This window comes from Halictus rubicundus, chromosome 4 (genome assembly GCF_050948215.1).
Source record: "Halictus rubicundus isolate RS-2024b chromosome 4, iyHalRubi1_principal, whole genome shotgun sequence".
NCBI lineage: Eukaryota > Metazoa > Arthropoda > Insecta > Hymenoptera > Halictidae > Halictus > Halictus rubicundus.
Window position 1 is genome coordinate 11,582,069 of NC_135152.1, and position 288,358 is coordinate 11,870,426.

Genomic DNA, 288,358 nt, shown 5'->3' on the forward strand with positions numbered 1-288,358 from the left:
TCTTGTCTGCTTAGAAAGTGTATTGGGAACATCGAGGCTGTGTATCTAATTTTCAAGGTTGCAAATAAGTATTTTAACTTTTTGAATAACAACATGTCAGGAGATAGTTTCCTTTTTTCCTAAATATTTAAGATTTTGGTACACGATCCTAGTTCTTTACGGAAAAAATTTGTTGCATCTCACTGATATCCTCTTTTGCAAAAGGTTAAAATATTAGATTGAGAGTGAAGGGAATAGAGAATGCCTTGAATGAGAATGTCCTTCAGAGTTCTCCATTGATTACTGGTGGACGGTAGCTTGCAGATCGGTGAACCAGGGGACGAAAGAAAACAAAGGAAATTGTAACCGTACCGCGGAGCGCAGGGGGTTAAGAAATTCGACCGAAGACGAAGGGGATAAATAATGTAAAAATTGAAATTTGCACATTCCTCAGACCTCTTCAGTGGCCACTGGCGAGCTGTAGTTAGACTGGCGAACCAGGGTACAAACGATTCTAAATTTTCGCGCGAGGTAGCCGCGGTGTCCGGTTCGTCTGGTCTTGTCTGAACGTCTAGGACGAACTTTTCTTCAAAGTGGCATAAACTTATGGTTGGAATAGATGCGCGCGGGAACGCAGCCGCCGCCGTCAGTATCCGGCATTCGCCGGTCGAGGAGGCCAGGCATTTAACGGACGTGCACGTGTTCGTCCATATTGCATTTGTGTCGTTCGATAAATAGGCGGGTAAGCAACTCCAACAGAAACCCGTGTTAATTAACGTTGAGTTTCAGGACTGATTTACGTGGCGTCTAATTAGCGGGCCTGCCGGCGACGTAGTAGGCATTTTGATTGGCCACTCCGCGAATAGAGCACGGGCCGATTGGCCTTGCTTTCCTGTTCCGACAGTATCGATTGTTTTCGTTTCTTCTCTGCCCCACCGCCACCATCCCCCTCCGATCCCTCCCCATCGCCACCCACCCACCTTCTCTGCTTCTGCTCATCCTTTCTCTCTCTCTCTCTCTCTCTCTCTCTCTCTCTCTCTCTCTCGCTCTCCTCTCTCCTCTCCCATCCCTCTGCAGGCCGCCCTTGCTCTTTTTGTGCTCCTCGGAACAAAGCGTGCGGATAGCTGCTGTAGTTGTGCGTCCTCAAAGGGATTCCGTCGCAAGAAGAGTGTCGGCTCGAAAATAATGTATTACCGGCCGTCTCGTTGCCCATTAAACCCCACTTTTTACGCTATTATTAAACTTTTATTTCGACGGTGCCCGGCCTCGGGCCCCGCGATCATTGTTCTTCTTCTTTTACATAGCTCGCCGGGGCCCGACGAGCACGCGCTTTTTCCCCCGGTAGTTTGTCTTTAATTAAGGGCGAGTCCTCGCTACCGAACTCGGCCACAGCTGCTACCGCTATGCCTACTCCATCACCAGTTTTGGATACCCGCTGGCCAACTTTCGCTCGATTCAATAAACCAAACGCTAGACCCGTTTTTGGGGGATGTTTTTAAACGCGAGTTATTGCGGCTGCGTTCGGGTTAGTCTTACTTCGACTGTTGCATTAAACAGCTGGTACTGCATCTTTTGGTGCAAGAAGAACCCCGAGGAGAGCTCGTTTGGCTCCTGTATCCCAACTTAGCTCCAGAAGAAAAGTCAAGATGTTCCTTCACACTTGTGCAATATTCGGGTAATTGGGACATTTGTGTTTTGAGAATTAGCCCGTGAGTAGTACAGCGTTTACTCGTATTAGGAAGTATTGGGGCCTTTCTAAAAGTCTGCATACATTTTTTCAGATATCTTTTAATGCACCAGTTATGACTAAATAATCCGAATGTTCTGAAAAAGTTCAAGAAACTTGATATTTGCGGTTATCGTATAATACATAATATAATGATAAAAATAGTGAATTTGAAAGGTTACTTTTCGCTGAACGAACCACTCCGATAATGCTTCCCCGGTTGTTGTCAAACCCTAAACAGCGCTCAATGTTCACTGGTCGGTGTTTCTACTCGGACAAAACATTAATTACGGTATGGCATTGCTTATGTCACTATTAGCTGAATTCGAGCCCGAGGATGTTGTGGAGATTGCGATGTGATTACAAGGCAGTCGTCGAAGCGAAATTCTGGACTGCATTGTAGACTGTAGGAATTTAATCGTGAACTATTTGGTCTTCCCATGAACGCAGTATAATTTTTGCGTCCGATCGTTAAAACATCAACTCAAGCTACTCCAGACATTAATCTGTCGCAAATATTTATTTAGTGTCGGTTACAAGAAGAAGAAGAAGAAGAAACGAAAGTCTTTATACCAATTTCCGTGAAGATCTTGAACATTAATTATAAAATTAAATTCTGCTGTAATATCTGATCAATCAGGATAAGAGAAATGTCATGTAAAATAACTATGCGACTTCGACTCTGTAGACTCGCGTAAAAGTACGCGTTCAATTTGCCGAGAATATGTTTAGTATTTTCTAAAATAAACATTTAATTTGTCCGAGGAATAGCGCAGCGGTCCGGTGGCTATTTATCGGACGGCTATTTACAGAGCCGTCATTTACGGAGCGACTATTTGTCTAGCGACTACTGTAGTATAATAATCGTTTAATGGCCCGACGATCGTGTTATATGCAATTATTCGTCGGATTGGTTGTTGCCGCGACGTGAAATTAATTTCTTCTTTTAGAATCTGTTTTATGGGTGGGGACGAAACTCAATTTGCAGGCATCACTACCTGCCAATTACCGTACGCTGCATGTAGAACAATTTAATCGCGCAAGTATACCGTGCTTATGCGCCGTGTGTGTTTAAGTTATGCCGGTAATAGCTCCGTGGGTCGTGCCACGCACAAAGCGTTGCGTGTAATAGACGGAATCGCAACTATGTTCGATTTTATTACGCGTTATTAGAAGCGTTTCAATAAAATTTCGATAGCGATAGAAGCTTATTGCCCGCGACTACTGTGTGCCCGGTATCAACCCCCCCCCCACCTCCCCCACTCTCTGCGTGATATTAATAAAACGTTGCAAGCGAATCGAAATTGAAGGACGCTTTTCGCCATTAATCTCGGCCTTTGAACATTAATGAAAAATTCCCTGCTTGGGTTTAACCCCCCTCGGATATACCAATTATTATTTCGAAGAGATTTTCGTAGGTCTCTCTAAAATAATTTTCATCTTTCTAATTATTAAAATTTTGAGCAGGATATGCATACGCGAATTATTTCGTGATACTATGCTCCATGTGATTTTGAAGAATCTTTAAATTGTTGTATCAAGTATTTCTGTATCTTTCTAGTCGCTCAAATTTTTAGGAGAATAATTTTTTTTTTATATAATGACTCCATTCGACTTTCGAGGATCTTTATAATTGTGGTATTATTCAGACGTATGCTCACTTTGCTGTTTATTCCAGGTGAGTGATAACAAGTTTACTTACTGACGATATTCTTGTCGGTAAAAGTGAATACTGTTTTGCTGATTCTCGAAAATTTGTGGACGATTTTGAATGATCATAACAAGCAAGAAACTATTCATTTTTAGTACACCTATCTTATACATGAACATTTATCAATAGTATTAACAGGATACAACTTAAACACTCCGTTAAAGAATATTGATTTTCTCAGTCGATAATGGACTGTTTCCAATGCCGGTTGGAAGTACAACCGTAAAATCTCTGCATCCTGCGTCCGGAATTTTCGTACTTTCGAAAATGGATTACCGACAATGTGGCAATTAAAATTTTATGGAGAGGTAACAGGTTGAACACAAAATTGTTAAGAAATAGAAAAATTCGAGCATATTGCGACACTATTTTTGAAATTGTGAGATGATTGAAAGAGACATTACATTTTCATTCAATTTTCATACGACCAGATGAAATTGTGACGGTAATGAAGTTGCGTTCCCTCCAATATTCTGAAGATATCGTAAAGAGTTGAATTAGAGCACGGGTAATTAGAGCCACTCGATCAAGCCGACTTCCGAATTGGTATTGTGGTTCGCGGTCAACAGGGTTGTTGACGAGAAGAAGAAGGTATGATTGTAAATAAATATTAGGGGTACCCATAAGTAATCAATTATTTGCAAAGAATTTGTTTTGCCTTTAGTTCTGCCACCGATCGTTGAAGAGGAAACACGTATTCTTTTACAGTTTTCGGTAAAGCAGCCTGTGTTCAAAATATTCTAAAAAGTATAATTTTTTTACAACCCTGTAATAAAATGGCAGCGTCCGTACCTTCCGAGGATCGTATTCGTCATCGCATACTTTTCCATTTTCATGCGGAATTTAATGCAATGATAACAACAAAGAAAATTTGCGATGTTTATGGAGATGTACTGAAGGTCAACAAGTGTCAACGTTGGTTCAGAAGGTTTGCTGCTGGTGATTATGATCTCTCTGACAGGCCTCGAAGTGGACGACCAGTCGAATTTGATAATGACACCGTAAAATCTCTAGTGGAAGCTGATCCAAAATTAAGTATACAAGCATTATCGAGAAGCCTTGGGTCCACATGGTCAATTATACAAAGGAACCTACACGAAATGGAAAAGGCATATAGCAAGGAATATGTGTACCGCACCAATTATCTGAGACCAACAAGAATATTCGTCGATCAATTTGCACTTCATTGCTATCCAGATTTCGTAGAGATCCATTTCTTAGCAGAATCGTTACCGGAGATGAAAAATGGATTCTTTATGATAACATAAAGCGTTCCAAGCAATGGCTTTCTGCAGATCAAACCGCAATATCAACCCCTAAACCTAGCTTATCACTTAGAAAGGGGTTGCTGTGCATTTGGTGGGACTGTCGTGGCATAATTCACTTTGAGTTGTTGAAACCTGGAGAAACAGTTACTGCTAAGTTGTATTGTCAGCAATCACAACGGCTGTATTCAGAACTATTGAAAAAGAGGGCATCTTTAGTCCACAGAAAAGGTGTAATACTGCAAATTCACAACGCCCGGTCCCGTACAGCGAAACTCACTCAGGAAAAAATCGAAGAATTGCAATGGGAAGTTTTACCGCACCCCCGTACTCACCCGATATTGTTCCCTCTGACTATCATCTTTTCAGATCTCTGGAGCATTATTTAAGAAATAAAACATTCACTTCTGTAGAAGATGCAGGGAGGCACCTTGAGTCATATTTTGCTTCACGAACCCTGGATTTCTAGAAGAGGGGAAGAGGGAAAATTTGCAGGAAAGATGGCAAACTTACTACAAAGTTTGTTTTAGATTTCAAAATAATTGATTACTTATGGGTACCCCTAATAGTTGTGTTTACGGTTCGGTTTTGTTGTTGAAGAAAATGTGCTCGCCGGCGGGGAGGAGTAGAAGTCTTCGCAACAATCCGCTTGCAAACGCGACTTCAGCGATAAAAGCGTGTACAGCGAAATGTGCGATCGGCGGTCGAATGCAGAAATTGTCACTCGACGAAGGAACGGGGAGTATTGTTCCGTAAATCGAAACGTCGTTCGAGGAACGTCGCGAAAGTGCGCATTCTTATGGTGTTTTAATGCGTGTTTCTCATTAGCGGACGCCGCGCCGCGAATCAGTTATCCCGCCTCTCGCGGCTGACAGCTCGGAATAACCGGCGAGGAGGATGATGATAGCGTATACGTATACGTCCCTGCGTCGAAGGACAAAGACTGCCTACTCTCTCTCTCTTTCTCGCTCTCTCTCTCTCTCTCTCTCTCTCTCTCTCTCTCTCTCTCTCTCTCTCTCTCTCTTTTGACTACTCCTCTCGCTTTTTCTTTCGATTTTTAGCGAAATTGCCGCGGCCGGCCGTCAAATTCGATATTCGATAGCCGGCTTTCATTTATCCGGCATTCCCCGGCTCGGTTTCAATAAACGCTTGTTTACTTTATTCACGCGACAAGCGGGGAAACCGTGGCTGGCCAGCCTCGATATCAAGCGGACCGACGCGAAATGGCCCGAGCGAAACGCTTAGGCGTCATCTTGATCGGTGACGGTAATCCTCTCGAGGCTGGACTCGGAAATGACGCTCGCGAGACGTTGTTAAAATAATTTCTCAACTCTGCTGGTCACTTGATTTCGACCATGTGAGTCGATGTTTCCATGTTTTGCTTGGTTTTCGTCGTCCGGCTGATAACAGCTGACTGATCACTAGATTGTCGATCTTTATGTAGAATAAAAACTCTCTCGATCAATTACAAGACATTGGGACCAATTTCTTTTTTTTCTGTAATAATTTTAGTAAATTGAGAACAAGATACAGATGCTCTTCAATTTTTTGAGTCTTTCTACGGTTTGATATTTCACCCGTTTTTGTCATAAATGCATTTTGTGGACTTGTTAAAATTCCTAAACGAAAAATGTAAGAATCTTTAGATTTAACATGAAGGAAGAAGAATGAAGGCGAAAATGAAGGAACTTGAAACACTTTTAGTATCAAGAGGGATAAGATTCACTTGTTGGTGTAGATTTTAGTAGATTGATTTTACAAGTACTCCAGTATCAACTGCAGCATCTCAGAACTCATTTTCGATATAAGCACTTCGTCTCGGAAAGACCACCGCGACCTTGAAACGTCCTCGCTAGTTTCATCCAACCGAAATTGCTTCTGCCATGACGCCAGGCCAGCCTGTGCTGGAAAGTTTCCTGCTATCTCCGAAAACGGGGCCGATAAATTTGGATGAGCAGCACGAAAAGTTTGGAAAGCTGGCTCATTAATCTCGTCGCGTGGACTGGAATTGCGGGAGATTCAATTTTTTTCGCTTACCTCGACGTCGATACGGTGGTCACTGCAAATTCTTCGTCTCCCGATGTCGATGCGATGTAGTCAGCCATACATCTTTATTACTTATTTAAAAGCCTTTTAAATAACTCTCGTACGGTGAGAGTCGAGTTCAATTTGACCCAGTATTATGACCCATTTAAATTATATTTCAGCAACCAGTTTAAATTATTACCTATTCATATGAAGTCCAATCAGAAGATTAATATTGATCTGCATGAGGTCGATTCCAAAAATATATTAGAAGAAAATGGACACATCAAGACAGGCATGACTTCTATGAAATTGTCAAATGCGTCCTAATAATTAATCCCTTTTTGACGAGAAGGACGTATGAAAAAAGAAACGTCGTGACAGTGAACTAGATCTCTAGTTTAATTAAAAAATGGCGCAACACAGCTCTTCTTTGGATAATGAGGCACTAAGTAAAAATATTATAAAATACAATAATATCGAAGACGTTACGTTTGCCGTATACAAGCCACACTAAAATCATATTACACTTATTTTATTTAATTCTGATTAAACCCTTAAGATGGCGTTACACCAAACAAACATCGACTTACACCACTGTCCCATTAGACGGCTCGCATTTCATAGACTTTGAGCAGCCGGACTATCGAAAAGAAAACTTGCCACAAGTCTGTTCGCAGATTACGTAAATTGTGGAACTAAAGTGAGTGGAGGGAAAGAAATGAAGCCGGACGGTCCCGAGTGTGGTTTTCTAAAAACTTGTGATTTTATTAATTAATAAACGTGTTTTGTATGTGTGTCCGTGTATTTTGTATTTTACAAGAGGCCGCGAAACCATTCACAGATGTCGGGTCCCGGATAAGAAGTCGAGATTAAACCAAATAACAAAATTAACTAAACGCGACGGACCGCGTGTTGGTCCGGCCGCGTGTTCGCTCAACTGAGGACGTTGCTCTACGTTCCAGCACCACTGGATGCGCGAAGCGTTCTCAACGGTTCGGTATTCCCTAAAAACATTCGCCCGACAACGCGATCGAGATCTCTCGCGCTTCGTCCGATTCCCCCGAAAGAAACAACCGAAAAAAGATTCTCCGAGGAGGAGAAAACGGAGAACTCGCGTAACAGAATCGCGCAACGTTCGCAGCATCGCACGCTCAACAGCTAATCCCCTGACAGGGGGATCGATCTTGGTGTTTCGTCGGAAAAGAACGAACAGAAAGAAGATACTAATCATTTTCACGGTAGATAACCGGGGAAAAACAAAGGGAAACGAACCAACGTTACCGAACGTTCAGCAAGTGGAATCGGCTCTAATCGAAACCGGGGAACTAAGCACGATCGTCCACGCGAAAAAACATGATCCGAAAACACGTTCTGCGCATCCAGTGGTCCTGGTTCTCGAAACTGTCGCGCGCGGGCGCGCACGCGATCGCCCATTGGACGCGCGAAGTCCCATACTCGCCGCATTAATAGTAAATACATAACCATTTATATCACACAAACTTTTAACAATATACAAAATGTACCCTATGTACAAGATTAAATTACACGATCCATCAGCGCCACACAATCTCTCTTTCTCACATTCTCGCTCTCAATCTCACTCTCTTTCTTTCTCTCTTCGTCCGATCGGTTCTCTTCTGTTTGCAGAATATCAATCTCGCGCGCGCGCGAGCACGCTGGAGACCTGCAGGGCCTTAGGGCCGATTCGCGAAGCCGAGTCGAAGGAAACGCGAGGGACCCGGGAAAAGGGCTGTGTGTTTTATGTGACCCTTCGCGCTGGGCCGTCTCGGAAGAGCACCGTGGCCACTCGCTCGGCCGATTCGCATCATTCTCGCGACCGGTTCGAGCATGTCGAAATCTCGATTCATCGATTCTCGCCCTCGGATCATCGCAAGCGCGCGTCGCGGCGCGGCGCGGCGCGGCGGTCTGAGAGACCGAAGTTCACCTAAGAACGAGACGGGTAAACGAATAACGATCAGTTGCACGGAGCGGTGCCGGTCGTTCGGCCGCTTTACGACGACCCGCCGCTTTTTACCGATCTCTCCTCGGGAATTTGCAACGGGCCCAACACTGTTCACCGTCGAACGCACGGCGCCAATTCAATTTGCTTGGGTCCGCGAATTCGACGGGCCCTCCCCACCGTAAGTATAATAAGACTTTCCCGATCGAGATGCGTCGGAGTCAAGGGCTAAACAATTGCGAAGCAGCAGTAACTCTCTGCACACGACTGTCTCCTCGTAGGCACCACTGGATTTTATCATTAGACTGCGGATTTTATGTATTTATTGCAAGAACGAGTAGGAACAATTTAGGATTTGAGGAATTTGAAAACACCGATGTATCAATCTCAACGTATTCAAATTATTAAAAGAAGAAAGGAAATTCTGTTTGGCTCCTGACAGTTTGCATAAATATCCGTAGTCTAATAGTCATAATTCAAAACAACGTGGTACGAGTATGAACAAAAAAGAAAGTTATACGTAACGATAGTATCCTAGATATGAAACGTCCGCGTTAAGATTCAAGTTTAACGTGGGTTTTTGAACTCATTCTTGATTTCTCTTTTTTTTTTTTGTAGTTGTTCGTTGTACTGTATATTTAAGTCTCACGGTCATACTGAAGATTGTCCATACGCCTCAGACATGTACGTAGGTTCTTGAACTGATTCTTTCATGATTTTCTTGACAGTTGTGTACGACGTTCGGCAAAGTCGTGGTCGTACTTTATGGTTTCAGTGCTGAAGTCGTTAAAGAAACATCGATTGTGAACGAAAACTATACGTTTTATTTAACGAAATACTGAGTTACGCTGCCAAAGATGATAGAAACATGGTGTCTTATTGTTAGACCAGAACAGTTTCAAGCCTCTACAATGCTCTATTATCTCTATTAAAGACAGCAACACTTTGCAATTGTTGGGGCAAAGTTACCATTGTTGGAATGGCTCGGTTTCCCTGGGAAAATCGACAAGAGAGAGAGAGAGAAGGGGACCGTAAAGCTTGCCATCGGAGCCGTACCCGCCGTTGATTTACACCCAAAACATGTGTCTTTAGTTTCGCATTGAGCTTCGAACGTGTCCGAGCCCGTGTCGTTTATTTCTTTTTGTTCTTTTGTTGTTTCTCGCGTTCCTCTCGCGATCGTCGACTTCCAGCCGGAGGTGCACCGACGGGAAACAGGAGAGAAGAGAGACGCGCGCGCGATTTTTGTACAAGCTTCCGGGGCGCGAGAGGGCCGCGGATGTCGTTCGGGAACGACGACAGGCTCGGACGATGGTTAGATACATCGTAACGTGTTCACGATTAGACATTTACGTAAATTGTTTATTGCGCATGTCGAAACCTTGCCACTTAGAAAAAAAAAGTATGTTACACGGTCCATCGTTTGCCTGTTTCAAACACACATCGTCGGCGCATGCGGTGCGCGCGCCCGGTCCCCGTCGCTCGACAGTTTTCCATTTTAGCAAATTTTCAAGCACCTTCCTGCGAATTGGTTCGCCTGGGAACGCAGCCTATCGCGCGATCGGTTTCGAAACATTAATAACAGAGATAATAACTAACGCGTCGTTGGGTCTGCACAGGACAATTGTCATAATAATTCGTCCAGAAAAGCGCGAAGGATCGAGAAAAGAGCCCTGTCGATCGGTTTCTCCTCGCAACGCGGGCGCAAGGGAAGAGAGGCTCGGGACGGGGGACACGTTAACAAGGAAGATTCGAATGATAATTTCTCTCGTTCGATGGTTTCACCTCGGCGCTGGCTTTTTATTCCGCGGCGCGCGAGACTCGATTAACGATCGCGGGAACAAGGAACGCTTAATGAGTTTACGGAGCCCCGGGGACCTTCTCTTCCCAGCGCGGAGCGACGCGACTCGAAGGGATCGGTAATTTTCAAAGAAAAATAATTTTCTAAGGGCCGGGACCTGGCGCGGGCCACCGCTTCAATCGACCGAATTACCCGACCCCGGCCCACGCAATTTTCTTGCTTCATACGTGACAAGTTTTTCGGTGGCTCGGCCAGACGACGTTGCCGATCTTGCTACTCTTCGACGCCGTTAGGTGCAAAGAAGTCAGTCTGGCTCGAGAATTTCTGATCGAACAAGAAGTAGCACCATTTGTTTGACCGGTTTTTCACTTTCTCTTCCAGTCGCCGTATATTTTTCTTTCTTTTTTTTTTTGTTTTTTTAATGTGCTCAGGAGAGATTTGCGAATTTGGCGAAGGTTTGATCCAGGCAGTGAATCTCTGAATCTTCTTTAACTGACGGTGTTGGTGTTGGGTCCACTAAAAGCAGTTGATTATCAATTTTTCGGACGTGTTTCAAGAGGTTCGTGTGGAATAGAATTTATCTAGATTTGTCGATCTTTTCAATGTGTCCAATCAAACAGCATCGTCAAGGCCTAGATGATGCCCTTGAAATACCGCGTTCACAATGGATCGTTTAAGAGATAATTTATCTTGGAGAACGAACGAATGTTTTAATAGCTCGTTGGATTGCATTCGAGACTTGCTAACGCTTTACCTATCGCCAGATCCCAAGCAGTTTTCTAAAAGTCAAAGATTAACGATCGACAGTTCCTTAAGAAAATGTTTAACGGCGACAGCAACTTTATTCGCAAACCAACAGGTTGTAATTTTACTACTTCTAGACGTAGTGCGATCATTCAAGAACTTATTAATAGGCATCCAGTAGCTAAAGTGTTGAAGAAGTAATTCGAACGTGTATGATCAATTTTTACGAATCTCATTTGTTCGTGCTTCTATTGCCACTTCAGCCACAAGAGCTTCCAAGATAAATTATCCAATTATCCTTTTTTAGCACTTCCTTTAAGACTTTGTATACACATACCATAACCAAACAAATATTCGCCGAGACTCCGCACGAATTCTTCAACCCAAGTGTAAAAATAGGAATTGGAGCTGTTTAATTGGACCCACCACCGTATCGCCACCACGTTGCATAGCGAACCTTTCCGAAAGCAAAGCGCACCAAGCATGGGTGAACACGATCAGGAACGATCGCTGGTCGCCTAACACGCAATTAACAGGATCGCCGGACCGACTGAGCCGAGCGTCAAAGAATCGGATAAAGCCTTGGAAAACTGTCGTCGCTGGTGTCAGCGAGTCGAAGGGACGGCGGCGAGCGCGTAGCCGGGTGCTTCGGGACACTTTGAATTGTCTTCGGTTCTCCGTGATTGAGCAAAGATTATCGATTAAGGGGAGACCGGTTGAAGGACGCGTGACAGCGTTGGTAACGCGCGTGCCGTTGGTCTAGCTCGACGGAGGTACATACGGCTAGTTCGAGGTCCGTCTGGATCGCGGATCGACGATGAACACGCACGCACGCACAGAAAAGAGTTCCTGTCTCCGGGCGATCTCACCAGAGATTCGTGACGGAGAGGCTCGTTCACCATTTATCTCAGACATCGGGTTCCTCGTTCGTCGGGGTTCTGCAGACTCTGAGGAGGCTGGGTTCACGTGATCCAGGCGCGACGATTGCCTATGGGAGCCACCATAGCCATCGGGAGAGGCGATCGTAGGATTCGAGGGACTGTCGACTCCATGGGACTGTTGGCTCTCGACGAGAGAGAATGGGGACCGACGGAGGTCGTTTGCCGAGGTTTCAAAGGGCGCTCAGGTCTGTAGTTTGCTGGGGCCACAGGTCACAAGGTTCCTAGATCACAAGATTCCTAGGTGGCAAGGTCCCTAGATCGCAAGGTCCACAGATCACAAAGGTCCCCAGATCACTAGGTCCCCAGATCACAATGCCCCGTCCTCTTTGCCCGGTTTAGCCGTGTGGCGACGGGCCTTGGAGGATCTCGAGTCCCGACGATGACGCGTTCAGTCGCAGGTGTCCGGGGCCTACGGAGACCACTCCTGATAGGTGGACGCCTGCAGGTGCGTCGGCTGTACCGCCAGTCCCGGATGCACGAGGCCCATCTGATGATGATGGTGATGGTGGTGGTGATGATGGTGGTACTGCTGATGACCCGGCGGAGGCGGCGAATAGGGATCCCCTCCGACTGCCACGTCCACAACGTCGACCTGGGACGGTACGACGGCGGGCGTCGGCTGCGGAGAGGCTTGTACCTTCTTCGGGCGACCGACCGGGTTGCCGCCTCATTCGCGACTCCGTCGAGGCCGACCGACCTTACCTTTTCTGACGGGGGCGCCTCCGTTTCCGGCCGCCGCGGCCGCCGCTGCGGCCGCCACGCTCGACGACTTCACAATTTTGTGCCAGTCCGTCTCGCAGACGGGGGACCCCGACAGCATGTAGTACCTGAGGACAGAAAAGACATTGTTAGTTTGGTAGGCCTTCTCCTCTTGCCGCTGGATCAAGGTCTCTTGACCTCTCTCTATCCAGGTGAGGTTGTAGGCTGGCTCGTTGAGCTTACAGGTACCGAGATACCGCGACTCTTTAGAATCTAACCGGGTTGTAAGGCCGATTACGTTCTGACGATATTCTGGTACCGCTGTGCGTCAAATTAACCCTTTGCACTCGAGTGGTGACTCTGAAGCACCACCAGAAATTGTTGTGGCATTATTTCAAAGAGATTACAAAAAATATTACAAAATATTCGTTACATTACAAAATTTGTATTTAATAGATTACTAAACATTTCAATATTACATGTAGAAATCGGATAAGTTTCGTATGAATAAAATGAAAATATCGTAAGACGGAAGAAAAATTTAGTTTTAGATTGAAAACAGCGCCGAGGGCAAAGGGTTAATGAAGGACGAATTAATGAGGTTCTTAGTTGAATCGTTTATTTTAACAGTGATGAATTCACAAGGTTATTGACTAGACTTGTGTCGCAGATCGTTTAAGCGGCCGATCGATGCGACGGTTCTGCTGGACTTGACAAAGTCGAAAGACCTGACAGAAAAGCGGCGTGGCGAGCACAAGTTTGAACCGAACTGATGCGAACGAAGTGATCGAAGTGACTTGAGGGAAGTAAATTTGCGAAGTGATTTTGCGAACTCATGTCTACTCTTTTTATACGCTGAGTTGAATGACTAGCGGCTGATTGGCTGGTCAGCAGACGGTGCGGAAAACCCGAAAGAATAGACAAATATCGGTACATCAGGTACCCCGAGCTGGCGACCGAAGTAGACGTGAATGGACGGACCGTCGTAAACTTTGGGTCGCTGAGGAGAGGCCCGACGTCCCATTGAACGCATGCGTATTAATTGTTTTATTGCCGGACGGTTCGACGGCATTGATTTCGATAATTTAATTATATACACAATAAACCTAATATTACTAAAGGGATAACGCCCATTTGAAGAATGGCTCGTCTTCATGTAGTAAAACCATTATTTGAATTGCAGCTAGTTTTGACTAAAGGAATCTAAATAGCTGTTTTGCCAGGAAAGGGCAGTTTAGAAAGTCCGTTGAGGACGGAACAGCGGTAGGGCGGTCCTTATTTCTCGGCTTTCCAGTTTTTCGTTTTACGTTATCCGAAGTAACCAGTAGAACATGATTGTTCTGATAATAGAACAGCGATTTAGCTACACTTTTCGTATACATTTGTATACAGAATTCAGATATCTATGGTTCGGTTCTACTAAAAGATAAAATTTAGGTTCCACTAGATCGTGAATTTAACAAGGAAACATGCTCCGAGTTGTGTTCGTGGTTGGATTCGTTTATTCGGTGTGGCGTTGGCAGCGTATGATAAAAAACTGTTTGTTTTTTTGTAATTAATATCGCGATCGACCCATCGGGAAACATTTTTGCATTCTCGCTTGATCATTATTTCGCCATTTCATTTGATCATTAAAATACGGAATGAACCCGGCGGAATATTACACGACAAAGTAAATAATACATATTAATAAATTCAGCAAATGAAGTTTCTTTCATTAAAATCGGGAAAGCCTGAGCTCGTCGCGCCCGTTTTTGCAAATACTTTTAATCGGAATCGCTGAACCAAAAATTGCGCGCAAACGGGAGTGTGCGAAATGATTTCAGCGAGATTTTTTGGGACGATCCTTATGTCGCCTGGTTGGCTGAATCGTAGATTCCACGCGTTCGATTCTTTCCGCGGTGAATCAGAAATTGGAGAATCGCCGGAAGCATGATTTCGCGGATAAAGGAGGCCAGATCAAAGGAAATCCCATAATTCAACCGGTAACGCGATTCTCACCGATGCGACAGAGTATACGGGAATCGACGTTCATAAACAAGTTTGCTTCATTACAGGCCCGGAATAATTGCTTCCCTCCTCCTTTATTACAAAATCCCCAATTGCAGTCCCCGCACCAATTAACCACCGGCGACACGCCTCTTTTCCAACCCTTTAATTGCCGCATTTCCTCTCTTATCAACGGTTCCCTTTGAGCCCTATCGATTCAACCGATTTCCCTCGTATCGATTCCCTCGCCATCGGAACCGGGCGACCCTTATTTTTCCCTCGACGTTTCATCAAGACACTCCGAAACGCTTTCTCGACTGCTTATTAATTTAACGTTCTCGCAGCTGGCACGCATAATCACCGAAAACGATACAGTACTGTCGCCAATCAATTTATTCTCGATTAAAGTCGCACCTTGAACGCCCGAGTAGAATAAATTAATCCGGCTGTCCATCGAGGAGCATGAATTTCGACGGAACAGATTAATTCAGCTACTTTGACAAACTCGGATTTAATAGAATAATTCGACCATTACGACGAGCATGAAATCTGATTTAATAGATTAATTTAGCTGTACGTAATTCGATTGACGAATGCAAGCCAAGCAGAAGCTCGACGCGCATTAGCCGATAGTCGCAGCGTCCGAATTTGTATTTATCATTTTCGATCGGCTGACACCGGAGGCCCGAGAGAGTCCGAAAAACCGTGTTCTTCGAATCTGCGTTTCACACGATTGGGATAATTCGATCTCCGAGCGATAAACGCGTTAAAAGGTGCGGCACAGGTGTCTATTCGATACTTTCTCAAGCTCGGGATGTTTATGGCAGCGCATCGACCGGTTCCGCGGATCGATTCGCAAGAGTCTGTGGCTGCGTATCGTTTTCACCGAATGCATGTAATCAGCGGGAGTTGTACTCGCGATGCGGCGGCTTATTAGCGGGCTCTGGGTCTTACCTATCGCCGGAAACGAGTTGACTGCCGCATTTGCTGCAGGTGAAGCATTTCTGGTGAAACGCCGATCCACCCGCCCTCATCACCAGCTCGTTGGCAGGTATCGCGTTGCTGCAGCCCGCGCAGGCACCGCCGCTTCCGAACATCCTGAAACAATCGCGAACATCATCGATTAATTAATTAATCGGCTCGGACCTTCTACCCATCCCCAGATCACAGCGAAATTTTCGCTGGAAAACTTCCCATCCGACGTTAATTTTCACGGATTATACCTCATCGACTCGAGACTCGACCGACAAGAGTTTTCATCGATGAATCATTGTTTAATCGTCTTCAAATTAATGCAATTTTAACTCTTGGAATTCCCCAATGAATGCTTGCTTTGCTAATAGCAGTTTCACGTGGTACAGAAAAGTTAAATTCTGCGATTTCGTTTCTATAATTGAGCGTTAACGAGCACAGTGCCTAATCGCGACAAATCGTTGTTTTTCTGGTCTCCACGATCGAACCGGAAGTGAGATCGATCACGCAGGTCCACCGGACAGTTGGTCGGAAAGGTTGGAACAAAGAGTGACTTTTCGAAACGGTAAGATCGCTCGAAATATTAATAATCGCGCGGTATTAATCCGCGTACGCGGAAATTAATTAATCCCAGCTGTATCGATGGTTCATTGAGTTATACGGGCAGCTGGATATTCTAATGAGTGTAGATTTATGTCAGGCGCGTATTATGAATTCAATAATGTTGACTGAAAGCTTATATCCCGCAAAAACATAAATGGACGTGTATGCTAAACAGATATTAAATATATATTATCCGCATTATCGGGACACCGACAAAGCAGTACCCCTCCCCGCGGACCTCCTCTCTTCTCGCCCCTCCGAAAATTGATGTGTTTATTAACCTGGTTCGAACGGTATGCCGGCCCCCGGGCTCGGCATGACTTATTGAGAGGGAAAACCGTTTTCACAAAACACTTCGCTTCGCGCTCTTTCGGCCGTATGAAAATTTGATAGTCACCCGGTTAATTCGAGTAGATGCGCCCGGACATTTTACTTAACGATAATGTCGGATTAATTATGGGCTCGATACTTCAATCCGTGGATGTTTGTTGTCTGGCCGACAAATCGGCTCGAAACAACGTCGAACGTTCTGTCATTATGTGGTTACACAGATTTGCATCTCGCAAACCGCACCGACGGACTTCCGTAAAAAATCTTATCACAGGATGATATATCTTCTTGAACCATGCGAAACTTTCCTTCATCGTTTTTCTCTATCTCCAATAACAACCGAGTTATAATTCGGTCCAGTTACTGGATACTTTCTAAGAAGTTCTCATTTATTACGTTGTTGCATTTGAAATCTTGAGCAGCAACTTTCAACTTTCGTCGAAATGAAGCTCATTCAGAAAACTTTTAATTCAAAAATGAACTTTTTGAAAGATTGTGCTCACATGAATTGAGAAATTATTATAAATAGAAAATGAAGTCAAAATCTGTGGTATATATGCTTGGAGAAGTGTGTAAGGAACAAAATAAGCGTCGGTTGACAGACAAATATTTATTCCCCAAATAGTAATATAATAGTATTCCTCAATTGTTCTGCATAGGCTAGCAGAGCCACGTATGGGGACATAATTAAATTGTATGACGTTGCAGCAAGGTCTGAAATGACAAAGAAACCCTCTAGACCATAAACGGTTAAGGTTTTATACTTCCGAAAAATACAATAAAAGAAGATTTTTTCAGTTACACGAGAACTCCCCCCTAACACTAGATTTTCGGGACCCGTCAAAATGACGGATTCTAATACTTTTAATTTACGAATATTGAGTTTGTACGGATGCATCCGTGAGGAATTATTTAACAAATCGATTTCTTTGGGTATATGTTATTAACCCATTTGCATCATTGGCGTATATATACGCTCAATTTTCCTGGTCACTATCACCGGAGCGTACATACACGCTCAATATATTTTTTCTTAGAATGCTGAAATGTAAAGTTCTTTTACTTGTAGTCATTTTTGTACTTAAATTAATTAATTAAATACAATGAAAAAAAGTTTGGTGATAAAGGCCTTCTTTTCATATTTCCTTACGATGCAAATGGGTTAATACACTCATATTATTTTGCCAAAGTAAGGTAAAATGGTTATTTTCAGTGCTCCGTAAACCTAGCGTTGAAGAAACGGCAACGCGAGTGTCGGCAGGGTGCGCGCCGATTCCGATCGGCGCTAATTAGAGGATCGTTCCGCGGTGGAAATAAACTTGCGAGTCTCGAGGCAGCTAAACAGAATAACGAAAAACTCTTGTAGAACAAGGGGCGAGGCTCTCTAACGGGTTAATCAATTGATACGGGATTCATGGATTCAGCTCGCGGAGACCGGTCGCGATTTAATTCAAAGTCACTGTACGGGTTGACGGGGTTTGAAAGAGCTCGGGCACAAGTTCGTAAAACTAGACCAAGTCGCGCTATTAATCCGCATATACAAATTCAACAGGGGTTCCCGGGGGTGGTAGACGAGAGGGAGACAGAGAGAGAGAGAGAGAGAGAGAGAGAGAGAGAGAGAGAGAGAGAGAGAGAGAGAGAGAGAGAGAGAGAGAGAGAGAGAGAGAGAGAGAGGGAGGGAGAGAGAGTTTGCAAGGGTCGCCAGAAAATCCTGGCGGATGGAGCGAGAAAGGCGACCAATTACTGGCGAGCGGAGGGCTCCGAGGATGACATTCTCGGAGCGGTTTGCAGCGCGGAGTGCCGGAGAGCGATAGACACGAGGCGTTTCCAATTAAATCTTGCACCGGTCTCGTCGCGCAAACACTTTCTAACTAAATGAGGTTAGGCCAGTAACAGAGAGCCCGGGCGGCCATGTAGAATCCTATATTCAACCGCCACGGTCCCTTTCTTCTTTTCTCCCTTATTATGCGCCACCGCCGTCGTCGTCGTCGTCCCCGGGTATACCATCGTGCCGGAGTCGTTCCAGCTGCTTTAAACGAGACCTGCTCCGATTATAATAAGGCGTCGCGTATAATTGTCGCGGCGTCTTCGTCCCCGCGAAACCCGCGTGCACACGAGCCCCGACACCTGTCCTCTTCCTCCTCCTCCTCTTCCTCCTACTACTACTACTACTACTACTACTACTACTACTACTACTACTACTACTACTCCTCATTCGCCTTTTACCTTTCCTAAACGGTCTCCGTCGGGTTCTAGCCGCCGACAGGGGGAAAAATGAACACGCGAACGGGCCGCGGGGAAACCTGGGAAATTCGCGGCTTTCACCAGACCCGTTTTTTGTTAGCTTTTCGTAGCAAAATGTTACATCGTTCCGCGTGTAACGTTGGTCGCGCGGCGACAAACTGTATCACGCTCTCAGGGTTACAATGCGAGCGACCGGAGCGCTTAGAAATGCGATGCGAACGACGTTGTGCTGTCCTTCACTGTTTATGGGTTTGCAGATTTGTCGCCGGGGAGCTGAATTCAGGTGGCACACTGAGTTCGGTGGTGGGGCGGCGAGATGGCAGAGAATAGGAGCTTCTGGTTCACTCTCCTCTTGGAGGGTTGGCTTTTTTAATCAGAATGGTATTTAGTCCGCACGGTATGTCGATTCGTAACGCACATCTTGAAGAATGAGAGACGTGTTTCCTTTAGTGCTGGAAACATTCAGTCGAGTTAGCTTCGGATCGAAATGAACGTAGAAAACGAGAACAGAAGTTACTTCCGCTTCGATTAAACATCATGCTGCAACAGTTCCAACAGATACGGACTTGCACGTTTAGCGCACAATCTTCCGAGTTGATCGTTGAATGCCTCCTTTTTAAAGAGACATCGTTCGTCAAATAAATCTTCCCAGCCGCCTCCGTTTCCCCGAAACACATTCAGGAGGGAACAATCGTAAATCGGGCTTCCACGGAGTACAATTCGGCCCTCCGTCACTCAGCCAAGCTCTTTTCGTTTTTCATTAGTCCGGCAAGGGCGCGAATTCCTGTCAAAAAGGCGAGGAGGGCGTCAGAAAGGGTGGATTAGCGAAACGGGAGAACTCGAAAGTTCAATCCCGTCGGGGACAATGATTCGTCCAGTTGCAAAACGCATTGTAAACGACCGTGGAACAGAGGGACAGAACGAGGAGGACCAGGAACACAGAGTTTCAAATTCTAGAGAGATCGGACCTCGCCCCCATCCCTTCGAAAAACGAAAGGGAGGGTCTCTCTCTCTCTCTCTCTCTCTCTCTTTCTCGCGCGCGCACGCCGAGCCGGTTCGCCGGGCGCTATCTCGAGATACCGAATAATCGGCTTTACAAAATGTTCTTCTCCGGTGCAGCCAAAGCTTTATAGGTTCCTATAATCTTTAAATGTATGCTCCGTCCTGTGTACGCGAGACGGCGACCAGGCTTCCTCGGTTTTGCTCTCGCGAGCGCGAGTGCGCAACACGCCTGCGCCGACTGTGTGTCATTAAAATTCCACGCTTTATGATCAGCAGCCTTTTCTGAAATGGTTATTAATAGTCGCGTGACTCGTTGCAATTAAAAAAATAATCAATGTAAATATGTGGGTTAAGTGTGGCACCGGCTTAACGTCCCGCCGCCGCGTAAAAAGCCGTCACGTCGGAAAGAAGCGTGACGACGCTCGACACCGTGAGAACCCCGACGAACTTGCTCTCGATCGACCAATGAAATATCGAACGTTTTGTCCTCGAACGGTCATTTTCACCGTGCCCGCGAACAAAGATGGTTCCGCGCCGGATTCGCGAATATATTTTCCGCTATTGTTCCCCGTTCGAACCGCTCTGCCGCCATGTTTGTTTTCCAGAGACATATCGCGGCGCTTTAAATCTTGAGGTCGGCCCCGGTCGAGCTGCCCTTTCACCAATTATTCCCGAGGTAATAAACAGTGCCGATTAAAAAACGGTTGTACATTGTTAAAATACACGCATCGACCTTTATAAAAATATTTTTCTCTTGCTCGAATTCGTGGAGGTTGCAACGTACCGGACTTCTTATCAGTTCATGCCTCGGAAAACATATGACCTTTGTTTAAACGTTAATTGCAAGTATTCCGTATTACGTGTGTATAAAATTTCAAAGCAGTCGCTTCATTGGCTCTTCGAAAAATCGAATTTGACGTGCTTTAAGTTCGACGAGCCAAGTGAGAGAAGCGACCTTTGAACCTCGAACAATTTCGCAAACCATTTTCGGGACCAGAGACCATAAGAAGGAATAGTTAGCGCGGTGAAGGGGAGAGTGGTTCGTTACGCGAACGATAGTTACAAGGATCTTCGATTAAGCGAGGTCCGAAAATAATCGAACGGCCCGGGAATCCTGGAGGACGAGCGAAACCGTTCGATCCTCGATATCCAGAGATCCTTCGAGCGTGAATTGCCGTTCGCGACATTTCCGCGGAATCCTCGAAACGAGGCTTCTTCGATCTCCGTCGGCGTTTGCGTGATGTTTATCGTCGACATCGGGGATGCCCGAGCTTTTTCTCCTGCGAGCTCTCCGCTGCGAGCTTTCGCAACTCCATCCCGTCCTCGAGATTAGTTAAAATGTATTCGCCACGGTCAAATTAATATCCATCCATTAGCATTATGCGCGCCGCTATCTCGGGCCAATTTCCTGGAATGTTCGCGTCAGGTGTTCGATTACGGCCGGCGATCTTAACATTTTAGCGTATCCCCTTGACATTGCGGATCTCCAGCGCGGACGCATCAATACGCCGCGGGCTTATATCTTCGTTAATGGCGGCTAATGTTTGCTGAACGTTGTCAGCGGTATACCGGTGCCTCGTAAAGTCCGCTGTTTATACCGCAATTAGCCGTGTTACGATACGCAGGTATGTCGAATCGAGGCGCGACGCTTGGCTTTCTTCGCTCCCACGGGCCGTTTCGGGATACTACTCTCTTCCCCCGGGAGATCGTCGAACTCGCCCCTCGGTAATTAATTCGTTTCCCTACGATCGGCATCCGTCCCGATTCCGCCGACCGATTCCGTTAAATCGAATCGCGGGACGCCGATTTTTTTCGTGTCTCGCGTTCCGAGGTCGGGCTGTTGAACTCCTAGAAGCCCAGAACAACCGTGCAATTTACTCGAGAAGTATCCTCTTAAGTTCTCCGCGACTTTTATCGCGCCGCGATAGCCTGCGAATCCGTCCGAGCGTGCAAATAAATGAATTCTTTCGCTATTGATTGCGATGCTCGCATTTCATTCTTCAAATCGCACGAATTCGCCGGGAGCCGAGTCTCTCTTTCGTAGAAATTCATGGACCAAGATTTGATTGTTTAATGCGCTTCAATGTTTCACGTTCTAAAGTCAGAAGCGATGCTTAAGGCCTTCGAATAGTCGACGAGATTCTCCGAAGCTTATTCTTGAAGCAAAAATCTTGGAAATTGAATTTCGAAGCGATAAGGATCTCGCACACTAGATATCCGTGTTGCGTATCATATAGGATGGACTATGGATTTCATTTTGCAAAAAACAGGAATTAAACAGAGCTGAATTTCCTCTCTTAATATTTTATCTACCGCAACTAATAGAATTTTCAATAATAGTGCCTGTACCAATAATGCCAAACCAAATTATTAGAACACTTTACTATGGGTGATTCGTTGGTTTCCGATTTGGGTTACTATTGCAGTTGAGGGATCTATTAAAAAATCTTTAACTGACTTTAAAAAGTTACGAAATAATCGCCGGTAGTTAACCCCTTGCACCAAAATTTTTCTTTACACCTTCTCGGGTATTTCTTTATACATGTAATAAAAAATAAGGTGTATTAATAAGACTTCATACACAAATGTTTCGATTAAGTGCATTCTATGGTATCCGAAAAATCGTGTATGTACTTTTTTTTCTCGGTATTCTAGAACACGATGTTGTCGCGAATCTTTTCGGTATTTTTTCCGGGTGAACGACCCGGCAGGTACGCCTTTGTCTAGATCGAGGGAGAGATAATGAGCAAGTCATACTCTTTAATTAAACGGTTTTATTGGTACAATAATTCTTGTCCCGAGCGGGGAGCTTGATTGATTCCGCTTAGGTTCTTGCGTCGAAAGCTCTCCGGCATGCAACATGTTCCTGCTTAATGAGGTAAAAAAGGGTGAATCATTAAGTCTGTACAAGTTTGCAATCAACTCTGCTATGAACAATCTTCAATGCCGCCTGTAGGGATTAATTGAAAACTGCTCACAGAACGAAGATTATTATTCTAGAATTGCAATTTCTATCGGAACACCAGTTAAAACACTTGCCGAAGAAGAAGTCAGTATAGCGCTATACCGGTTGAAACGCTTGTGCTTCTACTCGAAGAAGAAATGGGTGTACAGCAAAGAACTAATTAGAAAATCTCCAAATTTTCTTCGCTGTTCGTTCTGTTAATCAAGGAACAATGCGATGTAGCATGGTTTTTGGTCGACAGTGATGCAATCTCGCTTCTTGCACGGCGAACTCGATTTTTACACCTGGCCAATTACATTCGACAAAGAAACCGAAGAAACTCTATTCCCTGGATTATTTATTCCGGCTAACGGGGAAGTGAAAATGAGAAAGCGTGCAAGTAGAAAATGAAATGAAGTTCTTGCGTACGATGCACGCTTTGGGAGTGGTTGTGCGTTTAATTGCATCGGAGACTGCGGCTGGCTTTGCATACGCTCGAAGATCCACGATCGAGAAGCGAAACGAGAAAAAGTGGGGGAGGGGGAGGAGGAGGAGGTGGCGGCAAAAACATGGTTGCGAAAGATGAAGGAAATCTTCCCAGAGTTCACGGTGCCCCTATTTCCGCGCCGGGCCCTTTCAAATAAAATGAAACGATCATGACCATCGATCTCTCTCTCTCTCTCTCTCTCTCTCTCTCTCTGTCTCGTTGCATCCTGATCCAAAAAAACTTGGGTCACGATCCTAAAAGAACGTTCACGACTTCGTACAACAATTTGAAGTCCAAACGAGTTTCAGACGGAGACTCCTTTTCAATTGTGCATACTGAAGTTGATAGATTTCAATGTCCCCTCTAGTCGCGTCTAATTCTTCTGGTCCTCGTGGTGATCTCACCTGTGATTCTCACCTGAAGACGAGCTTCCCGACTTCCGTTCACTTTTGTTAAGGCCGTAGCGTATCGATTGGATCGCCCGTGAGGAAACATTATCACGCACACGATCTACATTGTCAGCTATTCGCTAGTAAATCAAGTGCGACCGGGAACGTTGCGTTTCAATGCCACATGCAACACCTTCGTGTCCAGCGGCCTGGACTCGACGACAGCTACAGCTGGCCTCACCTATGCAAATTGCTTTACGGAACACTGGGATTGAAGCGAAATGAAAAATCTTGAAATTTCGGAACTCGACAATAAATTGGCTACCACTTGCCAGACCTTTCAACGCGGTCGCAGTTCGTCTGGCTAGCATTCAGGAACACGACAGATTTTTTAACAACAAGGACAAACATCTTTTCAAGTTGACTGCGTCGCCAGCGTGAACAATCAATTCGATTCTGTATGTAGTAATTCTTGTTATCGATTACGTGCGATTTATCAATAGACTGTGAATCTCAATGCATTTATTTGCAAATTTTTAAAGCCCCGGAAAATATGTAACGGGTCCCTTTAAATAGAGAGACCAGGTGTATGAATATGAAAATGAATAATATTTTCATTCAATAAAATATTTATTTAATATTAATAATACTGCCATTCTAGCTTTATTAATTCTCATAAAGACATGAAAATTGATGAATTTACATGAAGATACGTAGTCTACTTATTATCTACTTATTATAAATACGTACATGTCTCGAAAATAATCCTTATTGGTTACTATGAATTTTAGTTCATCCTACTTCATCCATAATTTAAAACGAAATTGCAATTGACCGATCACGAGAGCTATGAATTAATTAATTTGTTCACCTAAATAACTTAGTATCCCCGAATTTCGTCCGCGTTAATTTGCGAGGGGGGTGCTGCAACTGTTGCAATTGCTTCGCCGCATTGTGGAAATGGACATATTTACGAGTCGAGGGTGAAATACTAGTCGAGCAAATTTTCTCCGGAATGTGAAAGGCCTCCCACATTTATATTTGTTCGGCTACGTGTGCGAACACCGTTCCGCCTTCGCGGCCATGTATAAACCAAAGCGGCGAGATTGTCCACGAGCGGAGAAATTGATCGAAGCGACTGAAATTACCGTGGCCAAGTCGATTTTCGATACATTCGACCGGCGTGTATCGATCCGAGAGAGCTGGGTTCGTTGCACCCGGCTCCCCGCCGCTTGCTGCTTGATTAATCAAGCACCGTAATAATTACGGCGATTCTCCGATTACTGGGATCACCGGGGACCCGGCGTTGTTTCTCTTAAAGATATGTGTTTTTCTTCGGAAGAAACGATTACCTGTTGAACCGAGCCATCTGGAAAAATTGTATCGACCAGCACACTGTCGACATCGATCGGTTTTTTTTTTCAAATTCTCTCTTTTTCTCGAAATTCTTAATGAATTCGTGACCCTTTTATTTGTCAATCGTCTATTTCCAAACAATCTGAATAGGTTCAAATCTTAATACTTTATCTACTGGAAGATTTCTAATAATAATTTCGTAAGAAGTTGTTACTATTAATTTAAAAAATTTGTTGAGTATTATCCGGAAATTCTTAAGTGTCGATCTTTCATTTCGAAAAGACTATTAGAAAATTTCTGGTAAATGAAGTGTTAAAAAGGATCTCGGATTACTAGATTCTCTGGACGTCGATCAATTTTTTGTATCAAATTTTCTCTTTTTACTCCGAATTTCGATCCACCCGCTTTTTTTTCCCCTCCGTGATTCATTTCGCGCGTATAAAGCTTCGTAATCGTTCATTCTATTAGTTTTATTTAGAGGGAAATATTGCGTACGTACCGGCGAATCGAAATTGCACAATAAAATTTGCCAGCGCGACACTCGGTTTTCAAGAAAATTGAGTTTGGCACCGCGTCGAGCACGCGGATAGCTTATTAAAGCTATCCATCATATGCACGGAAAAAATGGACATGTGCTGTTCCACATTTTTTAGTCGTTCCGCTATGCAGATTTTTATGGCAATTTTTCTTGGACGCTCTTTTGACGCGATTTCGTATGTGTATCGGGTTAACTTTCGCGTGGTTTACACGGGTTTATTTATGCGCGGTTTTATTTATTTATTTTGTTTGTGCGAATTCGCCGAGTTTGTTATGCACGGGTTTTTGCTGATTCGTTGCGCGAATGTATTTACATCGTTGATGCAAGTGCTCGATCTTTTAGTGATAAAAAGAATATGACGCACACCGTGGATAATCGTGTCGGTATTGCTTTACCATCGTAATCGATCAATAATTATTCGGGTGAAAATGTAATTGCGTTGACATACAAAATTTCATAAAAAAACATACAGTCTTTGAGATGAAATCCTAATAAAATGACGGTCAAAAAGGACCCACGCATCCGAGGGTTAACCAATTCGATCTCTTAAACAAGAAATAAAAAGAAATAAGGGGTGATTTAACACGAGAATGGGAAACAAAAAAAAAAATACAAACATAAAGCATAATAGGGATAAAAGATCGAAAAAGAAAACAACTTTTACATTGCGGACATTACCAAAACTAATGAGAAATTAGTGACAATAATGGAGCCGGTGTGATAAAATATTTTCCGCGATTAATTATGGAACAGGGCCGATTCCCCGGCTAAAAGGATGCAGGCAGCTCGCATAAGTGGTCGGGCGGTTGTTCTGATTGCCGGGGCTTGCATTCCTCGAAACAATTCCATCTAGTAGGATATCTCGTTCGGCCAGTATGGCATTCGGTTAAAACGAATGGGAAATTCGGTCCCGATTCAGCGGAACGACTCCGAACGAACGTTTTCCATCCCGTGTGCATATGGTAACACACGTGGCCCCCGCGACGCATGCAAGATCGCATTCGTTCGAGCGTAACGACTTGGTCACAGATACTGCACCTGTATGCACGTGCAGGCGGAGGCGGAGGCGTTGGCCGTCTCGCAATATATACATATACCGCTTAAAGATATTTTATCTCGACTGCGGTCCGATCCAGAAATGGTAATTCGTGGTCCAGGAGGAAAGCGCGGGGGTGCATCGGAGAGAGAGAGAGTGAGCGAGAGAGAGAGAGAGAGAGAGAGGGGGGGGGGGGAAGAGGAATGGGACAAAACCTGTTGATCCTCGCGCGGAAATTCGGCGGAAGCGGCGACGAATTAAAATATCGAGCGACTTTTTCCCCGTCGGCGGAATATTAATTTGCAATCGGATCGGGACGAGCCGAGCCGAGCCAGCTCGCCGATTATAGCCGGCCAGCTCGATCGAACTTTCACGCGCTCGATCCACGATCTTATTGCTCCGGTTACGGGGAATCTAGTTTTCGATAAAATATCGGCTTGTCGATCGGCCCCGGAGTATCGGGGAATTTTAATCGGAGATCCGCTTGCACCGACGTGTATCGCTGATTTTCAATCGCGCGCTAATGCGAGAGATTCTCCTCTTTTTTTTCCTTCTTCTTCTTCTCTCATTTTCGCGACGACGACGACACGCAGAGAGCCGACCAGGAAATCAAATGGAATCGATTCGAGGATGTCCGATGTTTTTTATTTTCGGAGTGTTTGAGATGTCGGAGAATATTCTGATCGGGTGATTAGCGATTCTTAATAATTTTATCAAGATCGGATTTCGAGAGGGATTTTGGCGAATTCGATTTGTACGAGGGAGTTCGAGATGGATGGAACAAGTGATTAGCGTGATTTTTTCGTTTCGTGTACGAGACAAGTATTTCAATGAAGCTAGGAATACTTAGCGAAGCAGGAATGGTCTTACATGTGTCAGAAATTATGTGGATACGAGAGAGATAATTTTACTCTCACTGTTAGAGTTAAGCAGAGAATCAGGTGGAAAGATTTACTTGTACAACAACACTTCTCCACACTAATTTTCGCTACTGTGTTGCACGACAACTGCAAATATGAAGATTCCTTAACTTCTTTGCAACATTTGAAGGTTTTTGAAATTACGTACCTAAAAGTGTTTAGTAAAGTACAGTCAAGTTTCGACCAAAGCCCAATCCTTGGGTTCGTGTTGTGACATAGATCGTGTAGGGCAATTATGTTCTTTTGACCGCGCCCACTTCGTTGCTGAGTGAACGTCATCAAGGGTTAATTTGTACATAATTGAACTATATCATTTAGTAGCGAGTTCCGAACTGAAAGACAGGGAACGCGTTGGACCGCAAAGAGTTAATACTTTGTTCAAAAATGATAGGAATCTCAGTGTAGCTATTCCTTCATTAGAAAATTATTTCTTCCGATAGCGATAATCACTCTCAAGCACATTCTCGCGAGGACCATAACCGGGTGATTCGCAAACCGTTTTCGTAGGAACGTATCAAGAGGCGAGAGAGACAGAGAGAGAGAGAGAGAGAGGGAGAGAGGGGGGACAGAGAGGGGGACCGCTGATGCGCTGGAGAAAATTGTCTGCAATTTCTGACAGCCTTCAAAACGGCCTGCACACACGCATATATCGATATTGCACTGGGGGATAGAGAGGGAGGCCCCGAAAGGTTGCTACGACGGATCGGATTGGATTCGAGGTTTCTCGTTATTAATTTAATTACCGCTTGACAGTTCCATAATTAAATTGCTAATTTATCTGTCCAGGATCTGGCCGATCGTGTGCGCGCGCCCGGGAGCTCGATGATTGCTCGCGGAATGACGTTTCAATTCTTTCTCTAATTTTCTTTCTTCTTTTTTTCTCTTTTCGTCTCTCTCTCTCTCTCTCTCTCTTTCTCTCATTTTTTCGCCCCCTCCAGCTGAGCCACGTCGCCTTTTTCTCGTTGTTTCTCTCCGAACGTACGGAGAGGAGCGTTATTAATACGGCTCCGTTGAACAGGGAACATTGATTTTCGTGCTTCGATCGATAAATATCTCCGAGCGGCGAATTAACACAGAAACAAAACGAATTATTTATTTCCCTTGCCTTCGACGTTTATACATTGCGAGTAAGGGGTCTTTGTATCGCGTGTAGAGGGATTGCGATGGTGGCACTCATCCGAGAGTCTCATTGCCGTAATTAAGCAATCGGATTTGTCTTCGATTTTTCAATTCACTATATAATTAATAGTAAAACCTATCGGCGTGATACACACCAAGCAAAAAGATCAATTTGTTTGAGCAACTTCTCGACGCCGGGACGAAAGTAGACCATTTTCACCAATTTCAATCAGTGCCTCATCAGTCTAACTACCATCTCACCGATCGTAATCACCGGTCACACATTCCTCAGGGCTGCCTCGCATTCATCCGCGAAACAGGCACGGAAAGGCGTCTCCGACTCGACGACAAGAATGAGCAAAACAAATTCTGGAGCATCCACACTGTTGCAACTATCTGTAATGATCGCGAGGCTATCAAACCGGATATATTTCGCGCGGATAGCCGGCGGGTTCGTCTCAAATTACCGTAGCGTAAGGCGGGTAAAAATGATCGCGAGTCATCATGAGCGCGGCGCAGCAAAATTCCCTGAAAACGAACGGCCACGTGAAATCGAGATAACGCGGCGTGCACATAACCGATTCCGCGCGGAACTGTTTATCACGCTCCCATTACATGGTCAATCTGTTCTCGATCATTTCTTTTACTCCTATCCGCGAATTCAATCCGCCGTGGAACAAGTCGCGAGGATGAACGGTCTCCACGATCGGCGTACCGTGAACTTATTATCACGGCGAGGAGATCGCGCCGCGCCGTCCCCTCGATTCGACAAATACCCACGACCGATCCTCTAACGGGTCCGGCAATTTCCGGGAACCGTTATAGCGCTGCGTAAGAATCGCCGATCGAAATGCAATTAATTATATCGAGGCCGGAATGCGATCCTAGCCGGCCGGGGGAACGATCTCCTCCGTTAACATCTCATTACACCGTGATGAATCGCTGAACAGACCATTCCGATCGGCTGCGGCACCGATCGGCCGCTTGACAATCTAGCCGGGCTGGGACGATCATGCGAATTTGCGATTCTGCCGAGAAACCTTGGAAGAGAAAAGTTGGAAAAAGGGGATCTTTGTCAATTTTTTCAGAAAACGTTTGTAAACTTTTGAGGATGATTCCTCTTGGATATAGAAGTGTACACACTCAAGTGTGCATCACAATTTTTTCGTTGAGAAATATTCATAGTTGTGAAAGATATAGCAATTTTCTCGGAGGTCCTTTCTCACCGAAGTGCTGTATGATCGGTACAGGAAGTACCAAGTAAAGGGGAGATATTTGTGAATTTTTTTAGAAAATATTCGTAAACTTTTGAGGATGATTCCTTTTCGATATGGAAGTGTACACACTCAAGTATGCATCACAATTTTTTCGTTGAGAAATATTCATAGTTGTGAAAGATATAGCAATTTTCTCGGAGGTCCTTTCTCACCGAAGTGCTGTATGATCGGTACAGGAAGTACCAAGTAAAGGGGAGATATTTATGAATTTTTTTAGAAAATATTCGTAAACTTTTGAGGATGATTCCTTTTGGGTATGAAAGGGTACACTCTCAAGTATGTGTCCTAATTCTTTCGTTGCGAAATATTCATAGTTTTCAAAGATGTGGTTATTTTTTTTTGTAGAAGCACTGAATGATCGGTAAAAGAAAGGGATCTTTATGAACTTTATAGGAAGTGTGTTTTGAGGCTACTTGCACACGATCACGAAGCGATCTGAATGAAATACTGCTGATAAAGTCCTATATAGAACAAGCTTTCAAGAATCTCAAGGAAGATTCTTAAAAATCTGGCTGAAGAGCTGAAAATAAATTGTGACGAAAATAAGACGAGGAAACCAACGTAATCGCTCGAATATGGTCGCCGGTGTCGAATCCGGTGGTCCGGTCCGCGGGATGACAATTTGGAATCGGTTAACGAAGACATGGGCGGATTGATTAATGGAAAATACACGGTTCCCGGGGAAATTCATCGAGGCGTGAGCCCGTATCAAGGTTAAATACAGATTCTATACGAGCGAACGTTTAATAATTTTAATGAGGAAAGTTCAGCGCGCGGCTTACTTAAGGAAGTAATTGGTGATTACAGCCGGCGGGTCGATCTTTAACGAGCAATCCGCGCTATTTCTAATTAGTTGATTTCACTAATAATAACGCGAAACGCTCCGAGCCCGACTCCGTCGAACCCCGCCCACGCAGCGCCGCTGCCCGCCGGAAACCCGTTTATCCGGCGGTGTTCGTCCATAGCACACGCGATTCATTTTGTGTCCCTAACCAAAGGGGATTCCCCGCGTCTTAATTATACCGAAATCCGGTGTCAATCTTTCCGCGGTTAACGAGAATTTCCGGAACGGTTTGTCGCGGGCCCCCGCCGCTAATTAATACGACCGATTTGCATACAATCCGGCGCGGCCAGCGAAAAAAGAAAAGAAACGAAAAAACGATCGGATCGGGAAAAGGGGACGATGCGAATCCAGGCCGCGCGAACAAAGCTTATAAATTAGGGACACCCGTTGTTCGGTGCCGCTTTAAATAGCTGACGATGTCGGCGAAGATGGATCGGATCCGAATCTTCGGGAATCTAAAAAACCGGCGGGGGTGGAGTGGCTTCGAGTGCCTTTCGGTTTTATTCTAGCAGAGATAACCGGATCGAGGAATCGATTTCTTCATTTTATACGGACGATCGTTACGTTTTAATCAGGCTGCAGTGTCCGGGGATCTCTGTTGTATCGTTTTACTGAGAAACACCGGGAATATTGATTTTCCGCGATTTTTTGTGTTCGACTGGCAACTAGATTAATTCGATCAAATGCGATATTTTAGCCTCGGAAGAGTGCTATTTGATAGCGAATCAGTTTTCTTTTCAAAACAAATTGAAATTTTTCTTTAAAACCTAAAAGATGGCATTTCTACGTAAGCGCCCCGCTAAGAAAGGACTCTCAGATAATAGCTGTATCTCTGACAACTATGAGTATTTTTCGACGAAAAAATTATGATGTAGACTTGAAAGTGTGCTCTTTCATATCCGAAAGGAATTGCCCTCGAAATTTGACAAGCTTTTTTTAAACAAATTCACAAAGATGCCCTTTTTTCCCACTTTGTGTAACTCCGGAGCTTCTAAAATTGTATAAAGGAGAACAAACGCCCAAGAACGTGTGTGTCCGTTGCTGTCGAGATCGGTTCTGATACAAAACGATGCTTCAAAAAATCCTATTAGGTCCAGGAGGCCATAATGAAAGGGCTGATTAGAAAGAGAATCTAATAATATCATAAACAAAATTAGAAATCCCGTGGCTGATCTCGGGTTCTTTCGGTGTGTAATCCGTTCCATGCCTCCCCTCGGCTTCCTAAATCGGAGCGATTGTACGATCCGTAATAGCCGTAATTACGCCCATGCCGGGGCCCCATCTGCCACGCAAGACAATTAATAATCTAATCAGACGGGAGTGATTAACACGTTAGACACGGACAAATGCCGAGCGGTGGAACGGCCGAGATGAAAAGGCGCCGTACCAGCCAGCCTCTTTGTACGTCTCAACGGGATCGAGCGAGTGAGAGGGAAAGAGAGAGAAACAGAGAGAGAGAGAGAGAGAGAGAGAGAGAGAGAGAGAGAACTCGGGATCGCTCCCAAGAAAATCGATCGCTTAAGAGAAAGGAAGCAGCCAGAAAATTTTGATCGAGTTTTTACAGTCGGGCCACCGGAAAACAATTACGGCCCGTCGCTAAAAAAAGCTAATGATCACCGAGAACATAATCATAATTAACAAACGCCCCTAACAAAAGAATCCGTTGTCGACGATACCCCCTTCGACGAATTGATCAAACTACACGAAAAATGAGAGATTAATGAATAGTATATTCTTTCATTGTGCACTGTGGATATAATTTCTCGTAAAAATTATTACTGAAAGAAATTGAAGACGAACGGGATTACCTCTACTGAGACTTTTGTGACGTTTTGAAGAAGATAATCAAAAATTGACTACGCCACGCTGTACGATTATCGGAACCATCCACCTTCCGAGTATTAATTACAAACACTAGTTTCAGATCGAAGCTTCTTGGAGGCATGATCGCAGGCCAATTAAAATTTGTCGACAGGCGTTAGTATCGAGGACGAGGGAACCGTTTCACTATCGGGGCAACGAGCCGCAATCTAATTGGCCGAGACGTTAGCCATTTTTGCTGGAAAGTGGTTCGTTTGCGACGAAACGGTCCGTTTCTTTTTTTCACAATCTCGCTCAACAAAATTCTCCATCGGGAGAAACGAATGTTTTGTTTGAACGATTCTGAGCGAACACATGCTCCCCTGGAATCATGCTCCCCTTCGCGCGTTCGAGGGAGGGGGTCGGATCCGATCCGTATTGGTTGCAAGGAACGAGCTGGTCCGGGCATTCTCTGGGTTAATTCGGAGACGAAAGAAATAGGAAAGAGCATAATAACGGAAGAATCGTGGCGGGGGTAGAGGCGAGAAGGGGTAGGGACGGGAGAAGATGGGTTCGAGATTTTTATGCGCGATCTACCCGCAGCGCGCCCGGCCCGGTCCGTGTAATTTCTTCTGCTGGTTCTAGCCGATCGACGCGAGGCGGCGGGACGCGATGCCCCCCCCCCTCTCACGCTTTCTCTCTCTCTTTCCCTCTGCCTCTAATTAGTAATTAAGGAGAAATCGAAAATGGAGCGATTCGGTCAAGCGGCTCGCATCTCTGCTCATTACGCCGTAAAGGACGCGGCGCCGGATCTACCGGCGAGCGGCCAGGACTAGCTCGATAAGGTCGGAGCAATTAAAAGTTGCCACGTCGATTCGTTTGAGAGCGAGCTCTCTTGCCCTCGCCCCTCCTCTCCCCGCGCCGCCCACTTTGATTGGGATTTTCGTGATACGAGGAAGTATAAATCTGCGGCGTAAGGAAAAACAACGGTTTTCGGAAATTATCTCTTCACGCTTCAACCCTTTCACGTGGAGCAGAATCAGAAGTTAGTTCCGTTAGTTAATATTCAAAATAAGGATACAGTAATAGCGAAGACCCGGATCCGAAGCACATGATGCAGATAATCGAAAAAGAAAAATGCATTCGAATAGCCTTTTTTCAACAAAAAAAAAAAAAAATGACAACACAACGAGACGCGATTCAGCCTCGGATTCACTTCCTGCATTTAATTCATTTCATCCGAACGGACGTACGACTAAAATATTTCGATCGAATTGATCGATTGCGCGGTCGATCGCTGAAGCCTCATTACCATTGAAAAGATAAGAACAACTATCGAAGAACCGGGTCCGGCTGCGGCGTGCAAGTTGACACAATTAATCAAACCGTACCCGTATCTGTATTCCAGCCGCGTGATTTCGATCGAATCTAGTCCGGCCATCAAAATGTTAATTGGGAAACGCGGCGTCGTCGTTAAATACCGGACGTTGAACGCGGATCGATGCATCGGCGAAGGCGAAAGGGTAAATCGTTTCACGCGGCAAGTACCGCTGGAGAATGAGAATTTTCTATGCCGTATTAACCCTTAGCACTCGAATGGCGACTGTAAGTCGCCCACTAAAAATTGCTGTATCATTATTCAAAATATTTTTTGCATTATTAAATTTATTTGTATTCCATAAATTACTAAACATTTCGGAATTGTACGAATAAATTGCACCATTTTTGTATGTATAACACGAAAAAAAAAATATATAGAGGGGAAATATTCTAGGTCGGAAGAAATGTTTGGTTTTGGAGTTAGAATAGCTTCGAGTGCAAAGGGTTAATTTCGTCGAGCACGCACGTAATTGTTGAAAAATTCATTGAACAAACGATCTCCGACGAAATCTTTCCCCGCGGCGCGGCGCGGCGCGGCGGGCGTAACTCAGCGTCGTAAACGGACGTTTATACGGATGTATAAAAACGCGTGCGTGGATGTGTTTTATACAGCAATGATCCCGCGTAAAATATGCTTTTCAAGTACGGGGGGAGGGGGAGGGGAAAGCATAGTAGATGGAAGTTCGATTCCGGCTGAATAATAATGTTTTATTATCACGCGCGTATGCGAGAGAGACGTAGGGACGACTAATCTCAGAAGTTGTAACTCTGCTGGAACAGCGTCGTTACTTTCCTCCCCTCCCCGCCCCTCCCTTCGTCTTGGTTCACTTATATAATAAAAAAGCTCGAATTCCGTGACGCGGATCGATCGGAGAGATATAAGAAAAAAAAGTATGGCGGACCAGGGGAGAAAACACGGATATTTGTTGCGTTTAAGGAGCCACGCTAATCGGCCGGTGTATATGTAAATATCGCGGCCGGAGAAATAATATTTCGGGCTAAACGGCATCGCGCGGGTCTTATCCATATTGTATCCGAGCGTATGTTACTATTACGGGCAATTTGAGCTTCCTATTATTACTGGCACGTTCGCTACTGTAATAATATGGCATTAAATCAAATTGCACGACCGGGACACCAGCGGTGCGTTTCGTGCAAAAAGTCCCTTTTCTAATTGAAATTTGATTGCATCTGCCGGGAGACGCGGAGAGCGAGCGAGCGAGCGCGCGAGCGTGAGAAAGAGAGAGAGAGAGAGAGAGAGAGAGAGAGAGAGAGAGAGAGAAAATAACATGGCGGAGAGGGGGGACGTATTTAATTAAGTGCCTCTGCAACGAGGCCCTCTTCCATCTTCGCGTGAAATTCCTGCATTGTGTTATTAAAAGACTTTACGATTAAGGAACATTTTTACGCGATTATTCTTTTGTACGCGTTTGTTGGCGGAATCGGGTCTCGAATGCTTTTTGAGACGTTACTGTCGATTATGGCGCTTCTGTGCGCATCCGAGACTGTATTCGAGAAAGTAAAGAAGATATCTGAATATAAAAATTTAAGGGGTTTTCTTAGTTTGATGGGCTGTAAAAAGCGTTTTCTTTTTTTTTTGCAGTTTCTTACAGCTTGGCGCCTTCGAAACAAATCCCCGAAGCATTGCGGATAAATTCGAAAGTTTCGTAACACTGGAACGGCTTTTTGTACACTCCGAAATTAATACTTTAAATGCACTTTTCTTAGACGATTACATAACAGTCGGAATCATGTTCGTCTGCGAAACCTCTTCCACCCACGCCGCTGTAACTGCGATAAACATGATTATTCCTGCTTGAAAAAATTCAAGTACATTCTTCAAACATCTCTGCATAAGTGTATCGAGTTTGATATTATAATACTCAGTTCCTAGTTTTAAAAAAATTTCCAAAAATTGCCTTGCAATCGTCAAACTAGAGTCTCGAACTTTTCACGATTTAAAAGTCAGAAGGCGTGTAACAAAGTAGGATCGGACAGTAATGAAAAATGAATGCGCATCGCTTCTTCATCAAACAATAAAATGTATGAATGATAAAATTGTTAATCGATGCAACATTAACGCGCGGGAACAGGTTTCTTCGGTAGCGGGAAAGTTTACGCGAAATTCGAACAAACGAATGAATATTTCATGTTCCCCCGCGCCGCTGAATAGATGGCGTGGATCGAGAAAATTGAATAGCGAATTATTACATTCCATAGTAGGGAAAATGAGTACCGCTTTCAATGACGGCCAACACAGCGGCGAGGGTGGTGTGGGGGTGGCTGGGTGGCTACGTGTAAAAGGAGGGAACGCGGAGGGTGAGGGTTAGAACGTAATTCCAATTAATTCGGCCCAACTGTCTGCAGCGACTATTCAGCCCGTTATACACGGTGTGTTTCTAAAATTACGTAAGAAAATTCGCGGAACACTTTTAATCACGAGCAACACGAACCGTTATTATTAGCTGCATTATTAATTTCAATAATTATTTTCACTCCCTATATTCAGCGTGTACACTTACAATGCGTAGAGCGTGTTTTTCATCTTCATTATAGATTTACACTGTTCATGATGTGTACATTTATAATTCTACAATTCGAAGAAGCACAGTTTACTGTGAATTCCCGGTATAAGTCACTTGCGCGGTTCTAGCGAGTGACACTCAGACGAAATCTGTGGTTCTCGCCGAGCGTTGCATTTGGAATACACAGTGCACGCTGGAAATGTAAAACTCACTATCCGTGGTGGTGTGAGTAGTTCCAATGACCTTTAAACGCGAGCCTCGCAGTGACTTATATCGGGAATTCTCTGGACAACACAAACAGGCAGGAACGCTCCAAAAACAGAAAATGGGTGTATTTTGTAATAAAAGATTTAATTAAAGGTTTTTGACACTAAACCTACCGAGCCTTAAAATTAACTGATAAATGTTGTCTTATAAAAATGACGGCTCTAAATGTATGACTCTGCTAAATATATTTATTTAATCATTTCCCACGAAAGCATCTTTATAAGTTCAGTAATTGTCAAATAAAAAATCTGGGACCGGTCATTTCGACCGGCGGTGGTAGGTTTAGTTTTTATTTGTAATAATTACATAATCATGTGATACAAAAGGCTCTGCAACGAATGTTAGAATACAAAACTGTGTCCCGTTTCAACCCCCACCAACAAAACTGAATTTTGCCTCAACAGAGGCATTAAAATAGGCAGCAGAAATTTGTTTAGAACGGATATATTCAAACTGTTACTCACTTGAAAATGTATCGAGCGTTCTAAAAAACGGTTCGCAAGTTTATAACGTCGGAGCCTCGCTGCTTTCGATGATCGATCGCATTTAAAACATTTTTCGACGCCGGGCCAATAACTGTAAGACCGAGTCGAATATCTTGAGCGACGAGGAAGATTGCAGTGCACTGGATCCTCCGTCGGGCTATATAATCCGAGCGTTCGATAAAACTGTTGCCATTGTTCAATCGCGTTCCCTAATTGTCCGGAAACTCGATCCCCTAATTCCGTCGAGCACTCGATCGCGAACGAGAATGAAACAAATCACCATCCATCGAACACTGGAACGCTCGTTCCAGGAAATCATCTTTGAAATTGTTAAAAATTCAGCGACGCGTGAATAGCGAACACAGTGAATTCTCGATATACGTCAACAACACGAGTCTTGTCAGCGTCATGTATCGTCCAGAAGACATATCCGAGCCGTGTTATGTTTACACTCCTCGGCGAGCTTTTCCTGACCCCTCACGGGGTATTCCCCGCGGTAGTGGGGATAATTCCGCGACGTGTATCATCCAGACCTTGGCGACATATAGAGAGAAATCACTGTATACTGAAAACTCGAGTTAGATATTGCAAAACCATCCCCTCGTTCAGGTAGCCTAATCGCATTTCGACAGCGGGATTTTCAGACGCTGTTAGGCCAGGGTCAGCCGCGTTATACCAGGAAATCAATTACCGGGCATCTGGACGAAAGAAAGCAAAACTGACGCGTGTAGTTCTAAATGCGATTTAGCTGGCACGGCTCTCCATTAGTCGCTGTTACCACTCCTCGTAAACATTGATTGCGTTACAACATTATTTCTCCCATCGCACACACCACCGAGAGCGGGGGAGACCATGGGGATGATGTTCCCATTACGGGGAAGCACAATAGAACCTTGATATGGCAATGGGTCCGTCGATTAGGAGGCAATAATCATATTTACTGATGAAAATGTGCAACGCGAAAAATCGTGGCAATCTTCAGCGTTGAGACACAATGGAGAAAATTAAGGACTCATTCTTTGATTGGGGTTCGTTATAGCTATCATGTTCGTTACAATGTTCATATAGGAACCCTTCAATGAATGTCCTTTATCAGGAATTTTTTTTTTCTTTTCTCAGTAATATTTTTAAAGCTGTGTGATCATTAGACTGCGGACTGTATGCATTTATAACAAAAACGAGTGGGTGAAATATGAAAAATTGAAAATATTAGATCATTTGAAAAACAACATACTGCCTGTGGTTTAATAAAATTATTTAAGTAAAGGAAAAATTGACTTGGAAAATTTAGATAACTAATTTAATTCTTAAGAATTTAATTTTAATTCTTATACAAATTGAAGAAATTATAAACAGTAAGGAGGTTCCCATCAGTGTAACCGTAAAATAAATCTTAGTGCAATAGGTCAATAATATTTCTACATCGTTTCTACCACAAGAAATATTTTAGTAAACGAAAGAACTGTGTTACCTTTGAGCAACGAACCAATCAAATTCGACCAAACAACACGTCAACAAACATTTCCAACTAGAACCGTTTAACTTCTTCGATCCAAAAACCTCTCTCCAGGGGTGTGTATCCACTCAAACACCCCATTAGCACCCTGCGCCCCCAAGTCCCCGTGCACCTCGGATCCCGCAGGTTCGCGTATCATCGTCGGCAGAAGACAAAGGCTTGGTTCGCGAGTAAAACAACGTCGACAAGGTCTCGACAATCACGCGTATTCATTAACGCGGCTGTGTCTCGCGTCGGGGTCGGTACGAGCCCTGAAAATCGAGGCCCGAGGGTGGTGGCAAATTGGACAAGTCCGTGAAGGTGGTCCCGGGTCGCCGTGAACTCGGATTTTTAATCGCGCGACGCGCTAACGAATCTATTTAGAACTCCGCTTCAGTCTGCTTCGCTCTGCTAGGCTCTGCTCGGCTCCGCACTGCTCCGCTTTGCTCCGCTTTGCTCGGCGAGAGGGTTCTGCGGGGTTGGACGCTCGCTCGGGCCCGGGCAAGCAGCAAGCAAGCGAGCGAGCGAGCCCTTCGCGGCCGCTCGATACAGGGATCTTGGATAAACGGACAAACGAACCAAATAATTACGCTAATTAAAGCCGCCCAATTTGCGCTTTAGACAATTAAAGTGGCGAGGGTAAGGTGGTCTAACTCATTAACAGCCCTCGCCGCCGTGTGTGCACACACGCGAGCGCGAGCAGGCGCGGGCGAGCCGAGAGGGGAACACGCGTGTGTGAATGCGTTCATTTCAGCGCGCCCGCGCGTTTCCATGTTTCCCTCTTATTCCCTCTTGTTAGCGACGGGGCTGATCTCCCTCCAGGCTCTCTCTCCTAGCTCCCGAGGAAAGGGGAAACAGACAGACGGACAGACGGATGGAACGAGAAAGAGAGAGGGGGGGGGGGGAGGGAGAAACAGGAGAGGATAGACGAGGATAAGATGGCCGGGGTAGCCAAGTTGTTTCGTGCACGCCGTGAAACGAGAACATTGAACGAGAGAGTGAGCGCCCGCTTCTAGTCTCAACACGCTGTGTACATTCATACGGAGAGATCATCTAATTCTTTCCGAGGGGCTTAGCGATCTGAAGTATAAACTCGTCGGAATCACGATGCAGACCGTCTGCCAGCGAGTTTCTATTTTATTCTCTGTACTAGAGGAACGAGAAGAATCGAAAACACATGGCAATACGTGCTCAGCTACGGCACTGGCACCGTACAAATTCAATGAAATCGAAGTAATCTACTCCGGCGAGGACAAAGTTGTACGTTCAAGATTCATTGGCGAACCTTTGAACCTTTTCGTTCGAAGGACATTTTCTTCGCCTTGATTTCTCCAAAATTGTGCAAACAGCAATTCGCATGGGGATTCGCAGCTTATTAATTTGCTCCGTCCGGGGCATTTAATTAAAATTTCTCGACGGAGAGTGTATCGCGTCAGGAAAACGACGCACGGGTTTCATTCTACGCTATCAATTAGCCGGATTGAAGCGTCGGACACTGATAATTCACGGAGGCCGGCGACCGGGCTGTTCCTCGAACGAGCAGCATCCCGAATCCTACCGGCCTTCCGCGAACACGAATCTAATTAGCGAGTCATTTTATATTTCGCCGAGCGATAAGGTCGCGGGAATAAGCGGCGCTCTGTTTCGCGAGAGCTGGCGCAATTGAAACAACCGGTTGAAGTTTTCCCCGAAGCGAGGCGTATTTCCGGTTCCGACCGGGTAAGGAGTCTGCTCCTCTCTCTCTCTCTCTCTCTCTCTCTCTCTCTCTCTCTCTCTCTCGTTCTCGTGTGATAATTAAAGACGCGGCTCTTCGACGTGCCCCTGATTCTCGTGTTTCAGATTGCGCACCCGCGCCCACGCTAAATGGGTTAATTCTCGAGATAAAACGCAGGCGATTTCGGGGCGTCCGTCGAATCTCGCGTGCAACGCGATAGGCTTCTATAAATTTTGATCGCGCGCCGCGCCGTCCGACAGCGCAATTTAGTTAATCTGCATATAATTGCCGCAATACGTACACACCCGGTCAAGGCTTTTTAATCGAGCCTACTTGATGATATCGCCGCCTTCCTTACGAGTCCCAAGCCCCGACAGATAGGCAAAAGTGGAAACCGATGCCGATGACCTTGGATCATTTTCACGTTTCTATATCAACGAATCCACGCGCGAATTCAAAATTGTCTACTTGAAGATCATCTACTGATCGTTTTCTTTCACGAGACGTAAGAGCGGAGTACAAATCTCTTTTTCTCGATACTTTTAATTTAAGTGCAGAATAATGCATCGATGTTTTTAGTTTCATTTAATCTTCCCACTGTCTTGAATCGTGTTTACTAATTTTTGCCATAAGTGCACGAAATTCGTTTTAAACCGCAGTCGCGTAATCTGATAGTTTCCGATTATTTAGAAAAAAAGATGTATTAAACCAGCGTGTTCGCAACCAGCGTCTGCTTCGGTGACAATTTTCATAATCGAATATCGTTCTGTGCATTACAATTTTAAATCACGTGTCATACACAAAAGATGAATGATCACTGACGTAGGTACGAATTAAAAATCTGTCTGCGGTGTTACTTACGAATAAATTGTACAAGTGTACGCTTTACAAGCAAATGTTACAACGATCAATTTCCATCTATGCCTAATCACAGAATCAACGATCAAAATCGTAAATTACAGAATAGCTGCAAACTGAACCGCAAATGGTTATTAAAAAAAAATGGCAGGGAGAAAGGAAGATTCGCGGAGATTTCGCGGGGGGAATGCGACAAAAGCTGTCCTATTTAACCGCGAGCGAATCGCATCTGGCGCGAGGAGGCGTCGCGCATAAATCCGATCGAGCCGAATTTTTCAGGACGGGAGTCATATTAATACGGCAAACAGCGTGGACGGGGTCGTGTATCGAATCAGTATTAATTAAATAAGAGCTGCAGTAACGTGGAAAAAAGCGTCGGAACGACGGCCTGGCCGATTGCGTGGGTGTGCGAAGGTGTGCGACGGTGGTGAAGCAAGAAGGGGTACGCGCGGGGTGGCGAAGGGGTTGGCGAGGTTTCCAGGGGTGGAAAGAAGGGAGTCGTTCAGAGAGCGCACGAACGACGCGGAGGGTCGCGCGGCGGGAGAGAGAGAGAGAGAGAGAGAGAGAGAGAACACGAGCACAAAAAGAGAGAGGACAAATGAGGAGGAAATTAAATACCAAGCGACTGCAATCGCGCTAATTTAACTACAGAAAATTACGCCGCCAATTCAACGAATCGCGTTCGTTCCAATACCGCTAAACAAATGGGCGAGCGAGCACGGTTTCTCGCTATGGTTGCGTGCATGCGCGTTGCTTGTTCGACGTATCTTGGCGACGGCGAAGCCACAACGTAGGCTAATTGCGCAACCGGAAGGCGTCTTCGAGAGTGTGCCCGGGGTTTTTTCATTTTTCCTGACATAATAACGATTAATCGTGGCAAACCGGCTACCTCGGGCACACCGGGTTTAATTAAAAAGCGACACGGCGTATGACGAACCAGATCTCCGTCTCTCTCTCTCTCTCTCTCGCTCTCGTTTTCTTTCTCCTCTCTTGCTACCCACCATTTTGTTCGCCCGTCCTCTCGCGACGAAACGGCCGGCCGACAAATTAAATCGAAATTGACTAGGTCTGATAATGAGACGGGGCCTTAGGCACCAGTTCGCGTCCCAGAAAATTAGTTCTGACTTAACAACAAACTCTTTCTCTCTCACTCTCTCTCTGTCTCTTTCTCTCTCTTCTACTTTCTGAGAGCTCCACCCTCTTCCTCCTCCCGCCCGTTCTTCCACCCCCTGTCCCAGCTTTCACGACACCGTTTCGTCGATCGAGCCGCCCCCGATCCCCACCCACGCGGCCAGCCCGACAATTCGGACCTAATATAGCTAATCGATACAAAAAGCCCGAATTTCCAATAACTATTTAATTCAGTCAATCAAAATTCCTATTAGCTCCCGAGCGCAATTTGGCCGGATATACCGAACATCGCGCTCATATTAGAAGTTCGCTGAGATATTGGATGGGGGCCAGCGATGGCTACGAGCCGGCCGCGAGACCGAATTAATCTTTTAGCCTAACCGGACCCGGGCCGAGGGGACGTTCCTCATTAAACCACTCCGGCACGCTGCGAGGTTGCTCATCGATCTTCCTGCGAACCCGGTATCTCGAGATTGATCGGATCCAGGGAGCAAACTCAATCTGGAGCGTGAATCCGGATCTACGAGCCTCGATCTTCGGGGATTTTGCGAACAAGAGAGTCCAACGAACTTTGTTTCCTTTCGATTATACAATAATATCGTTTCATCAAGCCGGGCCGTGCGCGATCGCCATTTTTTTTTTTAGAGGCCGTTTATACTTTCTCAATTTACCGAATCGCGATTTTACAGCCGAGCCATAAACCCCGACGACCATAATACCCCTCGTAAAGCAATTCTTTCCACCGGGAAACAGTCCGCGCTCTTGATTCCCGACACGCGTCGAATTTCTCGCGACGGAGAAATCCTCCCACGCGTCTCACCCGATACGTTAGTTCGAGATGGCACAGTACTAGACCTTCGAAAAGTCGATTCTTTAATCGATTTTTAAGACCTCGTTCCTCTCGAGCGTTTTACAGTGTTCGTATTGGCTGACCGAATTATCAGAGCCACCTACATACATTCGCGTGTGTATACCTTCATTGGACCTTCGGAAAGTTGATTTCTCTATCGATTTTGGAAACCTCGTTCTTCATAAACGTTTAAAAAAGTCTTCGTACTGGGCAATTTAATTATTAGAGCCACTTGCATACGTTGAAGAGTGTACACTCAATTTTTTTATACAAGTCTAGCTGCTCATAACTCGCACTATTTTTATATGAAGTATTAAATTTCCAATACACATCTAGCATCATTATTGGCAACATTGTCCGTCACGTGGTTAATAAATACATTTTTCGTGATGTGATTGATAATCTAATCACTCACTGTAAGTTACGGAAACTATCAACTCAAACATTAAAAGACTAAACTTGATTGATGTGTATTCAATTACAATAATGTCAAGATTGGATTTATTTAAACCTCGTACGATTTTTATTATAATATATTAGAAATTTCTTAAAAAAAAAACATTTTTATAATTTCAATAACTGTGAACGAAAAGATTAGAAACCCGTATTAAATGGAATTAGCGGCATGTATACTCGGTAGATTGTTTCCGAGATGTTTATACACCATAAACCTTGTCAAAGCAAACCAAGATGAACGAACGAGTTAAACATTCTGTCGCACAACTTTTTTCAAACTACTCACGAATGTCTGCAGAATTAATTGTAAAGGCTACTAATGAATTTGGCAAACCGTGTCCGAACAATCCCGCCCGGAAGAAAGTTTCGAAGATCAGAAACGGCGTCGAATGCCGGCGCGGGCGTCGGCGCTCCTCGAGCGCCGCTCGAGGCCATCGTCAGGCAATTCTGATTGGTCTGATCTTCGACTCATTTTAATGTAATTAACGTTTTGATTGCATGCTTTGTTTCCTCGTCTAACCTTCCTCCGGCGGCGCTCGTCGGGCCGCCCCTCGGCCGCCGCAGTCGGATCCCACCCCCGCAACAAGGGGACCCCGTGCACCAGGAGGATCGATCAGTCGTGACTGGCATTCCGTGCGTGTGTGTGTGTGCGCGCACACCGCCGGACACACAGTCTCACGTCCACACAATTTCACTTTCCTATAGTTGTCACTCTACGCTCTTTCCTCCTGAATAACTTCGATCGGCCTCTGGCGCCTGTCTTCGAATATGTTTCCGCGTATGCATACGTATACGTATACCCCGGGCCCCAGATATTCTTAATATCCCCCCCCCCCGGATTGATTTTTTTTCTCCAACGAAGCCCGGACCGTCGCCCGATGATTTATGGAAACGCTCGGGATCGAACGAAACCGATCCGCACGAGAACTATGCGAGACAAGTTCGAATTAGGAGGGTGGACCTGGCGGCTCCCGTTTATTTCATTCTGTCCTCTACCGAACGTCGGGTCGTCCAATAAGTAATGCGAATTTCCTCCCGTATTTCTGGAAATTGATTTTCTTGATTTTTTTTTCGTTCATTTTTCGGCACCCGGTTCGTAGAACTCTCAGGACACTGGTGCTTTTACCGGAATGAGTATAAATTTTCTTTTTGTTTTTTTTTTTTTTGTGACGAGCGTAAGTTGACGAAGGAATGAAAATGAAAATTTAATTGCAGGCTCGGGTACAGTCTAGAGCGCGACTAGTGTGACAAACTTTGATTCCTGTAGGTCCCATTCTGATCGCAAAATTAACTGTGGATCTCGTTATCAATTTATCAGGTGTGGGAAACGGTAGAATATTTCTTAGTACTGTTTTTAGAAATCTAGAATGACCAGTGTGACAAATTTTCATTTCTGTAGCTTCCATCGTGCCTAAAAAGTTAATTTTGCATTGTGAAAAATTTAGGGTACTCTTTAGAATTGTTTAAATGAATCTTCAGTGACCAACTTTGATCTCTGTAGCTCCTACTGCACCCAGAAAATGTTGTAAACACTATATTGAATTGATCAAGCGAATAGACGTTGTTTTATGGAATCGTGTAGTCAAGATCGGTATTTGCAAGAACGGACGCCCATCTCTGTCATAATTCATTGCCAATTGGCCTATAATATCGTATCTTATTTCTAGTGATAAAATACGATAAGAAAGTTTTCCTCTCTACTTTGTACATTGCTCCTCCCCAGACGGGATTGTTGTCAACAACGGGAATTAAGTCGGGCGCCGAGGAACGAGCGTTGTTCTGTCGGAAGGAAGCGGCTAATTTAAATAGATTAATTAAGTTGAACCCGGGACTCTCCAAGGTTTTACGAAGTCGAGCAATTATTGCCGGTGCAAGACATCTGTCGCTCTACGCTCCCATAGGGATCGATTATACGATGGAAAGATTTGAGCGAAGAACAACGGTACAATTCTCGGTGATTGTCATCGCGTTACCGTAACGGGATTCTTGCGAAATGTAGAATATACTGTTTTACTCAACCTTGTTACGTTTTATTTTAAGGATTGTTCTTTTCGTTCGTTTAACGTGAACCGTGGGTTACCAGCGAAATATTTCCATAAATTGTAATTGTACGCTCGGTCATTTGCGAACGTAGAGATTTTTCCTAGATAGAACGAGTTCTCGAATTTCTTGCGATATTGCGTGCGAGCGGTACATATATCACGCCGCTAGCCAGAAAGTGAAAGAAATAAAAGTGAAAGAATAGCCATCGCTTTGAACACACGACGCGAAACGTGTATCGAGCGATCTCCATGTCTAACACGTGCTCCGGGAAAATTGATTGCCTTGCAAATCGAACGGCCGATTGTCTATTGTCCTGTTTACGTTTCAGTTTATTAAGCGTCGCACGCTTCTTCCTCGCTCGTACGAAATCTCGACAAAGTCAGAACTTTAAACATTTACACCATTTACCCCATCGGGGAATCACCGGATTTCTAGACTTAAAAATTTGGATAGTTGGAAACTTGAAAATATATCAATTTGAATATTTACAAACTTGGGAATTTGGGAAAAATTGGGAATCGAAATTTAACGGGATTAGAATATTTGCAGATTTGGAAATTTAGATATGAAAACCTGAAAATTAGATTTGAAAATCTGAATATTTGGAAATTTGGAAATTTGAATATTTCGAAATTTGAATATTTGGAAATTTGGAAATTTGAATACTTCGAAATTTTAATATTTGGAAATTTGAAAATTTGAATATTTGGATATTTGGAAATCTAAATATTTGAATATTGAGAAATCTGAATTTTTGGAAATTTGGATATTTGAATACTTGGAAATCTGAAAATCTGAATATTTGGAAATTTGGAAATTTGAGTACTTGAAATTTGGAAATCTGTATATTTAGAAATTTGGGAATTTAGAATTCCAGTGCCTCTCACCGAGATTCCTTTTTGCGCAGTCCGCGATTGCCCGGAATCGTGGCAACTTGAATCGCGAATCGCGCGACGTGGAGCAGCAATTAAAAGCAAGTTCATTAAACCGCGGCGCGACCGCGTTAAAAATCGCGTCCGATAAATCTGACCGACAACGCGGCCGCAAATATTTGCAAACGAATAACGTCCCATAGTTCGCGGCGGGCCGCGCAAACTCGTTAAATGATTCGCAATAGCGCTCAAGGCGATCGTTTAACTGTCACAAACGGACTGACGCAAACGCAACATGCCGCAATTAATACGTCTTGATTAATTCTCTACAATCCGTGCGGCGTTCCTCTCTGTCGCCCTTAAAAATTGATTAAAACGAACGTTACTGGCTCGAGTAATTCCCTTAGCACAAAAAAATCTCAGTAGAGAAGTAAATACAGTAAATACGTGTTGGACTCGTTTCGTTTAGTTGGACTAGTCTCGTCGCGTCTTTGAAAGTTTGAAGACAAGTTCGACTTCTAATTTCATTCATTTAAACTTCGTAAAATATGCGTGTAAAACTATTCTTTTCATTTTATTTTATTACAAAATCCTGCCAAATTTCACTATAACAATTGTATAATATTATGAACTCCCCCGTATTCTTGCGGTCTTTTTCGACATAATCGTGTCTTCGTTCTTTGAACACTGTTAAGACTGCGCTAAGGGATACAGAATCGTTTCAGATTCAAATTGAGAGAAGTATAAAAAGATTTAGTAAAGCGAATTACTAACTGAATCGCTGCTACCGTTTCCAACGCGCACGTTCCCTCCTTAAAATCGTTTCAAAAATACAATCCCCGTTCGACTATTAAAAATTGATTTCATAAAATCGAAATAGCGATTACGATTGAACGAAATTGCGGATCACGCGGCACAGTCCATTTCGCTTCGGTTTTAATAAGACCGCGGATAATTGGAGCGGGCGCCTACTTTGCGCTCAACTCCCCCGCACCGGGCACCATAAAAACGCGACCACGCACCGACACGCCGTGCAATTACCAATGAGTAACAATCATATTTCTCCGGAAGCCGGCCATTTCGTTTTTCTTTCGTTAGCCATCCGTAACCCTCCGCGCTTTCTCCGGCTCGGCCCGAAGGTCAGTTCTCGTTTCCACTCGTTCCATTTCCCTGCGAGCACACGTTGCTGCAGCGTTCTGTTCGATCGAACACGATTGCTCGCGATCACGCGCTAATTGGCGTTGTTTATTGCGAAGTGGATTATCGAGTTCCAGAGAGAGAGGGAGAGAGAGAGAGAGAGAGAGAGAGAGAGAGAGCGCTCGGATAAACGAATTTACTTACTCGGCCGCGCTCGCGCGGATTTTTGCTCGCCTAACCGGAGGAGAACCTGGGAAAAGCCGGTAAATAATTTTTCCGTCCGCGCGGATTAGCCTCTCGTATCAATTCCAATCGGGCGAAGACTGTCCCCGGGGACCGAAACGGGACACTTACAGGCAATGGCGCACTCTCGTAAATTCGTCCCCGCGAAATAGCTTCTCGTGGCTCGCCCCGATACTAGTCCGTCCTAATCCCTCCCCACGCCGAGCTGTTTTCGGTGAAACTACTTTAACGACTTGGCCGCAGCGATTCCGGAACCGTGATCCTCGTTATACGTTATTTAATGGACCGCTGTGGACAATCTACGGGGTGCTCCGCGAGATTTCGACCCGCCGTGCGTTCCTAACCCCTCGACTGCTACTGTCGAGTACACTCGTCGTGACGGAAACAATTTGCATTTCTTAATAACACTTCGACTGCCAAACGAGAAACCTCAAAAATTCCATAAAATCGAAGTAAGTTATTGAATGAAATAAAAAATGAAGAAAATTAAATGTACGACACTGAGCAGTTCTCCAACCTTCTTGAATTTTACAGATCCTAATCAAATTTGGCACAATCAATATACTAACGTAAACATTCATTTTAAAACCTGGACAAATAATTCCGTCACCCACATATGGGTGTACGGTGTACTATGAGAAAAAGAAAACACAAAAATAATGCCAGCTTAAAAGTAACTAAGTGCACAAGGAGTCAAGTAAATTGTGCAATAAGTGCGATCTGGATAGAATACCATCATTAATCATCAAAACAGCGTTAAAAGAATTATAGTGAATGGACAACCAGGTGTCCCGTTGCCAACGTAAGGGTTAAATTGTAGAAATGAGGGACGGTCGAGGTTTAATCAATTCGGGAAATTGATCTGGCCCCAACGTCGAGGTGGAATAAATTGTTTAAATCAACGTGCGTCAATAGAATGACGGCGCGATACAGGACGCGATTCCCTGTGTCGTCGAATCGTGTCTGCCGGATCTTATTGAGTGTCCTTTGGCCCCGCTCCGCGACATCCCATCAAATCCCGGGAAAGCTACACGGTTCTTCGATTGCTTTTAAGATGGACTCCGCGACGGAGACGGGGGACGGGTCCATGAGAAAATTCACTTAATAGAACAGATCGATATCCGTGGCTCGCATGTTTCTCGCCCCGGAACCGTTCTCACTTAAAAAGTAAGTGGATCGCTGAGAACGGGTGGAGGGGGGAGAGAGACAGACAGACAGGAAGAGACAGGGGGTGAGAGAAAAAGAGAGAAGAGAAGATAAGTGAAACGCGGATCGTTTCGTTCGACGATGTTGTCCTATTTGCGGTCGCGGAGGATTCACGCCACTTACGATTTAGATAAACGAAAGCCGGAGTGATCCACGGAGAGAACGTCATTTGCGGTTGTAACATTACTTCTTGCGACAGTTCGCTCTTTCAGCTATTCCCTAACACCTCTCTCGCGATCTTCGCCTGCCGGCGAGAATTTAAAACGTTGTCTGCGCGATACCTACAAATTGGACTCGATAAAAAGACGCGAAGAGAAGTGTCCGGAGACGATTGATACGTATTCGACCGTGTAATGGTTCGATCAATGACGCATACGTCACTGAATTATCTCGGGGAACAAGTTTCAAGGGTTTCAGTGCCTAGGAGATCGCTTATGGGCTAGGCTAGACTCCGCAGAAACTGGTTTAGGAAGTTTCATCGGGGGATAAGCAGCCTGGGACTTTGAGAGCTTCGTAGATCAATGTTTCAGAGAGCTCAATGCGGTGATAAGAATTGTGTATTAAGATTAGAATGTTAATGGCGATGCTGGTGCGCTTAAAATCGCGAGATCCTCATATCTTGTACCCCGATTTTCGAAGCGTGCGTCCACGTCGCATCTCAAAAAATTTACCTTATCGATCACACTGTACGCGCTCTTTTTCTTGTCTGAAAATATTCCGAAATTTTCGAACACGTTCCAGTGTCCACAAAAATTAATTAAAACCTACATATAGCGATTGAATGTAGAATGTGATAATTGAATTAGCAAATGACAATTGCTCGAAGCTTTATTTGCCTCCAGAAATTAGGAATTTCTGTCGATTTTTACAGAGAAAGGTAATGTTTTACATTTATATATTTCGGAATTGATTAAATTATGAATGGAACTTCGGTACGGTCATTTTTAGTGGCACCGTTCAATTTCATGTCAAGTACGTAGATCACAAAGAGTTGCAGATTGAGTTTCACTTTGTATATAAATAACAGATATTAAATCCAGTCTTTATTATTGCGAAGGCAGGGGCGCTTTAAACGTTGGGACGAGAGTAGAATCTAGGCGCAAGGAAAGCATGTGTTCATCGTAATATCGAGCGCAGCGTCGACCTCGATGCTCCAGCACCTTCAATTTCTGCTGAAAAATAGCGTGCTTCGTGTTCAGCCGGTTCAGCCGAGGGTTCAATCTGCTGGCCCGCCTGAAATCTGTTATCGCTGTTTAGCCGTCGACCATAGTAACTCCCAAAAATACACCGGTTACGCGCGTCGCAATATCAGAGTAACATCGTTCTTTTCGTGTCAACTAATCTCGTTCATCCCTCGACTTTCCCTCGTTACCACTTGGAGGATCTGCTACACTCGCCAGCGATCCCTCGTTACATTTTACTCGACCACGGTATTGCCTCGTTACATGATCGTCGCTCTTCACAAATATTATATTCACTTTTCCTCGATACGTATTCAAGTATTTGAGCGATTTTACAAAATTAAGAAAGTAATAACTTACAAAAATAGGGAAGTAACTGTGGAAAGGCCTGGTTACATGTTCCTGAACTGATACATCTGTGTTAGGTTGAAGTACGTTAATTGGAAAATTTTGTTAAATTAGGGGAACCGTGGTACGGGCTCAAATAGGCTTATACAACCGCGGAATACTTCGATACGTGTTGCTGGACCGGTACATTTTGTCTCACTGCGCAATCTTCAGACTTTACAAACGTAAGACCCAGCAGAGAAGATCGAGGTATAGAAGATCCATGTACGAGAAGTCGCATGACTGATCAAGGTGTTCATAACTGGACAGTAGATATTTACGCGCTTCTGACGCCTACAGATTCGTAAAATGAAAGTTTCTTCTCTTTATCGCGAGGAATCTTGTAGTCGACGAAATAAATAATAATAATATTTTCCTCTGAACCAGGTTCCTATCAAATTAATCATGCAACTTCCAGGAAAGTCTGCTGCTCATTTATGACCTATGAACTTTGCTAGACAGTGCTACGCAGACTCAAGTAATTAAATTATCCTTCTACATCAATTGAAGATGAGAAGTTTGAGAAAACAGACTCAGGAGTAAGAGGTAGAAGAATTACAGATGAACAATTTTTAAAAACGATACCAGTGCGAGGTGTATCGACAGACAAACAAGAAACCTCAATATCATAGCAAATCAAGTCGACGGCAGATGAGAAACACGATTGAATCAACAATAATTGGTCAGCAAAGCAAAGAAAACTTTGCAGAGAGCATCTCTGCGCGGAGTCCCGGCGTCAAGTGGCCGATTTCGAAAAAATTCCAGCGAGCCTCCGGACGGGGAAGGTCGAAGGATCCGGAGAAGGTCGTCGGGGGGTCCAATAAATTCGCCTTGTAAGTACTGAAATCCCGGGATACCGGCATAGAGGATTGCGCACGTGGAAAGAGACGGGCTTCGGATGGGTTCGGTCGGCGCAGAAGATGGGTGGGCGGCGCGGGCGTGGGCGGGCCGGGTAGGTAGCAACAAAAGTTTCTAAACGGTACGGTAATAACAATAATAACTTTTGTAACTCTGCCGGTGCACGCCGAGAGGAGGAGGGGGAGCAGAGAGAGAGAGAGAGAGAGAGAGAGAGAGAGAGAGAGAGAGAGAGCCGCGAGCGCGCACCACGAGCCGGTCGGGGCTCGAGGAGCGGCAGGGCTCACCGACGCGTAAATTGAACGTCCAACTTGTATTTATATGATAATAAGCGCGTTTAAATATACCCGGTGTACCTAAACTCGCTACTTAAATATCGAACGATTACCAGGGACCGTGACTTTCTCCCCCGCAGCACGCGGACTTTCTTTATCCGCGCGGCTTGTACGCGTGCAACGTACATGTAATAACATCCACCGGCCTCATATTTACATATTTACAGAGCCCGCGAGAGTTCGGCGTAAGTTCCAGTTAAACCCGCCTTTATCCCCGCGGAAAGTATCTCTTCTTCCTCTGCCACCCCCAACCCCTGTCTCGTGATCAGACAACCCCGAACCGGTCGAATCGTCGCACGGTGGCGTTCTGGACCGATCTAGCTAAAATTGTTTCTTTTTCGTACAGATCATAGGCTCAAAATGTTTCCACCGATTTACTTGCAGACTTCGGATTTTTATGCGAAATAGAAATTGTCCGAGTCAGTTGTAAGAAACAGAAACTACACAAAAGCGCATTTCCTGTTTGAGCAATTTAAATAAGCGGAGAAGTTTTGATCAAGTTGTCAGAAACACATAATATCGAAAGTTCATTTGTTCACGACATGTCAACGTAGGAGAAACTGTTAAGAACCCTTATAAACCCATTTAGTTTAAAATTGTTTCCTCTTCGAAGTGCAGTGATTCCTCTATGCATGTCGCCAAGGTCTGGATGATAAACGTCGCGGAATTATCCCCACTACCGCTATCCACCGTGAGGAGGCCCGAAGCTCGAGAGGCCTTGGACACCGAGTGTAAACATAACACAGCTCAGGCGCGTCTCCTGGACGATACACGACGCTGGAAAGACCCGTGTTGTTGACATATATCGAGAATTCACTGTATCACACGCAGACACTGCACGCAGCGGAGTATTCGATCAATCTGGTGAAACTCACTGTGTAAAAATTAGTTGTCTGCAGAAGAGAAATCCACGGGTGATCCACAATGCTGGGGGACGAGGGTAGTTTTGAACTGTGACAGAGAACGGGGCTGTTCTCTTTCTCTCTCTCAATCTAGATATTCTTAGGCTCCAGGGACCCTCAGGCCATAGATGTCGCCGTGGAAAAAAGCTTTCGGGTTCGATTAATGATTTTCGTGAGGGGTCAAGGGTGAACCACTCGCGACCGGTCGAATGTTTTTGCCCCGGCTGATTCACCGGAGAAGTGCAGATGTAGCACTCCGGCGAGTTTCTGTTAGAAAATGGATTTCTTGTAGCACTCCCGCGAGTTTCTGTCAGAAACTAGATTTCTTGCGGAACTCTTCCTATCTCTTTAGCTTCCGTGCGACTCCATACAACGAAACCCCCTTTTGTATTCTTCCCTGTCGCGATAACATCGTGACACAGCGTCCCCTCTTTTTACGACGACGGTGACTTGTTAGACGATAATAAATTATAAACGGTTGATTTTACGAACATATCTATCTCTTAGCAGACGATAATTGTTTAAGGTGAGACGTTTCCTTCGGATTAGAGCGTTCCTCTTGCCAGCTCAATTGTTGCGGACCGAGGTGAATCGTTCTCGTTAACTTGATCGAGAAACAGGCATTTATTTAACGGTTACAGCGGAGGCGTATAATTTTCATCCCTCGGGTCTTGCTACTTGTTGCTACCGATTACTAGAATCTGCGTACCTGTCAACGAGTTGCCGACGTGTTGCAACGCCGGGAAGCTGAAGAACGAACAGAGTAACGATTGTTTAGGCGTGTCTTGAGTAGTAGCTCAGTAAAAAAATTTGTATCTGATCCCTGTTTGCTCATCTCTATAAAATTCTTCTAAAAATCCAATCACCAGATTGCGGATTTTGATGCGAAACGAAAATTTCTTCAGTCAGAAACAGGAGTCATAGAAAAATGTATTTATTCTTTCAACACTTAGTAAATCGAAGATGGTGTAACAATGATCTCTGAAATTCTTCTGTCTACACAGTTTTGCATTTCCCGGATGATTTGCATGAGCTGGAACATCTTTTGGCAACCAAGTATGCGATCCACAGTGCAAAACGAAACCGTACCAACCTCCACCTGTTTCCAAGTAACGGGACAGGCCGGTACCATCAAAGGGGGTGTACAAATTTCGTCAGGTCCTGCAGGGTGCCTGCCAAAACCGTGGTCGATGTCCGATTAAGCTCTCGCGGGCCTGGCGCGAGCGGCGCGCGCCCCCGAGCGAAAAGGGGTGGAATATACGAAACAGGGGATGGATGGCGATACGGTGGTGGTGGCGGGCGATGGAGGACCGGGGTGGTGATACAGGAGGTTGGTTATAATTTTAATGACGGCGTGTCCGCGCGCAGACTATTAAGAATACGCGTCGCTAGAAACTTTTAACGAGACGCTGTGCCTCCCCCTGCCCCCTCTCTCTTTTTCTCTCTCTTTCTGTACAAGCTTTCACGCAACGGGGAGAGGAGAAAGAGAGAGAGAGAGAGAGAGAGAGAGAGGATGCAGGAGAAGGCGAGCAGAGGGAAGCACCGTCGCAAAACCTGGAGCAGAGAGCCGGGTGCACCCGCAGAGAAAACGAGAAGGAAAGTAGCGAGTTCTCCTGGTCGTGGAGGGGGGCGGGAACGCGACCTGGAGGGGAGGAGAACGGTAGTAGGCGACTCGGCATTATGTATTTTATAATGATCTCACAACAAAATTGCAATTTGCAGCAGGCGATGTCGCACACCCGCGCACAACCGCCCGACCCTCCCCTTCCTCGAGTTTTGCCCCCACTCCGCGGCACGCTCGTTTTCTCTGCTCAGTACACTTTCTCTGCTCGCCTCTCTCTGTCGTAGTAGTCTCTCCTCCTTCTTCGTTCTATCCGTTTCTCTGCCTTCGTGTCTCTCGATCTTCATCCCCCTCGCTCCTCGCTGCCACCTCTTTCTCCCTCTTTCGCCACGTTTCCCCGTCTTCCTCGTTCTTTCTCTCGGGTACACTGTCTCGGTTCTACCAGTCGAGTCTCACGGTCGGTGCACCGGCGCACACCTGCAAACCTTCGCTTACCTCCGATTCAAAAGACCTCCTTTTCTTCCAACCTCCACTCCACCTCCCGGCCACCCTCCTTCATCGACAGTGTCTCCCGTCCTCCTCGTGGCCGACACTTCGACACGCTCCTCTCGTCTCTAACTCTTCCTCACTATTTCTCTCTCTCTCTCTCTCTCTCTCTCTCTCTCTGTCGAACCTTCGCTCTCACCGCTTCTTCCTCCCTTTTTTTCGGTGCATCGTTATATACTCGTTTAACGCCGCGCTCGCGGAATGCCTCGGATCAACTATCGCGTGCACCTAATGGCGCGGATTCGAGGAGAGAGTGATTATCGCGCCGAAGTCGAAGCTGAAGCTGAAGCTGAAGCCGAAGCCGAAGCCGGACCGGGACCGTGTCGATTTTCGTGGCGCTCCGGGAAATTGGTATTCGGACGATCCAATTTTGCAGAACTCTTCTTTCGAGACCGCGATGCTCGTTGATCGGTTCCGTCGGTTTAATAAAAGGAGATTGTAAATTTCGGTGGAACCGTTGCTATACCGCTCGGGCCACGTGGCACCGCTTATTATTATTCGAACACCCCATAGGGATTGATTAAAGGAACAAAAAGCAAATACAACGGTACTAAGCATTCGCTTTAAAAAATCCGGCTTTGACACGACGGTGTTAGGGGTTGTTTCAACCCCTTTGATGCACCCTGTACGAGAGGACGCAGATACAGAAACATTTTTCTAATTTATATTATTCGTAGTGATATTCTGCAGGTATTTTTATTAGCACCTTGTACTTCAACTAGTGTGAAAATAATAATTAAATTAACACAGTGAAAGGGTTGAATTGAAGACAATCATCATCGTTATGTGCATAAAACACTGAAAGTCTTAAATCTGAAGCAACGAGAGTTATGTGTACTCGTGAATCTTGGAAAAAGTATGATCATCTTTCGCAATCATTAGTAGGTCAATCCTACGGGAGTCCCTTTATCATACCCACATTTTTAACAGCGTGTCTAGTGTCGTTTTCTGTAGAAAATAGCGCATTCGACACTGTGGAGTTTTTACTAGTCTTCCCGAGCTACGAGATAAAGCAGATGAGTCAGCCACATTTCATGGTAATTATACACTCATTGGCAATCTAAGAATAGTCTAATAGACTACCAATTAGTTCAACAATTGCACAACGCGGAAGTATCGCAGCTCTAGAAGCCTGTGGTACGTACATTCTGATGCATTTCTCAAAACAAAGATATTAGAAATTATCAAAAGTGAAAGAGAACCTCAATTCCTTTACGAAGTAACTATTTAAAGCAGCAACCTCTTGCTTTGAGATTTCATTAGCAACTACCTCCATCATTCAAGTTGAACAATTTAATAAGAGACAGGGGATAGGATAATTCAGTGTTTCATGTTGATTCGATGAACGAAAATAATTCAGTTTGAAATCCTGTAACTTGATATTCCAAGACGAGAAGAGAATCTTGTCCAAAATCACTGCAGAATGTTTCATCAATTCTTTTACGTCGGATTCGCAGAAGTTGACCGAGAATTGGGAAGAAAAGCGTTTCCTTGCGAAAATAGTCGGTTCCGCGAGGAACACCCGGTAGATCAGACTCGCCAGGCACTTCCCATATTGTTCGCGGTCGAGGAGGAGGGACGTTCGTCGCCAGGGAATGAACGGGAGGCTAAATGAAGGTTGCGAAACAAAAGTGCGTTGTCAGTACGCGTCATTACTGGAACATTTGCATGATGTTAACAGTTCTCCAGCTAAACAGAGTTCGGCGACGTTAATTATTCGCGCGTCGCGATTACACCGGCAGTTCGTGATTAATAAACCGTTAATTGCATATTACACGCCCGGGAAATTCCCGGTAATTGATTGGGTCGCTGAGAAAATCGAACGAGTCCGCCTCGGGAACGCGATAAGCTCGGTTCCAACGTTGTGCCAACTTGTTTCACGCAGGAAAATTGCACGGGAATTAGGTATCCTTCTGTAGAACGACGTATTAAAATTTTTAATGGATCTATCCGAAAATTAATATTTTACAAACGCTTATCGAAGTAAGTGGCAGCCTCGAGTTTTAAGGAAATATTAGATGCGACGGGGTGGAAGAAGCTCTTTTGAAGATGATCGCGCTTCTCTGCTTGTCGGTTCCCTTGCCGCTTTTGAATTATTATTTCGCCTCGTATCGAGTGACTTTCTTCTCGGCAAATGGATTCTTCCGCGATTAGAGAGGGGTTCGCTGTAATGTGTTCCCCGATTATGCATTCTGTCCGGCGAGACCTCGATCTTCCGAGCGTGACCAAGAAAATGTGTAGCCCGCGAGAATGAAAGCACGAGAGAGTGATAAAATATCTAGGAAATCGGTACACCTCGAGCCATTTAGACCGTCACACCACTTTCTCGAACGGTTCTGCTTTAGCATTCCACTACGTAGCGAATACGAAAAGCCCCATATAATATATATTCTACAAATCACCCTTCATATTATCGCTTGAAAATATTCGACCGCACACGATAATCCGCAGAGTCCATATCGTTCTTTAATCGTCACGTTGCCGGTTTCATTCAATTACGCGCGTCCACTTTAACCATAGTAGAACACACGTATCCTTTTTTCGACTAACAAGTGGTCAAACATTTTCAACACACACGGAGAAATGATGTCTAGCAATCGAAATCGAAATCGTTATCAACAGTCTGCTGGTGATAGAAACTTAACTAGCAATCCGATTTCTTGCACGGATGAATTCCAAATGGGATTCGGCAGTAAAAGCGACCGTAGTTGCACGAATTAATTGTTCCAATCCAGAAATGTTCACCGGGCATCACACTGTGACCTAAAACTAACCAAGGTGTTTATCAGGTTCGAACTGAATCTAATAGAACAGTCAAACTAATTTAGAAGTATTACAATCGAACAGGAATCGTTTCGTTCTACCAAGAGCAACCTCTTCAAACATCGATCAAACCAAATCAAACGTACAGACCAATTATTTTTTAATTAAATGTAGGAGAACTATGAAACTATATTACCATATAGATTATACATTAATATACAAAAATGAAACAGGAATCGATTCGTTCTACCGAGATCAACCTCTTCAAACACCCATCAAACAGGACAAAAAAAAACAGTAGCTTACTCGTTCCAGAAAATTTTTAGCATCACCGAGGACAATCGCGCGTGCCATAACAGCTCTGAATCGGCGCGGCGCGATGCGGCGGCGGTCCGATCGTTAAACGATCCCGGGAACGAGATCGACAGACGGTTCTCGGGTCCACGAGTCCCGAAAACGAGGGTGCAGAGTGCAAGAGGGGGATGGCCGTGTCGGATTTATTATCGCTAAAACTAAAAAGCGGAGCCGGGCGTTACATATTCCAATGACATCGTCAACTCCTGCCCGAGGGCGCAGCCCATTACGATTCACAACCCTTAAGCAACGTTCTTCGAGCCGGCCTCCCCCTTCGCAGCCCCGTGACACCCCCGCAGCCCGAAGTCGACCGCGCCGGCACCGTTGAAACCCCTAACCGAGATAACGACTCCGCTTTATCTCTGCGCCAGCCGCCGAGTATAATACTCACTCGACGCTGAGTATTATATAAACGAGTGCAGACTCGCGAACCCACGAATCCCAGACCTGATACGCAGTTGCTTTACGTTTCCTAGGCTGCCACCGTGTGTATCGTGATAATTTATGGCCGCGTATCTGGCCCTCTCTACTCTTCGTTTTCGCGGCACCGCGACACCGTAATGGTCGTTCCCTTCGTTTTCGAGCTCGCTTCAACCCTTTTCGAAATTTCCATCCTGGTTTCTCGCTGTTTTCAGCCCCGAACGATTTTCGTTGGCTCTACTCTTTTCCTGGTGTTCTGGGTCAGCTTGGAACGGTTTCCTTGCTTTCAACCATTTTTTTATACGGACTTAACATAGCATTCATAGTGTACGGCAGTCTGTGAATGTTGATACGAATCTTATTCCATTCCCTACAGTTTTCAAACCAGCTCTGTGCCTGTTAAGTAGTATGATACGCAGCTGCGTACTTCTTAAAATATTAGTCAACAGTAATGACAATTTTCTGGCATAAATTACCAATTATTTCTTTTGGGAGCATTTTAAAGGAGATTTTTGAGCTCCTTTTCTCGATGGAACTAGTTTTGCTCGATTTTTCATTCAGGCTTTCTCGTGTCTTGATTAATGATTGGTATACTGTCATAAATTGTGTCAGTAACGAAATCAGATTGTATGTACGTACCGCACCCTCCTCTTTCTCTTGGTGCTAATATATAGTCTCCGATTTATTATAACGTTATACCGCGGATTTTATACATTTGTGAAGACATTGGAAGAACCCAATAATATTATTACACTGTTTTATTAGAATTCTGCATCGATTATGTTTCTAGGAACTCCTCAACATTCGCTCAAAATCCATTCGAACGATCAATATTACCAAACAGGAATTAAAAATACGAAATCCAACACGTTTCGCGCGTCACGCGGCCTGATAGTCAGCGTTTCGAGCGTTCGTTCGCGCACGGATCGGATCGACGGATCTTTCGCGAAACGAGGAGAACGTGGCCGGTCGCAGAATTTTAATCAGCCCTGCGCGCGGACGACAGTATCGCGGATTCCCGCGGGCGACACGCGCCGATCAAACTGAAATAAATCAGAATGACTCGCGGCGACAACGCTGAAGCGGAATTGCGTAACGCACAGTGGTCCGCGATGTAAACACGAGTGCAGCGCCGCCGCGGCGAGATACACCCTTATCAGAAGGGTGGCACGCATTCCCTCATTACCGCCGACCCCCGGCGAGAGAGCACCCTTCTCTCGCGTCCTCCCACCCCTTCGGGCTTCCACCCTTCCTTTTATCCCTTGTCCCGTTTTCCATTGGCGCCGGCGAACGGGACGAATGCGGCGAAGATAACGCACGCCGACTTGTCCGCGAGATACGGCTTGAAAAACGATTGTTTATTTTTCCCTTTTCATTGTTTTCTTTTGGTCCCCAATTTTCTGATCCGCTTCGCTTTTGCCACGAGTTTTTTGTTTACTTGCCGACAGACGATTGTAAAATTAACCCCGTGCGCTGCGTTTTGTATTCAATGTTCGATTAATCCGCAGTCGATTTAATCGCTGTGTAATTTAGCTGGTTGGCTCACTTAAGGGTTAATAATATTTAATATTCGACTCTGCCAATTTCGCGGGAGGCGAGATCAACATCGCATTTATTGTTTTTTTTTCCACGGTAGGGTCGCGTTAACGTTAAGCAAGAAATTAGATTGCAGGTCGGCGGGAACAGTTTCCGGTCTGTCTAATTTCTTTCGTTGTTCGCGCATGAATGCCATAAACCGCGCCTCGGCCCGGCAATAAATAAAACCGTGTAATATAGGAAAAGCGTTGAGAAACGCGGAGCGTAATGGCCCGTTCCGGTAGGTATCCCCGCGATTTTATTGCCGGTATAGACAGACCGAATATAGAATACAGAAGGCGATTGTCCAATCCGCAACACGCGTTTCCCCCCCTTCCAGCCCCCGGTTTTTCTCCGGGGCCGGTCGTCCCTGACGAATCCCCCGTAAAGCGATGAATTATTGCAAATTGGACGTTGTATATGGGGAGCCGGGGGCGACCGCGTCGGTGATAAAACGCAGGAAACTTTTGGAACTGGGACAAGTGCGGTTTCTTGCGAAAACAGTGAGATATAATGTAGCGCTATTATAGCTTGAATTACAGGCATCGACCGCGCGGGGCCTGGCTCTCTGTCGGATGGCTCGCGCGATAAAAAGCAGTCACGCGTCGCGATGCCTTCGTCCTCTCCTGCTTCAACCTCCTTATCCATCGCCATAATTAGTTCCGAGCCAGTTTCTTAGAAAAGACCCTCCTCCGCGGCTCGTTAGTTGGCGACGCGAGCCGCGCCTAACAGACAATTATTAATTCGCCAGCTTTTTCGCGATTACACGGATAAATTCACAGTAGAACCTCGTTCGTTGCATAGTAGCAACTCCCACCGCGAGGTGCTGGAAGTTCTGGAACTCGTGATACCTTCGTAATTGCAGCAACAATGGACGGCTCCGATTTTTCCGATTAAAATGAGCCCAAACACGAGGCAAGTCGGATTAATTTTACCGATTTAATATGGAGCGTCCTAGTTGTGTAGGTCAGGTCTGTGAAACATCTTCCCCGCCGTCGCTGCACTACTCCCACTACTCTGGCGGTTCCCCCACCCTCGCACATCCGAGGTCCGTGCATGGGGCGTGAACGCGTAAGTGTCTGGCTGCGTTGGGACCTAGTGTGATTAGATATAGGGCGTCATTACGCAGACGCAGAGTCAAGCGGGAGTAGTGGGGGTAGGTCAGTAAAAGGGGAATAACGTAGCGTGCGTACTTAAATCGATAAAAATAGTCGGATTTATGTCGTGTTTGGACTCATTTTTATCGGACAACTCTCGGCTACCCAATTGTAAAGGTAACACGACAATTTATTGAAAATGAAATTTTTTTTATTGCATGTTTACCGATTTCAGTCGCGATTCCCTTTTAACATACCGGCTGACCGGTCGCTTTGTCGAGTCAGTTCTTGGGAAAAAGATGTGTCTGCGGGAACGTGACTCCCGGCTCTCGAACTGGTGTAAATTTAACCGTGCACTGCTGTAACACCGCGCCACGATATGAAATTGTCACGAACGACCGATTCGCGGCTCGATCTCGTACGCGAGACGGCCGTCCGCCTTTATTGGGCCGGCCAAGTTTGCATCGATAACGCTTTAAACTGTTATTAAATGGCCCCAGCTCGGCCGAACCTCTTTCGCCCGCTTCTGCTCGCTTCGACCCGCTCCGGCCTGTTCTAGCTCGCTCGCACGCCCGCCGCCACCTTGTTATCTTCTACACGAAAAATCGATTCGGTCGGACCGGCTCGCAAAATAAAATATCGCGCTCTCCGCTCGTCGAAAGCGAAAGGGACACGCTGCGCGACAAGGTAAATGGTAACGAGCGATGGCACAACGGCGGATGCGCCGTCGACCATTGCCGGCGAGTTCTGTATCATTGCTGAGTTTGGATTCGAAGCTTTTCGGACGGAACGATTGGTGCGCGAAAGGACAGCAGCTGGAAGAAATTTGTTCGATATTTACTGCGAGGGTGAAGCTTCGAACTTCTTTTTTATTTAATTATATGGAGCCTGTTTATACCCTTTTCGTGCTGCTATTCTTTTTAACTTTGTCGTTTCAAATACATTCTACATACCTTAACTCATTGTTGCATCGCCGAAACGGGGGTAACATTAAAAAACGCTAGTGCCTGGAAACGTTCTGTTGATACCGTGCACACGTACACACGCGTTGGAAAGATGCGATGAAAGCCGGTTCGCGATAAAGCAGAATTAATACAGCCGAGAGGCGAGTGGCGGGAAAGACGAGCGAAATTTCGTTGAGCAACAATACGGTGATTTCCATTTTGACAGAAACGCGTATATATATATATATATATATGTTTTTCATATAAAACATATATGCACGCGAGTATGTACAGGCGTACGTGCGATCTCCTCCTTTTCTGTTCCTTCTCGGAGGGGTGGAAGTAACGAGGTACTCTAGCTGAGAGCCCATTACATTTATTATTGCCCTCGCATTCGTTTTTGTTGTGCCCCCGCGCTGAGAGAAAAGTTCGTTAATGAATTTACTATAACTGCTTGGTCGAGGTTTTATAATTGGTATTGCCACATTCGCGTTACATAAAACCACTCGCAGCGAATCGCGGGACACGTGAACGCGAGCGAGCGAGCGAGCTCTGTTCACTGTTCACGCGAAAAAAAGAACAAAAAGGAGCACGAGAGGAGGAGAAAAAGAACCATTAACGATAGTCGGTTGCGTTATAATTAATTACTGAAATGGAATTACGATGAAAATCAACGGCGTGCCCCGGACAGGCTTTACATAACAATCTCCGGGGCCGACGAGCCCGCTCGGAATTACGGCGCGAAATTTTTATTCCTCCTACGCGTTGTTGGATATATCCCTCGGTGTTTCGCCGTTTTGCCGCGCCTCGCTGACGAATTAACGTAGCCGGCAATATTTGAAATTGAAAAATGGAATGGAAAGAGTTACCCTCGCTTCTCCATTAGCCGGACTTTTCCCCAGACGGCCGTTCTTTAACGGGCAGCGGGGTCATCTCGAGATATTTTTTCGAGCATTCTACAAACGATCGAGGGCACCGTCGTTCGTCTCATTAACGTCTCATTTAATCTTTCAGAGTTTGTGGAACGTCGTTGTTTGGTGGGGAAGAGGAGACACGCGGTTCATATTGTCGCGCAGGTCACGCGAAAGCTTCAGGATTTGTACAGCCTCTGAAGTGTGTCGGTCAACAGTCAGTCGGCGATTGTCACGTGTCATTGACAAGCATGCTCGATCCTCGATGCGCCACTTAGGGCCTCTTCACGGGAGATACTCGACTTCGCCGTTCTGCCTTACCACATATTCACACGTTTTCCTTAGTTCGAGCCGCTGGAGGCAAAGAAAACACGAGGGCAGAGATGTGTGCACCGTTCTCGAGCTCGTGGCTTCGATATGGCGATTAATTTATGGCAAAATGGCACTTCGCGTAAATTAGACACAGTGTACATGTTTATTAAACTGCTGGAGAAAAGTGTGAGGATATAATTGTTCATTGCCTTTCAAATTTGTAGGTTTGGTTCGTCGATTAATTTATGGAAAAATGGCACTTTGTGTGATTTAGGCACAGTGTACATGCATTTACATTACACTACCGGCGAACCAACAAAAATCTGAGGGTATAATTGTTCATTGCCTTTCAAATTTGTAGGTTTGGTTCGTCGATTAATTTATGGAAAAATGGCACTTTTGTGTGTAAGAACTTTAAGCTTATAGGTTGAATTTGAAATGATTTAAAACCCGGTGCACACGTACATCGTTGAACAATTTATCGCGCCCGAGCTTTGAATTTAATCAGAAATCACAAACATGCAAAATAGAACGGAATTCTGTGGAATAAAAGTTTCGGATACAAGTAGAAATTGCAGTACGTATTTTTTGTCCAGCTTTGAAAGGTTCAATGTAATTTTGAAGTACAGGGAGATCAAGGTTTTGGAAATTTCATGTAGCACATATACGATAAAAAAATTCCCACTCGCAAGCTGCGTCACGTAGTCGATTCTAACCACCCCCGCGACCTCAACCGACCCTCGTCACTTGCGTAACTATCGCCGCGGAACAGCGATTCGCATAAATCAGCGTGCAACCTGCGGCCGACTGTGCCGACCAACGAAAAATCCCGCTGGAAGATTAAACACGGAAGGACGCGAAAATATTGGACGGCTGCGAAAATCTGATGGGGCTTTCTGCAAACAAACTATATTACTCTACTGGAAATAATAAATTTATTCCATCAATTATTCCGACCACTAAATTTTTTCTGACGTTATAGCAGCGATTGAATTTTTCGAATAACTCTCCTTTTCCTGGCCCGATGCACTATCCACGACGAACCATTTTAATTGAGAATCGACGAACAATGGTCACAACTTCGTTTACGTAATTTAATCACCTCTTTCCTTACTATTTCTACGTAAAAGGGGATTTCTAAGGCCCAGTTCTACATTTTAATTCGACCATTTTAATTTGAGCTTTCGATTCGTACGTTAGACAAATTGTACAATATATAAGGAAATCAAAAAATTTAGCAAAATGTAAAACATAGGATGGATTTTTATTCATAGAGTGCACGAAAGTTGTGATAATAGACGTCCTGTGGATAAAATGTTTATTCGGCTCCTAACGTAGAGTCAAGTTAACAAGCACTAAAGAATGAAACAATATACGACATGGATCAGAAACAGAAATGGTTGCTCTTCTAGGAGCAAGCGAAAATGAACCTGATTAACACAAAGGAGTCCTAAAATGCGTCAAATCTTCCAAAAAATAAACAAATTCCATCTACGTTCCGACGCGAATCGAAAGCTTGCAGCTTTTCCAGAAAATGCAAAGCGACCGAGGATGCGGGTCAGAGAAGAGGGGGTGGGTTTCGAAAAACGGTAAAAATTGTGTGGGACGTGTTCGGGAATCAATTGGCCGGGTGACCGGCAGCTTTTACAACGGTCTCCTTCGCTGGTTCGATATCGTCCAGCCGGTTTCGAGATGCCCCCTCGACTTCTTTCTTTCGTTGGTTCGCCGCGAGGCAATTATCCTTAATTCGGTCCTGCGGACCCTCTTCCCCTCCACGGCGTGAGTTCGCCGGGCCCCCCTCCTACGCAAGGGGGGCTACGAGAGAGGAGACGCGTTTCGGTTCCCTGTCCTCCGCCGGTGGACGTCGCGACACAACGTCGGGTAAAAAAGGCACGACGGCGACGGCCTGGACGGGACCACGAGAAGAAATGTCGTTCAATCTACATAATCATTAACAGAAAGGAAATTTATTTAATCCTGCGCCCGGCCGAAGGACTCGTTATTTCCCCTCCGGCTAATTTGAATACATTTCGCTCGCGGATGGTAAATTAGAATCCAATTTCGGCGTAATTTCGTGCTATTAAATGCGATTGAACCCCCGGCTCTCGGCTCCCTTGTCTCTCGCCCTCTTTCTCTCTTTCTCTCTCCCTCTCTCTCTCTCTCGCTCTCCCCCTTCGTTACCATTAACCAACCTCTCCCACCGGGTCCCCTGTTAACGATTCGACGCGCGGGTCCTAGTCCAACCTCTTTTTTCGACTTTAAATCACTACCCCCTCCCCGCCTGTTTCCTTCGTTTTTTCCCCGACGAAGGTTACGCCGTTCTTACCCCCATCATCATGATTTTATTCGAGCCAGCGCGGTTAAGCCTTTAAGTGGAAATCGTTTGTCGAGAGGCTGTGAATTTATGACACCGGCCGTGTAAGTGTTATTCCATTATCGTGCGCTAACGTGATAGGAGTCTGCGTAATTTCGCCGGGCTCCCACAGAAATTTGTACTCCTCGTTAAACTGCCTTTCCTGTCGAATAACGTGCCGATAGCGAGACAATTTATTAAGCCCGGCCGATTCTTTCGTTTCGTTACTTGCGCTCGTCATCCTCTTAGTCATAAAGTAGCGAGACAAGTACTGCTACAAGTTCTATAGTAACCTATAGTTCGATCCTGAAATCCTCCTTCCCCCATAAATCTGACATCCAGAAAATGAACACAACATTAACCAAACCGATCGAACATAAATAAAATAATTCTGACACACTCTAAGACAACGTACCGCCGAACTATATTGTCTCTGACCCTGATGCGCATCCTCCATCTCGCACAGGAGCACCGAGACAATCGCAGTCTCTCGCCTAACGCGCATCAGCAAACAATGAGCCGACGATCCTAATCACGACCGATTGTCCACGCACGCCGTCCAGGCGGATCATTAGGCTCGCGGCGAGGACGTAAGCGATCGTCCCGCGGATAAACGATTCGCCGGCGAAAAAACTTGGCCGGCGAGACGAGGCTGCATAATTTTCGAGCGTGCCCGTGACGCTTCGCTGTGGTTGCAGGAATTACCGGAGCGACGAATCGCGCAGGTGAATCCGCGCGCCGGGGCACACGTGGTGCGTGGAATAACGGAGGCTTCTCGACAAGGTATTAAATAATCGTCCAATCAACGTTCGAGCAACTCCCAAAGTCTTTAGGGGGGCAATCTGCATGTTAAGAGGCTGTTAATGCCCTTTCGCCTATCCCCTGCCCACCGACTTTGCGCGAGCGAACACACCTACGTGTACACGTAGAATCCGCGTGGTAGAACGAGCGCCCTGCGAGCCTAACCGTGAAAATATCGGCGAAAATCTCGGACGAAAGCGTTTTCCAAAAAGATTCGCTCCAGAGAAAATGGAACTTGATACGTCACAATTTTTGCGAGCCAAGACGATTTAACAATAGCTTTACAGGGTATTAAGAGTGACCGTTTTACATTACTTTATAAATATAACAAAAATGTGTCTGTCCAAATTATTAGTCGTTTTTTAAATAATATATACCCAAAGAAATAAATTTGTATAATTCCCCATGGATGCATCATTACAGTCTCAATAATAGTAAATTAAAAATAGTAGAATCCGTCATTTTGACGGGTCCCGTAAACATAGTGTTAAACTATCGAGTGGGCACTCGTGTCTTCCGCTATGAAGGTAACAGTGTAGACCATTTTAAATTCCCGTGAACTATTGAACAGTTGTAGCACAATGCCAATTGTAGTGATTATGAGTTGACTGCGGATTTTATGCGTTTATGACAAAATGAGTACAGTTTGGAAGAATAGAAAGATATGAATTTAAGCAAATAGGAAATGCCTACTTGGTCCCTGTTTCCTGCAATTTGTATTTTGCATAAAGATCCGCAGTCGAATTCTGAGTACGAGTTTTTGAGACTCTGTTGTACTTGCAAGTATGAATAATGAAGAAAAGATATAAATCTGTAGTACGCATCACGAAACATGAAAATTGGCCGTACGGATAAAAATGTGAATGTAGTGAATTATCAGATGTGTATTAACACTGTACCTATTAGGAGTCCATTAATAGGATTTTTAAGGATTGTCTTAATAGATTTCTTCTAAATGACCAAGCAGCTTGCTGACTTATCAATGGAATTGCTGTGGAAAAAACTGCTAGAAAACTCGAAATATCTTCGACTCGCACGAAAGCAAAAAGCTTGCAAGTCATCGCCAGTAGGCAGAGTTAAAAGTAGAAACAGCGTACACTGGTCAGACACGCTCGCTCAAAAGTGCCAGCGTCCGATGAACGCTGAAGTTTTTATCTTTCACTAAAACGGAGAATGCTAAGAAGATAATGCGAGGGTATTAGCAGTTCGTCTTTGTACGTAGAATCTTTGCACTAGTTACAAAATGTCCTCCGCGCAGAATTAACGGCCCGACACGCACAAAGAGGTTTCCATCCCCGTTTGAGCACTGAACAGCCTCCTTTACCCTTTCCAGGGACAATCTACGCGTAACCAGTTTCCTCTCGGTCCTCTCTTCGTTCTCGTTTTAATCCACCGCCCCCGCATCCTCCACCCAAACAGCGGCAGGCTGTGAAAGTGCCTGGACGCTGGTCACCGCGCGAAAACTGGTTCGGCTGGCAATTTATGCGCGAGTCAATCAACCTGGTAAATAGTAATTAACACCTTTTGCCGGCCGGCACCGTGTGCGCCCCGCGCGACGCGCTATTAACGCGGACTCTGCCAACGATAGAGCTTCAAAGAGCCATCTTGTCGCCCCCTGACTTTGCTAACCTACCGAGAATTACGATGCTGCGATGTCTTTGTCGGTTGCCGATCATCCAAAATCTATAGAAAGTCCAAAACAGGGTTGAAACGCAATGTGCACGAGTTGTCAGGATATTTTCAGAGCCTGGAGCTTCTGTGAATTAGGAGTACTAGAGATTTTTTATCTGCAAACATTTTTTTTGAATTTTCTGCGACCCCTATTGCTACATATTCAGAGGTTCAAGCTCAGAAATTTGCAACTCTACAAAGTCCCCAAGTTTTTAAATCTCTAAAATAGATGTGTATCAAATTTTCAAATATTCATATTTCCAAATATCCACTTTAGTAAATATTAAAATCTTCAAATATCTAAATTTTCAAATATTTAAATTCTCAAGTCTCCAAACTCTGGAATGTTAAAATCTTCAAATATTTAAATTTCCAAGTCTCGAAACTCGAGTATTAAAATCTTCAAATCTTCAAATTTTCAAGTCTCTAAACTATTGAATATTAAAATCTTGAAATTTTTAAATATTTAAATTTTCAAGTCCCCAGACACTCGAATATTAAAATCTTGAAATCTCCAAATTTTTAAATATTTAAATTTCCAAGTCTCGAAACTCGAGTATTAACATCTTCCAATATTCAAATTTTCAAGTCTCTAAACTATTGAATATTAAAATCTTGAAATCTCCAAATTTTTAAATATTTAAATTTCCAAGTCCTCAAACTCTCGAATATTAGTCTTGAAATCTTGAAATTTTTAAATATTTAAATTTCCAAGTCTCCAAACTCTCGAATATTAAAATCTTGAGATCATGAAATTTTTAAATCTGTAAATTTTCGAGTCTCGAAACTCTCGAAAACTACACTGACGTTTCAGGAGCCTTTGGTACATTTTCAAACACCAAGATTATCGATCGTTTCAATTTTCCCACGTGCGGACGTTTTTGAAGAATTAGAGATGTGTTAGAGGGTGGCGTCGCGACGCAAGGTGTCGAAGACATGTTCGCCTTGGGATCGGAACCGGAAGAAAACGGTCGATCCGAATATAATCGGCGCGGCGTGTGGAAAATTTGAGGGTCCGCAGGATGAGACACTTCGCAACCACCTGTGGCTCGGCGTTTCGAGAGGCGTTCGAATCTTGCGGGCTACCGACTGCAGGGAACGCGTATTATCGAATTTCCACCGGTGGATCGAAAGTCTCGGAATGCCGGCACTCGAGATCGTCGAACGGAAGCTGAGCGTGAAACCGTTCAGGGGGGCCATTGTCGTTTGACGAAACGGCCGTGGGGAAGGACTGCGTGGAAAGCTGATCGCGGCCTATTAAATGCTACCTTTTCAAGCTTCCAAGAGACCTGTTACTTCAGATTTACCTCTTCCGCGCCGTTGCCTCTGTAATCCCACCGCGAACACACACTTTTAACTCTTCCTCCGAATCCTGTCACCACTACCCTTACAATTTTCCACTAAGCAACATTTTATTCGCCAAATACATGCCACATCTTCCCGTTAGGCTTACTTTACCATACACTAGACAGTTCATTGGAAAATATTTACTAATCTACTCACACAAGTTTCATTTCATTTCAGCTCGACAAAATTCTGACTGATGATTATTGATGAAAATTCTGAAATACATGCCACATCTTCCCATTAGGCTTACTTTACCAGTTCATTGAAAAATATTTACTAATCTACTCACACAAGTTTCATTTCATTTCAGCTCGACAAAATTCTGACTGCATTAGCTTCGAATCTAAATAGGTGAACCACCTTTCTTCGCAACAATGATTCATCAAAATTGTCGAACATACCTAGCTGACAATCAGTATTTATTCACACTTTCTGTTACGAAACCGACCGAATCGAAACATTTTTTAGTTGAATATATTACTCTTTTATTGTTGTGTTCACTTTTATTTTATTGGAAGGAAATGTTATGAGAAAATTTGGGTGCTCGTCTATATCAAACTCTTTCTCCAGCTGACAGTATAATTTTCTTTGTTCTCCATTTATCATAACTAGCCTTCGGATGTGATGCGTTTATCACGAAAACGAATGGAGCAAATATAAAACTCAAAAGACATCAGAAAAGTGTAACATTGCTATATCTTTTCCGAAATTTTATTTTCATTTAAATTCAATCTCTAACTAATAGACTAATCATACGAAAGAAATGATACAAGAAAATCACCGTATCTGAATGTTTTGTCTTCATTCTTTATCGCAAGAAAGAATGAATGAATCGTTTTCAACCTGACCGTATAATTTCCTTCATTTTCAGTCGCCTTTATCATTCGCCGCAAAAAAGCAGGTAATTAATTGCTGAACAAACTTAGCTGAACGTTCGCCCATACTTCCCCGCACGGAAAAAGACCAGGGAAATGATTTTCCAGTGCATAATTTTCTCCATGTTCAAGTACCGTTCCTCACAAAAGATAAACGCAGAAGAAAACGGTCGAAAAACGGCCTGGTTCTTTTTTCTTCCCGGGACCATAAATGCAAGAACTTAATTTACGGATATAAGAGAAGCAGGATTGCGCAACGAATTTTTACTTCTGCGAAAGAAACCTTGTTGCTGACGTGGCAACGGTGGCGTGGCGTAGTAGTTTGCAACACGAGCGAGTCGCGGGGCGTCCAATTAATTATTATTCTACCAGCCGGAGTGCTCGAACGTCCCTCTCCCCTCTCCCAGTTGCAGCAACACACTGCAGCTAAAAGATATTATCTTGTGCGTCTTGTAATTAGTTTCCCGAAGAAACAAGGTCTTTATTTGTATTCTACATTAACGTTCCGCGCGCAACTTCTACGGGGGAAGAAGCGTGTTATCCGATACGTACTAAATATCTTATTTAATTCAGCCGGCCGTCGCCGGTCGCTAATTATCTTCGCTTTAACGATGTATTGTGAAACGGTTCCCCGCGCCGTCGAATCGCTCCGGAAGTTATCCCGATAATAGAAATTCCTTTCGAATCGCTCGGTCTAATGAGAAAATGGTGCGAATCGAACACAGTTTACGGGGAAATATTGCGTGTTCGCCTCTCGCGTTCCTCTTATTTCCCTCAAGTTCCATCAGAGCACGCTGCGTCGCGGCTCTTCCCCCTGTTACGGGGTTTTCATCCCCCTCTCTCCTCTCCTCTCCTCACTCTCTCTCCGTCCCGTTTCATCCCTCTGTTTAGGTTCGTGCAGCCTCGTCTAACCTAACCCCCGGACCTCTCTCCCTCTCCCTACACCCCCTCTGTTCCCGGCTCCCCACCCCGCCGGCTCTCGTTATACAGGTACACAGATGCGTCTCGTTTCATCCCTGGTAATTGCTTATTAAATTCCTGGGGGATGAGGCGTCATACCCCTCGCGCCGCCGCACCCCCTCGCCCTTCATTTCTCTATCCAACCGGAGGTATGTAGAGGGCCAGAAGGGAGACGTCCGACAGAATTGTTTTCCCGTTACCGTGAAAATATGCCGGAGGGTGGATCTTGCCGCGTAATTGGATTATTAATTAGATTGTTAATGAGACAGATTTCCCGTTAAAAGGGATCTGCCCGGCAACCGCGCGGCCCGAGAAGTCTCGCGGAACCAATCGCGTGAAACCCCGTCCCGCGGACATTATTAACCCACCACCGCGTGAAACACATCTGCAATTTCACGGAAAGAACTGTAGTATCTCCCTCTGTGCAACTCCCGGGAACTCTCTACGCCCGCAGATTCGATGCAAGTTTTCTTATTAGCGACACTGTTCGCGGAATTCTCGAAGGAAGCCGGGAAAACCTAATTTGTTGTTCAAAGATGTTTGCTACGGTCGGTCTAATATCAGCGTTAGGTGTAATAACAACGCTTTTAGTATTTATATTCTTAGAATAGTTTCGTTTTTCTCGCAATATCATTTGAAGATGCTCTCTCTCTCTCTCTCGCGAGGGTCTCGAAACCACCCCTAACTTCACAAGCTTGTTTCTCGGTTGCTATGGAAGATATCGAAACGAACCAAAATGCGGACGTTGACTGCGTTTCAGCTCTATCGGCTGCATTTTTTGCAGAATTTTAACTCGTTTATTAACTCTAGAAAAAAAGTATTTCTTAGTCCCAATTTTTGAGAACACAGCCACAGAATAGACCCCCGTCAAGAACGAACATTTCTCAGTCCCGGAATTAATGATAGTAATCGGGCGTCGCCATTGAAAAGAGCCACATCGCGTGCGACAGTGCAACGTCGCGAAGCAACTTTGAATTAGAAGTAAAATTGGTTTCGGCGCAATTGGCGTTTCGAAACTTTTGCGCGAGACTGTGCGCCGCCTTGCCGCGCCGTCTCTCAAGAATTTCGCAGGCGGCGACGACAACGACGCGAACTTTCCGCGCTAATGCGAGAATAAAGATGAACATTTTCGATGATAATCCTCGGCCGGTCCCCCGGCAAGATACAGGTCTGAAGAAGAAGCGTTTAGAATTCCGCGCTGGTTGTTGACGACGCTTAATGATACTCTCGCTAATGTTTACGCAGTTCAGCCACGCAATTTAAAATCCGCCGGGGAGCAGCGTGCATAATTGGATCTCACGACGTCGCTTGTTTTCCCTTTCGCCTGCGGAAAACAGGCGAAAATTAAATTTCATACGGTCGACGATGTTTCTAGGCGTTGGTTGGAGTCGCTACGGGAAAGATCATTCGGCGATAATAATTATAATCTGCGATCAAGTGTACTTGATACGATATTAACGTCAATCCCTTCTCTCTGGTCAACGATTACCTTGCACTTGAAGGAGTGGGACCAATTTAAAACAGTAGACAGATTAAACGGAATTTGAGAATATCAATGCACAGTGCTTTCTCGATATATGTCAACAACACGGGTCTTGCCAGCGACATGTATAGTCTAGGAGATTCTATTCTTTGATCCGCCCCGAACGTTGTACTCTTGAGCTTCGTGGACCCCCACGGGGTATACCCCTCGGTAGTGGGGATAGTTCTGCGACTTTTATCAGGTATTTGCGACATATATCGAGAAAAAACTGTATTAGTTTCAACTCGCTAACATCGGTAAGGAATTTTCATGTGCTTTCTATTTCTTGCAGTTGATGCAAACAATTTTTATTATCCATGAAGATCCACAGTCTAATTATTTTTAATTACATAATGTAAGGAGAACTAGTTTATTTCACATGCAGAAAAAATCGAAGGTTTTACAGCACCTAAGAAAATAAAGATGGGTACACTGTCACCACGAGGAATGTATGAAGATTAAATAAGAGTTCATCTTCCCTACGAACAATTGCATCATGCTGGAGCTAAAAATATCGAATCTGAGCATGCGGGTCCTCGATAAAAACTTCCAAAAAGGTTTGTCAAAATAGCAATTATTTATTTTGCATCCCACGACCCCACAGTGCACGAAGAAATTTAATTCTTACACACAATAAAAAAAAAAAAAAAAGAATCAAATGGATGAATCTTCAAGCTGAGGAAGCAATCGAGAAACTAAATAACAGTTTATGTTTTCCACGATCAATTTTCGCCATGCTAGAGCTACAAATATCGAACCCGAGCATCCGAATCGTTCGCAAAAAAAAAAAAACAAAAAGAAAAGAATGCACACAAATACGCAGTCTGTGAAAATAGCAATTAAGGGAAGCAAACGGACGGATTTCGATCGGAGGTTCAAATTTGCCACGACGTGCACGCGACGGGCTTCAAAGGGGCACACGATGGGGGCGCAATTAACAACGTGGAATCCGGGGGTTTCATATCGCTGCCGAAAACCGGGCAACGACGACGCGACACGCCACTTAACGGTAATGAGTGCGCCCGTCTAAAAGGCTCGCCGCTAACGCGAGACGCCGGACAACGAAACAATTATCCGCCGCGTCCAATTACGCGGCCCGTCGATACACTCGGGGAACGAGAGGGGAAGAGAGAGAGAGAGAGAGAGAGAGAGAGAGAGAGAGAGAGAGAGAGAGAGAGAGGAGGGAGGCGCGCAAGGTGAAATCAATCGGCCGAAAGATAAAGAGAAAAGTAATGCCACCCGGAAACATGGGGGCGAGAGCCAGCCGTGTCCCCGCTTCCCTGTTTAATTGACCGGGCCGCAACGTTGTGTACGCGTGTACGTGTGCGTCCGGATAATGACACGGACACCAACCGCCCCCCCCCTCCCCGGATCTTTTCGATTTCTAGTTCGCCGAAAACGCCCGAATCCCAGAGCTTCCCCGGTTTAGCGACATCGCTGCAACTCTCTCTCTCTCTCTTTAATTAGTTTCGACCGCTCGGGTCCAGCATCCTCCGACGCCGAGAGCATTCGAGCGATTTTATTATGGATATTTTACTCTGTTTTGCCGTAGATTCTTTTTTTTTTTTGTGAACTCCAGTCTGTGAAATAGAGATTTTCTAATTGGAGAGACCGAGCAATTGTTCAATTAGCTCGGGAATTGTTGCGTGGTGTTCTTATTAATTAGGAGACTTCCTTTTCCTGCTCTTGTTCGATGCTCCAGTTTCCTCGATATGATTCGATATTTGTTAACATGGATTACGTCTTACGGTTAGATCGTCTTACAATGTTAAAAGGATTGTTCGTTTGAATTTATTACTGTTCTTTGGTATGTTTTAACATTTCTTATTTAGTTTTTTCTTTAGGGGAGATTGTCATGCAATTAGAGTTAGGACCTGTGCGAACACAAAGGGGATTGTTCATTGAAATTTACTATATTTTGCTGCGTTTTTTCGTGATGGAATCTGTTTCTGTTGACTCAAGTCTGTGAAACGTCGATTTTCTAATTGGAGAGTCGGTGGAGTTGTTCAATTAACTCGGAATCTGTTGCGTACTGTCGTATTCTTATTAATTAGCGGCCTTTCTTTTCCTGCTCTTGTTTCAAGCTCCAGTTTCCCCGGTATGTTTCAATATTTCTTCGCCGGTCTTCTCGTATTACGTCTCAGGGTTACAAGCAACTTCGTGTAAAAGTGACAAGATGCAAATTTATGCATAGTTTCCAGGGTTAACGGCGCTGCGCCGTTTAAAGGACTTAAAAGAGCACTTCTCGCTCCTCGAGTAAATCAAGTCTCCACATGCACGCATCCCTATCTCATTAAAAGTGACTCGCGCATTAATTCATTGCCCCACGGATTTTCTTTATAATTACAGTAACTAGAGAACCCCCTTTTCGTCATTCGTAATTTCTTTGAAAAAAAAAAACGAAGTTTCTATTGTCTACTATTTTCTCTAAAAGATGTTAATAAGATCCTACATATTTAGTGGATACTGTTCGAAGTTGTTGAAGCACGTTCAGGGAGAATTACGTTAATTCTTTTTAATGGGTACCTACGTGTTGCCCAATTTGCAAATGGCTATTTTTCACTAGACTGTGGATATTTATAAAATTACGGAATTTTTATTTCGATTTTACAATAAGAAATCGTTCGGATCAATGGGAACTTCTTTCGTTGATCCAATTTCCATGAAATACTCAACAAAGACGATCATTCTTTGCTGTTACATAGTTCGTCGTTGCAGATTTTATGTACTTACGAGACAAATGAGTAGGTGCAATTTGAAAGAATAGAAAGGTACTAAGTCATTAGACAAAGAAGAAAACTTCTGCTTGGTCCCTGTTTCTTGCAGACAATGTTTGCATTCCCCAATTTATTCGTCATTATTGCCGCAGCCAGTAAAACGTGCTCTAAGCGAACACAATCATGAAAGAACATGCTAAAAAATCGACAAGTTTAATTCTTTCGTTGCCGATCAAAAAAGAGAAACCCGAGCGAAACGTGCTGAACACAGCGAATGTAACTTTACAAAGCATTCGACGAAAAAAAAAAAAGGATCAAGATGTCGATGAAATCGTGCGTAGTCGACTATGTCCTTCTGCACCCCTAAATGGGCGGGTACCACCTTCGAGAGCTATGGTGGCACTTCTTGATCGTATGTATTAATGTAAGTCCATCCGGGCGCAGCACGTTAATACGGAAAGATTAACAATTCCAATGGGACCGTTTTGAATTTCCCGCCAGGACGGGCACGCGGAGCCGGGACCGTAACGAAGGTGCATGCCAGCACGGTATACGCAAAAAGGGCGAACAATTCGAAACGAACCTCGTTAGCGAGAGAGGACGAGAGCGTCGCGTCGGTTGGCAGGGCGCTGGGTAGATTTGCCAATTAATCGTGTGCTCTCCCACCTCGCGCACCGGCAATTTCTTCCATAATTCATGCGCGTTCCCGCGGTCGTATTTGTTTTTAATCGGGATTCCCTGACCCCGTAAGGAAGCTGGGCATCGAGCAGAAAGCAAAATGGGGGACCGGCTGCGTACCCCACCTCTCGATCGTCGATCCCGAGGCCGATTAATTAATCGGCCGGGTCCGAACTTCGGGATCGATTATAATTCGACGGCCGTACGGACTCGGGACGAAACTCTCGCGTCGGAATGCCACGGTAATTAGAATTCGATGGGTAACGAGGGGGAGACAGCCGTTGAGAGAGCTACGAAACTATTACTTTTCTTTGTACATTGTAATTAGTGTTATAAGAAGAAGAAATTGCGTTCCTTCGCTGTCCGGTAAGGAGGACACGGTTCGCTGCTAATTAAACAAATTTGCGGACTGCAAAACCTTGTTCATTAGACGGTTCCTGGGACTTCTGCGAGAGAGAGAGAGAGAGAGAGAGAGAGAGAGAGAGAGAGAGAGAGAGAGCAGACCCTTTTTAGGCTCGCGGCGCGCGGGTTTCACCGGGGGGAACTTCTTTGTCAACGCGCATGTATAAAACGGTATATCTCTTTTGTTCGAATCGATTCTCTTGGAACACGGTTGTATTGTTGTTATCCGGAGCGGCGAACAGTTTATTGCACTGGGGAGAATCGTTTTATATAAACATAAGCTTCCTTCGGAATTTATCGGACGTAATGGAGAAAGCTGCGGTATCGGTCTCTCTCTCTCTCTCTCTCTCTCTCTCTCTCTCTCTCTCGCAGTTAAGCGTTTATGCTCGGCAAATACTCGTTACGACCACCCGGGTCGATTCCTTTCTTGCCGGATGCTTAATTATTATTAATTATCCTCGTGACTTTTAAAAATGATACGGGCATCTATGTATGTATGTACGTCCTTGAATTAACTCTTTGCCGGTGCACTAAACGTGTTCCTGAAGAAAGAGATCGCGTTGTACACACTATGCTTCCTCGGAAATTTAATTAACCCCCTTTCATTTCTATTTTAATAGAGATAGTTAGCTTTCGTTAATTGGCAACACTGCTGGAATTTTCCTATCCATGTGTAGCAAGCTTGACGTTAGATACTCGATCTTGTACTCACATAAACGGTACCAAAGAGTCAGCGTAAAGTACGTACCTGGAACAAAAACAAAAGTCAGTCAATTACACAAATAGAGAACTAAGAGCAATCGTATATGAAACGCAACAACTATTTCGACGAAAGCAAAGAAAATGGTGCTTCACGATGAACCCACTATGCATTTTTTCGTCGACCACAGTCTAAAACATCAGAGCATTTCTTACATGACTGTATCGTTGCGAAATTGGTTAAAACGATTCGCTGTGAAACAAGAATTCATTAGGGAAGCCCCCGATAATTTAAAGAAAATTAAAAGAAATTTCAAGACCCATGCACGAAGGTTTAAAAATGAAGAAAAATTCCTTTGAATTTTACCAAAATGTCTATCGACTATTTGAAGACCTTTATGTAATAAATCTCTTGTTAATAGTATTTTATGGATTTACAGCAAAAACGGATAGCTGTGATTTGAAACAGCAGAAAGATCGAAAGAATCGAAGAGTTTCACATTACTTTCGACTTAATGAAATTATTAGGGGTAGAAAGACACTCCTAAGTGGCTCTGGTTTTTCACAATAGACGCTGGCAATTTTTATTTAGCATAAAGACGGGCTTTCCGGTTATTAATAATGATGCGGTTTCAATTCCAAGCAACAGTTCCGATCCACGAGTGATCCGCGGCTGTTCCTCATCGTCGACCCTTAAAATTCCCGTTGAAAACGAACACGGCGGGGGCGGGGGGTGGAGAGGCAGGCTCCTCTCTGTCAGGGCTCGCTCGACTACAATAATAATCCTATTTTGCGGCCACGAGCCGCATAGTAAATAGCCTTGCGACGCGAATTTCTACGTCGGGCACGACGTTCGGTTCGAAAGAGCGGCGGGGGTGGTTTCCACGGGTTCGTGTGGGTAGGGGGTTGAACACGGAGAGCGCCAGACGTGGCAGGAACACGGAGAGACGGAGAGAGAAAGAGAGGAACGGAGAGACAAGGGGATGACGGCGGGAGGAGGAGGGACGAAGGGTGGCTGGGCAGAACGGGCCAGGGGTCGCTCGAATGGGGTCCGGGGGGTGGTTATACCGTGTACCCAACCTAATAACCGCGATCAGCCGTCGCTTATGTGTACCTAATATATCAAATTATGGCGGCGTGCCTTGAATGACAAACCACCAGAGAGCTAGACGCGGATAGAGGGGCGAATTCCTGGACGGTGGTTGCACCCGCCTCGCGAGACCCGTCGATACCCTTTAATTCGAGACCCAACCCCCGACCTGCCTGCCCGGGTTCTACAACTATTTGTTAGTTCGAGTTGCTCCCCGATTCATAAGTGGATCGACGTTTTAGGCGACTGCAAAGAGCGCAATTATAATAGTTCTGAAGACAATGCGCTTTAAGGGTTGAACGAGGTTTCTTCGTTCGAGGCGAATTTTTTGAGGACATCAACATCGTACAGACTTACATTCGGCAAGTTACATGATTCTCATTTACGTTTGTGACAGTTTTACAATTCGTCACTTTTATACCGACTCGCAATTAAATTTTTACAACGTACAGTCGCACGAACTTATTCATGTTACAACCTAATATTTATCAAATATCTACATTTACTTCGGTATATTGACAATAGACGGATACAATTTTATGTCCATTTATAAGATTCAAGTAACAAGTCAGTATTATAGTCGATCATCTTCGTTACAGTCAGACTATCATAATGGGGTGAAATTGAAAAAACCGACAGCAGACATTGCCTGGCGATCGAACATACGGATCAGCTCATTTTCACCCTACGAGACGGACCGGAAGTAAATTCGCAGGTTCCGGTGCCCCGATCCAACGCAAAGAAAAATCAACAGTAACTTCGAGAGGGGGTGGCGGCCGACGTTAACGAAACAGCCGAAAAGGGGGTGGCCGAGTAAAAAAAGCAGGAAAACGCCGAGAGCATATCGTCGCGCGGATTAAGAGCGAGCGACCGTTAATTCGTGCCGACGCGACGGTTTTTCCCGAATTGCCGTTATTTTTGCAAGCGGACGGTGGCGCGCGGCCGCAGACTCGGTTCCACGGGCAAACGCGTCCACCGGAAGGGGCGGTTTACCCCAACTGCGGCGCCTTTGACGTCCGAGCCGCGCCTGTGTACACCGAGGGCCACCCACGGCCCTTCGACCGAAAGAAAAACGCGAAGGGCCCACCTGTCAAGGCCTACGAATCCCTCTAATCGAATGATCCGCCGACGTTTTTATCAAAGCCCACCCTCTCGGCGGTTTTCGCCAAGTTCTCTTCCTGTCGACGCTTTTGCGTATTTTCGACGTGTTAGGTAAACAGCAGGAGAAATATATTATGCCAATTTAAGCCTTCCGCAGATGACCAAACGTGTAAATGGCTTTGCAAGCTTTAAGGTTTCAGATTTTTGGCCATTCATTTTTACGCTGAAATTGATGAATACCTCGTGTTTGTCTTATATGAGAGGTACAATTTATCTGCCAAACTAGAAAATCAATTTTTATTATAATCTGTTAACCCTTTACACTTGCAGCTATGCCAACTTCAAAACCAAGAAATTTCTTCTCACCTGGGCTATTCCTAGCAGTTTATTAGTATTACTCGTGCTCACAACACTTAAATTTTTATCTATTTCTTGAATACAAATATACTAATATAAAAATTGTTTTAAACAATGATATGGCAATTTTTAGGGTAGCCTTAGATTTGCGAAAGGTTAAATAAGATATATTTTAGTAGAATCTACGAGGTGTCAGAATATAAATATTTTTAATTTTATTGTGTTATAGGAGCGTAGGAATAATTAATTTTGCAGAGACCAGAAATAACGCATTTAGTAATTATTTCGATAAGGTTAGAAGCAGATAGATGGCCATTCTTGTGTCAGAAGAATAAAATGATATATCTAGCGTCAGATGCATGTTTCCAGTACAACGTGTGAAAAAAACGATCTCGGTTATATTTTACACACATTATTGCCATTCAGTCGGTAGCGTAACATTATGGTGAAGACGCTCGCGGGTAATGGGCGTCTAAAAAGGACTTTTCTTGCGCGTTTCGCAAATTACACACGGTATTCAGCATAGCGCAACGCCAGTGTCCAAGACCGGACGTAAAAAGGACTGTAAATGTCTCTTGTCCATCCTCATAATACAAAACGTGTATTTCTCCCTGCAATAACGCTGGTAATACACTATAACAAAATTATTGAAATACTGCAAAATAACTTTGCGTCGCTGGAGCATAAATTTTAACGCGTTCCAATGATAAATAACTTCTGTCGACTGGAAAATCGGTACACTTAACATTCTGCAGTATAAGCTTCAATCCTCGATATTTTATTATCGTTTTGCATCTTTTCATACAGTTTCAATGCAGGTTTGCGTGTATTGCAGTTTGTATGCAAAATAAAAAGTTTGCGCATCCGCTGCGAGAAAAGGAAGCTGCACAGGCTACAATGTCAGTTACAATTAATATAATCGAGTTCTTAAAAATCTTCTACTATTTTCACTATTTTTTCACTACTTCCACAATCGAGCGTTACCATTTCAAATCCCCGGGCGAAAAAGATTGTTTCGCAGAACCTGCGCGAGAGTTTATGCTCGAAGAGCGTAAATTTCTCGACGAGGACGGATACTTTACGAGGCGAAAAAAAAAAGAATAAGGAACGAGTTAACGTCAATCGACCGGTAGAAAGAGAGAGAGAGAGAGAGAGAGAGAGAGAGAGGGGGAGGGGGAGAGAGAAAAAAAGCGTAACGGTCGATATTTAATTGAATTTCTCGTCGAGCCGAGGGCACGGTGCGATTATGAAAATGCAGGATTTATTAGGGAAGTTTTACGACGCGTTCGACGCAATAAATCTCCGCGGCAATAAAACATTATAGTTGCGCGTTTATCCGCCGGTTCATCTTCCGTTTCTTCGTGCCGGTGTCGGTTTTAATTTCGATTCCGTTTTAACGCGTCGACCGCGCCTCGTTACTCGCGTACCGGGGCGACAGAGCTTTCGATCCGAAGTTATAAAATTAATCTTCCGAAATGAACCGACACGAAGTATTCATAAAATTCTATGGGCCCGAAAGTGCTCGACGAATTCACGAAATATTTCCAGAGTAACAATTTTCGCCGACAAAACCGCCAATCCACACGTCGCACCTGAAAAATCGTCATCGCGAACAATTTTCGCAGGGGAGATAACAAAATATTATTAACCGGGGACACTTCTTTTAATTTCCCGCGAATGTCCACGGTGAAACAATGCAATGGATTAACCGGTTCACTGTCGAGAATGAGTTCGTTTGTCGTTCACGCTAGCTGTCGCCTTTTTAGTTACTTTTCTAACACTTGACAAAGCGAAGATTGGCTTCATAGTCTCCTAGAAATCTTTAATCAATTTATCAACAGTGGCAGCAATTTTATTCACAAATTGGGACAAATTGGGAAAATGATGCTATCATCAGAAAATGAGGCAATTTATTGAGCTTCTACTCTAGACTGTGAATTGAGTTAAATACTGTTGCATCGTTTTCAACATAATAAAATTATTGTAAAGAAACAAATTACTATGTAGCTCCTGCATCTTGCAGTGTACAATTCTTAGTCTGAATAAAAATCCGCAGTATAGTCAATAAAAATTAATCAACAGATTTCCTGAAGACAAAGTATTAACTCGAGCAACGATTCTTTCACTGTGTCTTAATAACCACTTTACCATTAATTGTACGCAGAACGCGTGAGAACGTTTGGAACTTGTATGTTAAAATCAACAATTACGCTGAAAGGAAATTTTAAAAAAATTTCTGGCCTGATGTGGAGCATTGTGGCCGCGCTTACCGATTTATTTTCGCGAGGAGTAAAAACCGCGTGGAAGGGCGAGACACGATGTAAAAGCGTATTATTCCATAAACTTGATCATTGTTCGCGGAACGACGAAAACGTTGGCGGCGCTATTGTGCTTGAACAAAGTCGCTGACAAGTGCGAGAGAGTTTCTGTCCAGGTTTTCTTCTTTCTCTTCCACCGGTTTTCTTCCCGTTCCTCTCCTCTGGTACGGTTGTTACCGACCGCGACGCCGCGCGCCCATGAATTTTAATTCTTCCTGCCGGATCCGAGGGAAGAAACACCGTCAAAAATTTTCCCCTTTTCTTCCTCCTCGCCGGTATAGAAAGAGAAGAGTACACACGCCAGCGAAAACGAGAGTGATTCCGCGGGCGAAACCGCCGCGTTCGATCGTTAGCGGCTGCTGATCGATATACCTCGTTTCCGCCGGTCCTCATCTGGTTAGCAAATAGCGAAACGAGGAGGGATCGAACGGAAGACAAAATACGCTTAATATTCTTGCAAATGTTGGAGAACGATCTCTTAAATATACATCGTCCGCTCGAATACGTTTTCTTTCCGCGACGATAACACCGACTTCCGAGATGGCTGCACGAACTTTAGAGAAAAAAAAAACAGCGCCCTTAGAATTAGTATTCTTCGAGCGTACATTTCACTCTTGGCAATGTCTAGACTGCGGATTTTGAATAAAAATTCTTTGACCCAAACAGAAATTTCTTTTTCCTTTTTATAATTTTGATAAGCTGCTACCAATACACCGAAGCTTTAAAACTTTTTTAAATCCATCGCCTGTTTAAAAGATATATTAGAAATGAACTACACAAAATTGAAGATCCTCTAAATTCTGACAGAATTTAAAGGATTACCTGTGATCGTTGTAAGGAAGAAACTCTGCTCTGTAAAACTATTGTTGAGCCAGTCAGGGAGAAAATTTGCACAACTTTTTCGTACAAAATCTGACTCCATATTTGTATTCCGTTCTTTTTTTTTTTCAATAAAACAAAAATCTCTACGGAAATGTCAATTCAGCGACGCGTAATCAGCTCAGGTAGACTATCGTACGATTTCTATTCACAAAGTTACAGCAGTTCAAAGACCGGCGATATTTCAATCAGAATTTAGCGCTGCTCCATTCTCGCGGATCAAATTTATAAATTGCATTGATCGTGTGAGATTTTTCTGCCAGATCAGTCGTCGCTCAACGTTCCGGAGATCAACGAGTCTTAATCCCATGAAATCTTCCATTAAAACCCCATTGCGAGCGCGGCTCGAGTCATCGAACGAAAGAAATCGGATTTTTTTTCCACGGCAATGATCCTCCCGGTGCGGCGCGTCTTCCCAGAGTGTCAAAGGTTGTCTCATAACTTTCTCGGTCCCTTAATTAACCGGCCGGTAGACACGCTCGCAGGTGAAGCCCGGCTGGGAAACGCGTGGCACGTGGAAAACGACAACGGCTCTCTTTCCCCCCTCTCTCTCTGTCTCTCTCTGTCTCTCTGGCAGCTTTCGCGCGCTCTTCCGTGATGATCTCATCGCGAAGAATCCCTCGACGGCGGCGCGACCGTTAAAATCGCTCCCCGGGACCGTTAACTTCGATTATCCTGAGCAATTAGCGAAGTTCAGTGCAGCCGCGAAACGGCCGGCTTCAATCTCCCTGTCAACGTTCACAATTTGCCCGCCATTAAGGGTTATATTGATCCGCGTTGCGACGCGATCCGACGGGAAGACCTGAACCGACTCGCAGATTCCTGAGACGTCACCAGGTGTGCGTTCAATCCTTTTATTTTCAACCCTTGCCCCCTCGCCGCTCGCCTTTTTTCCACGAAGAATACGTTCGTTAAAGAATCGGGGAACGAGGGACACGGGGAACGGGGATTACAACCTTAAGCCGCGTTCCCACGTGCTCCAACGCGCGAGGATCGCGTGGAAATCGAATATTCTGGATTCTCCGAGTTTCGATGCCGATTTTTGGTCAATTATTTAACCAGCGATGCGGCTCTGTTCTTTCACTCGAAAAATTGTCTATCATCAGTTTTTTACAACGTTCTATCAACACGCTGGACGCCGTAATGGCGAGACCAGTGACCAGTTTCCCTTTCACAGAACGGGCAAAAAAATACTTTTATGTACCACACTTGTTCACGGTTAAATACTCTAGCATTTCTAATATGATTTTCTAACACAGCACATTCGAACAATTAACACCGGGATTGGAAAGTATGTCAAAATACATTTGGCACACCTTCCGATAAAATGTAAAACGAGATACGTTCAAGATTGACACAGCGAAGTCATAAATTGGCATGCTATCGCGAAATAGATTACAATTTGAGATAACGACGGTCAAAAAGTTCATTTCCTTTCCTTTACGCACAATATAAAATTGTAACGACTTGTAAGGAATGTCTTGAAGTAGGTTACGTATGATAAAATTGCTATATTCGTGTGACACGCGTATATAAAGCAAGTTTTTATGCCACGAATTTCGTAAGTTTATTGCTAAGTTCGCCGGTAATTGCTACACTATGTATCATTAATCCGTGATTACGTGTAAAAAGATACTGTCTGTTGCTTCACCGTGTTCGCCAGCTATTTGTGCAGTCATTCAGCCTGCCATTAAAACTCATTTTTTCGGTTTTATGCCTTCCCTTCGAATTTTATAGAGTGTGAACGTTATATTTAACACGTAGCAAGTTTTTTTTTTGGAACAGCCTGTGTAATTATAAATAAAAATTGTCGGCTTCAATCGCGAGAAATAGAAACCGCTCTAGACATTTTTTTCTTACTAGGTTGCAAGTAACACATCAACATACTTCAATTCTTTTAATCTATCTCCAGTTTCTAATTATTGTACTGCGAATCTTCATGCAAAATAAATATTTTATTCACTAATTGCAAGTCAGAGGAACCATCTGGCAATTTCTTTAATAAATTTAGTCAGTTGAAAATAACATATTGATGTTCTTGAATCCTTCTAATCTTTCCACTGTTTTAAATTGCGTCTACTAATTTTTGTCACAAATTCCATAAAATCTAATTATAACGTTCCATTAAATGTATCCTCTTCTCCCGTATGAAAGAGAATATTTTCTTCAGGAAATTTGTGCACACAGCAGAGCGTGTTAAATTATTTATCGTTAATAATGCGCATTATGTCAATTCACTGGACAGATCGCTCTACTGATTCGTCACGTATTCCATAAAAATCTAATCGAATACCTGAGAAGTAAATACACCTTTCGGCGTGCACCATCGAGCACAGCAACGCGCGATGCTTTCTTTTATCGGAACAGTTCGGTGAAAGAAAGAATGACGATGAAACGAGATGAAACAAAGTTCAAAGATTCGGTGTGCGACGGGATCGCAGGGGTAGGAACGGTTCAAGCTATTTCCGATATGGGGGGACGGGGGGCGGGGGAGTCGGCATCAAACGGAGCCACAAATCACTCGGAAAGCACAGATTTGTCGGGGGCCACGATTTAATTTGGCCCCGGATTAAGTTGCCCCGCGGCCGACCCGCTTGTATTACGTCTCGGATTTATCGACGCTTATTTGCGGCACGCGCGCGCCCCGGCTCTACCCTTTAAGCCGACGGCCTAACTGAAAATGATCTCTCCATCGGGTAGAAGACCTGTCCCCCGGGAGAACTTGCCGAAGAAACTTCTGGCCCGCGTTGCTGGAAAAGTGTGAACACGCGAGAGAACGAAACGAACCGCGCTGGGCAAATTAAAAAATGTTTGACGGGCTTAAGGGGCGAAGTTCGACTCCTCGGTGGTGGAAATCCGCCCAGAAAATTCTATTGCGTCCGATTTACTTGGGGTTCCGATGGTTGCATGTTTACTTCTCGTCAGAGAAGCCGGGAAACATTTTTATCTTTATCGTTAACATATATCGTATTCATTTTGGAAAGATTGTACATTATCGTGCAATTCGAATATACTGTAAAGTCGAGAACGGAGCTACACGATCTTAGTCAGTTCGTCTATCACCTCCACTGGAGGAGCCAAGAAGCATTGCTAATCCAATTACAAAACTTCTTTATTTTTAATTATTTTTTTTTTTATGGGACTTTCACCAACTAATTTGTGGAATTTTTCTGATTAAAATTACACTAAAGGCGATATAATTTGACGTGGTGTGTCTTCGGCACGGTTGAGGTGGGCACAAGAAAATAGTAGTCCTACACGATCTATGTCACAGCACGGACCCGAGGATTGGGCTTAGATCAAGATTTTACCGTAAGTGCTGAGTCTTGCACATTTTCGTTCTGTTTAGGAAACGGTACCGTAGTATTTACTTAGAAGGGGTTTGTCTAAAAAATATGTTTTTAATCGAAAAGAATGAATGAGACGCTGACTATAGCGTATTAGGGACTGTCTACCGAAGCAATGGGCATCTTCCGACAAACTCTGACGAAATGAAGCTGAATGGTTGCATAATTTGTCTAAAATGCAATTGTACGTCACGAAGATTGCAGATTGTTGTCACGAAGTTTGGCGTCGGTTTTGACTTTTAGCTCGACTCTACCGAGTGTCCAGACATTTGCAGGCATCAAAGATGGAAGAAGCGACGGTGTCGGCCCGTTACGTGTAAATCCGTGCGGGGCCGGGTCACGGCGATTACTGAAATATTAAGAACGTGCTTAGCCGACGCGGCTCTATTATTAACCTCAAAGGGAGCCTGTCAACGCGGACCCCGACCCCGTAAATACCGACTTAATGTGTTACCGGCGACAAACGCGCGAAACACGGAATCGCCAGGCCCTCAAAGAGACACCCCGGACGACGCGGATCCAACAAATCGGACGAACTGTACAGCGCGGACTTATTAACGACGCTAATCGCGGACAGGGGACTTGGCCCGTGATTTGCCGGGCTCGTTGGAAGACGTTGCGCGACTGTGGACACCTTTGTGTTCTGAGAAAATTAGGCCCGTCCGAGCAGCACACTTGAGAAAGACGCTAATCTTGTCGAAGAATACGGTGACTCGGACACTCCTAAAAAGACGATAACTTTGTTAATATTGGACCATCGACTTGAAATTTTTTTTTTGAGAAGTTAAAACAATTTACTACACGGCGTGAGAAAATTTTCCAAAATTGCAATTGGTCGGAATTGCAAAAAGAAAAAATACTAAAAGTTGTACAGTCAAACCCTGTTGTGCGGTAGATAGGGACCGCATAATAGAAACCGCACAAAAAAATATTCAGAAACTTCATAAATAGCTATAAGAAATAATTTTGTACAACATATTAAAGAAAATTTTTTATGCGGAGGAGAGGGACCGCATAAAAAAAAAATGTCACTTACAAAATGTGTCAAAGATTGACGAAATAACGAGAAAGTGCTTTCCAAACAAAATAAATAATTAAATTACACATGGAAACATTTTAAAAAAAAATTTAATTTCTCATTTTAAACATGGAGAAATTTTCAAAATGCACATAATTCAATACTACTCGTCGTAGTCCAAAATACGCATCTTCTTGTGATGAGAACGTTACAAGGGTGTTATAATGTTAACACCGTTGGCATTCATATATCGCATAAAAAAAATCGCAAAAAATAAAAATCGCATAGAAAAGAACCGCACAAAAGCAGGTTTGACTGTATTTTACAACTTTTTTATATGGGCCTAAATGTAATGTTCCGTATATCTGTGTGAATCATATACAGTGAAAATTTGACAGTAACTAAATTGCACATTTTTACGCAAATTTCCATTGGTATAGGCTACTTTTGTGTAAAATCAAGGATGAATGGAAGTGGTGTCATCTTTGAACTTCGCGTTCACTGAACTCGAATGGTACTAGTTCCTAATTATCGTTTTTGTATCCAATGCAACTGGAGTTTTGTTGCTTCGTCGAATGATTAGCAATTGTTTTTTGAATGTATCGAGAATATGACCGGGTAGCTCGGTTGAGCAGAAGAATCTGCGAGTCTATCGGCAGAGGGATCTGAAACGAAGCCGAATTTATGCATCGGTGCCTCGGCGGAATATCCACGCAGACGAAAATGTTCCCCAAGTCACGAAATAACAGAGGTGAGTTCGAGAACCGGTTTCGGAAAGGAAAACGATACGCACCGTGTTAAAGGGGTTAATACACTGTCCGAAAAGTTGGCGCTACGAGAACCAGAATGGGACTGTCGCGTCTCGGGCAGTCCCTAGCACATTGTGCAACCAACTTCGTTGCTCATCAGCTTGAATATCTTCAAGAGATCGAACGTGATTCGTACAGACAAGAAGAATCGATCGGACGAGACGCGAATGATTTTTGTACACATCTAAAAAAAACTATATTAACCCGTAAATACCACGATCCTCATTTAGGATCATGCACATGGATTTTGCTAAGGGATGGCATAAAAAGAACTGAATACATTCCAAGCGTCGTCATCTCCAAATGGGGATACTTTTTCAATTGATCTTAACAATAATTAATTTTTCAAATTTAATTAGGATAGGCTAGAATAGACTGGGATGAGCTAGGATTTAACTTTTGGCATAAAACGTCTTAAACACGTAACTACTAATTATTTGAATGAAGAATTTGAAAATTTGGTGCTCAATGGGTTAATAATTCAGAGATGGGAAAATTGATCGGTTTGAGATTCTAAAAGCGTTAGATTGCATTGATCGACCGCTGTGGGCACGATCAAAGATCAAATGAAGCCTGATGGCACGTTCATCGGATATTTATGTTAGGGCGATCGGTGACCAGTGACCAAAGTATTCAAATATGGCACTTGATTCAGCATCAGACCGAGTAATGATATTTGGACAGTGGCTCGCACAAACTGGAAGGCTCGCTAGAAGCGTTGGCTTTAGGTATTGCCCGCTCAAACATGGAGCGTGTCTAATCGTGTCTTCGTCAACGCTCGTTACACGTAGCGAGTAATGCCACTGTTTACAATTTCGGTACCAAGTAATTGTACACATTAATGGGTTCTTTGTGGGGGGAACTGATTACGTTAGTCGCTCAAATCTGTTTGATTACTCTCATAGAGGCCCCGGGAACCGCCTATGCCCACAACCGAAGAACGCAAACAGTTGCTATACTTTTCTGATTTCTCAAACCTCCTCGATCCTAACACACTAGAATATAACGCATTCAATTGTTCTTTATTCGTTCTTAATTATTCTCTATTTGAGCAAATATTGCGTTCCATGTTGCTTCTTTCAATTAATCGAATATATATATATACAGGCTTTACTAAACATGAGTGTTATTCAATTCTTTTCGAGCCAGAGAGTTTATTATTACCTACTGAAAAGAATTGCGGAACTTTATGCAAAATAATAATTTCCTAAGTCGGTTTTAAAGAACAGAAGTTGAATTAAAATGTACCTTTTCTGTAAACAATTTTAGTGAACCGGAAATAGCGTAATGGTGCGCTTAAATTTTTCTGAGGTCTTCACAGTTTTGTATTTTTTCATTCTTGTCATGAACGCATAAAATTCTGAGTCTATTGATGAATAATACAGTGAATGCACGATATATGTCATCAACACGGGTCTTCCCAGCGTCGTGTATCGTCCAGGAGACATACTCGAGCCGTGTTATGTTTACACTCCTCGGCGTCCGAGCACTCTCGAGCTTCAAGGCCCCTCACGGGATGTACCCCGCGGTAGTGGGGATAATTCCGCGACGTTTATCATCTAGGCCTTGGCGACATATATAGAGAAATCACTGTACAAGGGACATAGCCATTTTCCCCGAATGGTAGTTTCGTCGATGTACAGCTCAAGATCGTTATCATTCAGAAATAAACGATACAATACGCACACATTAATACTTCGAGTAATACGACAGAAACGATATATTTTTGCCACTTTTTGATAAAAATAACGACTCCTGAAAGTTCTGAAAAATTCTGAAAGATTCTACAACTCTTCGCCAACTGCATCGTCTAAATGGCACAAAGGCAACGTTCGATGGATTGTTTACAAATAACAGTGTAGAAGTCGTGACTTTCGGTCTTTCCTTGCTGTCCAACGTTCCTTATTCTTGTCTCGCGAATAGGTTCGCGTGAAATTCGCTCTCGGTCGCGTGGACACGATGTACGTGACACGCCGCGCCGCGGTGCCATAATCTCTGCCGCACGGATATATCTGGACACTTTGCGACCCTTTCCGAGGGAGGGGGTCCTCCTCTTCTCTGCTGCCCAAAGAGGACAGTTTGCTCGGGCGTAGTTTGCTTTCCAAGCGAATTCCGGAACGGGTGGAACAACTCGCAGATGGACCGATAACGGGCACAATGGTTTTATTTTATGGCCGTGAGTTAGGCTCGTACCTGCACAGAATCTTTCGGTCGCGTTCGGGTACAATGTTCGGCAGGTGGACGTTCAATGCCGCCTCGGTGGGCTCCATTTTCTACGAAGAGCTTTCTCTGGCTTTAATTGCGGGAAAATGGCCTAGCGTTCGCCTAACAGTCACAGAAGACTTTGTTCAGTTGCACGAATTGTTTGTTCGGATACAGCTTGTTTTCTGCGAGAGTTTGTGTCATAATGAAAGATGAAAGATGATCATTTCGGGCCCTCTTCTTTTTTACCAATTTCTTTTTAACCCTCCACGACCCCTTTACTAAATAATATGGTTTCTCACAAAATTGTGTAACGATGGAAATAATTGTTCCATTTCAGTGAAATTTGGCATGAAACTTTAATAATATATATTTTACAAGACCCTGTTTATTTCGCGATTTTAGACCGCTTACTTCAAAATTTAAACCTCATTTATTTTTTAATCCATACATCGGAATAAGACGACTCTCTACGTTCATTGTGGGCTTGTTAGAAATAATTCGTCTGCGCTGAATTAGCGAAGTCTCTCTCGGACGGATAAGAATTGGAAAAATTGTATTGGTTCGCTCCGAATTTTCTCGACGAGCGTATCCGTCCCTCGGTGGGTTAACAATCAGTATTATCGAGGAGGAAGATCCCAGCGGCGATATATGTTTAATGTAATGAGCTTACCAGGGAATCGGAAATCAACGAGCCACCTGTCGCGACCCCGTATTCGCTGGGGGACGGCGGGAGGGTGGTGGTGGTGGTTTGTGGTGGTGGGTCAGATAGAACAATTTCGTCTCGAAAGGGTTGGTTTCAGCTGATTTTCCCTGTAATCGTGGCGATCGCTTTATACGGGCGTTCACGGAACAGATGCGTGAATTTTCGTAGGCGGGTAACTATTGAATATTTGATGAACATCGATGGCATCGTTTTGCTAACATGCGATCCTGAATATAGTGCGTATCGATCGATGGAAACAACGGCTCTCGTTCGGTCGCGGATATCGACTGGCGGTTGGTTCGTGCGACCGGCCGGAACAAGAAGGTGGATAGAGGTGGTTGGAGGAGGAGGAGGAGGAGGAGAAGGAGGTGCAGCCAGGAGGAGGTCCTCTCTCCTTTAATATCCAGGGGGTGGGCAAATGTTCCCGGCGGAATAAATTTAAATATTAAGTTTAATCTCAAATTAAATCTCGGAACAACATGAATTTCAAGTCGACTGTCCCTTGTTCGAGGCGGAAAGAACTAGTCGCCGGGAAACGGGGGGCTTTTTTGAGCGCCGACGGAAGCGCAGAATCGCTGGAATTTTCGAGTTCGAACCAATATTTATACCGTGAAAATACCGCAGAATCAAAGGGAGACGAACTTCAAATTATTTGTCAATTTTATGATCCTACGAACAGGCGTCAGAACTCTATACATATTCAAATGCCTCCTCGTTTCGAAGCTATTTTTACGTATTGTACAAGAAACAAGGATCAAGCAAAATTAGTCGTCGGCTTTGTGGTCTGAGAAAGACGCATTGGAACAGTTATAGCGTGCAGTTATAATGCACAGGACGACTTATAACGTCGTGCATACTGATGTAGAGTACTGTCCAATCCTCCGTCTGCAACCTTGTTTTTATCGACGCCGTGGCAGGCATACTGTTTCAAAAAATCTACAAAAATTTGTGGAATACGTGTGGAAGTATTCCTGTTTTAATATCGTCGGAACGTCAAATGCTGTAAGAATTAATGAGAAAAACTAAATATTGGAAAGAGAGAATTTTCGCTGCGGACATAACCGACCGAGGTTGCCCACGAGGGTTAGCGAATACTATTCGAATAAATTATTTCGATAATGCCCAAGCGCCCGGCGTCCCTCAACGTCTGGTAGACAATCGAGCATCGGGATTAAGTAACGTAACGAGAAGAAGGACGCGGTCGAGTCTTCAATCACGTCGTTTCAAAGATTCGTGACTGCCAATGTAAACGGGGAAACGAGGCGGCGGGGACAGTCGCCGGCAACTATGAAAGCAGATGACAGGTCCGTGGAGGGTCACTGATTGACCGAGCCGGTGAGACTGTGTGGCCTATGCAAATCCCCTGTATCCCCGATCATTAAGGTATGCGGGGTGCTCCAGCAGACTCTGCGGAATCGTTTATTACTCTATTCCCCGCTATTACGCGCATTCAGCGTGCATAGTCGAAAAAGAAGAAGGTCCTTCGGCGTACACCGTTCCATAATTCATGCGGCGACGGCGTTCCTGTGAATTCCTTTTTTTTTTCTCCTCTCTCTCTCTCTCTCTCTCTCTCTCTCTCTCTCTCTCTCTCTCTCGCTCGTTCTGCCTGCCCGGTTAAACGCGCGCTCTTTATTCAGAGAGATTTTTGCTACCGACTTTCGGAGCATCGCGGTTTTTTTCGAAATTCCCGCGCGAACCGCGCCGACGAATCTGAATGCGGAGGATCGGACGTCGTGATTTCGGCGAACTGTTACGGTTCGTTTGTCCGGTACGCGTCCGACGGGATCTTTTTTTCCCGCGTGATCACCGGGAATTCATTTTGCTCCTCCCCATTCGCCGGGAAGTCTTACGCGCGGACACTGCGGATCTTCACGCGAAATAAAAGTTTCCTGCATCGATTACGAGTCGCTGTGATTCAACAAAAATATGTTTCTTTCAATAAGTCGAAACGGTCGCATTTTGGGACACCAATTCTTCCGAATATTTAAAAGTCTTGTAAGGAAAATGAAAACCTCCGATGCTCGAAGTTGACAGCTCATCGTTCGATAGTTCCGAAATATTTTTGTGTACGATCGTACATAATGGAGTTCGTACGTAATGGTCGTGCACAATCGATCGTACATAACGTTTCACAGTGAAATTAAATGCATGGCATATTAAGAGACGAACATTTTGTAACCACGCGGTAGTCGATTATAAATCGAACACATTGATGCGACTCTAGGCGTGCGATCTCCAAGGTCCTGCTGGTGGTTGAAACTCGGTACGAAGCATTTCGCACCGTGATTTTATAAATTCGTTCCTGATCATGCACGTTGCGAATCGACTGAACAGAAACTGAACTCTGACAATTTCTCCGGGTCGGTGAAGAGCCACGGGAAGATCGTTGGAATTGGAATCCCCGCGTCCCACGACGCAATAGATTATAAATCGAACACAGTGATGCGACTCTAGGCGTGCGATCTCCAAGTTTAGGTCCAGCTGGTGGTTGAAACTCGGTACGAAGCATTTCGCACCGTGATTTTATAAATTCGTTCCTAATCATGCACGTTGCGAGTCGACTGAACAGAAACTGGACTCTGGCAATTTCTCCGGGTCGGTGAAGAGCCACGGGAAGAGCGTTGGAATTGCAATAGCATCGCGACTCGTCGGCTCAGGTCGTGTCCAAGCGAAAGAAAAATCCGCGGTTGGAACGAGCCACGGAGCCAGCCATTCGCGGTACAGAAAGGGAAGCAAACACGGGCTCGTCGCGACGCGGCGGTTTATTCCAGTACGCGTACACGGGAACGACGTTACTCCCGCATTGATTATTCCCCGAATCAATTCCAAGTGAGCCGTCCTGTCGCCCTCGCGGCTGCTACCACGACGACGACGACGACGACGACGACGACTGCGACGACGAATAGTATATGCACAAAGAGAAGAGCGAGCGAGAGAGAAAGAGAGAGAGAGAGAGAGAGAGAGAGAGAGAGAGAGAGAGAGAGAAAGAGCCGGCCGGCTCTCCCGCACGCTCGCGAAAAACCTAATCGTTAAAGTAAAGCCCACATTACGTTCCCGGGGACGTTTACCTACGATCGAACTGCACACACAGATGAACATACGTACGTACTTGTATGTGTCTGCGTGTATGTATGTATGAGCGAGCCAGGGCGGACCCTTTCGAGCCGCTGAATAATAAATGCTGTCGCGATCGTCGTCGTGCCTCGAAACGTATTTGTCCCGGCGTCGCTCGAGCTCCTTTGACGTGGCTACTCGATAACGTCGATACTCATATTCCGACGTGCCTACGTATGTACACCACCACCGGGCAACTAAACACCCCTGCGAAACAAACACCGTGGATACGTTTTTCCAGACCACCCTCATCAGAGTAGCGTGACCGGCGCGGCGCGACGCCGCTAAGCTAATTGGAACAGCACCGTGGAACTGGACGCGAATTAGAAACGATATTTTCCATCATGCGCTGGGTTTGGGGAGGTCGGGGGTACCGGGACTTTTGGCCTAAGCGGGCCTAAGCGGGCCTAAGCGGGCCTCCAAGTTGGACTCGGAAAATCACCTTAATTCGTATATTCAACGCTGTCGCTTCCGAGCTCGTCAAAATAGATTTCAGATTTACTCTAAAATCGTAGCGAGATCAGCAATTTTTGTCCGAATTGCTGATACGGATTAGATGAGTATCTGAACGTATTCTTCACTTGAGAATTGAACTAGTGGTGAAGTTTATTAATTTATTTGTCTTTCTGCTTTGTATCCACGGTCTAGTCGTTTGAAGATATTTTCACTGTTCCTCAAGATGTGGAGCAGACCAATTTACATGTACAATACTTGAATTTTTGAGAATGATTACAGTGCAATACTAAATTTTTAGAGTGCCAAAGGGTTAGTACTGACACGCTTCGCGAAGTCTGTAAAGTACGAAAACCCGGGGCAGCGGCATGCAGAAAATATTGTTAACGCACAACGAGGAACAATTACGTCGGCTTTTTCGAGAGAAAATAGCTGAAGTCGTAACGCGCAGTTGTCGACACCACTCTCCCGGTGCTTTAGACTCGCAACAAAGGAGCAATTACGGTTATTACGACTACGGCTATCTTCTTTCGAGAATCAGACCAGAGTATGTCAGCCATTGGCGTACGGGTTCTACAGTATCGATGGAACGCGGAATCAAATTTTCCTATCGCGACCGTGCAAACTTGCATCGTGGACCGCGAGAGCGCAACAATGTCGAAACTTTCCAACGAATTCTTACGTCGGTACCATCGGGCCGATGCGCGATGGTTTCTCCGGGTCGCTGCTAATTGAAACGTTCCGCGGAACGAACTAATTGACGCTGTATCTCTCTTTCTCGTGGCACTCGCAGCCGCGTAATTGCATAAGCAGTTCCGCGCCGAACGTTGAGCAATAACAACACGAGTGTTGTGTGCAGCAATAGAGAGGATATATCTGTTGGCGCGATCGGAAACGTTTCAGAAAACGCGACGCGACTCGGCGGTAGCATGATGCTCTCTCTCTCTCTCTCTCTCTCTCTCTCTCTCTCTCTTTCTTTCGTTGTACCTGGCGACAGTGTAAAACGTATGAAAATCGATATTAGGGACTCGAATCGCAGCGGGACCGGCTAATTGCCTCTTGGGGGGCTGTTTCGGTTTCGCATCAAGTGCCTGGCAATTTGCGACGAGGCTACGGCGTAGGTGAAAAGAAATCCGCGGGAATATTGTGGTCGAGAGACTTCTCGAGTGCTCGACACATGGAACATTTATTAGGCGAGTCTGCGCGCACGGTAAATTGGGATCTCCGTTGTGCAAGATTCTTTTATGCCACGCTGGAAAACGCGACGACGCGGTGCAGTCCTAATGCAGGCGTCTTCGCGAGTGTGCAGCACTGCTCGTGTATCCCGTGTCAATACGTTCGTTCGCGTGTCCAATGAATTTGTATCTTTCTCCGATTTGCTCAATTCTTGCTTCTCTAACAGTAGGTTTACGGGTTCTAGTGTTCTTAATGCACAGTTATCGAAATTGTAAAATAGCACGTGCGAGAGATTATTCAACAAATTTATTTCTTTGGGTATAAATTGTAGAAGGAATACATTTTCGTTATTTTTAGAAAGTAATGTAGAATAGTGTTAAGCTCGAATTACAATTGGAAAGATATTCATATGTTCAACGTTGTGCGACCTATGTTTCTTCAAATATCGGTAAATCTACTGCAATTTTTAAAGACATCAGCAGTATAAATATACAATTTCAAAGACTAACCCTGAGGTGGGATCGAGTTCATTTAACCCAGCATTAGCTAGTTTGAATGACTAACTATTTATGTTAGGTTCGGCAAGAGGATCAACGTTGATCAAAGAAAATAAAAAATTTATGTATAAATTGTCAAAATCATTGGCCTCGTCAGATTTTTAGAAGCCTCCTAAAGATAGTATAAAATTCTACCGAATACCAGTGTTCGAAAATTGTTGCTGATGTAGCTATTCCAGAGTCGGTTCTTGCGTAATTTTGCGCTAATCGTGCTGCGCTGACTCCGTGAATGTTGCAAATTACCGATTTTTCCGTGTCGAATCGGTCTCGCTCTGTCGCCGGATACAGAAACCATAGATTCGTAGCAGCTGGATTCGGGCTGTGTATCAACGATCGGAACACAGGGCACAAAGCTTAACGCCGTCAAAGGTGGAGTAATAATGTCGTGTTTGTTATCAGCCGTTATTAGCCAGACGTCCGGAATTTCGACTAAATTGCCGGCAGAAATTCCGGGCCAGTCGAATGCGCGTTAATATCGAAATCCGTCGTGCCCGTCGTTAATAAAATCAAGCTCTCTGTACTCTCTGTATTCAAGTTCGAAGTACGATCGAACATTATCTTTCCTCTACAGATAGTAATCGAGTTGCTGGAGAATGAGTCTCCGTAAACCTTGGACCACGTTAATAAATAGTAAAAGAAAGTTTTTATTTTTTCTTTTTTACCCCGGCGCGACGAAAAATCTGAAAAAATTCATGAGCGATACTTATACCTATACACTGGTACTGTAAAAATATAAATGTCGTCGCACCTATACTTCAACGCAAAATCTGCACTTTCCCGATTTGAGGTTTTTGATTTCTTGTAGCCGGGATTTTCAACTTAAAAATCGGAAATAATTGCAGTATGTGCATCTGGGTATGTGGATCAATTTTTTGCAGAATTTTTGCATACGAATAATGAGGGAAAATTGACTAAAAATGATTTTTTTCCAATTTACCCCAAAACTACACTCCTAGTCGAGATATAGGGTTAAAATTTAGTATATGTTTCTACCATACCCTTAGTAATTTGAGGGTTAATAATTTTACGCAGCGTGGGAGGAGACTCGTTCGATTTTACTTTAATACAGTTTGAATCGTTGTCGGGAACCTGTTCCGCTCGAACTCTTGATTTACCCGTTTCCCCTTGACTTCAGTCCGATCGCAAAAATCATGTTTGCAGGTGCGCGCACCACCGTGAATTCCGGGGCAATTAATGCGTAGCGATCCCTCGGCGAGCGCTAATTTTCGATGATAAAGACCGGAGCCCCCGTGCGTTTTATCGCGCGATCCTTGGATAACGCGCCGCCACTGTTGGATCAAAATAACTTCACGTTCGAATAATAGCGGACGCATCGACACGCTAATACCATACATTAATTCGAATTACAATTATACTACGAACGATCGACTGTTATTACAGGATCCTCGTAAATTACACGCGGCAGGCGGACGTTATTTGCTAAGCACTGAAATATTACCTTCATTAAGACAGTCGTTTCCGAGGATTACCAGTTCAAGGAACGTAAAATTAATTACGATACGCTCCCCGTAGATTCGTAGCTGTTTTCCACGGGCGTCAACGGAATTTACGAGCGACTCTGACTTCGACCGTCCCTCATAACCGAAAACTCGAAATTGGAATGCCTGCGACCGGTGTAAAAGAATCTGATCGATTTCTCGCAGTCTCGTAATTCTCGCAATCTTGTTCTCAACGTTCCAGAGAAATTCAAAGTCTAGTAGAGGTCCAGAGTATTGAAAGAAAATCATTTCGACACCGTAACGCGAAATACACGGTTTCGTGTATTTTACTAATGAACACGATTTTGTAAAATACAAGATTCTGTTCTCGAAATTCTCGTTGCTCCTACGGTTTCCAGTTTTCGAAGAAACACCATTCTAATAAACGCGACTCAGTGAGCTTGAATCGATTCAAAAGACGCGCTTGCATCGCGCGCTAACAACATCCTGCAGAGCGCGACCTTATATTCATTGACCCAAACAAAACACGCTTTATTAACGACCGCGAATCACGCAAAACATATTCCATAAATGTCGCGCATTCGCGGCTACGAGGAACGTAGCGGGTCGGAATAAATCACGAAAGCACCTGAAACTGGACCACAAGTTTTGTTTATCGAATAGGAGAAGCTTCTAAATAAAATAAAAATTACAAATTGCTTAAATGAGGGCAAATTATTCCTCAGAGTTCAACGATCAGTTCTGCACCCAGAAGGCTTTCCAACGGGGATCACAGGTTGACCAAGGATCCCAGGGACGGAGAACAGGAAAGAGAATCGGTAGGAGGACTGACTGGTGTGCATGGGGTGAAAATTTCGCCACGATGGTGGCCCGAATTAAGCGTCTAATTGTTAAGGCGACACGTGCGAGCACGGGGTGAAACGGGTGGTTGCAGGGCTGTGTGGGCGGCGGGGGTGGTAGGGGTGGCGCAGAGAGACCAAGGCACAAGAGAAGTATGGAAGAGGAAGGAAAGGGAGGAGAGGAGAGAGTCTCTTTGGCGCGGGGGTGAAGTAGGTGGTTCCGCAAGGGTCGAGGAAAGGGGAGTCGAGTATAGGTAGGTCGGAGGTGAGAAGGTGGCGGAGGTGGAGGTAGCAATTAACTTCTCCTCGCGAGATTAGAGCGAGATATTACGAGATATCGAGCGACTTAACGGCAACACGCGAGAGACTTCAAAGGCAGTAATAAACTGCCTCTAATGAACCCCTTATCGCTGCTGCCACCACCCTCCGCCTTCTTCAGCGACCTACCACCTCGCCACCACCTACCGAGGACCTAGCCAGTCGAGGACCTAGTCTACCTGTGTGTATGTACGTGTCCGCGTGTTTCCGAACCGAGCCCAGAAATTCACCTGCAACCATCACAACCACCCTCTCACCGACCCACGGTGTTTCAAAGGATGGCGACTACTACCTGGACGAAACCATATTGTTATGTTCTTCCACAATGGATTCAAAAGAATCGATCTAACTCCTAACGTAGTCCATGGTTATTAGTAACGAACGGAACAGAATTCTATTAAGCTATCTACATCATTTTTAAGTATGTTCACCCCCTTGCCTTTAAGATGACGAACTATTTTTATTTTTCTAACATAATATATCCAATAGCGACCTGAACATCTTACATTAATTCTAAAGCGATGTAAGTCTTAGAATTAAATTGTAGGGGTAACGTAAAGATGTATACTATTAACGCCGTGCAAACTATTGGTAAATTATTTTCCAGGTTCTAATTTTTCCCAGCCAGCACCGTTCGAAACACTGCACGAGCGACTGTTCTCTCGTTGTCACAATCGTCCCCGACGTTCTCGGAAATTTTTCCCTCCACCCCTGGCAACGACATATACTCGGTTCCATCGTTCTTTTTCCCCCTTCAACCCCCACCCTCCCCCTGACCCATCGGCAGCTTCGATTTTCCCGGCCGCGTGTCGCGCGGATCACGATAAGGCGCCATTACCGCGTCGATCGCGATTCCTGTCATACGAGAAAGTCGTCCTCTATTCATCGTCGCGTGCCCGCCCCCATTATACCCTCTACTGTAAATATTTCCCCCGATCGGGAGATGAGCGTCGACGATCGTTCTCGTTCTCGCCCGGCTACGTTGCTTTTCGCGGTCGAAAACCACCCCCGAGCGTATCACCGGTGGCGTCGCGTGATACTTCCGCCGGAATTGCGACGTTCTGCCGAACCGCTCGAGCAGGATCTCGTTGACCAAGGTCGGGGGAGCCTAATCGACCTACCGGGACCTGCGGAAATGTTCGCGCGGACCGCCTAGACTTGGCCCTCTGTTCCCTGGATCGTTTCGCCATCGCCATTCTTCTCTTCGAGTTTAGAGCCATTCTTCTCATCGACGTATGGCTTGTACCGTCGCGACGCTGTTGTTACGAACGAACTCTTACACCAGGCTGTTGCGTGCAAATATATCTACGAACAATACGAGACGAAAACTCGGCAACGGTGTACCAAAAAATTCCGGTAGCGCAACGTAACACGACGGAGCACAATGGCTCCGCGACCGAACACAAGTTCGTACTATCGAAACACGTTTACTCTTTCTTCGAGGGCCTAAGCTGCGATCAGTTATCATCTCGGGTTCGCTAATAGCTGGTAGAATCGTGCGGTCCGCGAACACGACTCGGCATCTCGGCTTTCTCTCTCTCTCTCTCTCTCTCTCTCTCTCTCTCTCTCTCTCTCTCTCTCTCTGTCTCTCGTGCTATTCGATCGCTACATGGTGCCCCATGCCTATTGTTTCTTCTTCCACGGGACGAAGTGACAACGCGTGGCGTAGCCGCCGCCGTCGTCGCCGCCGCGGCTACGTTCTACTCTTAATGGAATTACCACCGGCAAACCGGTCCGTCCGCGAAAGGGTTTACAAAGTTCTCTCACGCCGTAGCGAATGACAGAGAGAGAGAGAGAGAGAGAGAGAGAGAAAGAGAGATATAAAGAGAGATGGACGAAGAGAGAGAGAGAGAGAGAGAGAGAGTAGGAGGGATCCGGCGCGTCTTCCAGCCGGCCGGAATCGCGCGGCACGACCAGACGAAGCGCCCTGTCGCCGGGCTCCGTCAAGCCCAATCATGTTGATTCAACAAAGTACCCACCTACCAAATTGCTGGAATTTGGTATTCGGCCAGAAAGACGGAGCGAGGAGAGAGGAGAAGAGAAAACGCCGGTAGAGGGATGCTCGGGGGCGGCAGAGAAGGGTGAAAGGAGGAGAGAGAGGGGGAGGAAGGAGGGAAAGTCTGGAGACAGAGGCAGAGAGAAGGCGAAAGAATGAACGAGAGAGCGAGAAACCCGGATAGACAGATCGAGACACGTCGTGATAGAGAGAGCGAGCCGGAGGGACAGGGGAAAAAGAGAGACGGATAGAGAGAGAGAGAGAGAGAGAGAGAGAGAGAGAGAGAGAGGAGATGCTCTGAAGCGGTCTGATTGCACATCTAGGCCAAACCAGCACCACGACGACGTCGCTCCAGCGGAAAGCCGAGCGATGATTGGCCGCTCTCTTCACTCCGCAACCCCAGCCCCTTCGCCCTCCGTACACCTTCAATCCCTTCAGCCCTCGTCCGTGCACCCGAAACCCGATGGCGTTGGAGGCTGGGGGTGATTGGACGCATCTCGGTGATTGTGGCACCCGCCACCCTCGCCTCCAACCCCCCTGCAAACCCCTCCCGAAACTACCAGCCACCGGCGTTCCCCGCCAGCAAACCGTTCCCTCCCCTCTCACCCCCATACCTATATATACCCCCGACTCTCTCCCAGTCCAGGTCCCCTCTTCACCCCCTTCCGCCCCTGCTACAGCCGCCCTCCTCCACCCCTCCTCCTCCTGCACGGCTGTAAATCGAGTTTACCCTCTTGCCGTGGCTCAGCCCTTCAATCAAACTGATTGAAACATTCCTTGAATCCAAAAGAAACGAACCACTACCTCCTACCCTTGCCTGCTGCCTCTCTGCTGTCTCTTTTCTCCCCCCCCCCCCCCGCCCCGCGCTGCCCGTGTTTCGCCGTCTCTAACTCTCTCTTTCTCTCTTTCTCTCTGTCACGCTATCTCGCCCGTGTCTCTGGATCAGCCTTCTCTTTCGCCTTTACCCCCCCATTCACTCGGTCGATCGTCGAGTCTCTGTCTAACCGTATGCGCGTCTCTCTCCTCTCTCTCTCTCTCTCTCTCTCTCTCTCTCTGTCTCTCTCTCGCACTCTCTCTCTCTCTCCTCGATTGTATCTCCCTTTCTACACGAGGTCTCTCTTTCTTTCTCTCTTCTTCGTCTTCTTCTTCTTCTTCTCGAGTAGTTTTCGTTTGCTTCTTCTTCTTCTTCTTTCTTGGACACCCCCTTGTAGCAACCCCTACCCGCAAGGCTTGATGTCGATGCTTCTTCTGTCGCGTCACTCCGCTCCGAGTGCTACTTCGCTCAATTCGGATAGCATCATGTTTCCCCGGTCGAAATTTCAAGGGAAAATTTCGCGAGCCGATTCTCCGACGGGGTTGCGAACAGCGCCGCGGAATTCGCGGGACTGTTCGTCCCCGCTTCCGACCGGGATGCACAAAGGAGACATCGTTTTTCGCGAGGCTGCGTCAAAGGACACCTCCTCCACCCCTCGTTCAAGATACGCAGGATAAACACCGAGATACAGTTGGAATCGTTTGTACTAGGAATCAAAATTGTTTTCGAATATCTGGGACTGTTGAGGACGTTTGCCAGAAAGATTAAGAGCCTCGGTAAACATAAGTTCGAGTAGAAAATGACTGAGATAATAGGGTGAGGGAACCGATCACCGTGGGGGCTACCGATTACTGTGCCTATATTAATTACACTTAATTTTAAAGCATTATGACTATTGAAAAAGAGTTATTACATTTTTTCCATTAAAATCAGTTAATATATATGTTATATATCTCTTTTTTAGTATTCATTACGCTTTAAAAATAAGTATAATTGATGTAGGTTCAGTAATTGGTACACCCCACGGTAATTGGGTCCCGTACCCTAGGACTTCTGTAATTTCGATTGCGAAGAATGCAGAAAAGCAGAATATGTTGACTGCTCGAAAACCTTCCAGGCGAATCACATAAAATCGAACTGATTCAGTCAATGACAACGAAACTGCACCGTTCACGCTTTTACACTTCACAGAAAATTACTATACGCGACTCTTTGAATTAAATTGAATCGTAGCTAGCTTCAAACGAAGGGAAAAAATTTATTTGTTATCTTAACCTCGGACATTACTTTTCTCGCAACTATAAAATTCCTGTTGATCAAGATCACTCTCACAGCTTTAATTATCAATTTCTTAAAACATGCTTATTGTAACGCCATTAGTCTTTCTGACATTCCTAATGTAACATTTTATTCGTCACATTCAATCGGTAGGAATTAATTGAATATCGATTTTAACGCGTTAAGCGCCAAATATCAACCCCAGAGATCCTTACAAAATCAGAGAAATTTAATTAATGGAACCAAAACTAGGAATTTAAAATATATTATAGGAGATGCTGTCTTAACCTTTTTGAATTCGAAAGACTCCAATAAAATTCGGTTTATCTGGACATCTCATAATAAAAATGAATTTCTGAACCCAGTCAAAAATCGCTGTCAGTCATATGTGACTGACGTGGCAGTTAACGTGTTAATGCTCTGGGTCAAAGTAGACCCGGTTTCCGCCGTCGAAGGTTAAATATTTTCCTGATAGACACGGTTATCATTAATATCATCGGTGTTTGATTAATGATTTATAACCTGAACGGGTACGTTCGAGCGAAACGATGGAAATTTGCATCTCCGAATTTCGTTTATTTAAAAACACGCGTGCTCATCGACGTCCCTTGTTACGTATCCCCATCTTCGGGAACACGAGGGACAGGGACGAGAGAATCCGGTCGCAATTAACGGGACGTTTTTCTCGCGTTGGCGTTCCCCGGGATCGATTTCCACCACGACGTCCGACTTCCGGAAATACGAAGGAGCCAGTGGACATCTGGATGGACGATTCTGTCTCCAATTCCGGCATGCGGGACGGAGACGCCTCGTAATCAAATATTGATACTACGCTAGACTAAATCGTTCGACTGTGCTAACAGATTAGGGCGTACGTGTGCTGCGGACTGGTCCGGCTGGTCCTACCGACGAGAAAGACGACGACAACGAAGAATACAAATGCCACGGAAAATCTTATAACCGCATAGCATTCGCCGGAAATCGAGATTTCTTACCATTCTATTTTCTTTTTCTTTTTTTTTCCCCGCCATCGAAAATTATAATTCGAACGGTTTTGCGCGATTTTTGGGAAGATTTGATTCGTTTAGAAGGGATCTGACTCATCTTGGAGAGATTTCATTTCGTTCTGAAGTGATTCGATTCGTATTGGAGAGATTTAATTAGCTTTGGAGGCATTTGATTGGGTTTGGATTAATCCTATTCGTTTTGAAACGGTTACGGATGTTTTTGAAGCGTTTAGTCAATTTTTACTGAGAAGTCCTGTGTAGCGGCTCAACAACGTTTTCATAAAATCCACGATTTGATGCTATTTGCAGCGACTTGGTTCGTTTTAAAGCGATTTAATTATTCCCGAAACAATTTGATTTGTTTGAGACCGATTTGACGTGTTCATGCAGTTGTTTGATAAATTTTTTAGCGATCTGACATGTTTAGTAGCAATTTGCCAAATTTTTTAGCGAGCTGACAAGTTTAGTAGCAATTTGCCAAATTTTTGAGCGATTCGTTGCGCTTTGAGTTAATTCGGTGCAATTTGCAACGGTTTGATGCGTCCCGAAACAGTCCTGTGCATTTCTTAACGCGTCCGAATTTAATTTGAAATATCTAAGAAAATGCTTGTTGCATGAACGCGTGAGAACCCGCCATATTTATTCGTCTGCTGAAAGGACGAGCGGAACACTAACTTGCTTAAATTTCCTTTTACGATTTATTAAGTGTTCCACTTAACTTAATGAATTTGACGTGTTTGCGCGTTCGATTTCGGAGGGGGGTAATTTATTCCCAGCCCCCGAGGCCAGAGAACTGATTTTTGAGATGCATACGTAATGCGATTGTATGCATTTACATTATTACATTTGCATTACTTTGAATTTAATAAGCAGAACGGCCTGCCGCGTGTGTTTCTGTGTGCGAATGCACCGGCGCATACGACTCTAATAATTCTTACCACTCGTAACTCAGCGCCATATGGCCCGACCGGCAAGAATCATTAAAGCACTGTGTACACTTACTTATTAGCCTCTTAGCACTGAATCGCTGCTGGCGCGGAGCCGCGATATTAATGCGGCTCCGAACATTAATTATCATTAATTGTAATAACCGAATCGTTTCGCTGCACTTCTCCAAGAATTTTTCATCTAACCAACTTTCCACCGGGCTCCCGATCGAACTTCTTCTCGCCTTTCCTTGTCCCCGAACTTCATTAATCGAATTAATTGCTTCAAAAGGAATTAATTAAAGCGGCGTTTGGAACTTTCGAAAAATCGATAGCTTCAAAATTGAAAGAAGAAATTGTGAAAGAGTTCGACCATTGATCTCTTCGTAAAACTGGATAAAATTGATTCGTGTAAAGTGTAATTAAAGTAGCCTTTGGAATTTCAGGGGAATCGATTATTTGAAAATTGAAAAATGCAGTTTCAAATGATCGCGACCTCCTCGCGCAGAAATAATACTTCTGCTCGCCTTTTGCACCGAGAATATATGTCGAAGCAACGTTGCGGCTTTCGAAAACTCGATTCTCTGAAAATTGAAAGAAGGAGAGCGAGAAAAGATCGGCTCCGCGCGGAGATAAAAGGAGAAACGGAAGAAAATCGATTGATACCCGACGTCCGGCAATTAACCGTAAATTAATCGGATTGTACGGGAATCATTAACCGAAAATAAACGGTCGGCAGAGTTCTCGAGGGGTCCCGACGGGAGCCCGGGGCTCGTATATTTCCCGGTTTTAATCAGAGATGAAAAGGAGCCGTCGGTTCCGTCGAGAGTTAACAGGTCAATGAAGAAAAAAATATGGACAGACCCATTAGATTCCGTACGCACGACCCCGGGCCAGATTGTGCCGATCTATTTTCGGGTACGCTAACTAACTTCTGCGTCTGTTTCTCATTAAATTGCGCTTTGACCTCGAATCTTCTAAATTTGGAACGTGGTCCCCGCCGATTAGGTTTGTATCCACCGCGCGACCCGGCGGATTTCAAAAGTTTTTCTGCTCCACGAGGGAACAGAAGAGACGCGCCACCTGGTATAATGAGCTCCGATACGATGCAGAGTACAGAGTGTGCCCTTGAATGCTCGTATAACTCGAAATTCGACCGAAGATAAGACACTCGTACAAAAATTAAATATTCTTCGTACGGTGTACAAATAGACCAGGATGAAATCGATTCCATTTTATTCGTTTTTTAATAATTACATTTAATTAAAAACAAACTTCTCAAACACTGCATTTTATGGATCGCCAACTTTTCCTTTAGCCGAGCATCCATTATCGAATTTATTTTGCAAACTAAAATTTAGTTTTTTTTTTAATAACAGTCTGTAATTAACGCGAAGTTCTTAATCAGTGTGAAAAAGTTCGCTTTGATTAAAAACAGTCGTTCAAAGGGTCTAATAAAATGGAATCGAATGAACTTCGTCCGCCTGTACGAGCACTTTTATAGACCACCGCGTAAGTTGTAGAAGACCGTGGGTTTAGGCCTTTCCATTCAATTAACCGAGCGTCAAATATAATTAATGATCCTGCGGGAGCTACGTCGAGACGTAGAAAACCGATGAAAGGTCGGAGTTTTATCGAAGAGTGAATATCTAAATAAACGAATTTGTTTAACAATTTGCGACGATGGTTTACGATTTCAGTTGTCGTGGGACAAGGGAGGGGAGGGGGTGGGTTCTGAAAATAGGTCATTTCAACCTGTCTGGTGGAGCTCGCAGTGTCAAAGAAGTTATTACTAACAATATTTCATCAGCGGTGCCTTAATCAACGGTTAAGTGACAGCTTCCTAAATTGCACCTACTTTGTGTCCACGGAATGTTGATTACTCGATACTTGGGAGCCGGCGTGTCTCGACTTAATAATCAGTGGCACACCGGAAGTGTCTAATTGAACCATTTATCACTAATAAAGACTCGGTAATTCTGAATAAATTTCGACTGCGCCCGCGTGCGTCGTCCTCACCATTTTTCTGGTTATTAATTACTCGGAGGAACCACGATAATTACTCGACTAACAAGGAAAACGATACTTTGCCAGCGAAACGAAAACACTGTCAAAAATCTGATCCGCGAAATACCTCTAAAAATGATGGCTATACGAAAGTCACTGCTATGGTTAATTATTAGACTTAGATTAGATTATTAGACTTTTTTTGCACGAAGGTCCTCAGTCTATGTATCATTCATACTTAGAACTAACTTTCGCGCTAAAAATTTGTTAACACAGCCTAGACAATATTGTAAAATAATTTTCGACTAGAAAAATTTCAGTAAACGATTTTGCCGATCTTTTGACTGTACCATTTTATCGAACAAACGAAAAAAGGAGAGCGGCTCGAAGTGTGCTTGGAGTTTTCGTCGTCCGAATGGTAATTTTTCGGGAGGATCGGTTTGCCGCCGATTTCAGCGGCGCGTCTAGCCGCGAGAGTCGCTTTGAATAGAAAGTTAGCGCTCTTACCTTCTGTAGTCGCTTTTGCAGAGAATCATGCCGCTCCTGGTATAGCACGAGTGGCCGATTTCCGCCAGTGCTGCGCCGCAATACGTGCATTTCAAGCAACCGTTGTGCCAATACCGATCCATCGCGTAAAAGAGCCATCTTTCGACTATTTGGCCGCCGCAACCGGCACACTGCTGGATTCCCGTTGCTCCGCTTGGACCACCTTCTTGCTGTAACAGTCGAGAAAACAAATTCACCGTGAGCTGTAAATTTCATACGTGCTCCAACATCATCACCGTGTAACCGCTAAAGCCACCAGTCTCTCGGAGCTAACCTGAATCGGCAATTACATTCACAGATCTCTTCAGGATCTTCGAGAGAGTATATAATAACTAGACTGCGGATTTTATGCACTCGGCAAACATGAATCAGCACAAATAACAGTAGAAAGAAAGGAACGTCTGCTTGGCTCTAATCTAATTTTGCGTGAGATTGAATGAATAGTCCAACGAAAACAGTAAAAGAAGAGTAGTAATTTAAAAAAGCAAGAAACGAGTGGGGAGTGTATTTTAAATACATTTCGATAGAAATATCGAAAATAGACGAATTTTCCTCAGAAATTCTGTATGTTTAGTCCTCGATATTCAGCAGTACGGATTTAGCAAAGTATGGCAATAACGACAAGAGAAGAAATATTTAAACGGCTAGAAACGCTTGAAAACCTACAATTTTTCTCGATTTAAAAATTCTACGAATAATTTTGCAGCAAGTAACGCCTCGATTGTTCGTCGAAGAATGGCCTCCCGGTTTTCAACTCGGTGCTGAAAAGCGAGATAAGCTGTTGCTGAAACAGGATGGGACGTGACGTCGCGGAGATGCGCGTCCGTTGGCCGATTATGCAACGAAATTGTTGAAAATAATAACGGGTTGCGTGGTCGGCGGGCATCCGCGCGACCGGCGCAGCTTCTCTATTAACAGGAACCGAGGCATTCCTATAATTAATACGGAATCGAAAGTCATTAACGGACGATAAATCATCGCGCACCGTCGAGTGAGTAATCTCGGCGAACACTTAGTCGCGATTATGTAAACGCCGGTAAGCGTGAGTAATCGCAGCCGACGTGGCTGATTATTAAAATATACGGTTCCCCCGATAAACGTCACCGGAATTGTTCCCATCTCCTAACTCGATGAATTCACAGCTATGCGAAAAACGGAGTCAACACTTTCATTCAATTTATGCTACACACACGAAAGATCCTTTTTTCAACGCTTCACCGATTTAAATTTTACCTGCTAATTGACTGTCTGGTTCAAGATATTTACCGCATTTATTCACGGTTTTTAATTGGTCCAGATTGATCGTTTATTAGCTGGCCGAGGTGTTTGCGCTGTTTCATATTTTTGTATAAATATCGAGAAAGTGGAATGGATTGGAATTTTATTTTCTCTGGTGATACATCTTGCGAGCCATAATTAGCTAATAATTGCATCTATGAAATATTTATCTCTGTCGTCTTCCCAACAATTTTCATTTTTATTTACAAGTGTATAACAATCTGCTTACAAGAAAGATTATTCCTTATTAAATCTAAAGATCATTAATTCTTAAATATTGTATAGTCTTTACGAGTTTCCTGTAAATTAACATTTCATTCCTTGGTCAGAACGGACCCACTGCACCTTACAAAAAGCTTCGAGGTTAACGGTACAGTCCTTTAGAATGGAAAATTACGTTGCGAAATGTGATCGTTGAGGGATCGGTGACTCCGTATGAATTATGAAACAAATATGAATATTTACCGAAACAGAGCCACATAAGTTTGATATGGTTGAACGCATAAGCACGAACATACAAACTTTGCACTTGATTTAGTAAAGCGCGTACGCGAACACGAACGGTAATTTATTAACCTATCCGCAACGTGACCTTTTTGCCGGGGTAGAACCGTTTAAAAATGGAATTGCAAATGCCAGTCATCGATCCAAGATTGTGGTTTCTTGTTCGCGTAATCGACGTCGAGAGTAATATCGCGTTCGAACGCAAGAAAATATTAAAACGCGGGGATATGAAATCGGAGCAAAATACAGCATTTAGGATCGGCGTGCAATTGCGCGCGCGCGCTTGCTCACCGATCTTAAGCGGTCGTTTTTAATCCGGCATAAGCGAGCTCATTACTCTTTCAGCTCATTACACCGGTAGTAGAAGGAGGAATTCATCAGATAGCTACGAAGAAAACTTCACGTGCACGATAACAATATGATTAACGGAGGCGTTATTGCAAAATGGTTCGAGGGGGATCTCGGCCACCGCGATTTCTGCGCAGCCGAGAGCGAAAAAGTGAAACGGTAGACGAATCGAGATTAACGACGCCGATAGATACACGTTAATTAAAACTAATTCACGATACACCGAGCATCGGGACTGGTCTTAATCTAATTTCCTTACGGACAGATTTAAACCTCGCGGTTTCTCTCCGTGTTAATCCCAGATTCCAACTCTAGTCAACTTTCGACGCTTCTAATCAATATCGAAAATATTCGTTTCTTTTTTTCGTTATATTCGAAAATAATTGCGGGTTTCGTCAGTTAGACTTCCGCCATTTGTTAATGTTTCTGCGGATCTTTGTACAAAATAAAAATTGTTTGCAGCGATCACGATTATCAGGAGCCATACAGAAATTCTGTTCTTCTTGTAAAATTTTAATAAGCTAAAACTGAAAATATTAATTCCCAAGGAAGTCCGCGCCGGTAATGAGATTCGACGAATGTCATTCATTATCAAGTCTTATTAGAAAATGGGGCAATTAGCGCGGCGAAATATCACTGAAAATTACAGGTGGCGCAAATGAAACTCGACCGTCATTAACCGACGACAAAAGAAATCGCCTTTCACTGTGCCGCCGCGCCGGTTGAACCACGCGGCAGTTCAACTTCGACGCGACAACTATACACCTCGCTGTAAACACCGATAACAAATTACGTTACTTTTAGTCGCGTTAAACACTGATATTTATTCTGTTGTTAGACCGAACCTCGTAAACCCTGCAATCAATCATTTCGGGGTACGCGGGTTGTTCAACGTGTTCGTAATCGTGTTCAACCTTGTTTGCCCAATTGATTTTCTATTAAACGTGAAACTACTCGCTGTGGTACACGTTTTTTTTTTGCAGAGCGATAATAAATAATAATAAAACTCCTTTTCGGGGGACGGCTGCGCAATGCCGTCGTCGGATTCAAACCTGTCGGCGAATCATGCGAGCGATACTCGTTCTCCTGAAGTGAACGTGACTTACAATTTTTTCATTCAAAACTGTCGTGACTCATGCCATTACGAAAATTATCCGAGTCACATATTTTTCGCTTTTTGTTTCCTTTAGATGTCCTTTTTTCAGATATTTTTAGTTATCCTTTTCTCCCATCTTTTTAGATGTCCTTTTTTAAGATGTTCTCAGATATCCTTCTTCAAAGACGTTTTTTTAGATCTTTAATGCATAAATAATTAGTTTTTACTGTTGTCCAGATTGTAGTTCGAACAGAAACGACTTTCTGCTGAATACAATAAATATTTTCAGCGAATCATTTGCCATAATATTGCAGGACAAATCGATAGAATAAACAGTATTGCATAAGGTGTTATAAAAACCTTCAACTTTAACTATTTCTGCTGTCTTAACTATAAAAGCTGTCAGAATGATTCTTACACAGGACGATTCTGTACACTCTTCCAAGTACAACGGTATTTTTTTGAATACAATATGAACATTTAACGCGCGTAAATAATTTTTGTTCGAGAGCGTATCGCCCTAAGGTGTCCAAGAAAATTGTTGTTGTTCGCACACGTGAAGTGTGCGTTGAGTGAGGAGAAATTCTTTTTAACGTTTACCTGGCCGTTCTTCATGGAGAAAAGAACGGTTTGCAGAAATTCTATTAGGTTGTTCTGCCGGGCACAAAAAGTCGGAAGAAACCGTGAAATTTGTGGGCCCGTGTGCTTAGAGCGGTGGGTCACGTGCGAACGCGTTAAGAACGCGATCATCTCGAGCGAGGCTGAGAATTATTCGTTCGAAGCGAGCGCGCGGAATCCCGTCGATCCGATGGAAATTTTCAAGCCGTGGCTTTGTTGTAATTTGCTCACAGTCGTGTAGAGCTTATCGGTCGGCTCCGATCTCGCGAAATATCGCGCGAGGCTAGTCGATACGAGAGCAGGGAAGGGTTCAAGGCAGCCGGTTCCCGTGAACAAGCGAATCAACACACCGGGCTCTCTCTCTCTCTCTCTCTCTCTCTCTCTCTCTCTCTCTCGCGCGCGCGCTCTGCCCTCGGAAAAACGACGCGTGCGCCTCGCTAATCCATCGGCGAAAAACCGTTTTTCCTCCTAGCCGTTGCGCGCTGCTAGGCTTAACGACACTTCTTTCGCAATTACGTCGCAATTACCAACAAAGTTACTGTATAATCGAATCAAACTCGCGTAATTGCGCGGGGCCGATCGAGCCGACGATTGTTCGCGACGTTTCGACGGTTCGCGACTTAAGAAAAACTCCCGGGAGACAATTCTTTTTTAATCACCTATAGTCGTCCTTGTTCCCGAGAAAAATTACTTTCGCGAGCGCAACTCTGCGACGCAAAACGCGATGCTAACTGATTCGATCGATAGTAAATCTACCGAGCATTAACAACTTTTTTTATTGCCCCGTAAAAGTGACATGACTGCATTTATTTGGATTTCGCGTCTGCCTCGTTATCGGGCCTGAATATGCAGTTATTTCTTGGAAATGCACTTGCACCACGTCAGCCATTGTGAATGAATAAAAGTGAATCGTCTTAACACGTTCGTGGCTAGCGTCACAACGTGACTTCCCTAATGTCGCTACTCAGAAATAGTTAAATTTGTTTTATACAGTTCGTTGCATAACGTCGTCATAGCGCACAGCATAGTATTCAGGGAAACCATGACCCTCTGCTTCGGAATTGTTTTAATGTTTCATGAAGGTGGTACGTTGCACTTGACAAAACATTTTAACAAGCGAGATAACGAGTCGGGACAATGCTGGTAGCGAATGTGTTAGTAAATCTGATAGTGGCAAGAAAATTTTCCGAAAGGTAAAAACATTGTTTAAACTTTCTTGGCTAGCCCCTTACACTGTAACTTATTTTATTTTATTTCACTGATTCGTAATTGCCTAAAAAAAAAAAAAAAGAAAAGAAATTTACACCAATTGCTAAATGTCGACAAGAGAGAGATAGAACTTCATTTCAGTTTAAAGAAAGTTGATAGAATTTATTAGAAAGTCGAGGATTTCAGTGAAAATGAAAATAAAGAAGTACTGTTTCCAAATGGTAATTTTCACCGTTTACAATTTCAAGATTTCCGTGCGATATAAACGCACACAGGCTATTAGTCCAGCGATAATCAATGCCCAGCTTGATGAAACACGGAGAATTACTTATTAATCCACGTGGCAGTTAATCGGCTTGCACAAGACTGCAAATGTCACATTAGAATTCGCCTGGGAAAGAGTTATTAGCCACACGAACATACTAAAGGAATAACTAACGAGAACAAACGACTGGAAGTCAGCTAAAAGCTTTTACATCTGGTTGTTGCTTTGAAAAGTATATATACAAATAAGCGTGTTAGTCGCTGTACGAACAGAAAATACATACGCGAGCAAACAACGCAATGGCGGCTACAAATGAAGAATAAACGATCTATACTTTCACCTTGCAGTAAAATTTGCAGAAGCAATTAACCCTCCCACGGTGCGCGGGTTAATATGACCATGTCGGAGACATTTAAGGTTTCGTTCTTTGCATAAATAAATTGTGTATAACTTTCTCCTACGTGCTGCGGTTGTAACGACAGATCGAAACATTTTCCAATTACTCCTTTAACTTTGGACGGAGTTTCACTAGCGTAATCCATCGACAAAATTGAATTGAATCGTAGCTTCTCGCGATTACATACGCGTAAAAAAATTATTTCAACATTATTAGAAATCGTACCAAGTAAATCTACATAGAAAGGAGCGTATTCAGAAATCTGTGAACTGGAATACAGATATCTAAATTCTTGCAGATTTCCAGTTTCCAAGTAATGTGTCGATTTAAAAAAAAAAGAATAGTTTCTGTTTGTTTTAATATTATAAACAGACTCTTTGCAATGCGGTATAGTAATTCAGAGGCTCGCTGATTGATTTCCAGCGAATAAAGTGTCAAGTTTCCGATCGAACTGTTCCAGGATTCGCAAAAATCGCCGTGAATCGCATTTACTTTCGCCGCTCGCGAGTTGTCTCGCGTTAGACGATAAATTCGCCGATTTCTCGCGCTAGTTTTCGAACGAGAACCTCACTTTTACGGTCGTTCGAGCGACCAGTAAAATTCCCCGGGAATAATATAATCCTGGCAAGAATTCACCAGCGAACACCACCTTTCCGCGTTTCAGCTGCCGACTCGCGATCGCGCAATCAGCGCAGTCTAAACAAATGTGCCCCGCCGGTATTTGTTGCGAAATCCTTCTACCCTTCGGAAAATTTAAGGAGTGCGCCCACACCATCAAGCCCCTTGGAAAAATCGTTCATTTAAACTCTTATCTCGAATTGAATATTTTTACGAATTTGGCGCCCTGTCAAAATTTCAAAGCTACCATCGAACAACATTTTCACAATCCAGACATAAATATCTTCCACGATTATCCACAATTTTAATTTGGAATCTTGACCAAAACTATACTCGAAAGTATATAAATTCCACAGAAATTAATATATATTTTTTAAAAAAGTTCTATGCGTTTTTCCAAGAGTAGATATTCAATTGTTTCTTTAGCTCAAACTGTGGAAAAGGAAGAAAAAATACATTCTTCAAGATTCGTATAATGAGAGCTACATTCCAATTTTTCCTCCGAGGAAAAATTTTCTTTTATTTTTCTGTTGCAATAAACATTCGCGAAAGGGTGCTGTAATTTTCACACAGGAAAGTGGCTTGAATAGCTTAATTAGTTTTCCGACTCGGCTCTGAGAAATAAGCTCGGAAGGAAGAGGCGATTGCAGTGAGAAAAATCGAGCATTGTTTTTGATTGGACAAGACCGATGGATATGGATTTCGTTGCGGGGCCCGGCGCAAAGTTCGATCGGCCCTGATGCCATTAATGCAACGTTGTAATCGGAAACAGTCGAGTATCGAGACAAATCAAGTCAATCGAAACTACCCGGAGTCGTTTAAGTAATTTGCCCCGGCTAAAGTCAAATCCGATAGGAAACGGATCCCGGAGATACGTGGCGAGATTCCGACCACGGTGCCCGGAATTTCGGGCTGGCAACTACGAAACAGCTAAATACGCAACGATTTTCGGCGCAGAGCCGTTGCCGTTTGTTGTTATCGCCGAGATGCTCGAAATTGATTTTGTCTAGTTCGAAATCCCACCGTTCAAAGACACACACACACACACACACAGGTCATAGCAATCGTTCACATTTTTCTGTTTACTCAATTTTTACTGTACACTCGTCTTTACTTCGAAACTGTTCGAATTACACGCATTGATGGACAAGCCAATTTGTTTTTAACATGTTCACTGTATTTGAGCAGGTTGGTAGTCGACTTCATGATCACAGAAATTAACACTAGATTTACGAGACCCGTCAAAATGACGGACTCGAATATTTTTAATTTACGAACATCGAGATTGTAAAGATCCATGAGAAATTATTTAACAAATTGATTTCTTTGGGTATATGTTATTGAAAAAATGCGTACAAATTTTGATGAAGACATTCGTGTAATTTTTAGTGCTCCGTGAACCTAAATACAGTCAAAACGAACTAACACTGTTGTACTCTTGCTCGAGTACATTCGACCCCATTTGCATATTGATTTTTCTTCAATACTGTGTCGATTGTAGAACATTTTTTTATTCCACGTTTACTCAAGTCCTCTAGTTTATGGTAAAGGTTAAAGGTTGAAGGTTATATTTTCGAAACGTGCAGGAAAATCGTGACTGTGCCCTTGTTCTCATTTGCTCGGGAATATTTCAAATGTGCGATTCAAAAGTGGATTATAGTAAGATTAATCGGCTGGAACTGAGAAGTTAAGATTCACGATATTACTTTGTCGACTCTCCTGTATTTTATAGATTGCAAGCAAATTTGCTGCTCTGCATTTTTTGATTCGCTTCTTTAATTTGGACAGTCACACGGATATAAATAGCACGGCACTCATCGCGGTAATGGACTTTCCTCTGACGCTGTATTGATTTCATTGTATTAGAAAGAGCGATAGAATACCGATTTGAATATAGTATCAAGTTGCACAAGAATATGATGTATAGTTGTTTGCCTGTCTTTCCCCTGTGATCGTCGCTGCAATGAATACGTTAACACGAGAAGTGCCAGACGAAGTTGAAATGACTCGTACATAAATTTATCTTCCAACAAACACTTCTTTCCTCAAAGGTTATTAAAAAAACAAACTACCGACTACGATCCATTACAATCGTCACCTCCCACAAGACGGCAACTCAACTTCCTCCTACTTGAAATCACCGTTTCAATCCAACTACGCGGAACCAACAATTTTCCTAAACCATAATCGACCACGAACATCACATTACAATCATCACTATCCCCGAACAGAGCCTCCTACTTCAATTATCTCACTTTTTCCTCGGCTTTGCCACAGGCATACACGAAAATGTTCCTCGTCCAAGAATCCGAACCGTCTCGATCGCAAGAAAGATCATCAAGCTCCGAAACTGCGCTCCAGGTCCCATCACTATCGCTATTACCAGTTACCAGGGTATCCACGCGGAGCCGTGGCTCAAGGACATTTGCTAAATTACTCTGCGGAACAATAGCGTCCGGGCTCGCTCGCTCGCTCGCTCGCTCGCTCGCGCGCGCGTGGGGCGGCACAGTGTCAACACGCTGCAGCATCCGTCGAGTAATCTGCGAAAAAGAGGGATTCTGGTTGCTTACAATTTTGTCTCCGGGGAAGCACTTCATCTGGTTCATCCTTGACGCGATGGTGTTGTAGTGATGCGCGTGAACCTCCATGATGGGCGGTGTGTTAGCAGGCTTTATCCTCGAGACAAAAAAAAACGGGGGAACGTGTCCTCTCCTCTCTTTCTCTCTCAAAAAAGAAAGAAATCGGGAGAAAGAAAGAAACAAAACAAACTGAAAAGTGGACCCAGTCTCGGGTTCACCTTCGAGCCGGTATCATCGGTGGGTCCCGTCTGTGGTACTGGCGGCGCGGGGACCGGCGGGCTAAAAATCCACAGAGTGGCACCACAGATTATTCTTCACTGAGCACGTTGATGGTCCAGGAACTCGCGATGGGATCACGTCGCCGTCGGCAACGAGCAGGTACAATTTGCGGAACGTCTCGCAACGATCATCCCTGGAGGATGGGGATATGTTCTGCGACGGGGTCCCCGAAAAACCGGGAGGAGGGAGACAGAGTGGGGAGGAGAGGAACAGGAAGAGGAAGAGGGAGAGGGGAGAGGGAGAGGAGGCCGAGCGATCGAGCAAAAGCGAGCTAAGCGACGCGAGAGAACACGCGTCGCGAAGGATGGAAAAAGCGAACCGGTCGCGACCGAAGTCAACAGTGAACTGACTGGTCCGTCGCTGCTTTGGGCCTCTGAATGCCTCGCGAGGCCTCGGGTTCAGGTACCCCGGCCAGCCAGGAGGAGCGGACCTGGTGGGGGGAATAAAAAGGTGAGCCTAGAAAGGACCTAACTAACGTTGAAAGGGGACGGGGCCCATCCATAGCTTCGTCCAGGCCCGACAAGGACGGCCAGACTGTGGAAGGGGACCCGAGAGCGAGACCACCGCTGCATTATGGAGTGAAACGCTCGAGAAGAGAAGGGACGAGCGGGGTCCCCGGGTTTCTCGCAGTCCCCTCCGCCCCTATTCAATTATATTTCTCCATGGTAAATGCCTATATTGTTACGTTTGTCAATGGCGAGCTAAGTGAGGGTCACGTAGACGGGTAAATGCCTTCTGAATTTTAGCCTGCGACCCTTCTCTCTTTCCCTCTCTCTCTCTCTCTCTCTCTTTCTCTTTTTGATCCTGCGGCACAGCTCCATACCTTCCCACCTCTCCTCTCTCACCTGTGCACGGTTACGCAGATTTCGCCGGGTGAAAAGCCGTCGCGGACCTTGATTTGTTGACAGGATCATCAGGATCGTCTCGAGAGCCAGTGTCCTCGAGAGGGTGGAACGCTCTCGGCCCTCGAGAACCGTGTCAATCGGCAGTTTGTTGGGATAAGGTTTTCTTGCGACGATCCCCAGGTGCGGGATTCCTCCATTGTCGAGTTTTGTTTGTTGCCATGGCACTAATGGCGATAGCAAGAGCTTGTCTATTAATCGGACGATTCGGTGATTCGGTGCTGCGAAAGCCGGAGGGATTTATTTGAATTGTAGATGGCGGAGGAGTATACGTGACCCGAGGCGGGGGGAAGATGGTTAACTGGGAAACCTGTTTTTGGGGAAACGTGTTTCGAAGTTTAAGCACTTTGTTCTATATTCATCGCGGATTTATGATGTCGACTTCTTCTTCTTGTTCCTCGGAAAACTTTCGGGGACTCCTGTTCTCTTTCATTTTAGCCGGTGTTTTCTTTATTGGAGACAGTTCTCCCGGTATTGAAAAATATTTGACTTGCGGTCGAGTCGATGATCGAAAAAGTTCGTGCTGCATTTGAAAATGAAACGCGAGCGGTTATATTTGTTAAACAACCGCGTTTCCAATTTTAATCAATCGTTCTCGACAATTGTTCCCCAAAGTTTTACAAGCTGGTGGATTATTTTTTTGTAAAACGTGCGTGATGTTTCTTCGGGAAAGGTCTTAGCTTTGCGATCTAATAAACACATTTTTTGAATACTTTACTGTATATTCGATTTATAATTATCTCAGTACGTCATAATTTCTGATTATCTTCGTATTAGTCTGTTAGGTGAACGCAAAAGAAGGGTTAAGACGTCAAGATTTCCAGAGGCAAGAAAGAGTGAAAAACTCTGTGAGCTGTCGCAGAATAATTATAAATTACTTAGGAACGACAGAGAAGGATTCGATATTAAGTGTCAGAAAGGAAGACGAGCGTTGCATCATTATTTACCATCGCTGGAATAGATCAATTTCCTCACAGACATAGAAATATCGATCAACGGAGATTGTCAGGTGCCCCGTTTCCCCTTATTAACACGCAATTTACTAATCTCTACACAAATAACACAACGCGTACTATATTACCAATTAGAAAGTTTGTTTGATCGATACGCTGATTGATAAAGAAACTACGTGGACGCTAACGAACTTCCTAGATTTATCAAAGCGTTTCTAGAACTAGATCACGGATCTTTCTGTATTTATGGTGCGCACAAATATGTAAAACATAAGAGAGCGTAACAGGATTTAAACAATCGCACAGTCAATGAACAAAATGTTTCGCTTAATCTCAATTTTGCAAAACCACCCACGACACTGGAAAATTGCAATCCAGTAAGGATTAAAATCAGTTGTCCCTTGATCAGTCTATGCATCTTGCAGCAGTACAACAAATAAAGTTAATAATATTTCGCAACTGACGAATGAAACTTTTCTACGAATCTAATTTCAACGGACGAACCATGGAGAACGGGTATTAGCAGTCCATTGACGATCATAATCGGCAATCTCTCGGTGCACCTATGGCACCAGCCGCCGATTACGTTTATTGGGCTCGGTGGTAGATTACGGACACGTTCCTCGTTGGCGGGAAATCGTCGAGCGAAGTGGCCTTACGTAATAAACGACCAACAGCGGTTATTACGCGAACAATGCGGTACGTACTCGTTCGTTTTACTTCCGGTTGAAAACTTTTTCTCGTGGCCATCCTCGCGCGACGGCCCCGCGTAGAAAGTGTATTTTAATCGCGACTCGCGAAGAGAGCCTAACCGTTCACCGCGAGGATCTATGTCGACGAGAGAATGACGGGGCACACTCGACCAAAGTGTCATTAGAGTGGAAGAGGCAACGAACGGGGGATGCCTTAGCGAAGTTTAATCTCATTCTGCTTATTTCGTGTTAAAAAGTTCTCGCGCGCCAGCTGACCAATGGGCGAACGCGACCGGCAAACAATGCCAAATGGGACGCTAAATAAATATGAGGGTTATAATAACGATCGACGTTCTTACGGTTTCGAATTACACCGCCGCGCCGCGAAATCAATTAAAATTCCAGTCCGACTTTAAGCATTGGAGAAAGGCCGATTTAAGTGTTACTCGTCAGATTTCTACGATATTGCCGAAGAAAATAATTTCACGGAACTATACTAGCAGGTGGAGTAGGCTCTTCGCGTAATTCTCACTTTCCAGAACGGATTTGTGGACACGTGTTTCAAAAAACGCGATAGAGTGCAGGGCGCGAGAGTAATCGAAGAGCTTAGGGCAACAAACGGTCAGCTCGATTTCAAAGTGATTGTCCACTTAGACTTTTTAATATTCGAGGCAACAAACGTCTCGTGATATGACCGTTTGTTGCACCGAACTATCGAAAGAATTTTCGTTCTTTTATAGACGCGTCGAAATCGAGCCGACCGTTCGTTGCCCCGAGCTCTTCAATTGTAAACAGAGGACATTTATTTACACTGCTCTGGGACGTCGTTTAAGGAAGGAATAAGAAGTGTGAATTTTGAAATTTCAAGGACGCGACGGCACCGAGCGTTCGTTAGCGCGCGACGAACGGCGCTGCTAGGGAAATAAAGGAAATTAGCCAATCAAATTTGTAAATAACTGGCGCAACGCAGTTTATGTTTGGGTTCGTTCACCCTCGTTCCGACGCCTAGCTCGAACAACTGAGTGTCGACGCGGTGTATTTGCAAAAACCGTCGAAGCGCGATCGTTCTTATGTGTACCTAGTCACCGGTGACTCGAGCAAGAAGTGTTATTGCCAGAAATAATATAGCACCGCATCGCATCGCAGAAATTAAATTTCGGAAAAGATAGAAAGATTTTTCTTCTGTGTGGTCGACGTTGATGATGATTTTACGCTTGTTTTACATTTCCCCTAGCTATCTTGAAATTCTAGAAAGCGAACAATAATTAATGAAAAAACACCGCTTCTAATAATCTGACCCTCTCTGAACAATTTTGAAATATTCCTCAGAGTCAGTACGGCGTACTGACGTCGGGTCCGAGGGGTGAAAAAATCCTCAGTCATGGCCGTGGACATAAAAATTCAATTCTTATTTAAAAATTATGGAATAATCGCCGAACAATATTCACTATATGAATATTAAGCTGAAACCGATACACCGATGTCATTAAACCTTCTTAATATGTCCGCTGTTTTAAATAGTACGTACCCATTTTTCCGCAGTCTAATTACTATAACGAACGTATTAACTGTGTGGACACTAGATATAAATCGGTGACAACATAACGTCGAACAGTTGAGCGTGAATTTATTGCTGTCTGGCTTGCATCTCGCTTCTAATATCAACAGCCGGAAATAATCCGATCAAAAAACAAAAACGCATCAGTTGCCTCGAACGTGCCGGATCAGAAAAATACAGAAAAAAATACACCGATCTCTAAATCTGTGAACACGGAAAATAGAATGCATAATTACACGTGTATAAAGAGCCCGGGTACTGAAATCGCGAATAGTATAGTACACGTATACGTCGGTGTCGCCAGATCAGGGGAATTGACACGAATTCAGGGGAAAAAGTTACCCTCCCAACAACAGTCCAGAGATAAGAGCCTGTCATCACTGACAGGCGAGAAATATTTCAGGATTATCAAATTTGGCGAGGTATACAAACAGAAGTGTTAGAATCCGAAATAAAATCTGGAGTACAAAAGTATACCTAATCTACTTAGCTGCACAATAACTGGACCGGGGATCCTTACGCAAAATAAAAATAGTGTAAGTCAATTACAGTGAATTCTCGATATATGTCGACAACACGAGTCTTGCCAGCGTCGCGTATCATTCAGGAGACATACCCGAGCCACGTTATGCTAACTGTTTCGTGGCCCCTGAAGGGTATACCCTGAGATAGTGAGGATAATTCCGCGACGTTTATCATCCAGGCCTTGGCGACATATATAAAGGAATCACTGTACTGATATAGTTGGCTGGTCTTACCTTGAGCGTACAGTTGTTGTTGTGGTTGACCGGTGGATAAGCGGGGTGTCCCGGTAAGTGTGGATGGGGGTGTCCCGGGTGATGGGGATGATCGGTCATCATACCAGCGCCGCCATGATGGTGTCCGTTGCTGCCCATCCCTTGCCCGGGCTGCATGGACGCGTACGGGGTCGCCTGGTCGATTCCGGGCCCGTGTGGCGGTGAATGGGGACTCGGCAGGTCAGGGGTGGTTGTTGTGCCACCCCCGCCGCCCCCACCGCCGGTGCTGTAGCCGTGATGGGGCCCCGAATGATGGGGACTGCTCGAGAGCGAGGGATGATGCGGGTAGGCTGCAGAGTGGCCCGGGTGGTGGGGGTTCATACCAGCGGTTAGAGCGCTCGCCAGCTTGACCGATGAGAGGGTGGGCCCGACGAGCCCACCAACAGCTTCCCACGACGAAAAACAAAAAGCTTCGCTAGCCCACCACGCACGAAGCTTATTGGGTCCCGGCTCTCCTAGAACCGGCTCGCTTCTTCCGGCTCTCGGACGATAACTGGAACAAGAAAAACACAACGGTGTTAGGCGTGTTGTTGTCGTCGTCGTTCCGCTTTGTGTTTGCGGGTTGTCCTCGTTAACCCGGCAAACAGGGATCTCTTCCCCGGGGGACGAACGATGGTCAAACGTATTTACTCGGACGAAAATTTGCACGGCTTCGATCATCGATCAAATAACTGCTGACGCAAGACTGCTAACGTTGGACGCGTGAATTGGTTACACCTGTGCAAGACTGGAGTGTACTGTCTACCTTCGCGCGGGGACATTGGATGCGAACTTCATTCTTCGAATAGGTAATAATTTGAACAAAATAAAGTAAAATGGATTATTCTTGATATCAAAGGTTTCTATCAAAGGTTCATCAAAGATGGATGCATTGAAGAGAGAAAATAGTAGTAAAGAGATAAGATATTTTTGTTCCAATGACAGTTTATAAAGCAAAATGTCTGCCTTTTTCAGTTAACGATCCGATGCCAGATAAAGAGATATAATATTCCCCCACAAATGATGTGCTATTTTAATTTGCTTGATGTTTATTCTGATTTTAAAATATGAATGTCGTAATGTTGACGTACGAACGTTTGAATACATTGTTTGCAAGCTCTAATTGTTCGCGCATACGGGCCAGAGTCTGACATACTAATGAATCGTTATTGTCGTGGGACAATGAGGTATGGTGGGCCGTTAATTACGTTCAAAGGAAAAGCAAAGTGGCGCGATCGAGAGACCCGATCGGGACAGTTCAAACAGCCTTCGAAACTTCTTTCATAAGAAAATCTCGAGGCAGGGATATTTAGCTCGGTGCAGTTCGAAACTGGCCGTAAAGACGACCGCTGCATTAGATGCCGCGATGAAATTGTGCCCGGCTGATATTAATTTCTCCGGAGTTCCGGCGCAATTTTATTGGTCCTTAAGACGGTAGCGCAACGATTTCATAATCCCCCGGCCGATCCCGATGAAACAACGGTACGTAACAAAACGAATCCCAAAGGGCGGGGTGGTTGGGGAGTGCCTTTTACGACGGCGCAATTCGCGGAGGACTTTGTCGGTCGTGGAAATATTTAAATTCAATCCGAACGGGGTAGTATTCAGGAGTCGAGGCTAGCTAACAATCCGAGAAAAGCGTGACCTCTGAGAACTTTTCTCCTCGCAAAATTAATGCAGTTTTTTTTTAAACGAGTACCTTATTCAAAAGAGTATAAATCTTAAAAAGTGTCCGAGTGGCATTCCCTTTCCCGGAAGTTGTTTTCCTGAAGATATTATACGGCGAACGCGCGATTTCTCGGTGCTGAATCATCAGAACTAAATTAATCATAAAGAAATTGATTTCTTACAAAATCGCAGCCGTTTAACGTAATGGTACGTCGGTCCAACGTTGACATTTTTGCAAAAAGATTTTCATTGAACAAACAAATCCTCCGTTCGTCTACTAGATAAAATCTTATGTTAACAGAATCTTCAAGAATTTTTTATTTCAGACAATCCTTCTAGGAGAGATGTTACTCAATCATTTGTTGAGCCTTCGCAGTGGAAAAATTGTCACAACTTGTACAGATTGTTAACTTGGTAGACAGGTTTCACACAAGATAGCAAAACGCAATCTTGTTTCCGACCTCTAGATCCCACCTCCCGCGTGATAAAGATGTACTCGATTGTTACTGTAACCGGCGAGGTGGAGCGCGGAGCGATTGCCGTAATAAACATTTTACGAGAACCGATGCGACCGGTTTATTTGTTTATTCGGGTGCCGTGCAATTAAATCGATCATCCACTAGCCCCCACCAGCGCCCCAACGACCGAATCCGGATCACGGAAACGAGGAATCGCAGGCGAACATAGAACCTCTGCGAACTACTGAAACAAGTTTTCGAGAATTGCGTGTTATGCAGATCGGAAGATCTGTCTTCAAGTTTTTATTCCGGTTTTAAGAACCTTTCCGTTGCTATTGAGAGCTGGAATTATTGCATGGAAGTTTGAATCGTTTCCACGTAAAATTGATGCATGTATAATCTTGGCCTGTCTTGCTGCTTACAGGTTAAGGATACCTTTAGCATTTTCTATAATGATCACCATCAAACTCGGTACGCAGTAAAAATTCTTAAATGATACCTAACCATGCTGGTACACATTGCCACAAGTTATTTAGCGCCATCTTATTTAGTTTCCCCGTAATTAATTCCTAAAAATAACCCTTTAATCTTTTCTACGATTCCGACTGAAAAATAATTTAATTTTTTTTTTATTTTCCGGTTCGTCACGCTCAACTAACAATTTCGAGAAACTCTTTAGTATAAACAAAACTAATTGTAAGAAAATTATAAGGGAAGGGTGGTCACCGACAAAGGCACTAGCGAATTAGGGGATGATCCCGAAACCCACAAGCAACGTCGCGCAAACACAAAGAATAATCCCATAATCGTTTCAGAAATCTTTTCAACCGAGGGTATTAAAATTAATCCTTTACGGGAGCAAGTAACTACATGCAAGAATAAACAACGAGGTTCTTGCGCGTCTTACGAGTTGTTGCTTAGACAGTAAGGGTCCTAATGAAATCGTAATTTCGCGCGAAGCGATTAACCGGGGTGCGCGGACAATGGCGTTTGATTGGTTATCAAATACCTCGGTGACCGTCAACACCTGATAATACCACGGGCCGTTGGCCGTGAATAGGCGGGCTAATTGCATTAAGAGCCGGCCGAACGAGGTTAAAAGTCGACGAGAGAGAGCCCCTCCCCCCACCCCCCGACAACCGCCGGTGAAATGCAAATGCGGTAGGAGAGAAATTTCGTCAACTGGCCGAACAAACGTGGGGGGTGGGGGGATGGCATTAGAATTCATAAAACGGGGCTGACCTGTCCCTTCGTTAAGGGCCGTGGAACCGGCGTGCGACCTGCCGGACACGCCCACCTTAATTAACAATAATCGTCCTTCCTGGTAGCTCAGCGGGTGTCGTTTTCGGGACACGATCGCGGACCGACCTGTACCCGACAAACTTCTGTCTTTTTGTCCCCCTCCCCGTCCAGCCACCCCCGGTGCAGTCGGGTAACGAGTGCCTTTTCTTCGACGCCTTATTTCGCCCTGGGACCAGGGCATTAAGGGCAAGATCTAACGGTGCACCGGACGTTTACAACACGGAGGATGCACCTTCGTAAAATAACCTGGGCACCAGGTAGAACCAGGTAGAACCAGGTAGAACCACCGGACTATCCAATTTATCGTGTTACTGCTCGCGTGGTTACCGTCCTGCTGATTAACCCTCGTCCACCCCGTATTACTGAACATCTTATGCGGAGCCACCATTTTTCCACCCTGGTAAATTATGGCACAGGTGACGCTCAGAATTTTGGGGTTTCCGTGTTGGCTTGCTGTCGACGTTTAATCCCCCGTTAGGGCGCTAATTCTATCATTGAAATTGGATTCTGTGTGCTGATACAATGAATTTATTTACTGCTGGATTTTATGCATTTATGGCGACAATAATTTAGATGAAATATAACAGTGCGAAGACATTAGTAGAATTTAGGAATATTATTACATTGCTGAGGTCTTACTGAAATTATTAAAAGACGAGATGCGTTGTCATATAGCTACTATTTCTTATAATCGACTTACACAATTTTTATTTTGCATAAGTATCCGCGGTCCAGTTATTAGTTATGCTGCTAAATTAGGTATTTCATTTCAGATTCTAATACTTCTGCTCGTATACCTCGCCAATTTTGATAATCCTGAGATATTTCATGTCTGTCAGTGATGACAGGCTCTTATCTCTTCAATGTTGTCGAGAGATAATTCCGCATAGTCGTCGGAAGGAAATGACGAGCCGGGGGAAATCTGATTGGATGCCGGAGAAGATCATAAAGAGTAGTAATTAGAGCAAGCTTTGTTCGTCGTCGACGACGCGCCGTTTCCGGCGTCGAAGATCTCTCCTCCGTCGATCCCGACGTATCCCCAGATGATTCGAATTAGCAAAGAAGATTAGAGCTTTGATGTCGTCACGCCGACGCCGCTCGTAAAAAAAAATGTCTCCGTCCAACCCGTGCCGAAACGCAAATAATCTACTCCATACCCGGTTTTCGATTTCGTTTCTATTCTTAGGGACGCGCGACGTTCTCCTCACGGGTCGCAGGAAACGCAATTAAATATACACGGTGTAACATTGAAGCGACTCGCCACCTGATGAGTCCGAATTATACTCATCCGCGCACCTTACTCATCGTCCATCGTTATTAGACTGCGGACTTTTACGCAAAATAAAAATTGTATTCGTTTCGAGCTACACTAGCTACGCAGACATTTATTTATTTTTGCTGGGAATGATGCAACAGTATATAAACATTTTATAAAAATACTAGGTTGCATTTGGTCAACCCATTTTTGTTCTAAATGCATCAAATCCGCTGATCATTATATATTTAAACGAGGAACGTCTACAGTTAGAATAACAGAAATTACAGCTACGTGTAACAAAAAATCAGAGTAGTTAACTTTTGGAATAAAAATACGAGGTTGTAGAAAAATGATGGAAGCACCATTTAGGATCGTTCACTTTAAGAGGTAGGAAATAAAGGGAAAAGAATAAATGACACGCGAATGACGTCCAGCGAGATCGAAAATGAAATTAAACGAAATCCATTCGGCCGAATCAAATGCGTACAAAGACAAATTGCTTGGTCCCTCCAGGGTCAATATTATATTACAAAACAGCAAACATCGAGCACGTTTCTCGGCGATAACCCACTTCCGTAACACCAATTAACTTTCGTCTCCTATTTGCTGCGATCCGATCGATCGACCTCGCTCGACGAAACGCTGCACCCTGGCGACACAGCACTTATTCAAAGGTGACGCATCTGCGAGTCGCTCCACTGCAAATTGGCTAACTGTTAACCATTTCCGAGGACCGACTGCCAAAATGTTCGTACTCAGAGAGGTCAGAAAAATCGACGTAAATTCGGAATTGTATCTTTCGTGTTTATTATATTTATTGTATTTTATATATTGTGATTGGATTTATTAAAATGACAAAATTATGACGATTCCAAGACGGCTAAACTAAAATGCAGTTAAATTTTAGACACATAAAGAAGACGTCCAATAGCTTCTTTTAGAAGACACAAATTTTATAAATTTCCACTGTACATGATTGCCATTTTGTTAGAAAAATTTTCTTTTCATTCTGGATCACGAGACAACCATATTTATGCACATATGTATATAAATTCAGATCATTTTTAATTTCTTTTTCAGATGTACCTGTACAACAACCTAAGTCGTGGAATCTCGAGTATCATGGTGAGTATTGAAATTACAAAAAATTTGTACAATACAAAATTGAGAATGCATCTCGAGAAAACACGATACCCCACAATCAAACAATTTCGTGTATCGTCCAGGAGGTATACCCGAGTCGTGTTATGTTTACACTCCTAGGCGTCTGAGGGCCCTCGCGGGGTATACCTCGCGGTAGTGGGGATAATTCCGCGACGTTTATCATCGAGGCCTTGGCGACATATATAGAGAAATCACTGTATTCCTAGGATGAGGGGTTTTCCAGAAAGAACAGTAAAAAGCCTAATGTTTTACTCTGACGCGTAGCAGGCATGCAGAAATGGCTACAAAAATAAGTATAATAGTTGAAATTATGAACAAGACAAATCCGAGATGTTAAGAACCGGTGATCCACGACAACCACGGATTCATTCCTCAGTAAATCGTCGAAAATCGACGGCTGCTCGCGGGAATGGTCGCTTAAGAGCGTTTTTACCGAATTTAATTATCCCGGTGGGTCTTCGGGAATCCCGTGGCCCGTAATATTTATCAGCGGTGGTTGGTGGCGTGCCGGTGGAGGAAATTAAATTCAGAACGGTGGAACGTCGAAGAAGGAGTCGCGCACGTCCCGTCGCGCACCACCTGCCCGGCCCCCGTGTGTTACGTCCAATTAAACCTGGCGGCGTTACGCGCTAATTTCACTCTTAATTGTTAACCGTTAATTATTAATTACCGGTTCCGCTTATCGGGCCATCTGGACGACAGGCTTTCATCGGGGCGGGTGCGACGCGACACGACGCGACGCGACGCTCGCTCCGATGGAAATTCAAAAGGGAGGACCCATTTCATTACCGACGCCGACGACGCCGACGACGACGACGACGAGAAAGAGAAGTGGTGGGGCAACGCGACGGGCAAGATATTAATTAGGGAAAGAGGAGATGGAGATGGCCAAAGGGGGTGGGGAACGAGCAAACCCGTTTGCTAGGGATTAGAGGCTGACGAACGTCCCGGTGCACTGCAGTCGTTATGCAGATTGTTGCACCGGGCCGCCATTAATCGCGAAGAAACGTCACGAGCTGATCCAACGGCATAATAAGATTCCTGCGTTCAATCTGTTCCAATTAGTCGCGAGATTTGTTCATTACGCTCGATCATTACTCGACGCCGGACGAAAGCGGACGAAGGACAACGGAGACTTTTATGCAGAGACAAACGACAGGTTGCATGGGCTTATGCTCCGTTGAACGATTCTGGGGAGGTTCGTCGAACTGGGAAATTAGTCTGTAGGGAATTTTTGTTCCATGGCCGAAGTAATTGGGGAATTAGTTGTCGCTCATTGACGGTGGAAACGCGGGACCCGTCAAGGTGATGGGTTTCAAGGTGTTGGATTTAGGATTATCGCGAAGATATATTTATTGAAAATTTATTCAGTGAACTCGTTTCCTTGGACGTGTATTACGATGTAAATTGCTGGACATCGGAATAAATACCTTCCTGTTATTTCATATGAAGTAAGGTAAAGTAGTCACCTTTTGCGAACAATGCGCGTGTTCCTCTTAATATGTACATGTGTAATTTACATGTTTTACATCGCGTCTCACCTCAATATATTTACCTTGTCTCTATGACAAATTACCTTCAATTTTATACTTTATATTCTGGAGGAATATCACTTCATTTAACTTCGCATTTGATTTTTCAAATATTTTACGTTGCACGTATGGTACGTGCATCTTCTTTTTCATACGACATTTTATCATTTCTAATTTTTCACTTCATATTCACACCTCATTTAATACACAAATAATTTATTACCCAAACACATTATCTTGCATTTTACTGTAATATTGTGTGTATACATTTTCTAATTGTTTACTTCATATTCAAGCGGAATATCATTTCATGTAATACATGATGTTTGTCTTAGATGCCTCACGTTATACTGCACGATAATATAATTTTTCCTCGTTTTTTTACAGTGATTATTCATAATTTTTTATCATTTATTCTATTACTATCCTATTATATATAATTTAAATGCAGTCTGATATGTGTAATCTAGCTTTTTTAGACTACAAGAGAGCGTTAAATAATTATTATTACACATTTAGACGTCCCATTTATGATAAAATTTTATACTATTTTCTACGATCGTTTTACATAATGTTTTACATTTTTTAAAACCATTTTTCTGTTTCTCAAGGTATCCATCCAACGAACGAAGAATGAATCGTACTAGGTTTTTATTGAAACATTTTCGATACGGTTCTTTCGCTTTGTCATAAGAGGCAGGAGTCGACTAATAAACTACGAAATTTGTAGACAGCCTCGGGCGGTTGTCGCCTGCAATTAGTTTCGACCGTGAACGCCAATAGACCAGGAAGAGACGGGAATTCGCAGTTAATAGCAATGTATTTATTTTGTACGGTCGCGTAAATGTCACGTTTAACGCGCTAATGTTTACTGCCTCCCGAAAAGTCATAACGAGTCTGACTCGTTGCTTTTATATTTAGACGTGAGTTACGTATCACGGGTCTGAGTAGTTACGTGGTCTCAGTTGGTTAACATCGTACCACGACGATGTACGCACATGTGCCTCGTAGATAGACGCCGCTCAATCTTCTAATTTAACGTCCATGAAATGTTATTTCGAGGCGCGCTCTCCTATTTTCTTTTTCATTACAAAAATCTCGAATTTCCGCGAATATATCATTCCCGAAAATGTTCGCATGCTTCATAATGCTACAATTTAATCGCGGGGCGAAGTGTAACTTAAAATTATGCGCGCACAAAATTAAAAAAATGTTTACGAAACATTTTCAGCGCTTGATTGATCAATTCCACGCGCCGCGGCGCAGTTGTAACAAATGGTTCATGTAGTACTGATAAATTTAACGATGCGTGATAATTCTGAAGGTATGCTAAAATATTCTGAATTGTAAACGCGGAATAATAATTGCAAATAATCGATAAGAAGAAAACAAGACTACTCGCGACAAGGAGAACTTGTTGAAACTTGCGGAGTATACAGTTGTATGTTTTTGCTGAACGTCTATAATTTATACAATTTTGCGTGCAATCAAAAAATTTGGACTTGCTCTCGAGCGTCAGATATTATTTTTGAAGTAAAAATTAGTGGATCGATTTTAAGAAAAATGTGTGGGACTTCATACTTTGACGACAATAAGAAAAATGTAATTTTCTATAATAATGATAGTCTAAGGTTTGATCGCATTTTGAAAATCTGTTCAAGCCAGGAGCGTATAATAATTTACGAAAGAGCCTGGGGGATGGTTTAATAGACAGATCGTCTTAATTATAGGTAACGTATTGTTGTTCTAAGGTCACGACGGAGAAACAGCGATATTAAGTCTTCCCCTCCTCCTGTTTCCATCTTCTTCGGGCAGAAGATTTTTTCCACAAGATTCCACGTTTCCTCGGAATAATTCCGTGCACCGAAATTACACACCGCCGAACCCGACAGTCGGATATTCATTTGGATTCGATGAGATCGAGCTAACGCTATACTTAAATCGAAGTCAGAGTGCGTATTAGTCGAATTCAGGTCGATCAACTGTGTGCCTAAACGTCGGGGCATACCGTTTCCCATTTCAACGAAACGTTTCGGAATAATTGAGGCCTCGTAAACCGACCATCGTTTCTCATGCACGCTCCCGAAGAAAATCGGCGCCGCAACAGTCTCTTCATTCGTATAAAAAAGGCTATACCGTTGATAAGCAGTTGAGGAAATAATGCAACGTCCTATAATTCCATCGCCCGCTCCAACAATAAATCGCAGTTTTAGCGGAAGTTAAAATTGGGAGAGAAACAACGATTTCCACTCGATAATTCAGAAAAACGTTGATACTTTTCAAGGATTGCATTACTTTATACATTCCCTCGAATTCACCTATTTTTCTTTTACTCCTTAATTCAAGTATGTCGTATTCGTATCACGTTTTAAGCAAAGATATCAAGCGAAACACAACCAGAGAGAAATCGAACATTTTACTGAATGTAAAGACGAAAATGGGTCACTTTTCACCCACCGAGTGCAAGAGGGATGAAATGCCTGAAATTTTTACGTGTATTGAACGATAGAAAATCGAGTATTTCATGTGTACATAAAGTTCGTCTGCCATAAAAATATATAATTCAGAAAAATCGGGAAGAGAATTTTTTACATCTTTTAAGGGTTGTATTAGGAGAAGGGTTGAAGAACATGAAGAAGAAGTCGTTTGAAATACCTGCACGTGAACCGAACGATAAAACGTGGAGTACTTTACGAGTACATAAAATTATAATTTGAACGTGGTTATAAAAATACAAATCTAATCAAGATGGTGCAAAAGCGGGGATGGATCCAAGAACAATGAACGGGAGGGTCAAACGAGGACTTTAACCCTTGTAATGGTGTATGGTTTTGATCCTGTGCTAGATCCTCGTGCACCAATTTTTCTTTACACATTGCTGAGCTTGATTCTTTCGGATCGCCATTGTTAGACCGAACACAAATATTAGATACCTAAATAGCAAGTGTTCTTCACATATTTTTAAATCTATCTTTGCTGAGATCGACATTGATCTTCCTATTGGAGCTAATATAAATAGCTAATGATCAGAACCGTTCACCAGAAAATAAGAATGCGGACAGAAGGTTAGTTTTAGTATGCTAGAAAGTTTGAATAAAAACCCTGGCATCGTGGGAAAGAGCTTGTTGACATCAACGTTGTTAGCCTTCTTACTGGAGCTAACACAAATAGCTAATGATAAGCACCGCCCGCTAGAAAATTAGAATGTGGCGAGAGCGTTTGTTGAAACGTCTCAGAAAATGTTTAATAAACGCCCGCGGCATCGTGGGAAACACTGCGAAGTAAATAGGAACCGTAGGATCCAGTGCTCGTCATCGATCCGCTAATTATTCCTCCGGAGCCAGCGAGGCGCCGGACGACCTGATTCGCACGGAACAAAATTCCGTCGGACGTACGTACGTGAACTGTGCCACACACGCAAGGCGAACGATCGATTCGTAATCGCGGTGATCCTTCGAGAGGCCCGCCTCGTCTGGAACGGAGATCGCGGGATGATCGACGCGTCTGCGACCGGGTGGATCCCTCGAAATTCGATCAGCCGCGGAAGCGCACGACGGTCGAGCGATAACAAGATGATAACGAGAGAATACACCGGTAATTACCGGAATGATAATGACGAGGAGAACGACGACGACAACAACGGCGACAGCGGGGAGATGCTGGACGAGGAAAGAGGCGGCGAGGGGGAAGGGCGGGGAGGGGAAGCGACTGAAGGGGGATGGCAGCCGAACGAGAAGCGGAGGAGGAGGACGATCAGCTGCGATAGGGATAATTAACGATCGCAATCGTACGAAAATGAGGACAGGGCGAGTGCGACGACGACGATAACGAGCGGTCCAGCGATCTTATTAGCGATAAGCGACGATAACGAGGACGCCTCGTTCCATACAATAACGACGCCGTTCCGATGCTTGTAGTGGACGAAAAGAATCCCCTGCGTCGAGGAGTTGCGACGGTGACCGGGACCGGGCTCACAGCCGCGTTCCGAGTACTATGCTTCTGCTAGATCGCTCGAAAAAGCTGAATGTCTCGTGGATCGGGGAAAACGATTGTTCGAACGCAGTTGAACTGGAAATGACGAGGACGGCAGGATGTTCGGCTTGACTACGTTAACGAGGTCTGAGGATTTTAGGGGAGATCCAGGGATCCCGTGATCCATGCCGGGAATCGCACCGGGGACTCTAGAGTCGAAGGCAGGGTTCTGGATACTTAGGTTGTCACGTCTGAAGTTTTCTAAACTGAAGGGATTTTATTCGACCTGATTCCAGACGGTCAGTCTTTGGAACAAGTAGATTCGAGGCAAATGCCTTCTGGAGCTGACTGGAGCTGTAGACTCCCTGGATTCAAGGATCCAAGCTGGAAGCTTCTTGGATATCTAAGGACTCAAGCTGAAGAGGACATCTACACTCAAAGCTAGTATTTCTTAGACTTGAAAACTCAAGCTGCAGATTCTCTAAGCCCACAAGACCTAACGGAATCAGGCCAGACACCCTCTAGACCCAAAGATAGACACTTCTAGGACACTTAGGGCTCCGAACTAGAGTCTTTCCAAATCTAGAAACTAGGGCAATCACTTCCTACAGATGACCCACACCAGAAGCTTCACTTAAATCAAAGGGATTTGAATCGTAGATCTCGAATTTCATAGACTCAAGGATCCAAGGTGAATACTTCCTGGGCACTAGGAACTAGAAGTCCAGTGGACCCAAACACTCAAGACAAACACTTCTAGGACACCCAAGACCTCAAACCAGAAGTTCCCAAGCTGTACACTTACTATCTGAAGGAGGACATTTCCAAGTGACTCAATTCACAAGATCTAAATCTTCGGATCAGAGCATTCTCAAACGGAGGCTCGGAATCCTTGGATTTCATATACAGTGATTCCTCCATATGTGTCGCCAAGGTCTGGATGATAAACGTCGCGGAATTATCCCCACTACCGTGGAGCATACCCCGTGACGGCCACGAAGCTCGACAGGCCTCGGACGCCGAGTAAACATAACAAGGCTCGCGTATGGTTCCTGGACGATACAAGTCACTGGCAAGACCCGTGTTGCGGACATATATCGAGTATTCACTGTATTCGCAGAGTTCGCCTGATGCCACCTCTGAATCTCAGTGTTACAGCAGGAGTCCAAAGCGATTTCGTCGCACTCACGTATTAGCGAGCTCGTTACCTCCGCCAGGAATGCCAGCGAACTGAAAATACGAATGCAGGAATTAAGGTGGTCAAAGGAGTCGCCGCAGTTTCCCCCAAGGGCCCTGACCGTCGCTCTTTCGTCGTTGTTCGCGGAACCGATGGGCGGGGGAGGGAGAGGGGATCTAAGTCAGAGCATATCGCGCTCGCAAGAAAATCGTCCGCACAAAAGGAGCTGCCCGTCGTCAAATGCCGCGTCCTCTAAGAGGCGATCATTTCGAGATTGTTGCATTCAATGCATAGCCAAGCGATCGGCGAAGCTTTCTTCCGCCGTCAGGATTCCTACATAATTGCATGCCGGGAACGTTGCCTCACTCTGGTCCGTTTCTGCTCTGTTCCGTTCCGTTCCGTTCTGTGTTCGGCTTGAGCTCTGTCCGGAGGGCACGCGGTTCCTCGAAAAGGAGGTCCGTAGGAGTGTACACCTTTTCATTTGAACGCTCTCATAGGCAGCGTATACCTGTAATAGGCGGGCTGCGGCAAACACGGGACTCGTCTCTCTTTCTCGAACAAGAAAGGCAGAGAAAAAGAGAAAGAGAGAGAGAGAGAGAGAGAGTGAGGTCCGCGCTCCCTCTCACTGCCTCGCTCTCCTTCTTGCCTCTGCATGTAATTACTATAATCGTCCTCGCTAATAATTAGATTATTTTCAGTGTCTTCGAGCGCTGTCCCTCGCTGGTCATTATACCCCGGGTCCAAGTTACCATTATATCTGCTCGCCGGGGCTGATTCCTCTGGCCCGGGCTTCACCTCGACCCCACCGTTGGCCCGACCGCCTCCTTTTGTTTGCGTCTCGTTCGCTCGATCCGACAGTTTTTGTACCCCCAGTCCCCCTTTTCCCTTCTTCTTATTCTCTCCTTCTCCCTAACGCGTTCGTTGCCTTCAATTACGGGGGACTTCAGATTTGTGAGATCGACCCGCCCGCGGTGCCCGGCGCGGTGCGGCGATCGCAATGTTCCTTTCGTTTAAAATTGCACTACTCCAAAACACAGGTTGTAAAATGTTTTAGTGCGCTCGCGGAGACTACTTTTCGCACCGGGCTCCCTTCGAACGGGTCTAAACACTCCGGTGCTATTTCGCCACACCGGACCGCTGGTACCGGGTCCCTTGGGATTCATTTGCGAAGCTGTTGCAGACGTGTTACTTAATATCCTGCGTTCTTCGACACTTCGAGAACGATGCTATTTTTCGGTAATTTAGATTTCTCCAGATTTCATTCGAGAGACAAGACGATACTCATCGTATTTGATACTTTAATCCTTAGCGCTCGAATGGCGACTGTAAGGCACCTCTAAAAATTGCTGTACCATTATTCAGAATATTTTTTACTTTATTACATTTGTTTGTATTTAACGGTCGTAAGTCACCTCTCAAGTGACAACAGTAGTTTGTCACGATGTGGTCGTTGCGTCCGATAAGGGTCAATAGATTACTAAACATTTCAGTATTGTACGCGTAAATTGCACCATTTTCGTATGTACAACATGAAAAATATATATATAGAAGGGAAATGTTCTGGGTCGGAAGAAATGTTTCGTTTCGGAGTTAAACAGCTTCGAGTGCAAAGGGTTAAAACCTGCCACACCAGTGCCCGTAAAAGTCACCCCAAATCTAATCAACTTCATTAATAATTTAAAAATAGAAAGGACAAAATTAATGATAGCAGTTAATTTTCACAACACGCTCACGCCTCCTAGATTCTAATACAATATCACTGTACTTAATAAATTGCAGTAAAAATTGATTTTCAAGTTTGGTAGAAAAATTGTGACGGTCATATATCACGTGGCACTCAGTGTTGAGGCTCTTCGTGTTGACTACGTAAATTAATTTATAATGGTCCAGAAGTGAGGATTCGAACCTGTTCCCAAGACAACTATAAAAAATTTTCAGCAGAAATTAGTAGTTTCCCGAGCACTTGGTGTTATGGGTTGATTCAGAAATTCTGCTAACATTTTCACGCTTCCCTAATGCCAATTAAATTTCGTCGTAAACGTATCAATTGTAGAAATTCTTTCATAGCTCCGTGAAAAAGCTAGAAATAATAAGTTCGACATAAGAAATAGCGTCGGCCAATTACTGAAGACACGCACCGAAGTTATCGGCATCTTCGGAGCCGTCCAATGTCCGTGTCTGATCCAAGAAAATTTCAGGGAACAAATCGTGCGATTTTCAGTTGAGATTAGGCGAGCGCCTCGCCGGATTCGGTAGTCCCAAGCGATCCGCAGGGATCGTTTTACGGCCCCGGCCGAAGCAATTACCTGGCCGCGTAGCGTTTTCCCTTGACTTTCGAACAAATGTTTCCGTTATTATCCTCCATGCGGCGCGATCGCTTCCTAGCGGAGCTAAAGCGGCGTTGCAGTAAAGACTGTTTTCTAATATGGCGTCGGCCCGTTCCTCGAAGGGGCCCCGCGCTCACCGGCAGGCGTTTATTACTGAGAACAAATCTTCGCCGCGAGGGTGAGAACGTCCGCGCCACACCGGCCAGATAGTAATGTTTTATTTTATTGTCGTTGGCCAGTTGCACAGGAATGTCCGAACGATACTAACCCGCCGGAGGAGAGAGAGTATTCGTTTCGCGAAGGAGGTGGACAAGCCGGCCCAGGTGCGGCCAAGATGGAGGAGGAGCCGGAGGAACGGAGTCTTTACCATCATTATGGACATTCCCCCGAAGCGCTTTACGTACCGAGTATTTCGTTGTCGGGCTCCCGACCCGAACAAAGGAACGGCATAGTGACGCGAAAAGCGATGCCGAGTTAATTATTCCGCGTAATCTTCGGCGGAAATTGCCGCTCGATGACTCTAGCCGGGTGAGGTCCAGAGGAATTAATTTGTTCGGGGCACGCTTGGATTCTAATTGTGAGTAGACGCATCGGGACAGTAGGATATCGATAGCAAAATTATCTGTTTCGAAAGAATATTATTTCGCTTGACAATCGCACGGCGTATTTTAAACAAGAACACTGTTGTCGGCCGTAATCGGTTAGCGAAATTCTTCTGTGGGAGCGGGCGACACTATTCAGCAGGGGTACAGCAATATGCGATCAAGTTCTTCAAGCTTCTCAATCTCTTCGAGCACAGAGAGATTTTTCCAAGCTTCCAATGATCAATTAGAAATTTCCTTGAAAAAATTGAAACTTACTCGAATCCTGACCGCCCATTGCTGTCACCCAACCGCTCATTAAAAAAGTGATAAATGTCATTCCATGAACAACACTTCAGAAAATCAGCTCCATCAAATTAGGAGCTTAGTCGTTCTTCCAAGATCCATAGCGATCGTTACCTAAAAATTGCTCTAAGCGACCCAGAATCTCCCTCCGGCAACACCTCGCGGAAAGTAATGATTGCCGAGGACTTAGGAGGTTGGGGCAAGGGGATTGTCCCCCTGTAGCGGTTCTAGGTGAGCGTACATATATTACGGGGCGATACGGTCGTACATTGGAACACACTCAGGCCCTTAATACGTATTTAATTAAGTATGGCCAGCGAGGCAGTGGGGCGGAGGGTTGGCGGGCGGGGTTTATAGTTGGATATCAGTACGGGCCACCATAACTCTGCGCCAGCATCACAGACCGAAGCAGCAGCGCCACTTATGCACGCGTACCTACCGCGATGGAATTTCATCCCGACCGTTACGGCATAAATCTCTGGCGCATTAACGCCCCTGAGGGCCTGGTACCCTTCTCGGTGTGGCGACCACCTTAATACGGTCAGTCCGCGGGCCCCCATAGGCCCCCCTTATCGATGTCGCCTACCCCGCCGCGGGCCCTTCCACCCGAATTTTTGAATATTTCGCGGACGGTCGCTCATTATTCCCTCCTCCCGGAGCTGTTCCACTTAACCTATGACCCGGGAAACGAGAATCGAGGCCTCCGACGCGATAAATCGTTGGATTTGGGGACTTAACGCCGCGACGTGTGCGTGTGGCCAACGATAAGGACTCCTCCACCAGCTACCGATGGTGTCCTTTTTTGCAAGGAGCCTTCCGGCGCCGCGGGATTTGTCCTCCTCGCTGCATAATATATCGGTTATAATGGCCCCGACGGTCGCGAGTAATGGCGGATTTTTTTCCCCCAGTGCCCACTGACGATTTGTGTCCACCAGGCTCGTCGTTACTGCGGTTCCTGCGAGCTGGGCTCGCATCTCTGCAGCCTGATTGCGCATGCTGCGCCGCATTCGGTTTGTACAATGTGGGTGTCCTTTGGTGAGTATTTATCACAATTTTGTTCCTGAGTCGGTGGACACCGTCCGCAGTATGGTTCATTGCTGTTTTATGTAAATTCGTTATAAAAATACTTGTAATGGGATTTTCGAAATCAATTTTTTCGAAATACTAAATCTGCAAGTCTTTATGTACGGTAATAGGGTAGGTTAAGGACCATCTCGTTCATGAAAATGACCTTGGAGCAAGTTATCAAGGTCACTGTTTAATCCGCGCGGTTACTAGTAATAGTATGATTGCAGACATCATTTGCTTCAAATTTTTTTACTTATTGTTTGAAATATTGAAGGAGGAGTGAAGTCATAAGGACAGACTGTGGGTACTACTAGCAATATTTAAATACTGGAACGTTCTTCACTCGATCGAAATTTGCTAATTTATAGCATTTAGCAATTTGCAATGAGCTTCGTGGTTGATTTAGAGTTTAACGGGGTCAACTAGCTCAGCCGTTTTCTCTGAAGCAATACAGTATTATGCAATAGAATATACAAACTCGAGTACGCTAATGTAACAACGTTCTGTTATTCGAACGGAGAGCCTCCCAGCAGCAGATGCGATTTCCCGTTACAAATATGTAATGTTTATGCGGAATGTTTACTTTCCTCTGTTCGAACGAAGGTATTCCGATCATAACAATGGAGTGACTACTCCTATGAGGTCGATAATAGTCGACAACAGAGGGGTTGTGCACAGAAATTTCGCGTTTACTGAAACAGCAAACAGAAGCGACAATTCGACTGTAAAAGTTGTCCGCGTGTAGAAGAATCCCCTCTCCCCCAATCAAATCCAACAAGTTTATGAAAAATCAATAGATAAAAAACATTATCAAATGTCGTTTTCCGAAATTGTCCGAACATTTTTAAACGTTACAAACGCTTGAAATATATTTTTTTCTCGTATCATGCAGACAAAGAGCCTGTATTGTTAGGGGTTGAAAAAATGCTAATAATGAGGTAGACGACACTCAAATGTTCAACGTTCGCGTTAATGTTCTTTTCGATAAAGATCACGATACGAAGATCACAATAAAGAAATTCATAAGCTGCGTCTACCTATCGAAGCAATTTCAATGATAAGATGGAACCAATATAATTCACAACACGCGAGTATAGCAATTTTCTGAGCAGCGCAGAAGGCTCAAAGACACCGCCACCCTTCCATCCAATGATCACTCTTCCAAACAAACTCCACGTTTCCTGCGGAGCGTAATCAGTCCAGTATCCAAAAATCCTTTTATCCGGCCACTTATCTCTCCATTAATTACCCCGGAACGTCTCCTCGGTCTCCTCCCGAAAATCGCTAAACGCCGAAACACCCTGAAGAATTAAATAAACATTCTCGGTCGCTCGGAATAATCCCGGCACTCGACAGAGTCCTTTACGACTTCCATTATCTACTTTCCCGATCCATTAATCTCGGCCGTGGAAATCTAGCGTCACCTTCGACGACCTTCGTGGGGAGCAAAGGGGGATGAAGGGTGGCTCGACATCGAGGAGTCCTCGTTACCAAAGATCACGCTCGTTTGTCCACATCCCATAAATCACTTTGGGTGCCGCGAGAGAGAGAGAGAGAGAGAGAGAGAGAGAGAAAGACAGAGGGTGCACAAGAGAGTGGGCCCCCCCAACTACCCCCCTAATTTCGGCTTGCGGGGATTTGCTTACGCGTCCCCGCGACGGAAAATTGATTTTCGGGGGGGTAGCGAAAAAAAGGGGTTAGAGGGGAACAGGGCCGTGCTCTGCGCAATGAAAGACGGAACCCCGGCCTCGGAGATAAAATGTAAAGGTGTTAGCCTGCGTTCGACTCCGTAGCAACTACGGCTTGAACGTATTGGACGGTGTACCGGCTTCGACCCCTGACGGCCCCCATAAATATCCTACGGTGGCAGCTTGTTACTCCGCACCATGCGAACTTCAAACCGACCACAACACTCAATAACCCCCGACTACTTATCCGTCGCGTTCCCTCGCCGTTCAATTACCGAATAATCCGGAGGAACTTACTCCGCTGACTGTTTTATCGTGATTACAGGGCACGCCTGCCTCGAAACGCGGATCCACCAGCCTCTTTCTTCCTGCGCAAGCGAAACCTTTCCCAGACAGTTCAACAATGAATTGAATTTTTTTTTTAACTCGGAATCAGCCAAACATTTTTATTCGTCCTCGTTTCTGCTTTAACGCAACGAACACCGCGCGAATCTTGCGCCGCTTTATGCAAGGTTTACTTGTTTCGTTTATACCGACGATCAGCGGTGCTAATGACAATTCTCAGCTACTTGATAATGATGTTCTCACCGTACACTATGATCTAGTTAACTTCAGTATTCATAGATTATTAATTACTTGACGGTATTGAACATTTGAAACTTAATTCTTGCGTATCGAGGTAAACGAATTGATTTTTTGATTATGTGGTTTGAAAGTGCTATGTTTAAATGAATCTGTAAAAATGACTAAATTACTGACCATTTATATTGAAATCACCTTGTTTTAAACTCGTCAATAGGATAACTTTAGATAAAGTTTTGAATAAAAATCCTTCAATTTGCTATGAAAATTTTTTCTTTGAGTTTACTATTTTCTCCAACGTTATAAAATTCTCTTCACATCAAGATTTAATCTTCGTTAAACTGCGTATAGTTTTAATATTAATTTTTATTCAGAGTATTCTTTTTCCAGCAATATAAAACGCAACCTGTTGACAAATTCTGAACATCCAGATGTAAGTTTTCAATTAATGTCGTCCGTTGTAGTTGTGTGAGCAACGTTGCTTCAGCGAGACAAAGTGAAAGAGACAATGTATTGTAATGAAACCGCGGATATTCATGCGGGTCCACATTTCCCCGGAATAATTTTTCAAGAGCGTAATTAAATAGAATTTTCCTTGGTGCGTTCAAAATGAAAATTTTTATTTCATTGTGTTTTGCATAGCTGAATACATGAATAAATGCATAGAATCAACGGTCTATTTATAATTGAATGCAATATTGATGTTGACAGTAGTTCTATATAGAATTTAGTCCATTAAGGTCTCTGAATTATTTAACGAGGAGAGCGTAGATACATGTGGAGTTTATGACAATTATTTAATTTCCTATAAACTTGGTAAAGTGACTTCCTTTCTATTGCTATTTCCACGCTGGATAAAAGTTTTTTAACTCGCACACTATACTGTAAATAAATATATTTCAATTTACAAGTTGAAAGGAATTTTCCGTTTCTAAATTTCTGGTGTTTGACAGGACCGAGGTTTCGAAACTAGAGAATAACTCTGCCATTCTACAGCATTTTCACATTTGCAAAAATTGGGCTAGAAAGCAGAAAGTTCCATACATGGTTCCCAGAAATACCAAAATTATCAAGTTAGTAGTTACCTATAAAAAACTTCCTAAACATTATTTATTTTGCTTGCCTCGCTTCGCAGAATCTCATTCGAAATTACGCAATAACTCCGCCAACATTCGACATTTTCACATTCCAAAAATTGCAATGTAAAGCCGAAACTTCCATCTCTGAAAAATCTCATAATTTTCCACACGCTAATCACCTACAAAAAAAAAATCCGGAAACACTCCCAACTTCTATACCCTCAGGACGGTTCACCTATCCAAATTCACATTCGCGATCAATTTCACCTTGCAGAGCCTCACGCCGAAAAATAAACAAACACATGGGGTCCGCCACCGAAGCCCACGGACCATCAACAAATCAAAATCATTCTGCGCACCACCTTCAAATCGCTCCCACTCGAAGCAATTCCCAAAAACGCTCCGTGGTTCTGGCACAGCGCGGTCTCTCGCCCACGAACGAGCCACTGGAAGAGTGTATTTATTATTACGACCGGCGAGTAGTATGTTCGGCGCAGGGGTAGGCGTCGGAGAGGCTTGCGAAACGCGAGTGCATAAATTACGAGGGTGGACGGGCGAACGATAATGGAGCACTTCAGCGCCGATAGGAAGGGTGCAATTCGCATCCCCCGCTGCATCGGTAGCCGGACAGAGCTGGATATTAACTTTGTTTCTGGAAGCTGTGCCCCAGCAGTATATCCGATATTAAAACCGCCTTTCGAATCGAAACGCGGACAAACGAATTACAATCGCCTCTTGACAGTATTTCGAGCATCGAGAATAGTGCTGGGATGGGGGAGGGTGTGCGGATCGATCGTTCCTAGATATCGGATAGCGATCAATTGCCGGGCGCATAGGGCAAAACACAGGGGCGCCGGTTCGCCGTAGATCTAATCAAAGGGCAATCGATCATCGCAATGGCAACGTTCGATCACCATTTGTCCCCGTTACCCCGTCAAATTAGCCGGAATGTCGGGATCCCGTTGCGCCCGCGCGTGGTTACAACTGAAAACGGGTCGCGCGGGTGGTTTGTGTACACGGGGGGCGAGCGGGAGGGTGTTTAATAAGAAAATATTTAATCCGCAGCCGCCGCCGCCGGTCCGCAGTGCGCAATGTACCGCGAAATTAGGAGTCGAGCGTCTATCGGTCAAGGTAAATGCGGCGCGCATTAGACGGAGCCTGCAAGTTGGCTCGAGCGCAGTGTGGGGGTGGCGTTGTCGGTGGCTGGGGGGTGGTTTTGGGGAGTTCAGGGATCGGGGGTTGGGTTCCAGGGGGCGGAGGGAGGCTTGGGGGTGGAAGCCCGGTCGGTCGGGTGGTGAAACGGGCGGCGCGAGGGGCGGCAGGAGCCTAATTGGTCGAAATTAGCAAGTTTAGTCATTAGTGGAGTTTCCGGCGGTGGCGGTGGGTCCACTTGACTCCACTTCCTGGGAAAGGAAGGACGGAAGGAAGGTGTGTACACCTACCATCGGTTACGCGGTGCCTGCCTGTGCTCTGTGTGCATGCGTGTACCTGCCTGTCTGTGTATGCTTCTACGATTCTGTGTGCAGCGCGCGTGTAAACGCACGGCGCTGCACACACCGGCGCGGCGACCGGCTGCATACACGTATGACCGACTCCGGAGAATTTCGCACGCGCGAGCGGACGAACGGCCGAGAGCACGGGCCCCGGGATACGTCACGAAGCACTTCGTGACCGCAAATAACTGTTTCCATTGGAATCCTGCGGTTTTACACCTTACCGTCGCCGCGATATCAACGCCTTAACGCGGCCCGTGTATTTAAACCGTGTTACCGCAGTTTCGAGCTGCGCCGAAGCCCCCTTTCACCCCCGCCGCCCCCCGAACAATTCTCCTTTTTCCGCAGCTCGTTCCGCCGGGAGGGCCGCGGGGAACCCATTGGTTCGGCGAGGGACACACGATCGTGTTTAATTGACCCTGGTCCTGGTGGTTTCCTGCTCTTAGTTACGTTCGATTTTTATGTTTTCGTCGTTCGACTCGTTGGTCGCCCTGGCCCTTACAAATCTTGTGTGGAGGGCGTTGCTGTCAGAGAGGGTCTTCTGTGATTTATAAAGTGGTACTTTGTTTGCAAATCATATTTTTCCAGCGTTGTAGAAGCTCTTCTTTATAGCACAATTTGTTAAATTTAAAATCCTTCCTTTAAGAACCAGTCCTGAGAGGAACAATTGCATTGAATTCATGAGAATGGCTTATCGGGTCATGACTAAGATTAGCCCTTTGCACTCGGAACTACTTTAACTCGAAGCCAAAAATTCCTTAGAATATTTCCTTTAATATAAACAAATTAATAATACAGAAAAATATTTTGGGCAACGACAAAGCTATCTTTAGTGACACCTTATTTCGTACCAAAATGTATACGAATGTTAAAATTGGATGATAAATATTATCCTTGGTCGCATCGAATTTCATTTAGTTCACACATCGCAGGGTCAAACAATGCACAGAGAACTTAGTATCTCGTTTCTACCCATCGTTCACCGCGACAACCATGTTGCAAAACAGATTGCCTCTTCGTCGAAGGGCTGATTACATCCGAAATGCCGGTTCCCGGGATTGAATTTTATTTTCGAAAACCGTCCGAGACTCTGCGGGTAACAAGTTCTGGTAAACACGAAGACCGAAATCAATTGCTCCGAGGATACGGCCACTTTAGGTTATTACATGAATTATACGGAAGGCTTCGACGTTGATATAGTTGCGAGCAAAGTGCACGTGACCCAGAATTATACATCCCACGCACGGAGTTCTAATTTATATAAATGTCTACATAAATTCGCTAGCATCTGTAATGGCCGTGAGCGTGCTGTAATGAGCCTGGATTCATTTCGCGGGGATTAAAAGCGCAGTTTACTTCGACGTTGCGCTGCGAACGCTTTGATTTCGCGTTTTAACGTCTTGACTGCACCGTCGCTCATCTGAGAAGATCGCGGGTCTTCGCCTGGATTCGAAAATTAATTATTGTTACGCAAAATCTCATTAGAATTTACAGAGCAGCCATCTTTAATAGTGACTTATAATTAGACCGGAATTTATGCGTTTTTTTTTTTAACATAGAACAGAAAATATTGCTGTAATATCTTTCGACTGTTATAATTATTAACGGAAGAAATAAATTTTTAGGTCACTCTTGTTCCTTGCTGCAGAACATCTTCTTGTTGTATAAATAAAAGAAAATTGGAAGAAGGGTTAAAGTTTTGCATACATTTACTAAAAGGCTGATTCGTAACAGTAATGTGGAAGGCCCGATGAATTTGGGTTTGATTAATCGAATTAATTGAAGTGTGCAGCATGTTTCAGTGACTCGGTATTGAGCAGGAGGATGAGAATCGAAGGATCAGGATTATTCCGTGTTCGTCGTGTCCCGTTTCCGTGCAATAAATGCGCTGGATGACGGAAGGTATTAGCGACTTCCTGTCCTGACGAATGTTTACAACAACTCTGTCCGATCACAAGTTGGCGACAATAAACCGAATTCAAACCGTATTATCGCGGTCTAGTAGCTCGGGATGCAAACGAACGTGTCCTCGATCCCTGTATTTACCATGAAAACTCTTAACCAACTTTTGGACCGGTGCCCACCCCGATGAGGGCGTTTTACAATAACAGTACTCTAACTATCCAGACCATCAGCGGATTTCTCCTTCACAAGCTGATATTCAAAGAGCTATCACCAGTCTCGCATTGAACATCCTCCCCCCGGCGTACATATATACGCATACATCCACGACTCTTTCATTAAAAATGCAACCGTATAGTTAAGTCGAGGAAACGATACAACCTAAGACGAAAAATATAGGTAGCGAACGCGATTAACTTTAGAAATCGAATTACTATTAATTCGCCTGGTTTTCTTAACGAGAGACCAGCTAATTAAGGCTGCAGGATAAACGTAAAGAGACCCCCCCTCTCTATCTCGAATCCATGCACGGTTACATAAATCATATATTAATCCGTAGAGCCGTGGGCAATCTTTCAGTCGTAAAGTAACGCTGTATTCCTCACTATTCATTAGACGGCCACTAATCTCCGTGGAATCTTTATTGGAATAACATCATCACGCGAAACCCATTTCATATTTTAATGACGCATCCAAAGGGATTAAACGCTGGTTAACATAACACATGGACGAGGGCGCGCCTCAACAAAAATTTCGACATTTTACCGCGCTAGATTTACCACGACTAATCGAATCTTCGATCTGCGAATAAAATCGGTTTTATACGTTCTCTTATTGCAACGGTACGCGTAAGTTACTAGAAAAATGACGCATGGTCAGCGATTTCTGATCATTACTTGAACACTTTAATTGGGTCATCGTGAGTCCGCGCATTTTTATGCAAAATAAAACTTGTTTGTATTAACTGTGGGACGCAAGGAGCCATCGTAGACGATTATTTCTTTTTCTGATAATTTCAGATTTTTCACTTTTGCCGCGAATTACCAGAAACTCGCCTAACACTTCCAGAGAAAATACAAATTCGGGGCCCGAAAGGGTCGAAGATGGGACCGCAGGGTAAAGGCGATTTTCCAAAAAAGGAGCGAAGTAAACAAGGTGCAAGGGATGGGCAGGTTAATCGCGGGTCACCGTCGAATTTGATCAATATCCTTGTCCGGTGCTGGTCTCGAGGAGCGGGGGAAAAAAGAGCATCCGAACGGATTGATCCGGCTTCTTTCCGTTCCAACGTACAATACCGCAACTCGCATACAATCGCGGGGAACAGCTTTCCCCGGTGGCTCCCCTCATGACCAATCTCTCCTTCTCGGTACAATAAATTTATGGTTCCATTCAGCCCTTACTTAGCCCCCCCCCACCATCTATGTCAACCGCCTGTGTACCCGTGTCTGCGTGAACACACGCACACGGCAAATGTACACGCGCAAACAGAGGAAGGGAGGGACACAGAGAGAAATAGAGACACGGGGATTAAGAGAGATTGCGAGAGAGAGAGAGAGAGAGAGATTGAGGGAGGGGTGGGGGACGAAGGTGCGCGGCATTCGCGAGCGCGCACTACAATAAGTCCGCGGCCCGTTTAATAGAATAATTAAGGGCCCTCGTGGCACAACGCGGCAGCTGATGCCCTTGCGTCCTCGGGTGCAACGATACACGATTGCACGCGTGCACCCCCGTACGTATTGACGTTAATATGCCGGAGGACCGGTGAATGCGACGGGATAACGCGTGCCCAGGACGCATGTTGATTCGTGGGGCGCGCGGACCACGCACAATGGGGTCACCGGGGAATTAATGCATTGATCTAAATTCTGCGCGGCCCGGATTAGCCGTGGAAAAAGCGGCGCTCCACCGCGGGAAAAAAAGACACCGCTATGTTTCTATTTGTCAAGCGTAATAACTGTTGCGTGGCTCAGCTCACGTGACCGTCTCGTCGATTGATCGGACGTTTCATTTCTCTGCCATTATCCTGTTTCTTGCGGATTTCATTCATTTATTGCGTGCACACACTCGCTCAGTACGACATCTGCTCGTTCTATAAAAACAGGTGTTTGGTCAATGTTATGCAGCGTTATTGATTTTTTTCGAATATGCTCGTGCGATTTACGCTCTCGCTCAAAAATCTTGGGACAGTGATGATATTTGTATTCGACTCCGTAAAAATGAAACAATCGTCGATGCTCACTTCCTTATTGTCTATGCTGCACTTATATATAAAAAATCTTAGCAAGAAGTAAAAAAATATTTTTACTTCTGTAAGAATCCGCTATGTTTCTTTATTACAGTTTCCACTATTCTTGGCATCCGCGTGATCAATTTTTTCATACTTTCTGTTGTTACATCATTCCATTCTCGTTCCAAAATATTCCATAAATCTGATTTCGAAGTAGGGCAAAAGTTTCGTATCTGTCTGTTCAGTTCATCCCATAATTTTTCTATGGGGTTCAAATCTGGTGGTTGGGGTGGCTACATCATCATTTTTAATGAATTATTTTATTGAAGTTGTAATTATTATTGCACATATGAGGGGATATCTATATTATGTAGTTAATACAGTTAATCTATACTAAGTATAATCTATACTAAGACTTATGAGCGGGAGTGTATATACGTGTGCTTTATTGTCTTTCTTGTAGATAAGTTTGTAGACAAGATTACGATTTTGTTGTTCCATCAGAATCTAACCGTAAGGAAACTTGCACGTGACCGTCGAATGTCGTGAAGCTGTTTAATGGTCGACTTGAATTTTCATACAAACGCCGTGACCGCGTAAACGTTCTCGGTCCAACGAACGACACACGCCTCTAAATAATTCCTCTGCTGAAAATGTCCCATGCATTTTTGTCCTCGCAAAGTTGCCCGACTTGATTCGATTAAAGTCTAATGAACCACCATTCCGAAAACGCTACGAACAATAAGTTTTTATTCGGCTAGCAGTGAATTTATATGAACGTCATTATGAGTGCCCGGAGCCCGAGCAGCAATCACAATGTTTCACCGAAGGTCGCGCTGGAGAAATTTAATTTCGTCTCCCGAACGTTGCATTACCATAATAAAAATCTATTACAGAGCTCCGTGGAAATTCAGGGAATTTTCTATTTTATCGGGCGCGCTCCGTGTAATCCGGTGTACTAGGAACGCGTAAAATCTGCAGACTACAATTCACGACTCCGCGTCGAACATCGTCTTTTAATCATGGCGCGAGTGCTCCCCGTTCTGTTCAATCAATTTAACGAGCGATGCCGTCGAAGCAACGACAATTCCGTACGATTCCGGGGATTATAAACCCCCGCTCCCACTCTTCCGGGTAGCCCGGCGAACAACCCTCCCCTCCTCCCCCTCGCCGTCGGTTTGCAATAATTCCGTTTTCAAACAGTTCGCCGATAAGAAATCTGCGATACAGCCTGTCGGAATTGGACCGGTCCGAATTGGCCGGCCTCAATTGGATCAATTTCGGCGACGCGCTCGAATTACGCATAACGTCGCTTTACGAGCCCCGTAAAACCGCTTCCCAAAAATGTCGTTTCCGCGTGAATCGATTTATTTAACCATCGGCCGCCGCTAATCTTCGAGCTTCCCGCGCGTCGATCGGCAACGGGTACGGCCTACAAACGGCGCGTAACGCCGCCACCATACAATTGAAAAATTGGTTGAAAAGTCCCGCGGAAGAAAAAACGAATCACCTGAAAAAATAATCTGGAAAATCGTTGACCACCGTAACTAGCTGGAAATGTTCTCCTTTCGGAAATTTTCGCAAGGATAATTAATGCGTGAAAAATTTCGTTCCTTTATAGTGACATTAACATAACTCTTAACTCTATCCTGCATTTTTTCCACAACGAAATATTAAAAAATGGGAGAATTAATTCCTGTTTTTAAAACGGTCTTTCTCTGTCGCCATTACTGACAAAAATTGAAACGTCTGAAATTAACAATCTTTTTTATTCTCAAGCTTGGAGGTATTATCTATTCCTTAGCGAAGAATTTTTAAGATAAAATTTAAAATCGCTGTTTTTTAAAGAATCTCTTTTTGACATCGTCAAAAGTGTTCCGAGATCGGGTCAGTATTGGAGACACGAGTCTGCGAGCGACTAAAAACTAAGCTCAAATGTAATTCAATGACCCGCGAGTCACGCACACAGAAGCTTTGAAAAATCACTGGGCGAATGTGCCAGAAACGTATTTTCCGAGTAAAAATCATTTGGCTTCCCGGCTAAACGGTTCCAAGCTGTAAAAAATAGTCACACGCCGGGCAGGAGCTAATCAATCAACAGTTTCATTTCCGCGTTCGAGTATTGCAGTTTAGTTTTTAGTCACGCGGCTAATGCGTCTATCTGAAACAGGTTTTGGTTAAATCCGGCCGCAGTCAAAGGGTTAAAAAGCTCAAAACATCCGTAATCGATATCAATATCACCGTGCACTGGTAGCTCCGGTTTCGATATTTTTTCCAATCTAGTAAATTTACTGATTCCGCTGAAACAAAAATATCAAAATATTTCGCGTTTTGAATCGTTAGAGCGGGAGAAACGAGAGAGGGAGTACCTGTAAGAGGAGGACGAGAGCACGAGGACGACGAAGGGGACGAGGAGGAGGGTTGGACGCGTTGCAGTTGCCCGCGGGGCCACCAGGCAATTACAAAATTGCAAAAATTAACCATAAAACCTGGCCGGCATACCGGCGCGCTACCATAAAGCTAGCCGGACGGCCGGCCAATCGGCGCATATTTTTGGCGTTTACGACCAATCACGTGGCCGACGGGAACGCGCGCGCTGCCCCTCCCCCTACCATCCCTCCGCTATCCGTAACTGCCCCCCTACCCTCTACCGTCGCGGATTCTCTCGCGGAAAGAAAATTGCACGGTGATTTCGCAGCGGCGCTCGAAACACCGCTGTAAAACGACCCTCTCTCTCTGCCCCCTCTATTCTCTCTACCTCTCCCCCTTGCCCCCCACCCTTTGCAACCCCCGCGAGAGTATTTCGCTCCATCGATGACCCGTTCGGTGCGGAAACATTCTTTCGAAACTTTCCGGCCGTTCTTCCAAGCTCGTCAATTTGCCTTCTCGAAATGAAAATTGTAGGTTCCGTGCCCGTTCCACGGGGGCCGAAGTTTCGACTTTAACTCGACAATTTATGGACTGGCGGAGGGTAAAACAGCGGTTTTAAGGCCGCGAGACGTTTTCGCATTTTTCCGGTCGCGGGGAGAACATTCGCCCCGCCGATGCCTCTGCGAAAATGCTTCGCGTTTGCCGGATGCGGCGAAAGTTTTCTTTTGTTGCTGCTCGGGGCGCTTTCTTCGAGTGCGGCCGACCAGCGTGTCTCTATGAATCCGGTGGTTGAGCGTGAGAGTTTCTAATTTTTCCGAAGGAAAAGTTCAGAAATGATTGTGCCCACAATCAGTGGGTCTTTTCTTCGGGATTTTGACGGTTTTTCGTGAAGAATCAATGGAGACATGCGAATCGGTGATTCAGCTTTTGTATTTAGGAAAAAGAACTATTAGTGGTACTAGGAGATTTCTCACGTGGTCTCCCGACTTGTCCAATTTTACCGAGCTTCCAAAAATTGTGTTGCACCAAAAGGAAGCTAATTTTTTCTGATGTAACACATCATATTAGGCCAATGCAAAATTTCTTACTTTGCATTAAAATGCAACAAGGAATCGGTCACGAACTCTTCCGCTGACCCAATAATTCCTCGGCTGGAAAGGTTGAAAAGTCTTCCAGTCGTGAACCGTGGACTTAAAAAAATTATGAAATACTCGCCGGCAGATAACGCGTTGTTAGCATACTGTTCGGAGAAATCATAGTAGCTCTCCGATAGCAATCGTTGCCCCGGAAAGAAAATCCGCGGACTCATTAGACTGGGTAATGCAACATCGTGGCCTTTCGAATCGACGATCCGTGTATCGTATATTTTAGCAATCTTTGTTCCCTTGTCTCGTGCGTGTTGCCTTTCCCGACCACGACGACGACGAGTCCCGAGGATCGGCTGTAACATACAGTCTCCGCTTTCACGAGGTTCCCAGCGCCGTTGGCGCGGCGGGATAATTTTGCGAGCGGAATGGAGCGGAATGGAGCGGAGAGGCGCCGCGGGAACGTGCATCGGCTCGCGATAAATTATTGTTCCGCGGCAACGGTGTGTTCCCCGTGTGTGTGTATCGGCCGTGGCGAACGGTAACGGCTCGGCCGAAGTAATTATGGCAAGTCAACGCGGCGCAACACGTGGCCGCTGATTATCGAAATGTCGGGCTGCTTGGCCCGCCGCGCCGCGCCGATGGAATCGCGTTTCACGCGCTGCGGTTTCTCCGTTCTCCGCGACAACGTTTCGATACTCCTGTCACCTTCTGCCCGTTTCCTCGGCCGATGCAGATAATGACCCATTCAACGGAAATCGTTTTTCCCAGCCATTGTCCGCGAAGAAAGTCGAATTCGAGCGTTCTCCCGCTGTTTGACGGCGATCCCGGTCTTCCGGGCTCGTAAACCTGTTGAACCTGCCCCTATTTTAAGCACTTCAACCACCGAAGCGTTCGTCGCACAGTGTTCAACCCCTGCGTTCTTCTAATTCATTCATTCCCGTCGCTTCCGGTCGATTGTCTTCGAAATAAACGATTTTCGGAGTATTTGTCGAGAGACAGATTTTTCTCCATTTATTTTTCAATTTCTTATAAAAATCAATACAAGGGGAACAGATTTGTAATCGACGTCTTTTAATTGCTTCAGAAAATTTTCCATCAGATACGCCGAGCCAAAGCATCTGAACAACAGAAATAAAACATAGCTTGTGAAAATAGAGCTTGTTTAAAATGAGTTCAGGTTCGTCCTTCTGCGATCATTTTTTCTAAAATTGTACCGCATGAAAGCAGTTTTTCGGGAATTGCAAAACAGTGTACTTTCGGGAACCACTGTATATAAAATTTAATTCTTCAAAATCGTGCAGCTCTGACACTTGTTTATTAACCCCAGCTTGTTCATCTTTAAATATAGGAAACAATGTTGGACGTTAATTTCTTTCGCAACGAAACACTCCTCTTATTTGCCAGCGAATGGGAGTTGATAATGGAAGAATAGTGTATTCCCAGAGTTCACAAACACGTGTAGCATCCGCAGCTCGACTGCGCCATTCATTTCTGCCTCGTTATGTAACGAGCACGAATATTTCTGTGTAAACAGTTTTACATAGCTGCCAAGTCGGACGTTGGATTCAATTATGCTAGGAATGTGGACGCATTCGAACGAATTTACGGGAACAGGATGTAGACCGAAATTTACTGTCGAAGGCTTTGATCATCTCGAGACTAGAGCGAACATCAAAGTTCGTTAACTTTTCTATTTTACGGCGTACTCTAGAACTGCGATTCCTATAACAGCGCAATCTAGCTGTAACATCTTTAACCTAACTAGCCGCGAGAAACTTCCTGTCCTCCGGTGAAAGAGTGGAAGCAGAAAAAAAAAGTAAATATTAGTGTCCTGAATAAATATTATAATCGAATTCTTTCTCGCGTCCACTTAATATTCCAGCGAAGTTGGTTAATCTGTTTTTAATAAAACTTCACGATAATGCAGAGCACAGTGGAATAAGTTTCGAAAACAAATTGTTCTCCGTTTTCAGACCGGGAATTCGCTCGAAGAGGGATGAAGCCACCCCCCGAGGTTTTATGTACTTTTATATCTCTTTAAATCTTATTAAATTTTTCTTTCCGCGCCGCCATAAATCTTTCAAAATAATACTGTCTGCGTATAAAAAGTTTTCCTCTATCTGTTACGACTGATGAGATCTACCATGCTAGGCACGAGAGAGAGAGAGAGAGAGAGAGAGAGAGAGAGAGAGAGAGAGAGAGAGAGCGTGCACATTGAACGCTGATTTTATGTCCTTCTCTCCCTCGGTTAGGGCAGCGCAATCTAAGTCCCGGGATTTTGCTCGAATTAATATTCTCGAATCGATGAATCCCTTATCCCTTTATTAACACAACTTTCAGTAACGTGCTTCTCTTCGTTCAACTGCTATTGTAAAAAGGAAATTAGCTACGTAATCACTGTGTCACACCCCCGGATGAATAGTATTGCAAGTGTCAATCTGTAAGATATTTTACGAACCAAAATGGAGAACATTTCAATTTTTTTCAAGAATTCGGAACAGATAATAAATCCTTCTCCTAAAAATATCTTGCTCCTAGACACGAAAAGCTTAAAGGACGATTTTCTTTTTAAAGCAAATCGATTCCCCAGCTAGGTCGTAGATTCTCGGGCGCCTAGATCCTCGAGTAAGGGGGTTTTTCTTGCAGAGGTTTAAAATTAGGCTTGTTCCTCGCGAGTAGTTCGAACGACACCCCCGGAGGGGTGAAAGGGTGGCCTCGTATTTCATTAAGGGGGTGGTCGGCCCAGGAAATTTCGTCGAATTACGCAGCGAAATGGCTCCGGAGCCAATAACCGAATCATAATCCCTTAGTTTTACACGGAAACGCTCGACCAAGGGTGGGTAAAGGGGGGTGAGTTTGGGAGAGAGGGGGCGGTGACGCGCGAAGGGGATTCGACGACGGGGCGGGGAACTTTACTGCGCAAATTAAGGCGAAGTGGCAGTCAGTAATTTTATGTGCCCATCTCAGCCACTGATATTGAATTTCCTTAGTCGCTTAATCCAAATCCTCGAACGGCCACGGCCGGGCAGAGAGAAAGGGTCGAATGGCGGGGGGTACGGGAAGACGCGTGGGTGAGGGGGTAAACCCTTCGTAGCTGGCGCAGGCAGCGATCTCGCGAAATTGAAATCATTACTTTACGGGCGCGCCGGCAAAATTGGCTACACCCGGTGGATCCCGGCGGAATTTGCAAAAACCGGTGTGTCGCTACACGGCAGAATTATGCTTTCTAATCAGTCGCGACCCTCGGGACTGATCGCGGCCTCGCTAATTAGCTGGGCGGAATGATGTGGTCATCTGAGTGACAAATATACTTGAAAAAGGGTTCCGGTGAGTTTTTAGCAGTTTTTGGGTCGATTTAATTTTTGTCGACATTCTTTCACCCCTTGCACTAAAGTTGCAACGAAAGTTCGCGGTGCTTTCAAATTAAGATATTGAGTCACAGATTTATTCAATAACACATTTCCTCTGTTCCACTACTTTTCGCCATTTTTTAGGTAACTTGTCATGTTATCGAATAAACCTATGAATAAAGACCTCCATTTTATCTTGTAAATCTAATTTAAAATCTAGGTGAACCATCTAGTGTTGCGAGATTCAAATGTTCCAATCCTAATTTTTCCGAAAGACCAGCTGCAAAATATAAACCCGTGAATAAAACATCATTTAACGAACGAACAACGTTTCTATCAAATACAAGCTCACGAATAAAACGCCATTTGATGGAGGAAGAAAGGGAAACATTGTCCGAGGATGTTCCGTAAAGCTTCGTCTAAGAAAACAAGGGTTTACGAAGAATAATTTGATGCTTTAAGATCTTCTCGAATATTCCGCGATCCGAATCACTCCGAGATTGCTTTAACGCACTCCGGAGGGATGGTTCACGCTCGCGTTCAAGAAGCGGAGAACAAAGGGCCAGAACAAATTCGAGAAAATTGACTTGCAACGAGAGCTCGGAGTCGGCCGCAGGGTCGAACAATTCCTGCGAATCCCGTGACAAAAGGTTCGAGAGCGGGCACCGCCGGCCATAAACCTGGTCCGAGTTCGTTCGCAGAAACAGTGCCATTTACAATCGCAATGGTGTCGGGCGCGACGGCCGGGGAAAATCCGACAGTAAACCAAAACAGTCGTAAAACGAAACATCAAAAACGTCGCTGAGCGCGTACAAACACCGCGCGCGAAACGGAAGCGTGGAGGATCTTGAAGAACCTCGGGTCACGTCATTTCACCCCCTCCTCCGAAACTCGGCGGGGGTGTGCGTGCATTCCGCACCCCTTGACACAGGCATGTGCCGCTTCTATCAGTTTATCAGATGCTGAGGGCGGCTGTGACAGCTGTTACCCAAAGGTATGGCAATTTTACAAAGAGAACTGGCTCGGGAAAGCGGATAGAGACGAATGGGGGTGGAGAAAGAGAAAGAGAGGGAATTTGTGGTTTATTGTAGGGAGGGGGTAAGACGGCCAATATCTGTCAAACACATATTTTTTCAGATTTATCACGGCCCGGTTCCGTGGACCAGACCCAATTTAATTTCTTTGCCGCAGCCCACGCGACCAACCCCTCGATCGCTCTTTTTCTTTCGCTTCATCCCTCAGCCGACCCAGTGAATTCAGATTATTCGGTTTCGGTTTCGTGAATCGCGAGGTGAAAGTAAAGGGGACGATAGTAACGGATGTTCCCCTCCGGGCGATGTTGTATCGGATTATTTTCGAACGGCGTCGGGCTCGGACCAAGTTTTCGTGTCGATATCGCGTGCCGCAGGGGTTGAAAGAACGGAAAAAAGACAGAAAGACGTAAAAAGATCGGTGCGACTCGGCCGGCACCGATTAACCCTGTAACGGACTCCTGTGGCAACGTTTTCTGGACGCTGGTTTTCGCAACATTGCCGAATGATTGCAAATACAGAGAATTCTCGATATATCTCAAGAACACGGGTCTTGCCAGCGTCGTGTATCGTACAGGAGACATACCCGAGCTATGTTTACACTCCTCGGCGTCCGGGGCCACTCGTGCTTCGTGGCCCCTCACGGGGTATATGGCGGTAGTGGGGATAATTCCGCGACGTTTATCATCCAGGCCTTGGCGACATATATAGAGAAATCACTGTATAACATTCCTTCTTCTTTTGAACATTTTTAGATGCAAGTAGCCTGAAACTTCTGGCTCGAACAATTTCTTTTTCATGGAACAAACTATAATAAGAGGATTTAGCATTATTACTTTTTAAATCTTTGCAAATAATGCTGACTGTATTGTACAATCGATTAAACTACAATTCCTACTGCATTTACTTCCGAGTAAAATGGACACACTGAAACGGAAGTTACAACCCAATGTACACCCGAAAACATTTTAGTAGTATTTTAACAAGACGTTCGGGAGGATCCCGCTAACTTTCCAAGCACTTCATGATCCGAGGAGAGAGCAGGTCATTTCAGGGTTAGGATTCAATTCGTTTCGCGAATCGGTTCTTCAATTTTCGAACCGGCCGGCGAACCGGGCGTGTTTTTGTTCGCGAAATTAATTAAAGTGAGGCTTGAATTAACTGAATTCAGGTCGCGGCGAGAAGTTTAATTAAATTTCAGCCGAAGAAAATATATAAACTTTACGCGAGCAATCGAGTTTTAATTGTCGGGTCGGCGCGGCGCGGCGCGGCGGCGCGGGGGAGGACGCGCCGCTAATGATTCGAGAGCCGTGGACCGTGTAAGAGCGCCGCGGGATTAGTGTGATTCAGTGGGAACGATGTGAGTCTCGTGGCTTGATCGATACCACGAAGCGTGACGATGACGACGATGGACTCGTGCGGATCGGTACGGAGTCGTACGGAGCTCGATGCCGCGCCGGTCGTCTGGGACTCGTGAAATTCGATTGCGATTACCCTGAACTGTTGACGAGCGACAATAATCGTGCTGTGCTGATCTTTCGTGGTCCTACTCTGGACTGGCCACGTCGTTCTTCGATACCTGAGTCCTCCACAACACTGGAAGATTCAGGAAAGTCGACAACAGAGGCTTTGAATCGTAAAAATTGGTATTGAGTACCTGGAGGTTGTAAAATTCGATATTCAATGTCTAGGAACTCGAAAATACGAATGTTGGAGATTGAGAGCTATTATTAACATTTGGAGTACTCACGGGGACTTGTAAAACTCGATAGCAATAGCTGTGAGTCATAAACGAAATCCGATACCAATGCCTAGAGCAGAGCTGGACTCGAAAATGAATAAATATCGAAAATATGAATCATGTGGAAGCTGGTGTTATCTAATCTGTAGTACCACAAAACCACATACACTTCTACAGCAACGACCCTGCATCAAAGAACTCAGCACTGCCTATTTACAGCTTGCAAAGTGCGACCTTGATGAATAAATGACCACTCGGTACGTATTTGTATGTATTTGCAAGAATAGCTCTGGAACTCCTTAATTCCCATTAACGATTGATAGCGAGCACCGGCTAATACCTAGTGCTAATCACTAGTAGACATTGAGGCTAGGTTGACTATCCATAGAGTCGGACGATAATGACCCCGATAATTTAGTATAATCTTATTAGAGCTCGCCAGCTTCGATGCGTGCGGGTAAGCAGTCATAACAGTAAACGCGGGATATTTAAGTCGCATGGAAACTAGTATCAACGATTGAGGAGTTGCGAGGACTCATGAAAGTGAATACTACTGAACCTGATCTTATGGAATGCGGTACTGATGTTCAACGACCATAAACGTGTTTTCCGTGGGCTCCATATACGAGAATATCTGAGATCTCGGGGATATCTCAAGAGTCTCAATCATGTCGTATAAGTTCAGGGACTTGGGTATTGAGTCCCCGGAGCCCGAGATAATATGCATCAGATCCAACGGGACATTTTAACAGCCAGAGAGAATAAGATACGACTTCGGTATTAAACGTGGTTCCCTCTGTTTGTGCTACATTGTTTACAGGAGACGGTTCCTGGGGAAACTTTGCTCTTCGCCATTAATTGGAACACACGCATATATGTTTGTATATTAATCCAGTCAACGCTGCTCGGAGAAATTTCTGGACTTGATTTATTATTTAACACGTCCGAGACCAGCGGATTTTTGAAAGACTGTCCCCAATGGCCGACAACATGTTTCCAGAAGTTGTACAGTGGTTTACAGTGCTCTAGAGATCGTTATACGGTGTTTCGGAGATCTCGTTTTATAGCTGAACTCACTACTAAAATGATTTCCTTCGTTTCAAACCGAGGAGTGAGAGATAGTGCTGGTTTTAGTCAATGACGCCACCGTTGCGTCATCGGTCTTGATGGTGCTAAGTTGTATTCGGTGAGTACTTTAAATTCGATTTTCTTAAATAATACTGGAGGAATAACATGTCTATTTAGTCGTCTTGCTCCATTGAGTCAATAAAATTATTTAATGTAGTAGATTTACTAACTTTCTTTTCGAGGAGGAGCCTCTAGACGCATCAATTGTTACGATAATTATCCATCCACTACTGCAACGCATTAGCAAAGAGTCTGAAGTAAGTAACAGGGTGGACAGCCATTTTAAATATTACAACGGCTATTATTCGAGGAAAATGCAAAATCAAATGTCTTTATTGTAATTTATAATGTGTGAAGTTATACAGAAGGATTTCTCTGTCAATGATATTCATACATTCTTAGATCTATCACCTATGCCAACATATCAAACATAAATGGACAAACCTCTACAAATCTCATGTTGGGGGCATCACGCTAACTGTTACGCCATCGATTGTCAGAAAAAAGTGAAATAAAAGGCATAAATCGTGCAGGATCGGAGCACCCTGTCCCCTGCATCATCGCCCCGTCATCGAACATCTCCCAGATGATCTCGGCCGGGGGAGTCCGATGACAAGCGAAACTAACACGTCCCGCGTCTAATAAACCCGCGTTCGCGCTAATTGCATCCCCGGCCCGATGACACGCTAATTGTAAATCCCTCTAACGATGCTCGAGTGGATTCACGTGATCTCCCCCTCCCCCCTTCCCCGCCCTTTCCGGGCAAAAAGGTCCTCTTTCGCTGTTACCCTCGCCGTGTCCCAGGATGACGGAGGGAACAGGATCCTTAACGTGCCTTCATCGAATTAATTTGCTCAGCGACGACAAAGGACCGAAGTCCTTAAAGAGTGAGCACTTCCTCCCCCTCCCTTCGCCCCCCTGTCGCCCGCGGCCACCCCTTCTAACCACTGTTTCTCTTTTTCCAGGTCCCCTTTCACCCCCTTTTCATTCCTTCAGTCTCTCTTTCTCTCTCTGCCTCTCTCCCCCTGTCCCCTCCTTCTCTAATACAATTCCGCGACTATCTCTCTTTCTCCGATTGTGCCGGGGGATGTTCTCCCTCGTCCGGAGTGTCTCAACCCCTCACCCCCCTCCCCTTCGTCCTGTACCACCCGTTTTACATCTGCCTCCGCGGGAATAACGAAAAGAGCTCCTTTCAGCAGATGCAATCCGGCATGACGTTGCTCCTCGATCGCTCGTGGCTTCCGACATTTGGCGGTTCTCAGCTTACGTCGCTGCGGTTTCGCACATGCGTGTCCCCGCCATTTGCGTGCTCGCGAAAATGCGTGCTCGTTGATTTCCGGACGCGTTTGCAGCCGCCCGAACCACTGTAAGAACTCCAGTCTGTTCTAACTTCTTCTGCACGTTGCTACGTTCTTCCGCCTCAGCTTTCTAATTGTACAATTTTTATTAGAATACGCACTTCACTAGTTCACTCGGAAATTTCTCATGAAAACATATATCTCCAACTACAATGATTGTGGAAGAGCAGATAAGGTGCAAGTCCCGGACAAATAAATGCAGACAATTTTTACTTTGTACACAAATGTGCACTCTAGATATACCGATGTGCAAGAACTCGAACTTTCACCGAAAAATTCTCACCATTGTATTATTTATACGACTACTAGACGGCGGATTTTATGCATTTATGACAAAAATCGGTAACCACTGTTTAAAGCAGTGGACACATTAAAATGATTTAAGGCCAACTGTTGGTTTTAGCTTAACAAATAATTAATGGAAGAAAGAAATTTTTATTTCGCTCCTGTGTCTCGCAATCTATGCAAATATTTCTTATTTTGCATAAAGATCCGCAGTCTAAGTACTTACGAAGACGTAACGAAAGCCAAGTAAAATTGAGGTAACAAAAGTCCCGCCACAATTAATATGACTACAGTGTGTACTCGATATATGTCCACAACACGGGCCTATCCAGGGACATATATCGGTTAGAAGATACTAATCTCTGTACCCCGCGGCAATGGGGATAGTACTGGAACTTTTATCTGCTAAATATTTGGGACATATATCGAGTAAAGAAAGAATAAAGTGAAAGAGTTCTCCATTGAGTAACAATGGAAATGAGTAGCGATCCAAAACGACGAATTAACTCGTCGTCTCCAGTCGGAAGTTTAGTATCAATTTTAAGTATTTCTGCAGGGGATAAAAGTTGCTCGACAGACACCAAGTAGTTCGCGAGTGGCCGCAAGAAAATCGTTTCCCGAAACACGCGGCAAGTATTCGTCATCGACAAGCGACACCTACGAGTACATATTTACGCGCCATAAATATTCAAACTTCGGCAATTCGAGTCACGTACACGGAGTGAGAATCAGCGGCTCGAATTTCGGCCAATATCTGACCGTGCTCGTGGCAATAACGGTGAAAGAATCGAAACTCTCGAACCCGGGAACACCGTGCGGTTGGGGGAGAATATATTGATGCGCCTATAACGAGGTCGACAAAACGCGATTTAGAGAGGGAGAGGGAGAGGGCGAGGGCGAGGGAACACACTAATTGCATAATTGCGACCGCCACTTTACCTCTTCCGCGAAGGTAATTAAAAATCCGGAGCCCGGGAAAAGATTGAAACGGTTCTGTGTACTTGTTAATCAATATACACCGCTGCTCAAAAATAATTGATCACTCTCGTTTCGTGAACAATGAGCGCTCGTCCAATAAAAGGAAAAACCGCCGGGGCGGCCCGGAAGCTTCAACTTTCGCGGTTCTGTACACGATCGCGGAGAAGCAGATAAACAGAGATGGCAAAACGGTTTGCTGCGGTGCCTTTTCGCTTTGTTGCTGCGCCTGAACTCGAAATATGTGGACAGCGAATGTTACGGAATTATGATGAGTAGGACGCAAAACAATATTTTTACTAGACGAATTTGGAAACATTGCTATATTTCATTTCAGTTTATTGCGATTCATGTAGAATATCTTGCGATCGTGGCAAGTGTAATTTAATCTAAAATTTTTGTTTGGTGGACAGTACAAATCAAATTTAATTGAACAAAGGGAAACCGTGTATTTGATAAAAATTTGTGGTCTAGAAATTTCCGAGTATTTTTACGCGTTGTAAATTTGCGAGTATCGTCAATAGAACCGCGAAGAGAATGATAATTTAATTTCCTTTTTTCTTGGGAAATGCGAAAGTTTCTGTGCCTCCACGTGGAAAATTGTAATAGCAAAAATTGTTGAAGGGGATTCAAGGCTCGGCGGGCGGCAAAATATTTGTTGTCGAGCCGTCGGTTTTTAGAGAAATGGAGATAAATGACAGCTTTCCGTTCCGGTGGTAGGAGCGCGATTGTTCCGCGTGCGAGAAATAAAGCTCGACGGTAAAAATTGTTGCAAGGGTGGTCGCCTCACCCCAATCCTCGAGTATCGACGGTTTCCTTCAGATCTCGAGTAGTTAAATCGCGGAGGAATGAAAGGGACAGTAAATAGAGGCGAAGAGGCAACGGTAAAAGGTAAAGCAACAAGAAAAAGGGACAAAGGAAGTCGAGGAAATTGAGAGTGCTAGGTGGGATGAGGTTCCGTGGCGAGAGGAGGATGAGGAATGGAGCCCCGGTACGCGTGCAACGCCGAGGGTGCATTCGCGCATCCTGTAGCCGTTCGCTTGCGAAACAGGAAATAATAGAGCATTAGCAATGGCAGCTGCGATATTCAATCCTGGATTGAAATGTCATTCAAAGGCCCGTGGAAAATTTGGCAGAGGGGGGACAAGGTTCGGGGGACGTTGCACAGGGGTCGGAATCTCGAACGATGATAGCGTCATTCGGAACTGCAGTGGAATTAATTGCTGCGATTTGTCGGTTCGCGAGGCGACAGTGTTGCCGGCAGGTTGCAGTCTGTTGCACTGAAAGATTCTGCGAGGATTATTAACCCCTTTCTGTACTACTTTCTTCGCAGCTACGGTAACAAATTAGAACTCTTTTGTTCCTAACAATTTCCCAGTAGAGAAAGAAACTTTATATCTATTGTTTACATTTACAGAAACCCTTCAATATTGACAACAGAAAATCTCATTTTCATTTAAAGGAAATGAATGACAGAAGGAAGGCATTTTTAATATCTTCTGTTTGAAACTTGCATTGGGAGCCTGACTTGTTGTTGTGTGGGTTGATGAATAAAATAAGGCTAGACTATAATTGTTTAGGTTATTGATTCATATTAGAGAAACAGAAGTACGCTTGAAAAGCTTTTATACTATTCTGCTACTGAAAGTACCTACGATATTACTTAAAAAATTTAGAAGGTTTAGAAACAATACGGAAGCTTTTTATCTTTAATTACTAGTTTGGATTGCATCCCTCTGTTTACTATTTGTCATTCCAGTTTGAAAGAGCATACCTGTTTCACGAACATGCATATTTCTTTCCAACGGTGTAATAAAGACGTTTTATTGTTATTGGACTGCCGATTTTTATGCGTTTATAGCTCGTAAAAGCGATCGGAAAACAATAAAACAAAAGTCTGATAAAATTTTATGCAGTTTTAAGCCAACCTCATTTCGCGAGAATAAAACAAATTCTACAGTAGAAAAACGCAAACAGTAGCGCTTATGCGAGTTTTAGACTATTTTTTGTTCCATAAAATAGGTAAAAAAAATCGCAAATTAATTTTTAAGGAGTTTTTATAGAGGGCAAACATCGATCGTCGAATCTATGGCAGACTCAGTCCGGGAAAAAATTTTACTGTGCTCTTAGAAACGATCCAATTTAGTGCCACGTTCGAGCAAAAATGCTTCAATTCTCTATCATGCATGAACAGTTTACAATAAAAGCGACTTATTTGTTAGAATACAATGAACGATGCAGGATTAAAGTAGAACCTTCAAGCTTTAAAATTAACCCACATTTATTACCGTACGATCTTTTTTTTCACGAAACTCTAACAATTTTGCCCCTTGTAGTATAACGACAAGTCAGACTCGCGATGAACGCTTCAAACTCGAATGTTATACTTTTCTTTCAGGACGAAATACAATTCTAGTCTTTATAAATATAAAGAAATATAAATCTGGTTTCCCTTTCCGTGAAATTGTTAAGCACAAAGAAGCCCTGATCATTATAGCCACGAAGAAAATCGAACAATTCATCGAAAACAGGAAATTCGGTTTTCAAATTTTCTCTGTGTTTTCTCGATATATGTCACCAACACGGGTCTTGTCAGTGACACATATCATCCAGGATATACTATTATTCTTTGATCCACGTGAACGTCGTACTCGACCTGTATTATATTTATACTCCTCGGAGTTCGAGTCCTCTCGAGCTTCGTGGCTTCTAACCCTGGCTATACCCCTCGATAGTGGGGATAGTTCTGCGACTTTTATCGAGAAAAGACTGTACTTGGTGTTTCCAACGAACGCACGAACAGTTCCCTGAACAATTCCACCGGCGATTTCGATCGAATATACATTCCCAGGGGTAGTAATTCGAAAGACTGTTGGAGGCTCACGCATGACCGCTGCGCAGGAAGGTTATCCGGTGAAGAACTCGGCAAGGTGCTCGAAAGTTGGCGGGCAATGGAAACACGAGGCTTATCGGGCTTGTCTGTTTCGTATCGCGTCGCTTTTCCAGCGTGGCAGCAGGCCTTTTTTCACCCGGCCCGTAGAGGAAAAGAGAGAGAGAGAGAGAGAGAGAGAGAGAGAGAGAGAGAGAGAGAGAGAGAGAGAGAGAAAGCTCTTCCTCCGGCCCGTTGTTCCGTGGAAAACGCAGTAGTCGCCACCCCCTCTCGGCCCGTGCGTTTTCATCCCCCTCGCCTCGCTCAACTTGGAAATTGTTCTGAGCCCCTCCTCGATCCCGGCCGTCCTTGTCGGCACTCGAACTAATAAGCTCTCCGGATTAATTAAAATTTCGGCCGATGTTGCTGGGCCGCGCTCGCGCGCGCTCCAGCTAGCCAAGACCCGAGTTCTCGGCCGTATAAACAAGAACGCGCGCTCTGCTCTCTTGTTCTTCCGCCCCCCGCTTCCCTTTCATCTCGTTCTCCTTTTGTTTCTTCTTTTTTTTTAATCCGTCGATTCCGACTAATTACGACGAAGCACACAACCGTTTTTCTCTCTCTCTCTCTCTCTCTCTCTCTCTCTTTCTCTCTCGAACTTTTTCGCTCTCGTTCGTTCTCGTCGGTTGCAGACTCTCTCGGCCTTCGACCATCTATTTTTCGGAATATTTTTCGACTGCTCTCCTCCTCCCCTCCCCTCCACTCAACTCTCAGCTGCATCCCCGGGAGTCGCGCTAATTGCCGCTCGAGCGCTAATTACTCATTAACGACGGGCAATCGTAGGATTTTACGGACACGCTCGATAATTTCCGAGGCAGAGCAACGAGTCGCGAGCCGGCTCGGCTCGGCTCGGCGCGGCGCGGCGCGCAGCTCGGAGAGTTCGCGACGAGTTACCCGCGTTATCGAGGTGAAAGGATCTTTTATTTAGTAATAGAAGTTCGAAGCGGAATGGGTCTGAAGATAAACATCGTTACGTGCTCCCCAGCCTGCGCCGGATAATTATTAACCATTAAGCGGGCCGCGCGTAAGGTCGTACCATTTCCCGAGCCCGAGCCATTCTTATTTCTTTCTTCTTTTTTTTCTTTCTTATTTTTCTCGCGCCCGTTAATCAAATAGGATGTGCTCGAGCTACACAGCCCGCCATAGAACCCAGCAACTAGTATAATAGACTGCCAGACTCGTTCTACTCGCTGCTGTGTTCCGTCGTCGACTGTCTTCGTCAGCTTCAACCATTTTGCAAGTGGATTACGCTCTGATGCGTTATTCGCGAACTAATAGCTATTATTGAGGGGTTTCGATAACCTATTATTTTAATCTTGATGGTCAGTCTTTTTATAGGGTTTGGAAACGGTTGTACGATAGATCGAAGGATATCATTTTAGCTCTTTTTGCTGGACGGTTTAAATCAATAAGGTGTGCTTTATTTATAATGGCAGGTTCTAAAGAAATGTGTATTACAACGCAAGAAACAAATTAAACGATTTACTGTACCTAAAAGATAAAGAGAATGGATTCATTTTCATCTTGAGGTACGTGTGAGGGCTAATCTTTAATTCTGCCATTTCTCTTAAACATTTAATAAAATGTAGCGCCGAATTTCAAGAAATTAAAGATAAATGCTGAAAATTTGTGTTCCATTTAGAATTGATCAGACTGTGAACCTTGATGGAATTTTCCATTTTTGCAGAACGAGGAAAACTTTTTGTTGTCAACTAGAAAATTTCTTGTGCCGGAAATAGACTGTGTTTAGTTTGTATTCTAAAAATGGACATACAAGTTCTTTTAAAAATAATAAAAATCATGGGATACAGTCTTCTTAATTCAGGAAAGAAGTGAAAAGAATTAAGTTGCTGATAAATTTATTTCTCAAGGCTGCACATCCTAACATAAAAATTAGTGCAAACATATACTTATTATTGTATATCGGGACAAATTGTTGGAGGGGCGATGCATCTCGGAAATTTATTTACACCGTCGGCCATTAGCCGGTGCCTTATGCGCAACTATTGTCCACATTACTCTCAGGAGCAGATGAAACGAAATATTAATGGGGTGTATACTCGTAGCATTTATCGATCGTGTATAGTAGGTCCATTGTAAACGCTCCCTCGTGTCGAGAGCGTCACTGTCAGTGTTTCGTTCGAACAAAAGTTCCGGCCGCTCTAATATTGGAATCCTGAATAAATTGCCCCATCACGTTTGAATTTCTTTCTTCTTTTTTTTTTCTATCTACACACGGTTACGGAAAAAACCGTTCGAACCAGTAATTTCGCTGTAATTGTAAAAGTTTGTATCATTACGGGAATTCTTTCACGTGCGAAATAATTGAACATACAGTTCTTTACATCGCGATAGCTCGGGTCTCCTGGAGCTTGGCCAAATTCGTTTCACTCAATACCACGAGGGCGAGGATTAACTTTCAGATCTAGACCAGAGATTATCGAATAATCAAACTGATAAGAAAGTTACACATCATTTTTTTTTTTTCTTTTTACTCCCGACGAACCACGGACCGAAGAATTGCCTGTATCGTAAATCACAGTCGCCTGGTTTCGTCGAAACGACGACACGTGACATTCATAGACCAATTACAACACCTTTGTTTCACTGTTTTAGCCACCGATGACGCAGCAGCTGCGTCACGGTCAAATTTAACTGCAACTTGATCTTAATCTCAGCATTCACAAATTGTACCTGGCAAATTCTGTTTATATTAATATCCACAGTCTAGTCATTCTCTGGTACACTTTTGACAATAAAAGGAGTCCAGAAAAATGCATAATAAAGAGACCACGGTGTTCTCTCGGACACACATTTTGGAATACGCTCGGAAAGGACTGTGCGCAGTCGAAGAAAAAATTGCGGGGCCGATTACCGAAACAAACGGCGACAAGAATATCTCAATCGAGAGTCCCGAAAAAAAGATAACTGTCCACCGGCGTGGATCGCAAAACCAGCGATCGGTGACGGGGCGGGAAAAAAACGTTTCATTCACGAGGCACACGAGCGTATTCCGTCCGGAGGAAAGTCCATCGAGCTGGAAAGAGCGTTTCTCCGAGGACTGAATGGCGGAGTGTCCAGCCTTGAAGAAGTCGAGGATGTTGGATGACGAAAGCCAGGCTCTCTCGGCCGAAGGAAATCGAGCGAGCGAGGCGAGGCGAGTCAGCGGACGATTAACGAGCGTCACATTCGTCAAACCGTTCCCAGAGCCACCGGGTGATACGTGTAACGAGCTAATTAACTTAATTTATCGCCGTTTGACGGAGATCCAATCGCAGATGCGCGGCACGTTAATTGTACGTCCATTAGCCGCCGATACGATCGTATGTACCCGTGGACCCAGTACTCTCTAACGATCGCTCGACGGCCCCGCCTCGTCGCCGAGGACATCTTTCGATGAACGACCCTCGTCGACGTCGCGATTTTCGATTTTTCCGAGCGTACCTACCCGCTGGCTAATCCTGGAAAGTGCTGGACGATGATTGCGATCCATGATTTTGCATACTTTGTCCGGAGAATGCGTCCGAGGCGTTTTTCTTTGTTTGCACGTTTTGCGTGACTCGAGAAACTCCCGTAGTCTTTAATCAGTTAAATGGGCCGTTGATAGTCGAACGGTTTTACGTATTTTATTTGATAATAGTTGAAGTTGTAGAAGTTTTTTTTTGTGGGAAATGACCGAACATTTCTTTTCATTCGTGCTTCACGATCGTAACGACTCCCTCGGCATCGATGAACCTCTTTCCACCCTGTAGCAGTTACAAACAAACACACAGAGTCATAGCAAATCGGATGATAGCTGGACTGATTTTATGCACTTATGGTAATAATGGGGAAGTGCGACGTAACACTGCAAAGACATTACAAAAATTTAAGAACTTTGCGCTTGGAATTGTTTTAACTCGGAAACCGAGCATTTCTTTCGACCTACAATACATCCATTTTATGTGAAATGGCATACAATATTTAAATATTTAATCATTTATTGAATACAAATAAATTTAAAAATGCGAAAAATGTTTTGATAGTGTACAGCAATTTTTAACCAGAGTCGCCACACGTGTGGAATCGGTTGAAATTACTGAAACAATAAATACCACTCGACCAAACTCGCACGCAATCAAGTTGAAAAATGTTTATTTTGCACGAGAATCCTCAGTCTAGTAACTCGTAGAATCCTGTCGGTGCAAAAAAAAAAATGGCCTAAAACCGAATCTGGTTTGTCCCGGCGACAATGCATCCTGGGTCACGGGGTTGAACAGCCAAAGTACAGAAAGAAAAAGCGTTGGTACAACCCGCACCCTGTAATCGTCCATAAAACAGCATGGCTGAATGGCCGAGTACGGCAACGAGCAGGATTAAGACAATAAAGTCCTCGTAAACCAATATTGTCTCGTCATGGCCGCCGAGTCCTGCGCGATCGACCGTCCTAGCAAAAAGGCCTTGGGTGTTTTTCGGGGGGGGGGGGGGATGCTGGATTTCCCTTGGCGTTGGGATTCCAGGGTCCCGTTTGCTGGTGACCCAGGGACCAGCAATCTTTTTGGTGACCAGGACCTGGCCCAGGTAGCGAGGACACCTTGTCTGGCAACCTGGCGCGCACGGTTACTTAAATTCTCCGGGAGCTGCGGGCTGAAAGAGAAACGGCTTTCGTTCCTGGGGTGGAGAACGCTCGAGAACGATGGGCGAGAGAAGCAGGCAGAGAGAGAGGGAGAGAGAGGGAGAGGAGAGAGAGAGTCAGGGAGAGAGGAATGGCACGGAGAGACACCCGCAATTTCGTGATTGCTTTTCAGACGACACTTTGTACACCCATGGACAGCACCAACCAACTCATTACGGTAATGACACGTGTGCATCAATTCGCATTAATATTCTAATGGACGTCAGGGAGGGAAAGTGGTTCGGCGCGCGACAGAGATGCGGAGACTAACAGAGATGGAATGAGAGGAGGAGAGGATCACAGAGAAAGAGAGAGAGAGAGAGAGAGAGAGAGAGAGAGAGGGTGTAGACGCACGAAAGGGGTAGAGAAACGCATGGAGGGGAGAGAGAGGTGGGAGAAGTGGAGAGGAGACACTGGACCAAGGGTGGGAGCAGACAGACTAGGGGAAGGGAAAAAGCCCTAGAAAGGACCCAGCGAGACGAAGGGAGACGGTGCGCTATCTTGCGCATAATGCCAATTAATTAATGGATACTGTGCCCGTGCCTCGGCTCGATATTATGTAACTGGTGCCTAGGACGGCTGTTATCGATTTACGGTTTCGTTGCCGAGGTGAACGTAAGTCGCTACCCGTCGTTCGTTAGAGCCTGGGACACGTTTTCGTGGTTTTAGGACCGGCTTCACGCAGTCCTCTATTTCTTTTGCTTTATAGCTTCTGGGAAATTTGGTCGTCCCTTTTTTTTCTTCTTTTTCTTAGCAACTACTGGGGACGAAATATCTCCAAGACCGCTATGATTTACGAAGCTACATTAACCTCTATTAAGTATAAAAATTAACCTTCTGTTTTACTATTATTATACTCCAGGTGAATATCCCTTTAAAATAATAACAGAATTGAATTTATTCAGATTTCGTAGGATTTACCAAGGACTAAAAAATTTCTCAAGAAAATATTTCGATAAATTCACAAATTGTAAAAGAAGAAAATCCGTCGTTTTGACGGGCTTGGTAATGTTAAAACAATTTTTACATTACCATATTTGTCTCTGAAAGTATCGACAAAAATTTAATAGTAATAAATTACATATGTTAAAGGAAGTTTATCACGTGGAATGGAAATATTCTAGGTTAGAGGCTTCGAGTGTTAAGGGTTAGCTTCTTCGAACAGGATCGGTTAAATATGTGTTATTAATCCCCCTTAAATTGAAACTGAATTCTGTTGTATTCTAGACGATGTTCAGCCATTGGAGAATACATCGGGGTTCTGTCTCATTGTACGAGAAATATTTATGAAAGTCAGTGTTACCACTTTTACGATCCTCCTTATATACTTCGTATGTACTGGAGATAATCTGCTTAGGATGTTTTGTGTTGTTGTTGGTCTCCTTGTCCGCCATTAATTCCTTTCCACTTTGAGAGAACGAATGGTCTGTTTTATTTCGATTGCGGAATGTTTTGCTGATGTAAATGCAGCCTTAGGGCTTTCTAGACTGCGCTCGCTAACGATCGCAGGTAGTTAGCTAGTCTCATTTAGTTTGGTTTAGTAGAAATGGACGAGTGTTTCTCGTTAGGAGTGTTTTTAACGTTCTATAGAAGTAGTTTAATTCTTTTGTCATTTCTGGGAAACATTGTTTCTCAGGTAACAATTACGTGTATGTCACTGGAAACCAAGCATGCGAGAAATTTGAAATAGTAAGGCTTAAAATTGCATTTTGTCTGAGGCCAATAATATATGTCCTTGTAACAACGTGATGCAAGGCTAAAAACATGGAAGGGTAAAATTACCGTGAAAAAAATAATGGGGAAAGTTGCTAGAGGTTTCATTGATAAAAATAGCTCAAATGAGTTTCAGACAGCAAACTTTGGAGCACTGATTTTCGTCAGTCACCTTCGGCCTTTCACATTTTTGTCTATCCCCTTTCCCTGAACCTTTTATGGTTCGTCTGGTGCACGGGACAAGTTTAACGTCAAAAGGTTATAATATTGCGACATAAAAATAGCTGCATTCACGAGTAACACTCGCAGCTTCGTGCCAGACTGTCGTGTTCTATCATAAATTTGTTCGAAGATAGAAAGGATCTTCTTTTCTATATCAGGAAAAAGGAAAAAAGTGCCCCTACGTAATTTCTTTAGGCAAATATAGAAAATCCGACATTGAATCTAATTAATAGAATAAAATTGCACTTGGCATAATCAAATCCTGTACCATATCGTATTATATCGCTTTTAACGATTTCGACTATAAATAACAATACAAATGTACATCAGTATTTTATCTCGCATTCTAAACACGAAACGGACCACCATAGATTACTTTGATGCTTGTAACGATCGACCGGTTTATTTTAGCAATTCTTGTTTTAAAATTCCGACGATATTTCAATTGTCATTGCTGGCTCCCCGTTTTGCTCCCATTGTCTCTCCCTTTACTGAAATCCATAGAAGACAAAGACATTCAAAGTTATTCAAACTTGCGGCGCGAAACGTAGAAACGACAGGTCGATAAATCACGCGCGGGATATAAATAATGCCGACAATATGGCCATATGGATAGAAGAGAAAGATCAAAGGCTGAACAGACGTCCAGCCAGTTGGATATCGTTATCAATAACGTAATTTACAGCTCCACCGTTAAATGTCACGTATATTTGCGATATTTACGATCGGTGTCACGAGAAAGCTTAAATCTACGGTCGAAACTTCCGCTAGAAGAGCGGGACAATTGACCGGGTCGGAATGACTCGCTTGGTAACTTAATTACAACTTCCACGTCTTTTCACAATTTTCACGCTGACCCTCTATTTCGAGGAGAGTGCGGGCCGCTGGGAAAAAATCGCGACTAACTAATCGGATAAAGCTAACGCCAGGTTTTTGTGGCGACCGTTCGTTCGCTTTTACCGGGACGTGAAACAAATTTATTTGCGAGGCGTCTTCCTTTACACGCCGTTTATCTTAATTTTATTATTATCCGCGCGATAGCGTATTAAAGGATCTCGGCAACAGGTTCGACTATTAGACTGCATTTCCTAGCAGTTAAAAGAGTAAATTGCAGCGTGCAGGGGCACAAAGTTGCTCGAAAGCATGCCTCGACCGTGTTACATACACACATGCGTACGTAACGCCGCGTCCTCCTGTTCCAGACGCGTACAGATTACGCCAATAACTGTTCCCCTGAAATATCCCCGTTATCCCGAACAAATGACTCAATAATGATCTCGCAAATGGAAGAATGGAGAATAATTGTCGCAAAAATGATCGGGGCGGACGAGGAAGGTATCGCGTAATGGGACTAGTTTCTTTGCGAAGTAAAAGTAACGTACAGATCAACTCGGCCGGACCTCATCTACCTTTTTGCGTGCGAAAGATTAATAGCCACCTCGAGAGTTGGATTACTTATAGTATTTAACAAGCACAAACAGACAGTAAGAAAATTTAAATGTCAACGTTATTTATTGCGGACCCGTGAGCCGTGCTTTATTTCTAATATGCGAAATATAATATATAGTTCCACAACGGTCTTTCCCGTCGGTTATGAATAATCTTTCCCCTCCTCCTCCTCCTCCTCATCCTCCTCCTCCTCCGTGGCAAAGAATGGACCGTTTCTCGAACGTAATCTTTAATTCACGAGCTTATGTTTCAATAAAGAAGTTTCCGAACTCGCGAACTTAGTTTCCTCATGCATCTAAATTTTATTAATATCGGGAAGTGGTATGGGCTCGTCTGTTTGTTTTTAATACTATTTTCTGATGGACTTAAAAGCGCTTCCTGAAATTGTGATCGAAGATTAAGGTAATTGTTGAACGTGCTGCGACGCACTGACAAGTTTACTCACTCGCCAATGAAACCCGGCACTTTCTGCGGAAAGATATGCTTGTGGTCGGACGATTTCCTTACCTGCAACAAACAGAAAGTCGAGTGTTAAAATAGAGTTATCACGGAACTTCATGAAAAATACAATTTCTGCATTAATTAGTTAAATAAGTTCAATAGCATAGATAGAGATCCAGACTATCGCAAGAAAGTTCTGCGCGAGAGAAAATTCATTAACAAAGATGATAGCGCCGTCTGTCAACGGCTGCTCGATCAATTATAGAAATAGAGTAGCACCATCAAAAATTGTCAGTCACTCTAGAGCTGTCAAGGTGGACGGACCTCTTGGCGGGCTCAAAGGAGTCCGGGGTCCGACCTGATCCGGAAGGATCTTTACAGATTCTAGACTCCCTAGTTTCTAATCTTCCCAATTTCCAGTTCCCCTAGTTCCTAGTTTTCCTAATCTCTAGTCCCCTAGTTCCTAATCCCCTAGTTCCTAGCTTCCCTATTTCCTAGCCCCCATAGTTCCTAATCCCCCTAGTTCCTAGCTCCCCTAGTTCCTAGCTCCTCTAGTTCCTAGCTCCCCTAGTTCCTAGCTCCCCTAGTTCCTAGCTCCCCTATTTCCTAGCCCCCCTAGTTCCTAGCTCCCCTAGTTCCTAGCTCCCCTAGTTCCTAGCTCCCCTAGTTCCTAGCTCCCCCAGTTCCTAGTCCCCTAGTTCCTAGTCCCCTAGTTCCTAGTCCCCTAGTTTCTAGTCCCCCAACTTCCTAGTCCCCTAACTTTCTAGTCCCCCTAGTTCTTAGTCCCCCTAGTTCTTAGTCCACTTAGTTCCTAGCTTCCCTAGTCCTAGCTTCCCCAGTTCCTAGCCCCCCTAGTTCCTAGTCCCCCCAATTTCTAGCTTTTCTAGCCCCTAGCCCTTCTAGTCCTAGCCCCCCCCCCCTATTCCTCATCTTCCTAATTTCCCTAGTCCCTCAGTCCACCTAACTGCCCTAGCTCCCCATAGTCCCTAAACCCCTAGTCTGAATAGTCCTTAGCCCCAGTGCTGAGTGCCTAGCCCCTAGGTTCCAGGCCCTATTCCCTAGTTGGAGAGACCTGAAAATCTGAGACCGTAAAGACGGTCTTCCACAGAAGGGTTGCTGGCACGTCAAGTATCCCTCGAAGGGACAATGGATTTCCGTGTGTCTCTTCGGTGCTCGAATCCGGTGGCGGTGGCAAGCGAAGGCAAGATTAATGCGCGCGGCCAGCCTGGGCAGTCCATCAGCCGCTAATGCAACGGGAATCTCGTTCGAACGTTAACAAAGTTAACGCGGTGGTCGCAGTCTCACGCAAAACGCACGTCATCGGCCGTAATGACCGATTACACGGGACGAGTGTCATCGTCATGGCCGGCCGAGCCTGGCCGACGATGGCGTCGCAGCAGCGTTACGCCTAAACCACCGCGCGCCGGATCGTTATTGAATTATGCGCGATGCCCGTAATCGAATCATCATTATCCCCGGTTAACGATCCGAACGGGGACGAAAGGGCTCTCGCTCTGGGTCACCGTGTAAAAAGAATTTTCGAGGACCTCTCGCTCCGCGTGCTGCGAGGTTATCCTCGAAGAAGATGTTTCACGTCAATTTTGCGAACGTGAAATTATTGGTTTCTGGTCGATTAAAAATTACTGCTCTTATTACGATCGTAATCGCCTGGAAATCATTGGTATAAGCAGAACGATAAGTAGGCTGCGGATCTTCATGAAAAATAAAATATTTCTTCGGTCGATCACAAGGTACTGGAACCGGATAAAAGCATGTTTCTTCTTTTAATCGTTTTAATACGTCGATAATACTATATCGATGCTCTTATATTGTTTCTTTTTCTCACCTTAACACTGTTTCATGTTTCACCTACTCATTTTTATTATATCTGCATAAAATCGGGAGTCTAGTGACAACCATTTAACAATTATATTAAGAATGATTTTACGTTAGGATTTTTTACTTATACATTTTTTTTAATATATTCTTGAATATACGTCTGTCAAAAATCAAAAACTTACCGAAAGCGTTTATTTCATAAAGAACCGACTAATCAACGTTGCCGGAATGAATGGGATAATTGTTAAAGTTATTATTAGTCCCGCGAAAATTGGATTGATTAAATCCCGAACAACGCCAATTAATAATGCAACGCTATTATTGGAGAACGTGAAATGGCCACGGGGATAGACACGTTATTCCAGCGTCCAATCCATTCATAGATCGTTCACGAATTTTTAATCATATTTCCGGAAGAAGAACGCGTGCTGTACATTTTAATTGGATAGATCAGCGTTGTAGCGGATGCGTCGTGCTTTAAATCACTCTCCAATTTGGTGCCTTCGATCAAGGATACAAAAATTTAATAAATCGTCGCGAATTCAGAGTCGCGGCGCGGCTCCGATGGTAATTCGAAAATGGACTCTAATTAAATCTGTAGAGAATGGATCGGCCAGTGCGAACAACGATCTATTTTTGAGAGGCTCATCAATTACTCTGGCAAGCCGAAATCGATGCATCTTTCAACGATTTCATTTATACAAACTGATTCAACTCTTCGCGACGATCTTTTAAAAAGGCTAACAATATTTTCTTCCGAGAACTAGATTATGTCTCAAGGTAAAAAAATCGTAGGAAAGACGAACAACTGATATTTTATATCACATTTTATATATGGACATAAATAAATTATACATTTACAACTTCAGGAATTAGACGCACTGTCACGATGTCGCGAATGTGTCGTCATTCGTCTTCAAAGAGTTGAATCGATAAGCCCAAAATAAATACAATTGCATCGCAACAGTTTCACAGAAAACGTTCTTTGAATGCACTGAATCGCAGTCATTAGATGTACAAATTAATTCACGATCCGCACAACTGTTCGACTACAACTTCGTTTTATATTCCAATTTGTTGCTGGCTTTACCTATGAAACGATGTAAATACGTAAAACTTGCATGGAATAATTTTCAAGACACACACTTTGATCGTTTGTACGCTAACAAGTTCGCGAAGACGAGTTAATTCGTGCAGCCAACAAAAGTAAAATTTTCAATCGCGACGGGCTCAGTTGAATATGAAACGATGGTTTTCGAGTGCGCAGGTGAGAATCGGGAATCGACTGCAGTTTTTCGGCTATCTTTCTTCGAGTGCGACAGAAAACGGGCGCGCAGCGACTTCAATGACTCACGGGCGCATAGTAATAGATACGATCGTAGCTCATATATGGCTCGGAAACGTGCTCGATCAGATTTCCCAGGCCGAAACAGCCTGGATCCCCCGCCGGTGGCCGGGCGACACGCGAAATTTACGTTCTCCTCTAGTGTTTGTAACGCGCGTTTCGTTGCCGCCGTTACGAAATCGATTCAGATGGCCGGAATGTTGTTAACGCGTTTTAGCTTTCAATTTTGAACGCGACATTTGGTGTCTATTGTGGAATAGTCCGGGGTGGGCGCAAGTGCGAGCGCATCCCCGTCCCGGCCACATTCAATCCACTCTTTCGGCACTCCTACATGTGTCAAATTTGTTGGACGTAATATATTCACCGCGTACACACGACGACGGCGCGCGTCAAATTACCGTCTCGATTATCGTCGATGCTGTTATTTTACGCGGACGCGAAAACAGCCACGCGAAATCGTCGCTCGAACACCTCCGGACATCCTGGGCCCATTATTCCCCTGTCTTTAAACGTCAAGAAAAACTAGTCCCCTAAACGATCAAATGCGAACATTGTACAGTGAACTCTCGATATGTGTCAACAACACGGGTCCTGCCAGCGTCCTTTATCGTCCAGGAGACATACCCGTGCCGTGTTATGTTTACACTCCTCGGCGTCCTCGGCCTTCACGGGCTATACCCCGCGGTAGTGGGGATAAGTTCGCGACGTTTATCCTGCAGGTCTTGGCGACATATGTAGAGGAACCTCTGTACTGTGCTAAAGTTGCAGACGTTATGAAGAATTGGCTATTCTTGTTAATTGATTGCTGCTATTATTTTATAAGGGATTAAAGAAAAATGTGCTTCGACCAAAGGATTTATCTTTCAAATTCACTTTTGTACTTAGGGGATTGGATATACAAAATCGATACCATTGGACTGTGGATTTGGTGCGTTTAAAAGAATCTGAAAGAATCTGACCCTCGAGTGGTACAATCTTGACTCGAACTATTAGGTCTTTCTTTAAGTATATAATTTAAGACTAAATAAGCCAAATGTTCCGAGTTAAGGAAAGTCAATATTTACAATGATCGCGCAATAGTGAAAATTAAAACTCCAAGACGCCATTGCAGGGTTAAAAATATTGATGTATTATTTTCAGCTTATTAAAATTATTAAATGAAGAAAAAAATTTCTACTTGGCTCTAGCTTTCTACAATTGATGCAAGCAATTTTCATTTTGATATTACATACGAATGTGATGGGCTTATGAATGTACCAAATCTGTACTACTGAATACTTCTAAAAGAATTTTTAAAGAATCTAAAGAGAATTTATGACTGAATCGTTTCCTCGTACGAATGTGATTTCCTATGAACTTCTTTCTTCAACGAAGTTCATACCGAAATTAATTTTCTGGATAACAGAGAAAAAGTTTGATCGATACGTATTTCTGTAGGAGCTTCCTCCGAAAAAACAGGGCCGAATTTCGCCGGCCACCGACCGCGGAAGGTGAGCACGGTTTTTTTGTCCGTGAAATCAATGCGCATCAATGTGGATCAGAATAAACAGGTAACGGCATTGTGCCTTTTTCTCCGCCCCCAATATCGCCTCCGTTCTTTTTTCTGTTCGTTTTGTTACCACGATTCTCGTATTCTCGCCGGCGCGGCGGGTTGGTCGGTCGGTGGTCACGGTTGACTCATCGTTATTAGAAAAAATAAAGAAGAGGCTTCTCAAGTGGGGGAGCCCCGATCCCTCGAGACCGCTGCCACTCGACTTCGTGAAGTGTACAGAGGAATGAAAATACGACGATTGGAATTCAGCCCGCGGAGTTCCGACAAGAACTCATAGTAACCGGGCTTGTTCTTTAACAATTAGTCGCTTTCATCTGATTTTTCGCTCGGCAGGCCACTCGACCCGGTTCTATCCTCATCGACGGTTCACTTAACAATAAACCTACCACCACCGGGGTCAAAATGACCGGTTCCAGATTTTCCATTCTACAATTATCGAGATGATAAAAATTATTTCACAAGAAATGATTGAAGGGAACATGTACCAGTTACTTTTAAAGCTTGCTAGGTTTAGCGTTAACCCCTTGCGCTGCGATTTATTTTCCGGTTTCAGCAATTAGATCTTCTTTGTGATTCGTAATTTCCTAAAAACGGAAGAAAATTTATATCTATTGTATGCCCATATGTTCTTCAATAGCTGTGCATTGACAACTGCAAAATAGGATTTTATTTCGGTTTGATGGACATTAATAACAAATACGTTTATTAGACTCTGTTCAGAATCTTCATCGCGAGTATGACTCGAGATTGTAGGGCAAGGGGTTAATCCGCTTTAATTCGGAAATCTTGACATTTTTCTTTTCAGGTTAAAAGGTGACGGTATTCGTCTCGTTCTTCGATTAATTGTTACCACTGTTACATTTATCGACGGACGATTTAATACTGTGGATTTTTTACGCAAATACGGACGCACACGGGGTTACAACCGCGGATTTGATGGATTTATTTTGTTCCGTGGAACGTGTCTTCCGACACCCTGTCGTGGAAATAGAACGGAGAGATTCTCATTCGCGGATCGGGAGCGTTTAAAATCCATTAAACACCGGCCGGTGAGCAATGGGTCGAGAGACCAGGGCCGTAAGTTTTTCGTGTCGCGTTGGCCGTACTGTCCCCCGGGGCTCGTTTTTCCAGCGACGGCCTGGCCGTATAACGGTCGCACGAATATATATCCCTTCCCATTAGATTTCTATCGAGCGACGAACGGTGTTCTCAGGCGATCCTCTCCTCGCCGCTTAATCTCGCCGCAGGATCTCCGTCCGAGATGTCTTAAGAGCACGGAATCAATTACCGCGACTTTCACCGCGTGGGCGCGCCGCATCTGGCGTGTCCGGCTCTCCCACGTGAACGCGTGCACGCGTACGTGTGCGTACCTGCATATATGTACATGTATACGCGCGCCGGTCGCCTGCGACCGACGCGACGGCGAGCCGTGTGCGTCGACGGTCCCCGCACACCGTAACGCGGAATTAACGGCGACGGCCGCGGCGACAACGACGTCCGTTAGCGAGAGGGAACCCTTCACGAATGAATCCTCGAGTCTACGATGCTGAAGGAAAGCTACGGCCAACACCGTGGGACCGATACTCCCACCGACGCCCACCCTCGACACACCTGCTGCTCGCAGAAATATTCCGCCTCGCTTTTCGCGCACCTTCGCTAATCCCCTGGCTGTCCCCTGATTCGAGGAATCCGCGATTCTGCGGGGGAAGACGCTGCTTCCGTGAGAACACTCTGGGACTGGGGGGAATTTACATTTTTGGAAAACACTGGCCGACATAGTTTAATATTCTTATTTATTTTTTCACAAACAGTGGAGTAATTACTCCAATGGTCAGACGTTCGAGGCGATTTGTGAGACACCTTGAGGGCCCGGGATAGTCACGCGACTTTATAATTAATAATTTGCCACTCACAGCCTTCAGACACAGACTTAAGATCCGACGGGTCTTAAGTCTGTGACTAAACTTGCCACATTTCTTGCTCTGTATTATCGATATTACGAATTCTGACGCCAGAAACGTGCTTGAAGTTTTTGGTTTTATTTCGTAGAGAATCGAGACAAAATATAGCTGAATTTGTAGCTGGAGATATTTTCTAGTGCGCGCTGCTCTCGATTTCATCCAGAAAACTCATTCAATGGCATAAAAATGTTTAGATTCCACGGCATGCACATCGTCAATTTTTGGCCTACTTCTAACGATTATATTACCAAATATCTGCATAATCTCGACAGCTTCTGACCCTTTACCAGCGACAAAATATTCTTATATCAGGACGAAAACTTGAGGCACGTAAAACCATTTTTTGACGGTAATGTAGTCACTCTACCTTATCGCGAATCTACGAAGACCGGGCCCATAAGCATTGCTGTCAATAGACTTAAATTTTTTAAATTTGTCTAATAATTGAAATTTCATTAACTGATCTTCGTCACAAATGCATAAAATCAACATTCTAGTAATCATTAACCTTTTGCACTGTCCCCGTCAAAAACTAGTACACTATAATCCAAAACGGTTCAATACATTACTGAATGTTCAAGTGTGGTACAAATGCAATTGCATGTGGACAAAATGGAATCTAGATCAGAGGGAACGTTCGATTTCTGAAATCGAAAAAGCTTCGAGCACAAAGAGTTAATGTTCTTTTCCGAAATGTTTTCTATGGGTATATGATGCTATGAGTGTCCTTCGGCGAAAAGGTAATCTTCTTCTTGGTAGTCGTGGTCCGGAGTCTAGAGCATGGGCGATGAGCACTGGTTTGCCCGCAGGGGCAGTGAAAGAGCAAATGATGTTGAGGATCTTGATTTTGTTAGTTGCGCGGAGAATTATATATCGTCGTCTCTACTTGAGGAGGGTCCGAATGGGCGTGGTTTGGCAGATCGTGATTTTGAGGGAGTTGGGACGGTGCCCCAGGGGGCAATCCCTTTCCATGGCTCGTTCGGAGGGATAAGCGGGAATTTAAGGAAAGTTTATTGTGGTTTGTCGTTCTTTTAGGTTCATTCAGTGATTTATCTCGTTGTTCATATTAAACTGTTGGTCTTTTTTTTGTAAAATGTCTTGGGTGGGCGTGGTATTTATGTCGGTGATTGTGAAGGAGTTAGGACAAGGCCGCAGGGGGCAATTCTTTTCCGCAAATCGTTTCGAGGGACAAAGGAAATTTAAGGAAACTCTACTACCTAGCGGTTGTTGTTCTTCTAGTTGTATTCAGGCAATATGTCTCATTGCTCTTATTGAATTCTTCCTCTTTTCTTTTTTTGTAGGAAAGAGTGGAGAGTTTTAACGACGCCAGGACGGCACCTCTGTTCTAAGAAAAATTTTTTCGTTGCTCAAATCACCGTGGATTTAAAGAGTGAAGTCTGTTCTCTGCAACGATCCCATAAAATTTGATGTACGATTTTTTGTTGCCGTTTTATTACACTTTGAATGCGAAGTGTGCTGCCGGCATTAGAATAACTCGAGGACAGACTTGTACGTTGCTACAAAAAGTCGTACATCAAATTTTACGGATTCATTGCGGAAGGAAGTCTCGAATCGTCAAATCTGTAACAATTTTAATCCCGAACAAAATTTTTAACTCCGCAGAGACGATCGATTTAAAAAATTGATAATAAAACGTCAAATTTTACATTTCCAAGCGGTTCTCACTGCGAAAATTTCCGGGACGAAATACAACCCAGGGAATTAAAAATAGAGACTTCAATCTGCAAAATACGGCTACGTAGATCATCGTACAATTTGTTATCACAGAGTTACAACAACATAAACGTAGCGAATAATTTATCCCCAAGATCTTGCCAGTAAGATTCTATTCAGGATCCTACGATGCTCTGATTTGATGGGTTCTGTATTTGTTTGAGTTGAAATTTATTGAAATGATTTTTAGTTGAGGAGGAATAAATTTTCGCCGAGCGGGGGCACGGTATTTAGCCCACTTTCCCGACGCGAGCGCCGCTGAAACGATTCCGAGGTCGTAACGTTCATCGAATTGAAAGATAAAACCGGCACAGGACGCGAGCATCGGCTTCATTTACGAGTTTCATAAAAATGTTGCTTGATCGGGTCCGTGCGGGGACACCTTCCCGACAAAATGGGATTCCAGCGGCGGAGTTCCTGGCCTTTGTAAAAGCGTCCGCTCCGCGAGAGGCAGGTATTTACTTTGCCACGGGACACTTTAGCGGCTCCCACCTACTTCCTCCTTCTTATTTCTTTCTCTCTCTCTCGGCTGGTTCTTCCTTTTTTTTTCAATCGCGCTTTAATTACGTCGCCCGGTCGCTTCTCGAACAGGTTCTTCTTCGAACGCGTATCACGGAAGCCGGGGTGACCAGGCACGAAACCTTCCCGTCGTGCACCGGTGTGCGATTTATAATCGGGAATTCTGCACGCGGGATCGTTCGCGAATCGAAACGCAACAGAGAAAGAGAAAGAGAGAGAGAGAGAGAGTGAGACGGGGGGAGAAGGAGAAAGGACGGCGGAAATATTCGCTACGCTTATGAAGTGCCGGCGCTGAAAATCGGTTCCGTTTGCCGATCGGGATCGTTAAAACGGTATCGAAAACCGAATTTAATCTGCCGGAAAATAGACGCCCCGGAATTTGTTTCGAATATCATTTGATACGTGTTACGAGAAGGAAAGTAAACCGGCGAATGTTTGCACAAAACTGCGCGCGGCCTCTATTCCCATCCAATTTGCGCGCAGACTTTATTTTGGCCAAAGCTTTCGGGGATTGCCGCTCGCTGGACGCCGCCAGCGAGCCGGTTCCCCGCGTTTCTATCTCAAATATCTCTTAAACTGTAAATATTGCGTGGAACAACGGAACTTTTGTGGATCCTTTAAAATCGCTCGCCCCGAATCCGCGCGGATTATTACGCCGGTCTTGCGCCAATACCTTACCGAGCATAATGTTTGCTCAACGTCAGAAATTGGCGCACTCGAAAACACCTCGCGTCAATTCTATAAAACAAACGGAAAATACGCGAATAATAATTAAACACACTGTACGAGCACGACTTGGATTTTATGAAACTCAGTCGGAACGAATTCACAATTTTCACCTCCATTTTTCCGTTTGCTTTTGTCCAATTTAGATCGTGAATCGAAAGAAATGTTTCAAATTTACTAGACTTTACCAAGTGCATAAAAGATTACATTGAAAATTTAATAAAAACTGTTATTTAGTGCACAATTCTTTACATATTGATTTTTGTGAAGATTTTCTGTGAAACAATTCCAATTTCAAAAAAATTGATTCTACAGCAAAACATTAGTCAATCCGTGCCATGCCGGACAATACTAAATTGTTTAAGCCTTTGCATTCGAAGCTACCGTGATTCCATTATCCATACATACGTAATGTTGTCTACAATATTGCCAAAAATATTTTCGCAATTTGCGGACATCAACAATACTAAATTGTTTAAGCCTTTGCATTCGAAGCTGTCGCGATTCCATTATCCATACATACACGTAATGTTGTCTACAATATTGCCAAAAATATTCTCGCAATTTGCGGACATCAACATTTCTCAAAAGAACATTAATATTTTCGTCTAACCATCGTTCTATTTAAAAATTGAACTCGCCAATTTCTAGAACTGGCTCTAATAATTTGATCCGGTGATGTGACACTGTAACTGCGCGAGCGAATAAACGTCACTGGGTTATTAATGGTTTCCCGACAAAGTTTATTTAAACAAATAAAATGGAACTAGTTTGAGAGGCATAGCATTTTGTATAGCTGTCATAAATCGTCATTCACTGCGACAGAAAGTCGAGAGAACGCGAGTCACGTTATCGCGACGCGACAGTTCGCCGTACAAAATGGCTCGGCAAGCCGAGTCACGCATGTATCAAAGATTCACGTAAACTACCTTCCGGAACAATAGTTAGATATACGCCAACAATAAGATTATCTTACGGACTCGGCAGATAGTGTTATCTCGCGGTGGAAACTGCACGGTCCGAGACGAGACACGATAAAGCTATTCCAAGAGCTCCCGAAACCTTGCAGCAACCGCAACAGGTTTAATGGCGCTACGTATCTGTGTAACGCACGATTGAAATTTGCACTACCGTCTGCACTACACACTCGCGAAACTCTGCTGACGTCATCGTGCGGCAGAATTTTTCCAAAATTCGTAACCACCAAAAAAGAACTCGGAAAGTGATCCGAAAATCATAAGGAAGCTCAACGCAGTGCAAATTCATTCACACAGATAGTTTACTCATCGAATTCTTTGCTCGGTCTACCCTAAATAATAAAGACGATGTTTCGCGTTATTTCAAGAATTCTCGAACAAAATTGAGAAATTAAAATCCGTGTGTGCAAATGGAACAGTCGGTGTTGGAATTAAATTACCTAACAATCGCGAATTAGTGATTTACCAATAATGTCAGGTAGCGACAATAATCAACATAATTGACGAATGAAATTTACAACGCTTCCACAGTAATTTAATAAAGAAATTTTTTTCTACGTTCAGAGATCCATGTTAATGGTTTTTCGAATTTCATTCGGGGCAGCGTTGCATCATCCCCTAACGCCATCAGCGATCTCAATGACCGCCAATGAAGGCCCGTTGATAATTCTAGCTGTTGACTGGCCGCCGGCCAGTCCAGTATTTATAAATCTAAATGCGGCTACTCGAAAGCTGAAAATTTGATTTTCCGCGAGCCGCAGGTGTGACGACACCTTGTAGGATCTTGGGCTTGGAACGGTGCCGCGTTTCCAAAAATACACCCGTCCCAGAGACGGGAAAATGATTCGGTCAAACTTTCGATTCGACGATGTCCGAGGATCGATCTCGGCCGATCTCGAACGCGACTGGCCCGGCGGAGCCGATGTTTACCTTACCCGGGGCCAATCATGTTTAATTCGCGGTTGCGGGGATCGACGGACGCTTTTGGGGCGAAAGTAAATCGGAACGGAGGATTAATTCTGGCTAAAACCAAAATGAAAAAGTATAGACTCATTAGTTGGAGATAAGAGAGGAAAGATAAGAAAATTACTGCGTTGTGTGTGTACACTGTGTACAGCAAAAATGGTACCCATTTTTTTGACGATGCGAAGGAAGCAAATAAAAATTGACTACTGACTACTGAAACGAGTAGAAATTGACTTTAATTGATTTAAATTCGACGGCTAAAGATAAGAGAAGACAGATAAGAGAATTACTATGTGGTATACGCACTGCGTTCAGCAAAAATGGCATCCATTTTTTTGACGATGCGAAGGAAGCAAATAAAAATTGACTTTAAGTGATTTAAATTCGACGGCTAAAGATAACAGAAGATAGATAAGAGAATGTGGTATGCGCAGTGTGTTGAGCAGAAATGGTACCCATTTTTGTGACGACGCGAAACGAGTAGAAATTGACTTTAATTGATTTAAATTCGCCAGCTGAAGATAAGAAAAGACAGATAAGAGAATGTGGTATGTGTACTGTGTTGTATATGGACTATGTTTATGCGCACTGTGTTGAGAAAAAATGATGCGAAATGAGTAAAAATTGACTTCAATTGATTTAAATTCGTCACCCAAAGATAACAGAAGATAGATAAGAGAATAACTGTGTGGTGTGTGTACCGTTTTCAGCAAAGTGCTCATTTCTGCGTTGAAATAAGCAAGTAAATGTAGCGTAAAAATGAGCTGCCATCAAGTGTAAACGTGTGAGTGAAGAGCATATTTGGAAATTTATTCGAACCGTGAATTTTTAACGACCACGACAATATATTCGTCGAGTCACGAACTTATTTTCGCGTGTCGCTTCTGGGAACAGTTAGCGATCGTTTGTAAACTATAGGATCGCCTTGTGTATTAATAAGATGCCTGTTGATAGTAAATTCATGCATAAATCAGCGGCGATGTTTTTAGCCAGAGGCAGTTGAGCGTCTGCCTCCTCTTCCGAACGAGGATCGCACGAAAACGGTTTACTCGCGGCATTAAGAGTAACGCGTGATTACAAGTTACACCGCTATCTTGATTACAGATTAATCGTGGCGCGGCAGTTCCTCTGTTCTTTTTTTTTTTGCCGGGTTGCTCCTCCTCCTCGATTTTCTTCGCGATTACCGATAATTATCGTGATCAATTATTCGCTGATCACCGTACGAGATACCGATTGAACGTATTATTCATCGGTTTTTCTGGCTGGTCGACGAAAAAACCGAAGGTCGTGCTTCGACGATGAAGTGTAAATCGACCGTCGACAATAGAAATAACAATGATCGATGCACTTAGGAATGAGAACAGGTAACGAGTAGATTGCGGATGTTTCTGCAAAATAAAAATTGCGTGCATAGACACAGACACGACACAGACTTTTGTTTACTCTGTTGATAATTGTAAGCAGGTGCAAATAATAGCATTTTGATATTCTTCGAATGCTCTTTCTATTTGATATTCAAACATAAATTATCGTAAATTCATGAAATTCGCGGTCTAGCAATGAGACACTAGTTCGTTCACCGGTTGCTCTATGACCGAGTGGCACGCGGAGCGTTAAGTGACAAAAATTAGGGGTGGGCAAGGGTTAAACGGTAACCATAATCGATCAGTGGAAGATCGTCGAGCGCTCGTCTGCCGATGTATCGAGCAACACAGCCACTTTGCGGGCCGGTATGCGCAGGTATTTCGGCACTTCCGACAGAGTCGTTTGTCAGCATTAGAGAGAGAGACGGCGGGGCCGTTCGATCGGAATAAGCCAATTTTCCGAGCGATTTCTTATCGACCGCGGTGATCGGCCCTCCGGCCCGTGATCTAACGCCTTTAACCGCTCCACGAGACTCTCGTCACGTGTCGTCTCAGTGTCGAGGATGGTTTTATCGGTGGTCGTTAAACGCGCTGCGCGTAAGTCGCGCTGTTCCGACCTTTGCTGACCGTCTCTCTTCTTTTTCTTGGTCCCTGACTCCAGCGCACGGTCCGCCGGGGTCGTTACGGCGTAATAAATATTACCCTCTTTCCCCTCGAAATTTTCTCCGATTTTTACTTAACGTCACACGGGTAATTGTTTGTACGAGGCGCTGATGACTTCCGGCTTCGAGAGAAACGCCTGAGCATTTCGCTCCCTTCCCTTGGTACGCGATTTAATTTAATAAATCATACACAGCGAACTCGTTTTGATATGCTGAACTCTATAAAGTATACAGGGTCATCCATTTTTAAACGGCCAAACGTCAACCAGCTATAGAGGACCCCAAATGGAACAACATTCACCCCTAACACTTTTTTTGATTCGAAGTTATTTCATTCAGTCTCCACGGTGTGCCCCATGTCAAAAAAACCAAGATCCAAAGGTCATACAAAAAAGTTGACCCAATAAAAAAGATGCCGCTATTTATTATAAACCAAACAAAGGAAAAATCATCAAGATACATAATTGCAGTCCTAATATATTGAATCTTAAGTGAACGCAAAAAATGACGGGTTTTTGCAATTATCTAAAAATCAAGACCGAATCAAAAACAGTGTTAGGGGTGAAAGTTGTTTCATTTGGGGTCCTCTATACCTGGTTGACGTTTGGCCGTTTAAAAACGGATGACCCTGTATATTCTTATGATTCAAAGACTCGAACTTGGGTTTTCAGATTTGGGGAAACTTGGACGCTTAGGTTTAAGAGGTCCCCGAAATTGTTCTTCTGAAGAATTTTAATGTCCCCGAAGCTGGGCGTTCTCGGTACAAGAAAAATTTGAATTTCGATTTCCCAGCGGTGGGGCGAGAAATCTCCTATTTTGAGAGGCCGGTCGACGACAGGAAGCCCCGGCCAGCCGTTTCCAGGGATCAGGGGGTCGCAGGATCGCGGGCTGATCCGTCCGAAGGAAGAAGGACAAATTGTACGCGGGTGAAGTTTACGAGAAGCGTAAAACGGCCGTAAAGATCTCACGAGTGCGTATTAATACCCCACTGTGCACAGTGTTATCGTGCCATTATGGAAATTCATTAATGCTCCGCCCGGAACCAAGCATTCTTCGTGGATCACCAACTTCAGCCACTTAGATACCGTATGATTTACGGCGCGCATAAAACGTTATCATCGCGACCGATATATTGAAACTTCGTGTAGAAATCGTGGGACTGCTGCCGGTGCCGGTGCCGTGCCACGGGCTCTGGCCACTGTGCGTTTGACGTTGACGATCAACGGTAATTAAACGGCTTATAAATTTCTAAACGAGCCTCCGCGCCGTCGCGCGCTGCGCTGCTGCTGCTCCGGTGTGCTTAGGATGATATTTTACGGCGCGGAACTCGAAACACATCGACGACCGGGGGTATGGCTCTCTGCCGTTCGGGCATTGTGTGTTCGACTGACGAGGATGTATTACGTAATAAGCCGGTTTAATTGATGGCCGGATTATCTCGTTAGAAAGTTTATTGCTACCGGAAGATCGCTAAGAGATCGCGCGGGCGCAATTTGTCGAATGAATAATGGATTGCGATACACGCGAATACACCTAATATCGATAAATCTGCGGGACGTGTGTTCGACGGTAAAAGCTCCTCGGCGGTTAGATCGAAAATCGCAGATAAGATACGGAAGATCCTGTAAATTTCGTGCTTAGCTCTCGATATTAATGGCCGCGAGGCTGCGCGATTGTAGGCCGACTAAACCGTGAGTCGTCGAATCGCGTCGTGGCGAATTAAAGCTAATTAAGACGGACTGAAAATTGCGGAATACACACCGCGAGGAGGCTGGCCAGATGCTATCGAGTTTGACTCGGCCATAGGAAACGATTAATAATTTCCATGCAATAACAGTTTCGCTCCGTTGTAATTACAGGTGTATCGCCGTCGATCATCGCTTTCTGATACCGCCGGATAGCGGATGAGTAGCGAGAACACTCTTTTCCACGATAAAATTATAAAGCAACAATTACTGCAGAAATTGAATTTGACGAACCAGCTGGTGCTGGAATCAGACGCGCCAGCGTTTCTGGCAACACCTGCCCGGTATTACGGAAATGCCGCGGAAATTATAACTCCGTTTGTCGGATGTGTTCGTTTACTTTGTTCCTCTGTGCTAGGTTCTGTTGATTCCCATCGAGAAAAATTGCTTTCAGCGGATTTGCGCTCGTTACAAATTAAGTGGGGACCGAAAAACGGAATGCTGTCGAAAGAACACGACTCGACAAATAATTAGAGAAACTTGAAAACACACGATTTCAAAGAGCTTTTAGAGCTAAGGACCTAAGCTAGAGTCCTCGTAAATCTAAGAATTGTAGCTAGAGACCTCAAGGACCTAAAAAGCCAATTTAGGGACACTTTCAGCTCGACTACTTAGGCTAGAGACTTCATAAATCTTAGAATCGAAAACAGAGACCTCGTAAAGTTAAGATTCCAAGCTGGTCACCTTTTATAAACTTAAGGATTCAAGCTGGAGTCCTTAAACTGGAGGATTCTGCGTTTGAAGTCCCTGACTGATATCTTTGAGTCTGAAATTATTTTTCTGTCGATTCTTAAGTCTCGAGATCTTTGAACTCGAGTCCCTAGGCCTAGTGAGGTCGTAGTTGTGTTTCCTGGATCCTTGGATCCCTTTCTCTCGATTCCCAGCTTCCAGTATCCTTAAGTACGGACACTGAATTTCTAATTAGAAGATGCAGATTTAGGTGATTTTAGGCTGATAAAAATTGCTAGTTGAAAGTGGTGTCGAGTTCCTGATCGAACAACGTTTATAACGGAATATTTTTGTTGAGCAGCGGAGAGAGTTTCTCCATCGCAAAATTCGCTAACGAGCCAAGCGGTTGGGAATAGGGATCGGCGAAGAATCGGATTACGGGGATGAAAGAAAACGGAAAAACGTTAAGCGAAGCGTGGCTGGGCCGTCGATGCAACAAAATGGGACTTCCACTCGGTTGCCCGTGAATAGTCCCAAAAGCCCCGGGGCCTTAAGGTCCTCCGTGGCTCGATGAAAAAACAACAAAGCGTCTCTCCTCCTCACAATAGCCCGCCACGGATTCAGCTTTTCTATTTGTGTTTACAATAAGGAGCACAGAACCGATGGAATTCGCTCTCGTGGCCAGCAGGAGTGACTAAAACGATGCTGACGTCCCGGAATCTCGTTGGGAACCCTTTGCATTACGAATTCGAGCGGGGATCGCATTACTGTCCGCAGAAAATTGTACAATGCTGAATATAGACACGCATACTGTCCAGTAATAATAGGTATACGCAAGCCCATGCCAATGCGCTAGAGAGTACAATTACGAGGTATTTTTCTTTTCGTTGACACAAATAGATGTCCGATGGAAGTTCTCGTTTTGTGGGAGATCAATTTCTTGGACAGCAGCATTTTTCAGCAATACTAAACCTCACTGCTAGCAATAGATTAGCTGAACAAGTTTAGTGATAATGTGAATAGCAGCGCAGGATCACGAATGCTTGTTAGGAATGAGAATTGTGGAGAAAATTTGAAAAAATAGGAATTTCAAGTTCGTGAGCTTCAACATTCGCAAATATCACTGATACCGTTGATATACGTACATGCACGAGTAATGTCATTCACAACTTCCAGATTGTCTACTTTTACGGAGAAATTGCAGGTAGAGGGCGCTCACGAAAGAGCTCAGAATACGATTCTTTTATTCTAAAAAGAAAGACTAAGCTCATCTTCTTCAACAACTCTCCACAATTCCCAACCCTCTCACACAAGCATCAGCAAATGTCCTCAACTTGTGAATAGTCTCATTGAAGTCAACAACCATTTCAAGAAAATTTCAGCAAGGATTAATCCCAACATGGTGACCACCCATGTAACATCATCAATGACATAAGCGTATCTGTTTCTACAGACAAGTATCTATCCTTGCTGCCCAGGGAAGGTCTCAAAGAACTATTCCGCTCTCTCAGAAGAAGAATACAAATACTCATCCCCTTCAACAACCTTCCACAATTTCGAAGCCGCTCGAACCTCATCACAGACAGATCATCCGAACACCGACAAAACAAATATCGAGAAAAGTCCTCAACCTGGCAATCGTCTCATTAGGATCGGCCGTAGCGAAGAAAATTCCAGCGAGAAGGAATTTCAGCTCGGTGACCTTCACCACCCCCGGAATGCCATAGCTGACCTCGAAGGTTCCTCGCCAGTGGAGTATCCATCATTGCCAGCGGAGGATCTCGATTCCCCGCGAGGACTGGTCCACGCGGCTCGATTCGAAGCCGGCCCACGCTCTTCGTGGTAGCGCGGTTCCTGAGTTGCGCAACCGGCAGAGAAACTTTTTTCTTAAATCAATTTCAACATGTCTCGCGGGGAGATGGAGAGGAGGCAGAATGAGAGGGACTCGTAAAACCCACGCGCGACCAGTTCAACGGTTTCCTTCACTCTAATTGAGACCGGCGGCAGGTAACGATAGACGATGGTAGGAGGAGAGGAGAGAGAGAGAGAGAGAGAGAGAGAGAGAGGGAGAGAGGGGGAGAAAAAAAACTGGCAAGGAAGAATGAAGAGGTAAACGGCACAAAAATGGGCAAATAAGAAACGCGTGGTCCCCTCTCGACGTTTGCACGACCCGTTTTCGTTCACATCATTGCCAGGAATGACTAGCAGATACGGGGTCTCGCGGCCACGATACACACTGGTGAACGTCCGCCAGGTATAATAATGAATGACCGTTATTACGACGTCAACGACGATGACTGGGGACCGGCCGATGATGCCTGGACAGGCGACAATGATCCTGGTCTCGTTCCCAGCTTCGACAATGCTGGTCTCGACGATTGAAATCGATATGCGCTCGGTTCGTCAAGATGGCGGGACCTGGATTTTAGGGAACCTACGTGTTCGATTTTTGGGGCCTTTTGGGCCATTCAATTGTTACCTTAACCTGTGCAACGATATTTAAGTACACGCATGCTTATTGTTAACTTATCTTTTAAACGTTTTGTACGTACTTGCTGGAAAGTATCAGAACTGTTGCGGATTTCTACTCTTCTGGGATAGTTAATTGATTTACATTTGTGGTATGAGAAATGTGCATTGGAACTGTGAGCTAGAACTGCAATATTGAAGATTTTTACAGAAGCTTGCACAGATGGATTTTAAGTACAGTAGCGCCTCTGTTATCCGAACTTATTTGCATTAAAACCGTGATTAATTAATGGAAAATACAGATGAGACAGTTTCAGATAACAGAAATTCTACGGTATATTGAATTCCATCTGCTTTAATATCGAACAAAGTGCTATTGTTTTGCAAGAAATGAAGGATTCGTTTCAAAGCGTCATCATTTCAGTACATTCTTGAATTAACGAGAAGTCGAACGCATGCACTTGGAATTTAATTAAAAATTTGCATGAATAGAACAGACGCGAGGCAGGACAATTGATAGTACCGTATAACAATTAATACTGAATCGAACAAGTGAACTATGTCTGCTTGCTTCAGTGTTTTCTATTTGGCACTACTTAAATGAGTGAAATGTGCTTGATCTAGTATTTTCTATTTGCCGCTATTTAAAAGAGTAAGAATAAAAGTAATAAATAAGAAAGTTCGTAATCAGCGCGAAGAAGTTTTTCCTGCTCTCGATGAGCGATCTTAACAATTTTTCGATATCAATATTGCAGCCAACTGTGCAACGCAATCTCTTTCCGCTAATGTATCTGTCAGTCGGCGGATGACAAAGAACTTAGAGCTATACTTTCCTTGGAGCCGAACTTCTTCGGCGAGATTGTTGCCGGCAGATACCCGTCCCTTCTCTTCGTTATCAGAAGCGGTACCGTATAATTTTATTACATCCACCTGATGGTGCATTTCGAGATGCACTTAACGAGGCAAATGAAGTGCACTTTAGGTTGATTTACTACACACTCTCGTCAATACTTACGACAAATGTAATGGAACTCGGCCGTGTCCGTCCCGCGAATACATTATTCCCTAATGAATCGCCGCGACTTGTTTTATTCGTCATTGTCACGAAGAAATAATGGCCTAACTCGGCTCGATTCTTGTTCCGTCCCGGCTGTTGTGTGCTCACCTCACTTAACACGCCACGTCTAATCTCGAATATATTACGTAACACGCGCGCACGTGATCACTCTAACGTTGTCCTTGGTTCAAACTTGATCGAGAACGTAGCGTGAGCGCGCGCGCGCGCGCGATCGTCCCGACCGCAAAAACCAGTATTCCTAATTATACTCGATAAAATACAGACAACGAAAAAAAAAATAAAAACGACATCCGATAACACGGAGATTCAAGCGGAAAAAGGACGCGGATTGCGATTAAAAAGCCTCGTTAATCCGGATCCATGCATAATGCTAGCCCCGGCCACCTCTTACCACCGTACAACCTTTAATCCGCGAGCCGGTTAAGTAATAACGACATTAACTATGCAATTAGTTTACAAAGTTTCAGGCTACGCCGTTCTGTTTGCGCAACGGCGAATAAATCTTCCGCTTTGCACATTTTCCGCCGCGAAACTTTCGATGCCCCTCATATTTTTCGTTGCGGCCGGCAGTGCAAGAAATATGCACGCGGGAAAAGGTGGTTCGCCGGCCTTAATTTCGATACCGAAGCGTCGAACTTCGATATCCTTATCTTCGAATTATGCGCAGTTGTCGGATAAACGACTGCGCAAACTTCCAAACTCTAAAGAGACGTCGTAATTCTTACAATATTTTACCTTTTTACATTATATTACATTCTTACGAATATTTCTATTTTGCACATACACCCGCAGTCGAATAATGACTGTATCGGGAGATGGAACGGAATCTTTGTTGCACAGTCAGTTGCACCAGGAGTGCACCAAGAAAATAATTCTGCAACCTCGAGGGTAAGTTCTAGTCCAGAGATGCTCGTTTTCAGTGCGACATTTGGGAATTAATTTAAAGAAAACGATCTAACTGATCAAGCTGAAATTCCGTACGCCTATTTGCACATGTACGAAGCAATAGCACAAATTTTTATAAAGCTTTTCGGTAAATATTGTAAGAGTTATAAATGAATTCTTAAAGTCCTGTTACGGAGGAACTCTCGGGAACTTCAGGGAACGAAATGAACGGAACTGCAAATATTTAAAGGAGCAAAATACGAGTCCACATGATCGAATGATTTGACTTTCAAACAGAGGTCGCATAATTTCGCAATAATCGTCCCAGCAGGAAAAGGGGAAGCTCAGCAACGGGACTCTCGATCACGTTGTCAAGCCCGCCTCCCACGCGTCGCAGGTTCCCGGTGTCCGTTCAGAATCAGTTACACGAAATTCTAATTTCCCCGGGAGAAAAATCATGGTGAAATCTGGGCATGGTCGTTCGCTGTCATTTAGCGAGACCGCGACAGGCCAATGGTGTCGGGAGCCGGGCTGTGAAACAGTCATATCTAACATTTATCAGGCGACGTGCTCGTTCCTAGTCTCGTCAAGATCCATTTGCGGACGCAGGATGCAGAGGAGCATTACCGTGTCGCGATGTCAAATACTAACGGCGGAGAAGCGAGTGGTGTCATTACCGGACCTCATAGCGCGTCTCATCCCCCGCTCGCTCCCCCCTTCCCCCGCGCACGCGAACTGCCACCCACGCCACCACCCCCTCGGGCCGTATTTCTCCGTTGCGGAACAGAGAACAGCGAACACCGGCGCAAACAGGTTGATAGATCTTGATGGAGCACCGAGAGCCTCGGAACCCGGGCTATGTTAAATACCCGTGCCGCAATTAGACGCCCGGTGTAATTCAATTACACGCGAAATAAATACGACCGGCTCTCCCTTAATAAACCCGCTACAATGCGAATTTGTCGCGCGCACGCGGAAAACATCTCGTCGTTGAACCGATTCTTCTTGGCCGAATCACGCAATTTTCAACCCTTTCGGCGCGTCGCGACACCGCCGAATAATTTGTTACGATTAATTTTCATCTATTTATCAACCCTTTCCGGTCCTATGTCGAGTCAGACTCGACATTAACTTTCCCGCTCTTATTTCACTGATTTACTTTACCTTCATTAATAATGCCATAATTTCATAGTATGCATCTCTCGGTTATTCTACATAAGCTTTATTATTATTATTAGACTGCGGATCTTCTGCACGAATTCCAAGAAAAAGGAGTTACATAAGAATGGATATCTTCTTTTGAAAATTGTAATAGGTTGTAAATAATATTAAATTCATGCGATGTAATCTTCCGTTTGGTGACTCATTTGCTCACTCGTCTCATAAACGCATCAAAACCGCAGTCTATTATAATTGTGCTTCGAGCAGGAAAGTTCCATCGACCACCAACTACCGTTGACTCGCAACAATCCCGAAGCCACAAACTACAACAAATGATATCCTGAAATTTTTAAAAATAAGAGAGACCACGTGTGCTCGACATTATGCGTTCGGTGGGTTGCGCGAGAACCCCCTAGTGTTCCCAAGGTTGATTTGCGTGAGGAGAGTCCGTCGTTGAGAAATGTGTCGGGCCGAATCGCGTCGGGGGTGGCTAGCGGAGGGTTGTTCGTAGGAGCGCGAGGGCAAAAGGAACAAGTTGAAAAAAGAAGACGACGAAGAAGAAGGAAACGAGAGTGTCTGTGAAGGAGGACGGGGGGAGAGCAAGAGGAAGAGAAGAAGGAGTCGGTGGAGCGAGAGGGTCGGGGGTTGTGGGGTGGGCTAAGACGTTGTCCTGCCAACAGGTGGTAGCAACCTCACACTACCGGGCTTGCTGCTTCAGCCCGGCAGCAGCTCAACCCCTTTTTCACCCTCCGTGGCAGCAACCACGACGATAACCCGCGGCGACACCCGATAAAACGGGCCGTAGAGAGGGTTGGAGGTCTTCTACGATGCCGGGATAAGTGGGTCGTGGTCGGGGAACGGAAAAGAAAAACACCGGAGGGATTATCGGCCGTGGATACACCCTCCCCGTCTCCTTTTCATTCTTTCTCTCTCTCTCTCTCTCTTTCTAACTCGCCCTCTCGAGCCAAGCCGCCCCTTTAACGAAAGAAACTTGCTCTTTGCTAGCAGCACGTGCGCTGGCTCGAACACGACGAGACGAGGCGCGACGAGACCAGACGAGAGACGCTCACGATTCCAAGCCTGGACCACCGCGTGCCTTCCACAACCGGGACGCTCGAGTGGCCTGTATTTTGCGAGCGAGGATTTTGCGGTCTCCCCTCGGGAAAAGGACACCCACACCATCGCCACCCCCGCACACCTCCGCGCGGCTTCCTCTCCCGGAACGATCCTCTATGGACTTGCAGTCACGTCGCGACTCGGTAGACAGCTCCGGCTCGGCCAGGGACTCCGACGAGCTGGAAACTTGACCGTGAGCACGATTTTTTCACTGATCCAGAGCGTACGAACACCTATATCGTGATGGGACAATGGGGCGGATTAGAGCTTCAGCTGAGAAATGCTCTCACGTTGCCGCAGGTCGTTCCGCTACCAACCAAGCTTCTTTCGCAGTATGCACCTTTAATATTGTTGGTTTACATCACCATGTGATTCCTTTTATTCAACAAGGCCATTTGCCTTCACAGAAAATTTTAGCGAATCTGCTCATTCATTCAACGCGACACAAACTTTTGAGACAGCCTAATATTTTTCCTCATTTTTCTGCAATCTATAGAAGGATGTGTTAACGGTTCTGATTAGAGCCGTCGTGTTTATAAAATAAGGAAATAGTTTGTATGCCGTGTGTACTTTACCTCAGTTTGCAGTATTAGTTGAAGTGAGTGTCCGCAAGTGTCACAGATAGAGGTTCACATTAACCCTTAACGGACCAATGCCTTACTGGGTCGAATGCCGCGTATATAGCGGCAAAAATCAAATTTAATTCATCTTGTTATCCTATTACTCCGAATACATATTAATCAATTTTCACTAAAATATGTAAGGGTAAACGGTTCTCGCGAAGCAATGAAACACTTCTTGCGAAGGAATCGTTTTTAAAAATCATATAGAACGTTACTCAAATGTTTTCCCAGGTGTATCGGACCCCACTAAAATATGAATATTTTCCTTTCTATACTTGATATAAAAATGTTCAGTCCACAGTTTCTCTTCGTATGAAAGATAGCTTAGACCTGGTGGGAAGTAAACTTGAAATACATCCGGACCGTTAAAGGTTAATCTTGAGTAATTAAAGCGACCGGTAGGCTTATCGGGCAGCGCGGGCTCTGTATGAAAACACTCTCGGACAACTGAACTAATAAAATTGGTAGCGGCTGTAGCGGGGTGCCTTTGAGATCGCAAAACTAAACAAACGATAGATTCGATTTGTTCGGGCGGACGTTTTCCATTCTACGTTGTCTTCCCCCTTCTCCGTCACTCTTTCTCTCTCTCCCCCCTCCCTGCTCCCTTCACAATCCCGTTCGAACGGAGGACAAAGGCCCGTTTGTTGGGCCCCCGGGGCTCACAAAGGGTTCCATTGCAGCCATGCGGCCGCACAAACCGGGGAACGGCCTGTGAGCCTTCCTTCTTCTCGTTTCTTTCTTCGAACACGATGGGGTTCGGCTGTTAATAAGAATTCTGCTACATTGACGCCGTTCGATCGTCAGCCGCCGCCGCCGCCTCTTTACCGTGAAATCGGAGAAAATTGTAACATCGTCCCAGAGAAATCTTATTCCTCCCCCTTCGATCCTTTTGTAATAACATTTTGGCAAACTCGATCGGTTCGTTGCAATGTTGCTGGGAACATTCAGAAAATGAGTTGGACATTCGCTGCTCGAGAACATGTCGATTGTTCTTGAACCGTCCCACCATTTTCATGTGAATCACTGCCAAAAGACTTGATCGATGCTCAATATTTTACATTTGTGGTAAATGTACTAAATCAGTTGTAGTGTAACAACGGGTCGCAGTACTAACTTCTCTTGTGTATATTTTATTTCAAATTTGACGATTAGACTCCCGCGAATTTTCATGCACAATAAAAATAGTTTGGATTAATTGCAAGCTATAGCTCAATTCTGTAAATTGCAACGTAGAACGTGAGTGAGCAACTTTTATTGAAAGTATGAATTTCAATCCTTTTATCAAAGGATGACACCTTCACACGAGTTCTACTTTGATTATTACATAAAATATACAATGTTTATTACGAAAAGAGTACACAAAGAAATTTAGTATAAGATGTGTAACCTAAGAAATATTATAAAATCAAAGTAATTTATTCAGTGAAGTAAAAATTGGAACACTGAGTACTCTTCCAACTTTTGTACGAAAATTAATTAATCGTTAATCGTTGCAGTTTATTATTTTTCACAGCGACTTCGATGATATTTAGATTTAAAAATGGTTCCTGAGGTTTCTCCTAAGTACAGAGAAAATGTTCCCAATCAACTTGCTATGTTCCGTGAATATGATTCGCGAACTCATTAAGGGCCGACCGCCGTCGGCCGGGACAACGGCCCGCGAAAACGACTGCTAATCAATAAACAGCTTCCGGGTGCCTCCGATGCATCTCGTCTCGCTACCAATATCGTAATTGGTTCAGCCGCGATGCCAAGGAGAATAGACCGCGGCGATTGCCGAGGGGAAACGAGGCGTACGGCTCGTTATTCAAAATAAAAATCGCGGGACGAGAGAGAGGAGGAGAAGGGCAACAAAGGACGAGGGGAAGAGGAGAGGAGAGAACGTCGTCCGCTTAATTCATTCCGCGTTTTATTAAACGGCGAAAACACGGCCGCTTTGTGCCCGGTAATAATTCACATAGGTTCATTGTTCTTGCTCGTTAAGATTTTCCTTTGAGACGACCGAATCCTTTGCATCGGCTCGCCCTCCGATTTAATGGCGTCTTCGCTAAAATTACTGCGACAACCGGCGGGTCGCCTAAACGCGGCACAGCAAACGTTATCAGATCTTCTTCGGCAGGATTCGACCGACGGATGTCCGTTTCTGAGAACCGCGCGAGATCCGAGAAGCCCTCTCCTGTGACCTTGACGATACTGATTTTTTGGGAAATGGTCGTATTCTTCAAAACACTGAACACTAGCCAGCCTTGACCAGTGTTATGCTAGATCGTAGATAATTCTGTTGAATGTTTATGAACTTGAAAATTAAAAGGTAGATTTTAGCAAATTTTTGTAATTTCAAGAATTCAGTGACTTATAGTAAGTTATAAATATGTTTCCATGAGAAAATTTTTTAATCAACTTCTCTAGCGAAGTAGATATTTAAACAGAACTGAGATCTAAATAAATGCAACTTTGTTGTTATTATAAGGTAATGTATGCATTTACTGCTTGCCAGTTCTAGTGTTACATTTGTCTACATCCGATTTTAGTGAAGGATTGGAGGGTATTGTTGGTTAGAAAGTTTTATAGGGAACCTAGAAGGGGTGGAACCACCCGTAAAATCGAAAATTGCCACCCTCGAAGTTGACTTGCAGCCTAAAGTACAGACATAGTACAAAAATATGGTTGGAAAATAAATGAAAATAAAATGTTTCGAGGATGATTTATTGGATGATTTCGCAAGGGAATACAAGGATCGTAGCCATCGAGTTTCGAACGGGACGATGATTCCCGGGTTTTCTTGGTCGGTTACGCTTGCGGAATGACGCCGCGGCGCGACTCTCGGTTCCCGGGTCGAGTTCAAGGGTTTTGAGGTGAAAACGGGACCGTGATTCCGAGCACAAACTGGATCGACGGGTTCCTGACTTGACGAAGCCCTCGACCTCCGACCCCCCGGCTCATGGAAGAGGTCGAGATGAAGTTGCAGGATCGTATATCGTCGGTTCACTTGCAGTAAACCGACCTTTCGCCCTCTCCCCCGCACGCCTGCCTGGCCCCCCTCTTGACTCATTCTCTCTCTCTCTCTCTCTCTCTCTCTCTCTCTCTCTCTCTCTCTCTCTCTCTCTCTCTCTCTCTCGGTCGTGCATGCTCCTTTTTACCGTCCCGCTCGCCTTCTCTTTCTCTGTATTGATCTCCGGGAGGCAGTTTACGTGGCACCACTTCGCGATCAGGCCAATTCCGAATGAAACATCTCCTCTATGATATTCGGGAACGACACGCCACTTTCGAAAACACTGTACTGTTCAGCGGACCGGGACACAGGATGCATCATGCTTTAAGTTTGAAATGGAGACTGCTTGTGCGTCGGATGCTCTAGTGCTTGTTTACAATTCTTTCTTTTTACAATTTTACGTTTGTAAATTGGCGTAAAATAAATAGAAAATGTTTTATGGTCGGTTTTCGAATTGGGGAAATTTAATTGTCACGCATAAGAGCTTCGGAAGTCCCACGTTAGGGATTATTATTGGTTAGGTACGCGAATTTGTTTTCGATGATCGAAAAATTTCGATCTTTTCAGGAAACATTAGTGCAACTTTCTGTTTCGTATAGCAATCTTTGTGAAGCTGAAACGCTACAAAATGGCGGAGTTATAATTTCGAATAATGGGTCCTTACGGATAAATATTGTATGTAGCTAGACTCTAAAAATGGTGGACATTTGTGAATTTTTTTCACCGATTATAACGAAATGAAAAATGTTGATAATATTAGGAGACGCGTACTGATCTTTCAGTGTTCCACTCCAATTTTTTTCTTTCCCAGAGAGACCTCCATCGTGTCCAGAAAAATTTCCAAAGAAGACAATCGCAGACGCTAATAGCAAACTCGCCTATCGTCCTAGCCTATCGGGAGCAGCTGTCCAAGCGGATGATCCGGTGCTTCTGTGAAGCTTGAAAAACAATCGCGTCGTCGGCCGGTTTTCGCAATCACGCGGTAGACAATAGCAACCTTGACACGTTCAGCCGGCCATTTATTTCGAGGAGGAGGAGGAGGAGGAGGAAGAGGAGACGAGCGGACCGGGTCGAAAAGCGGCGCATGCCTCAATCTCCTCGTCACAGGCTCGCCTCGTCTCGAAGTAACTGTTCCATATACATCAAACCGAATCCCCGAACAGCCCCTTGTCCCCTTTGGAGCCACCCCGTGGGCTGCGGAGCCCCTGAGACCCGAGGCGAGCCGAGGCGGGGCGACACGATTCCGTGGAATCGGTTTTCGGTACGGTGTGTGCACGGTATGAACCGGGGCTTCGTTTTAATTAGCAGTAAACAGCCTCCATTAAGCCCGGAGCAGTAAATCACCCGCACTTATACCAGCCGAGCCTCTTTCCATGGCGGAACAACGAGGCATCTTGGGTCGCGAGCGGACCGGGGCGTGCTGGGAAACGGAGCGGACAGAAAGAGGAAGAGGAGGAACGGGTGCGTTCACGGCTGGGGGATCGGCCGATCGGTGTGGGAGGTTGGAGGGGTGTACATTACATTTCAATTTGGCTCTGTCCGTCCTCCTCGAGAGCCGAGAACGAACGAGAAAGAGCGAGAGAGAGAGAAAGAGAGACAGAGAGAGGAGAGAGCACTCTCCGGGCATGGACCGATGCGCTCTTCGAAATGGGGGTTTGGTTGCCTGCGAATTTTCCTGGTCCTCCACCCACCCCCTCGTCTCGCTACAGCGAAAGAGGGGGCTGGAACAGAGGGAGAACGCTCTATACAGATGTCTTGCTCTCCAGCTCCCGGCTCCAGCTTCGGCTCCAGCTCCAGGAGACAATAGCAGCACGCGAAAGTTGCCGTCGCGCTTCACGGAAGAAGCCGGCGCGGCGGGAGCACAGCTTATGTTTTAACTTCGATTATCGATTCCCGACGGTGCCTGCCGGCCGCCTTTTTCCATGATGCATCCCCCCCCCCCCCCCCCGCCGATCGCATCGATCCGATACTCTGTACCCCTTTTTCTCTCTTCCTTGAGACACCGCCGCGGCTCTCTAATCTTTTCCTGTTGCGTGCCCGATTCCGGCGCCGCGGAACGCTGTGCCGCCTGTACACGCTGCAGCGTGTTGGTTCGACAACCAACACCGGAATCGCGGCGTTCGTTTCGGAGTACCAGACACGCGCAATCGCTCGATCCTCTTCTAGGAGATCGGGAACTTTGTTACAATGGGGCTTTGCCGGTTCTGTTCGGCACGATTCCCCGCAGCGTGTATTGTTTTTAGTTCGATACCGCCGCTGAGAAGCCACTGTGTGCTCGGGCTCTGATGCTTTCGAGGGGATCGGATTCTGTGCGCGAGAGGAAAAGCCTTTGGATCGAGTCTTTTCGAACGAATGGGCTGTGAACTTAATGATGGAAGCATGGGAGTATTTTTTAATTTGCGGTTGTTCGTGTTTGAGGTGGAAGTAGATCGTTGTGAAAATTGTTAGGCGACAGTCCTTATGTTCTTATGTTCTTGAACTCTTTTTGTACATTTTAGCTGCAACACGAAGCAGTAGAAAGATTAGATGACACTGAGATCATTGAAGATAAAACTTTTCAAGCGTCTCCCGCTTCGTAGAACATACACATTTTATTCTGCATAAAGATGCCTGCTTTACCAGTCGAAAACGCCGGACCCATCCACTTCCGGTCCCCGCGTGCATGGAGAAGGGCCAGTTCTGGCTGCTCCACCGAAAAGCACAATTAACCGTTCCCTCCAATTACCGCGATCGCCGATGTTGTTTTATTCATAAAGGGCCGGCTACCCGGGAAAAGGACATCCTCGCGGCTCGTTGAATTATAGAACCGTCCCCAGGAGGGACACCGGGAAAAAACGCGAGCGGGACGTCGCCGGTTGGGGCCTAGGATCTTTGTCCAGGCTGCGCTCGAGGATAATTGCTATTCTTACGGGGAGGACGTCTTTTTCGAACGGAGAGAGCTGACACGCGTCAAACTGCGGCGTCCAACGGTGCACGGTAAACAATCGTGGGCTGGAAGAGAGAGAGAGGGAGAGGCGAAGTTACTCCAATTAGTCCCCGAATAATGACAGGCCCCCTGTATTTATAACGCAGTAATCCGGCCGGCGCAGCGGATCCAATAAGAGGCGACCACCTCCCTCGTCGTTACGGCTCGGCTCGGCTCGCTTCGGCTCCACCTTCTTCAGGTTCTTCAGCTTCGGCTGCCTTCTCCTACTACACCTTCTTCAGCTCCTCCACATTCTCCGCTCTTTCAACTTCTCTACCTTCGGCAGCCTCTAACTTCTCTGCGTCCTCCACTCCTTCAGCTTCCCCACTTTCTCTACGTCCTCCATGTTCTTCTCCTACTTCATCTATTCCACCTTATCTACGCCCTGCACTCTCTCAGCTTCTGCATCTTCGGCAGCCTCCACCTTCCATACATCCTTCGGCTTCTACACCTTCTTCTCCTACTCCAGCTTCTCCACATCCTCTACTCTTTCAGCTTCTCCACCTTCGGCTGCCTTCTCCTACTACACCTTCTTCAGCTCCTCCATATTCTCCACTCTTTCTTCTTCTCCATCTTCTGTACCTCCGGCTGCCTCTAACTTCTCTACGTCCTCCAGTCCTTCAGCTTCCCCACTTTCTCTGCGTCCTCCATCTTCTTCTCCTACTTCATCTATTCCACCTTATCTACGACCTGCACTCTCTGAGCTTTTGCATCTTCGGCAGCCTCCACCTTCCCTACATCCTTCGGCTTCTCCACCTTCTTCTCCTACTCCAGCTTCTCCACGTCCTCCACATTCTTCTCCCACTCCGGCCTCCTCGAGCCTCCCCTCCTGCGCCTCTGCTCTTCCCAATTAAACCGCGCCACGCTACGCCGAGCTTGCATACTGCGTACCGATATCAATTACCGGGGCCAAGTGACACGGCGCCGCGACGAGGACAGGGACGACGATTAAAAAAGAAAATCGGCGAACAAGAGGCCCCCGGGGGTGGGGGAGGGAAGGGGGCACGCCACGCATCCACCGGGAAAAAAGGAACGCGGGAAAGAAGTGTGGAGACGTAATGAGAAAGATGCTGGTGGCGCTGGCCTAACGAGCCACTGCCGAGTTCGAAGGATCGCGTGTGTACGTACGTACCACCGCACCGGTGCCTGCTGATAATAAACGCTCCGCGTCAGATAAGCACCGAGTAGCCGGCTGGCTAGCTTAGGGACCGTCCTGTCTCGGATCTGATTCGTCTAGGATGCTGAAGCGTTGCTGACTATGGATGTTTTGCGATTTCGGGCAGACGAAGAACTTGCCTTGTGTTTTTAGAATTTTTTTTTTGTGGAGTTTGGTTTGGTATTTAGATGATGGAATTTGCGTTCTTAGAGAGCTTTTGGAAGATTAAGCTAATTGAATTATGATTGTCAGTTGATAGTGTAGCGTAGACTGATGGTCTGATTTAACTAGGCTATGAAGAACTTGTCCTGCATGTTTCCAGAATTTTTCGTTGAGTTTGATTTGAGATTCAGATGATCTTGGTTACGGAGTTTGGAAGAAGATCGAGCTGGTTGGGTGACAGAGGAATCCCTTTCACTCAACCACGCCCATTCACACTTGTCCAGGTGTTGGCTATTTATAGCCACGTTTGTGGAACGCCTACAGGCTTGATTGTGGAACGTAAGCTACGGAAACGTAAAAATTCACGATATTTATATAGTACTCTTGGCATTGTTCCTCAGTGAAAAGGCTTTTAGTTACAGGCTACATGTTGTCCCGCTCGGATTGCGACGTTTAGATCGGTCTGCAGAATTCTAAATCCAGTTTGATCCTTCGCAGGTGCTCTGCTGAGTAGCCGAGCCTGTGGATCGCATTTATAAGTATCGAAACTGTTGCTATAGAATATTAGGATCTAGCTGTGCATTCTTGAATGTCGGAGAGAATGACAATTTTCACCAACAAATGTCTGGTTCTAAAAATATAATACCTGCACCACTGATTCCTATTCCAGTTCTTGCACACGCGATAAATATACGAGGCGTATTAATCAATTACTTCCCGAGAACGTGTTGCTAATTTATATTTATATGCAGCAGGTGGATCTAAAACTAGTTCCGAAGTACCTGTCCGCGAACCCATATTGCATCGTGGGTCATACACGACCCGGTACACCTTTCACGACGCTGCCGAACTGGTCCTCGCAGGATTAAAAGACATAAATACAAACGCACATATTCTGCTCCGGGTTTATCGAAACCCGATTCTCAATCCTGTTCTTTCACCTCTAAGAGTAAGGCACCTGAATAACTTTCAGGAATTCGTAGCCTGTTAAAAATGATTTACGATCTTCCACAAGCAATTATTACCAGACTGCGGATGTTTATGCAATTCGCAAAATTTGTCGAGGTATTTTAAGAAAGTGACGTCATATAAAATTCTACTGTCAGTGGTAGTAGGCTTTGCAGATCTGAAATAACTAAAAATTCTACGAAATTCTGTCGAATGTTATATTTTAGCAATTTTCGAACATTTTCAGAGGCCATAAATCCCTAAAGATCCGCAGTTTAATTATGACGGTCTTTCATTTTCCGAACATTGTCGACAAACAAAAACCTGGTAACAAAATTTGATAGAAATATAGATATTTTAAAGTTTTAGATATTCTTAGCTTAGGTATACTTATCCTAGTTTATTAATCGTTAAAATGTAAGGGTTTAATCTTGTATTCGAATGAAGAACAGTTTCAGACTGCACGAGCTGGTTTCGGTTCGAGATCGCCGGGTCAGCAAAGTGTTAAGCAAACGTTTCAAGAAAATAATTTAACGACGACCACGCAGACAATTGAATTGATCCGCGGACGCAGCTCGGCAACAAACTACAAACTCACCAGCGCAGCGGTGTGGACCATCTTTCACAAGTGATCATCGGCGACCTTAAGCAAGCGTTTCAAGAAACCAACGATTAATCACGGTCGCGAGTTCGCATATGCAGACAGTAATGGCCACTCAGAAATGGTAACAGTGACTATCCCGTGGGCCAGAGCTTTCGATCTTCGGCGGTGGAGATTAAAGGGCCGCTGAGGGCGGGGAGAATTACTCGATCGACAAAGAGCTTAATGGAAGCGTATCCATCGTCCCCGGGCGATCGGTCATTTAATTTCTTAAGTGGCAGAGAGGCAAACATTAGCTTTCGCAAAGATAGAGGAAGAAGATAGAGATCGAGAGAGGGAGAGAAAGAGAGAGAGAGAGAGAGAGTAAAAAATAGGGAAGGGGGAGAAGGATACCTTACGAGGTCAATGTAAGGAACGAAATCCTTACAAAGTTCCAACGCTGGAACCGTGTTGAAGGTATTCGTCGGCGGAGCACTGGAAATGGAGCTTTTATACGAAAGTACTCCATATCACTTTATTTAAGATTTACCCTCTCGCTCGCCCCTTTCAACCCCCAACAAGACTCGTCCATTTCGTTGCCACCCCTTGTCCCGCCGCGGCCCGCCGCGACCCGCCACGACCCGCCTCTACCCGCTCGTTCCACTATTCTTAAGCCCGATCCTCGCTGCTCCTCGAGCGTCCTTCTGTATCGACGTCTCTCTTCCCCCGGTCTCTCACCCCCTCTCTCCCGGTCTCTCTCTCGCACCCTCGCTCTCTCTCTCTCTCTCTCTCACTCTTCCGTTCCCCCGACCGGTTCTCTCTCCTCGTCCGTCGGCCGCCCTCTTCTGCCTTTCGAACGTCTTGTTTGTTTATTCCACTCAGCCTCCTTAACATGATCCGTCTGCTTGGCATTCCACCTTGCCCCATCTCGAGAGGAGCGTTTTGCAAATTGGACGAACACTTCCGGCGATCGATCCGACACGCGATTCGAGATCATAATCACGCCCCGGACAATCCGCCGGCTCTAGCTACTCCTCTCCTCCTCTCATCTTCGTCTTTCGATGATCCCCCCCCTCTCTCTCTCTCCCTCTCACTGTATTTCTCAAAGTAGATGGACAAGCGTCCCGAGCTAATAGATATTTCAACATTACTCGGACGCTTGATGCCGCCCGGTCGATGGAGATCGTCGTCTTTTGCTTCTTTTCTGGCGGCCATCGCAGGGCGCAGGAATCGAACGAAAGGGAATACACGATGCGAACGATGTTTTTCTTCCTCCCCGTGTATTTATTCTTGTTGCGTATTCCATTTGCTGGCCTGTTTTCCTGCAACGACTCGTGCAATATTATGTCCTTCGACGATCGGTTGCGCTATTGTCCTCGAGGACGGCGCTTTCGGATCTCTGGTGAATTATTCCGACAGCTCGAGAATACTTTTCGCTGGAAGTACGGTCTAAGAGCTGTCTCGAAAAGTTCGATACAGTCTCTACTCGATAAATGTCCCGAATATCTAGCCTGTAATTGTCTTGCAGAAGTATCCCCACTACCCCGCGAGAGGCCTCTAGAACTTCGCCGTCCTTGTCCACGTTCACCAGTGGATCAAACAGTACTATCTCCTAGCCGATAATTGTCCCTGGCCAGACCCATTCTTTGGACAATTATCGAGTGGAAACCGTAGTTGGATTAGATATTGTAATTTAGTAGGTGGCAGACATCGAGAGCTCCCTGCTCAATCGTGTTCAATCTTGCGGTTCTGTGAATCGGTCGAAGTGTTTAGCGACGCGCTAAATATGTGTTGCAGTGTTTGAGAGTGTCCAGATTTATGTGCAGCGTGCAGGGAACACGAATATTCACGATTTAGGGGACGCTGATCAGGCTGTAGTGACTAAATGGAACGGGAGACCGGCTTGATCCCCGGTGCATGATTTCGACGCGAAATAGATGATGTCCAAGCTCTGCAATCTAAATGGGAGACCGGTTCAAGGTGTGGAGGATTCCACCATTCAACATTTAGGGGACACTGATCGCCTCGAAGGGATTATAGCGGAGTAAGAGCACGCTCAGATCATAGGTTAAGGACTTCTACGCCAAATGAATGATCTACAGGTCTTGCGAACTAACTGGTTGACCTGATCACTGTTTAGGGAACGGTAGTCGTGTTATGGGAACTGAAGTGAAATCGAACAGCGTTCTACTTGTTCAATTGACGGTTTATACGCACGACAGATGATGCCCAAGTCATCCAAGCTTTACGATATAAATAAAGAGACCTGATTAATGTGCAGAGGACTTGAACGTTCACAATTTAGGGTACACTAATCAGCTTATAAGGACTGCGATTTCCACGCGAAATACATAATGTCCAAGCTTTAGAATCTAAGTGGGGTCATCCTTGAACGGGTCTGTTCAAGCTGCATTGAACGCGATTGTTTATAATGTAGAGGACACCGATCAACTTGTAGGAGCTATAGTGGCACAGGAATGTACTTTGCTCCTCAACTGATGATTTACATGCAAAAAGGATGACGTTCACAAGTCCTACAGTTCAAACGAAAGACCTGTCAAAGATGCAGAATTCACAATACAATGGTTTCTCTATATACGTCGCCAAGACCTGGATGACAAACGTCGCTGAATTATCCCCACTACCTCGTGAAGGGCCACGAAGCTCGAGAGGCCTCGGACGCCGAGGAGTGTAAACATAACACGGGTATGTCTCCTGCACGATACACGACGCTGGTAAGACCCGTGTTGTTGACATACATCGACAATCCACTGTACTTAAAATAATAGACGTCACGAGTAATCTTTCGGACACTGGAAGATGATGCAACGTTAGGGCACCTACCAACTTGAAAAGATTAGAGTGGACCAGAAAAGCATTCTGTTTCTCTATTTATACGTTCCGTACGGTACAGACGTAGTTCAAGTCCTACAGTCTAACAGAAAGACCTCTATACGGCAGAAAAGAACTCGAACGTTCAAAAACCCAGAGGCTATCGATGAACCTAGAGAAGGTTCATCTCTCCAGTTGACAATCTCCAGGCAAAATGCTTGCCGCCCGAGTCCTTGGATCTAAATGGTAGATCCGATAATCCGGAATCAAGCCGTTCCAGCGGCGAACGACAATGTCGAGTCTCCGGTACGTGTCTCAAATCTGCTCTACCTCCTCGCGTTTTGCCCTTTGGTACCTTTCCTCGGTTCACGCACGTACCAACACGCGTGTGCGCTTCTCACAATCGTTCCCCTACCCCCGGGTCCAGTCGAGTCTCTCGACCGGGTATACATACACCATGGATCTCCTCCGGTGGATCTGCTCTTCGTCTCGCTCGCCAGCAGAGCGAGAGGGGACGACGAGAGGCGTTCTCGGATCTCCAGCCACGTAAACCGGTCAGTCTGGTCGTTCCCTGCCCCACCACGCTGGCCACCTGCTCGCCTAGCAAGGCCCCGTAGGGCCCGTTCGGCTCGACACGAAGCCCTGCCATTAAATTTATTCGAATTTCATCGGCACCGGGCCCCGAAACTCGCGCCGCCACGGCTAGTAACGCTTACACGCTCCAAACCACGTAGACACCGAGTCCTACACCGCTGCTGCTCCTCACCGGCTATCTAAACGACGGACGTTTATGCTAATTTATATCCCACTCGGATCGATTCGGAACGAGTTTCGAAAACTGTCCGGATCCGGCGAAAATTGCTTTCTAGTGGCCGGGCGGCGGAGGGGAGGGGATCTTATTAGTAGACCACGGGTTTTATGCAGTTATGGTGCTTTCGGGCATTTGCTGGAATTTGAGTGGGTTTTACTTTATTTCGGAATTTAGTGGGACACTTGATTAGGCGAATCGGTTTCCACTTGGCTTCGGTTTTTGTGGATTAGCGAAATTTATAGATCCGATGTCTGCAGGGATTAGAGTGCAGCTGTGCAGTTTGATGGACGATCGAGGTTCATTTAATTTTTTGGGGAACGCTGGATAGCCGGTGTGATCTTTGTGTATCGCAAATTTGTCGCCTTCGTTGAGGTTGTTCAATTTGGAGTATTCTTGAATTGAGCAAGTTTTCTGTCGTACGTTTTAATCAGTAAATGGCCTCAAGTTATCTAAAGTAAATGCAAGTGGATCCTCGGCCTGCGTTGAATATTCATACAATGATTCGTGTATTTTGTTTATCATGTGCCGTATCGGTAGTTGCGTTTATCAACTGCATTAACATATTCGTTGTTGAAATGAAAACGAATGTCACAACCTGCAATCGTAAAGATACCAGTCATTCCACAACATTTGTTACACATAAAGCATATGGTCAAATGTAATAGCCATTGTAGCCTCCACCATTAACCACATACTGATAAGGATTTTTAAAATACTGAGAACAGAAACCTCACGAGTCTAGTTGATATGTATCGAGGCCTCAAAAATTCTGAGGAAAAAGAGAAAATATTTACTGATCTTTTGTTCTGCAAATGAGTAAATTATGTCTGCACATCTTTCGGAATTTTCACAGATACATAGCCCTTAACACTAAACCTACCGAGCCTTAGGAGTTACTGATACATGTTGTCTTACAAAAATGACGCGACCGAATTTATTTATAATACATTTAATACATGCTCTGCTAAATACACGAAAGCACTTTTATAATTTCAATAATTGTAAAATAAAAAATCTGATGGTAGGTTTAGTGTTAGTGTCGTCAAGCACCACGATCCACAACTTTAAATAAATCAAAATGCCCGTAAATTAAATTGTAACTTTCCGTACGACTAAAGAGGATTTTCAGGGAACGTTTTAGCCTAACAATACGTGAAAGCCCGCCACCGTGACCTAGACAAAACCGTGTAAAACACAAAGACTGAAGAGGGTAGCCTCCGAAGCTGAACATCAGGTGAAAGACGATTCCAGGGTGGTTCCAGGCGGCCGATCGTCACCGGACGAAGCTGTCCGGAATTTCCTCGGATAATCGTTAACGATAGAACGATGGTGGGGGTCCGTCGAGCGGAAGTAACCGGTCGCGCGTTTTAATAAACGCGCGGAGCTCGAGGACGGATTCATTAAAAGTCGTCCGGCCTCGTCGTTACATTTTCGAAATGATTCCGACGACAGGCTCGCGTCGGCATCGCGCTCGTCCCGACCGGTCCGTGACTCGCGAAACTTTCCACCCCGTCCGCTAATTATTTTATTATTAATTGTTAATTGTAATTAATTGCGCGGCAACCCCGCGAGCCGGCCTAATTGACAATGATTTATGGGTTTAATTAAAGGCGGCGTCGCGCCACTGTCTTACGCTGCCCTGGAAGGGCTTAACAACACACCTTTTCACCGGAATCTCGCTTTGTGCGACGGCCTTTCACACCTCGGCCCTCCTCTGCCCCCGCGGGCCGGGTCGCCCCTCCGCAGAATTGAAACTGTGCCGCGACGACATTTTTCACGCGGAAACCCGCCCGGGCCCGCCTCAAATTAAATGCTTCGCGGCCGGGAGCCTCGCGACGCGACGTAATCTCTCCTATCGCATCCGTTCCCTTACCGCGACCTTAATGATCGCTGTTACGCGTCCGAGAGGCTCCCTTCATCCTTCGAACGAGCGCTCCGGACAGGCTTGCAAACGCGTATGTTAAACGGAACAGGTTTTATTCTGATTCGAAAAATTTTTTCAGAAGAAATCTGTGAATGAATTTCTTCGCTGAAGCATGTATTAGGGGGGCCAATACGTAATCAATTATTTTGGAATCTAAAACAAACTTTGTAGTAAATTCAAGTTTTTATTTCTTAATTTATTATATAATCTCCATCATTATCAAGGACAGTTTGCCATCTTTCCTGCAAATTTTCAACCCCCCTCTTACAGAAATCCAAGGTTATTATACTTACATTTTCTACAGAAGTGAATGTTTTATTTCTTAAATAATGCTCCAAAGATCTGAAAAGATGATAGTCAGAGGGAGCAATATCCGGTGTGTACGGGGAGTGCGGTAAAACTTCCCATTTCAATTCTTTGATTTTTTCTTGAGTGAGTTTCGCCGTATGGGGCCGGGAATTGTCAATTTCCAGTATTACTCCTTTTCTGTGGACTAACCTCTTTTTCAATAGTTCTGAATACAGCCGTTGTAATTGCTGACAATACAACTCAGCAGTAAGTGTTTCACCAGGTTTCAACAACTCAAAGTGAATTATGCCACGACAGTCCCACCAAATGCACAGTAACACCTTTCTAAGTGATAAACTAGGTTTACGGGTCGATATTGCTGTTTGGTTTGCAGAAAGCCATTGCTTGGAACGCTTTATGTTATCATAAAGAATCCATTTTTCATCTCCGGTAACGATTCTGCTAAGAAATGGATCTCTACGAAATCTGGATCGCAATGAAGTGCAAGTTGATCGACGAATATTCTTGTTGGTCTCAGATAATCAACGCGGTACACATATTCCTTGCCTCTATGCCTTTCCCATTTCGTGTAGGTGCCTTTGTATAGTTGGGTCCATGTGGACCCAAGGCTTCTCGACAATTCTTGTATACTTAATTTTGGATCATCTTCCACTAGAGATTTTAGGGTGTCATTATCATATTCGACTGGTCGTCCACTTCGAGGCCTGTCAGAGAGATCATAATCACCAGCAGCAAACCTTCTGAACCAACGTTGACACTTGTCGACCTTCAATAATTAAACATCGCAAATTTTCTTTGTTGTTACCGTTGCATTAAATCCCGCATGAAAATGAAAAAGTATGCAACGACGAATATGATCCTCCGAAGGTACGGACGCCGTCATTTTATTACAGGGTTGTAAAAAGAATTATACTGTTTAGAATATTTTGAACACGGGCTGCTTCACCGGAAACTGTCAAAGAATACGTGATACAACGATCGGTACAGAACTAGAGGCAAAACAAATTCTTTGCAAATAATTGATGACTTATCGGTTAATTGTACGACGTTTAAACGGACGCTTGCAACGCGTACGGGCTCGCAAACCAAGAGAAACTGCGTGTACTAAGGAGAACATTCGCGGCATTTTTGTTTTAACACGGCCAGCAATCGGCGTTCTATTCGTCGAAACTATTTCTCGTTTGTATCGCAACACATCGTGAAAATCGTTTCTCCGTCCCCGCCGTCTCCGCGGGAAACGAAAGGCCGCCGTTCCGACGATTATCGGTCTCCGGGTTCAATATTTCAGCGGGTCTGGCGTAAGCCAGGAATCTCGTCCCGTGGTTCCATTCCGTTTGGACAGGTCCAAGGAGAAGCGAGCGATAATGAGTGTCCCGGCGTGAAAATAAAAGCCGCTCGATGTTTTAACGACACGGATTGATTAAATCAATATTTCACGGACTGTTCCCGGGACTGTCGAACGTGCGCGAGACCCGACCTCGTCCCCTCCCCGGCGGATTTGCACGCAGAGATTTGCATACCGACGGTGTAATAAATACGTCGAACAGGTTTCTATGAGCAACATTATTAAGTTTATCTCGCGTGAGACTGCCTCGGATCAAGAAATCATTTCCAGAGGACGATAGAAACCTGTTCCCGTGGCGAGAGGGGGTTGCCCCGGGAATCGTCTGTTCCCGTTTCTAGCGTTAACACGGCCCAATTAGAAACGTCTCTCGATCGGGCGTTCCCCGCGGTGTGTACTCGTTCCTTCTCCTTTTTGTTCTTTTCGCGCGTCGATGTGCATAATTGACGCTGTCCGCGGCGCGGACGTTCACGCGAAAATAGGCGAGGTCGCGTGCTCGTTGTGTACTCTTCGCCGCGAGGCGTTTACACGCGTTCCTAGAAACCGACGGCAAACATATTTGAAACGGATGAGCTTGTCGCCGAGCCGCGACAAAAACCCAAGGAATATTGAAAAGAGAGTCGAAGCACCGGTCGCGTACAGGAAACGCGACGCCATCTTCTTGTTACGGTTAATATTGACGGATCACGCCGGCGGGAAGCAAGAAGTTCGTCTACCTCGCGTTCTACTATTTTTGCCCAGCTGACAAGGCTATGTGTCATAGTCTTTCTTCAAACCCTTTGTACCCTTTTTTGATGCCATCATTTTATATAAAAATGAATTGAATATGGCGACCTTTGTTTACACTCTCATTCATTTCATCGCTCTGCTTTATTTCAACGTACACAGACTTGGGAAGTGTCACTGTCTTCGTTTATGAGGAAACTCGAGGAGCACGTTATACTAAATGTCGTCATTTTTAGTTTGCACACCTCACCTGAAAATTATGTTCCGGGAGGTAACTTGTGCATACGAAAAAGTTACACAAATTTTATTGTTCCACTTCATTTTACGAGTTTCATCCTATTCGAAAACGTCCTGCCGTCGTGCAGCGTCTTTATTTTGTTTTAATATTGACCCTTGCAAATAGTACTGTCGATAGACTAAAAAGAAAAGTGCAGACTTTGTCGCGAAACTGGTAAGAGATTTTCTTGAAATCACAACTGACCATGTTCCATTCCTTTAGTTTTGAAACACAGCCCGTAAGCGTAGTTTTACAAAATTCTACAGATCAGAAACCACCCATGTCAGGTCTGTTTGTAACGAATAAATTATAACTAACAAAGCTACGATTTTTGTTTGCGTTTCTGGGCCATTTCGCGAACACAAACATAAGGGTAGTTTTTCATCCAAAATGCAGATAATTCGAAATTCAGCTTCTGAGGATCGAGAAACCCCGAGACTGGTTTATCGATGACGATGTGAAGCATGACTAGGAAAGATTTTGTGTGTCATTTTTGGGCAATTTGGAGATTGTGGGTTAGGAAGGCCGTTCCCAGCCGGCCGAAAATATTGAATCCGCGGCCCCGTTTCACGGTCCCGGGGCTAGGCGTTCGGCTCTCGCGTGTTCGTAATTTCGTTTACACCGGAAACCGTCGGTAAATCAGTGACTTAATGAATTCAGCCGAGAGGCCGGTGCCACGGAGATCCCACGCGACGCGGAGCCAGGGCCATTTAGAAGAGCGACGAGGCTGCCGCAGCCAGAGGGGGTTATTCGCGGTTATCTTTACGAGTCGAAGAGATACGCCTCCCTTGTCTTACTTGTCCCAAAGGCGGCGGAGGGGTGGCTCCGCAGGGGCCAGGAAGTCGACATTAAATCTTCCCTGATGTTGAGCTGCCACTGCCCCGGAACGCCGGCCGTTCGTTATTCTCGTTAACATTATGATCATTGCACGGCGAAACGTGTAATTTCGAATTAACGGGCCGGCCCCGTTTTACCAGCTAGCGAGGGATCACCGACGCCACCCCTCCTTCCCCCGCCCCTTTTTCGTCGAGGTCCACGGGGCACTGTGGACTGGATTTGAGGACCTGTTGTACAATGTAAAACATTAATCAATCTTTACGACTGCACCCCAAATTTTCTGCGGTGTTCAAGAACATTGCAGTCCCTATAATTCATACATTTGTATATTTTCATGTTTCAAGCGTGAATTTTGACTCATAAGTTTTCCAAGAAAGTGTAAACCTGTTACAATTTTGCTATCTGTCGAGAACAACAAAATTTAAAGACAAGTTGACAGTAGGTACTCAGTTACTGATATAAGGGTGAACAGTAATGTCACGAGGGTGAACCAAATTTTCTTTGCTATCCAGCACCTCAATTTTTGGTGCAAAAATATTTGTACTGTCACTAAAAGTGACTATTTTTATAGAAATAATATGAATGCAATAATTCCTCATGGATGCATCTTTACCGGTCCCGTGAATCTAGTGTTAAACAAAGGTAAACGCGAATATTCCTGTATCTTTGCTTCAACGAACCCTCCGTTTGTCGCATCTGGAAAAATTGTTAAAGTTGTCCGGAACATTCTAAAAATTCGAAATCATCGAGCGTATTTAGACGACATCTAAAACAAAAGTAAAGAGGAAAACAAGAAAAGAGTATCTTGGACCAATCGACGAATGAAGGTCTCGAGTATCTACTATCGTTGAACATTGAATTATTGTGCCAGTAGTATTTGAAATCGTTTCGGAAACTACAAGCCGTTTTCCAAGAGAGAGCGTGAAATTTTCGAAGCTATAATCTATCCGATATTACCGCGTTCTAATAATAGCTGAGTTCCTTCCTCGTTCACCGATTCATTGTAATAATTCCCCCTCCCGAGACCGAATTGCTCTTGACACGATCTAATTAGCTCGCCGCTCTCATTTTTCTCGGCACGAGACGACGGCGGCGGAGCGATGGACGAAATCGAACAGGGGATTGGATCGATTAGCAGAATCGGGGGATTATTCCTCCGTCGGTTTAACCTGCTTCGTTACAGTTCGATTAATACAAGCCACCAGCGCGGCGGCGGTGGCGGCGGCGGCCAGCACGCTAACTTGTCCATTAATTTTCATTATTTCTCTGACAGTCGAAGCCGAATCTCCATCGTCTCCCCCCGCCCTCCCTGCACAGAAAATCCAGTTCCCCTTTTGCCAGTCGAACCGATCATAAGCTGTCGGGGAAAGCTCCTTCGGAACCGAATCGCGGCAGAGTAATCGACCGAATTAACCGGGAACAGTCCACGGTCCAATTAATCGTTCAACCCTAATCGATGGACGAATTCGTCGGGGAAGAAAAGGCGAAGGAAATTTTCAGTCTATCAATCGAACGTTGAAAATGTGTAAGTACAAATAAACACGGGTAGGGTTTCGAGGGTCAAATTTGTCTCTCAAACTGGAAACAATTTTTTTGGAGTACTGAAAATGCAACCAAGGATTCTATTAAAGTTTAAACGATAAATGGGAAATATTGACAACGAAAGGCAAATACTAAACAATTTTTCCAAGGCTCTGAGATCCAAAAATTTCTTAACTCTTACTGTACGATAACGAGTCAGTCTCGTATTAATTTCTTTTAAATCGAAATCAAATTCAATGCTCCTCCTATCGATATTAAAGCAGTAAAGTAACTATAGGCATACACTAAACATAGAAGGGGTTAAAGGGCACACAGTTCTAAGAAACTTAACCCAGTAACTTTTTCTTTCGCCAACTATAATCCACCCTCAAGCTCGTAAACCCCTGGCAGAAAATATTGGATCAGAATCGTGAATTTGATTGTGGAACGAATTTATTGAACGTCCATTAAATACGTCCATTTATACATCCATTAAATAGTATTCTATAAATATTGAACAAATATGGTACAAGAGTCTATGATGTCAGGAAAATATTCATAAAACGATGAATTCCTTTGCTTTCTCACCAAATATAAAATAATAAAAGCTCTACATTAAAATTCTAAAAATCTTGAAGCGGAAATGCAAGGCAGTAGAAGACGTTCCAAAATTTCTAACGTTGAAAATATTCCGAATGCGAGGGGATGATTAAACCCTCCGTTAAATCAGCATATAACCCTCACATTCTGTACAATTTCTCGCATTCGCCTGCATCGTTATTGGAACCATTTCCCACATTGAGACTGCGAATATTCACAACGACGGACACTCGATTTGTTCGATCGAATAGCTGTCGCCAGGGGTAGCGGAACAATTCAGCCAAAAACCTGACTAGAAGAAAATCGAATGGGTAGGAAAACGATCGCCGGGACGAAGAGCAAGTACATTCCGGGGTCGATCCAATTAATCATCGAGGTCGAGTCAACGGACAAATTGATCAAGGAATAAAAGGCTCGGGCGTTAGCATTCACCGGGCTCGGTTAACCGTCTAATTTCGTCAAACGATTCCGGCCGATCGATCGCCGGTGCCAGTATTTCCGGGCGGTCGCATTACCGGAGGGCACACCGCGGTGGTCACCGAATAAACACGGAACAAGCCGGTAAATTGGCGATAATCGAAGTCTTCGTGGTCGAAACGCCGGGCCGCGCACCCCGGCGTTGCCTCGGAGCTGAACGGAGCCGAGCGGAGCAGAGCGGAGCCGAGCGGAATGGAGCGGAGCGGAGAGAAGCGTGCAATATCAAGGCTCCGGACGCTGCGAGCGGTTGATGTATTAACCCTCGGCAGACCGGGCGCAGTGTCGGGTTCGTTAAGACCATTAGTACAGGAGGGACACACGAGGCGCAAGAGAATCCACAAAGGGCGACGCGGGGGCTGCCTGGGCTGCTTCTTCCTTGCTAATGACGATCGTATCGCGGCCCGGCCGCGGCCGCGGGAAAACGGGAACGACTCCGTCGAAATACCAAGTTAACGAATCCGTCCCGCGGCGCGTCTGTCTCGACGTCGTTACACCGTTACCGGGAAATGAAGGTTCTTTCTTTCACCCCCCCCCCCTCTCTCTCTCTCTCTGTGTGCTTTTTCACAACCCCTCGGTCTTTATTAACGGACCCGCAATGCGAATTTCGCAACTCGATTGGCTCGTCCACCGTCTTCGATTTTGGGCACCGAAACAGCTTATCAAATAGAGTTTCGTAAACCGCGGATTTTGTGTACAATCCAATTTTATACCGCAGTTTTATTTTGTACCGCAGTTTTGAGACAGTCGACGGATTAGACGAATTTGAGAATTGCTGTCTGCAGTTGCTATACCACTTTTGTCGTCGCAAGGATTGCACGACATTCTTTGTTGCACCTCTTCTTCTTCTTCACCCTTTCGTATTTTCTTATCGTATTCCCTTGGTCACCCAACACAACCTTAACCACTATAGTTTGACAATGTATTGTTCTTATGTTATTAGTAGACTGGGGATTTTATGCATTTATGGCAAAAATGGTGTAATTTAAAACAATAAAGAAATTAAAAGATTCTAAAAACGTTGATATATTATTTTAAATTTTTTGAGGTCGCTAAAGAAAGTACATAATTGTAATGTTGCTTCTGCTTCTTGCAATCGATCCAAACAATTTTTATTTTGCATACAGATCCGCAGTCTAGTTATTTGAGACGTTGAAGAAAGGAAGACACTTATATTAGGCCCCTGTCTCTTGGAATTGAAACACTACTTTGTCAAAAAATTGGTCAGTTCGAACAATTTGATGCATCGAAGCCGCCGAATCGGCCCTCCAATTTGAGAGCATCATAGGAAGCGAGGGAATTCCTGTGGCCGATGGGTCATCGAATCTCCAGCCTCGTCCACAGGGTACAAATCCCTGAAGCAGTCTCCGTCTAGCCGGCTCGAAGGCTCCGCGGCTCTCGCCTGCGTCTTGGAGGCCCGTAATGACACTTTTACACGCGGATAATGGCGCAGCAAAGGCACGCACAATGTGGCACAAAGCGTGACTGCGGAGCCCCGGGGCGAGCATAAAAACACACGCGTGCATGCAGCGAAGAAAGAGAGCGAGCGAAAGAATAAGAAACAGAGGCGAGGAGAGAAAGGAGAAAGTGGAAGAGTAAACGAGCGAGGGAGGCTGGGATCGCAGGGTGGGACGGCGAGAGCGAGAAAAATGTTTCGAAGGTGAAAGGGCGACAGGAAGACGAAGAACGAGCGGAGAAAAAGAACCGCGAGGAGAGCAAGAGAGAGAGAGAGAGAGAGAGAGAGAGAAAGAGAGAAAAAGGGAGCGACGAGCGAATCTCGCTTGTTCGTGTAAGAGCACGCCGGTTTCGCGTAAGTTCATGCTCGCGAGCGCTAGTGTACGTGCGCAGAAAAACCGGGGTGGGGGTTGAAGGGGGCGAGAGAGTGGACGGCGAAGGTGCCGAAAAACGAGCAACACGCCTGCCCCGGAGCAAAAAAGAACTAAACTCATTTCCGAGGCATTAACCAATTACTTTTTGCGAAAGGGTGTCGGTTACCTTCGACTCGAACCGCCCCCACCCCTCCTCCTTCTCATCCCCTGAAGCAGACCTCCCCCCCCGTCATTCGTTAGCCGACCAGCCACCCCCGCAAGCCCCCACGAGCTGTCGGTCGAGAATGTCTACTGTGTATGGCTGAATACACTAATGAAGAAAAATCGAAACCGGCGGAAACACAGACCGTGGCGTGCCACCGCCGTTTTCCGGCCGACAAAGGAAACGATTGTCCGCGTTCGAGGGCTCCCGACCATTTTGTTTTGGCATGCTCGTTCTGCGATAGACTCGACATCGGAAGGTGTAAAAAGATTTTGTTTTTCGAAGACTGTAGTTGTTCTTCTTTTTTAGTTCGAAGAGTGGTTGGAAACAACCCTTACAGGTTGCTCAGAGATCTACTAGGTTAGAATCCAGCCTCCCAGATTTTTAAGAGGCCGATTAGGTTAGGAACAACCCTCCTGCACTGTACAATTTGTATTTTGACTATTAAATTTGGCTGCAATTCAATTGTAATTAGCCTTTTTCTAACTCGGATTTGTCGATCCTGATCAAGCAAATTTTCTGCAAAGAAATTAACCCCTTACACTGCTATTTATTTTGTGATTATAATGATTCGAAATTCTTCATAGTTCAGACTTTCATAGAAAGGAAAAAGATTACATCTATCGTGTGCCAATGTTTTCTCCAAGGGATATATATCAACTACAACCAAATAGAATTTTATTTCGGTTTAAAGGAAATTAATAACATACATATTTATCAGACTCTGTTCAGAATCTTTATCACGAGTCTGACTCGATATTGTAGGGCAAGGGGTTAAATCTGCTATCGCGAGAATGATTGTATTATATTAGGTCGCAGAGCTGCATATTTGACTGTGGACTTCCAAAGTCCCTGCGCCCTGAATCGAAAATAATTAGCATGAAAATATGACTTCCTCTTCTCCGTGGCGAATCCAATAAAAGTCGTCCGGTTTATTCTGAAAAATGGGATTCTATCTGTTCCGGTTCTATCGCCCAGATCGAGAGGCGCATAGCGAACTAATTAGTATTCGAGCGTTGAGATATAGTTTCCGAATGAGTACACAGTGGCAGAGACGCGGAACAAGTTTCCTCTTGGCAGAAAAGGAAATAGAATCGTTGAAATTGCAACTTTTCAGCCTGTATTCCTTAGAAGATCGTTCAACGAGGTTACCGAGCGAAATTTCTAAGACGCGTTTCCGCTCCACGAAGTAAGAACCAAAAAGGACTCGAAAGTGAGAAACACGTCGGTGGATTCGCGAGACTCGGTGGATGGTACCGGTTAACTGGATAATAATAATAATTGTAATAATAGCACTAATGAAGGAAACGTAAGACCACGATTGTGGGAAGGCGGGACAGGACCCGAGGAGGTTCGTGTACATTATCTTAGCTGGAAACCGACAATAATGAATCAATTTTGACCGAGCAGGTTGCTGCATTCACGGTTAATCTGCGTGCCTTTAATTGCTGTTAGAGATGCATCGAATATTCGGCAACTATTTGGTACTCGGCGTTCGGTATTCGGCAAATTTACCGAATAGTCCGCATACTCGGACAGTTAGAGTTAAACGAGCCGGTCGATCGGGTCCTCGTGGATAGGGATAATTTTTCCCCTGGTTATGAAACAATACGATCCACCCCCTGTGCAGAATGCCTGCCCGAGAATTCGCTGTATCATTTGCGAGCGAACTCTATCCGCTTTCACCGCTACCGTGGCTCCATAAATATACTGGAGACCATTCCAATTAATAATCCCTGTAATTGATAACCGGAATAGCGAAAGAATTCGGCGTAAAATACATTGATTTTTATTAAATTCTGCATTTCGCATTCGTGCGAGCCAAGCGATTCAATATACGCGAGAACAAGATGTGGCTAAAATTATTTTTGTACTTCTTGTTCTGTAACAGTATACGCAGCTATGGTAATTAATTCCAGACAACTAACCTAATTTCCTGGAGCTGATCCGTTTAGTTTTCAACTGGATGATAAGTTGTTGCTGGAAGTAACGGATTCCAACCAGGAACTCGCACAGTATAATCTATGCCACAACTATTTCATTGCTAAATATGTATACAACATGCTGATAAGAAATATTCCGCAGAAACGTATTTCTACATCTATACATTGTTTTTTTTTAAGGCTAATTATACGTTTGCATGTTGACATGTTTCGTTCGGCGTGGCGTGCGATATGCCAGGAAAATTATTTATGGAACGATTCTTTCAAACGATGCCTTAAAAGACCTGGTCAATGTCCCAAGTTTAAAAAATAGTTTAAAGGTACAGCTGGTTTTAGCACACGTACAAAAAGAAAAAATGTTTTTCCATGCTTTAAGGAATGCACTTGGAGAGTGCATAAACGTTTCGGTGGCAATGTTCCTGTCCCTGAAAAAAAAAAATAATTGAAATATCCTTGAATCTTTCGACACGGTGAAAATTTTAGTATGGTTATAACAAAAATTATTATCATAAATGCAGTTTAATATCAGATGGCTATTTCAGTCGCGGAGAATATCTTCTCCCTCGAAAAAATTACGTTGCCCTAAGTATAGATAACCCTAAGACGCAATTTTCATCAGGCTCGTAGGACACCCCATAGACTGCCAGCAATAGCAAGTGCAGATATTACTGCCGGGGCTGTCGAGGGTTTGACGGTAGGCTTTGTGCTTGTCTAACCAACCAGGGGGGCTGCCGGGAGCTAGGCGAGAGAGAATGGCGTTAGCTCGGACCCCGATCTAATATCGAGCGTCGGGACGCGAGGCGTCGGCGTCGCGTCCGGGCCGAGTCGAGTCGAGCCGAGCCGGGCCAGGACACGAAGCACATATCATACGGTTAATCTGAAAACCGCGTCTATAAGAATCCACTTAATGAAATTTCCGCCGTGACTGGACGTCGTGCGGCCGGATCGGCGAGAGAGCGCGAGAGAACGAACCACCCCCCGCTTTACCCCCAGCCACCCCACGCCCCTGGCATTGTGGAGCAATTAATAATGTCATATCGCGCCCCTCTTGTTCCCCGTCTCTTGCTCCTCCCATCCCTGACGCTGCCGTCGCTACCGTCGCGGCAGGGCGAAGGTACGCGATCACTATGGGGGATGAACGTCAGCGACGACGTCGGAAACGGAATCGGCAACGGGTCTGGTACGACGATGTTGTATGGGAGGTCAAGGGGGCTGCTTTGGATCATAAATATTATAGTGGGAACACGAGGGGTTTCGTTGCTAGATTTATATTTGTTGTACTTTAGGAAAAATGGAGGTTTTTTTAGGTAGAGAGGGTTTAGTTGGTCGAAAGCTTGAAAAGGGGATGTTGACGATGTTTCTATGGTGCCTGCGGGCTGGATACATTTATATCATTTTAACGTGTTACATACAATAAAATCGTCAAAACGACTCATGCAAACAGACATCTTTCAACTCAGAACCACCCCCTTGCTCGGCTAATAAAATCCTCCAGACCTACCTCCCTTGAAATTACTGTAAAAAAACACTCCACAGTACATCTGAAACATTTAAATTAAAAAAAACCACTCGATTGTTCTCCCTAAAATTCAAAGCAAACATTCTTTCACCTGGAACCACCCCCTCGTTCAGCAAACAAAACAGTCCAGAGCTCAGCTGAAATGGAAATGCCCATTGTTCTAATATTAATCTTTTAAAAATAAAATCTTCAATATTCACAGAGACATCTTTCAGCTTAGAACCCCCCACAAACTCAACCGTTAAAATCCCCCAAAACCCTCGTACCCCGAAATCAAGAAATATTCAATCCACAAAGCACTCGACAGCTAATCCGACGACTATAACTAAAACACCGTTCGACTGTTCTATCGGACAATAAAATATTCAGCATTCAAACGATTCACGCAGACACCCCCGCACGCATCACCCCCATCGTCGCGGAGGCAGCGCACGGCGGCGCGTTGCCCTCGCTCGACGAAGGAACTATGGGAGCGACGTATAGCGATGCGGGGACCTGAAGGGGGAGGCTCTTCCAGGGGTGGACGGAAGGGGTGTCGGCCACCCTGACTGCCAGCTCGAATATAGGCTGTTGCGAATATTACATTCCCCGTGTATATAGACGCCGCGGGTCCCCGGCTACGCTTCGAGGCACGGGGCCAGAGCACAATAAGACGCCGGGCGCAATTAATTTTCGAGCTTTTGCTAATTAAATTTTTGCCCGCCGCCCACCCCCGAGCGTACTCCCCCCGCCCGCGTGTGTCGTTCGCGCGACCATTGTGCTCGGATCCGCCGCGCCGCGCGGCTCGTTGCGCGATTAGAAAAGAGATTGTCATTAGAACGCGCTGTCGGAGGATTTTATTGAGGAGTGCCGGAGCACGTATATTGCTTCTCCGGTTGCTCGACGGGGAGGCTGCTGACAGGGCGATCCTCGCACCTTCGTGGACCCGTTTGCTCGATTTTATTGGCCCAACAAGGCTGAAGATGATTTTCTCTCGCGAGGCTCCGAGTCCTTCTCTTTAACCCCTTGAGACATCAGAAATTATTATATTGTAACTCAAAACGATTCCTGCGTTGCTAAATGTTTTCTTGCTTATAAAACTGCCGAAAGTTCCAATGTAAAATTTAATTGTCACCAATCGTAAAATATGAAAAGAGTGGGAAACTGAGGAGGTTTCTTTTTCTTCTGAAATTTGACAAATTGTAACGACCCCGCGAGGGGGTTTAAAACGTTTAACCTGACTGTACAAAGGAAAGTCTTCCCTTTACAATAATATCCGAAATGTTAATCTGCGATTTATTTTCAGTTTCGTTGCACTTCGGATGAAGTGCAAATGATAAAGACGAAGGATGAATTTAGAATGATTTAGTCTGTGACTAAAGAGTTGTCAGAGTTGTTAATTAGTTTTGGAGTGTGTCGTTGTTATAAATTGTCGAATACTTCGTAAACAGGTGTACCAATTATCGGTTCGTCCGAACAGGCGCTAGAAAGAATCGTGTTAAAAAAGGTCTCTTATTGTTAGACTTGTTACAAAGTCGAGTCGCACTTTAGAAACTTCTGTCCGCGCTTAAAAACAATTATTCGCTCCCGGGAAAAATGAAATCTTGTCGGATCCGCCGTCGTTAACTTCGTAATCGGAAAGTCTACGCTATTCTTTCCTCCGTGAAACAATCACTGAAAAATTCATCGTTTTTCTTGTAGCGAAGACAACTGTACAAATAGCAGCTGTCGTGGTTACCAACAATTTTTTTACAACAATTGATGCGGTCGATTCTGTTCTTCCCGTGCAAATAAGTCATGCATTACGGCGTTAAGTGGTCCTAAAATTGTATTTCACACAATTAAATCCTGATCGTCAATTTGAGGTAATGATTGTTGCTGGTAAGTCCAAGAGCGAGCGAGAACAGATTAACAAGAGTGTTCATATTAGAATTGAACAAAGTCTTCTTTTAGTAATTTTCAACAAGTTGGCAACAACACAATGTTTTCCAACTAATTTTACACTTTCTACAGTTTCAAATTGCAGCAACACTTTTTTTAATTAACATCGGGGGACAACGGAGCTCGTTCTCGGCTACTCCCGAGAAAAATATCTTGCAGCGGCGCTCGTCTTCCTTTCGAGCAATAACAATGACGCGCTCGGATCGATCATCGCCGATGACTGCGATCAAAGGATCGGGCCTGACCGGGGCTGATTGGACCTCGTTCCCGATTCCGGTGTGTCGTACGTTTCCACAAGTGCCCCGGGGGCTTCTGGGCGGCCGGGGGTTCATAATGGGATTCCCCGAGGATCTCTAAAACTTCTTGAAAACCGTGTGCTCCGGAGCGTGGATACGGTAACGAGGGAGTTCAAGGTTAAAAGTGATGGAGACGGAACCGAAAGAGAGATGGTGCAAGCGGAAAAGGGACAGAGCAACGAACGCCCCGGCCACGCTCGGATGCCCCCAGATTAGGATCGTAATAACAGCATTAGAATAATAAGATTTATGCTGATAGACGATAACGCGGATGCTTACGGCGCCGCCATTATCGTAACGCTGAAAGGAATCGCGATGGTAATTAAACGTCGGGGAGATCGTGGCCAGGGCCGCTAACGATACATTCTGGGAGCCACCGTCAGACGATGGATACAGAGATATAAGCCCGGCTTGGTGCATTTGTCGAACCGTTCGGCGCAAAAACCGTTTCTATTATCCACCTGCTTCGCAGCATCGGACCAGGCCACCAGATCTCATGAATATGAATGCTGTTTACTTCTTTTCACCTGAAATTAACCGCTATTGTTCTCCTAACGATTTTTAACCCGCCGCGTAAACACAGAAGCACGATGAATACAAATTCTCCGATTCTTACACAGGCTTCTTCCCACTTTACCTACCACAGGTTATTAACCCTCTTACAACCCTTAAACGTGGACGAATACATACGTTTCATCTATTTTCCCCTTATTATTATTATTATTATTATTATTATTATTATTATTGTACAACTTAAAGATGCAGTTAATCTTAGAACTCAGAATGGAATTCATTGGACCTTTCACTGCATCTCGAAGCAGAAGATGAATTTCGCCTTAAGGGTTATATGATGGTCAATCAAATTTTTGATTATTATTCCGACATTAATAACGCCCGACAGAAATTTCAAAACTAAATTTTCTTCGCAAATCGTAATCGTTTGATTTTTTAAAAGATTCGTCAAATAGCTGCTAGATCAAACGCTGTTGACACAAGCACAGTGATACATGCTGAAATGTTCGCCACAATTGCCGCAGCGTTTAGTTTTAACGAAACACTTTTTTCTCGCTCGTCGTCCCGGAGAAAGAAGGTGTTTAACGAAGAAGAGCATGTTTCCCGTGAAACGTTGTATAATAGCGCCGAGCGTCGTCAACATAGACACTCCGTTCACTCGAGGACAATAAGCAACAAGAATACTGCACAAAGCGCCGGTGTACTAGGAACTTAGTTGGATCAAACTTATATGACCGTCCGAGGCCACTTCCTCCGTCAGGATTTTGACACCAACACAAACCCAGCTTCTGCTTGTCCTCCGACAGACTTATTCGATGTTCCAATAATTCGAAACTGTCCCCGGCAGTCTAATTAGAATCATATTACAACACTGTACAACTGATTCTAAAATGTTCTTCACGGTCTACCTAGAAACACCGCCCGATTCTTTAGTTATAACCCTTAACTGAACGCATGTTCTAAAAATGGCCACAACACTTACATGACCATGCGGATTTTATGCATTAAAACTGGGTAGATGAAACGTAAAATAGTGCAAATATCAGAAGATCCTAAGAATCTCATTGTACCACCCTTAATTCAATGAAAATTATTAAAAGAAACGAAAGTTCATGCAGTTCCTATTTCTTGCAACCGATGCAGAACATTTCTGTTTTGCATAAAGATTCGCCGAGTAAGGATGAATAAAGTATTGCTCAGGGACTGCAGCAATCGATTTAGAAATCGATTCGATCCCCCAAAGCACGGACTAACATGGAGACCTTGAAAAGTAAAAATGAGATGACCAACCACCACCGAAAAATACTTTCCCGTAACTCAGCCGCTTCCTTAATCGAGTCCGGCGTAATTAAACGCCCCGTTTAAAGAAAACAAGCTAACAAGAGACCAAGAGAAGGGAGGAGAGGCAGCAAGAGAGAATCGCCGGAGGGGATGAGGGTTGGTCGTGGCGGGTCGCTTGTCCCGAAATAATTACGGACTCAGGTGTTCCGTTGTGTTCGTGTCTGCGTTACACCTGTACCCGGTGCTTCTTACCTGAGCAAATATACTCGTTCGTATCGAAGACGAGTAGGAGAAAGAGCGGCGAGGGAGGGGGGGATGGAGGTTGAGTCTCAAAAAGAGAAGGACAAAGAGCGAAGAAGGAAAAAGAAGAAGAGGAGGAGGAGGTGGAAGACACACCGAGGAGAAACGAATGAAGAGGTGGCCCTGAAGAGGGGGCAGAAGACCGTGGAGGAGGGGGCAAAGTACATTTGCTCGCGGAGGAAGCAGCGACAGAGGCAGTAAGATAATACGAAAGCTCTTAAAGGGGGCAAAAAGCGAATTGCCGTAAATCTTGACACAGGTGGGGAAGCCACGGGTGGCGCGGTTCGGGAGAAAGAGAGAGAGAGAGAGGAGAGAGGAGAGAGGGGTCATTTAAGCCACGGGCCCCGATTCTCTCCGGCTGTAAACGACTGCGTGCCTCTCCCCTTGCCCCTCCACGGACCCCAAAGGGCCCCGATCCGTACCTCGAACTCTCGTAAAAACCTCACCTCGTCCTTCTGCTAATCGGCAACAAACACATTGTCTTTGTATTGTTCCGTACCCTTTCTCTCTACCGGGCGGGCCCCGTGCACACAACCTCCCCCCACCTTCGTCGGACCCCCGCCACCAAACGTTTCTTGCCAAGTTTCCTCTCGCCCCCTTCGACTCAGCCTTATTCCCTTCTATCGCCTCCTTCGGTTACCTTTTTCGGTAAATGAGCCCCGGTTGTTAACGTTTCCCCCCTGTCGATTTGATCGATCCCGGTGAACGACCCCCCGGGCTCGATTGATCCGCGTCCTGGAGATCCGAACTCGCTCACCGTTGATCGATCTCGGCGATTTTTGGTACGAGACTTTCACTTTTGTACGGCGAAAGGGAGTGGTGAAACTGTTCTTGTTGCGATTCGACGATTGACGGAGAAAAGGAAACATTGACTCGCTGTGAGTCGAGACTGTGGTTGCACGATTGTTCGTTCGTTGACGATTTATATATTGTTTAGAGATTGTAATCGTTAGACTGTCCATAACCATTTTTTGGTGGGTGATTTTCGCTTCCGGTGGTCCAAAGAAGTCGTTGAATTACTTTATTGTGGTTCATCGATTGATAGAAGAATGGGAGATGTTGACTATCTGTAAGCTGGTAGAACGATTACTAGACTGCGGATGTTCATGCAATTTTCAATTTTTGTAGGTGAAGGAAGTGGGGTGTCGGTAGGCGGATGCCTTCGAATGAGTATTCAAAATCAGGGTTAAAGACTGAGTCGTTTATTTATTACAGTGATGTCGCGGCGGCGTCCGGGGTAGTTCAACTAGCGCGATTGAACTCTGACTGAACTACTACTCTAACTGCGATTGAACAGTGACTGACTGCGACACAACTCTAACTCGACAGTGACAGAATGTAGCTGAATTCTAACTCGGCTGTGACTAGACTCTTTCGCGTCGGTAGTCTGCTGTCTTATATTTCAAAAACGCTTGTCGACTGATTGGTGGAAGTCCTTTCGAGGAACTTCCACCAATCAGTGAATTTTGCATAACACGTCCACGTTCCACGCCCCTCGTGCGTGAGAAGGGTGAGCGCGTCGTTTCGTTAAAAATCTAATTTTGGTGATGCAGCGGGGTGTCTTCCGGGCCCAGTGCTAAGTGCGGTACGCGACTGCCGGCTTACGTCAACGGGCCCAGCTTTCCCGGTTGATAGAAAGCAAGCACGCGTCGCTGGGACACTCTAAGCTGGAGACCCTTAGACTACCCAAAACTTATGGCGTCCACTTGCGCTATTGAGTTCGTCGCTAGGAACTACAAGGACACATCTGTCCGCTAAGTGGCCAAAATCGTTAAAGACGTTTTCTCACAAATAGCGTCTTATGCTGTGCAAACCATAAATCTTTCTTGGTGCTGGTGCGCTGAAGATTTCTCTTCCGGCTCCCAGCTAGCCGCTACATAGGCAAATGTTAAGAAAATTATTTTCGGTGGTAGCAGCCTTTGTAAATCTGAAATAAATAAAAATCGTGCCAAATTCTATCCGATTTTACATTCTGGCATTTTTTGACAATTTTCAGATACCATAAACGCATAAAGATCCGCAGTCTAATGATTACGTTTCAGTGTGGTGTCGAGGATGTATGTATTGTACAAAAATTTTAATGATTAGCCACACTTCAATAAGAAAATATGAATGTTTGATTGAAACTTCAATTATCCCTTTGGTTCGATTAAAATTGCAGCTTACAGACTTCGAGTGACTGCGGGTTTGATGCATTCATGATAAAATTGAACAGGCCCAATGCAAAACAATAAAGGCATTTGAGGAATTTGAACATATTGTTGTATCATTTTCAGCTGATTAAAATGATTAAGAAGAGAAATCAATGTCTACATAGCTCCTGTATTTTGGAAATAAAGCAGACAATTCTTGCAGTCTAGTTACGACAAATCATAGGAATGTCCTTGAGCAGTAAATATTTATTACAGTATGTAATATACTTGATTTGCTTCGAGGATGAAACGAAGTACAGCCAGAATTGTCTCATCGATCCATGATCACTGTAGATCGTGTCAGTTGAAGTGTCTGACCACTAAACACTTAATCCACTGTGTCACCAAGGAAAGCACTATAAGCTTTACAAAGAAAATTCTCCTTTATGGAAAAAATCTGTTACTTTATCAACTATAGTGCACTCAACCAGAAAATATGATAAAATTGACGACACAGCAATAGCAATATATCGCTGCAGCAACAATGTACACGATGTTGCATTTTTTCTTTCTTTTAATTTTTTACATCCGGGATATTCGTCCGAAAAATTGTAGAAAAAAATCCTCAGTACGTCCCTCGATAGCTGCAATATGTCCGACATTTTTTTTTTAGATTTTTCTGTACCTATCGATCAAGCCAGAGGGTTGAAACTTGACCCAAAACGACTCTCCTTGATAACTGAATTTTTCTACTTTCTGAATTTAATCTCTGCTGAATCAAACTAATTCGTAATCCGTCCCTGGTAGCAATTCCTGGAATTAGAAAACGTGGAGCAAAGATTGTTACTCACATCCCTGAAGACAATAAAAAATTTTCTAACTGCACGTATCGATTAAGTTACTCGCACTCGACTTTCTACAGAATTGTTTACATGGAATTTGATATGACTCCAACATATATCAATTTTCGATTCAGTAAAGCAACTAATTTAATGCAAAATAAATAATCTAGGCGAGCCCTTCGTTTGTGCTTCAAACGATAAATGTTTTGAGATTGTAACTACTATATAGGAATAATTAACTGTTTACAGTGTACAGAAGTTTCCGGAAAAAGTGGGCCCACACTGTCGAATTGCCCCATCTGAAAAATTGGTTGGAAATAACGCTGTTTCGAGTCACTGTAATTTTCGCCCCAGTTTTTCGAATAATCGACCATCGTGATTTAGTTCCCTTACAACAGTTCGAACCGGTCACAACAATAGCTAAATCTTCGGATCGGCGTGGTTTTCGACGTTTATCATCGGCGTGCATCTCCGTTGCGTGCGCGGGCCTTGTCGTGGGTTACGCGTTTGTGCGTACGCGAAGGACAGAGTGTCCGACGGCACCTGGTGCGCGCGTAGAAGACGCGGACGTGTCCCGGACGGTCTGCCGACTGGTTTTCGTGTGCGTACACAGTATAGTGGGAATGGGGTGTGTGGGCGAGGCGTGCGTGTGTACGAGAGACGGCGCAGCCAGCTAGCCTGGCACATGGTTTTCCACGACGAGGGAACGAGGGAACGAGGGAGAACGAGAAGGTAGAAGCCCCAGCTAATTAAAACCGCGGATGGTAATTAATTAAGCAGACGTCAGAGGAGATCTTAGGATTCTACGTGCGGCCAGGGGTTCTCCGAGCCGGCGAATCGAAGCTAACGAGTCCCTGAAACTGTGGCGGCTGCAACACGATCATGTCGCGAACATGATTTTTGTTTACAGCGTTTCCACTGATTAACAAGTGATCCAAACATTTGTCGCGGATGCGCAGTAATTTAGTTAACCCTTGCGCACTGTTCGGGACACCGGGGCATTTTGAGAATTACACTGGAGGTGACGTGCAATTAAGAAGAGACGCAAAGCTGTGTAAGCCCAGAGTTTGTAATTTACTTAACTCTCGTATGAAACATCCAGCAATATATTTAAATATATGTAAAATTAACATCGACTTCAACTGGTCGAATTTTACTGAGAACGGGACTCGATTGATTTTTGTATTGTGGTCTTCTAGTTCTCAACTCGCGTGCAATGTGCACATACAGCTGATGTTCAATTAATTGTATCAGCAAGAGAAATTGTAATTGTAAGCAAAGCTCTCCTCTTGCACAAGGGTGAATCTAACAGACAGTCCTTGAGGCGGTCTTCAAGGATTTTAGGGCGGATTATCGCTGATAATCTTACTACGAGAGGACCGTGGCGGTCTATCGATCGTGACCTGCACCGCGGGCTCTCTTGATTTTGGTCCCGATATTGCGTTCATAAATTCTGTCTCTTGATTTTTTATTGGACACTGAGAAACACTTCCATCATTCCGAGAAAGCGGTCTTGCAAATATTGCCGGGAGGGTGTAAGCACCGTGAACCTACACTGCGGATCAAAAGTTTCGCATCGCTTTAGAGGAATTTTCGAGTTTTTGGGAATGCTCTGCTGACTCTGTAGTTTTGGAATTAATAGGGGATAGAGAGATCTTTATTCTTTACAAAGACAATTTACAATCATTGTTCTCTTTGTACCTCGTCGGCAATGATATTTTTATTTGCATTAAAAGAACAATAGAAATAAAATGGAGAAGAGTTGCTGAATTTAGAGCAGAACTCGCATGACGAACCAACGTATATCTGGCGAAAGAGAAGTATATACAGTGAATTCCCGATATATGTCAACAACACGGGTCTTGCCAGTGTCCTGTATCGCGCAGGTCGTGTTATGTTCAAACTCCTCTGTGTACGAGGTCTCTCAAGCTTCGTGGCCCTTCACGTGGTATACCCCGCGGTAGTGGGGATAATTCCGCGACGTTTATCATCGAGGCCTCGGCGACATACACAAAGAAATCACTGTAAGTGTTTTTGGTGCTATGGACTGTGTATTATATTTTAGATTAGTTCAGTCATGCATCTTGGCAAAGAGAAGTATTTACAATGTTATTTTGGTGTTCGTTGACTAGTAAATTGTGTTCAATCCAGGAGCCGAGCCAAATTCGACGTCCCTCCCACGTTTCCAATTCTTGCGAGTAAAATGTTCAGCTCTTCGAATGCTTCGAAAGTCACGTTGAAAGATGAATCGCCTCATCCGGCATAATTATAAATAAAATCGAAGCGTCGCCAAACAGCGGCAAAATGATCTGCCAATGAAAAATGATGAAAATAAAAGTTCTCCTGCATCATACAACATCCGTTTCGTCCAAAACTAGCAGGGCATCAACACAGCTCCGCAGAACCGATGCCGCCTCTCTACGGTCTCGCATCCGGCCCTCGAGCGCGACCATACAGAGGCTGCACGGCATGTTCGACGGTAGTCAGCGGCTCCATAAAGCAGAAATGTTTGAATGATACAGAGAGCCGGGCGCTGCAGCTTCCTTTAATTGGAACCACAATCCACCTAAAATCCACGAGCCGGTCGCCCGCACCGGTGTTCCCGGGCGCGCATCGTTATTTGCAACAGCTTCTAAGCAATTAGTTCCATTCCAATCAATAGCGTCGACATAAAAATACGAGAAAACGAACGGCTCTGCGGGGGTGGTCGGGGAAGTGGTGGCGGGAGGGGAGGGGCGGGTGAATAAAAAAAAAAGGAAAAACCGATCGGCGTCACGTGAAACGGAAGTTCCTCGGTGGGTGGTTTCGAGCGATATGAAATAAAAAAAAACGGGGTGACTGGTCGAGTGCTGGGGCGGGGAAATGGGGGATGCCCCTCCCGCCCCTTTCTCCACGTCGCTGCTCCGTTTCCCGTGAAATCGGCGAAATGGCTCGAGTGGCCGGCGGAATCCGTGGCAATTGAAATTACAGCAATTAACGTTATTGCTTCGAGTGGCGTCACGCGTATCCGTCTTGTTCTTCCCCGCGTTTCAATCCACTTTCTCGCTCCTCCTCCTCTGCTGCTACCGCCCCCACCCCCCTCGACGATAGCCGAAGCTTCTAAAGGGGATTGAGAGTGGTTCCGATAGCCGGCCAGGGGCCGGGGGCTGCAGCGATCGTGAATAAGGCTCGAGGGCGGAAGTATATTGTGTCCGATAAGGAACCCGGGGGCCAAGGGGTGGGGTGGTGGGTGGCAGAGGGCGGGTCGAATTCTTTCTCGCATTAACCCCTCGGAGCACCGACTTCTCGTGTCCGTGTTTAACGCCGCCGCGATATCGAGCCGACGCTCGTAATCGGAGGGCGGGCAGGAGGCTCGGGGGCTGCGAAACCACCCCTCGTCGACTGAAACTGACAAGGAGGATGTATCGGCTCGTAATGTTCCAAGTGTCCGCTCGAGGACCGACTCGGATATGTTTATGTACCGGAGTGTGGTCGAAAATGTCTGTTGTAGTAGCCGTTTCCGGTTTTTCTGCGCGGCCAGGCTGGCTCGGGGTGGCCGATTTATCGGGACTATGTTTGAGCTTCGGTTGCTCTTCTTGTTTATCTGACACGGTTGTTAGTGGTTCTAGACAAATATTGTGCACGATCAGTTTATCGATATACTTTTCACTTATTTCGCTTTATTTTAATTTTTCATTTCTAGAGAGGCTACTGAGAATGTTATTTATTTTTACCGTTGTGTTGATTCTTTATCCTCGAGACAATTGAGATACCAATGAATTAGATTCTCCATTTTTGAAAGAGGTGAAATTACAATTTTGTTTAACTTAATTACTCTGAGTACGGACTTTCTGCTGCCGTGTCCGGTGACTGGGTCGCTCGGGACAGTTAATAGTAATTTTTCGTGACAGTTGGGATAACACATATCCAGTGGGTTACAATTTTAATTTTTTTTTTTAATTATTAGTAAGAAAGTATGACGTCCTGCACGGACGATGTCGCAACAATTTTATTTCGCGCAAATATCCGCAGTCTAACGATCGTCCGTCGTCGCGGTAACTGGATAAAAGTGTTCGCGTGTCGGTGATAATAAGCGGGGCTGGTTCGGTCGAAGTGCTGATTGAAAAAATGGATTCGCGGTGGATCGAGTCCCCCGGGGTGCACGCGATTAATTATCCGGCACTGCCGGCGTCGCCGGGCGAAATCTGTTTATCCCGCGAGAGGGAGTAAACGAAAGAAATTTCTCCCGATGGTGGTCGTCGACGCGCGATATCACCGTCGAGCTTTCAGCTTTTCAGCATCTGCTCGGGCGCGAGAGAGCCTGTGCACTCTCCGGGCCGGTGGCGAAAAGAAAGGAAGAATAATAAGAACTCCTGGTGGCTTTTAGACGTTCCAAGGGAATACAGCGCCGGGGCGAAAACGTCCGCAGGATATGCTACTGTCCACTATTTCCAGCGAGAAGCCAGAACCAAGAGCCGGATAGCGAGGAGGCCAGCTTCCTCGCTAAGAGGATCCTAATTTCGCCTGTAACCGTGCGATTGTTGTTTATTATTATGTATACTAATGGAGGTCTAAGGGGCCCGGGGACCTCTCAGGCTACTCCGATTCGAGAGGATTTCGCTAATTCAGTGGTGCCTCGGAGCTGCTTCTAACGATGGATCATACCGCTAAATGGGAATATGCAGTTTGCAGATGGGAGAAGCTTTTCGAGCGGAGCGTAAGCGGAGATTATCTGGCCGCAGCCTCGCGATACGTACGCGTTCATTCCTCTTAATGGGGCCGAGGCATCGTTACAGACGTGCCTGACTCACGTGACCGCGACCCTGCCCCCTCCGCGCCGAATCGAAAGAGCCCCGAGACGGTTCCGCGCCGAGGAAACGCATAGAATCTGCTCGGTGACCGAAAAAATCCGAAAACGAGAGGTCCGGTTGTACAGTTGATCTTCGGAACCTGTTACACAAAAGTCGGACGTCGCTAAAAGAGATTCTCTGACTCCTCAAAGCTAACATCAGAAGGCACCGAGACCGTCGAGATCGTAGAACCCGAAGAAAACCATGGAACTGGGATGCAAATTGGTGGAAACTCGAAATGAGAGGTTCGCTTGCTAAGGTTGGTCATCGGAACCAGTTGTAAACATTATACGTGGCTGAGAAAAATTTCCTAACATAAATCCAACTTCTAGTTTACCGAACCGCGAAGTCTGAAAGCCAAGCGGTTCAGTTGCAAAATTTTTTAACGCACGAATCTGATGCCAAAAATTTCCAATTGCAAGAAAAATAACGAGCACAAGAGATCTACCCGAAGACAACGCGAAGTGCCCGAGAGGAGGAATTTTTCGTTAAGATTATGCGTTCGAAGCTGTTTCGAGCCTTACAATGAAAACGTTCGTCCGCGATCGCTTATCTGACGAGGTGAAAGCAATTAGAAGATTCTCTCTTTATAATCACGCTTCGCGGGCTTCCTTATAATGACATCGTCATCCCCATCATGTTATGCAGATAGCTAGTTCACGGTAGGTGAACCTTGTTTCGACCATGTCGAAAACACAGGAGCCAGGGTATCGAGAGTGCGGATCTACATGCAACGTCATATTGCTTTGCCCGTAGAAAGGCGGATGTTTTTGATGGCTTTATAATATTCACTTAGGCCGTTAGCAAGTTTCGCAGAGATATTTTCCAATTTTCAGAACCATGCGCCTCGACATCAGACCATCACGAATTTTTCCTAAACCTTTTCGTTCACCCCGAAAAAATCAAGTCCAACACAGAGTTCTCTCGATATATGTCCACAACACGTTTCCACCCAGGGACATATATCGGTTAGAGGATTCTATTCTTTGACACGCTGACGAACGTAGAAAGGCGACCGAGGCCACTCGAGCTTTGGGGCCCCTCGCGGGGTATACGGCAGTGGGGATAGTTCTAGGACTTTTATCGGGTAGATATTTGTGACAAATATCGAGAAAAGACTGTAGTCCCATTGCGGTCGTACTAAATTTATACATAGGTGTCATGCTGCTCGGAGGAAGCGAAAATGCCTGATTACACTTGCACGCAATTCGTAAAATATTATTTAACGAAGCTCGTCGACTTAATATAATATATAGACTGCGGATTTTATGACAAAGATGGGTAACCTCAATTTCAAGCAGTGGACATATTAAAAATATTTGAGGATTTCAACTTGATAAAATAATCAAAAGAAGAAATAAATGTTTATTTCGCTCCTGCGTATTGCATAAAGATCCGCAGCGTAATAATATAAGATCAGTATGGTTCTTTGCTGTGGTGGCTGAGAGTAGACATGCGACGGCAAAGGATTAGGCAACTTGGACACCAGAATTAGGAGACGCGAAAAGCTCGAGGATTGAAAAAATGCAAAATTCTACTAGGGGGACCAGGGTATATTCCGAAGTGATGTCAAAGGGACCCTAATCGAGTCAAAGGTCCGATTCGCAAGAAAGAACGTCAGTGGCTCTTCTCCAGGATTCCCAAACGCAAGAAACTCCGCCGATTTCCTCTCCGAGCGCGTCTCTTCGAGAACCAGCTGGTAAAATCGGAGAAATCCTGCGACACGCACGGTATACGATCGGATCAGGTCGGCTGCGACCGGCCAGGTAAATCGTAAAGGTATTCGCGTCCTCGGATCGGCCACCTGTCGGCGAGTCGGGTGTCGGGTCTCAATCCGGTCACCCTGTAGACCGTGGCTCCGGGATAAAGTAAGGTAACAGAACACCTAAGTAAGAGGTTCTGTCGTGTACGGTTGTATGGTCGTGGTAGTGGCTCGCGCGCCCCTCTATGCAGTGGAGAGGTATATTAGCGTGTGTTGTTTGCACGACGATGAGCGTAAAGACGAGATAGAGGGACGGAGAAGGACAGAGAGAGAGAGAGAGAGAGAGAGAGAGAGAGAGAGAGAGAGAGAGAGATAGAGGGAGCGAGAGAGAGGGAGAGATAGGGAAAGGGAGGTTGAGCGACCGAGAACGAAGTGAATGAAGGTGGAACAGAGAGACGAGGGCAGACGCGGATAGAGAGGGAGAAAGAGAGAAAGATACGGACGAGTTTCTGGGAGGAGGACAAGGACGCCGTGAACGGGGGTGGAATGAATGAGAAAGAGAGGCCCGCAGAGTGCTCCTCTCTCCCGGAGAGAGACGGGGAAGGTGTATACGGAGGGTACGGTCGTTGAAATAGGGATGAGAGAATGGAGGAACGAAGGGGGTGGCGGTCTCCGGAAGAGAAAGAGAGACGCAGGGAGAGAGAGCGCAGGCGCGCGCGAGTATGTTACGGGGATGGCCAGAGGGCAGCTAACGTTTATAATATTAACGCTAATGGACTACCTTATACCTTATATACCAAGCCCCTCGCCAGACCCCTCGGACCCCCTCCGTCTCCAGACACCCCTCTCTCAGCCCTCGCCAAAGTACGGGATAATATTCATGGATGTGTTCAAGCTAATGCACCAAGGCGTCCCGGAGAAAGAGAGCCCAACAACCGACCAACAAGAACATTACAGATGGCAGGCAAAGGCAGAGAGAGAGAGAGAGAGAGAGAGAGAGAGAGAGAGAGAGAAAGAGAGACGAAGCGAGAACGAGTCTCTCCGCGGGCAACCGTGTACAGTCTTTTCCGATATTCTCATTCTAAATTGACTCCCGAGTCGCGACAGGCTTCTCCACTCCGACCGACAGACTTTTTCGCCAACGATCCCGATCGAGCGTCTTCTTTCGCGAGGACGACTGCAAGAATTATTCGCCGTGGCGCGAATTGTTGTACGGATTAAGCGTTCCTCGCTGGTTGTAGTCCCCGTGTGCTGCGGGACGTTCCTGGAAAATGGATGGATATTTTTTCGAATCCTTCTCTGCTTAATGAGTTTTCGAGCGCCTTCGTTTGATCATTTTGCTACACTCTCAAGTACGTTTGCTAGGGTTGGTTCTTGTATCGGGTGCAGAACGACAGGTTGGAATCGAAAATTGAACACTTTCGATTGATGTTTTTTTTTTCCTGTAAACAGTGATCTCTCTATATATGTCGCGAAGGCCTGCATGATAAATGTCGCGGAATTATCCCCACTACCGCGGGGCCGCAAAGCTTGAGGGACCTCGGACACAGAGGAGTGTAAACATAACGCTGGCAAGGCCCGTGTTGTTGACATATATCGAGAATTCACTGAATTTGCAGCATACACGTTTGCTTCATCTTACTAAGAACGTTTCTGCTTAAGACGTAGTTTCCGAGTTTCCAAGTTTCTTTAGAAACGAATTTTCTGTCTGAAAATAAATAAATGAACTTTATAAATAGTTCAATTTATCTTTACGCGTGGTAAAAACGTGCTAACTGACGAAAAAGTTGTAGCAATTTCTTTAAAATAATGCAACCTTGCCATTTCCTTTTTGCACGATACAGTGTGTACTCGATATATGTCGAAAACACGGGTCTAGCCAGGGACATATATCGGCCAGGAGATACCATTTATCGATCCATGCGACGTTACACTCCTCGGCGATCGAGGTCTCTAGCTTCCTGGCCCCTCATGGGGTATACCCCGCGGCAGTGGGGATAGTTCTGTGACTTTAATCCGCTAGGCATTTGCGACATATACCGAGTAAACGCTGTACTTGTGAAAATCAGTGTTCCAGCCCTATCAAACGTTGTCCCCGCATCACTCGCGTAATAAGCTGCATAAAAGCGAAGTCCATATTCGCAAAAAAGAAAAAAAAACGGCGATAACTCGTTAAATATTCATCGTCGGTTGAAAATAATGCTCGCGCGCGCGGGCGCAGCTCAATAACGCTCGGCATCCCTGGGCGAATGTAAATGCGCGCGGCGGGCAATAAAACAAACAGCTTCGGCAAGAAGTTTTTATTCGCAATCTAATAATGGCGTCGGCGGAAGAAATAAATTACGGTATCGGTGCCGGTTCTGAAAATTGGTCGATCAAACCAACCGCGAATTTGCATGAATATCCTCCTCCAGTCTAGCGATCGCGTTAGCCGTGGATGTTTTCTTGCGGGCGCAATAATACATCGCCTGTGTGTACTACGTTTGCGAATGGAGCCGATAAATCTCGTATCGGGTGCCCCCGTTAACACGGTAATTCGGTAAAATGGCGGGTCTGAAAACGCAAGAAATAATAAAAGCCGCCGCCTCCGCATCGCGCGAGATGCACCCTTTCCGTCGGAGGAACCGGGATTCGCAGCTCTCTCTCTCTCTCTCTCTCTCTCTCTCTTTCTCATCGATATATACTTACGGGGGGTAGAGTAATATTCATAATGTAATGGAGGCGGCGTAATGTAAGCTAATGCATCCTGCAATTTCTTGAAAGCATTCGAATAACTCAGCCGCAGCCAGTGTATTCCTAATATACTTAAAAATTTCTGCCAAGTATCGAGCGGCGAATAATCGACGGCGCGCGGGGCCGAGGGCTTTATGAGATTGAAAACGCGTTCGAGTATCTCCCGGGGATCTTGTTTCAAAGCGGGATTTTCATTCGTCCGACCGCCGACACGGTTTACGTAACAGACGAAAAGGAAACTATTCTTCCCTTTAGAACGTTCTATCGGGCCATTTAAAATGCTGACCCAACGATCGATCAAGCCCGAAAAACGGATCACGCAGGTCGATATCCACCCCTTAACGTCTCGATAAATTTTAGAGAAACTTGCGAACATCACCAGCCTTTTTATATTTTTATTTTACTGTATAAATGTTTACGAACTAGGATGAAACGATTTGTCACGGTTAATGCGATTTCTGAGCTTGTCTCGCTGAAACTCGATACAAGAGAAACAGCGCGAAGCATCTGAGAGGGGTTGTCTCGAAATGAGTGTTCTCAGTCAACTTCTTTATTGTTAAGCAAACAATTCCATTTGACACTGCCTCGAGATCAATAAAAATTCATGTACTTGTAATAGACATATCTAATGTGGTTTTACAGTTTGACGACTATGCACTGTATCTATTGGAAATTTCCTATTGATACTATAAAAATCGGAGAATTGATAAATTGTTTACTAGCGACACTAATTTCATACGTGATCTATCGAATTATCTTTGAGTAATGTAATCGAACAACTTCCTCCGAGATTAGTTTTGTAATCCGCCGCAATCCAACGTAGACCAGAAAACTATCTCGAGTAATGTAATTTAACAACTTCTCCTGAGATTATTCTTATCTAAACTAAATATCAAGCTTCTTTCAGATACGGCACAATCATTAGAAAACCTTTGATAGCTAATGTCAACGTACTGTGTCAACGCACTTCACACAACCTACCACTTCTGGCTTATGAAATCGATATACAAATTAAGAACAGACATTCAGCGTGAATATGAAAATTAATTCATTGGTCTCTCTCGCTCACCATATAAACAAAAATCCAGCACAAAAATAAAGGAGCAATATTCACGATCAAGAACTAGTGCACAGCGAGAGTTACGATCGGAACTAACAACCCAAAAATATTTTTCTTTCGAGAGCATTGTCGTACCGAATTTGCAAGAATTAATTAGCGCGAGCCGAAACAAAGACTCTGTTGTTGCAAGGATTTTTGCCGAACTTTTTCTGTCTGCCTGTCGGACATCCTTTTCCCGAAAAATTGCTCGAATTATTCTTTCGAAATGGAAACGTTCCCGCAGTTATCAATGTTCCTCGGCATTTTCCCAAAAAACCTATCGGCGACGGCTCCTCTAGAGGCTTCATTAAAAATAATGGATATTCATTAAAAGTAATGAAACTCTAAACGGAGAGAAATACCGACTTGATTATTTGTTTCGATTGCGTTTAATGTGATTAAAAAGTGCCATTACGTTTTTTAATTGCGCCGCCCGCGACGGGGGACCCCGGCCGCGCGCTCTCGCTGTTTAAACCGGGATCTCCTGATCGATGCGAGAGAGAGAGAGAGAGAGAGAGAGAGAACCGTCGCGCGCCTGTCGTTTTTATTCGTTATTTCTTTTTCCTTCTATCGTCCGCCTCTTTTGTTGCCCCCGTTGCGAAAATGAGAGAAACAACACCGTCGGGGAAAAGCGAATTGATATTTATTATATAAATTCGCTCGGAAGACAGACATTCCCCGGTTTCTTTGGCCCCGACGCCGACGCCGACGCCGACCTGCGTTTTTCGCTTATTAAATCGGACAAGCTATTCCGCTCGCTGACCGTGTTTCCCGTCGCGAAACAACATTCGATTGGTCTACTATCGGCCCGAGCACATATTGAAAATACCTCGAGAAAACTATTTGTCCAACCGGCCCCTCTGTACACTTTCGCGGGAAATTTATTCCCGGCCGCGGAAACCCGCACACCCTTTGTTCGCGTAATGAAAATTCGAGTCTTCAACTATTTTCTAATTACTTCGGCCACGATGCTCGAACTTCCAGGTTGCGAAATTTGTTACATCTCGCTCGACTTTTACTCCTTTTTATTAAGCCACAGCCGTATCAGAACTGTTTCTCAATCGTTAATGAAATATTTAATGCTGCCGTGCTTGTTACAACGACGTTAGCCAATCACAGTTATAATCAATTAAGCAAGAGCGACGATTGTACGCGTTTGGTAAAATGTCTGACGAAGTTGCAATTTCTGGAACGTTCTCTTCCTTTGGATCTGTGTGGGAGAAAATGCTTCCAAAAATGTCTTAATCCACTCATTATAAATACAGAAATCTAAAAAGCTGAAACAATATCATTTAAAATACATCGGCGATGTCGGTGACTAACACAGGTTTTATTTTATTGGTAATTGTTAAATTTCTTGGACGTTTCTAATTTTTATTTAAATGTACAGTGACTGTGGATTTCGTAAAATTCATCATACGACCCCGAATAGAAGAAATAATATGAATAAAAAGTTCCATTGGCTATGTCAATGTCTACCAAGTCTTACTGTATTCGGCATAACATTTAAAAAATTTGTTGTGTTTTTCTGATCCTCGTTTGGACGTACAATGGCAGTCTACTGCAGATTTTGTGCATTGATGGTATTTTTAATCGTACCTGAATTCAGTCAATAAATAAGAAAAAATTGACAAATACCTAGAGGTTGGAATGCACCCAATCATCATCGCCCGCATTTCCACTAAGAACTGACATGCATCCGAAAATAATCGCAGTCCCGATAAATCTCGAATCTCTCGCCAGTCATCGATCACGCACCCCAATTACGCTCACCTCCTTCATCCTCCACCCTGCCGCGTCGGAACGATGTTTGTCTCCCTCCAAGATGCGCTTAACTTTTAATTACTATCATATAACTAATTAGCCCCGGTGGTCAGGGGTTTTGTGTATTAATTTAATTTTCAATCTCACGGGGTAATTCTTGGCGCAACGTTAGTTTTAATCAACCCTTCGCCCCTCGCGTCTCGGCCTGGCTGGTTCCGGAGGGTGGTGGGCTGATGATGGGGGTTTCGCGGGGGGTAGAGGACGGGTTGAAGGGAGGGTGGTTAGACACGAGCAACGGCGGAGAAGACGGAGAGGGGGGTTAGGCAGAACCCCGTGGAAACGGTAGGGGTAGAATGGAGTACACCTACTCAGCTAATAAAAACCTGCAATAAAAACCACCCCTTAGGACCGTCGAGGTTCTCTCTTTCTCTTTTCATCCCCTCCGACCCCTCTCTTCCTCTCTCCCTCTCTTTCCCGTCGGCAACCCTCCTCGCACACCCCTCTGCACCCCCTCTTCTCTTCGTCTTCTGTCTTTCTCTCCGCCATTCTCTGTCTCTAGCGTACAGCAGGTATATTCACCTGGCCGGGATTAACTTTAATCAAGTATTTACATTTTAATTCGCTGCCATGTACATTCAACCGACCTACAGGTCCTTTACGATAACATCGTCGTTTAATTGCAAACTGCCACTTTCGTACGACAAGACGTCTGCTCTAGCCCGACCAGAGAGAGAGAGAGAGAGAGAGAGAGAGAGAGAGAGAGCCGGAGAGAAAGAGAGAGAACAGCCCTATTCCCGGATAATAAGTCGGACTCGCTGAAACGTGGCCAGCAAGACGTGGCCGAAGAAAAATGTGCCTGAGGATGGAAATTGTTCGTCGCAAATTGATCGCTGTCCAGGGACCACGGAGAACCTCGTTCCGTTCTGTTCCGCTCGCTGACACATATGACGTCCGCCCTTTTTTCGGAAATATTCCCCGAAAAATCCCAAAATCTCACGCAATTTTTACAATTTTTACCATTCTAGTCGAACCTCCCTCCGTACCTCAGAGAGTTCTTAAACAATAGGTTTCCAAAAGGCTGGGTCAAGATGGAACCGCACAGCGTCGTTCGAGGATTCAATCAAAATTTTGTCAGAGTGCCAAAATAGTGTTCTCACAGTCCCGAAATTTGTTCCATTAGCAGATGAGTGAATATCAATTTTTTTTCTTCATCATAAATTGCAAATGAAGTAAAACTGCTGTTCAAATAGCGACGGGATTAATCAATACTGTATTATTTTATAATAAAACAAATACATTGTGAAAAATTGTTCGAACACTCAATTTCAAAAAACTTCAACTCAATAACCACAACAGATTTTCACGTTTATTTTTGTATAAAATATACCACCAATGTACAACAATGTCAAAGTGATACAAGTACCTGCATCACTGAATTATTTTATACTTACCGGCTATACTAAAGTCTTTATGGAAGATCAATTGTTTTACATACAATTTATAAGTGTAATTTCTAATGTGTTACTATTAGCTGCCAACAATGTTAAATTTCATTGAGCTTAATATTTCATTTAATTCCATTAAATCTGTTACGTTCATGCGTGAATACACAAAAGGGTTGCAATATTTTCGGTAAAGAAGGGCTCGCGGAATCTTGGTGATAATTCACAAAGTGTCCAGAACAATTCCATTTGGTAGCCAGAATGCCCCTCGCGAAGGACTAATGAATTTTCCGACGGGTATACAGAGGGAGCCGCGCTCCGAATATTATCAAGTCGGAGCAATAATCACACCTAATCTGACGCGACGCGAGGCTACAGCTTATCTCGCGTGACAGCTGTTCTATGCCGCGATACGTTTCTAATTGGACTTAATTGGACCCATTGTTGAATTTCATTTGACGCGAACTCGTCCTGTGAGATGGTAGATAACTCGAAATTGAATTGCAGCCGCGCGAACGACGAACGGGATTTAAAAACTGGTCCCCAACTCTGCACCGGTTTCCTATTAAGCCGCGATTACTCGCTCGCCGACATTTTGTTTCGGTGTACACGGCCGCGTTATCAAATTAAGTGCACCTTGAGTCGCGAAACAGAAACTCAAAAAACAGTTACAACCTAATTTCCAATTACTTCCCTGGAACATTCACTCCAACAAGGTACATCTAATTTTTAATTCGATTCCAACTTCCTGTATAAACTGCACACTCTCCATCGTTTAGCTCAATTTTTAAGCAGTTCACCGAAAGAAGTACTTTTACGATTTTTGTAACTGTGATTGAAAAATCTGGAAGAAGCAGTTACGATTAATCGTGGCTGCAGAGGTTTCAATTTCTCATGTTATAGAACAATTACACACGTGCAAATGCGTTTATTTGATGACTTTTCGAGAAAGCTGTCTGACTACTTCAAAGACTGCTATAGATAAATTTGGAACGAATAATTTTAACCTACGGTAAAATCCCAATTTTCATGATTTCTGCAAAGTAGCTACAAAGGTTTGAAGGTTCAAAAATGAAAACTAAATAAAAGAATCTGTACAAGAACATTCCAAGAGAAGTTTTACTAATTTCAACAATTTTTGACAATAATCTGGTATGTGCACTTCGTATCCACTCTTATTAACTCCCATCCCTAATTTTCTCCATTTAATTTCTCCCTTGACGTCACACTGGCTCAATGCAAGAAAATCAAACTGATACAAAAAAATCAAAAATTGAAAGAATGAAAAGAATGAAGAAAATTGAAATGGAATGAAACTTTCAAATAAAATATGACAAGTTTACATCGAAGACAAAGTGTACAATAAAATATTCGTTGAGAATCAGTGAAAGAAAGTGTCAGCTCGAGGACGAGGGTTCAATTAGAAATGGAATTACCATTTTTGGCGATAATTGACAGTAGCCATGAAAGTCTGAGCTGTTTAGTGGAAGACCTGGGACTGGTTTTGGGCAGTTTTCGTAGCGACAAGGGACCCTGTGGAAGTTCCAGGACAAAATCCCTGGTTTTCGAGTGCCAGCAGGTACCCAGGGCTCTATTCACGCTTCCAAAATATTTGGGTCGGCCATTTGACAGGTTGTAGAGGCTGGTTATGGGTTTCGGGGTGGTCAAGGACCAAATTCATTATTTTACGACGGTGCCGCTCCCTCGCCCCCTCGGGCCTGACGACTATTTTCGCGCCTTTTTTTCGACCGGAGCCCGGCTACATTTTTACGATCTCATTCAGGTGTCAAACTTTCCAATTAACGGAACAGGACGCCGGGAACAATGAGTCGGCGAATTCGAGGTTTTGCACGTTCACGCCAGTGTTCCGCCTCGGACGGAAGGAAACGGAGCCGAAAAGTCGTTCTTTCGTTCTTTGAGAAACTGTATTCCGTGCTCTACTTGCTTCGCTCATACGTTAACAAACTCATTTAGCGCGTCGAAGTTAATGTCTCGCCCCTTATGCCACGAAGAAGACTTTTTCTTTCCCAGAATCGATTCTCAAAACGTGTAACCCTTTGAGGACAAAAATTCACGGATATAATTTATCAAGTGTTCACTCAACACTGCCCCTTTTAACGCTGACCTTGCCTAGCTCAAAATGTGAATACGTTGTTTTATAAAAATTAATCTAATCTATTTAGTTTCTCACAATTTAAACACTGTGTGCATGAATGAGAAAATAGATACATAAAAAGTGCTCGTCTGCGAAAGATACAAATATTTTCTTCATTGACCATGCATCTAGAGGAAAAGAAAAATGAGCACCAATTTTTTTGTGATTCGAATAGTCAAACGATTTCGTCGACATGCGTGCTCGAAGGATTAGGTTACAATTTCTCGAGATCGCTCACCGGTATCCCTATCGATTCAGCTGGAAGAACGCGAGACGAGATCGATCATTAGGAGCGGAAATTAGGAACACGGATATCTGGTATAGCGAACGAAAGAACCTGCGAACTCCCCGGGCAGCGATTTACATAATAATTTACGAGAAAGAGAAGGAATAAAATTTCTGAGAAAAGAAAGCTCGAAGTTTTCAATTGACAAACTTTTATGGGGAACAACTTCCACGGAACGGCAGAGCCGTGTCTTATTTACTTTTGTAACACGCTTTCTTTAACGGATTTAGCTTTACACCCGGCATGCCGTTAAACTCTGTAATTTATAACTTAGTGTTTGTTTAGGTGTTCGCAATTTATAACGTAATAGACCGACGAGCGGCAGTTCGACGAAGACCTACCGGGGTTTATTTTCAGAATTTCGGTATTCTGTCAGCGATGTAGCATTTCACGGGAATATTGCGCGGATGGGATAATAAATTGGCAACTGATAACGGTATGCTAATGGGGGAGGATTGAATATTGCAGATGGACTAATCACTGGGAAAATCATTTTTATTCCGAAATTACAGGTCAATTTACAGACAACTGTGATTACGAGCACAGAACTGACGCACAGAAAATTAAGATTGAAACAAAATTGCATTCCGTTAAATCCTGCATTGTACGAATTTTTGGGCGAGTTTGATCACTTTTCTGTTACTATATCGAAGACCATCATTTTCAAGAGAATTCCAAAAATCTCCAAACACAGTAATACAGGTTAACAATGTTTAAGAGAAATTCTGGCTCCTCCAATTTTCAAATGTCGCCTGTTTCGTGGAGAATGTAGCTTTCGCTGGATTAGGTTGATGGTAATACGAGTTAGCTAATTTTAATGGACACCTTCAGACGCCATTTATTAGGAGGCTCGTCTGCTAGGGCCCCGTACAACTAGATCACTCTAAGCTCGCGTGCATACTCTACGGCCACGGGCGAAACAACGCGGGTCAAAGCTGGCAAACCAAAATAACCCCCGAGACGAGATATTACAGCCGCGGGAATACTTTATTGCACCGCGTCCACGCCAGAGCAAATTACGCTATCGATAGTGTCGCTAGGGCAGCTAGCCACTCGTCAGAAATAGAGCAGAACCGTACGAGCCGCGTGGACTAGCGCGCGGTCAAACATCCGCAATATCGTTGAATATTCATGAATCCCCGGTTGATCGATACCAAACATGAGCATTATCGTTAAAATAATTCTATATTACACCATAAATTCTTGCGACGCATAAGTTACCCTAGTCCCCGGTAAACGTCGAATAAATTACGCCAATGATACAAGCTCTACACCCATTAACCTTCGCGTTCGGTTCGTTAATTAAAACCAGACTGTACTTAGCGAACCTATAAAATAAATTGCACATAAATTACGCAATATCGGTTTATTTAGATAACTCGCCGAGCAATCTAAACGAGAAACGTTCGCGCTAAATATGACCGTTTTTAACAGTTCTTCGAATTAATTTCCATTAATGAATTTTTTTTTTTGAATCGATAGACTTATCTGCTGGAATTGCGATTTTAATCGTGAATTATGCACATCACGAGTTTAGAAAATTTGTAGTGGATTGGACAAAGATTAATACAATCAATGTACAACTAATCGAGCCACAAATGGTCTACGGCCGTTTAAAAATAAATACGAAACAGCCATTACCATTGTAAACAAGATAGAAAATTTCTCTCACGCTCAATCCGTCCCAAGCGCATGAATGCCAGATGTTTCATAGATTTTGCAAAAGAGAATTAATTATCTAGCATTTCCTCGGTTGGTGCATCGTACAAACTGGCCGGCAAGATGCAATTTACACCCGCATCAACCGGAGAACGATCGGGCGTTAAATAATTCATGCACGGTACGTTCAGTTATCGACACATTAATTATTGAAACGACAGAAAGCTTCCTCGGGCGTCAATTTTTGTCGCGCGGCACGGCAATTTTCCGATAAAGGTCGTATCGATGGGAATTTCAGCGTGTCAAAGAAGGAGCCCAGCTATCGTTCCACGAGCCGCGGCGTCGAACATTTCTATAACCGACGTCGTCGTTGCTCTAACTATCGTGCGTCAGCGTCCCATATTCCTCGGGCCGTTCCTGTTCCCCGGATCGGCTGGTTCCCAGGCGAGAATAGAAACAACGTTAAATAACCGGGCAAATAAGCGCTCGATACGCGAGCCTAACGCGCGGATGCGAACATCGAATCAGCGGTAACCACCCCCTCCCCCACCCGTTTCGTTTCTACCCTCCAGGAGATTAATGGCGAGGCGGATAGAGGCAATTTCGAGGCTGACGGGGATCGCATGCGAATTTCCTTCGGATTTTTCTCGGGATCTTCGTGGATCCAGTTCCGAAAACGGAGAAAATAGAAAAAGAACGCCGGGCGCAACGATGTCGAATCGTTAGCTCGGTGTGTGGCGCAAGGGACGATCGCCGGTCAGTCGAGAAATTGTAAGCTTGCTGCTCGATAAGGAGCCAATTACATTTTACCCGATGCTATCATTCCGCCACCAGCCGCGATAGCGCCGGCAAACTAATTGGCCGCGGCAGAAAGGAGATTCAGCGGCGATAGCCGTGCGAATTACAGAAAAGAAAGGAAGCACAGAGAGAAACAGAGAAAGATAGAGGGGGAGAAAGTACCCTGTTAGAGGACAGGGGCGGAGGAGGCAAGGAATATCAGTTCTCTAGTTTCGTTGTCCTATCTCCGGCGCGCATAATCGCTGGCGAAAAGAAAGCCTAGCGAGCGCAATTTCAAAGTTCGAGGCTCGTTTGGCGGGCTGCCAGCGCTCACGTAACTAACTACTTGTTTTGCCAACGGTGCTGCTTGCCTCCCCCGCGACTACCTAGCCTCGACCCCAACTATCTGTCTCTCTCCTTTCCTCTTTCCTTCTCTCTCTCTGCCTCTGTTTCTCCGAGCCTGGTTCAGCCAGCCGGTTGATCCTCGATTTTCGAAAAAGGTTAACACCTCGACCACCGCGGATGGATCACCATTCGACCACGTGCACGCCGACGGACGCGCCTGCGTGCCCCAGCCTCGAGACCTTACACGGAAATTTCTTCTCTCAGTCTTCCCGTGCCCACCAGTTGGCACGATAGCCCGACGACCGATTGGCAAAACGTTCCGCGAGCCAACCGCCGCGGACACTGGATCCGCCAGGTTCGCGAGGGTTCAGGAACCCGGACCCGGACCTGCCTGACACTTGTCACTGCGAGCAGACACCTGGGAAACCAGTCTGTCTCTATGCTAGACTCGACTCGTCGACGTTCTATCTTTCTCTAATTAGCGGGTGACGTTATCAGTGACTGGACTATTACCGATTTTTCCGAGATAAAGTGGGACGAGATATAGCGCGGGTCAGTCGGTGATGATCGCTTACCTGGATCCACGGCATGCGTGTAGACTGTGCTCCTGGGGGCCACGTTAATATCCCTTCGGGCCGGTGGAGGCTGCCCGCGGGCATGCAACAACAAAACAAAACACTAATCCGCACAATTCCCGGCGATCGGCACACCTCGAAACGATACACAAAATTCTCTCTGACCCGGCGATCGTGATCCCGATGATCACCGCCGGTCGATCGTTGCGCTGGCCTGAGCTAGAGCAGGTCCAGCGTAGCGGTCAGCTGTCACCGGTCCAGACACCCCTCTGTCAATGGAACACGTCAACTATCGTGTTGGGCTGTACTGCTTCACCGCGGTGGTAAGACGTGACCTGTCACTGTCACCGACGCAGCCGGCCGTGCTCGAGGAGAGAGAGACAGAGAGAGAGAGAGAGGGAGAGAGAGACAGAGAGAGAGAGAGAGAGACTTTCAGTGGCCGAAAGCCCGCGTCTTCCACGTCGAATTATTGATCTTAACCCTGCGCTTCTGGTACCGCGAGTCTAACTGCTGCGATGCCGCAGGGTTGATCCACGGCGGCGGTTAGTCCTGTCCTCCGGGGGCTGCGATGCGGGCAGAGCCTCTGTCCCATAGGTGCTATCCAAGGTGGCCTCTGGCCATGACAGTCAACAGTCCCATGCCACTGTGCTCTGGCCTCGGAGCCAGTCGGAGAGGATGCTTGCTGCTGCTGCTGCTGGGAGACACCGGAGTAGGGTAGAGAGACGACAACACACAAACTGACAAAGCACAACCTGTCACTCGGACGATCGAGAGGAGATAGCACTGTTGCCCCGGTTGTTCGGGGAGGGGTGAGAAGGGGCGTTGATCGCGAGTCGCTACGCTGTCGAAAGCGCTGTCAAAAGAAGAGGGCTGTGAATATCGGCCGCGGACGCGAGCACACCGCGCGACACTCGGAACCCGTACGAGCCACGACACGAACCGCACGGCACGACGGCAGACGAGCGAGTGGGGCTTTCGGGCTTTCCCCCACCATGCTGCGAGCCGTGCAGCGGAGCAGAGAGAGCGCGACGAGGGCCAGAGCGGATAGGCTGCGAGCCACGGTTGCAGAGACGGGGTGGGACGCGTGCGGGGCGCGCCGCGGAAAGGTGAAAGAAGGGGTAACGTTCGCGACGGTGGTGGGGACTCGACGAGCGGTGAGGTTGCGGGAGGAGGGGGCGCCGTGCCGCACACCGATCCACGGAAAGGGCGAACGGAGTGGGGGAAGGATAGATGGACGTCAGGGGCGTGAGTGAAGGAGGGGCATCGATATCGCCCCTCTTTCGCCCTACCTCGACGGTGCAGGCAGCGCGGCTCCACACTCCACGCGACTTTGCGAGTGAAACATTTCGCGGGTTTCGCGGACGCTGGGCGTGGGATGGGGTTCCGCCGGCCGGAGGGGGAATGGAAGGGAAACGTAGTGAGGGAAGACAACAGTATTCCCGTTAATTGAACGACTCTCGTAGAGAACGAGAGGGGTGGCGGCAAGATGAGGAGGCCGGGGACGCAGGGGGGCAGGATTACTCGCAGTAATTACTTATTTTTATTACGCTCCGCCTCTCTGCTTTCCCCCACCTCCCTCTCGCCCCCACCCGCTTTCGACTCACTGTATCCGTGTTCCACGACGACGAGGACGAAGACGACCAAGACGACGATGACGATGTCGACAACGAGAATGATGACGAGGACAGCTGAACTGCGAGTCGTTTGCGATGGTCAGTGTTATTAAGCTACCGCCTCCATCTTTCATTTTCTTCTTCCTCGTGACTGTGTCGACCGGCGGAACAGCCTTCTCCCCCGTGCACCCGGCGTTTATTCGGAGATCGAGAGTTCGACTGCTCTCGCGAATCACACTCTTCCTCCCCCCCCCCTCCAGTTGTGTCCCTTTCGGCGACACGGATTCCTGAATGTTCCGGGGAACGGTCGCCGCGGTAACCGTGCAAGTGAAAGAACACTTTCAGCTAATTGAACGACCGCGGTCCCCGGGAATCCAGAATGGTGGCCGATTACTTCCAGTAATTACTTATTTTTATTACTTTCAGCCTCTTTGCCCCGCCCCCTCCCCCGCGGGCGTCGCGTCGCTCGCGCGACGTCACTTATCGCTGGCCAACCACGAGCACCCGTGGCTCCCCACGGAACAGACGATATTTCGTCCCAGATGTCTTTGATACGTATCAACCGTAACGCTGGCGGTATGAAACGCGCGGATTTCCATTGCGTCGGCGACCAGTTTATCGCCGACGACCAAGCGGACCCCAACAGACGTCCAACGGGCCCTCTTCGTCGCTTCGTGCCTTCTTACCTCGTTCCTGTTGATCTTGCTCGATGAAACACGAACACCTGCCACAGGTAAATGGACAATTCTTCTTTGCCAAGTTAGACTCGAGACAATCTCGGCCGGTATTGATTGCACCGAGACGCGTCCACGCGTCTGTCACTTCCGATCGATCGTTTCCTGTCGCAACTTTGGCCAACACGTTTTTGGTTGATCGTTGATCATTGCAAGGGCATCTCGGTGGCTGTTACAATTTCCTTGTCACATTTTGTTTCACCTTACCGAGTACAGTGAATTCTCGATGTGCATATGTCAACAACACGTGTTATGTTTACAGACCTTGGCGTCCGAGGCCTCGCGCCCCTCACGGCTCTTCCCTCAATTATACCCAGCGGTGGTGGGGATAATTCCGCGACGTTTATCATCCAGGCCTTGGCGACGTATATAGAGGAATCACTGTATTTGAAATCGTCATTGTTCCGCGTTAACCTTGAAGGTACAGATGCAAGTGTAACTTATGGGACCGGTAGACCTTGAGATCCGAATAGACTCAACATCAGTACACCCTACTGTGACTCCGATAGATATTTTACTATTAATTACAGAAGATCAGATTATTGCGATGCGTTGTCGTGTATTATTGTTCGCTTTTTAGAATTTGACGGTTGCCAGGGAAAATATCAAAATGTCTGAATCATCGAGAGATTGCTGTAAGATCTGTAATATCACATAACGTCGAGCACACAGAAGCAAACTGACAATCCATCGTCGTCCCCGAAGGGTTAATCCTTGAATGTACTGTTACGCTGCAGCTGTCCCACGCAAGTTTAAATTAATAATTCTCGAACATGTGTTCCTGCTGTTGGAAAATTGAATTAATCTAAGCTAGATTGATTTCTCAACTATCTGGGTCATACGAAACTGTATCCAAATACAGCGAAGGGCGAGTTTGGATGATAGAAGCTCGCTAACTACGCAGAATATGCGTTCATATACCAAATAGTAGCTTGGGCTGTAGTTCGTATAACAGAGGTTCGGTTAAGAGTTCGTTTATACGAGGTTCGGCATTAATTGTCACGTATAGACGAGGTTCTACCGTATTACGATGGAATTGGATATTTAATCGAAAGCTTTGGCAAAGAACATTTGAATTATTGATAGCAATGTCGCCCTTCGTATTTCTTTCCTCAGCAGAAAAAGTCCGGCAGCAAGAAGAACAAGTATTGAGATCAACTGGACCTGTTCCAGAGATGAAGACTCGACCTTGTTCAGAACAGTGCCGTGGAATTCGTTCCAAACAGAGATTAACACGTGAAATAGGAGTTCATTCTTAACCAATTTTTGGATATCAGTGGAACAGGACGTCCGTTACGTAAGTAGAAAACGAATGTATCGATCGGACAACTGGAAACAATCGTTGATCGTCGGAGGAGATCGTACTTTTCAGCGGAAACTTGCCGTGCTGGTAATGCAAGTAGAATAAGACATTTCTACACGGGCAGAAGTGGAGCAATTACTCAGTAGATTAAGACAATTGCTTTAGACTACTTCAAACCGACTACAATATTAAGCCCTGGAACGCTGTAGAACAGAAGATTCTCAACAGAAACAGTCGACCTTCGCGATATCAGTAAAATAGGAATTATTTGCATTTTTAAAAGTAGAAAAATTCGTTCATAAGTCGGACAATCGGAATTAAAATTATTTACATGTGAGAGTAGAAAAATTCATTGGTAGGTCAGACAATCAGTGGAACTGGAAATGCTCGTACACGAAAGTAGAAAAATCCACTCGTAGACCAGACAATCGGTAGAAACAAAAGTATTCGTACCCATAAGTAGAAACGTTCTTTTATAGGTCAGACAATCTACACTATAATCCCCAACCTTCGCCCCAACGATAAAGTTGACGTTTCCCGATTACAACAAAGGGATGAAGCTCGAAAAGCAATTAAGCCCCCGAGACTGAAAGCAACCGCACGAAACGTCATACATCCAATTTTTGTCAAAATTGAGATACGTGTTTTTCTACCAACGTCGAAATAAAATACAGAAGTTGTTAAAACACGACGTCCCTGCACGCCACAGATAAAATTGAAGATTGGATGACATAAAAACTGTGAATTTACTGCGCTATATCAGCTTACACATCTCATGCTTGGACTTCGACGATTTGTTTCTGTTAAACCGAGCAACTTATTTTTCTACAATTTTGCAGACTTACTTACACACGCGTGGACTATTCTAAATTTTCATAGGTTGCAGTAATTATTCGCCACAGATGCGCGAAACCAGACACCGAAGCCATTTAAAGTGGAAACAAGAAACAGTTCTTCATTAACCGCGTTGTGCTCAAATTCTGCACGCTGGGGAACGAGAGAAAATATTTTTTTACATAATCGCATCAATCTAGAGATAGACTGGTTTTATCAACATTTCAATATTCTAACCGTACGAAAAATGATATACGATGGGGAATACAGTTTTTCGCGACTGCACGGTTAATTATCCTCGTTCCGAGTTACTTTTACCTGACGACGCAGCGATCACGGAGTATCGTACAACTTGAGTACCCCGTGCCACCCGAAAGGCATCCGGTAACTGTGATTGCAGCTGACAAGTGTCACCGTTAAGGACCATCGATCAACAGTTCGCGCGAATCAACGGTCCAGAAGCGGGACAGCATTCTTCCATCCCCGATGAACGCTCGTTTCATGGAACGTCGGGCTTCAGTCAGCTCCCATCTAATCCAATTGGCCCGCGGGTCTTCGTTTTTCCTATCGCGGGACTTACTTTTACGATCTTACACGAAAGACTCCCAGCGACACGCTCCTCGATTTCCGATTTGCTCGACACGCGAAACTCGAAGCCACGCGTGTCTCGAATCGAACATCCGCGAGCTGATTCGCGCGTCGCGACACCTGAACCGGCACGCAGCTAATTCAATCTTCGATTCGCTTGTTGCGGACCAAATTAACGCTCTCTTGTCCCTCGCAATTTTCGCGGGAAACATCCGCTTTTTCCTCAAAAAAATTGCAAAACTCAATACGTCATTCTTGTACATTCGTAAATTGATACAAAAAGGATAGGTTGAAGGACGTTGAATGAGAAAACGTCCTCGGCATAAAAATCGAGGCAACACCCGTCCGATGGGGCAATATTAATTGCAAATCGGTTGGAACATTATTTTTCGGTCAGCGGCGTGCCGTTCAAAGCGGCCGCGCGCTGGCAATAAAATTCTTTTTGTTAGCCTAGCGAGATCGTTAGCGACAAAGCGACTCCGTGGAGCGCAGTCGCGAAAAAAATCGTAAGGCGACGGGTTAAGATCGTTCAGGATCGAAGCGTGTAACTCGTTACAGGTCGACGACCAATTACACCTCCCCTGGCTTGCGGCCACTTTTCATTTGCTCGTTTTGTTTGCGGGTAAACAAAGGAGAGCACGGGCGGAAATCGCAGCGAACGACAGACGAGGGGCCGGCGAGGAGGGAGGGGAAGGAGGATGGTGTACCCCCTCCCCTCCTCCCCCGCTCGTAGAAGTGCTGCCGGACTCGTTTATCCCGTTTAATTCGTTTAATTATTCCATTATTAATTACTTCATTAATTACGATCGCGCTCTACTTATTCCGCGACGGGCGCGTATTACGGGGATTTCGGGAGGGCCGGAGGGGTGACGGGACCGGATCGTCATAATGCACTTTTAATAATTAACGCGGTAAATAGTAACGCGAATGAATTATTTCGCCTCGTGTTCGAAATGATTGAAATCGTCGACGCGCGCGCGGGCTCGTTCCTTCGAATCGCGCATCGATCCGCGTTTCCGTCGATCTCTCGTGAAAGCTCCTCGCTCGCGTGACTCTATGCATTGTTGTCAAAAAAGTCTTTCCACGTGAACATTTAATGTTAACGTGTTTATCGAAGTTCGCGAAACAATTCTCCAATTTTTACGATTTGAGCCGTGAACCAGAGGAGCTTGAACCAATAGCGTGCGTTAATGATATCATTTTTACAGAAACTTGTGTGCTGATACTTTGCTGATGTGTTCCTTATTTTTCTTTAATACTTGGAATTCTAATGGTCTTTTACAAACGTAGAATTGTATCATTTCGGAAGAAAATGAAGAACTTTATTTACTTGACTCATTTCATGTACATGATTGTCAACAGATGATCTACGGGTGTCTAAAATACGATTTCCCTTATTTTACGAATTAGAGGTAACAAAAATTTCATATCTTCGCAACATGTAAACAGCATGCGAAAATTCTGAACACTCTTACCATTCGGAGAAGGGAGAACAATGAAAATTATTAGACAACTTGTTACGTCTTAGAAATTAATGAACGAGCCTTGAAATTGTTATACAAAAGAAGACATTATACTTCAGTGCTTTTATCTTTAAATGCTTGTATACTTTGTAGAATACTGAAGAGTGCGACAGCAGTTGCGCAAATTTTCTTTGATTTTGATTAGAATATGACGTCGAATAAACTACTTAACACTAGAACTACCGAGCGATAAATGCGACTGACGTATATTGCTTTGTAACAGTGACAAGACTGTGCCCATTCAGACTTCATACAACTTTTATTGTAATATGTGCTTCAATGAAGAGGTTCATTAAAAAATTTCCTATGAAAACATTTTTACAATTTCAGTAATTAGGAACCATTTATTGTGACTGGTCCGATAGTTCTAGTGTTAATTTAGAATGAATGAATTTAAAAATACAAAGTATCAAGTACATTTCACATACTCTGGTCTGAATATTGTCACAGGCTTTCAGCATAGAAAATTGTAAGGACCATAAAGATAACGGTCGAAAGGAGTCGCTTAAATTTCGCGCCTTAACAAAAGCGAGTCGGCAAGCACCTGTCGAACGGCCAGTGTCCACCGACAAGACAAAGATGATCGAGAACCGACGAGGACGATCATCGTGCCGGAACGGGCGAAATGTTTATCGCCCGGAAGCGTCGCAGCGAACATTTCGAATATGTTTTACAGCGGCGCGTCGCGAAACAAAACGCGGTTTCTCGTATTTCGCGGTGGCCGTTAGTCGAAATTCTAATTTCACGCGGCGGGATATTTTATGCTTCGGCGTTTTTTCGCGGCGGTGGTTCGAGAACAGAAACGATCGCACACCGCGCGTTCGCGTTCTCTCTTTCGCCTTTGGTTCGTCTATTATTATTATTATCGTTTCTGCTCGCGTTTCAGCCCATAAACAACGCGGTTGCACAATGCCCGGGAACAATGCCGCGCGACTGATTGATCCTTAACTTTTAAAGTGACTTTCCGCGGGGGACCACGCGGCTCCTCGATCGTTGGTATCGATCCCCCGGTCCGCCGGTTTAGCCGGATGCATTTTCAATTTGCATATCGTAGAAACCCTCCCTCCCCCTCCCTTGCCCGTGTCAACGAACAACCCGGTGTATCGAAGTTTCGCGGGCATTGTCGCGCGCGAACCCGCCCGCGGCCGCACAATGAACGTTTATTCTGTAAACGTCTCTGTTATTTGCTCGCTGTAATTCACGGCTACAGATTTTATATTGTCCGACATGGAGTTTATCGCGCCCCTCCCCACCTCCGAATTACGCCCCCTGTTTGCTGTCGCGATTTTCAGCGCTTCGGACTTGCGGTTTTAGGGAAACTTGAAACGTAGACGCACAAGCCTAAGAATCGAGCGTGCACGACTGCCTCGCTGATGCTCATAAAAGTTGCACGCGATCGGAACAACTTATTTATCAGGTTGTCACATCAATTAGTTCAGTGGAAAGCATAAATTGTTCGAATGTTATTGATTCATCGTAAATGGACACACCTGTAATTGAAGAGACGTAAAACGTGAGAGTTGAATGTTCTGAACACATTGGCTGTCGCACTAATGCCCATAAAAGTCACACAAAATCGGAAAAAATGATTCATTAGGTTGCCACATGAATTAGTTCTGTGGAAAGCGTGAAAGTGCTGTCATTCTCATACAGTAGACTATCGTGCAATGTAACGTGATCGAGAGAATTGTTTAAAAAGACCGTGTTCAGGTATTTTATGTGGCGGTAAATGTACAATGTTTGTATAATGAACTGTTTAAGAAGACTGCTACCACGGAATATGAACACAGTGAATTCTCGATATATGTCAACAACACGGGTCCTGCCAGGTTCGTGTATCGCCCAGGAGACATACCCCGCGGTGGTGGGGATAATTCCGCGACGTTAATCATACAGGCCTTGGCGACATATATGTAGAAATCACTGTATACAGTCTCTGTAAATAATTTTTTGATCTCGGGAGTCCAGCGTAATTGTAATAAGTCAAAAATAATGTAGCATAATGTTTAAATTTTCGTAATTACGGTTCCAAATCCACAATCTAGTCATGTAATGATCAAAAATGGTCACCAGCAGAAGCTTTTTGCCGACTCGACAGTAATGTGGCGCAAGTTGGCCCGCTCGTAGGCAAATGGAGTAGAAAAAGAGAATAATGAGGGAAGAATGACAATCGGGGGAACTCGCAGGACATCTGACTATACTCGGCGGCTCATCGGGAAGTTCGAAGACAATCCTCGGCCGGCCTCTCTTTCCGCCGGGAATTTTATCCTTATTGGATTACGAAGAAACAATCCTAAGTCCTCCTAACGAGTCCTCCGTGTCGCAGGATATCGGTGGTACTCGCGATAGATATCCTAATGCCTCCTGACAAGCGTGCCGGTCCTTAGCCGGTCGGCACCTTTCCGAGCTATCCGGTGCAATTATCCGAAACCACGGTGAGCCTGGTCGTGTTATTCTTTTTTTTTCTCTCTCTCCTCTCTGCCCCTCTTTCCACCGTAACCACCGGCTCTCCTGATCAAGATCCTTTCCAGGGATTCGCCTATTGTCTTCGGCGAAAGGGACTACGCCGTCCGGGGTCCTTCGGTTACTTCGCCAGGCTGCTTTATTGTTTTCTTGCTGGTTGATGCAAGCGCTGATAAAAGTTTTGACAAGTACGGTGTGGATCCACAAAGATCCGAAAAAGATCCTTGCACTGTCCCTTCCCCTTAGGCGGCTACCTTTCCTATCTTGCTGTTTAATGTTTGTCGTCACGAATCTCACTCAATATTAAATACACAAGTGGTTCGTACCTTTTTTAACGACACAAGTAATTGTACTAATAAAATTGCAATGAGGGTACAGGCAAAATTTTTGTATTATCCTCTCCCAATAAGTGAAACCGAGGTCGTATTTAAGAATTTATTACAGGAGAACCAAACGACGTAGACTAAAAAAGCTTGATACAATATATTCCGACATGATTCAACAATGCATACAAATTTTTGCAGCATCCTGCATTTAATAGTGTTTAGTACAGAAGCAACTGGCTGACCTGCTGTCGGAGAGACCTGTAAGACGCACTGCTCTCCATAAGATGATCGAAAACTAAAAAACCGAAAAAGATTTTCGAGCCGTACGAGATCAGGATGGTTTCATGGGTCCCGCCGATCAAGATGGCCACCTGGCCGATCCCTTCTCACCCCCAACAAGACCTGGAACCGCAATAAACACGTGCGCGACATCCGCTAGTCGTTCGCGGCTCGATTCTTTTCCCGCAAACTTCCGAAGATCATTACGAGAGCGGCGAAGGGCGCGCGAGCCTCGTAAACCCTCGTCGTAAAAATCGCCAAAATACACGCACCTTACATGGTAGCGTCGCGTAGGCGGGTGTCATATCCCTGTAAAATCATTGCCACTAAAAATCACGGGTTCCCGCCGGAAATTTACAACGGTCATAGCGGCGCGCGCGTCTCTGCCACGAATTTTCTTTTTCTTCGGGGCACGGGCTCTCGGGAACCGGGCCCCACCCCCCTTCTTTTCACCCGAGACCAGTCACCCCTCTCCCCGCCGATTCGCGAAACACCATATTTTTACCGTATTTGCATTCCGGCCACCAATAAACGAACGGCGCGACTGCCCGCGGTGTTACCTTCGACTTTCGCGCGCAATTTATTCCGGCGCGTCTCGTTTTCGCTGCCACCGCCGTTCCGAAATCCGAAAACCTCGACAATGTCCACGGACGCGTGCTTTCTCGGCGGGTATTAACGATCGGGAAGCATATTTCATATTTTAGTCGGATTGCACACGATCGGCTTTCTTTTTTAATCTTTCTTGTGCTGTGGAATTTTGACTCGTTAAGGGTAGGATTAAAGCAGTATCATGTTGCTTTGACTCTTTCGAGGTTCTGTACGAATCTTTTTATTTTAGTCATTTCTTGCACTGCTTCGGTAATATCCTCTTTAACGCGTTGACTGCCACGTCACCCATACGTGGATGACGGAATTATTGGTCCAGGTTTTAAAATGAATTTTTACGTTAATATATGCATCGTACCAAATTTTATTAGTCTTTTAAAATGCAAGAAAGTTGCGAGACTACTCAATACCATACATTTAATTTTTTTCCATTCTTATTTCATTGAATAACTTCCTTTGATTTTATGAAATTTTTGAGGTTTCTAGTTTGGCAGTCAAAGTGTTAAAAATCGTGAACCTAGTGGGAAGTTCGATTTTTGTAGCCGAACAAGCGTTTAATTGTATGAGAAATATCGTTGGACGTCTTTGAGGAAGAAATGCGAAGAGAAAAACAAAAAAAAAAATAGGAAAAAAATGATAGAGAGCAATCGTGTTCGTGTAGGGGAATGTTTGGCGGTAAAATTCCCTGCATTGCTTCTCATTCGATCGTTCATCCGATAGTTCGCAAGAGAACCACCTGTGAAGGAGAAAGAGAGAGAGAGAGAGAGAGAGAGAGAGAGAGAGAGAGAGAGAGAGAGAGAGAGAAAGTATCTCCGGAGTTACCGAATCCAAAGTTTTCCGTAAATGTATTGACTGTGGCGGCAAGAATGCAAGCAGACGACGCTAGTTCCAACGTAAACAATCAGACAACGTCAGGACCGATTCTGTTTCGCAGCTGAAACGAATACACGGCGAATCGATAAGGTAAAAGGAGATATGAATTCCCCGTCTATTATCTTCCGAGCAAAAGAAAGAACATCTCGTTCCGAAGCGGGCGTCGACGTCGAAATTATGCGGCATCGAAAGCAAAATCCAAGGCTGACTCGAGTCAACGGTGGACCGGCGGCGGCTGCTGAAAAATCGACGCCGAGTATGGTTTCGCTGGTTGTTTACTCTCTCTCTCTCTCTTTCTTCTCAGTTTCAAATTAGGGATGCTTTCTATTTGCCTGACGTTCGCCACGCCCCGTGGCAGCTCCTACGGTAGCAGCCTGTTCGAATTCCAAACTGACCTGTCCGCTGAGCAACCAGTTGCCTTGGCGTGGGGTCGCACGTCCACTTCGAAAAATCCACCGACGATACCTGACTGCAAGCCACTGCCCCCGAAACCCAGAAATCGGGGCCACTGTCATCGGAGAAATTAGTATTTACCCGTGCCGTCGAGCCCTGCCACTCCCGAGACGTCCGCGAACATTTTTGAACCGGAAACATCACTCGGAAACACCTTTCGCTTCTTTAGAAAGCTTAAACGTGACTGATACGAGCTACACAATTTTTTTGCCATTTTTTTACTTGTTCTCAACTTGAAGGTAATATTAAAATCCTGTACTGGTATGCCGGAGGTGCTCGTAACGCGAGAACAATTTTTTGGACACCGGTTTCTGCAACTATCTTTCAAAATAATTGAAAAGATGCTTCTTTCGAATATTTGGTTTTGTTAGCTTCAAAATGCTTGATAGTATATTTACAAATTTTTGTAGAATTGCTTAAATGTGATCGTTTGCACATGCAATGCCTTTGATACTACACAGTTCTTCGATGAACAATTTAAAAATAATCATGGTACATTAACTCTAAACCTACCACGGTCAAAGTGGCCGGTTTTCTGTTTCACAATTATGGAAATAATAGAAACGTTTTCATAGAAAATTACTGAATTGACATCTTAATATTGTAATGAAAATCGTACAAAGTTGAAGTAAATTCAATCTTCTCCCTTCTATAAGACGTCTCACATGTTTACTGCTTGATAGGTTTACTGTTAAGTTTCCCAGTGTGTACTTACAATAAATATTTTTTCGGAGCGTGTCACCGAATGAGCAAGCGACGGAAAACGTTTTGGCAAACTGCAATATTAAATTTTAGAATCGACTAATTAAATCAACTGAACCATCAACGTTCAAACAGTACATCAACAACTACCAACATGGTGCCAAAAGTTCACTAGAAAGTTCACCAAAAAGTGTCTATGAACGTAAGGAAATTTTTCGAAAACTGTGTATTTGGATCAAAAATCCCGGTCGACAAAATGGAATGTTAAACAATAAAAAGAGCGTACAGAATTGGACACCGTCGCTCCCCACGGGTGAAAAAGGTAACAGAACAGTGTGTTTCGGCTGTTAGAGTGTGGGAGGGTGATAGACGGTGCTCGAAGGATCACTGGGATCGCACAAAAAGCCTTAACGACAGGAAAATTGATCAGAATTAATGAATACGGAGGACCCACGGAGCGGGGCGCGGCGGGTCGAGGAGAAAAGCGTGCGCGGGGGGTGGGAGAAAGACGCGGACGGTTCTGCACGGTTTTGCACAGGCTCGGCGTAGGGAAGGCCAACGGGAATATTGAAAAGCGGTCCTACGAACGCGATCAAGAGGGCCAATTACCCTGGGGAGAGGGGGTAGTTACCCTCCCCCGCGTGGTACGTGCATCGAACGTATTTTATCTACGTGCCTTACGCGAATACTCGAGGCGCACTCGAGCCACCGCGAGTGCTCGCATACGAGCGGCGCATTCGAACGCTCGCCCGTGAATTTACCTGCTCGTTCGTTCGTTCGTATGTTCCGTATATTCGTATGTTAGTACGTTCGTTCGAGGAGCCCAGATACACATAATGCCCCGACTAGCTAGCTACGTATGCTCCGCAGCCCTATTGTACGGATCGCGACCCCGTTAGGGGGAGGCCGAAGCAGTTGAGGGCGACCACTGTCGCTGCGAACATTTATCCGATCAAATTTCCTCCGAGATCATTTTTACCAAGAAGAGAATTTTCCAAACCCCTTACCCTGCGCGAGTACGGCTTGTAACGAACGAAACCGTTCCGCCACTCGAGCACCTGCCCCGTGGATCGTTTACAAACCATTGGGGACCAAATTTCTCGATGCTGGATCCCAAATATCCTATGCAGAGAAGAGAACCTTGGGCCGCTGTGGTAATCGCGGATTTTTGTAACTTCAACCCCTTTGCTGTTGATGGTGCCGTTCAACTGAGACGTTAATCCCTGAATATTCTAAACGAAGTGAACGGAGAAGCAAAGATTTCTTTTTGTAAGATTAATCCCTGGCACCGTTTCACAATTACAGTGATTAATAGACTGTGGATCTTCACGCAAAATAACATTTTTCGAAGTCAATTGCAAGATACAGGAGCTGTATAAACATTTATTTCTTCCCTTGGTAACTTCGACAAGTTGTCAATAGACTGCGGATTTTATGCTTTTATGACAAAAATGGGCAAGCTCAATTTAAATGAGTGGACATATTAAAAAGATCTAAGAGCACCGGCGTATTGGTTTCAGCTTAATAAAATAAAATAAAAAAATAAATAAATAAATAATAAAATAAAAATCCGCTTAAAAATCCGTTATCAATAATATAATCGTATTTTTATAATTGTCTGATATTTTCGTTGCTTCGAGCGTCACTTACGCATAAAAACCAGCTTCAGTATAATCGAATAATCTCAACGTTAAGCCAACTCGTCTGATGTAGATTGTACCTATACTATTTTCCACAGACAGACGCGCACAGGAAGACGTCGTAGCACGACGGGGGCGAGTCCAGTTAATTAATCGACGGCCCATTCACCGGATGTTTACGAGGGCCATTGTAATTTCCAGATGAAAACAAAATGGAGGGCCCTGGGTGAAAAGGATCGGGCTCGCGCGCGGCCCGTCGGAGATTAAATTGGCCAGTGGCGCAATCTTTACGGGGCACAAGGGGGAGAGGGCACTGAAATCTTAATTCGAGCCTCCCCTCCTCTCCTCCGAGACCGTGCCCGCCATTTCAAAAGCGAAGCTCGTTTTCACGAGAACCTTACGATTGTTGTTCCGCCGCGTAGCACGGCCGCTTACAAACACGTTACACACACAGTTAGGTAATTATATTTACCTTCGCAGTTTTATTATTTACGGCCCGTGAGCCGGATGGCTTGTTCGCCACCCCTACGCGCCCCCTCTCGCCCCTTCTCGCCCGCTTTTGCCCCCTCGCTCTCTTAAATAGGCCGAGTCTCACCCCCCCCCCTTCAACCCCGCAACGCTGATCAATCACGCGACCCCGCGTTTACCAGTCGATGATTATCGAGCAAATATTGCCCGGCGACCGATAACGATCTACAGGTGCTTCTCGCGGCCTTCTTCCGAAGCACGATCCAGAGGGAGATACGCGTTCGCCCATGGATCCTGCGATCTTTGTTCATTCGGTACCACCCGATCGGTTTTCGATGAGCCGATCCTTTTTAGCTTGTTGGAACCACCCCTTCCATATTTCGACTCACCCTGTAGTCAAATATCACTTAATATTGCTTTAAACAACGGCTAAACACAATGAGTTTTAGTCTATTCGTTTTTGGATAAATAAAATCAATGAAGAACGATTCATTTCAGACGGGAACGTTGACTAACTGACCCTGCCTAAAATAGCATTGGAAGCATTGGATTTTATGCGTTCGAGAAAAATTAATAGGTGTAATTTGAAACAGAAGATTAAAAGAATTTGAAAACCTCAACGTATTGTTCCCAGCTAGTGGTAACTAAACAGAGAAATAAACTTCTGTTTTCCTATGTCCTGCAATTAAGAGAATTTTTATTTTGTAATTTTCGTAATTTCTTACGATGTTCCTCAGTATGAAAATTCTTTCATTTTCTGGCGAACAGAAGAGATTGGAAAGATCAATTGTTGAAGCGATTCGATAAATGGAAAAAGTCCGCGATCGAGCAGAAAAATAATGAAATCGGGAACATTTTCCGGAGAGCGTAAACGGCCAGGGAATCGACAGGCCGGATTAATTCGAAAATGAACCTCGTAAAGGTTAAAGTGCTTAACGAAGTTCGGTATCAATGCAGCCCGTTAGCTAAGTGCGCGGCTGCCGCGCTGTTTTCAAGATCAAAGGGTTAGGTTAATTAAACGCTTTCTTTACGGGGGCCTCTGTTGCTCCCGAGCTCACCTGCTAAATCTGTTTTGCGAAGTACCGATACCAACGACGACGACGACGACGACGACGACGAAGCATCACCATCAAACCCCCAACCCCCCACCATGCACACAATTCCGCGATCGATCCTCGCGAATTTGCTCCACGCTCGCATCTACGCGGGGTTCGATTATAATTGGAGTTCGCGGGGTCGGCGACGTGTCGTCTCAGAAATGGATTTTTTCACGATCGAAATATAGATGTAACTTTCTCTACCTCGATTTCCGAATCCATTTTTCTGCCGGGCAGAGGCGCAGAATTTTTGAAACGAGGATACGCGAAACTAATTTAAAAAGTTCATTTAATTATGTGCCTTTCGTTCCCGGCCGATGATTCGATAACTTTTTCTCACGCCCTTAATTAGCAGAATTTATTGCTGGCACGAACTGTCCGGGAATAATGGAATGTTTATGATTGTTGGAAATAATCGATTCGCGAACTCTGCTGTTTGCGAAATTGTGTTCGTTTCTCTACAACAGCGAATAAGAATGGCAAGACATTCGGAATTCGAATCATTTTTACTGGCGCATTTAACTAACAATATGGAGAAAATACCGACACAATTCATTCGTCTTCTTTTGCAGGAAAATTTGTTAGAAAATTGATAGACTAATGTTCAATGTCCATAAGAATTGATTAGAATCCTTATTTGATATCGTCCTCTAAGTTCAATCTTCAGTTTCATACATTTTTATGGATTTGTTTGTATTACTTGGAAACAATAAAAATTTATTTCCTGTATTAGAATTTCTATCAACGAAAATAAAATTCCTATTAAATCTCTTTTTAAATATTTTCCAATACTGAGTTCTAGAAGACAAAGAATGTTAGGAAATGCGCAAAATACAAAATCAACACATCACTCAAATTATCTATGTAATTCTATGTATATAACTGTCTAATACAAGCGGATAAAAATGTCAGAAAATCGATAAGTGACCTACAGAAATTTTTACAATTTTTACGATTTGTCTGTATGACTTGGAAACAATACAGATTTATTTCCTCTAATAGAGTTTCTATCAACGAAAATAAAATTCCTATTAAATCTCTTTCTAAATATTTTCCATCGGGTTCTAGAAGACAACGAATGTTAGTAAATGCGCAAAATGCAAAATCTACTCATTACTCAAATTATCTATTTAATTCTATGTATATAACTGTTTAATACAAGCGGATAAAAATGTCACAAAATCGATAAGTAATCAACGGACATTTTTACAATTTATCGTTTCTGCAAACAAGCTTTAAGACTCTAAAGCAGGCGAGAGACGGCAGAGATCCGCGTCGAGATTGATCAGAGCACATTAGCCCATTGTTCGTCGAAAATTCGCGCGCGGGATAAATGCATAAAGAGCCGCGTTCCGCAGACAAGTGCATAAAGGGGTTGTTTCGCGATCGTTAAAACGAGAGCCCGACGATTTTAAGGTTTCCCAGTCTCTCAAACTATTTGCCGGCCGCGGAACGATCCCGTTCTTTTCCACGGACAGCGGTGCGAAGCGACGAATGAAATTGTTATTCTGCAATTGGCACTCAAGGATCGTGCTCGGATTGGCTGTATTAAAATATCGCACGATCTCAACGCGCAATCGTGTCGAAGGTTAGTACTGCCGCGCCGGCACCCCGTTACAACGACGACAGAACGGGCGGGCTATAGAAAAGTAACGCAACATATGCGTCGGGGTTTCGACGTTAAAACCGCGCCGCGATGATGACGATAACGATAATAAAGAGATGGCGGTGAAGGGGGTGGCCCGTGAAACGCGAAACCACCCCCGCGAAACAACGCCGAGGGTGTCGCGGTTGCAAAAAGAAAGAAAGGACAGCTTTTGCGCTGGAACCTGCGCTGAAAACTCCGCCATTGGTTGTAGTTTGCGGCTTTCGCGAGGGACATAATTTTGGATAATTCGTTTAACATTTTGTGCGAATGTTTTGTCCTTTGTACAGCCTTTTGTGCCATTATTTTTCTTCTAATGCATTTATACATACTCTTTTCTCGAACTTTCTGTTCCATTTTGTGTACGCTTTATTGTTGTTTTACGAAGGATTTTTCTTGTAAAGCGTTTAAACATATTTCTTTTTCCATGAAACATTGTGTTGTATGTTTTATGCTTTCGTAAGGAATATGGCCATTTTATGCGATCGATCTTCTTATAAACGGTGTATAAAAATGTTTCCATGGAACATTCTGCTCTATGTCCTATTTATTTATATACGATCATTTTATACCTGTCTTCAAAAACATTCTGTACTGTGACTCATTCTGTTGTTCAGAATGAGATGTTTGAAAAGTAAAATAGGGGTGCATTATAGCAAGAAGTGATTCTGTAAAATTGTTATAGAATTGGTTGAAAAAATATTCGCACTTAGCATTTATAAAAGTTTCAATTTTTCCTATAAAATGTGCAATCTATAAAGTAGATTAAATCACAATTTACAATGCCGTAGCCCAGAATTAAGACTTCTGTAGTTAATACAGTACTAAAATTTCTTTCACACGGTACACTTAAAAATTTACTGTTACACAGGGACTATAATTTGTAAAAAGATCGATGTGGTCGCAATAGGATAACGTACAAAAGAACCGTGCTGCACTTAATAAAAAATAAAATGTTACAGTAATTTTTTCACTTGCACGACAGATCGTACGACTTGTTAACGTACATGCGCACATACGAGATCTTAGGTGGACAGTGAAAGAAATGTTAATAAGCGAACAATAGACCGAAAATCCCGGCAGAAAACTGCACGGAAGTGGGGCGTGTGTGTCGAGGGTGGTTTTCGAGGGTGGAAACGTGTCGAGCCATTCGGCGACGTAGGACGATAGCGGAACACGTCGGAAACAATGCTCTGACACCGCGTACGTAATACAATATTGCGAATGGTTACGCGTATCATTATCTGCCGGCCGTTATCGTGCCGTGCCGGCACACTTCGCGCGGGAACTGAAAGAACGATTTCACGGTGCGACGCTCCGCCGTGTCTGTCGGTACCTGCGCCCGGTCCCTGTTTCGCGTATTATCACCGAGCAGCTCGTAAAGATGGTGGGATCCGTTAAAGCCCAATGAAATTGGGGTAGTTCCGCGAGAGGAGGAAAAAAAAAATCGGCGAGCTGAAAACGCCGCGCACTGAATCGCCGTGCCGCGTCAGAATCCGATGCTGTATCTCTGTGTCATATTTTTCTGCTAGAACCGGGATCACCTGAACCAGATAAGCTTTGTCTGCAATTCACAGCCACTGTTTCCTGTTGCTTCGTATTGCAACTATAGCGGAAAGCATCGGAACTATTTCTGATTGGTAGATCATCCCTCGAATCGCTAACGCTAACTTGAAATGTGAAATAATCCTATTTATTCTAAGCTCGAACCTTGCTGGCATCAACGTTTTCTCTTTCCTGGAATATTTTCTCCTTAAACTGTCTATCTATTGCTCCCGTATATTTTATTTCTCCTAATACACGATCAATGTTTTCTTCTGTCTAAAACGTTCGTCTGAGAATGTCGAACTTTTAACAGATGTCATTTTCGAAAGCAAGATAAATTTCCTGGAATCCCATAGATCGTGGCTGGGAAGCACTTTAAAAAAATGTACGAGATGAATCGATGTCGCGAGTCGACGACGCGTGTCCCAGGACGCAGACACCGGAACGTGGAATTCGCCTGAAAAACTCGCATGCAGTCAGAGAGGCAAGGATGATTCCGAAAAAGTCAGTATCCCGCCGGATTAATGAAGCGTCTCGTTGATCCGGAGGCTGACCGCTCGTGCTATTTATTCGATTACCGAGAGCGGCCCCGTGATTGGTAGAGGTGGAGGCCAATGAAATTCCCATACAATATCGCCCCATGTCTTTCACAGTCCGATGAACTTTGACAATCGGCCGGTTCGGCATTGAAAGGGAACGCGGTCAATTTGAGCCAAACGATCGCTGACAGGCAGAACTCTGACCGCACCGGATCCCTCTAAAAACCTCGAAAACGTCGAATAATGCTCTTAAAGACCGTGACAGCCATTCTTTCATTCGAGGAGGCCGCGTTTCTACCAGGTGTGCGCGCCACGGTTTCTCTATGGGAAAGCGTGCACTCTCCGGGGAAAATCGTGGACACCGTGAGAGAGATCCTTTAATGGCCTAACTGCGTCTCTATCCGCTGACTGCTTTGTCGGGGCTAACTGTGCTTTGGGTCCTCGAATAATCCGCTGAGAATTTTCAACGTGCTTTCGAGACACAACCGGTACGAAAGTCGAAGAAACCTGGGCATTTTTGTGCAAATTTTTGCTTTTTACAATTTTGTATCTTGCTCTGTTCCAACTTGGATGAAGCTTTAATTCAGAGAAAATTCAGTGAAACCACCCTTGCTAGACTCTAGGATAAAAATAAAATATTCTTTACCGAAACAAGTCACAGATGATTGTACCATTTTGTTTAACGTGTGACCCACCTGACACAGATTCCAGACCCCAAGGGGACTGAATTAAAGAGTTGGGTGGTAATGACATGGGATGGAAAAGGAAGGGTTACCAGCTGGGAAAAGTTAAGATAAGGGTCCGAGGCGGAATACGCGGCGGCACGAGCCGACACGCGGAGCGGATTCGGAGCGGAGCGAAGCGGAGCCGCAGCCTGACGATTTCGCTTGTCCCTGGAACGGAAGTGACGTCGCAGGCACCGACGGAAATTCGTACTGGAAATTCCGATGGGTTCGAGAGGTCGAGGAAGGGAGAAGAGGGCAACAATCAGGGTAGACCCGGCATTACGCCCCATTCATCCCCTGCTGCCGCCCCCTTACCACTCTCGAACTGTATTTGGCTGACAATTCTTCATTTGCGTGCAGCAAACTCTACAGAGCGGCCACGGGTATAGCGAAAGGTTTAAACGGCTCGCAAAAGCCCGGCTAAATTTGACTCCAATTTGCCGGCTCATTCGTGCAACGATCGGAAACAAAATGCCTCGGCCGTTCAATTTTTACCTCCTTTTTCTCTCTATCTCTCTCCCTCTCTCTCTCTCTCTTTTTTTTCCACCCCCATCCCTGTTCTCCACCCACCCCCTCGACTTGTGACGCTCTTTTTTCCGCGGATACCCCTTGCGATCCGCTGACCGAACCGGCCCATCGATACACGCTTTTCCAAATCAACCGGCATTGTCTTCCATTGCGAATTTTTGATGCGAGCTCGATCGCGACACGCTCCCCTCCGCAACCCCCGCTACGCGTTCGCTAAAAGAAAAACGAAGCCAGTGTCTACTGTCTGATCATGCACGAAGGGAATTAGGCGAATTAACCTTCCAATGGACGCGTTTCGCCCGCGGCGTTCACGAGAAAAATCGCTGTTCGTTTATTTTCTTTTCTGACTTTCTTCAAACACTTGCATCGTCCGTGACGCTACTATTTACAAATATATGAAAACAATTTTCTACGAAGCATCTTGAATCATGAAAAATATCTCAGCTGAAGGGATAAAGACCGTAATGAATAGCCTGTTACATTTTTAGGCGAGCTTAGGTCGTAGACGTTTTTATTTTAAACTGAACTGGTGATTATATGGACATTTTCTGGGTCTTGTTGGACAATGAAGTTCGTAATAATTTTAATAAATCTTTTTATCAATAAATTTTATGCATTTGAACGTGAACAACAATGCTGCCACAAGCAAGGGACCTGTGTTTAATGATACCCTGACGGCGGTACCATTCTGACCTAGTGTATCAAAATTACCATTTGACACTTCAATTTTTGGAGGATTGAATTAAATGAACAGCTGTTACATTAGGAATAATAGAAACACTAATGAGTCCACAAGAAGTACTTTAAAAAATATAACTGACCCTTGTACACTGTTTAGGAAACGGAAACACTCTTTCGAGAATTAACACCACAATTGATATTCAATTCTGGATAAAACTAGTTCTCTAGAAAAGTCTAATTTGCACATTTCACAGCAAAAAAAAATTACAATCAAAATCAAAGCTTTCGTATAAAATTGACACTCCAGAGTTAAAAAATATCGCACGAGGGTTGAAAGGTTAGTAAATGAAGCTGCGAATGGTCCTCGGCATTCTCAATTGTGTAATTAAATTTTGTGTTAGTTAAATCGCCAATTGTATACTTGTAAAAATGGTCCGGAAGGAAGTTTTCTTTGCTGGGGATAATTGGACAGGATATTTCTTTTTTTTTCTGATCCTTGATTTTTGACGCTTGATCCTTTTTGCGGAGGCTTGAACACATTGCTACGGCAGGGTCAGGCGGACATTTCGTACGGCACAGTTAGGTGTACATACCACATACATACGGGGCGACGTCACTTGGGCGGTATTGTCAGAAGCTGACTAGCCTACCATCCGGGAATACGAAATTCGGTGGTTCCGCGATATTCCAGCGCCACCAACTTACCGGCACTCGTCGCGCGTGCAATCTCCCAGGACGCGTGACAAGGTCCCCAAATATTTTCTTTGCCGGCGCCCCCTGCCCAATCCGATTCGTCGATCGTTCGTCGACCGCTGCCATTGTCTTTTACTTTGGGGGGTTGCTGCCCAGGTGCAACCCCTCGCGTACAGTGCATTGCATTCCCTAAGCTTCTATGGATTCTTCGTAGCTATTTCTCAACAATTTTCAAATCAAGGATTTGTTTGAACGGTCCACATTCCTTCCCAGGGGGAGAGAACACCCCTTCAACTTTGGACTACGTTAGTTTTTAAACAAATGCACGTATCGTGTAAATCTTCATGGATTTTGCGTACATATTTTTTAGCAATTTTTACGTCGAATATTTTTTTTACCATTATCATTCGTTCTCAAGGGGTGAAAATGCCTCACGAAGCACTTTAGATTATGCATTATTTCATTTTGAAACGAATGGACGTATTGTATAGGTCCTCCTGGATTTTTTATCGATTTTTTTTTTAGCTATATTTACGTGAAGTTCCAGTGAAAATACCTCTTGAATTTTGAACAATGTGTAACTCATTCCTCGATCAAGTGAATTTTTGAAAAATCTATTCACCTGGTTACGCTTTATTTAGGAAGGTGAATTAATAAGGAACATTGTTCAAGTCGTTTGAAACGAAAAATATTTTTATTGTCTGGCAATTGTTAGTATCGATTGGGTAGGAACACTCCACCAATTTGGGGATGAAAAATATATTTTTCTCGATGCTCCTTCCAGCCCCTTTATAAATAACTATCAACAAGAAAAAAGATGTTGTTGTGTATACACTGAGCCATGTTTACAAAAATGTTTAAGATTACATTAGAAACATTTCGCCGATATTTCAGGAAAATTGAGTTTCGCTACAAAAACGTCGATTCGACAATCACGAGGTATTTTTCGAAGAGCGTTCACCCCTCTTCAAGTTGAATAATGTATATCCCAAGAACGTTTTTAATGAATGAAATAAATGATAAAACCGTCTCTCGTCCGAGCAAATTGCAAACGGTATTAAATACGGGCGCAATTTTGCGAGAGAAAATTACTGATAAATACCAACCCCTCGATGACTTCTTATAGATAATCGATAATTCATTAAAGTTGCCTCCTGACCTTTCATAATATTCCATACAAAATTCACTGATTTCAACTCTTAAATATTTCAGTAGATATTATAAAAAAATCCCCGAGCTAAAAATGACCTTCCACATCAATACAACGCTCGGCAAATATTCAAATTACACATCTATACAGGGAAGAACTCACCCTCAGTTTTCCGCAGAATTCGATTTACGATCGCAGTGAAGCCGCAATTGCCACTTTCCATAAGAAAGCTCTCCGGCCCATCAAACGCATCTGAAAATAAAAAGGGAACGATCGTAAGAAAGAATGTCCAATCAAATGTTCAACATTAAAAGATAAAGTCACCGACTTCACGCCGGGAACGCGTTTCGCGTCCCTTGGCGGTGAAGTTCGCGAATAAGAACTTCCATGGGAAGCGCAAAATTCGTCGGGTTAACTTTCCCGAAGGCAGAATTACAGAACAACGCCTAGATAACAAGCCACATCGCGATCCTATTTAAATTCCCTTAACTTTCGACAGTGGGCCCTTTCGCGCGGATCCGCTTAACGATATTTAAAGGGCACTCAAACTGCGATCCGTGTACCGATTAAGGGCATCGCAAAGAGACTTCCAAGTTCTTCCTACATAATGCATCCCCTACAGGTTTTATTGTTGAAATTGACTCACCGAGGCCTTCCAACTAGCTCATTTTAACGAACTTTCGGTAACCGGAGTTTAACCGCCACTAACCACTGAATACCAGCACCATCATTAAAAAAAGAAAACGTGCTAGTTAACAGTGTGCAGAAGTGATTAAAAGAGTACAATTTTATTTTACGAATTACCGTCAGAATAAAATCTTTAATTTTTATAGTACAATATTTGTGTACATGCTCGAGGGATAATTTTTCTTCAGTAGGACGTATAATATTTATTTTATAAAATTTTATAAGATAATATTTCCTAAATTCTTCTAACGCTGTTAAACCATCCTAACCATAGGCACAGGATTTAAAATTTGTATACACCAATTTTTGGATTAATTTTCGAGGGATGATTTTCCTATATCAGAAGTAATCCCCAATTATTCCCTATGCAGAACAATTTGCCAAAAAACCCGAGAACATTTAGCAAGTATCTTCCACGAAGGAAGCACTCGTTACCGATTATCCGGACACCGTTTACAACCAGAAAGCATCTCGTCGGCCAGGGTGGTCCAATTTGAGGCGACGCAAAGGAGATAAAGGAAGGAACAAGCGTCGGGGGGTGGTCGACGGAGGAGGAGAAGGGGAGGGGGAAGGTGTGGGGTGTGGACGGAGAGAAACACAGGAATCGGATGGTAGGGGATGTACGTAAAATTGATCCATATTAATAAGAACGGTGGTTCGCGTTGCTGGATTTTTGCATAAATTTGAATCGGTGCCTCGGCGCGAGGCTCGCGGCAAGGGTTGCGAATTTGAATAATCGAGAATAATTCCGAAGTTTTCTCGCCGTGTAAACGCGGGGCCGGCGTAATCAGCGCGCTTGGGCTTCGAAACATTTCATGATGTAACGTTTCCCGCGGATGTGCAGCTAATTAAGCGCTCTCCCTGGCCACCGGGCATCGGAAAAAAATACGGTTGGCTTACGAATTTCGTTTCCACCCCCATCCTCCAAATCCGCCCAACCCCTTTTTCTTTTCTTTTCGTTTGTTCGCGCGCCTCCCTTTTCGGTTTGAAGCTGGCTGAATGGGATCCGTGTTTGCGATTTTAATGAGTCTTGACCATGTGATGTCTCGCTTCCTGTATCCACCGGGCGAATATATTTTATCTTGCCAGTCTTCATCCTTTAAGTATCGTGATGAGAATCCCTGATTTGTATTTGCACACTGATTCTAGTCTGTCTAAGAAAAATTCTTTTCTGAGATTTTCAGTTTCTAGAACTTGTTCTGTGCGCAGTATATTCGACATATACAGTGAATTCTCGATATATGTCAGCGACATGTCATCTATCGTCCAGGAGACATACCCTAGCCGTGTTATGTTTACACTCCTCGACGTCCAAGGCCTCTCGAGCTTCGCGGCCCCTAGCGGGGTATACCCCGCGGTAGTGGGGATAATTCCGCGACGTTTATCATCGGGGCCTTGGCGACATATATAGAGAAATCACCGTAATCATCTACAAGAATGTACATATTTATATTTCAAATGCTAAACATATTTGTTGCATTTCTCGACTGTTATGTATGCATGAATATTAGTGTTTCGAATTGTAGAAGCATTTTATTGTATTTCTAAAAATGTTATCACTATGTGGATTTTGTGCATCTACGACAATATCGAGTAGGTGAAATTTAAGCCAGTAGGAAGATAGCATGAGTTTAAGAATGTTTGGTTCCTAGCTCTCGTAATTGACGAGGAGGAAAATTATTTTGCACAAAGATCCACAGTCTAGTTATCACTGACACTTCCCTGCTAAAGTGACACCCCAACGAAACATCGAAGAGTAATATAAAAATTAGAGTATAGAAAATGCAACAAAATTAAAGTAGCTAACAGAGTAAAAGTTTCGTCCCAGGGGCGTAAAATTCCACGGGACCAATACAAGCCTTTGGAGTCCGTAAAAGGGCCCCGAACGTTTTGTAAGGCAGCATGATTGCACGGGTAGTATCAGCTCGAGGACGATCGTGGCCTGATTTTCTATCGCAAGAAGGAATGTGCCACACTGTTGCATCAGTGGAATAATATGTGGCCCGGAGTACGGGGAACGATGCTTAACAGTTTTTATCTCGGTATGCGGTAATCTGCGAGCGCTGCGAGCCTCCGCGCAGCGCAGCGCGTCTCGTCCCTTCGCCCCGGCAGATTAAAGCGAATCTTATTATATCGAATGACGAGATCACGTGATCAATCACAAAAACACACAACGGAACTGTCGTGCCTCTAATATGAGGCCGGAGAAAGACAGCGATACTCGGGGGAACGGGCCACCCGTCGAGAACGTGGAATGTGGAACTGTACCGACAGGGCCGGCAATGCTCCTCTCTTCGCCCCTTATCGATCATTCCGTTCCATCTGCGATTAAAATTTCTTAAAATCCACTTCTACCGCCTAGCCGGATTTGCATTATAATTATAATTCCTGTTCCGAGCTAGGACCGCTGTTCGAGTTCTCTGGTTCGATTTTCATCGACTTCCGATCGTTATTACAGTGGATTCCGGCTAATTGGGGCGCTTCGGAATCATTAAATTTGTCCTGACGAAGCGACAAACTGTCCGAATTATAGTTCTTGTTCACGTTCTTCGGTATTTGTCCAAAAATACGTGGCGGACAAGTCCCCTAGATCGAGTTTCTTCGGGATCTGCAACGATGAGCTTCAGCACTGCAGCTGTGATTGCAATGTCCGAATGATGCGCTTTGATCTTACGGGATTTTTTGGGGGCTGATTTCGACGATGAACGCATTAACCTCTAGGCTACGGATCCTCGACAGATCAACAACGAAACCGAGGTCCAGCTCTTTAGAAGCTGGCGCGCACGGCCGGACAAAAGGCCATCCGGCAACAATAAGATAATAGAAAATTCTTGAACGCCGTCTCTTATTATGTGCCACATCCTCGGCTCGTCTGCGAGCCGTTCCTCGAACGGGTCCAGGCTCTCCAAAGCTGAAACGAGCCGCGAAAGAGCGAGACGGATGTCTCTCCGGGCGGAGGGGAGGGGGGCGGCGAGGATAGGGGGTAGAGGGCAGAGCGGGAACAATTAAAACACATTTATACGCCGGCCAATTCGTGATCACCATTCTTGTCGGCGCTGGGCCCTGAATGGGTCCCTGGATGACGTATTAACTCATATTTGTCTCCCGACAATACCCGGCTAAACTCTCTGCCCAGGTGTCCGACGTTTTACACTCTTCCCATCTCTCGGGAGGACGTACGGGACGACGAGCGTGTGCATGCTCGGAATTATAATGGGATAGACCATAACAGGACGAGAGAGGGAGAGAGAGAGAGAAAGAGAGAGAGAGAGAGAGAGAGAGAGAGTAAGACAGGGGAGCGAGCACGGCCAGTCCAAGTGGTAACAGGATTTCGTGAAAGAAAAAATTTCATTTACCTCGCCCGGGGGAGGAAGAGTCCTGCCGTAAATAGGCCCCCTTCGTATGATAATAGATACCGAAGTCGATCACGATTGGAACCGAATGGACGGCGCGAAAATTTGAACATTCTAGTAGGTGGAATTAATTGTAAGAGAAGAATTTCCTGGTGGGAAGACTTTTAGAATTTTTTTACTTTTCTTTGGGGATGATCGAGGCTTGTAAGGGTGCAAAGATTATTTGACACCTTCAGGATGTTCTTGAAGGATGCTGGTGAAAGGAATTGAAAACGTAAGTTGTGTAGGTTAATGATAATGTTAAAAGATTCGAGATTGAACATTGGATATTGCATTTTTATTTCGTATAAATTGTTTATTGATCCTTTAGATTCGTCATGAATACGCAATATTTGCTTCGGGAGCGTTCCGGATTGGTCTACGAAGAGTAACGATAGAGATACGGGAGTCAAGACTATAGTCATGGGCGTGTCTTGAGTAGGTGTGGCCTCGGCGCTCTCGGTACTGTTGGAGCCAGGGCAGTGCTCCACGGAGCATTTGTGACTGTGTTTCCTCTAAATATTGTGCTCGCATCATTTAATAGATGTAAAGTATAATAGTCCTTATTTATACCGCTCCTCTAATATATTAAATGTGTAGAGTTGTCAAATTGAGGCTACGTACTGAATTAATAAGCTTACTAATTTTTTTATAGATTTAAATGCAGTATTGAAAAGCCCTAGTATGTCTATACGTAAAATAAAATTTAAGTTCCATTTTCTGTTTGGACGGAATTTAGATTTTGCAATTGACGCACAATTTTCTTAGGGTGTAGATGTTATATTTCTCAGGATGATAGTATAGTGCTCTTCTGCGATACATGCAGATGATAGAAGCTGGAAGGGCTTGAGCGTGCATCTTCTAGAATAGATAGCACGAATTTATATCCTGGAAACATCATCGTCGGACGTCAGCGCTCATTTAAAGTGGCATTATTTCAGCGCTGCGCTTCGATTATGAGCATCAGACGGTCGAGCACTTTCATCCCGGTCATCGTTCCTGTTTATCACGAGACGATACCTCGGGGCATCGATGATCATCTCGACTGACGAAGAAAAAGCGAGTCGCTGAACCCTTTAGGGATGGAGGGAACGGAACGAAGATTATCTGAAACATTGTTTTGAGGCGTTGTTGGAACGAGAGGGACGCGAATGCTTTTATTATTTATATTTTACACGATTTTTACAGGATTAAAATTGATCTGAAAGAAATAGGTTCGAAGATGTTTAAAAAATGGATAATGTGCTAGCTGTATGGATCTAGCTATGGTTGCTGATCATTGTCAGAAGCAAGGGTTAATACTACGGAAAATTACTATGGCGAGCCTTGACTTTTTAGTTGCTCATTGAACACGTTGTTTTGATTTAGTGGAATTTTGACAGTTATTAATTTGACAGTTGAGTCCCCCTTCAACGGGAACACCCTGTATATTCGTGCACGTGCATATCCAGAGATGCATGTTCGTGTGATATGCACAGGCACAGGGATGCACCTTGGAACGCGTTGTCAGTGGCGTATCTTTGCATTGACATGATGGACGGCCGACGTGGAATTAACAATCTTATCCGGTCATTAATCCCGACGTGCGCGTATAATGTTCGGCTACGCGGACCCTATTAATTAAATTAGGTTTATCTAGGTTTTTTGGACCTCGATGCATCGGCGTGCACCTGGTGCCTGTACCATCCTGCGTTTTCTTCCATTTTATTCGATTTTCTCTTTATCTTCGCGTGAACCTTAAAATTTCCATTAATCTTGTAATTGCATGACAGAAAACATATTTTCTTTGCATACAGACACACACTACAATAGTTATTTGACAGTTACGATTTAGGACGTTTGCCATTATATTTGTTAAAGTTTACACGTGGAAGTGAGAGAAAATAATGACAAGTTTATACTGAAATGTCTCGCAGCAAGTTTAAATTGTGACTTTCGCCCATAGCCTGTCAATCTGCTTAAGACGTGGGCTCGAACTTTCAATTCCGTGTCATAAATTTCACGGTTCATTTAGCCTCGCTGTTCCATTTCATTATAATTCCTCGCCAGTGTCAATCCGCAATATTTCATCCCTGTCAAGATTCAAATTAACTTCAGCCCGCGCGCATAAAACCACGCTATCCTTAATGTTCATACCAACTTCCAGAGTCCTATCTAAAATCCCTCATCGTTTAATCGATTCGTTAATAAGCAAAAATAATTCTCTTCGTTTTTTGAAAAGCGAGAAGCAAGTGCATCGCTCGACTATCACAATGAAATGTAATTTCCATTTATTTCTTGCAATCTCATTCACGAGTTCCAATTCTGCCAGCAACGTAATCATTATAACGGTAGGGACAGTATCGGTCAAAAATTTGTTTCCTTTATTTGTCAATTCTGTGAAATGTAATTAAATCAATTTTATCAAAATTCCTTGCGAGACTTTGGATTCTTCTATGTGGCATAAGCAACATTTATAAAATACTAGGAAGCGCTTGTACCGAAATCGTTCTCATAAAATGAGCCCCGTTGAATATTAATTTACTGATATTAACTAGATTGTAGTGTGATTAAGTAATTGACAATTATTATTTATTATTCCGGATGATATTGAAATTGATTGACATCTGACACACAATTGTTCCGTTTCAGAACACAGTTTTTGAAGTCCAACGACTACAGTGTAATCGAACGTTAGAAAAAATGTTGGGCATCGACACAAGGATTAAACGAGGAAGAGATTCAAGCAATTGCAAATCGAGCGAACCAAAAATTCGCTTGCATTCCGAATGCAGCAGCATGGCCGGACAAAATCGGCGCGACCCAGAATCTCGACTTCGAACGAGAATGTAGCCGGGCGAACAAGAGAGACATAAATTGTCCGAGCATATCGCTTGCCCTTCTCTCGGGCCGAGTGATCGATTAGCCTGCCGGTCACCGCCTCCTTTTAATATCGTCGATACGATACGCGGCTAGAACGCGATATGTAAATTTAATTACGGGATTGTCGTGTCGCCGCTCGCGCAGGATCATACGTCTAGTTGCGTAGGTGGACTCGCCGAGCGGCCGAGTCGCTCGGCTTGTTCCACCGATGGACCGGCTCTTTGTTTCGTGTACCGCTGATTCGGAATAATAATGGAGCCTCGGGTCCGATGCGAACAAGGCCTGATCTGTGCCTTGCGAGATTGAATGCGTCGAAAGAAATCACTCGATTTCAGATCAGAAATTCGTTTCATACGTTTCCTCATACGAGAACCTCATTTCGTAGCTCATTTGCCCCAATTGTTTCAGCGATGCACTTATAGAGCGAGCGTGGGTGATGTAAAATGAGATTTTATAAGGAACTTTTTATTAGACGAGTGTATCAATGGAATTCAATAGTGTGGATTTCTTTTAATTCTCTTAATTAACTCTTAGCACTCGAATGGCGACTGTAAGGCACCACTAAAAATTGCTGTATCATTATTCAAAATATTTTCTACATTATTAAATTCGTTTGCATTTAAGAAATTACTAAACATTTCAGTATTGCACGAGTAAATTGCACCTTTTCGTATGTACAACATGAAAAATATATATATAGAAGGGAAATATTCTAGATCGGAAGAAATGTTTCGTTTTGGAGTTAAAATATCTTCGAGTGCAAAGAGTTAATTATCCTCGTACATTTCTTCGTACAGGAGCTATATTTTTAGTTGCTAATTTCGGCCAAGGATTTAAAAAATTAATTTACAGGTCGAATATAAGCGATTTAAAATGAAATTTTTAAAGAAACTCTTCAGTGAATTAATATAACTCTATTACGATGGATTTTTTTTAAATTGATTTCTGACGTTGCTTTAATTGTCTGGGTTACTAGAGACGTGGTGTTATATTGTTCGTATTGCCAGAGGAATCTAAAACAGAATACATGCAGTCGGTTTTAACTTGATCACGACCAGACTGCGGATTTCATATATTTATGATGAGAATGAGTAGATGCAGTTTCAAAGAAGAGAAGAAGATCACACAGCAGAGGGTTAATAAGACTTTTACCTTCCTTCGAATATATGATAAAATCTTTCTCGTATCCATTTTCCAGAAATTGCCTCGTAAAAATGCATATTTCTGTAAAGAGATGCAATCTTGAAAAGGAAGGTGACTAGTAGTTTCTCGAAAGCAGTATGAAATCTAGTGCAGCGTCAACTCCATTTCTTTTAACCGCCACGTTCAACTGCGGGATTTACTTCCACTAAATTCGCTCGATTCGCCGGGAAAAAAAGCACAGCAACGCTTCGATGCCGCCATGTCGCGTCAGATCACGAAGTTCGATTCGACGGGATTAACTCGAGGATAGAGAATAGAGGATAGGGAGAAAGAGTCGGGATAATAATGCGGCGTAAGAGGTGGTAATGGGCAGGAAACTCGTGTCCTCGAGAAAATAATCTCGGGGAGATTAGGCGAGTCGTTTAGTGGAACAGCACGCTCCATTCAGATGCAAATGTCTGTCAACAGGTACCCGGGCTCTGTTCTGTGCTTACGCGAGATACGCTCTTTTGAAGCCCCCCCTCGGGTCATCCCACTCTCTCCCTCTCACTTTCTCTCTCTCTCTCTCTCTCTCTCTCTCTCTCTCTCTCTCTCTCTCTCTCTCCCTTTCACGTGTCGGAAATTTTAAAAACGATTAACCCTTCTGACGCTAAGAGGCTTTTTACCCGAGAAGAATACTGATTCCGTCGGACCCCGATGCCGAAGCTGCGAAGCTTCCCGCGAACCTGTTCGACGCTCTTCCTCCGCGAAGATTTATGGATCCCCTCGGAACAAATCCGAACGTCCTCTCGAATCATTGAAATCACCTTCTGTCCATTCGGCGCACTCAATTGTGCCTGAAAAGCTGTTTATTCCGAGTTTCCTATTCCGTTCCTTATTGAAGCTTTGAGGATAGCATTTAGCGTCTTGGTACTGTGTATATGAACACTTTAAACGTTGCCTAGATTTATAAGTGAATTTTGCAAGGTTGGAAGAGTTGTCTCAGCATCATAAATCAGAAAATTTCGATTTTCATTCCATTCGATACATCGCTTCGATTTTAAGGTATTTTGAAGTTGCTAAGTTGGCACTCAATGTGTTAATTAATATATGCATCCCGAGAAGTTCCACTAACGTAAAATTGTTTCTACCTGCGCTCCTTTAAGTTTTGCGTTCCACTATTTCAGGAATAGTGTTTTTGTAATCTATTTAAAAGCATTATTGTCTTCTCCTTCAGAAAAAGAATTAAAACTGAAAACGTAAGAAACTGCTTAGGAAAAACTAGCAGTTTGGAACGAACGAGACACGATTCGAAGCGTCGGGCAGCTATCCGAGAGGCAATCCATCAACGAATAACATTCCACTTCGCGCAGGATCTTCCATAGCACTCGAAGTTTCGCTTTCATGGCCGCGTTCGCAGCGTCGAACGTGTTCACCGGCAAAGGACATCGAAGTGTGGCCGATATCACCGGTCCTTCCTGCTTAAGGACCTTCGGGGTCTGTGCTCGTCTCTTTCCGCGATTATACGCCGGAATTTCCGAGAAAACCGATGAAAATCTCGCGCACGGCGAATGCAAACCAGTCGCGCGTTGTCGCGCGCGGCGCGTTCCCTCTTTCGTTACGGAGCTGGTTCGCAACGGTCCCGGTTCTGTTTGGTCGGCTTTCGAAGATCGTATCGGGGTACGTGGCCGCTGGAAACGGGCTAAAGGGGCGACTAAATGCGCCCCGACGACTTCTAACGAATCTTGCCGTACGATTTCCGAAGGAAACCGAGGGAGAAAGAGAGGAGGAAGAGAGAGAGAGCGTGAGAGAGAGAGAGGAGGGGGCCGAGTGTTTGCGAAGCAGGGAGAGAACGGCCGCCTCTAGTCATTGGAATAAGATTAACAGGAAATCGTATTTTGCACCTGCGCGCACCAGCTACGACCTATCTCGACCGGCGAGCCTCCTCTCCGCCTACAATTGCACCGTTAATCTCGATTTATTGTACCGGATAATAAACACTCCGTGTCGAACCTGTCTGTTCAGCCTTCGGCGCCGGAAAGGACTGTTTGCGTGCCGCGAAAAATTTGTTATTCTTTGCCTACGATGGATACGGGAATTAGGAGGGAACAACGCTCCGAGTAAGGTCTTAAGAAATCCTCCGAGATCAAAATATTTCCAGATCGAAATTATCTACCTTCCTTTCGAACCTTTCCTTCGGATATCAAAGTTTCCATTTTATAAATACAAGATTAACAATTCAATCTTCCATAGGTCTATATTCTCTGGAAATTTCTATGCAAGGTTTGCAAAATTACTCAGATTACAAAACTCTTTTGTAATCAAGTAGGTACATCGAAGTGTTACATCGAAAATTGTGTCAGAATATTCGCGTCATCGAATTTGCTGCCATATTTGTAACGTTATCAATTCGCCAAGAAAATTTACTGAGGTTACATATAAAAGTGTATAGTTTAAAATGTATATAATCATTTTTCGGCAAAAATTAATTTTCGTCGTAAAAACGCCGAAGAGTTATATTGAAGATTGTGTCAGAATATTTGTGTTATATAATTTGCTGCCAGATTTGTAACGTTATCAATTCGCAAACGAAATTTCCTGAGGTTACAGATAAAAGTGCTCAGTTTAAAATGTACATAATGACTTTTCGGCAAAAATTAATTTTCGTCCTAAAAAAATCGTCAAAGTATACCCTACCGCACGGTCTGGTGTATAAACGAATTTACTGCCGTACTTTTTTACCGCTACTAATTTTTCAACGAGACTTACAGAGATTGCAGATAAAAGTACGCGTTTTAAAACGTGTACAACGAATTTTTCATAAAAAGTGATTCTCGTAGCCGAAAAAAAAATGGTCAAAATCCAGCTGACCCAGATGCAGAAGAGAGGATCACGAGCCGAAATCGCGCATTTGTTTACAAACGCGGGCCAGCATAAATCCGCGTGCACGGTCGGCAGATCCCGATGGAAGATGGCCGTCGGGCATCCTCGTTGAACCGTGGAAGCATAATTTTTACGGTGACCTCGCTCAACCGAGAAGAGAGACTCAGGTATTTACGATGGCACTCGACCGGTGACATGGGTTTCTGAGACCAATGAATTTTAATTCCTCCCCGGCTCGGGGCCTCATTCTTCGGTGCCCCGTTGGCAGCCCCGCTGCGACACCAGAACGATGATTTAATATTTTAAGAAAATGAAGGGTCCACCCTTAATTTCAGCTCGCCTTAGATGGGACCGTGTTCTTGGCAGCGGGAGACCCAGAAAGCCATTACCCAGATATTCGATTCGACAGTTCAGAAGATGCTTTCGTATATAGAGGCGAGTCCTCCTCGTCCTTGTCCTCTCTCTCTCTCACTCTCTCTCTCTCTCTCTCTCTCTCTCTCTCTCTCTCTCTGCCATCCGACTCTCTCTCCGTTGGTCCTCGTCTTCTTTCCTTTTCAATAATCCCTCTTCACGAGGCTTACGATGCACCGGACACGCGATCAAGATTCGTAGATTTCGTATATAACGACGGAGATGGACGGCGAAATTGACCGTTATCGAAGGAAACGCCGCCACTCGAGAACAGATCGGTTTATGCACGACGGATTTACGTTCCGCGGACTTTTTACAAAATATTACGACCCATTGAATTACCTGTACGCGGCCCTTTAACGTCCGGACGCCATTGTGATCCTGCACGATTTTGATCCCGAGTTTGCAGGATCTGGAATTTTTCGTCGAGAACCACTCGATGGGTCCGTTTTCTTGCAGATTTAGTTAGCCCTCTTCAAACGACATTTAGTTTGTTCTCTTCGAACAAAAGGAGATCACATCTGAAGTATATTGTGAATATATTGTTTTAATTAGAAGAAACAGGAGCACATTTATCGAGACAGTGCCCAGTTGTTTTTTTACAAAATTCGTCTGAATAAATAAATGTGTCCAACAGCTATCCACAAAAATAAAGTATCCGAAATCATTTCGATTTGGGCCCAATGGTCCCGGTCTTAACGGTAGACCGAAAAACGCGGCAACGGTTGCAGCGAGGCGACGGCCGCAACAAAATATAATTTTTCGGGCACGCCGAAGCGGAAGGGGCCCTCGAACAAGAGGAGAAGACTTTATAGCGGGGCCTGATGGAATAATTCGGCAATCTAGTTAGAAGTTTAACGCACAGGTAGACGGAAAAATGCAGTGATGGCTGCGGCGACGGGTCCGTAGAAGCACGCATTCCACGCACGTGAAGGGCCTCGAACACGGGGCCTTAGGACTCGGCCCCGACGTCGAGGAGGGGGCGGAAGGAGGGTGAGGGGGACCGCGACAAAGGACATTCTAGGGGGCGATTCCTCCCTGCTCCCCCCCCCCCCACCCCTCTCTGTTGCGGCTTTTTTCTCGCTTTTTCTCCTTACCTGAGAGACCGCGGGACCACAGCGTCTCGACGTTGCCGGTTCGACGACTTCGGGGTCTTGTGCCCTGCACCTACAGGCCTCGAGGGGCCTTATCTCGGGCCCACGCAACGGCACGTCATGCTACGCTATTTTTTTCTTCCTCTTCCTCTTCCCTCTCGATCGATGGAACTTCACGGAAAACGGATGTCGACGGCGGCGCTACGACTTTTTCCCGATTGGCGTTCTTTTTAACTTCTACTGATTATTTTACTGTTTTTTATTCCGTGCATTTTTGTCATAAACGCATGAAATCCACGCATTTGTGATTAGAATGCTTTTTAAATTTGTTTGAGAATGCGAAGAAACTTGCCACTTAAATTCAATGTTAAAATTTTATATTTTTAATGAAACTTACAAAGTTTACAAATGAAAGTTTGTAGATTAAAACGTGTATAATGATTTTTCGAAAAAAAATAATTTTCACCTCTGAAAAGTCGTCAGAGCTTCCCCCAGTGCGTTGTCCGACGAACGAAGACTGCTTCTAAAACCTCACTGCACGAAATTCGCTGCCAGATTATTACCGCTTCTAATTTTTCAACGAAACTTACAGAGGTTGCAGTCGAAACTGCACAGTTTGAAACGTATATAATGATTTTTCGAGAAAAAATAATTTTCACCTCTCAAAAGTCGTCAGAGCTTCCCCCACTACGTCGTCCGACGAACGAAGACTGCTTCTAAAACCTCATTGCACGAAATTCGTTGCCAGATGATTACCGCTTCTAATTTTTCAACGAAACTTACAGAGGTTGCAGACGAAACTGCACAGTTTGAAACGTATATAATGATTTTTCGAGAAAAAATAATTTTCACCTCTCAAAAGTCGTCAGAGCTTCCCCCACTACGTCGTCCGACGAACGAAGACTGCTTCTAAAACCTCATTGCACGAAATTCGTTGCCACATGATTACCGCTTCTAATTTTTCAACGAAACTTACAGAGGTTGCAGACGAAACTGCACTGTTTGAAACGCGTATAATGATTTTTTGATGAAAATTGACTTCCATCCTCACAAACTTAAAAGACATGTTAGAAATTGCAGGGACAAGAACTTGATCATTGTATCTTCATTAATCAACCGTTGCATTCGCAATTCATAGTCGTCTATTGACAACCGACATCTCCGCAAACAAAACGAATTGCACGACAAACATTCACTTTACCGACGCAGAACAAACTGTTCGTAGTGTCTCGCAATTTCTTGATGCTCGTATACCAGCGCAATCAACGTCTCGTCAATTACAGCGACTGACGCTTAGGGGCAGCAACATTAAACGAATAAAAAGCCGTTAAACCGCCGGCTGGTAGTGTTAATGGTATTCGGAGACGGCAGTATCTCGCGATCGGAACACACAGCTGACGCCGGTTGCCGGTTCCCGGTCTCTAAACGAGTCAGATTCGTTAGCGGATTCAAAGTGCAGGTTTGTCTAAGCTGTGAGAGAGTGAGAGTGAGAGAGAGAGAGAGAGAGAGAGAGAGAGAGAGAGCCTAACGATCTCTCAGGACGCTGTGCCCCGGTACGGATGACCGGTATTCCATCGGAGGGTCGGTGGTTACACCCAATTCCTCGTCGATGTAATTGAAACGTAACCCCATTGTTAAGGCGTAATTGACTGACACCGTGCAGTCTCTGGCTCGCCTTGGCCGTGTGCTGACTCGATCCGATCGAGGCTCGCGGCAAAAACACCAATCAGGATGCCGCGGGCAAAAAACCGGCCTGGTAAAACGACTAGCTATGGTTCTAACTTCCCTCTATGCGTCTCTGTTGCTCACTGTGCTCGGACTCCTCGGATACAGTCTCTAGAAAGAGCAGAACGATCACTATGGCCCCGCGACAAGACCGATTCTATTCTTTACTTCGAGTTGAGCCTCGATTTACGATTGTCTAGCTCGATTTGTCTCATCGATGCGACCGATCGACTCTTCACACTTGCTGTAGATCGTCGATCTTTAACCAATTTCTTTAGAAATTTCTTCTCCTGTGTTATAACTTTGGTTATTTATCGCTCCAGATAGATATTTGTTTTGTTTCTCTATACTTCGTCCCCCCAAAAAAGGACAAGTGAAAATTAACATTGCAAGATCAAATTTAAAGGCTGATGTTTGATTATCCTGTGACATCTACAATTCTTGTTTAACCCAGATGAATTTATGTTTTATTGCTTTTATCGTGCTCTTTAAGTTCGAACTTTAATGAATACCCTGCTTATCTTACAGAAACGTAAACCACGACACAAACAGCATTGTAAAAATGTCTTTTTGGAATGAACTGAATATTACAATGTTCTCGAGAATCTACAGAAAAATGCCTTGCGGTCTACGAAGAACGGACGCAATATAATTGTTCCCCGTGACGATACTCGTCGGCAAGCTGTTTGACGAGCAATAATTTTTATGGGTGCTAAAACGGGGAACAAAGAAACCGATAAATTCCGTCCTATCGTTTTCGACGGTCGCTGACAAAACCGCTCGTTATCGAGCGATCAGTGTTCGCAGTGGAGAGAAAAGTTGCGCAAACCGTTAGGACAATCCCGGACAGGTTTCGGCGCGAGAAACCGTCGCAGATTGTAAACGCCGATAAGCTGGTCCGTGGCAAGAAACTGTCGTCTTTATGCGCCGAAGAGGGCCGCGATTATTGTCCAAGGAGCATCGGCTACAATCCTGATCGCAAGAAGTTAATAAAGATCCTGGGAACCGGGGCCCTCTGGCTATCACCTAAATGCAAACGATCTCATCCCCTATGCACGGTTCAGGTGCATCGTTGCATTCGTTTTGATCTTTATGATCGATCGAGGCGCGATCGGCCGTGCTGATTAGTGCTGCTAGCGACCGGACATGCTCGTTTATGGAGTGTGAATAGTTAAACAGAACATTTTTCTGTTTTATCGGTCTTGAAAAATGGTGTGGCTTGTTGGCGTTTGTTTGCTATGGAGATTGCATGGGACCAGTATATGCACGTCATGAGATCGGTGATGATTTAGGCAGTACATTTTTCGGATGATCGAGGATTTTAGAAGAAACTCGAAGGTGCAATAATATCTGAGAGATTTAAAATCTAAATTAAAGTAGAGAGAAACGATAAGTCACCATAAGGCTATTATTGACAATTTACCCTAAAATCGACGTTGTATATTAAATTATATTGAAAATTTATCCACAATTAGGAAACAAATTCTGGTTTAGGGGGTGGGTTTGTCGATCAATTTCAATTATTTTTTTCCTAAACAACAGAAATAAGAACAACGTTGGTATTCTATCTGCACATTCTTTCATCTTCTAGCTACCTAAAGCCATTGATAAAATTCTGAATTGTTTACAACATCAAAGAACTGCTGGTTCTCTTTCTGGCCAGATAAAATTGAACCGAAAATCATTTCCATCCACCTAAATAAATCTACCATTATTCCTCACGAAGAAACTGAATAAATGTTCTGTATCTACCACAAAAAAGCGACACATAAAATTGAAATGAAAGAAGGGAGCAAAATGCCCGTACTCAAATACTTCAGATAAGATCAAATACTTGGCCGGTGAAATGTCAAAAATCTGGAGAGGTTAATTGATTTTTTCAGTGAACGGTTCATCGAGAGATCGAGCACGACGGTGCAGCTAAAAAGTGGATAGTTCGGGGTAGAATTTGATAGGGTGAGCGGCAAAGGGTAGATTCGAGGATGCAGCACATATCCCCCGCGGTATGCAAGGTTCAGGGAAGGGGGTACGGGGTGGGGGCGACTATAGAAGCTATCTTAGATCGAACGGAGTCCAATTACCGACGTTATTAATTAATCCCGTACCCTCGCTGGCCGGTCCATCGTCTCTCGCTTCCATTCTCAACCCCATCGTCGTCCGTCTGTCCGCCAGAGATACCTGCTACGGATATCCCCTCCAGCAGCCGTGGCCCCGTACTCCATTACCGTGTGCTCCGGGTCTTCGAAAGCTCCGGAGGTCCTTTAAACACGTGCTCCACGACCTGCGATCTCGGCCCATTATCTCGTCGATGAATTTTCTGCGATTGAATGTTATGAAGACGTGCGGGGGCGTGGCCGGCGAATATACGAGCCACGCACCGACCCCTCGTCCTAGCTAATGGACGGAATCTGTTTCCGCTGGCTTTTCTAGGAACGTTTCCAACACGACCAGGAACAATCTCTTCACATGGAAGCTGGACGCTGTTTGTAGATGTATTTATGTTCAGTCGACGTTAGTAAAAATGAACAGTTTCTTTGTTCGCTTTCATACCCAACAAACAATTTAGTCTCAAGCAACGAAATAAGATGATTGTTATAGCTGCATATTAATTTCTCCGTACGTAGATAATCGTGTAAAAGTGTACAAGGAGCAATGAAACAAGACGATTTTTATAGCTGCGTATTCATTTCTATGTTTGTAGATGATTATTCGTTTCACATAAGAGTACAATGGAGACTACTGTTCGTT

The 288,358-nt window shown here is 44.7% G+C and overlaps 1 protein-coding gene across 1 annotated transcript; it reads right to left on the reverse strand.

Moving 5' to 3' along the window:
* Positions 1–7,450: 7,450 nt before the first annotated feature.
* LOC143353405 (uncharacterized) lies at positions 7,451–192,078 on the reverse strand. Its single transcript, XM_076786714.1, has 6 exons — positions 191,980–192,078; positions 172,441–172,502; positions 121,904–122,435; positions 107,811–108,019; positions 15,795–15,938; positions 7,451–12,979 (listed from the first exon to the last, which is right to left on the reverse strand). Exons 1-6 carry the CDS (start codon positions 192,061–192,063, stop codon positions 12,820–12,822), a joined length of 1,191 nt encoding a protein of 396 aa, XP_076642829.1. The 5' UTR covers positions 192,064–192,078; the 3' UTR covers positions 7,451–12,819.
* Between the last annotated feature and the right edge of the window lie 96,280 nt (positions 192,079–288,358).

Coding starts and splice junctions, on each gene's coding strand:
- LOC143353405 (XM_076786714.1), bottom strand. CDS start 192,063: ATGACGAATAAAACAAGTCGCGGCGATTCATTAGGGAATAATGTATTC. Junction 172,503..191,979: donor CGAGTTCCATTACATTTGTC/GTAAGTATTGAC, acceptor TGTTTGTTGCAG/GTAAGGAAATCGTCCGACCA. Junction 108,020..121,903: donor ACAACAACTGTACGCTCAAG/GTAAGACCAGCC, acceptor CGACTGTTACAG/CAAGAAGGTGGTCCAAGCGG.